The sequence below is a fragment of the Aphelocoma coerulescens genome, chromosome 4 (assembly GCF_041296385.1).
Source record: "Aphelocoma coerulescens isolate FSJ_1873_10779 chromosome 4, UR_Acoe_1.0, whole genome shotgun sequence".
Classification (NCBI taxonomy): Eukaryota; Metazoa; Chordata; class Aves; order Passeriformes; family Corvidae; genus Aphelocoma; species Aphelocoma coerulescens.
This window is the reverse complement of record NC_091017.1, coordinates 31527997-31812250: the sequence shown is the minus strand read 5'-3', so window position 1 is coordinate 31812250 and position 284254 is coordinate 31527997. Positions and strand designations below refer to the sequence as shown.

At 42.2% G+C, this 284254-nt stretch overlaps 12 protein-coding genes across 40 annotated transcripts; 2 read left to right on the top strand and 10 right to left on the bottom strand.

Moving 5' to 3' along the window:
* Positions 1–1611: 1611 nt before the first annotated feature.
* CENPC (centromere protein C) lies at positions 1612–30166 on the bottom strand. Of its 3 annotated transcripts, none has more exons than XM_069013413.1 (19): positions 30035–30166; positions 28677–28723; positions 27442–27503; positions 27017–27114; positions 25886–25976; positions 25572–25782; positions 24496–24699; positions 23943–24322; positions 22470–23310; positions 21891–21929; positions 20589–20662; positions 19468–19536; positions 17617–17721; positions 16702–16800; positions 13879–13977; positions 13444–13598; positions 12915–13005; positions 11425–11494; positions 1612–1850 (listed from the first exon to the last, which is right to left on the bottom strand). In XM_069013413.1, the coding sequence occupies exons 1-19, from the start codon at positions 30047–30049 to the stop codon at positions 1808–1810; spliced, it is 2793 nt and encodes a 930-aa protein (XP_068869514.1). In that variant the 5' UTR covers positions 30050–30166; the 3' UTR covers positions 1612–1807. The 3 variants fall into 3 exon arrangements, with proteins under 3 accessions (XP_068869514.1, XP_068869515.1, XP_068869516.1); XM_069013414.1 differs by having other exon boundaries at positions 27026–27114; XM_069013415.1 differs by lacking the exons at positions 1612–1850; positions 13444–13598.
* A 4190-nt stretch (positions 30167–34356) lies between these two features.
* On the bottom strand, positions 34357–63366 carry UBA6 (ubiquitin like modifier activating enzyme 6). Its single transcript, XM_069013411.1, has 34 exons — positions 63249–63366; positions 62806–62930; positions 60496–60558; positions 59566–59660; positions 58702–58730; positions 57826–57920; positions 57211–57322; positions 56062–56142; positions 55373–55495; positions 53436–53559; positions 52077–52180; positions 51593–51655; positions 51064–51140; positions 50336–50402; positions 49781–49924; positions 49020–49087; positions 48672–48750; positions 48401–48481; positions 47961–48038; positions 46522–46703; positions 46065–46170; positions 45247–45336; positions 45057–45137; positions 44356–44484; positions 43485–43536; positions 43316–43379; positions 42383–42452; positions 41678–41749; positions 40557–40674; positions 39403–39596; positions 38145–38272; positions 37295–37382; positions 36826–36920; positions 34357–34580 (listed from the first exon to the last, which is right to left on the bottom strand). Exons 3-34 carry the CDS (start codon positions 60534–60536, stop codon positions 34445–34447), a joined length of 3066 nt encoding a protein of 1021 aa, XP_068869512.1. The 5' UTR covers positions 60537–60558; positions 62806–62930; positions 63249–63366; the 3' UTR covers positions 34357–34444.
* A 6378-nt stretch (positions 63367–69744) lies between these two features.
* LOC138109007 (transmembrane protease serine 11E-like) lies at positions 69745–110675 on the bottom strand. Its single transcript, XM_069012107.1, has 11 exons — positions 110625–110675; positions 109888–110081; positions 101261–101382; positions 100430–100548; positions 87523–87590; positions 84176–84339; positions 75413–75451; positions 73208–73403; positions 72166–72425; positions 71236–71378; positions 69745–69906 (listed from the first exon to the last, which is right to left on the bottom strand). Exons 2-11 carry the CDS (start codon positions 110049–110051, stop codon positions 69745–69747), a joined length of 1437 nt encoding a protein of 478 aa, XP_068868208.1. The 5' UTR covers positions 110052–110081; positions 110625–110675.
* A 6327-nt stretch (positions 110676–117002) lies between these two features.
* Positions 117003–162457, bottom strand: TMPRSS11E (transmembrane serine protease 11E). Of its 11 annotated transcripts, none has more exons than XR_011150648.1 (12): positions 160174–160262; positions 140514–140644; positions 127872–127995; positions 126502–126617; positions 126011–126078; positions 124340–124503; positions 123340–123378; positions 122070–122250; positions 121583–121848; positions 120553–120695; positions 118870–120099; positions 117003–118775 (listed from the first exon to the last, which is right to left on the bottom strand). XR_011150648.1 is itself a non-coding variant. In XM_069013403.1 (12 exons), exons 4-12 carry the CDS (start codon positions 127981–127983, stop codon positions 119938–119940), a joined length of 1251 nt encoding a protein of 416 aa, XP_068869504.1. In that variant the 5' UTR covers positions 127984–127995; positions 140514–140644; positions 150508–150592; positions 150684–150766; the 3' UTR covers positions 117003–119937. The 11 variants fall into 11 exon arrangements, 10 of the variants coding, with proteins under 10 accessions (XP_068869504.1, XP_068869506.1, XP_068869501.1 ...); XM_069013403.1 differs by lacking the exon at positions 160174–160262 and adding exons at positions 150508–150592; positions 150684–150766 and having other exon boundaries at positions 117003–120099; XM_069013405.1 differs by lacking the exon at positions 160174–160262 and adding an exon at positions 162355–162457 and having other exon boundaries at positions 117003–120099.
* Positions 162458–162624: 167 nt separating this feature from the next.
* YTHDC1 (YTH N6-methyladenosine RNA binding protein C1) lies at positions 162625–183450 on the top strand. Of its 4 annotated transcripts, XM_069013396.1 has the most exons (18): positions 162625–162718; positions 166523–166624; positions 167232–167560; positions 167693–168047; positions 169310–169399; positions 169911–169964; positions 170573–170667; positions 172525–172633; positions 172734–172851; positions 173727–173811; positions 175706–175872; positions 178346–178428; positions 179869–179905; positions 179998–180037; positions 180142–180204; positions 181659–181793; positions 182431–182638; positions 183040–183450. In XM_069013396.1, the coding sequence occupies exons 1-18, from the start codon at positions 162691–162693 to the stop codon at positions 183087–183089; spliced, it is 2148 nt and encodes a 715-aa protein (XP_068869497.1). In that variant the 5' UTR covers positions 162625–162690; the 3' UTR covers positions 183090–183450. The 4 variants fall into 4 exon arrangements, with proteins under 4 accessions (XP_068869497.1, XP_068869499.1, XP_068869498.1 ...); XM_069013398.1 differs by lacking the exon at positions 169911–169964; XM_069013397.1 differs by having other exon boundaries at positions 182431–183450.
* A 1525-nt stretch (positions 183451–184975) lies between these two features.
* On the bottom strand, positions 184976–201992 carry LOC138109648 (UDP-glucuronosyltransferase 2A2-like). Of its 3 annotated transcripts, XM_069013395.1 has the most exons (8): positions 201871–201992; positions 196889–197776; positions 194472–195120; positions 190364–190512; positions 188966–189097; positions 188455–188542; positions 187596–187815; positions 184976–186355 (listed from the first exon to the last, which is right to left on the bottom strand). In XM_069013395.1, the coding sequence occupies exons 2-8, from the start codon at positions 197615–197617 to the stop codon at positions 186079–186081; spliced, it is 2244 nt and encodes a 747-aa protein (XP_068869496.1). In that variant the 5' UTR covers positions 197618–197776; positions 201871–201992; the 3' UTR covers positions 184976–186078. The 3 variants fall into 3 exon arrangements, with proteins under 3 accessions (XP_068869496.1, XP_068869494.1, XP_068869495.1); XM_069013393.1 differs by lacking the exon at positions 194472–195120 and having other exon boundaries at positions 184977–186355; positions 196882–197776; positions 201871–201985; XM_069013394.1 differs by lacking the exons at positions 194472–195120; positions 196889–197776; positions 201871–201992 and adding an exon at positions 191989–192790 and having other exon boundaries at positions 184978–186355.
* Positions 201993–202379: 387 nt separating this feature from the next.
* Positions 202380–204771, bottom strand: LOC138109647 (sulfotransferase 1B1-like). Of its 3 annotated transcripts, none has more exons than XM_069013392.1 (8): positions 204619–204771; positions 203960–204111; positions 203605–203733; positions 203419–203516; positions 203111–203237; positions 202939–203033; positions 202683–202863; positions 202380–202610 (listed from the first exon to the last, which is right to left on the bottom strand). In XM_069013392.1, the coding sequence occupies exons 2-8, from the start codon at positions 204105–204107 to the stop codon at positions 202498–202500; spliced, it is 891 nt and encodes a 296-aa protein (XP_068869493.1). In that variant the 5' UTR covers positions 204108–204111; positions 204619–204771; the 3' UTR covers positions 202380–202497. The 3 variants fall into 3 exon arrangements, with proteins under 3 accessions (XP_068869493.1, XP_068869491.1, XP_068869492.1); XM_069013390.1 differs by having other exon boundaries at positions 203960–204108; positions 204619–204701; XM_069013391.1 differs by lacking the exon at positions 203419–203516 and having other exon boundaries at positions 203597–203733; positions 203960–204108; positions 204619–204701.
* Positions 204772–205130: 359 nt separating this feature from the next.
* On the bottom strand, positions 205131–207939 carry LOC138109646 (sulfotransferase 1B1-like). 6 transcript variants are annotated; one of them, XM_069013389.1, is made up of 9 exons: positions 207822–207939; positions 207448–207527; positions 206598–206746; positions 206287–206415; positions 206095–206192; positions 205862–205988; positions 205690–205784; positions 205434–205614; positions 205131–205361 (listed from the first exon to the last, which is right to left on the bottom strand). In XM_069013389.1, exons 3-9 carry the CDS (start codon positions 206743–206745, stop codon positions 205249–205251), a joined length of 891 nt encoding a protein of 296 aa, XP_068869490.1. In that variant the 5' UTR covers position 206746; positions 207448–207527; positions 207822–207939; the 3' UTR covers positions 205131–205248. The 6 variants fall into 6 exon arrangements, with proteins under 6 accessions (XP_068869490.1, XP_068869488.1, XP_068869484.1 ...); XM_069013387.1 differs by lacking the exon at positions 207448–207527; XM_069013383.1 differs by lacking the exon at positions 207822–207939 and having other exon boundaries at positions 206598–206749; positions 207448–207564.
* A 1051-nt stretch (positions 207940–208990) lies between these two features.
* LOC138109644 (sulfotransferase 1 family member D1-like) lies at positions 208991–211980 on the bottom strand. 2 transcript variants are annotated; one of them, XM_069013380.1, is made up of 7 exons: positions 210427–211980; positions 210227–210352; positions 210025–210122; positions 209801–209927; positions 209609–209700; positions 209347–209527; positions 208991–209224 (listed from the first exon to the last, which is right to left on the bottom strand). In XM_069013380.1, exons 1-7 carry the CDS (start codon positions 210821–210823, stop codon positions 209112–209114), a joined length of 1134 nt encoding a protein of 377 aa, XP_068869481.1. In that variant the 5' UTR covers positions 210824–211980; the 3' UTR covers positions 208991–209111. The 2 variants fall into 2 exon arrangements, with proteins under 2 accessions (XP_068869481.1, XP_068869482.1); XM_069013381.1 differs by lacking the exons at positions 209801–209927; positions 210025–210122.
* A 996-nt stretch (positions 211981–212976) lies between these two features.
* AP5S1 (adaptor related protein complex 5 subunit sigma 1) lies at positions 212977–214630 on the bottom strand. The gene is made up of 2 exons (XM_069013382.1): positions 214000–214630; positions 212977–213543 (listed from the first exon to the last, which is right to left on the bottom strand). Exons 1-2 carry the CDS (start codon positions 214155–214157, stop codon positions 213117–213119), a joined length of 585 nt encoding a protein of 194 aa, XP_068869483.1. The 5' UTR covers positions 214158–214630; the 3' UTR covers positions 212977–213116.
* A 7612-nt stretch (positions 214631–222242) lies between these two features.
* On the top strand, positions 222243–233740 carry SH2D4A (SH2 domain containing 4A). Its single transcript, XM_069013379.1, has 9 exons — positions 222243–224475; positions 225263–225422; positions 225940–226102; positions 228104–228169; positions 228581–228716; positions 229933–230149; positions 230532–230662; positions 231078–231298; positions 232819–233740. The coding sequence occupies exons 1-9, from the start codon at positions 224301–224303 to the stop codon at positions 232909–232911; spliced, it is 1362 nt and encodes a 453-aa protein (XP_068869480.1). The 5' UTR covers positions 222243–224300; the 3' UTR covers positions 232912–233740.
* A 3116-nt stretch (positions 233741–236856) lies between these two features.
* On the bottom strand, positions 236857–280232 carry CSGALNACT1 (chondroitin sulfate N-acetylgalactosaminyltransferase 1). Of its 4 annotated transcripts, XM_069013375.1 has the most exons (10): positions 280119–280232; positions 279573–279634; positions 254607–254863; positions 250955–251876; positions 244522–244738; positions 243235–243336; positions 242251–242429; positions 241811–241905; positions 238688–238769; positions 236857–238325 (listed from the first exon to the last, which is right to left on the bottom strand). In XM_069013375.1, exons 4-10 carry the CDS (start codon positions 251586–251588, stop codon positions 238042–238044), a joined length of 1593 nt encoding a protein of 530 aa, XP_068869476.1. In that variant the 5' UTR covers positions 251589–251876; positions 254607–254863; positions 279573–279634; positions 280119–280232; the 3' UTR covers positions 236857–238041. The 4 variants fall into 4 exon arrangements, with proteins under 4 accessions (XP_068869476.1, XP_068869475.1, XP_068869478.1 ...); XM_069013374.1 differs by lacking the exon at positions 279573–279634; XM_069013377.1 differs by lacking the exon at positions 279573–279634 and having other exon boundaries at positions 251261–251876.
* Between the last annotated feature and the right edge of the window lie 4022 nt (positions 280233–284254).

The following is a 284254-nucleotide window of genomic DNA, read 5'->3' as shown; positions in this document are numbered from 1 at the left end:
GTGAATGGTAAATACTTACTGGAATTGAGACAGGCCTTCAAGGACCATGAGAACTGCAGCTGGAAAGCCCTCCAGCAAGGCTCTTGCTGGTAAAATGCTCATCAGTGCTCCTGGGGCATGGCTGATGGGAATGAATGTTATAAACAGAGCTTCCAGAACCTTCCAGGAGTGGAAAACCTCTTTTGCTCCCTTCTCTGCAATGCTTACACAATACACCATCATTCATAGCATAGCATGCTGCTATTCAAGAGGATTTTTCCTCACCCTTTCACCTTCAAAAATTGTTTTGGTTGCAGAATTATTTTTAATACTCATCCAGACTCCTGAGTTTTAAATGCTGGACAACCCTACAACACTCACCTTATCATAGAAAACAGCGACTTCAGATGAGGCAAAGATACTTTAGAAAAAAAAACCAACTGACCACTACCAAAAAGAAACCCAGCAGCCACCCAGCACTATACATAGGATACTGAGTTCAATTTGGATATTAAATAATTCCTACGGAGACCTACTTTTACTACCCACTGTAAAGATTTTTGAGAAAATGAGCTCATTGCTGTGAAATTAATAATAGATCTATGCAGATTGATATTCCCAGGAGACAAAGGGAAAGGGAAAAACATTAAAAACTGATGCTCCTGGCAAATGAAAAACTAATGGACCGTATTTTCCTTGAAGGGATGGGAGGTGTTTTTATTTTATTTCACTCTGATGACTAGGCAAGATTTATTCTCAGGGAGCACCATATCCAGCTAAATGGAAACACCTTGAAAATTTCATAGAAAATATGGAGGAGAGCATAAGTCATCACATACCAAATATGAAGAGCCCTGAATGATCACATGCTGCAGCAGAATGTAGCTCTGATTATGATTTACTTGAAAACCAAAAGAATTCTGCACCATTCCAGCCAGAAGTTTCTGTATAAGCTTGGCAGGAACACCAGGGATTCAAACTGCAACCAAAGTCACTGTCAGCTAGGAACATTGTTTTTCAAATCTCATCTCCACTGGTATCTGAGGTTCAACAAGGCCAAGAGCTCAGGGAGGGGTGACCTTCTCACTCTCTACAAACACCTGAAAGGAGGCTGTAGCCAGGTGAGGGTTGGTCTCTTCCCCCAAGTAACAGGACAAGAGCAAATGACCTCAAGTTATAGCCGGGGAGGTTTATACTGGCTCTTAGGAAAAGTTTCTTCACTGAAAGGGTGGTCAGGCCCTGGAACAGGCTACCCAGGGAAGTGGTATCACTGTCCTTGGAAGTATTTAAAAGACGTGGCACTTAGGGACATGGCTTAGTGATGGACTTGGCAGGGCTGGGTTAGTGGCTGAACTTGATGGTCTTAAAGGTCTTTTCCAACCTTGATGATTCTATGACTCTATCCTTTGAAAACTATTTACTTTCAAACTCCCTTTGAACATTTCAACAACTCCAAAGTAACAGCAAAACATTTCAGTTTGTGACATCTTTGAAGCCACTCAAGGTAACTCACACAGTTATTCATAAATATTTATTTACAAGTCAAACTCATGCAATTACCTGCATTTTCAAAACCACATGGAATGCTAGGAAACTGATACTAAAATTATGTAAAATCAAAGGAATCAAAACTGATTTCCATTACTTAATATTTATTGATACAAAAGAAAAGATAATTCATAACAAACTATGTATCTACCATTTACACTGAAGAAAGATCTTTAAGATCAATGAAACAACATGCCCCTAAAACTGGGGTGTCAGATGAAAATATTCATCATTCTTTAGAACTCCTCTGCATTTGATGATCTTCAATTTGCAGGTAAAGTTATGGGGAAGAGGCGTCCAACAGCATGTCTCGTGCTTTTGTTCTGAATTATAAAAAAAACCAGAAATTAGTTCAAATTAACACAGTTAAAAATAGGCCTATCAGTGCCATAATATTGGGGAGTTACTAGACAGTAAAGTGGAACAACTGCAGATTGTACTCACAGCAGCAAGTACATCAGAGCATTCACCTACTCCAGTGGCAAATCAATAAAAACATTAGTATCATTTCAATTATGCTCAAAAGAGCACATTAGCCTAATTTAATTTAACTAATAGTGGTCTCTAACAAATGCGTTCATCTGTGCAAAATCTGGAGCTGTCAAAGCCACACCTGGTTGTGGCACTGACACTTGCTCTCCATGTATTTTCTTAAGCTATTTTGAATTTGAAATATATCTTGTGAAGAACCAAGAAGCCTCAGTAGTTAATCTGCATGCAAGTTTCACGTTACTTTTATAAAGATCTTGGGCATATTTTAATTCACTTTAACTCCCGTTTACACAAATGGTTCACAATCTCTGGTCCACAGTCCCAAAGGCCACACAAAGCTGCTGACAGTAGGGAAAACAACCAAAAACTAAAATTCTTGCTGAGAGAATAATATCTGATGCAACTCCCCACATCAAGTGACAGCTGAGCACTGCTACTCCACATGTAGAGTTATATGGGAAAAGCAGACACTTGACAGCCTGGACTGCGCAAGATGCCAAATTTTCAACTGGTTTAAAGCCCATGCACAGAATAAAGACTGCTGTTAAGACTTGCAGGTGAAAATAACAACCCACTATCCAAATACAGTAAAATGTTTTGGGGTGTATGCAGAGAAAATTGTTACCTAATTCCCGCAAACTGCGCAGTGGACTTCTCATCAAACCCAGGTATGTGTCTGCCCTAGAGGGACCTCTCAGAGCTAAGACCAGAAAGAGGAGGTTAAAGCTGACCCTTGTGACTCAACTGAGTGTGCACATTTTGTCCTTTCCTGTGGAGAATGGGATGGCAGCGGCTGTTCACCAGTCGCTGGGGCTCTGGCACACCCCACACTCTGGTGGCAATACTGGTGGCCTGCTGTGTGATAGAAAAGACTGCTCTCAGCTTGAGGGGCACAGAAATAAGGGTCTTCCCAACAAAAGCATGAACTAAACTTATAGAAGAGCAACTTCCATAGCACAGGTTGCAACTTCACAGGATGTCTGAGGTCAGAGGGGACTTCTGGAAGTAATGTGATCCAACATTGCTGCTCAAGCAGGACCACCAACAGCCAGCTGCCCTGGATTTAGATAAGCTCTTTCCCCACATATGAGCTTCTGTTTCCTGATCTCTTCTATACCTCTTGACCCCTCTGCAGCAACCACAGCAACAAGAAGGACGATGCCAAGTGTGTACACCAACACTCTGATGTGCTTTTCAAATACACACTCCTACCCACGGCACTAAGTATGGTAATATGGAGATGATGGGATCTGAACTTTGTGGACAGAACTGTTCCACATGGAAGGGTATCTCAGATGTGCTTGGCCCAGTCTCAGCTCCATCTCCAAGAGAAATGTATGAAGCTGATCCTGAGGGGCCACCCAACCTTTACAGCTCTTTCAGTCTAGACTCCTTAGACACCACAGAAACATTAAAGACCAGGAAGATTACTTTCTCCTGGCGTTTACTAGAAAGTCAAGCAGCAACACAGTGTGAGAGGGCACATGAGAGACCCACATCCACATGGGTAGCAGTGGGCATGTGCTGCCATGCTACACCTCTGTGCCAAAACTAACTGGTGCCAGGCAGCACTCCCACTGGCAAGAGGAACGAAGATGTAAGAGGCAGGTGAATGCCTGGACTAGCCTGCCAATACAAAATCAAGGTATGGCATGGTGCCTAAGTGATGGCAGACGCACGTCAAAATTGTGCCAAGGCAAAGGAAGTCACCAGCAGGCTGAATTAGTGCTCTAAGAGGAGCAAAAAGCACAATGCTACGATGCCCCAGGGTAGGTCTGGCCACAGGGAACAGTGCTAGGATGGATTCTTCCAGCACTGCAGAGCCAGCCTCAACAGATGGATGAGGTTCAAGGGCAACCAAGTGGGCCTGAAGCAGTCTCCGTTCTGCTTCTGCAGCCAGGAAAAATGGCAGATGATGATAATAACAAACGCCTTGCCAGTGACATCCTAAAAAAAACTTCTTGGGATTAAAACTACATAAAAGTCTTTCAAAGAACAGAGGCCAAAGAAAGCTTTGCATCACTTCTCTGAAAGTTAAAATTGGGAGCTTTGCCAGGCCCTGTACAAAACTTGCAGGAGAGGTAGCAAAGGAACCTTCAGGCACAAGAACAACTCTGAAATAATTCAAACACCTGGAACTGAGTTAAAAAATTATTCAATCCTTGCAAGTGGCAAAAAGACAGAAAAGAAACCTTTGGTAAGGAAAATGCATCCAAATAGGGCAGGAAATTAGTTTAGGCAGAAAGACAAAAAATGAAGGAGCAGATTGAAACTTGATGGAGCAGCTGAGCTGAAACAGCAGCAGGTGAATGCCTCATCCTGCAGCCTGTTCCAAGAGAAGGAAGAAAAAAAGAGATAAAATTGCACCTTGGACAGATACTTCAAGAAGACAACTGCCAACTTGCATAGAAGGACACAGTGCATCACAGTGGCAGCAGAATGTTCACATGGAATTTCATGAAGAAAAGGAAATTACTATCAACATTTTTAAAAATAGTTGAGGACACCTCGCCACTGTAATTTTTGAAATAATTCAAGTTCCAGATAAGGAAAAAAAAAAGTGAACACTTATGCAAATTTTTAGCCCATGCTAAATTAAATAAATTAAGAGAGGTTTTGATGATTAGCATCACAGTTCAATGGAAATGGGCAAGGAGGGATGCAGGAAGTCTGGGGCATGCACCTCATCTACAAGCCTCAGCATCTCACCAGAGATTAGCTTTGCTAGCTGAAAAAGTCCTTGAGAAGAAAATTTAAAATATTTTCAGTAAAAACAATACTAGTGTTGTAGGTTCCTCCTGGTTTTTTTTCCACCACAAGTTTGTCATGCAGCATGAGTGCAGGACTGTGGTGGGCTGACCCTGGCTGGATGCCAGGTGCCCACCAAAGCTGTTCTCTCTCTCTCCTCCCTCAGCTGGACAGAGGAGGAAATATAAGGAAGGGCTCCTGGGTTGAGATAAGGACAGGGGGAGATCACTCACCCATTACCGTCACAGGCTGCAGGGGAATCTCCGCTCCAGTGCCTGGAGGACCTCGTCCCTGCTCCTTCTGCACTGGCCTGGGTGTGGGTAGGGCTGTTTCTCTCACATACCCTCGCTCTTCTCTTCTCTTCTCTTCTCTGTCCATAATTACTTCAGCACAGTAACCTTTTTTCCTTCTTAAATGTTACCATTGAAGAGTTACCACCAGCTCTGGTAGGCTCAGCCTTGGCCAGTGGTGGGTTGGCACTGGAGCTGTCTGGCATTGGCTCTGCCAGACACAGGGAAGCTGCTACTGGCTTTCCACAAAAGCCATTCCAGTAACCACCCCCCACAACTATCAAAACCTGGCCACACAAACCCAATACAAGGACATAAGCAACAGAAGCCATTTCATGACAAGGTAATGATTTCTGTGAACTTCAGCGGGGTGAGCAACTGAATGAAGCTATTTTAAATTCTGATAGTTCACTCAGTGTAATTCGTTTGAAAGCTTAAATAGAACGCTAACATGGACTCAGTGTGCCACAAAATGAAGAGGGAAATAAAGCAAACACTTAAGTTAGTTTGTCTTTAAAACACAATGGGGCTTTTTCACTATCTAAAATACTGTTCAAGTCTGGAAGCTTTGTTTTAATTTATAGCTGCAGCAACCTCTCTGCCTTACCTGTGAATTACCTTAAGAGTGCACAGTACAGCTTAGTTGCTCATCAGGCAAATGTCTGCTTCTACTGCTAAGAAAATCAGCCATAATAAAAGGCAGACAGCATGTGCTGGATGCAAAAAGGCCTCTGCAATTATCACTTAATTGTCCTTCATGGGCCAGTACTGGGAGTCTCATACTTTCCCCTTAAGGTTGCTCCCTTCTTCAGCACTTTTCTTAACTGTCTACTTAATTAGTCTTCCTTTCTGAGCTTAATTGTGAATTTGTTTTGATTAATTAGCCTCAGAGCTCACTTGGCACTAACTGAAATACAGGAGAAGTACTCAGTTTCTTCAGTGTATAGGCTACTGCATCCTAGGGGAGCCCCCTCTTTGTCAGCAATAAAATTTCAAGTTCAGATAGTGTTTGAAAAAAAGTTTTTTGTAATTAACTTTCAATTCTTGTAATTACCCCCGCTGTACTACAACATGAAAGTGTTGCTAACATAAAGAAAGGGTAAAATTCATTAAATTCAGGCCTCTTCTTCAGTGGATTATACATCATGCTCATTAGCTGAACCCTGTAGTTTTAGATAAGATGACATAATGCAGTTAAATGCAAGTTATCAGATCACTACTAGAATCCCAAACCACGAGCGCGGGTTACCACCAGAGACAGCTGTGTCCTTGTGGCACCAACACCAGAAAACCTTTCCCATACCAATCTTTTCAAAGTTACTTGGCTTCACTGAACACACTTCGCATAACCTAGACCAGTCAGTCTGCAACACGTTTGAGCACTAATACAGAGCCCTTCATTATGTTTACACCTCTCATATCACTCCCTTCCTCTCGCTCTTTATGGCACATTGACTCCAGAAGACACTCTCACAGCACTACCATGCATCTGCCATCTTGATCAATTCTCATTTCAGATACTGTTACTGAAAACACAGGAAAAGGCAGCTTTAAACACCATCACAGCGAAAAAATTTTATAAGCTAAATGAAATAATGTGTGTTATCAGCTATCATACCCCTTAATAAACTTCCTAAATTTTTGTTAGGAGTACTGGAATTCTTCAGTTTTCAAATTTAAAAGTCCTTACCTACCGGAAAAGATAAGTTAAAAATCTTATTCTAGACATTAATATTTTTTTCTGTGAACACTTTTAGACTTGCATCTCAACTCAACAGTCAGACTGACAAAATAAACACTTGGCTTCTTCCAGGTCCTTGTTTCAATCACTGTTGCTCTTGTGCTCCAAACAGGACTGCAGAAGGAATGCAATGTACCTGTGGTTTTACAACCTTTTGTGTTGCACTTTCACTTGGGCACAGAAGTTTAAATGAAGCAGATCAGAACAGGAGCTTTGTGAGTGGGTTTAAAAACATAGAGCAGCTCTGCAGGCAAACCTTTTAACATATTTGTTTCCTAATAATCTGCAGCCAACTGTTTTGACTGGTGATCAACTATGACTGCATCTTGGAAGTGGACCACAGGAATCACTTTGGTTGTCAAATCCTAACTGAAGCTCATCTATGCAACCCAAAGTTTGCCTTTGAGATCTCTTCTGACTATATCTGTGAACATCTGTGAAGTGACAAGATATTCTGCCAAGGAAATGTACCAGCTTGAAAAAACTAGGATATTCAGTTACAACAGCTGTCAATACCATTAAAGAGGCATGGTTCATGTTCTTCAGTTCGATGTATCACCTGCAATTAATCACCACTTAAAGTAAATCCTGTATTGCAAAAGACATCATGCAGAGTCTATACATCAGTAGAAATCCAAGAAATATTCCTTCATGCTGAAATGCCTTTTCAGCTGTTATGAGGAAATGACTCTTTAGGTTTATTGCATTCCCCAAATGTTAATTTAAAATCATCTGCAGATTACCAATTTAGTTGTGCACTTGAAAAATAGAAGAAGCTGTGTATGTGCCTCAACAGTCTGTTTTATTGGTCCTGTTTATTTTTTCTGTAATTACTCAGCTCACAATCTTCTATTTTATGTTTACAGAGTCGTACAAATATGGATGTGCATACACATCTGACTGTTCTGCAATCATTCTTCTGCTAATTTAAACCGCAAAAAGCTTTGTTAGTAAAACAGGAACAGCTTTCTAACCAAATGAAACTATGAAAAGATAGATTTGCAGAAGAACCTACTAACCAGTAATTTTTTTGAAGGGAGTCAAAGCCTTCAAAACTCTTGACTTTTTACTGTGGCAAGACTTCTCAGTTAAGCCTCTTAAAACAGGCCCCTGGATGTCACCACAGTACCTACTATGGAACACATGAACCTATCAACATGAAGCTGAAATATGTGACTTGGCTTTTGTTTCCAGCTCTCTCAATTACTATAGACAGAAAGCAATTAATTAATACACTGAAACAGGGATATCCACCAGGATATCAGTAGGTATCCTCTAGGAACAGTAAGTATCTCACAGACAACAGAAAGGCCATGTCTCTTTCAAGACAAAGATCCCACACGTCACTCCACAACTGGTAACACTGGTTAACCAACTTCAGCCTGGCTCCGCAAAAACCTGGCTAAACAACAGTAGCCAGAGGAAGTGAGATTACTCAGCAGAGCAGAAAATATGCTGGCAAAAAGAATCACACACATGCAGGAAGAACGTTAACTTCTCACATTCCAGAAAAGGCTTATTTCTTTGCAATATCCTATTTGGCTTGATGTATACAAAAACGTAGGAAGGAGGAGCCAAAACAAGACCAGGCAGAGGTGAAACATCAGCTGCTGCTTCTGACTAACAACTGATTATTGACTGACACACTGCACAACTCAGCAGCCATAGGAGTCCTGGCACTCAGAACATTCTCCTGCACCTCCTCAAACTATATTTAGGCTAATGACACAGCAGCAAATTTCTAACAAGTGCCAAGTTGAAGAAAATAATTTGAAATGCAATCCAGACCAATGGTGAACAACCCAGGTCCTGCTGTGCACTAATGTTTTAAAGAACAATTTTGTGCAAGTGGCTGCAACAAGTACAACATCCATGTAACTGAACGAACTTAGCAACGTTCAGTAGTTACATCCTACTGTGAAGGGCAACTGATTTACATCTCCTTGCAAGAGAATTCAACTAAATTTATCTCCACCTGTAACACACTCTTCTTCTTGACTTTCAAAAACCAGACCCTAATGAGCACAGAGGCCAGCAAAGGACCAACAGCTGTGCTTAAAGCCCCATCTACTGACAAATAATAGAATTGTTGCTAAACCACAGCAATATTCCAGAGAACATCCCTTGGCAAACCTGATATTGCTTCTTAAAAAAAAAGTAAACCACAAACATACTCAGATATAGTCCAGCGACAAAATGTTCTCTGCAAACTACATGGGACATTTCACCTAAGAAACTGACCTGCCAGAAAGCAACAAAACCATCCAGCCTAAAAAGTGATGTACTTTACCAAATCCTCCCTGTTCTCTTGATGCTCCCAGACACAGAATTAGGAAGACACAAACAGCCATGCTGACCTCAAACCTGCACTTGGACATCTGCACTTTCCAGCCTGTGTCAGGAAAAGGTCTGCACACATTACTTCTGCTTAAGAAAGCATCCTGAAGGACTTAGTGCTCTTGACCCAAAAGAAAACCCCTCAAAACTTTGCTGCCAAGTTGCAGTACAGTGCAGTGGGGGAAGACACATCAGTGCCTGGTATGACATGGGTAATGTTATCACTTCTCATCTCAGCCCACCAAAGGAAAACACATCCCTGGCAAGCAGCAGCCTGCTGAGCTCTGCCACAGCATCCACCCACACTTTCCTTTTAGGACGACGTGCTCTGTAGTCCATCCACATAAGTTACCTATGCTAACCCCTTAAGTATCCATCTTTCTGCTACCCAATCTGCAGACAGGTAACACAAATAAGAGTTCACAGGGTATTTTTGTTCAGAACTCCCCAGCCATTAACACAACTGGAAAGTTTTCTTGTTCTGATTTTCAACTGGAACCAATTTGCTGCTGGGATCAGAGACCATCACATCCATGGCCTGACTGCTGGGAGACCTGCTTGGGTTAGAAGCAGTGTCTTTGGTTTAATCCTAGCCCTGTACTCTTTTTCCAAGTGGCAAAATTCCAGATCTCTGTAGGCCTGAGGAGTTGAAAGACTTAAAAACTAAACGTTTTAGTGGGTGGAATCCCCTCAAGCAGTGAGACAGCATGTGTGCCCATCTGGTAGCTGGTATGGCTCCAACACAGGAAGGACATTATTTGAATCTTGCTGACCTTGAAAAGACCAACCCAAGCTCAAAATTTAGAAAAGCTGCCAACATTAAATTTATATTGTAAACTATATGTAACTAATGTAACTAAATGACTTTTTTCTTTTGTAACTCTTAAACTGCTTACAAGAGTTGGAGCTGGAAAAAAAAAAGTCTTTCTGTGTAGTCTGACAGTAGTTTGTTTCAAGCCAGAACTAAATGGCAATAGGCATGTTCCTGTTTCATTTTCTCAGTTATGCATGACTTAGACATGAATGAAAAGACAGCACACAACTTCTACCGCGATTTCCACTGTCAGTCTACATATGCACTAACCATAGGAACTACTGCTTAAGGAGAATGACAGTATTATCTCAAATTCCCCAATCCAAAGGATCTTTCACAGAGGCATGGTAATCTTGGTGTCCAAGCCCTTTCACAGACACAGGAAGTTAGCTGAAAGCCAATTCCTCTTTCCTACTTTAATGTATACTCTAGATTTAGCATACATATCATGGCCAAAACTGCTTACAAGGTTAGTGCTCAATCCTCAAGTCCTTAGAAGTTCACAGTTCCAATTCAATTTTCCTTATCTCCTTCTCTTCGAGGATAGAAATGACCAGAGAGAGAAAGCAGAATACCAGAATAGCTGTAGTTTATCCTTATCTTCAGCCAGAAGAAACCTCGAAGAGCTTGGGAGACAAATGCTATGTATACCATCTGCTGTCTAGACTTGGCTTCTGGAGTATACAGTATAATTACAGCTTTCCCAAAGGTCCTCATTATTATCCAGGAACACAGCAAGCAAATCAAAAGGAGATATTAAAGTAATACATTTGGCAATGACCTATCACTGTTACACAAAATAAAGCTATCAACAATGTTCAGAGCTAATCAAGCCATAGCTTCCACAAAAAAGACACAACTGATAAGCTCCTACTTAAGAGCTCCTATTTTCCTATTCAGATTGGAGGCACTAATCATCCAGCTGCCAGACAAGGAAGGAGTGCCTGTCATTAACATATGTGAAGGCGGCTGGACCCCAGCACAACAGCATTTCAGCAGCCCATCTCCTAGACAACAATTACTGGAATGCAAACAGCAGGTTCATCATTTAAACAGAGATTATTCTGAGCAGGTTGTACCAGGCAGTTGTTAAGACTATGTATCAGATGTTAGCAGAAGATGTCAACGTTTTTTCAAGTGCTGAGCATCTTTAGGGAGATTAAGCATATTGATACAATTTGGAACAACAAATATACCCACACATTTCATACTTATAGCTTTCTGTCACTGGATGGCACTAGAACAATAACTGCTGTGGAGCATGGCCCTTCAGTATGTCATTTCATTTTGACAGCCAGCTACCAACATTCTTCTGGTTTTTGTCTCAACTCTTCTTACGTTAATTTTAGCTGCTCTGTATTAATTTGTAATGTTAGGGTGGGCCGATTCGAACATTTTTGTATGTAAAAAGAACTTCAGAACATATAAAAATTTGACAAGTGTTTAGGCAAACTTCTCTGCAGAAAGTTCTTCACCTGTTTTTGAGTTGTGTGAAGAGAAGAACACTTTCTTCATTCAGAAGATTACGTATGTTGTATCCATTTCCTACAAATAAAAACAGAGTAAGTTTTCCTTAGGAGCCACTAGGACTGAAGTCCTGTCTCGTCTTCAGCCAAGTATATTTTTATTTTATATATTTTAACAGAAGGAATATTAGCTCCTAATCTAGGATGCCACTCTTACAGGCAGGTAGGTCAGTGCATTTCAAAGAGATGACAAAGAATACAGCTAGTGTCATTTACTTCAATCTTTGCTTAGAAGATTTTTACTGAGAAGAATGTAACAGGTTTGAGCTCTCAGCTCTCAAAACCCACAATAAAACTTTAAGGTGACTGAATCTAATTTATTCCTACAGAAACTATCAATAAAAACTGCAATGGAAACTTACCTGCATATCTTCACTTGAGATTTGCACACTAACATGACCACAAAATAGAATTATCTAATAGGCCCTGAGCATCAGGAACGAGCAACCTCCTAACACTCACTACAGCCACACGATGAATTACAGGGATCACCTGCCACAAACACTGCATTGCCCATCCAGACATACTGAGAGCAGCCATCAGGAAGCAGGGAAGAATGAAGTGTAGATCCTTACGGTCATACAAAACTTCCAGCATTCTATATAATCTGCTTTCCCAAAAAGCAAATGACAAAATTGTCTCTACAGACCCACTAAACTTTTAGAACTAAAACAAACACCAAAAAAATGTTTCAAAGCATCAAGCATTAATTGGACAATGATTGTTCACTCAGGACATTGTGCTGAAAAGTCAACGGGAAAAAAAGGGCTAATTTCTCATTTTCTAAGGATAAGCTTCTTCACAAGAAACTGTACAAAAGCTCTCTACAGCTTCATGGACAGCCTGCTTTAACACTACTACAAAATCTCCTGACTAGTGTCTTAACCCACTGATGGACAGCTTCCCATATGGAATTCATGCCACCTTTATATCAGAAGGACAATATCAGGTCTTTAAATTGTCAAAATAACATATGAAGTTATTCAACAAGATATTTTGAACCTTCCATATACAAGCACAAAATATGGTGAACCGATCCAAATGGATTTTCATAATTTTACATAGGAAAAAAGCAGCAAGCATATGGTGACCAAAACAATTATATTAACTACCACTAACATTAAGCTGTGATGTCTCCTCAACATTACAGCTAGTGACAGAACCAGAATACCAAGATAAATTTACTCTTAGAACTTGGTAGTGTCACCAAAACATTGAGGCCAACTCACATAAACAAGCAGTATATGGATCCCTGCATTCAACAACTAGATCATCAACCCATGTCCAGTTGTGTCACATTCCATTCTTCATCACCCTGTACTTTCCCATTCTCTATTCAATCTTCTCTCTTTCAGTCATTCTGTTTGGTTTTGATTCCTAGCATGCTAATTTAGTCTCATGCACCTCCCAAGAAATGGGTTTCAGACCCATGTACTCACCTGCTGGAACATAGAAGCAGTCCCCTGCAGTCAGATAATACGATGTCTTATGTAACGTAACAATAACTTTGCCACGGATAATATGGAAAGCCTTAATGGAAACCAAAGGTTCTAAGGTTAGCAGCACTTCCTTTGCAAACATTTAAGAAAGATATACAAGAAAACACTTGCATACATATAACAAAGATAAAAACCCAAATAAGCTAGCAGAGCTGCAATCCCTTTTTTCCATACTGATGAAAAATAAGATGCTCAACTCAAAGGCAGATGGGGTCCAGTTTTATTTTTTTCCTATTTCTATCTTGCCTTCAAGATCCAGAAAACAGAAGCACATGGACATACAGATTTAATACAAAGCAAGGCAGGGCAATGTGCATGCAAATTACCTCTAGCAAACGATTCATTAATGTTTATTTGTATTGAGGGGAGTCGGGGGGCCCTCTCAACTTCATATGTTACTTCCAACTGCTCCAACAGATCTTCTGTTTACAAAGTCCATTTTATCAAAATTTCAAAAAAGCACACTTACTATAGTATCCATGTGGACAAACTGGTGTCCCTTTTCTTTAAATGGTTTCAGAATCAATCTACCAGTTGCAAAAAGAGATGTATTCAAATTTTTGTATATTTCTACTGCTTCATCTTTGACGTAGTAAGTGTTACTGCTTGCAGTGTTGATACAATCTACAAAAAATGTCCAGGAGATTAACATTAATGCTACCACATAATTTGTCTTGTTACATGCTCAGTGCATATTGTTTCAGTGCAACACCTCCAAAATCTAGACTCAATATCTTAGCTGAAAAATCAGGACATTTTTTGTGTCTTCCTCAGAACTTTCTCCAAAAGAACAATGAATATTTCAAAACCTTACCTTTTTATGCCAAATGTGGCATGAACATTTTGTTTTTCTTATCAGTCTACATGATTCAGGAAGTCCCTTGGCCACATCCCTTCAACTCACCTAGATGTACTTCCTTATTTGTTACTGGGTCCAGTACAATGGTTGGCTTAGACGTATCAGCTAGGGTGTGGTCCAAACTTGCAGGTATCTCTCTTGTATCTGAGGATACAAAGAAACCAAAAAACCAGAAAAGTAATCAGTATGGATTTTAAAAATCATTTAACCACAGCTTTTCCACAATTCTAATGTCACACATTAAGTACTTAAATTTTCTGTAATAAGTGACTAAACAGACTGAATACTCTTCCTTCAAATAAAGAAAATCATCCATAACAATTCTCAATTCTTTGAAAATGTCTTTTTCATTGAAATTATTTCTGTGGGTAAGAGATGAACACTCTCTAAATCCTAAGGAATTTCCTAGGATTTATCCAAGGAAACTATTTATCTTATGGTATTAACAACAGTATTTACTCAAAAGTAAACTCTTGTGTTTTAAGAGAAGTGTTTTGCTAGCAACAGATGCTGAGAGAATATGAAATACATAATGAAGTACGAAGAACAAGTGGTTTTGCTCTTACCCACTGCTGATAGGCATTGGGACACTTAAGAGAGAAAGCATTCAAAAGATAAGCACATGTCCAATTTTCCTTTTCTCAAGAAATAACATTACAGGAAGCTCACTGTAAGTTGTAAATCTGAGAACTATTTCTATAATAAAAAGGATTTTTCCAGAGAAGGCAATATCCTAAGAACTGATGACACCGCTATGCTTTTCAAAAAGAAAAGAGATGCTTTAGAATATTCACAGCAGAATAAATATCCCAAAGCTCTCTTGCAGAATTCTCTTAAGCAGACAATTTTAGCTCTACAGCGCACAGGAAATTTCTTTAAACACAGACAGAAGAAGCATGCTAAAGGCAAGCTATAGGATTTTGTAGGCACACATGGCAACTTAAATACTCTTACAGCAAGACAGTCAGGGGGAGGAAGAAAGTTACAGTGTTTGAACAGCTTTGTTCCAACATAACCATCTGTCCATAAAAAGAAGCAGCAATAGGTGTAACTCTACAGCTATAAAAACAGAATTTTTATTGTATCAATAACATTTAAGAATTTGTGCTAGAAATTTTACTTGGCTGACAGGCCTTATATGCATCACTAAGACTCAAGGATGTGAACAAAAGACTGTCTCCAAGGATGAATGTCTGTCACAGAGGAAATCAATCACCTGTGGAAGATAGTTCAAAGGCAACCAATAGTTCTTGTAAGATACAGTATGAACAGTCACTACCAGCTCAGGTCCTCATAGGCTGCAAATGATTCATATTACAATTTAAACTGTACTTAGATCAAAGATTGACCTAAACCAGGGTCCTGTCTCCCATGAGTGGCCCAAAACAAGTATTCCTTCCATTCCCAAAAATGCTGTAATAACATACTGATTGTTCAATAGAATACTTTTCACCTCTAATCTGGAGCTCAGATTTAGAACTATTTATTTATTTATTTAGAACTTTATTTAGAACTATTTAGAACTATTTATTTAGAACTATTATTTAGAACTATTAACAGTTTTATTTAGAACTTTATTTAGAACTATTATTTAGAACTTTATTTAGAACTTTATTTAGAACTATTAACAGTTAAGTCTCCTGTAAATGTACCTGGTTCTTGCCTTGAAACTACATAAATATTTTTATGCACAATATTCAGGAAGCACACAGTGAGAATGACCACCTTATTTTGCTGAAGAACCCAGCTCTCACTGTCTTCCTTCCACACCTTCTAGTTCTTGTGTTTAAAAAAACAAGCAGAAAACCCCAACAAAATAATTTATCTCTATTTCCCTTCTCCATTTCATGATTCCAGGTGTTTTTAGACCTCTTCCTTAGAGACCTCCATAGTATTCTCTTCAGGGCTGAGGAGTCTTCACTACAGAAGTCCTTCTTTGTTTTTGATGAGCTTTCCCTAAACCTTCTCTAGTCCTACCACTTTATTTTTGAGGTAGAATAAAATTTACATGAAACACATGTAAAATCAGAAATTGGTACCAACAGTGATTGTTTTCTTCCTTATTTCTCTGATGATTATTTCAGCCCTGATTAGTTTAGTGCTAGAACTGTATGGCATTTTCCATGCTTGTTAGCTCTTGTTTTATTAATTCTATAACTTCACAGAGAAATGTTTCAGCTTCAAACAAAAGCCCTAGACAGTCCTCATAAAGAAAGGCTCTTTAGCATTAAAACATCTTCCAGAGAGCACAGCAAAAATAATTTGGCTTTTGGACTTTGACTCTCTTTTCTGAGCACTATTTACATATTTATTATCTACTGGACAGAGAGTCTCTGTTTGTTTAAACATAGATTTATTGCCCACTTTGAACTATTCTAAGCATTGTTCTTAAAGCTCTCCCTTCACCTACCGTGTTGTGGTTTTGTATTTAACCTACAACAGCTTGAAACCCTACTAACACTCTCTGCTGCATTTTTAGATGTGTTACTACAGGTATCAGTAAAATGGCTGCAAGTTTTTATACCTTAACTGTGCACACTAGCATAATGATCTGAACACAAAATAAGTACAGTTTTAGTTTCTTCAGCCTCTGCTTTAAAGGCACAAAAGCACTTTGGGGTATGTCCAGCATTTCTTCCTTTCTTACTCTGAGGAGCGAACAATTTTACAACAAGAATGTACAGCATTGCTATAGATCCAGTAGGAGCAGGTTTTTCCACATCAGATCACATCACGAAATTATGTTATAAAATTATTTTCACCCGGAGAGAGAATTGAGTGTTTATGGGAGGAAAATCTTACAGCAATAGAGCATTTGATTAAAGAGACTTTTTTAAGTATCCAAAGGAAAAAAGTCTGTGTTCATACTTGTTTTATCTCTTTTCTGCTTGGGACGATCCTTCCTTCTTTTACTCTTCCTGGGAGATTGTGTTTCTGGATGCACTAATCCACTAATCACAAGCCCTCCTGAAACAAAAGGAAGTTAAACAAAGTTCACTAACTCATAGCAAGTTTAAAAGAATGCAAACTTGACCAACCAAATAGCATTTCAATTGAGAATACACTTCCTTGGTGCTGAACTTTTCAGATCACTTTAGAACGCCAGAACAAACAAAAAAGCTTTTCAACATTAAGTATCTTGGAGTGCAATACAACTTGAAACATTTTAAAAATAAATTCATCAAATTTCAGTCAAAGAACATTTCAGAAAACCATGACATGCAAGTAATTTTTAAGACAAAATATCACTTTTAGGGACAAAAAGAAATACTATTTTTGAGTGAACCAATTAATTAGGAAAGGACTAAACTAGGCTGAATTGTCAGTAAAAAAAATTCCTGAGAACAAGATTTATTTTCTCACTTAAGGTATTTACTGAGACTAAATAAAATATTATAGTATCAGCTCTGGAAAACAATCTTCACACAAAGAGAAATGCTCCAATGAATGATCCAGTAGATTGTATATTTTTCCAATATCATACACCATCTCTGACATAAAAAACCCACTAGTACAGAGAAAGCATTCTGTTCTTCCCTAAATAATGAAGGCAAGGCAAGGGTCCTTAACATGCTCTGCTGATACTATTTTCAGCTGACACAGGAGTGTCAAAAGAGAAGACGACTACATGGAGAGATGCCTAAATAACTGGAGACCCCAAATAATCTTTTTTTAAAAAAGTTATCCAATAATAAGTGTCTCAAAGCTCTCACAGCACAAGATCAACTCACAGATTTTTCTGCTCTATCAGAAGGAAGCAAATAAGTATTGTGGAACTCATACCTGAGGGCTTCATAGTATAGTTTATGCGCTCGCCTCTCCAGTATTCCAGAGGTCTTAGTCGTATCCTCTTTGTCCGACGAACATTAGGTGTGTTGGTAGGCATTACTAATTTGAAGGATGAAGTCATTCACATCAAGTATGAAAGAAAAATTCAGAGACAGAAAATATTAAGTATCCTTTCCTCTTGTTCTGTACCACAAGAGGGTCAGCACTTCCCAGCTGATATTTTTATCACATTGCTATCATGACAAGAAAATAGGATTCAAGTATTGCCAAATGCCTTCTTTTGCATACATCAGTATTTCGCTCTCCTTTTTCTTAAACAATCATCACCCTGACTGGACATTAGATTTCATTCTATACATCTTTGTGAACCACAGATACACAGACATTAGGAGCTCAAGCTCAAGGACAGCAAACATGCTACAACTGTGAAGACAAAGCTCTAGACAAAGACTAAGAACCCTGCCTGAATCTGGGGGATTTCATTAGCAACCGTGAAAAGGCACTGCCTCGGTTATGGCAAGGGGAGGGTAACAGAGACTGCATAGGCACATCCTTCTCCTCCAGATTCAGAAATTCTGTTTCCAGGGTCCAGAAGGGAAACACTTTTGCAAACAGAAACTCCACGTATTTCCAAGATTTCTCAGATATTTATCTTCAGATGTACTAATCACATCAACTCAACTTTCAAGTTGTGCAAGCTGCCATATATGAACATAGTGAGATATGATATTTCAGTGTTTGTAAGAAAGAGTAAAAGCCCCTTAAGATCTCAGAGAAAATTAATCAAGAATATTTAAATGTTAAGAATGGTAAATAGAAAACAGTTGCTAAAACAGTTTTCAACGTTAAACAACTAAAGTGTTGTGCATAAAAAAATAATGAAGCCAATAAAAAACACCCACAATGTAAAACAGACAAGCATGGGACTACAACTGACTGCATTCCCATTGTTCCACCCTATCCAGACTAAGACCACCACAGAAGGCAGGTTATTTGCACTCTCAGTTTTACTGCGTAAAACCAATTCAAACTCTTACTGTTCTCACTGAACAGTAAGAGTTTGTCTTGACTCAGTTGTTCAGGAATATATTCAGTGCACATAGTTGCATGTGGAGCTGCAGTGCCAGCCAGAGACTGAGCTCTGGGTGGGAACCTCACGCAAGAGGTTGTGAACTGATGCTGACCCTTTGCACAACAAAGGGCACAGGGACTGTGGCCCGGCCAGGTGACCGGACACTCAGAGACACAGCAGGAGCCAAGGACTCAGCTGGAAGAACCAGCAGGACTCAAGACTGTCCAGCACACAGACTGTGAGGGTACAAAAGCCCAGATAGTCCTTTGTTCCAGTTTAAGCTGTTATTCAGTTGCTACACCATAAAATTACTTAAAGGAACCAGAGGTCTGAGACTCTGACATGGGAAATCCAGGGTCAAGCCAGCACGGAAACCTTGTCTGGCTGTGTAGGGAGTCAAGTGGGGCAACTGTCAGGGCACTGGAGCCACCCACTGTAAAGGGGATTCAGTCCCAGTCTCTGGTGGTGGGAGTGTGACTGCCAGAGTGGCTCCTTAAGTTTCCTTAACACTATATCATGAAAAACAGAAGTGTGGCAGATAAAAAGATAATTGTTGAATATGGCAATAAAAAAACACTAGAAGTTTTTAAAAATAACTTTAAAATTAAGAGAAGACCTATACATGAAGAAATAACAAATCCGATCTGTAAGTACTTACGAACAGATGAACCTATTTCTAGGTGTTTGCCTGTCTCCTTCAGCAATGTTTATATCAAGCTGAAAATGCATTTGCATTTACACACTTACATTATGATATTTTAAAATACTCTTACCTATTTTATGCCTTGCTATGTCGTCTGACAACAGATGTCTTAATTTGTAATTCAAGTCTTCAGAATTATCTGAAAACACATTCAAAAACCCCACCACCAAAGGCGTTTATTATTTCTGACTTTTCTTCAATATACCCACCAGAAGCAACCAAAAGTAACACAAACAGAAGTCACAAGGATAGTGCTTCCAGTAACACCTTTTGCTATAAACATATATGAAACCCAGTGTAGATAAACAGTATCTGTAATTAGTTTTTAAACAGAGTAAACTTAAAAATTACTTGAAAATTATACATTCAAGCAAGTACTCCTCAGACCTCTCCCTCTTGATAAAATGAACATTGACAAATTACAAACTATACACTATTCAGATTTATATCACTCAAATCTAACTTTAGAACAAATCTTTTACCAGAACACACACAAAACTAGGTATCTGAAGAAAGCACTGCATGGACTAATAACATTCACATCTGACCCTGAAACACTATGAAGACTTCATATCTCCAGGGCTCATGTTCATTATGGCTACATGTGCAACTTGTGTAGTGAAACTTAAAACTGAAACCAAACAAATAATAACACACACATAAAAACCCCCAAACTCAAAACCAAACCAAACAACTAACAAAAAACCCCTAACACAACAAAACAAAACCAACCAACCAAAAACACCCTGAACAAAATCAACAAACACCACCCCCCCCTTCCCCCCCAAAACCACCAAACCAAAGTATTCTTTGGCAAACAGGCCATGACACCATTAATGCCGTAATTTGGCTCAAGGTTGCTTGAAGTGACTGCATACAGGACCACCATATGGCAACACATCAAACTGGTACAAACTGAGCCTGAAAAATTTTTTCTAAGTATTATGGAAAGAATAACTTTTATCCTAGTAGGCATGATGCCAAACTGTGGAGGGCTGTGCTCTCCCAAAGCTAACACCATGAAGCTAGTACACTGCACCACACACTTGGACAGAAATGTAACCACAGCCAATAAAACCTGCATTTCTCATTCTGGACAAGTTGAACACAACAGAAATTACTGAACTGTCAGTCACAGTTTATAAGAAACCTATACATAAAATGCAAGGAAATACCAAGTTTAAGCATTACCTGAAGATGTATCATCCTGTTCAGGAGACTTACTGCTGGAAGCAAATTTATCACAATCTTCTAGAACAGGCCCACTGCAAAGGAAAAAAAAAAATACGCCTGCTTGAACATGTTAAATGTCAAAGGAACATTACAGCCCTGCCAAGAATAGTGAATTTAAGTTTGTTTCAGATCATGTGGGCTGGGTTTTATTTTTAAACATGTCCATACCAATTAGACACTAAAGCAAATGACTGCTCCTTAGAAATCATAGGTCAAGAAGTTCATTAACTACTCCTCTACTCAGTCATCAGGCAGACAAATTAGTGTCCACACCTCCTCTCTAAACAGGTTTCCTAAACTTCTTTTTTCTCCCTTCCAGAATAGACCTTCTCCTCACCTCTGTAGCATTACCTTACAAACAATTTTCTATATACCATGATTATAGAAGTGCTTTAAAGAGTTGTTTCGCATACTGTAAGGAAAGGACAGTAAAATAGCCTTTAATATGTAGTCTGTAATGAAATCTCCCCAATAAAACGGCAAAAATTTACACATGTAACTCCAACAGAGATTCTGCAGCAATCAACCCACTTGTAACAGGACTTCTCCTACAGCCTTAGCATCAGTACCCTTAACATTCCTTCTTCCCCCATCTGAGGCTGTGCTTCACTGCTTTTACTGTGCCAGTGAAGTTCAGCTGTTATCCACCTCAAGTCCAAAAGATGCATTTCAATTATTTAGATTAGCAAACCTACACTACAAATTTTCCAAGTCAGTCTGCAGTAGGCTGGCTCCCTTAGAATTAAAGACCCCAACATTTTCAGTAGAATGACTGCACAAGAATTTAATAAATTCACAGACTGCCACTCCTGTTTGCTTTGTTATTAAGTTCCCATCCCTTGAAAGGGGAAGATACATGCCTGTGTATGTGCACAAAGAGTTTGGATTGTAGATATAGTTCTATACCCTACTTGACATCAATTTTATTAGTGCAGCTGTCATTAGTTCTAGGAGCATTGGTATTTCTATTCAAAAATTACACGCTCATGTGGAAGCAAGCCTCAAAGGAAAGAAATCCCCAAAGGCAAGAAGCTTATTATGACCCCTTATTCATGACAGGAAGAAAAATTGTATTACTTTATTAAATGTATTAGCACAGTATTTAAAACCCTCAAGCATGAATCACAATTCTGTTCCACTCGGTGCTTCACCAGTAAGGCACAGAACACACCAGCCATACAAGTTGCTCAGTCTCAGGGGGGTCTCAGTGGGGCAGAAGTAGGATTAAATTAACGTTTTTCAGACAACTCAGGAAATTACCTTTCGCAACTCACAACTTTCTCAGCTACAAAGGAATCTCTAGAAAAGAAAAAATTATTCTTATTACATTTGGTGTTAAGTCAACTTAATGAAAGGAACCTGCAGGTCAATAATTTTGCATCCTGAACAAAACTATAAAAAAGGCATTAAAAAATTAAAAAGAAATGCAAAGAACAATGATTATAAATGAGGTTTTAGACCACTTGAACTTAGTGAGATTGACAAAAATAAATACAGCTGAAGAATTAAATGCTGTATTTTGTAAATTTATTTTTCAAAGGGAACAAATTTGACAGGGAAGTTACTCTGTTGGTGGTGGGGTTGTGTTAAACAGGATCTGCTCTGCAAGTCTCCCAAGAACACTTTAGAACAAGCTTCCTCATGTAGGAGGCACTAAACATGGTACCCAGCTTTGAGAAAATAATGTTGTTTTAACTGCTTGGTTTCTCTATAACTATTCAACCAGCCTCAAACTATCATACTTCAACTGGGCCATCTCTGCTTAAAAGGTGACAAGATGAGTTTAATTATCTACCAAGTTACACACCACATTTGTAAGGAATCACACAAAAAGCTTACTGTAGTCCATGTGGCCTGTTACGTTTCCTTTTGTTATTTTTTATTTTCACATCTGATAACTTCTGTTTTTTCCTTGCCATGGCCTGTACAGAAGAGCTGTCAGAATCTGTTTGAGACTCAGTGTCTTCAGGGCTTGAGCAAAGAGCTTTATTGGTTCTGCGTGGAATCTTTTTGGGTATCTTCCCTGAAGACTTGGCAGGCAACTGTTTCTTTTCAGGATTCTTCACGCTGTCCATGGGACGCTGCAGTGCTTTTACAGAAGTTCTGTTATTTGCACCACCAGGTGACTCTGGTGTGTGTAATACATTTCTACGCTTTTCGGACTTAGTCAACTGAATCACGGGAGTCTCTAATTTCTGACGCAAGGGTGTGGTGCATACTTCATTCAATTCTACAGGCTCTCTTTCAAGCTCTTCTTCACCAGGTTCACTGTCAGAACTCTCCTCTCTTTGTAACTGAGGCTTTTTATTACTACTTTTCTGGACAGATTTTTTAAGCTTCTTCCTTGGACTTACTGTCCCTCTCTTAGCTACTTTAACTTTTGGAAGTTTCTGCTTAGCAGTTTGTTTCTCCTTAACTAAATGTTTAGAAGCTTTAGAAGCCAACTGCAGATTCTTGGAAGACTTGAGAGACTTTTTTAGAGACACAGTCTGTTCTTCTTGATGCCCAGATGAGGGCACAGGCAAATCCTCACTTGGCAGCATCCTACACTGTTCTTCATCAGATGGTTTTGTTTCTAATCCAGACCGTGACAACATCAGTTCTTCAGCTTCTGGTTTCCAGGATGTGTTCTTTTCCCGGTTTGGAGAGTCTTGTCTAAGTGCATCCTTTTTAGTCTTTCCTGTCAGTACACAAAACATTTGGACATTAATGCCTTTTCCTATTAAACCTGAAGAGATATGTTGATATCTGAATGCACAAAATAAAGAATCAAAATGGGGAAGGAAAAAAAAAAAGAGGTATCACAAAACCAGTTTTATCACCGATGGCTAAAAGAAGGCTTTCACTAAACTAGTCTACAAAAAACTTTTTGGCATACTTTCAGTATTTCCTAATTAAAAAGAGGAGGCAGAAATGTTACATTCAGTCTGCTTTCCAGTTTTCAGTGTTTCCTGTGACAAAACCCTTCACAAATAATTCCTAAAACTCAATCCCCTTTCTGTTCAAAGCACATAACCTCCTTTCTATGGAGAGAGGAACAAAAGCTTGTGGGTACCTACCTTCTGCAGTTCCTCATAAGAAAAGACAACACTGCTAATTTAATTTTCAATGTCCTAACAGGAAAGGCAAAGGGTGTGGCGAAAAAAGTGAAGACTTTCTGTCTCACCCAAATCTAACTATGCAACTGAAACACCAAAAAGGAATCCATTAATATTTATCGTCTACTTTATTATAATTTCCTTATAAACCACCAGAAAATAATCCAGTAATGTGATCTGGAAGGAAATACTGAAAAGCTGTTAAATAACTTACCCATATGAGTACTCTTACGGCTTTGAGATGTAAGGACATTTTCTTCACTATTAGATATCGGATCTGACTCTGACATTTCTTTGAGGTCAAAAGCTCCAGCATCCAGATGATCCAGTTTCTGTTTAGTAAGTGCTTTCACCTGTACTTTTCTGTTCTTGACTTTCTTATTCTGTGGCTTCTTCTTTTCAGAGGGCTGAGATTTAGAAATGGGAGTTGCGGAGCCATTGTTTTTTGATCTTTTGCTCTTTTGGGGTATTGAAATCCAAGAAGTAGAAAATGCACCACCTGATTCATCAATTAAAAATTCACATTCATCTTCTATTTCTGTATCTTGATGTTTCACAGGATGAGGTGATGGTGGTGATATTGAGGTTGAATATCTAAAGAAAGGATGGAAAAAAATATTCATATCATTCAGGGTTGAGGGGAAACTGACTTTCAGTCTTTCAAATCTAGTGGTGACTCCCAACCTAGACACAGTACAGAACATTCCTTGGAAGAATTATTATAAAGTTCATCCTTCATACTTTCCATATTAAGCCTCAAAACAAACCTCTGTCCAAGCGTTCTTGTTGCTACAGCTGCTAAGACAGCTGAAGAGAAAGACTTCTCTTTCCGGGCAGAAGACGCAGTAACACGTTCTGTTCCTTGCACAAGAGCAACCTGCTCATCTCTCCCAGGCTGAGATCCTTCCAAATTTTCAACTTCTCCACGGCTCTTTGCTGCAGCTGGCGTATTACAGTCATCAAAACGCAATCTATGAATGAAAAGCAGCATTCAAACCTGTTGCTATAAATCCTGAGTGCACAATAAAGTATTGTGAGGATGAACAGATGCTCTTGCTGACAGCATCTCACTTCTTATGAATGAGCTTCCCTTTGGAAACTTGCTGGAACACAGATTAGCAGTAGTACTTTCCAGCATAGTAGCAAGTGTCCACAGGCAACATGGAGTCAGCATGTGACTCTTGATCCAAGTGAAGGCTGCTCAGCAAGACAAATTCCTAATTTTAGGAGAGTGTGCTTCAGAAATCGTGAGGTTTCCTAGACTGTAGGTGCACTGTCTTTCCAATCTCATTCCATCAACGGGAGCCAATGGGATGAGTGTCAGTCCATCATTATGATCTACCCCAGAGATTCAATCCTCTACGAAAGCAGAACTGTGGCCAGGACCACTAGCCAGTATTGCAGTTCAGCTTCAAATCTTCCAACGAGGAGATAATAATCACAACTGAAGCTGATTTACTTTGTAAAAGACATTTGTATATTCAGAGCAAGAGGAACAATGACTGCTCATTCCTGCTTTAACAAATTCTTGTTAACTTTTAAAGTCAACACAGTCGATAGGATTTCATTGAAGAAGTCTAGACTGTCTCAGAAACTGGTATTTTGGTGCACTTTCCTGAAAAAAAGAGTTTAAATCTATTCTGAAAGGCTTCCTTCACTTGGGTACTGCCCCTATCACCAGAATATTAATTAAAAAATGATTCTGCCCTTCCTAAACCCAGATATGGAAACTTTCTAAAAAGCCTGGAATTATTTTTTATGAGTTCATAATCCAAACTTGATTTACCCTGAAGTGAGGGGCACGCATGGAATATGACACCACAGCATGTTCAGCTCTACTTACTTAACTACAGGAGAGCTTTTCACTTCCTCCACAGGAAAAGGTGATCCACGATTATCCTCAGAGTCCAAAAGCCTGGCTGGACTCTGGCACAGTGCTTCAACATCTTTTAACGTGTTATGCTTTTCTCCTTTAGGCACAGGAGACTCTGGTTTTTCAGAAGCAGCTACGTAATTGCGTGTTACAGGCTTCAGGCGTGATTCACATGACTGTCCTGCCATATATATAGAACAGGTTTAATTATTTTACTTGAAACCTTACAAAATACCAAGAAATAGTTATTTTAAAAACCTTAATTCAGCAATAGCGCGACCAACCTCTGCTGCTGACTGGTTTTAGCGGTGAGGCAGGTGAGGGCTCTGCAGACTTAGGGGCTCTTTTCACAGACTTGGCTGACCCTGCCTTGGGCTGTCGTAGTTGGTAATGAATAATAAGACAAAGTAAAATATTTGATAAAGCACTGGTATTTTAACAGGAATAGCCATTTCTACAGAACATGATACAATCTCCTTCCCTTAATTCATCCTCATTCGAATCACAGTTATATTTTAACTAAACACTTCAATTCTCTATTGTGTAAAACTTTCTAAAAGTAACTGCAAATTTCAAGCAACAGGTAAAACAGTGTGTACAGTAAAAATCTATATGCAGCTTTAAATGGACATCCTGCTAATCTCGAGGTAAACTATTTATTATTATCATTAGAATGAATTTAAACAATTTAACTCACCTTTATTAAGACAGGCTGAGGTTTAGCAAGAGATCTGAGATTTGCTTTGAGATTATATTCTAACATCAGACTAAAGTAAACAAACACCATTATAACGTTGCCTGTTCTCAACTCTGCCATTAGTAGAATACCCTACTTAAAAAAAAAGTAAAATCAAAATATCAAAACTAAGTATACAAACTAGATTATTGGCATCATCCTCTCAGGCAGCACACTAGGGCCTTCAAATTGTTTCCACTCTTCAACAAAGTTACAGGTACATGAAGTTATTGTATAGATAACTATTAGGAGTTAAAAAGCTGCTTTTCTACATGAATCACCTATAAATTTTACTGTCCATCTGATAGCTAAGAGCTGTGTCCTTATATCTGGAAAAGTGACCACAACCAAATCCAAAGGAGTCCAAGACAGCCATACCCACCACCAGTAATAAGGCAGTGTGCTTCAGCCTGAGACCATAAGAAATTTAACTATCCTGGACAAAAAGCTGAAGAAGCTTTCATTAGTAAAAACCCAAGAAAAAAAGCTATTAAATAGCTACTTACAGAATATTTACTATTAGAGCATAACTAAGAAAAAAACACATTTTTCAACAACTATTATCTATCATTAAATTATAGCCTATATACTTTTACAAGTGCTCATACAGAACTAAATGCTACAGAACTAAACTTGTACCCACATGAAGCTGAACCCAGTGCTACACTGTCACACTTACATAACTCACCCTTTGGCTCTGCATTGAAGTTCTCTTCTCATTTTTCAAAATAAAAGTTGAGCAATTTGGAGAGTTTATTGTAAGATCACTGCTGCAACCTATGTAGAAAAAAACTGTGAATATGGGAATCTTGGAATTGTCCAGGTTTCATTTATTTTAACAAGTTCTAAGGCTTATTAAGCTCCTTTAAATCCAAACAAGAAAGGAATCAGCTGCTGAGGAAGAGATTACCTTCATAAGACAGCTAAGACACAGTTTTAAGAAACTGGGAAGGGGCTGCTCTTAAAAACCCTGAGAAATACTACTTTTATACATTTTATCCCTATTTTTTATTTCTATCTACTTACCACTTAATATAACATAAGGAAGAAATTACTTTTTTTCTTTTATCAGCAAATTAAGCAAAACACCAAATAAGAGCTTACTTTCAAAACAATCCTGTATGACTCTCAGAACGTTTTGACCCGGCTGTACATCAATCTTATTTCTAGAAAGATGAGGGGAAAAAAAATATTTTTCAATCAAAAATACCAAATGCTCTTATCCCAAATATTAAAGTAACAAAATTTTATTTCTTAATACTTTATGTTATTATTTCCCATAGTTCCAACTTTAATATATTTTAACCTACCATTTCCATGCATAGATATCTGCAAAGAAATTTGTCTAAATAAGAATTCCAGGAAAAAGAGCCTCGCTGCTGCAGATTATAATAAGAATGAAGAATTCTCTCTACATAAAAGCAAACAAGCAACTACTGCAACAGCCCTGAGGTGAACAAGCTTTGGGCTGACTAGAGTCTTACTTGAAATAAATAATGTTTTTATAAATCAGACCTTGAGCTACGTTGCCTGCAGAGTGATCTAGTCGCAGCAGACCTAGAAATGAAATGTGCTGCTGCACCTCTATCCCTCCATACAGGCAGTCACCCTGTAAAACAAGTTATTTCTGTGCTTGTACAAAAGTTTCAGCAGCAAGGATTAGCTTGAGGTATCCAGTCCATAAGCAAGTGAACAGCTCAGCTGGTTAGATTACTATTTCAAACCAGCACAAATGAAAAGGGCAAAAGTGAGTGATTCAGCAGCCAGACAGTACTGATCTAAACCAAAATAACACTAGAAAAGCCATGGAGTATTACTCCCATAATGCTCATTATACACGTTTAAAAACAGCTAATTGTGCAGACTTGGTAAGCTCATGAAACACATGTCCAGGAATGGATTTCAGTAACAAAAACTTCACAGACTTCTGACACGCATGTAAAGAATGTCCCAGCACTGCAACTGCTCAAACTCATCTCTAACATTTACCAGCAAGGTTCAAATATGCTGGAACTCTGTATGGGCCTCATTTCTCTACTCCTTGAAAGGCAACATGTTTGCACAGATTACTGCTTCTGTACTCAGGCAGCCCAGTTAGGGGTACCTCAGGTACAGCTACACCACCATCTGCTGCCTCAGCAAAGGAATACAAAGGAAACCCTTGGAGCTTTGTCACCCCGCAGAGTTTGCTCCTCTTACCCCTAAGAAATACAAGAAATTTGGGAAACATCATATGATCAGTTTAATAAGGTACACCACATGTTTTGATGTTTAGCTCTCAGATAAAAATCAAGGTACATTTTCCAGAGTCTAAGAATAAGTGTTTAAATGCAAGTTACCCTCCTCCATTGCAGAATCTTGCTCTGTAGTCTTTTTTTAAATGATTCTGTGAAGAAATAAGAATCAATTTTTACTAAGCACGATGACACTTGGCAGAAAATCAAGTAAGCAGATCTCGAGGATTCTCGAGACTCCTTAAAGTAGGGGGAAAGTGGGAGTTACTGCAGCATTGTTTTTCTTAGAATGCCACAGTGCCTCTTCATACACTTGAAACCCGAGTATAACCAAAGTCATTCAAATAGCTGACAGGACTCCAGTCATTTACCACAACTAGAGCAGTAATAATTCAAGCAGCGCATTATCAGTGTTGCCTTCTGTGACAACAAATGAAATAAAGCCACTGACCTGGGAACTGGCAACAGTTGTCAAGGATAAAACAGAAAGAAAGGGAAAGAAAAATTCAAAAGCAAAGCAGAGTGCAGTTCTTCACTAAATGTGACAGGAAAAATCTCGAAAAAATGTAAACGTTTAGCTGAAAAACAACTATAACCTCTTCCTGATTCGTGTAAATTTAAAGAGTATATGCAGTGTGGAGATTGTCTAGTCCAACACAAGAGAATTCAGCACGTTTTTCTGAAGTTTGCCATACTAACAGCACTTAGCACTTCTTTGTGATTCCCCTTTGGATATTACTTCTGGTATCAAAATAACCAAACCCCACATGGATTGATTTCACTGCAAATTTTCAACATCGGTTTAAAGTGGCAGAAGGAAATTATAGCTGACAAGGGAAAACAACTGACCAAAAGCCACCACTTCAGAAACTATGCAGAACCACACTCCATCTAGCACTCGAGCTTAAACCCCTTCCCCCTGAAGCAGGGTGCAGCATAATGCACTGGCAAGTGACCTTGCACATTAAAGAAACTAAAAATTCCTGTCACGGACCTAGAAGAGCCTTTAACAGTTCATTTATTATTGTGTTCGTGTCGCGCTAAACATGAAGAATTTTAAAACTTAAGCACGATTCTAACGTGCCTGGACAAGTGTCCTGCTCTTGATGTGCTCACTCGCCCGTGGAAGGCGGCTCTCCAGAGGCAGCCTGAGGGGAACAAGGGCTGGCACAGACACTTGTGCTCTGAGGGGAACGAGGCTCCCGACAGACCAGCCCTCAGAGCACAAGTGTCTGTGCCAGCAGCCGGACCCGGAGCGAGCGCGGAACGCCAATTCGAGCCTTCCTATGCCAGTCCCTCCCCTCAGGAGCGCGCCGAGGGCCGCGCCTCCGCGCTACGGGCGGGCCCGGCCGCTGCCCACAACACGCCAGCCAGCCAGCCAGACACACACGCACACACATACACACACGCAGACAGACAGAGAGACAGAGACACACAGACCGGCCGCTCCCACGCTCTCTCACCAAGCCCTCCGCCATCCCGGAACGGGGCCGGCGCGCGCTCCCCGCGCCACCTTCGAACCTCGCGCGCCTTTCCCGGCGGGCGCGCGCGCACGGCTGGCGGGAGGCAGCGCCCCGGCCACGCCCCCCCGGCCCCGTCCCATTGGTCGGCCGCCGCCGCGCGCCAAGGAGGCAGCTGATTTAGGCGCGCGCGGCCGTTGCGCCTGCGCAGAAGCAGCGGTTGCCTCCGCCTCCCGCCCCTTTCCTGCCCGCCTTTCTCTGAGGGGACGGGTGGGGGACGCTTCCCGTCTTTTTATTTCCCCCGTGGGAAACGCCAGTTCAAATCCTCGCCATTTCTAAACGCTACAAAACATTCATTGTCACCACGGGGCTAGGCAATTTTTTCTTTAGAACTCTACTGAAGAACTCAACAATGAGCAACAAGCAACGGCTTGAGAACGTAAGGCCGCACTACCTTAAAGTGCCGGCAAAACCGTGCCCAAAGAATAGTTTTAAGTGATGCTTTTTATCACACACATGCGACCGGAACACCAGGTCTCGTTATTCCTATTCTTTCTGACCACTAAAGGGACGGTGCTGCTCAGTATGCATCTGGTCAGAGCTGCAGCTTTTCCCCTCAGTATGAAATTGAAACTCATACGCTGCTGGGAGAAGTGGGAACTTAACACTTCTTCCCTCTCACCTGTGCCTTCCAAAGAACACACGTTAGCAACACAGTTCTACTGCTGTTACCAGTCCTGGAACTCATGGCACCTTTAAGCTTGAGCTTCAATCAGTTTCATGCACCATGGATAAGCAACTGCACCAGCTACTTCATCAACCACACACAATATATCTTTACAAAAAATGAGTGCTCAAAAGGTCTCTGGTCAAATTTATCAACCTTTGGACAAAGGCTTAGACTGCCGCATTGTGCTGCACATGCACTTTCTCTAATTGCACGGGAACTGATAAACTGTCAAGTTCAGTTCAGCTTTTGGCTGAAAATCAGTTCATTTCTTAGAACAACTAGCCTACATCTACATTGTTTCAAAGAAGCAAGGAGAACTTAAGAACATGAAGGTCATGAACTTATCTAAAATCTTTACTTGTGTTTGATGACAAGTCTGACAGATGTATAAACCCTCTGCCTAGCTCAAACCCACATTATTTCAGGATTTGAGAAGCCATGAAGAGGTGACAGAGGCCCAGCTGGTGCCAGAGTTGTTCTTCCTACATATCATTATTCTTGAATAGCTTTATCTTTTTAATAAGCAGTCACATATTCCCTGTACACAGGAAAAGGGAAAATAATATGGACATCTACTTTTTACTCGTGGTATAGATAATAAAAGCCTAAACCCATCTGATCCACCAAAGCAGTCCTGTTAACCGTATTGAGACGCTCACACAGAATCCTCATTACTCCTAACATTGAAGAAACATATTACCTAACCAGAAAAAAGTTGAGCTGGCTGCTTAATGCTTTGCATGCACAAACATTCCTGCATCTATTAAGAGCAGTAACAATTCAGGGAAAGCTGGTGTAAATATGAACAAACTCTTCAAGAAAGCATTTGAGTGAGAAGGATCTTCATTACTGATATAAAACTTAACTCTGGCAAATCAACTGCTCTCTCAAAAAATGACATTTTGAGGGAAAGCTATTTGAAGTGCTCTAGTGGAAAGACAGTTCTTCACTCCTGCAGGAAGACAGCATGCTCTAGCTGCTCCACAAGCATAGTGCATCAAACAGTCCTAGACAAATACAAGCTTTCATTGCAATGAATAAAAAAAAGAAAAAGAGAAAAAGCAGTTCTCAGATTCCAGGTAATACTACAATCCTCTAGCTTGGTAGCACTGTTGGTGACAATGTTGGAGATTTGGAAGATCAGCACCCCAAAATTCACTTGCCCAGTTTGACAGAGCCTTTTTAGTGTGATCATGCTGAGCACCTGCAGAGACTTTTGATAAAAAGGAGGAACAGACTGGGAAACAGGCTCTGTCAAACACAAATGCACACTGAATCAGCACACGCCACTGCACAATCTTCAATATAAACACATTCACTCTCCATATCGACAATTCAAAAGGTTTTAAAACACAACAGTTTTAATGAAATACCTAACATGCCAACTTCTTCTACAGAAAGTCCTCTTGAAGTTACTAGTTGTGAGATTTCACCTAGATTAATTTATATCCAAAAAATTTTAAAGGTGTGTTAATAAATATCTAGAGCCATTGTGCATTTTCAGTTTTTCCATAACCAACTTTTTAACTGAGCAGAACCCATCCACAGAGCATCCATCCATCCATCCAACAGACACACACAAGAAGGAGCGGCATAACGATACAGCCATGTCTGTAAATTCAGGCTGTGATCCCTGCCAGTCTCGACCTGGACTTTTTACAAGGCTCTCAAAGGTGCTCATGTTGTCATTAATAAAAGCCATTGCATGAATTACATCTGACAGTGTACTTGAAACCCTGAGGACAGTCATACAGCATTCTAGAATAGTACTTCACTATTTTTAAATGCTGCTTATTTCAAAAGCACAAGGCACGATGTTAACGCCACACTAATGTATCAGAGTATACTTACTCAAAGTTTTGTTTCCCAGCCTTCAAATATGAGAGATGACAGTGTTTTCAACTTGACCTAAACCTTTAAGTAATCCTTAGCACTAATTAGTGATATCAGTTAACAGTTCAGATTCTAATACTGCCACACTGAAATATATTTTAGTTGTTATTTAGAAGTGGAAACTTACTGTCTGCTTATGCCTCCTCTGCACTCTTAACTGTAGCCACCTTTTCTCATGTTTCAAAAAGTTTCTTTAAAAGAAGTTCTTAAAAAAGCAAACTAGGCAGTTTAAAAAGCAGTATCATTAATCTAGAAAATTACAGCAATAAACTAAAGTAACTATAAAACTATATACACCTTCCACAAGACATCCTGCACATAAGACTGAATCCAAAATACTGACATAATTGTATTGATTCCAGCTACTCAGTTCTATACATCTTGGTATACAGGTTCCCAACCTTAATACCTGACTTATTCCTGACTAAAACGGAGAAGGAAAAAAAGAAGTAAAACTCCTGACCAATAGGGTTCATTAAATGTGAAGACATTCCTAAAGCTTAATCAATTATGACTGAGGATAAACAGCTAAGCTGTTAACAGCTTTTGCAACAGCTGCACGACATAATGTACAATAACAATCTCTAAAGCTTAAACATATGAGAAGATTTTTCAGTTTGTAAGTTTTTATTCTAACCTCACATTGCTCTACCATGATGGGGAGAAAAAAACCTACCACCTCAAGTATCCAGTGTTTAAATGATTTAAATGATAGAGTTAAATTATGATGTTTCTGTAACACACCTCTGCCTCACCACAGCAACAAAACTAGTTCATAATGATTTCCAATTAAGCAGAATTTTTACACTTTGATATCCCAGTAACTGACCAATGAAGGTTAAAACCTCACTGTTCAGTAAAGCTCAGACTTGTGCTGAGGACAGGTGTACAGCACAATGATTTGCTATAGGGAAATGATACCAAAAGGAGCAGCTGAGGAAACTGTCTGCTGTGACAAACATCCAGAGGCATTTGTCTTTTCCTCCCTTTAAAATTATCAAGTGCTACAGTGATTTTAATTTGGTGAGGGCAGAAAGGTTCGACCACATTGTCTCTTTGTTGAAGACCAAGTTTTATTGTTGAAAGTGCTAATTCGGCTCTCCGATAGGTTTCCACTTTCCCCATACTGCAGTTATCCACAAAGAACAGTCCCAGTGCAGATAATCAACATTTCCAGCTCTCTGAACTTCAGGGGAGTTTTGACAATTTACACCTCCTCCCTATGTTTCCATGTTGAGACTGACACAAGACAGCTGCGCTGACCACGGCACCACTAAGCAGCCACACAAGAACCAATTCCTCTGCTTTTAAGTGGGAGTTTAAGCCTTCCAGATGGGTTAAATCTCGTGTGTAGATGGCAAGAATGAAATTCTTGTTTGAGAATTAAGTAACATATGAAGTGAATTTGAGATGTTCTTAGAACACCAGGAATATCATAAAATGGTGCTTCTATTTTTTGCACTCTTCCCTAAGCAATGCCTAATTTGCACATAGGGACCCATTCTTAGGTTCACTGTTCTTCTTGCTTTCCTCAATACAAATCTTGTCTTTAAGGTAAGGACTGTACTCGACATTCCATCTCATGGAGTGACCAATCCTTCTTTGAGAAAACAGGTTTGAAGAATACAGGAGCAGAAGAAACAAATCAGTCTTCAGTGCAGAGCCACTGATTTTCACCATTTAATTAAGGCTTCACCAAAAAGAAGTATATAGTACCATCTTTAATAGCTGCATATTAGCACACTCCTTTCAGAACAAATGGTCCATGAGTGACTTTTGTGTCTCTACCATCAATTGTCTTCCTGAACAAAGTAGTATCTCACTGGCGGCCCTGGCAAGTCTTCCTCTCCATCAGTCTCTGGAGCAAATGATACTGTCAAATCCACGTACTTCTTATCAGCTGATGGCTTCACAAGCTTTTGCATCCTATAAAGAAATGAAGAACAGTTTGTAAACATACCAGGCGGATTGGCAGTGGGAATTCGGGGCCAGAAGGAATTTCACTGCCAGCAGTATGTACTGGCCTGGCCTCCTACAGACCAAATCAAAATAGAGAATAAGCCACCTCTAAATTTTGACACAAAAGTTGTTCCTCCACCTGAGCTTCAGCACATCATACTCCATTTTCCTGATAGACACAGCCCATTAGTGAGCTATTACACTGTTCCTCCACAAGTGCTCAGTACAAAAGAGAAGAGCACATGGCCACTTTCAGATGGGATTCCTCACAGAAACAATTTCCCCTCAGCATCCTACTGAGGCACAAGGTAAAGTTAGCTTCTGTGTAGGATTTGGGTCAATTAAGAGGAGTAAGTTTTCTGTCTACCAATAAAAACCAGTTTTAATGCATTAGGAAGAACCATTCCAGTGCAGACACTAGATTGTAAGTTTTGATGGAAAGTAATTCTGTTGGGGTTAAGATGTTAAGTCCTTGAATTTCAAAGGTGAATAGTGATGAGGGGGAAAAGCCAGCCATGATCTGGGACTTCTTTCTTCATGACCACAGTGAGAGTTTAAACTCTGTAAGTATGTCACATGGTAGTGCAACTTTCCCCATTTGCCCTCTGCACTCTCAAAAGCTGCAGCCAGTGCTTGCAAGTTGCACACTGGAATATTGAAGGAGGTCAGCCAACCTGACTTTCATCACATATCTGTGGATGACTCAAAATTATTTTCTTGCTAACCTGGAGCACTAGTTCCTGAGGCCAGCTCAAATTCTAGGAAGCTGGGGGAATAGTGTCACTTCTATTCCTCACAGGCCACCTACAGAAGGATTTCCCCTCTGGATATGCCTTAGTGTGCAGGTCAAAAAGCTGCTTTCCTCAAAGTACTTGCTTCCTTGCAAGAACACAAAGCAGGCTCTTCTCAGCCGAGATACTGAGGTCATATTCATTTCCATGAGGAAGTCCTAAGCTACTATGTCTCTAAAATTTGCTTTTAAGGAGTATGCATTCAGTTAATGCTGCAATTCTGAAATGAATAAGCAGTCTGATAATGCTTGTTATATTACAGCAAGATTTTAAACAACTTGAGAAAAACGCGCAAGCAAGGCCACAGTTTGCTGTGCAAATATCCTATGAAGCTTTTGGGACTGCTTGTAACAGAACCCCAAGCCGCTGTGACTCCATGAAAAGCTGGACTCAAATCTCAGTTAGTAAGAAACGCTGATACTCACAAGAAGGCAGCTTCACACCATAACTTTGACTTCATTACATACCCCCCTCACTCAAAATTATTTATACAGCCGTAAGAGAAAGCATATAAGCAACTTCTTTGGAGACAGGCTGTAAATTCTCATCCTAGTATGCCAGGCACTCTGCAGCTTAGAGGCCCTTCTCTTCCTGGGAGTTTGAAGAGGCTTGCTCATACTACTTTGCCTGATACTACCTACTGGCAGGCCCTCAAAACAGTACTGAGCAGTGCATCAACTTGCTTCAGCAAAGCCTGTGAGCACTGACCAGCACACACTTCAGAGGAGCTGTAAAGAACAGATTTTGAGCTAAAGTAGTTCAACCAACAGGTGTAAAGCAGAACTAAACCTGGGTGAGATCTGGCTGTTATTTTGTAAAGGCCTTCAGTCAAAACCCAATGTCCTGCCTTCACATCCTGCCAAACTGCCAGTGTGCAATACCTCAACTTCCTGTCTGTAAGCAGCATTGCAAAGCCTTTGTGAATATCATCTTTTAAAAGGGCTAAAGTGGTGTGGAATCTTAACCAAGTACTATAACTGAACAGACTTCCAGAAATCTTAAATTGCAAGCAACACATTAACTCCTTCAGAGCTAAGTTGCTATATATCAGCACTAGTTTTAAGCCAGTTTCAAAAGGTTCTAGTAGTCTTGTTCTGCTTGAACCATGGTGCATTCTTTCCCCCCAAAAAATTACTGTCAGACTTCTTTAGCTTTCTCATTCTGGTATTCAACAGTTAAAGCAGCATTTTGCAAGTCTCCTTTTCTCATCACAGAAGTTAATTCACTTTCTCTTTTTCTCTTCTTTTTTTTTTTTTTACAGAAGAAATTATGTGTTTTCTTTCCAAAGTATGAATGACTAGAAACCACTTTGAGAGAAAACTAAAGTAACTGCTGTCAGACACACGTCCTTTTGATACAACCAATGAGCACAATTTATATGTGCACTTACGTCACTAAATCCATTTTCCAGTTATACTTACGTCAACTTTAGTCTTTTAATATGGCCTGGCATCACAGGAACATAGAGCATTTTGACTCCTTGTACAACCATAGTTGGTTCAATTCCATACTTCTCCTGGAATTCACAAATTAAAACTTATTAAAACACCAGAACATCTGCCCAAAGCAGCAGATACTACTGCTGCTAATACTACAGATAATTATTCCGATCCATAGGATCCACACCAGAAAACCTGCTAATGCATGGACACTGACAGAAGTTTTATTAAGATACATTTGAGGCAACTGAATTAACAAAGAATTTGAAAACAGGCTTGGATGCCTTTTACTTAGAGACATTCCCATTGGCATTAGTTATTACTAAATTTATTCTGGTTTGAACAGTAACTTGATGGAAATAAAAAACAAAACAAAACACAATTCAACAACCCAAACCAAGAAACTCCTTTCCTCTTGTCTTGTATTAACCAAGGACAATAGATAACTTACTCTGACAGCATTTATGAAGTCCAACAGAGTAAAATCCTCTTTCCCATAAATTGTCCACCTGTCCCAGATGGTAAATGATATCCCATTTCTGTTTTAAAAAGTGAAAGGTTGTTACTTTAGAATGTGAACTCAGTCATTTCCTTTAAAAGCATATTGAAGAACTGCCATGTCTTCTTAGTGATGTGCTATTTAATCTTGAGCAAAAATCTCTTCCCTCTCTGCTGCCATTTCTCCAGCCCTCTGACCTTGCTAAGCACAAGACACAGTAAGACCTCCAAGTAAACATGGTATCTGACAATGAAGTTACTGAGTTTTCAGACCAACTGAAAAATAGCTCTTGTATTGAACAATTTATGTTTCCTAAGGACAATGCCACACATCTACCTTCTCTAGATTTTTAAAGCCTCACAAGTAATATCTTCCACTGAAAACAAAACTAAGCCTTTAAATACACTGTTTTTTAAATTAGGGACTGATTAATATGGGCTGCATTTTCCAAACAGGAAATTCTTGGGCAATGCATTACAGGACACCCTTGGCAGTATTACAAGGATCACTTACACCTCTAGTAGTACACAGTAAGCGGACAGCAGAGTCTGATAGCAAGCATGAAGCAATTTAACATCTTCCAAGTTTAAACAACAAAAAAATAACCTTGAATATCTAGAATGCTTAACTGGAATATGGCCATGAGCTGTGGTTCTGTCATAGCTCTGCTATGTGAGCACATAAGGTCTTACTCTGGATATCTGGATTTAGTAACTATTCAAGCTTCACACTTGTTGGAATGGCTCAGCAAGTTCTAGGCATCAATTAGTAGGTTTCCACATACTGCCATTGTCCTTCCTACCTGATTTCTGTTCTTCTTACTTCAGCAGTTTCTGTAAAGACCATTATGGGAATGGCTAGGTTCAGGAAACAGTTCTTGTATGCATCAGCTGTGTAGCCACCCACAACTTTGATGAGTTCCAGTGCAACCTGCAGTAAATTAGAATTTACTTATTAGGTTTTGTGTTGTCAACTCTGGTGTAAAGAGGCCATCAACTACAGAGAAAGTTGTTAACAAGATCAGCCTTTATCCAATCAGCAGAGTAAATAACATAGAAATGCAACCCACTATGCCATAGAAATAAATTCTGTTGCTGCCAAGGGAAATACTTATAACATTCAAAACTGTTCTTAATGTGGTACTCTTCCAAAATTGTTTGGTTCATGAAACCTCCACAAAGCATGGGTTCTGTTGAGATGCTTGAATGCGAACTACTACAGAACAGATCCTTTCCACTCTTGGCAGTGGCATTCTGATAGAAGTTAGTGTTAATGGCAGAAAACAAACCAAAATGCTGAATTCCAACCCATCTTTCTGTGCAGCAAATCAAAAATAAAAGCACCAAAGGCTCACCATGTTAAAGAAACTTCCCTTTTTGACCATTCAGGAGCCACTCCAGCAGCCATACTCACACCACCCAAGATTTTCACTGCTGGGACTGAAACCCCTTCACAGTGGGCAGCTTCTCAATGGGTGCCTTGCTACTCATCCCACTCTCACAGCCAGACAAGATTTCCTTGCTGGCTCAACCCTGGGTTTCCCATAGCAGAGCCTCAGACTTCTGGTTTCTTAAGTAATTTTATCATGGTGTAGCAACAGAATCACAGCTCAAGCTGGTGCCTCAGAGAAGGGGCCCTGAACAAAGGACTACCTGGGCTTTTGTACCCTCACAGTCTGTGTGTTCGACAGTCCAGGGTCTTCCAGCTGAGTCCTTGGCTCCTGCTGTGTCTCTGAGTGTCCGGTCACCTGGCCGGGCCACAGTCCCTGTGCCCTTTGTTGTGCAAAGGGTCAGCATCAGTTCACAACCTCTTGCCTGAGGTTCCCACCCAGAGCTCAGTCTCTGGCTGGCACTGCAACTCCACACTGAGCTACCTGCACTACATGTATTCCTCAACCACATCTAGAACCAAGCATGACCTTTTCTATTAGTATATAAGATACAAATCCGTTTCTTTAAATGAGACTCGGTCAGGGTAGCAGTAATCAATACCGAGACAACAGCAGTTTTAGGCAAGAAACAGTAAGAGAAAGAAATATGCATTTTAAAAATCAATCTCACCAGCCCTGATACTGCAGCAGTAGCTGTTGCAATGGCAGGAATAATCTTTCCAGCAATGCGCTTTGTTTTGAACCGATCTGCTGGTTCGATGTTGTACATCTTGGCTCGCAGGTTTGACGCTGCTGTTATGAAATCTATGTGCCCATTACTATCATCATCTTTCTCAAAGGAGATGGGCTTCATTTGCAAGTCAGCTGTTCATTAAAAAAAAAAAAAAAGAGCAAAAATTATTATTAGAAAACTGAAGATGTCCTAAACATAATTTATAGGAACAAATTAAATCTAGAATCTTAACAAATTAAAAATTTTACATCCTGGAGCTTGGTGCCTTACTCGTTTTCCTCTGCTGAAAGCAGAAATGCCCTTTCAATACCACTTGCTAAATAATGAAATAAACATCAACAGAACACTGTAATTTTACTTTCCTTGCACCATCAAGAATAGATTTTGAACATTCCTGTGGATGTTAGACATATATCCCACCTCACTAAAGCTCCATCCTGTGAGAATTCCCTTTTAAAGCTTAGTCTATCCGCAAAAATTTCACTATGGACTCAGTAGCTTTGGAGTCAGAGTTTTGGATTGACACTCCACAGGATGAGTTAGAGATAAGCTAATCTTTCTCCCGGATTCATGGGCTAAAAAAGCTTGCTTGTAGTTGTTGCCCAATGACCTCTTCATGTGGCCAGGCACAAAACCGGAATCCAAGCATCCTCATTTTAACATCTAGAAGATGCTGAGGAAGACTCTTAACAGTCTTCACAATTTAGGATCATTTCAGATTGAGAGCTCCAAGTAGTGACTTTCCACCTTCTCAAACCTGAATCACCTGCAGTCCATCTGGGACCCAGCCAGCACCCTTCCCCTCCTTAAGGGTTCAATTCCCTGCTGCTGCCTGCTCGCTGACATCAGTGTTGTGATTACACGCAAGCGTAACAGAGAGCCCTAAAACTGCCAGGAATCTCAGAAATACAGAAGCACAGGGTAATGTCAAGGAACAGGATAGGTATGTACATGGCACTTGAGAAAGCTTCAGATATCAGCTCTACTTCTTGCAGAATTCCAGAACTGCTTCATCCAAAGATCTGAACGTCATTAATGGCAATGCAAATGCAGGATATTACAAAACTATGAACCTAGTTTGCACTACTCACTTTCCAGAGCTTCATTGGATAGTATAGACTTCTCCAGTTGGAAAATAGCATTTCTTTCATCCTCACTGCTGACTGGAATATGATCTGGTTTTCTTGCAGTTTCATCAGTCTGTACAACCTGCAAATGTGTGCAGTGCTTGAGTAATAAAATATACGAACTTCATACAGCACAAGTGTCAAGTGTACTAAATTTCCTGTCTTCCCTGCAGATTCTCCTCCCCAGTTCAAGAAAGACATGGATTTACTGGATCATGTCCAGCCAAGAGCTTCCAAGAGCATTAAAGGACTGGAGCATCTCTCATACAAGGAGAAGCTGAGAGAGCTGTGATGGTTCAGAGTGGAGGGTCAGTGCAATCTTATCAATGTATAAATATCTGATGGGGGGGGAAGTACAGTGAGCACAGCCAAACTCTTTTCACTGGTGCCCAGTGACAGCGCAAGGGCACAAATTGAAGCACATTAAATTCCCTAAGAAACACAGAAAAATACTCAAACACACAAACAAAACCACCCCAACCAAACTGTGATTCCAAGTCAAAACACCAGTTTGTCTTCCCAGAGCAAGCATTCATGGGACAAGTATTAACACTACGCAAGAAAATATTTAAAAATTAGGAGTATTTCCTAATTTTAAATTATGGAAAATGCTAGCCACTGCACAATAATGCTTAAGTTGTTTTGAAGTTCAAACACTTCAAAAATAAACACAAAAGTAATGACATTTCTTTAATATTAACTACAAAGAAATAAAATTGATGCCAGTCTTGGACTGCTTTAAAGTTGCTTATGAGTAAAATTTTACTACTTTTATTAAAATAGTACAGACTCATGTAAATGTAAAAAAAACCTTGCAGAATTACAATCACATTCATGCATGGAAAACAATGCTAAAACAAGTAATTTGAAAAGGTAACCCTCCAAACCATTTTCCATTTAGCATATAGTAAATAGATACGACAGCTATACCAAGTTAAAACAGTCCTGTATGCCACACTGTTATTTATTAAAAAACACATGTTAATTTGTGTTTATTTCTCATTAGCATTGATACAAGAAGTAGTTGGAGATGTGGGACACTGCTTGTGGAATATTTTTTTCTTTAAATTAAATATCTCACTTACTTTGTTTGAAGGTCTAAACTCTGGTACCTTCACAGATGAAATAATCCCCAAAATAGTTTCCTCTGACAAGTCCTGTTATGGTTTTGAAGAAAAACAATTTAAATTCGCATCAACTCGAAAGGTCCCCCACAAAAAGACTGTAAATCCAATAGTATTTCAAAGAAGACTAGACCCAAAAAAGTCTCACAGATATTCAGTGACGTTTCAGCCAAACATCATTAAAACACCAAGTGACAATTCAGTTACTACAGCAAACCAGAGCAGTGTGAAGTGTCTAGCACTTGAAAACTGAACAGAAGTGCAAACCTGACTTACAGGAAGAAACAAAAAAACAAAGGATAAGCAGCGCAGAGGCTCTAAGCAGTAAAAAATAAAACCCTCATAGCATAGCTAAGACACTCAATTTTTAAAAATGCCTTAGAGATTTTCTTTCAGTTCAGTAGTTATATTCCACAGGAAATAGGTGCATCAAAATAGTAATTCCCAAGGTCAGTGCTTACTGAAAATATCCAATACACTACTCATTTCTTCTCCAGGTTAGGGATTTAAATAAATAAGTGTAAGCAGCTGCTAAACAACCAGTGCAGAAGGATAGATTACTTTAGAATCACTTTAATCAGTTCTTGAAAAGAACTGGCAGCTGGACATCAGGCCAAAACTGAACACCATGTTAAGTGTTGGGAACGCTGTTAGAGCCTGGATTACCTTTTCTGTGAAAGGAACACAGTACACTGTTGCAAAGAGTTTTGCTGCGCTCACAATGAAACTGTAGTGCCTAGAAGAAAACAGAATTATTTTTGGTTGGTTGTTTTTTCTACTTCAGTCGCCCAAAGGTTTGCAATCATGTTCAAGATCTTGAACACATAAACTGAAAAACAGAATTTCCATCCTTCAGTGCACACAGTACAAAATAGATAGTACGTTTTGAGTGACTCAGAAGCTGCCCCCAAAATCAAGCAGATTTTGATGAGTGAAAAGTTATTTAATGAAAACAGTATTTCCTTAACCTTTGCAGTCAAGCAATTACAAACACTCAAATGATATCAACATGATAAAAAGCTTAATCTCAGAATTACTTTGATATTTGCCATGACCTCAGTTTTCACTCAAACTAAAAATGGTGATCCAGTTTCTCAAAGCAATTGTAGATACACAGCAGATAAAAGCTTTTTAATCCATCAACCACATCAATTCTTAAAATTATCTGTAATTCCCAAGCCATCTAGATCAGAACCAAATTGTGATGAACAAGAAAAGGAGTCCCTCCACTAGGTCATTCTAGGTAGTCAACTTAATTTGGCACATCCTGCATTTCACGATGTGGACAATGAGGGCAGGGAGGTATGACAGCAACAATTCAGTAATTCTGTAGCCATGTAAGACATGAAAGGGGTCGTTCTAAGCCATTTCACGTTAGATGTTGTCAGAACAGCACCCTCCAATCCCATGTCAGTGAAAGTTAAATTATCTGCAGTGAAACTATTTGACAGCTCACCAAATCTGCCACAACATCAGACTGTGCACTAACACCTATCGATTCCAGTCCAACTTCCAGGACTATAAAGCCATTGCCTTGCACTTTCTGCTGTCAGTTTTATAGGATGCTATACAATGCATCTGGGGCAGTACCATACTTACAAAGGATCATTAAATTCAAACTTCACTGGGAAAGGAGGCCTCTTTGGTGACTGCCAAAACAAACCTGGAAGGAAGACAGACTTAAGATGAAATCCTAAGGAACCAGGAACAGCAACACATGACATATGCCATGAATTTACAACAGGCATAAAGGGGCATTTGTACTTACTTCCATCTTTTAATCGTGTATCAAGGGGAAATGAATGAAGGAGCTGAAGAGCCTAGAGGAAAAGCCAGAGAGGCTTTAGTACTTTGTCCTGTAGATTGACAGGACTACACTGAATCGAGCTTTCTTAGCTGAAGTAATTTAAAGAGTTAAGAAAATCATGAGACAACTTTGTCAAGATGGACAGCTTAAAGACAAGTGCTACAAGACAGAGTGCTTGCCCATTTCAGTCACAGAACAAAGATGACAATGTCACCTCACCTGTACAAAGCTAAAGCAAGGCATTTAATCCAAGAAGCAAAGCACTCTCCCCCACCTTATTGTCACTTTAGGATTCTTGCATATGTATTCACAACTAGGAATGCAGTATTTTCTCAGTGTGACAACTACCCCCAGGGATTCTGTATGCACAGGTATGTTTATTAGTCCACAACATCCCAATCCCATCTTTCCTACAAAATTACACACATACTTTAGGCAACACTGTGGACCAGACTGTCAGAATGACTGGCTCTTATTTCAGAAAATCTTTGCGAAAATCAGGGTTACATAGGTGAGTTCAGTAATGGAAGTTTAACGTGGGAAACAAAAACCCACTGCTGAATAAAGGACATCTGATAATCCTGCTGCTTTGGAAAACACCAGAAAAATGCCAAGAAAACGGCATGGAGACTACTGAACAGAGTACTAAGAGTAAGTTAATAAACCAGACCTAGAAGTAGAAGGGGATGCAGCATTTTTAAGTTTCAAATATAGTTCGTTATTTTTGAAGAAATGGAAGTGAGTGCAGACTTGGACACCTTGTTATTAGGGCCACCAAGTTTTCTAAAATCCTCATTAGTCTAGTGCCACATCATTTACAGGTCTTACCTACCTTATGGCTAAAATACTTTTCAAATTTTACTCTTGCTAGTTCTACACATTGAGTCCAACTTCGGGGTCTTCTACTCAGAGTTTTAATAACATGAAAACAGCCTTCCAAACTCTCTCCTGATTTTATTCTCTAGATAAAGAAACATGAAAATGTTAAAACAGACAAGATTCCTTCTAATCTAGTCAAACAGTAAATATGTTTTTAGTAATCCATAGGCAAGAGGAAACAGAGGTTCACTTCATGAAGTATTTTCCTTTATGTGGTCCTCTCCACTGGGGTTTTTCTCCCACTTACTTCCACCAGCCCTTTGGACCACAGGCCATTATAGACTCACAAGAAAAGATAGTAAACAATTTCAATCTAATTTATTACATAGTTAAATTCACTTCAAACTCGTCTCACTTTCATTTTTCCCAGCTAGTTACACATCAGTGTGACACACACTAATCACATACCAGCAGTGTCTCAGTCTTTCTGATATTTCTACATCATGTACAGAGCCCATGAGCTGGAGAAGCTTTTCATTATGAGACACACCAGAAATACTGTTCACATGAGGAACTAATGACTTGGCCAAGTAAGTCTTCAGGTTTTCTGAAACAAGTCAGAAACTAACCCAAATCTCACTGGCCTTAAATAGAAACAAAATCCATAAACCAGTAGTTTAAACACTCTATTCTACCCTGGCAACATTCCCTTACCTGCAAAACTTCTTCTGCCGACGGATAGGTTTGCCAGAACTTGTTAAACAATGAAGGCTTGTGAGAAAATGAACTTTCAAACTGTAAAATAAAAAGAACAAATATGGCATTTTGCAAGAAGTATATCAGATCCCCACCTTCCCAAACACACATGGAGTTATGCTGAATGCCAGAAAGGTTAATCCATTACCTTATCTCTGGCCCATTGTATCGTATGCTCAATGGCAGCTGGGAAAGACTTTAAGGTGCAAAAAGGTATTTCTTCCTCCGGTGGATCCCGCTGTAAATAAGGAGGGTTGCATGTGAATGCAGGCTTATCCAGGTTAACTGCTAATAATAGCACCAAGAACTTGTACACTACATAAGTTAAAAACTCTGCTGTTATAAAATACAAAATGACTTTTTATGCTTAGAAATCTGTTTTATGAACACTAACATTTTCACTTCCTCTTTATGAGGAACAGTCTACACTCAACACTGGAAAGCAAAACTGAACTGTGAAACATAAACAACAGATGAAATTGCCAGCCAGCTTTTCCAAGACGTGCAGCTGGCATTCATGTACACTTTCAACATGAAACATGCCCTGTCACTCAAGGCCAGAAAGACTTCCTGATGGATCCTAGCAAGACAATTAGGATGCTCAAAATACTGTCTCCGTGTCCACATGGCACCATTTCATGGTGTTCTCAACCAGTGAATTTCTCCACAAGAACTTAAACAGAGGGATACTGCAGATAGGGTCTATCAGGAATAGAGCCTGAAGGTTCATTTTTCCCCTTTCCCATTCAAACAGAACTGTTATGTATGCCTGCAAAGCACTGCTCAAATTTTATTTCCTGTGAGCTTTTCTTCAGAAACCAAGGAAGTCATTATTTCCTAATGGTACTGTTCTTCAGCAGCTCAAATAGGCCACTTATTTTAGAAAGACACATAAAAATGATCAAAGAATTAGAGGGCATTATGTGATAAGCTACAGAAGGCGAGCGATGGTCTTGAAATACTTACATGACTATTGTAGGACTCTGTCAGATGGGGCACAATAACTTCTGTGTGTCCTTTTGTTCCCATAGTTCCAGAGTCTATAAGAGGACGCAGGTTTGCTACACAACGACTGACATGGAAAGACACAGACTATCAGAATACAGAGCAATCTACATTCTTGCCTTGCAGACATTACTGGAGTGCAACCAGAATTGTCTCTAGGCACTTTCAGAACAGTGGAAAGCTTATACCAAACTCAGGAGAAGAGATTAAATAAGAACTATTCAAGCTAGATCAGGATACCATAAACCTCAGCCTGTGTGAATTAAGAGCATTAGAAATTATTTTTAAATGTAAATATCTCTACTTTTAAATTTAAATATGTATTTTTATGCTTTAATAATTCCACCTTAAGACTGCCAGAGTATTCTCACCCTCATCAGAAGTTAACAGTTCCCCTTGCTTCCCTTCCACCCCCTACCTATCAATGTATCTCCTGGCTTCAACATTGTCCAAAGCAGTCACAATCACATCTTGCTTGGTGTAGAATTCATCGCTGTAAGTGTTCTCAGTGGCTGGACAAACTTTATTAATATCTGAGTCAATCTTTATGTAAGGATTGATGTTCACAGTTGCTTCTGCTGCAGTGTAGCTCTTAGGTTTCTGAAAGCAGAAATACAGACATCAACAATATGCAGATAAAGAATACATTGGACACAGAAACATCGACTTCATTTACTGATCAGACAAAATTCACTGACAGAAACGTTAGTATGCAAAACATACAATAAACAACATTTTTTAATCATATACCTCCCTCACTGAAAATTATTTCATTATCTAGTTTTCTAGTTTTATTTTCAGTTTTATTTAGTGTTTCAAGACCATGCGGTGGAAGTGCTTAAATGGTTTATCAAGCAACTGAAACTGATGCTGTGTGCTGCCTCTCGTAAGAATTTCTTCAAAAGAAGGGAGCAGTTCATGACTGTCTGAGGATAAACCCATTAGCAACTCTGACTGTCTATGCAGCACAGATATCAAGCACCTGTGAATAATCACATTACTGCAAGGTATTCCACACGAAACCAATTTCAGAAGCTAAACTGAAATAGAGTTCTTGACCTACCCAACACTTCCAACCATTCTACAATTCTCTAGGGATCAGCACTCAAGCCTGTGGCTTCTAAAAGCTTGCAGGGTTCACCTTCCATTTACCTATCCATCCAAAATGCAATCTGTTCCCAGATTTGCTACACATAAACAGGAGGCAGAAAATTCAACTGTTGGGTTTTGGGCAGGGGAAACCTTTTTCCACATTGCTGTCAAGATCTAAGCCATCTTTTTTATTTTGTGCTGTGTTTGCAAGTACAGGGATGTTCTCTCTGCTTCTAAGGAATTAACAGCTTCTGTGTCATGCATTTAGTGAATGTACATGTTGGGCTTTTTCAAAACTATTTACCAGCTTAGTGAAAACAATTAAGTCAGAAGACAGCAGCTTTGGTCAAGTGTCATCAGCAGGAGCACTACTGAGCTCTATTTAGAACACTTCTGCCAGCACTGTCCGTTTTTTGTTTTTATATTTTCCCCAAATTTCAATGGCATAGTAGAGCATTTCTGGCATATTAACCCACGGCAGGCTCTTATGCAATACAGTACTCATCCAATTGTCAAATTCAAGAGATTTCATTAGTCAAAAACACCAGTACGAATTAAGATTAAACAAGGCAATTTTACTCAACTGAGTGATAAGTTTGATGCCATTGCAGTTCTAAGCATTGTTTTAAAAACCCCCTAGGTTTCATTACAGCCTTTAAGTCTTTTCTGGACAGAAGTACAGACACACACAAGTTCAGCTCTCTGTAGGGACACAGGACAGCAGAACACAATAGTCCAGAAACTTCACTGAATAAGAAAGCCTACCTGTATGTGATGAGGTCGAAAAAGAAACTGCCTGTTCAGGTTAGATTTCTCTATCAAGTCTGGATCTGTAATTGTAACCTAAGTCAGAAGGGGCAAAAGCAACAGCTGAAGTTACAATTTAAGTGTAACACTGCGCAATGATTTTGATGAAACCTCTATAGACAGTTGTCAAAACAAAAACACTGATATTGGCATCCACTGTGGCCAAAGCTCTGCTTATACTGACTGACTAAATTTTGTTTTAAAATCAAAATACAGCAAGACTGCTACTAGTGTATTCTTCAAACTAAACACACTTCCATACCAAGGCCACTGTACTCTCTGCGCAGAGATCAACCTGAAATATGACTTAAACTCTTAACATTTTTTAGTAGTCTAATTATTTTATTATTCCCTGTCACATTACTTTTATTGAGAAGTGAGGTTAACAGGTGACTTACCAATCCTTTGTCTTGCCCAGTACCAACACCAAGAAGTGCAAAGTTTTTTAGCATTTCACAGCCTATCGCTCCACAGCCAACCTAAAGAACATTACGTTTGCAGAATCAGAAATATAAGCGCAAACCACAAAGACAAGTCCTACTGCAATTTTGGACCATTTATTCTGCAGTGGCACATATCAGAGCTGCCCTCGTGTATTTTGAGGACAGTGGACATTAGCTGTACCAACAAAGCATTTGCAAACACTGTAACAGTGTCAGTCATACTCACCAAGAAAACATTCAAATCATGGAGCTTCTGGCACAGAGTCTCTCCAATACAAGCCCTCAAGGCATCATATCTATCTCCCCTATGTAGGCACAGAAGACAGAAACAGGAGACTTCAAGTTGCCATTTATCACAGTAGTACCATTGATGCCAAACTGCACTTTGACATGAACTAAGAAAGTCAGACAGTCTGTAACTCCTGTTCATCCCATGCTGAAATAAGACACACATTCTTAACCCCAAACCTGTTCCTCCAGCAAACAGCACTGAATTAATTTTAAAAGACATCTGTGCCTGCTTGAGACTCAGATGTGAACAGTAGATAAGCCAGCAGACTGTAGTTATATTTACCGTGGGAGAAATTCCTCAGAGCCCACCTTCTCTAGAGGTGTTACAATGTCTAACACATCTATATATAGCTGTAAAAAAAAAAAAAATGGAAAAAAGAAAAAACCTGTGAAAAACATTCATGTTATTTTAATTTAAATATATTAAATAAATAAATAAATATTTAAATAAATAACAGAGTCTAGAAATTTAGAAGCACTCAGTTTTTACTGTCAGTGGATATACAGCACCTGGTACCCAACAGTTCACAATTTTAGCAGACAGGAAAAAGCACTTGGACACAAAGGGGAAAAAACATTCACTCAAACAGGTGAGCTGCAAGCTTTTGACTTCTGACAGGCATGTTACACCTCCAGAGGTAACCAGAGGTAAGTGAAAATTGTGAAATTTTTTAATCTAACTTTACTCTGACATTCATCCTGGGAGTCTGAAAGCACTGCTCTTAGGTACAGTAGTTTAAGGTGGCATCTGCACTGTATCACACCTTTGCAGCCACACAGTGACAAGCCAATGCTCTCTTTGTTTGCGTGAAAAAACAATGTGCTGTCTGAACCCAAATACAAAAATTTTAACTAAAACTGGCTGTACTTTTATTGTACACATAAAACCAACCACTATTTTTTCTAAATATAGTCTCTAATCTGTTTTTTTTTTTGTTCCATGTTATAGAAGTTGTTCTGTTTACTCTGATCATACAGCATTTACACACAGCTATCCATTCATAAGATGTCAAAATAACCATCCAAAAACCAAGACAGCCTTACCCACTGCTGCAATGGAGAAAATTTTCCTGTTACTGCTTTCAGGACTTCCTGGCTAGCAACACCACCCACTGCTGCAGCCAGAGGAGGCAGAAATCCCTGAGCAGTCCTAGACAGCCATTTCACCACATCTGCATTCACCTGAGGCTGAAAAGTAAGACCCAGTAACAAGTTTATCCCATCAGTGAACAAGTCAATGCTTGACAGTTTCACAGATTATTATTCTTCAGTAAAAGACAGACAAATTATTTCACTCCAACTAGCAAAAAAGTTTTCAGCCAAGACAGATCCACCATATACCCTGTATTTGTTACATGCATTTGTCTAAAAACTGGATTCACACAGCCACAGGATTCAGCCTTCATGTCAGGTCAACACTCAGTTGAACCCATTCTGAAACCCCATTCTGCTTCCTCACATGGCCTTCAGAAAGCCAGCTGATCCATCTAAAGATGGATTCAAAGACCAGAACAAGGACAAGCAACTAAAGCATGACCTTTAGGCAAGTAAATGAGCACATAAAAAAGTGACTCACTGTGACAATAATTCCTTACTCACTTTGTTTTCCAGTGTTTCACTTATAGACACAGCTATTTTCAGCATTTCCTCAGCATCTTGAAGGCATCTAGACACCAGGGTAGAAACAATAATGATGACTTAAACATTCCAGAGTTCTTCTAGAAACACAGTCAATGGAAGAAAAAAGCAATGGATACAGTAGGAAATTTGGAAACTCACATTATCCTTAACAGTGAGCATTCAAGATGTACTTCTAAATTTTAGGGTTAGGTCAAGAACAGGAGTCTCAGTGGAAAAGCCCATGTGCAAGTATAGTCTTAAGAGTTATACTTTTTAAGTAATTTTGTCTCATTTAACTCACACACGCAATTACACATCAAGAACTACAGCTGAATGAAAAACGCTGAAAATTAAAACCAAATAATTCCGATAATTATTTTTTAAATCCATGAACTACAAGATAATTCAGGATCACAGAAACAACTTTTCCATACCAATCCCACACTGTGAAAAAACTAGAACAGAGAATGTCTTCCTCCGTAAGTATTTGCTGTCTACCTGGGCCCAGAAGGTGTCACTGCTATATTAGGAAAGCCTGGTTACACACCCAGACATACACCAGGTAATATTTTACAACTTTCCATTTCTAAGTGGTCTATCAGGTACCAGACAGGGAAGGTACCATGCTGCACAGCCAGCCAGTAACTACAGGAAAAGGAGAGATGTGTCTGATTCAAGGCTTGGCAAACACAAAACTACTGCTTTACCCAATGTTCGGTCCACGACCAAAGTTCTCCTGGAAGTGGTTCAAGGCAAGCATGGCAACGTGGATCTGCAAAGGTGCCTGTTACGACAACAATTGCTGCTGATCAGTTACAAACTAGAGAGAAATGAAGTAAACAAAATCAACTATTTGAACTCTTCTGTTATCTTTTCATTTGTCTCTTAAGTACAATGCTCAAAAAAAGTTTTAAAATAACATTAAAAAGTGAATTTGAAATACCTTATATTAATGTTTTTTAAAAATGCAATGCCCTTTACACACATTCAGCACCCACTTCAGGTAAATCCAACTGAAGAGTCCCCAAAAGACTTTAGTGTTGAAATGGGAAAATGTGGTAATCTTCTTTTAACTGGACATTATAATGTATTGCATTTTGCCAAACATCCATAACAAAGCCCAGCATTAAGGGCAAAGGGTAGAAATTATATAATTCTAAACATAAAGCTACAGATTACAATCCATGTATTTTTAATATTAGAACACTTATGCCCAAATCCCCACGTGCTAATTACCTCAGGCTTGCTAAAATCTGCAACAAGGCATAATGGATTTGTTATCTGCTTCTCCAGCCGTTCCTGGAAAAATAGAATTCATGACAACAACACACTATTTAAGAACACAACAGCCACTACTGCCTGACAAAACAAAATTCTTCCTGTAGAGATTAAGAAACAAATATTTTTTCTGACTAGCACTGCCATTGCTCTCTTCATTATTCATAGCACAATAGATGCTAAAAATAATTATCTACTGCAAGTTCTGTCTGTCAAAACTGGTCAGAGATGTTTCACTTCCTAGTGGCAAGGCTCATCTTTAAACAGGTGTGATTTTTGGGGCTGTCCTGGGCAGAGTCAGGAGCTGGAATCCATGATCCTTGTGGGTCCCTTCCAACACAGTTCACTCTACAATTCTAGGAAACATGTATGTGCTGAACTCTGCTTCCAGTACTCAGACCATTAATGCCTGAGAACCCAGCTCTGTCAAGCACACACTTACAAAGTAACACAGCTTAGGCGTTTTCACTTGCACAGCTATGCCTCCGTGCAAGTAAGGCTCCATCTCTGATGTATCACCAATGCTGAAGGAATAAGGTGACACCACTGAAAAGAGAAGAGAATCAACAGTGAAAGATTAATTCAAAGTGTCACTGGATGCTACAATTCTGTATACAACAAAGTGGGGGTTTGCCAGTACTTTTTGTGCTGCAATTTTGCAGTGGGCAACCTGTTTTGAAAGCATAAGCACAACTGATCCTCCTAACAGGATTAACCCAGAAACTGGCAGAAGGACAAAGTATTAGTTTCACATGATCTGTTATGAAATGAGCTTTTTTAAGTGGCAGCTGATTTAACAAGAATTCTGATGACCACAGCTCTGTAATAAAAATGAAATCATGCTTAATTTTATTTAGACTGTGCACAGCAGTGTCCAGTATTAACTGCTCAGAGTAGGATTTTAGCCCTGTGATGAGAACTACAGGCAATCAAAAAGGACAGCTGGAGCATTTTGTCACATCTTCCCTCTCATACATGGGAAACATCATTCAGGCAAGGCAAAAAGTCACAAAAATTGTTAATTCATGGAAAACTAATATGAAAGCTAAGCCATGAATAAGAGGAAGGAATTGACCACAGCATCAGTTCTAGCAAAATGCAAAGGGACCAGAGGAAACAGATTCAAGCATATGTTTCAAGAGTACTGTTTTTTGTCTCAGACCACAAAATAGAAAACCCAAAATAAAAACAAACAACCACCACCCGCTTGCTCTCTCTTCTGCTTCAAACAGGCATTCAGATCTGGAAACTGTGAAATTCCCCAGCATCCAAAAGGAACCAAGTAGAATGCCTTGAGTCATGCATGAAGCAGAACAAAACAAGGTAGACATAAATCATGAAAATAATTTCAAAAGCATGCTTAGAAACAGAACGTTGTCAATGCATCCCTGTACACTTAAATTGTCACCCAAAAAAGCTACAAGGCAAACAGTGACACACACCAAGTGGCATCCAAAACCGTAACAGAAGCACAGGCATTATGGGACCCTCCAAAAACCAAACCAGTTTCATCAGCAGACGAATGATGGTCAGCTCAGAGGCTGCCAACTAGATTCCACGTGTTGAGCCAATCAATTCCATTGGCTCCTTAAGCAGCAAGAGGAGTTCAGCAAGACTTTACTGAACGGAAATGGCATCAAGACAACACTAGGAAGACCTTTGCACCAAAAAGCAATTTTTTTGTGCATGCTCGCTGCAGGTCTGCATAACCCAGTGCTCCTCTGGCTACAGTAACTAACACTGCACTGGCTAAATCAGGGCAGAAAAGAAGCACCTTGCACATGAGTCAGCAACAGTTTACCTGTTATTTGGTGTGTGGATCCATTCAAGCACGACATTCCATTAACTTCCCGAAAGGTTAAGAACTGTCCTGTTTCAAGTCTGTGTGGATGATTTTCAAGGCAAGTGACAATACCAGGATTTGACTGAAATAAAAAATGGCAGTCAGCAAGGAGGAAAGTATCTTGTGCAAAGGGGTTACATTTTATTGTAGGCACATAGCTTTTTGTCTACTGAAACTGAAGTCTCTAATACTTTTAACATCTCATTTCTGTCACAGCAAGAGTTACCTATAACAACTTTTTCAGTCCTACTATTTTCAATTTAACAGAGTTTCTACAACACAGACTTACTAATTTTCACTGTTTCCAGTTCTCAGTATGTTAGCAAACTGCATTTGTTAGCTCTCAGCAGTCAAATCCATTGTTATGTTCTTAAATAGTAACAGATTCATTTCCTTTTTCCAAACTAAAAATAGTCTCTATGTGCAAAGAAATTTTCAGAGGCATTAAAAAATAAAGTCATGTGAATGGTCCTTATCACTCCATGCTTCCTTTCTGTCTGATATCCTTAAAAATTACATCCAAACTCATTATTGAAAGTTAGGAAGGCCTACAAAGCTGGACATCAGCATACAGGCAAGACACAGCTTCAGCAGGTCACAGACAAGTTTACACTTACAGGAATCTCAGACAACATCTCATCCTATTATGGGATTTGTGCCAACCTGCTATGCACACAGAGACCTCGCTGCAGTCTGAACACAGCTCATCAAGACCTTGTGCTGCACCTCAGACTGTAACACGGTGGGTTTGCAAGCAAGCCTGGCCTATAAAGTCTCCTGCCATCCCTTCCCGAGTCCCCAGTATTAGAAAGATTTCAGTCAAGTAGCATAAAACTTAATTACAGTGGACCACATTCACTGTGACAATGAACAACAGCAAAGGAGTTGATTGGAGAAAATTCTGCTCCGATTTAGGGCCACAGTGCCACCCTGACCCTGTCTACAGGACAAGAACAGCCACTTGATGGCATTGAGTTTTAATTCTCATCAGTTTTACACTTCAGAGTGGAAGTAAGAAACAACTAAACTCAAGTATCAGATTATGAAACACAGGACATATATACAAATATATATTCATTTCTTGACTTGGCAGGTAATCAGCACAAGCCATGAAACCCAGCTATGTATTCCTCATGTAATCAATGAGAACAATCAAGTCATCCATTCCCTTTTAAAGGCACCAAAGAACAGGCTACCCAAATCATCATATCATAAGCTTTAATCCAGACCAAACCCAACTTGCTGTACAACCCCTCCTAGATCAGTTATTATCATATCTAGACTGGAGATAGGACAAAAGACTTGCTGCTGGATAAGTGAGCTTACTGTCTGTACTTCCAGAACTCAAAAAAGGACCTAAAGTAATTTCCCTTTATAAAACAGTAACACAAGATTAAATGGACATCCTAACACTCTGCACTGGAAGTTCTAGCAATATCCTCTTCTCATTGCCTCTGCTTCAGCTGGTTAAAACAAACCTTTAAACCTCTTTTCAAAATAAGCTCTCAATCCCCTTGATGGTTCCAGTAGCCCGCCTCTAAGTGCTGCAGTTTCTCATAAAAAGGTCTCTTGTCATGCCTATTTTTCACACTTCCTTAGAAGACTTACCCTATTCCCACACCAAAGTTATGCCCATTTCTTTCTACATCTCCTCATTTCTTTCTCTCTCCCCCTCCAATTAAAAAAAATCAGTTTTGTGTGTTACATAGTAAGTAACAACCAGGAGGTATCAGTAAAAACAAAGTAACCAAAGTAACTTTGCATCTCCTATAATGCCAATTTTAAATTGCTTAGCAGGCTGCTAAGTGAAGCACTCTGGCACTCTCCTTTTCAAAGAGCCAATAATGAGTCCTTTTAAAAACAGTAAAAGCAACACAATGACTTTTATCCCTTACTTGTGTTATATTTGAAATGAAGATCTCCTTTGGCTCCTCTCCTGTTGTATCCAGCACTTCAAATTCATCACCAAAGTCACAAAACAAACGTGAACATACTCCATACACATCTGCGCTGATGAACTACAAGAGAAAGCAAAAATCATGAGTATCCCTAGAACAGCACAAGCCAAAGGAATAGTGGCTCACACTGGACCTCGCTGAAGGCCAGCAGGTTTAATTCTACAGTGGAAACCTGTCGTGTACTCAGGCTGCTGACTACATAGCACAGCATTGATGAAAGACCTTGAACCTGTATGAGCATTTCTGAGCCCATACACAACACAGGAGTAACAAACAGCACTACACAGTGAAATACTGCCATTTCTACATGTGGTCTCTTACATTCAGCCTCAGCATGTCCTTTGGTCTCAGCACATTCTTTCAGAACCATTTTCAGTTAACAGCGAAAACTCTTCCTTTAACATGATTGTTTTTTAATTAAGGACCAAGCTGTGGTTACCCATGCTGATATCCAGATAATACCACTAGCAACACTGTATTCCCAAAACTCCTGCTACTCCATCAACATGCCATCTGCATAGAATTATATACCTCATAACCAGCTTTCTCAGTTTTTGGAAAGAACACGCTGAAGGTCTGGAATGCTCACTGTACAGATTATGCATGTGTTTCATTTTTTCTATTACCTTAATAGGTGGCTGCTGAGCATGACAGAAGTCATTAATCTTCTTCTGCAGCAACAGACTTACTTCAGTCAGTATGACACACTGTGAACAAGAACAGAAATACTTCTAAAACACTAAAAGCAATCAATATCTTCAGGCTATGGAAGAACTAGTACTAAGAGTAAGTTACTTAGGTGTCCTGACTCCTATCCTCCACACTTAAGAGAAAGCAGTCTTGTGGAAGTTCTCATTAAAGCAGATTGGTTACCACTCCATAGGTTCTGGAAACAAAATGAGTAAGAGCAGGAACAGCAAATTCTCAGTTTTTGGTTGCTTTTTTTTTAACTGTAGCTTTGAAACTCAAAACCAATTAGAATATTTACCAAAACAATTATGGATAATCTCAGCAAAAATGTAGATTTTGAATTTTAGGATTAAAGCTAGCAAACAAACACAAATGACACTCATCAGTGCACACCAAGAAGTCTGCATAGGCTTCCAGTATTTGTGCTCATAAAACTGCAGACACAGAATTTCTGCATGCATTCTTTTGATGTCTAGGATGGTATTGGGTTCCAAGGCACATGCACATCCCAGTCAGCTACACATGGCCTGTTGGAGCTGGGACATTCAGAAACTTGGTGTGCTTGCATGTAAGCCACACAGTAAAGGCTCCCCACTCAGAGTGAGCCATGCACACAGGCAGGAGACAGCTGACTGAACAACTGCAAGTGCCCTCACTCCATCATAGAGGCATTTACATTTCATTACATACATACATGAATGATCTAATTATATAGCCTGAGCTTCTGCTGCCTGGAATACTGCACACTGAATATATGTAGAATATCTGTGCTATGTAGCTGCAAAGAAAGGTCACAGTTTTGCCTTCAAAGAAAAAAATTTGTATAGCAACCCCACTTAGCTATTTATTGCCATAGCAAATTCCATAGTAAGTGTACTAAGAAAGTGGTGGGAACACAAGACCACTGTTTCAGTCTTGAAAAAAACAAGCACAACACTTCATCAGTCCAAATAGAAGACCTACTGTTTTCTTTACTTCACCTAAAAATGTACTTTAAAGTTCTTCATTGTATTTATTTACATGAAAAAATCCAAGCTGTTTGCTCTGAACAAAATACACATACAACTGCTTTAAGAGTGACATACCTGGTAGTGCTTTAGGAAAGACAGATCTGTGGTTTCATCTAGTGGCACAGTTGATGCTGCTACATGGACATATGGATTGAGTTCTGCAATACGATGAAGTGTGGCCTCAGCCCTGAAAGAACAGCAATTTTCAATTTTTTATGTGTCTACAAAATTATATTTTCAATATAGAATTTCATACTACACATGCCCTACAAGAGTCCCTCACAGTGTCTCCTGGCAACAATCACCAACTCATTTATTCACACTTCAATTCCTAGCAGGTCTGAGGAAAACTGCTGTGTCCAGTATAGTACAGGACCCATGGATGGTCTGCTGCCACTGCTGTTGTCCAGTCTTGTACAGGTGGCTGAGAAAGCCCAAGGGAGAAATGCACGCTGGCCCCCACTATTAAATTTGCATTACAAGCAGTGACACTTGTGACTCAGAGCCTCAGTCCCAGTCTAGACTTCCTCTAATATCCACCTGGGCACTGTACTCAAAGTCAGCAACTCCAGACAAAGTGTTTAACAGGTATTTGAGATGTACTGCCAGCTCTTGGACAACAAACTGATATTCTTCATGCTGAGGAAACTGTCAACCTCAGTCCTCGCCCACTCCAAAGACTTCACTAACCTGTTCCTTTGACTGGTAACATCATCTTCATGGATGAAGAAGTTGATCCCCAAATCCCATTTCGTGCAGTGCTTGGTGTCATGAACTGTAAGAGCCTGAGAAAGTTTGTCAAAAAGCATTTGCTGGAAGAAATATACATGGTCACAGCACCCAAAAGCACGGATTAAGCCCCCCACAAAATGTTGGAGGACTAACACTGCAGCAGATTTCGTTGCAGCATATATAAGCTCTTCCAACATCTTCCCCAAGAAAACTCTTACTGTTTGAGGGAGCAAAACACATCTACAGCATGCACTTCATTAAGCATTTTCCTCCCAGTTTGCAGTGATAACAGACAGCATTTAAATATCAAGGATGATTTTTGCCAGACTGTGATACAGGGGCAATTGTGATCTGAAAACTAATGGACTCATTTGATTTTTTTCTTTTGGAAAGAAGAGTTTTAAAAGGCTTCTTGCTAATAAAATTAACCCTGGCAGCACAAAAGCAGTTGTTGGATTAAAACACTCAACCATTCTAACATCTACACAAAAGGATTCTAATGGATGACAAAAAAGGATAAGCTATTTTTAATAGTTTGGTTTTTGAGTTTGGCCCACTCCATTTAGGAGAAGCCCCTTTGTACAAAAGGCTTCAGTATCTAATCAGCAGCTGGCTAAAATATTTTATGAGCTATTTCAGAGTGCAGTGGACATTAATGTGAGATTCTGACTGTACCACTAGAACATCCAGATTTTTGGAAGTTTTCACCTCTAGGTTCTCAAACATTTTGCAACCCTTCTACTGAAAAACAGAGTCAGAAACTTTAGATTAATTAGCTAGTAGTGTTTTCTCATGCTCACCCAAGAATACCCAACAACAGAACTTTTTACATACCTTTACCCCAGCCAGAATGATGTTTTTGGCTGAAAAAACAAAAAGCAAAAACAGAGAGAGGGACTCTTGCAGGTTACTTGCAAATCTGTAACTGGATAGTTAATCAGGTGGACAATAACAGTATTTCATTGTTAAGAACTTCACAGCTTAAGCATTTTTTCTCTTTTACATTTGGCTCAAGCATTCTACAGCACTCCTGAAAGCAAAATAACATAAGCAAGGTTAAAAAGGCTCTCTACATTTGTCATTTGTCAGCTGTTCATCCCACAATTGTGATTACAGAGATGCTAATGACAATAAACTGCAAAACCCCATGACTCTGTTCTGGCATCTGGTGCAGAGAACCACTAGAGCCAACTGAAGGAGTAATACCCCAGGCACAAACCAGCCAAAACAAGTCTTGCTCATAAAGAGTAAGGGGAATTGTTAAGGAGTCTCTTGTATCAGGGCAGTTATGCATTTTCACCAAATAGTTCTGTTCTCCTACACACCCTCCCATTTCCTACATGGGAATAATTTGGACTATAGCTGTTCCTATATTACGTTCATTGATACTGATGCCTAAAGGACTAACTTGGACTACCTACCCTAAACCTTCACCCAGGACACAAGATTTCGGTAAAGTAATCTGGCCCATAGAAGCATATTTTACAGTAAAATTTGAAATGTTTTTCTAGTAAAATGAGAACTTAAGTCCAGGATCTTTTCTGCACCTGCAATGTTAGTCATAAGCATCATGTACACATAAATTCACTCAGGTAGTTTAGACATGCTTATTGTACTTAAATTTAAGGCTTGCAAGTATTCTGGGACGGTACATTTATACACACTTGTGCCTCCTTAAACAAACGTTGCCTAACTTACCAATCTCCACACCAAGGCCACCTATACCACTCAGGAACACGTGGGACTGAGCCATCTTCTGCATTGCTGTGTCTCCAAGAACATACCTCTGGCGACTACAGCAAAGATAAATTCAGATCAAAACAAGATACAAACAAAGTCAAGAGCATATTAAAGCAAGTCAAGAATTCCCAGTCATTAAAAAATTTTTAAAAAGTTCAAATGTTTATCAGTCAAACAAAATTTGCACTCACAATCCATATAGTGAAATGCATTTAGTACAGACCTTGTCAGTGCCAGGTTTTAGAGAAGATAAATAACTTATAATTTTAAATCAGTGCAAAACTTCTTCAGGATGAACCAGTTTTTGCAATTAACTATTGAAGACACAAGCATGCAAAAGAATTTCTTTGTTATCAGAAATCTTCAAACCATAGGGTGACACAGCTTTTGTACTCAGATCCTGAAATATGGAAGAGTCCTAACTTCCAACTGTACAATTAAACTTACACCATTCTGAACACCACCTTTTTCACCAAGGAAAAGAATGACTTCCATAAGGCTACTGCCAAAAAGTAAAGTGACACAACACCAGAAGTATCGCACTGATTTAAAAAGAAGCCTTATTTGTTCCGCATACAAGCATTTTCTAAATTATTTTTTGATATACAAAGAAGCTTTTCATCCCACCACCCTTTTACAGGGATACCTTTAGTCTCAGCAGAGACCCTCTGAACTATTGCCATGCCAAGAAATCTTTTTTTTTTTTTGTGAAATCTACAAAAAACCCTCAAAATCCAACACACTGAAGTCTGGAGGGTAACAGAGCTATTGATGATGACGACCAAGAAGCAAAGCAAAGGCTGAAGGATGAATGAAATTATGACATTACTGCATGTAAACATGTTCCTGGAAAGTCAGGAGCAACTCTTAAAAATCAGACAATCTTACCTATACAAAGCATCATCGATTTCCATAGAGTCTGCTGCCATGATTCAGTGTGATTTGTTTACACTAAAAGGGTTACAAAAATAAATGAGCTGGTTAAGTCAGATGCAATTTCACAGTTGGCACCCCCTCCCCACCCCACTCAGTTCTTCATTAAAGGAACTGAAAAACAAAAAAGTGATGTTACACAGGAACCACTTTGTACATTAAGAAGCCTGTGGAATGCCACAGCACCTGGGTAATGAAAACACATACCAGCCAGAAGACAAGCATCCCCAAATCTTCAATAAATGTTTCCAAAATACAAACAGATGTTTATTTCCCTACTGAGGAAATGCAAGACTTACTTCTTGTATTTACCACAGTTAGATTTACTAAAAGGGCAACTTCATTTTATATTAATAGCTCCAAGCTGATCAACTTGCATCTACCTGATCGTGGGGCTTTTTGAAAAAAGATAGAAGATCCTTGAATGGCTAGAAATAGGCATTTATGCTGCATTATTTTGATGTTAATTGAAAATCCTTAGGAAACAAGTTACTGTTTTAGCTAACTGAAGAAACCAACACCCAAAGATCTGAATTAATGCAACATTTAACTAAGACAAGCAGTTAGACAGCTTGATAGGATTGTAAGAAAAAACATAATTTGTACTATTGAGGCCTTCAGCCCTTAACAAGGATGTTTTTTCATTGTTAAGTTGGTGATAACTAAGCACCAGGATTAGGAACAAGCTGCCCCTGGGCTCTTGTTTCTTACTTATGCACACTGGGAACTGGTGCTTCCTGAACCTGGCAGGTGACTGCCACCCAACACAGGATGACCAAAATAGACCCTGTGTGTACTTTTGTAGTAGTGATAGGAACTGATGTTCTGGGTCACATATCTTATTTCAGCTTTCTACAAACTGCCTTGGAAACTACACATAGCTGACAACCCTCTCTCCTAAGAGATTGAAAAGTAAGGACCCAGACATACTAAGGACTTTTTTATTGGGAGAGCACAGATATATCCTAAAACAGCTTTCAAACCTGCCCAAAGCATAACTCCTATTCACTGTTCAGGTGACTTTGGCAAACATTTTAACATTCCTGAGGGATGGCACATGCAGTCTGTCACAACATGGAGACTGCAACATTCTGACCCATAATTTGTCCTTTTGGTTTTTAGATAGCGCTGAAATAGCACAGCAAGGGACAGAGTTACTACTGGACACAGGCCACAAATCACATCCACAAAGCTCTTCCACAGTGTGGACACTAACTCTGACACTTCAGCTAGCACTCAAGGCAGTCAGCATGGGGCAGCTCCATCAAAGTCTACACACCACCAGCCACTTCAGTGCAGCTCCTGTGCCCCTGACACCACAAGGGCTGAATACAGGCAATGACCATTCTACTAGACCCAGATCTCAAGCCAGAGTGCAACACACCACATCTTACAGTCACAGGCTTCAGTCCCTGCTTAAATAAAGGCCTTCATTTCAACCACTGCCTGAGGCACAAGACTGGAAATCCCCCTCAAAGCAAGCCAGCATCATCTCATTAACAGACCAGAGCTGATCTGCTCCTCCACAGACAGCACTGGCACTCTGGGACTACACAACATAAAAGGATCGTGGTACGAAGATGAGGAAGGTGATCCACCCCTGAATAAAAGTGCTCAGCTTCCACTGCTGGGGCTGCTGACAGCCATCTCAATCTCTATGCCCTCCCAAACAGTCTTTTGTAAACAACTAGGATGTGTAATCAGCTGGCAAGAGAACCTCTGCCACCTGTTTCACACAGACTCATTTGACAGTGGCTCTTCCAATATATTTTTTAATTCCCCCTTTTCCTCCTGCAGTCATAGTTACAGCACCGAGATGCTGCTAGTGCACCCATCAAGTAGAGCAAAATACCTCCTTCCACAAGGAGGATTTAATGACACTATTGTCAAGCAACTGTAGGACAAACTTGGTTAATGTATTCCTGCATCCAAGTTATTTCTCATTTTAGGTCAACCAGTATTGAATCTATTTCAAAGAAATGCATGTAAAAAAGTCATTCTCGCGTTGTGTCCTAGTTCTTACCGTAGGCTCAGCATTTATGCACTTGCCTGTTTCCTTTTAAAAGCCAACACTATCGGTTTTAATGTCAGCCTTGTATTTAACTATTTAAGTAATGTTCTTCATTTTTAAAGCCTCAGCTGCTTGCATGACATAACCCAGGGACAAACCAAGAAGCTTCATGTTACCAAGAAGGGCTAAGATGCTCTGAAGAGCAGCAAAGGCACAGGAGCTGTAGCGGTGTGCTGGTTTCACAGTGTTCTTACCTCCAAGTCAGCGCAGACTGAAGCAGTATTAACTACTCGCTGTTCAGCACGCTGGGATGGCACAGAGGCCTGGACTCATCCCACCGACCCAGGGCTTCCAGCGGCTAATCCCAGTCGATGTTTCCCTGTACAGTCGGTGGAGGGAGAGAGAGAGAGCTCAAACCCAGTTACTGCCCAGCCAGGCTAATGCGAGCCAGGCACCTCAGATCTGCAGCGGGGAACCCCAACAGAGCCCAGGGCTCCCTCGAAACCAGCCCGACCCGGGTCCCAAGCAGAGCCTGGCGGCTGCAGCCCCCACTCCCCGCCGCGGCTCCCGGGGCGCTCCCGCGCCGCTGGGCACCGCCACCCGCCCGGCCGGGCCACCCCGGGCTCGCCGCGCCCCGCCCGCTCCGCGGCCCCGGCCCTTCCGCGGCCCCGGCCCTGCCGCCGCCCGCTCTCCTCACCCCGCGGCGGCCTTAGCGTGGCGATCCAGGCCCGAGCGCGGCCGGCGGGGGAAGAGGCAGGAAGGGGGTGGGAAGCGGCAGCGCCGGTGCCGCGGTGCTTCCCCGCCTGCGCCGACATGAGGGGCCGGGCCGGGGCCCGTGCCGCCCTGGGGAGGCGGGTCCGCCGCGACTCGGCAGCGGAAGGGGCTGCGCTGCCACTGCCCGGCCGGAGCCGCTTGAGCCATTGAAAAACCCCGCCATTTTCTGCCTGAAAAGTAACACACCGTGATGTTAAAAACAATAAAATAAATAAATCCTCCTTAGCTTCAAGCATGACCAGTTTAGACAATGAAGAGCGCTTCCGGGCCCTGCTCCTGCGATACCTGCCTCGGCATCTCGCAGGAGAGCACCAGTAGGATGTCACCTACCACACAAACACACAAAATTTCATTCAAATGGTCTAAGGAGCCAGTTGCGAAATGCTAGAGATTACCCAAGGTCGTAGAGGAGATTTGCCAAAGAGTCGTCAAAACAAAAGTACAGCCCATGCCGGGATGGTATATAGGCTTTATTTTCTCTCCCATTTCCCAAACTCTTGATTAAGATCCCAGCACTGCCCGCCTTCCCATCATCCAGTTTAATCTCCCTTCACGTTGAGCCCTGCCTTTCTTTCTGTTACCCCTGATCATTGAAGTAGGTGAGAGCTTGCTACCATTAGCACATATTGTCTGGAATGGGAGGGATTCAAGCAATGAAAAATGTCCTTGCATACACTGAATACAGAATAGTCACCTTGTATTTTAGAATATTTATAGCTTAAGAAAGAAAAGAACAAACAGACCAACCAACCATCTGCATTCCCGTACACAAAGGGGAAAAAAAAAAAAAAAAAGGCAAAAAGCAAGGTTGTTGTCTATCTTGATTGGGGTTTTGGGCACTTGTAAGGGCAATAAGACCCAAGTTTTGTCTTCTTTGTGAGCATCCAGTGCATTATTTTGGCATTTCTCTCTTTAACAGAGTTCTATCAACCCTCAAGATTTACACCTCAGTCCAACAGTGCACACAACCTTTGTACTTAGTAACAAAGATTAAGGGCAGCTGGACAACATTGTGCTCGTTCAAACTTGGGCTGTGCTTTGGCAGGATGAGGGTGAAGGTTCTTGTCTGCTACACCGCTGTTTTCACACGCAGAAAAATTCGAGATGTGGGCAAATTTCAGAGAACCACTAGAGGCCACTAGAAGTCTGGAATGCCGAACTCAGAGACGGGATAAAGGGAGAAAGCCGTTCGCGATGTCGATTGAAAACCCTTGGCAGTAATGGACTTGGGTACTAAGGCTGGTATTTGCTTTGTAGCTTTTTCACGAAATACATAAGAATCAGAACATAGAAGAATTACTTTAATTATTTCAATACAATAATTTCAAAGAGCAGTGCATGTATCTTAAGGAATGGAATTAACAGGCGTCCCAGTGACAAAGGGTGGGGGGGTAAAATGAAGGAGAGTTTAAAGACAGCAAAAACGTCAGCTTCAGTTTTGTCACTTGCATAATTTTTAGTCTTGTCAGTGATTTTTACCTTTATGTTTGTGGTTTCTTTCCTTAAAAATAAACTTTCTTTCTTTCTTTCTTTCTTTCTTTCTTTCTTTCTTTCTTTCTTTCTTTCTTTCTTTCTTTCTTTCTTTCTTTCTTTCTTTCTTTCTTTCTTTCTTTCTTTCTTTCTTTCTTTCTTTCTTTCTTTCTTTCTTTCTTTCTTTCTTTCTTTCTTTCTTTCTTTCCCTAACCATTCTTATTTTTAAAAGCTTACCCATCAAATGTGTTATGAAAAATAATAATAATTTTAAAAATCTGCTATCTACCATCTTTGTGTCCAGGTCATTACATTTTTCAAGAACCGGACCACTTTGATACAGTCATCTCCCATGAAACAGATTTTGCATAGTCACAGCAAATACTGACAAGCCTTTTGCCTAAGTGGAGAAACAGCAACATCCAGTTAATTCTGGCGTAACCCTTTAACAGTAACCAGGCAAACACTAACCATCAGTGAAACCATGAATATGGGCCTTCTAAGATAAAATGCCACAAATAAATGGACAGCTTCTGTTTACCCCAGAAGCCAAAGAAATGGGTTCCCAAATGCATCAGTTAGTAGGTGTATTCAGGAACTCTCTAGGCTGATGGTACCAAATCAAAACAGATACAGGTTTTCCCCTAACTTTCTAAGACTGCAAAATTTGAAATATCTGGAGTCATTTGACTTTTCTTTTTCCCCATAGCCTTCTTCTTGAAAACTACATATGACATTAAAATCTTAGTATATTTGGATAAATAAATTACTTTTATAGAAAATCCCAGCTCCCTAGTTGCATCATGTTATAGTCAGCTATAGCTTTTGAGGTAGCAAGCAGAGCTGTCAGTTTACAGAGTTGCTGAAACAATGAGTGGGATGAGGCTGTGGCCAGGAGAACATCACCACCTCCAGACTTGAGCCTATTCATGTCCCAGATCTCCATAATTTCACTTTATGTGCACCAATGTAGATTCATTCTCCATCCAGATATTGAATATATCTTTAGAGCCAGTATTTTCATAAGAAGCTGAAGCGGAATAGCTGTAAATCTCCTTTCCTTCTGCTGGGAAAATCCAAGCCACTTGAGTTTTTTTCAGTCTTTTAATTTCCTGGTTTCCAGGTGTGATTTCACATTCTTAATGAGGAATCCAAAGTGGGGATTTGGGGAGGTACATTTGTTTCCCTGATTGGTTTAGTTAGTAGGCAAACCAGCAGACAAAACTCTTGTAGTTTTTTCCCTAAAAAATGCGTTATTTGAAAAAACTAAGGCAAACACAGTTCAGTTTAGCACACAGGCCAGTCTAGAAGTTGCCATAAATCTACATCAGCATCCTTCAGTGGGTTTCCAAACATCCTGCCATAGGCTATGGCTTGCACTCACTCTTGTAGGAGCAAGGTGCTGACTGGCAAGGCTTTGTCTCCTCTTTTTGGCAACCCATGCAGTGTAGGAGTGTTTTGATGGCATATTTAAAAGGACTCCAGCTTCCCAGCTGGCTGGGCCGAAAGATCTTGCCACTTAAAGCTGCTCTAGCAAGTGACACCTTCCTAGAAACCATGTTAATAATGTCGATAAATCCAGATAAACAAAGGCACCAATTACCTAAGCTGATTTCACACTGAGATGTGTTTGACTGCATTTCTAAAAGCAAGAGCCAGCTTTTCCGTGCCCGTGAATCTCCAGCATAGTCTGCAAGTTGCCAGATAAACATTCATTGGGTTAAATAATGACTTTTGGCTCTCAACTCATCTAATTTGTTAACAGGAATAGCAGATACAGAATGGGATTTTCTACAAGCTTTACTTACATAAAGAATCCTGATGACAGATTGGTGTTATTCAACCAGACCTCCTCACATGATTAGGCCTTGTGCAATCAGCCTCTTCTTTCTTTCCTACTTTGGCTCCAAGCTGAAAATTAGCATTGGGCAAGCCCCAGACAACTCAATTTGAATAACCAGAGGTTTGGAATGCATTTTTTGATGCTTTAAATGTACCTAGGGAATCTTGGGAGAATTGGTACCAGCTGCACAGAGCTCCCCGTAGCCCGTTTGCAGGGATGCAACATCAGACACAGGTTTTTTTCCAAGGGCAGAAGCAAGGTGGTGAATTCTTGAATGAAGCTTCAGATCCATTCTCTAATTTGCATAGTACTAGCTTAACTGAAATTCACCTCTGAGTATTTTAGAAAAGCAAATGCCCCACTTTGTCTTCGCTGAAATATCTGTAAAGTTCAAGCACTGTTAATAACAAAACAATTCCTAGGACAGAGAATTGACAGAAAACTATAGTTTTAGAATAGTTTTATATAAAATAAGGAAGATTAGTCTATTTTGTGTCATATTCAAATTTTAGTTTGATTATTATTATGCAAAAAAAAAAGGACAGAAAAGCATCAATTGTTTTTAAATACATTTAATGTTATGCAACATATTGCCTTTATTTTGTTTAAATCCTTGCTAAATCTTAACATCAACAATAATAAAAGGCTTTAAAAAACCTTTTTATTCACACAGTAGTCTCATTGTTTTATTCTAAGGCAGAAAACAAACAGAGTCATCATAAATAAAACACTGACATGGAATATAAGACAAACCCAGGCCAGGCAGTTTGCTAAACAGTTTATGAAAAGTGCATCTGGCTGGCTCAGGACTCCCTGAGTAAGGTAGACATTCTCCCACACACCTCTTGGCTATTTATCCACTCTTGAGAAATCTGAAATAAAGGCTGCCTTTCTCATTTTAAAGGTATTGCATGTACATGTCACTTGCAGTGTGAGGTAGGAACCAGTTTCTAGGGGCTGTATCTGGGCCTGACCTCCTAATTGTTGCCCCTCCATTTGCTATGCAAAAAGAGACTTAAGTGCAAAACAAAGCCTTAGCTGCCTATGAAAGTGAACTACTGTTTCTTTTCACTCATAATACATCAGCTGATTGTAAAGGACACTTCTCATGATTTTCACCTTCAAAGCAGTAAGAGGCACAAATAACTAGACGAAATTTTTTTTTCCTAAAGGATGCCTTTGAAAAAAGGGGACTTGAGCACTAGAAGAAAACAATGTTTTCAGGTTATCTAATTCAAAGCTCCATGAAGTTTCTGTTTTGTAACTGAACCTGGCCTAGAGTAAATTCTTAATTGAAAAACAACAGCAACTCAAAAGTGCATAAATAACAAACTTCATCAATAAATTAAGGAAATGGATTTGCTGCATCTATCTATCCTCCTAACTGTCCCAAGATCCTCTTCTTTTTACAATGACATGGAAAATCAGAATAAAGGTACTACTACTTTGAAACCAAAACTAATATAAAGTCTTCAGGAGATTTCTTTCTGAGATAAGGCAACTTGTCTTTTACCAAAATTCAAAAGACAGAATGACTGGAAGTAGCCCAATAACAAGACAACCCCTCCTACACCACCAAGGCTTAAACACAGGTTTTTCCATTCATATGTAGACTTATAATTCAGGGTGTGGGTTTTCAAGAAGTGCCAAACATCTCATTCCCAGGGATGCTGATTATTGGAGAGCTTGCACAGTAGGAAAGCTGAGGAGAGATCCAGTCCTGAGCAGTGGGGGAGGCAGGATGCTTCAGCAGAATTTTCACCTGTAGTAGGTGTGGCTGTGGGACTTGCAGTTTCATTTATGTCTTGTACAGACTCCTGGGAGTCCTGTATTCAGAGCCTAAGCAGTCCAGTGGCTGTTTGAAGACTACAGGTGACAGTACTGGAGTGACATTTTGAATCCCCATATTGAAGGCCTTGGCTCTAGAGGACCCCCTTCCACCAGCAATCCATGAGAAGTTGTGCACAGAGGTAGGAAAAGTGCTTAATCAATGTGTGAGGATTGCATTTTCTCTGAAGTTCTTTTTGGGACTGTTCTTTAATATAAATTACAGTTCATCCTCATAAGACATATTCATATTCAGGTTCATATTCATTCATGGCAGAGATGAATCCATCAGTGAAGTATCACTAATTGCTTTCTTTGCAGGGAGATGGTTTCTGCTGGCTGGCATGCCCTTGGAAAAGCATGCTGTTTCTTGAACCAAAAGGTAGTTCCCAGTTCATTTGTGGTGAATATTTATTTTTCCTTTAGAACAAATTTAAATGCCATGTTTCTTTCTATGGAGGTTGTTCTTGGGGGCACACTTTTTACAAAAACAGTTTGGGTAGAGCTTGTGTTTCTGCATCTGAAGCATATTGTGTGTTGAACAGAGTAGATCTAGAAGACAACAGGTACAGAGGTAGCAGCCCAATGTTGTGATAAAGCAATTCCACAATAGCAACTTCAAGCAACTTGAACTTCACAGAATCCACAAAAAAAATCCTGTTTAGATGTGCTTTGCAATAAAAACATCAAGTTTTTCTCTTTCCCCTTCCAACCTACTGCAAGCACAGAAATCCTACTTTTCCTTAGCTAGGACCTACCCTCCAACTGATCCACTTTTAGTTACCAAGACCATGGAGCAAGGTGAGCATCCAGGTTCTCAGCTGGCGTCAGTGCAGATGATAGTCTCTAACGAGAATAATCATCAAGGGTCCACTTTGCTAGAAACACAGCTGTGATAGCATTTGGAGGAGGAAGATTCAGCTGCAGACCTTGCCCATGGCTGAAGAAAAATTTCTTTTTTCTTTCCCCTGGAAAATGTTTGCATTTATAAAGCAGGTAAATTGGTAGCTTTTAAAGTAATTTTAATTATGTCAGTTCATAATTTCTGGTAAGGGAGAAAGTTTCACAGCTCAAAGATGAGGCAGACAATTTCATACATTTAGCATGAATTCAGAAGGGTTAGGATCTCTGACAGCAAAGATACTGCTTGCTGTGGGCTAAGGTTGCTTCAACCAAAATTACATAGGAATATATAGACTAAAAAAATAACCTTTCAGAATTACAGACAAATACAAGTTACACATAGTCTATGTAGTTAAATCCATTTTTTCCTTTGGAATTAGATGCCTGTTTTTGTAGTAATCCAGTCACGGAAATAAGTCACTCGTGTGTAAACTCCAGGTTTATTTGGTTTGGCACATTCATCTCCCCAGCTCACTATTCCCACGAGGTACCACATCAGTCTAGAGTCTGGAGTAACCAGTGGTCCCCCGGAGTCCCCCTAGAAAAAGAGGAGGGGGGAAAAATTTAATTGATCAGAAGAGAAAATACAATTCTCTCCATAGACAGACTATAAGAGACTTCCTATAAGAGGAGTAAACAAGCAGTATTTCAAGAGCTGCCATTTGTGCAGAAACCAGGCTGTTTCTGAAACTTGAGTCAGAAGTCTGTGGCATTTTCCTCTTTGCCACGGGACCTCTTGACCTTTGTTTCCTTACTGTTACAGTAAAAAAACCCAACAAAAAGCTTCTCTTCTGTTTTGTGAAGACTGCTTTCCACCTGCCTTGTCTTCTTCCTCGTACAGAGTAGGGAAACACAAGTATAGACAGCAATCTAAGCCAGCAGGAACCTTTTTTTTAACAGGTTTTAATATTAATTGCTATTCTTGAAATAATTAATTTTAGTCACTTGCAACAATAATGTTTCAAAAAGGAGTTTAAAGCTCCTTTTGTTTTGGAGCTTTCATCAAGAACTTGGTCTTCTAGTTAGGTAATATCTCCTTAAGCTATTATCCACTTTCCAAGGCTCAGTACCAGAAACCTTACAGACAGAGAGGCAGTCTTCACACAACAGACTGAATTCCCCAACTTTCACCAAAATTATTTACTGAACTAAACAGCACTGGTACCCTTCTGCTCAGGTCTCTTCAGTGCTGAGCCAGGAACAGAAGAATGAGCTTCCCAGGCTTATTCTTTAGGGAGTTTGTCTTTGGGAAAAAATCTGTAGGACTGGGATTCAGGAAACTGTCAGTATTGAACCAGCACTTTAAGAGTACAATGTTTTAAAATAACATAAATAAAAATTATGTTTTTAAAAGTTATCACTATTGAAATATTTTTCTTTGAACATAAGCATTTCCTTGCAGCATTTGCAAACCTGAAGCATGCAAATTTCCTTTCCATTCTTTTACACCTACCTTCCTTATAGTTATCTTTGTTTCAGAGAGTTTTCCTTTCACTGAGCCAAGTGTGTTACCAAAGATCACAAAGATTGTAACAGGTGCGTTATGATATGATCCAGTCCAGAATTTAAGTTCAGTGAGTGATAGTGTGGTTTTGCTGCTAACTTAACATTCTTAACCTTCTTCCTTCTCACCTCTATAGATGTCTGGTTTAAACTACTTGAGACATCTAATTTTTAGCTCATAACTAGTATAACAGCATTTAGTGCTAAATGATGGATACTGAATGCTATTTCACTGTACAACTTAATTCCTGTTTGAATGGAGCCTATTTAAAGAACTAATACACTTTCCAATTAAGATTTGGTCAACCAGATACTGCAGTAAGTATTAAAATAGTTTTTCTTTCTACTTTTCGTCTACAATTACCTGACAAGCATCTACTCCTCCTTCCAAGTATCCTGCACACAACATCCTGGGTGTTATGTCCCCATCATACACTTCTTCTCTGTTGCAAGTGTCTGAGTCAATAAGTTTCACTGTTGCCTCCTGAAGAGCATTTGGGGCTGGACCTGAGAGACAATACAATTTGGGTATTTATCAACATAATTCCTTAGCAGTAGTTAATATACAGGAAGACTGTTTAATGTCCTCTTACAGAGGACCAGCTTGATTTGGTTTAATGTGGAGGTTTTGCTTGTTGATCTGTCTAGGTCAGGCCCTTAAGGAGAATGTATATAGAATCACAGACTCACTTGGGAACTGTACCATTAAGACTGAAGTGGTGATTGCATGGTACATAGTGCCTTAAGTGTAAATCCATATATTTTATACATGTTCCATATAACACAAATTCCACATTCCATGGAACACAAATTACCTAGCAATTTGGGCAGATGATACAAAATGAAGACATCTTGATTCCATTGGTAAATCCACTCTTAGTGTGGCCTGGTAAGAGCGTGAGCTTGGGTAATTCACATCTTGCTCTGCACATTTACCTGAAAGCTCACAGAGTTTTCTGTAGCTTCTGACTAGTGCTGGGGAAATAGTTTTTTAGGTGCTATACAAACATGTGCATGGCTGGACTACCTGTCTTAAAAATTTACAGTATGGAATGGAAAGGCTGGGAAAACAGAAGGGTCTTCTTCCTTTTTTTCTGCACCAGTGGATTGTAGCTCTGTCTTTATCCACTCTAGTTTTAGAACAAGAAACTGATGCCTACAACAAAACAAACCTATTGCAAACATCAGGCTTGCTGCCGTATAACGTGTGGCTTCAGAAGTGATATCAGTTCAGTAGCAGATCAGAGCCACTGTTTATGGACCATACAGGTCATCTGGCAGACTCAGGACTCACCGTCGTTGGTAAGAGCTCCCCAGCCTGTGATGACAGCGTAAATATTGTAGGGAAAGGTCTGAGACGGCTCAGGCAGACAGACACGGTGTATGCTGCTCGTGAACTCAACTCGGTTGGAGAGCTGCACAAGTGCAATGTCATAGTCATGTTCTGGGTAGAGGTACTTCTCATGAATAATAATTGTCTTGACTGAGCGCTTCAAGCTTGGTGGCTTCAGAAGAGCTCCAAAAGTAGCAGTCCACTTCTGAGGGTGAGTCATGCTGAAAAAGGTACGAGTGCTGTAAGTATTTTGCGGTAAATATATGTTTGGGACTTTAAATTTGCTGAGTGCCTTTACTGTAAAACTTCAAGCCAGCTCCCTACTAGACTGTTGTGGCATCCATCACTTTCATAACAGAACTGTGGGCTGCTGCTAGAAGAGGGCACTCCTGCGTTCCCTCCTCAGCCATGGTCTTGTACTCCTCCCCTGCTCCTTGTCCCTGATCTAACCATTGTGTGGCCACAGGGTGTTGTCAAATCAAAAAGCTCTTCTGCTGTAAACTCTTCGTTTCCCGTACAATTTTTGCACATTGATAATTTGTTCAATCAGCTGGTCCATCTTAAAATGCCTTGCAGATTCACAGTTGCCATGCTTTAAACAAAAAATGCTGTGCGTGAATGGCTGAATAGAGGGGTAGGTGACTGCTGGTAGCAGCCTGCAGTGGCAGCAACCTCATTGTGACACTAAGGCATACATTTAAGAAACATGAAGTGTAACAGGAAACAAATACTCCACCATTTCAGTCACCTTAACTTTTCTGCTCATCTTTGCACAATATGCCAAATAATGATTTTCACTCATAAAATTTCCAGTTCTGCTCCAAAGGGACAGTCTTTAATTTCTCATTGAAACATCCAAGTGATGGGCCTACTTAACCCTGACTTTTCTCCTCCAAAATTGTTTCTCTGGGAAAGAGTCGGGGGTGTGGTGCAAATCTGGAAAACCACACAACTTGATGCACAAGGGGCACATTCTGCTGCAGATTCTAAGATGGGAACTTACTCTCTGAAGCAGTGAGCTGCAGATACCAGCCAGGTGTTGCTGATGAGTGTGGCACCACAGCGATGGATGTTATTGTACTGCAAGCTGGCCTGCCACGGCCAGTCCCCGGTCTCTGCAGAAGACAATCCGCCAACGATTCTCAGTGATGAGGATTTTGCCATTGACTTGACTGATCTATTCTGCCGTAACCCACAGACTGTCAAAAAGGATGAGGAGAGTATTAGGTATTCTTCTGTTTAGTAGCTATTCCTGCAAATGACTGTGGAAAACATAATGTAAGACTACACACCACCTATGTCTTCTACACCTATTGACATCAACAAGAAAACCTACCTTCCACCAGCCCCCCAAATCAGTGTTCCTCCTGCACAACCCATTGTGTTAGAAGCCTGAATGAACAACTGACTGTCATGGGAAGCCATGATGGTCAAACATTCAGGCTTAGCTGTGTGAGCAGTTCAATTCAGGAATCAAATCCTTCACCACACACCCAAGACAATTCCCAAATACAGGGATAGCCAACTTTTATGTCCCAGGTGATTTGTCATTAGGATAAAACATGAAAAAGGCAAAACCTAAGGTGGGAATGATCCAAGCCATGGGGCTTTACATTACATCAGCAAGATCTCACCTGGAGACAGGCAACTGATCACTGCAGTGTGCAAGTGGACCTGGAGAGGCACTTCAAGCAAAGAGCGTCACGCTACTCCAACCAGGGATGACAAAGGCATGCATACCTCCAGCATGGTGTGCATCCATGACACAAAATAAGCATTTTCATCCAAACCCAGAGAGAAATTAAAATATCCATAGTTTCAGCTATTAAACTCAGGATATTCAGGAGCAGCTGAAGCTCCTGCATAGCTTTAGAAACTTCCTCAATGAACAGACCTTCTTCAGCCGTCTTCTCCCATCCAAACAGCATCAAATCCATCCTACCTGGACCAAGACCCACTAGTTTTCATCCAGGTCCCAATTTCAGCTAGACATTAGGAAAGTTGACACACAGGACTATCCCAATTAATTGAAAAAGAGACAGAGATGAGAATTATTTGCATAGTGACCACACAATCCAAACCATTGCTGCCCGGCTCATCTCCCAGACAGTGACCCAGGAAGGGGCCAAAGCAGAACTCAATAATTCATCACTGAGGAGCTGCCAGCCCCAGGGGCCTTGAAATCCTCAGAACTAAAACACTGGAGCTACACAGAGTGTAACCTCATCCCTTTCCTGCTAGGATCTGCACAACGTTATGTTAACAATACTTTATAGTCAAAAGCAGCAGGAATACTACAGCAGATTGAAAGCTGTTCATAAATGTAGAAGAAGAAAGAAAAGTCACACAATATCGAGAAGTTCATGGGCTCAGTGCAGCATCTGCCCTGTTCTGAGATTTAAAACCACAATGAAGGAAATCAGTGAAATCTAAATCTACTTGTCCGAAGGTTTTGTGTGAAAGACAAACTTCAGAATATACCATAGTTCATAAGACTGTCTGAACTTCTTTCCTTCCTGAAAGCTCTTTGTAATCCTCAGTAACTGGTCCTAAAACTGCACAATCCTATCAACCACCTCAGCAGTCAATGTTCAAAGCACAGGAAAAAAACCTCACCATTTCATCAGAGCCCCAGAACACCAGCGCCTAAATCAGACCCAAAAAGTGATGTAATTTAATCTTTCATTGTTTTATAGTTTATTGCCAAGGAACTGATCAAACCTTCTTAGAGTTAAAAGAAACGCAACTTTTTGCAAAGGTAGCAAAGATATCTATCTTTGTAAGCAAAAATAGCTTTTATGACTATTTTATCTCCAAGCAAGCAGACTTCTTTCTCTGAAAACTTAAAAACATCTCTAAAACAAGGTATCTCTATCTAACCCCTACAGCAATGCATTGAGAAGACCAGTCACATTTTCATATATTTCCATGAGGAACAATTTTGTGCTGTTAGCCATTCCAAATTCCAGAACATTTTTATTATAATCACAGGCTGATGTAAGTTCTATACACTTCCTTATGGTACCTCTTTCTTTCCAATGCATGCTAAAGAAAATGACATAGTCCCAAGTTCTGAGAGTACAAGGTCACATTCATTAGACAGAAGGGTGAGAAAAGGCTCTTAAGGGCCAGGAAAAGTGCTCAGAGATTCTTAATGCTAATTTTAAAAAATCAGAGATTTCTGATATTTAAAAAAAGCCTCACTTACTGTCATTGAAGATGGCTTCTGCTCTTTTTGGCTCCACGTCTGAAACAAACAAACAAACAAGCAAACAGTCAGGGTAAACACAGACAAGGTTTCCCATCTGCATGGTCATTCCCCTGACAGCTATTTGAGTCCAGGGCACACAGCGGGCATGGCTGAGGGGGCTGCTAGAGAAACCAGGGGAGCTCAGATACGATCATGTTCATGTGCAGTCAGTGTCTTCTGAGGAGCAGGCACTGCTGGGCCCCGGTGTTTCTGGAAGGTAGTACAGACAAAACAAGTCCTGTATTTCTCAAGATCCACAATTTGCTTGGGGAGAAATTTATATGGTGGAAATTTTGGAGTTCCTCTTTTTTGCAAAAAAAAATTAACAGGCCACATGTTACACCCAAGTGAGGGCCAGACAAGATCTGGCACTCCGTCTGTGCCCTTTTCAAGATCAGAAGGCTCTCACTTCACTGCAGCAATGGAAGCTTACGATAGCAGTGGCTCACTCTCCTTTCTCCTATCTTATTGGTACACTATTAATACTGAAATAGATAGTTAATAGCAATTTATTGCATGGCACAGCAGGTTCTAGCAATACAGTCCCTCCTTTAATGTGCATGTTGTATGTTTACTGACAATATTGTATGCTCATGCTGACAATAACAAGCATTGGCTCAAGGTCTAAATCTATCTCCTTTCTTCCAGAATGCTGTTTTTTACTAGAGCTACCACTGTAGTTTCCAGCATTCAAAACAATTTTAAAAATAATACTAATTAAAAAAAAATCTCAAGTTCAATGCATTTTTTTAATTATATAGTGATTCTATACTAGTGTCAATAACTTCATATTTTGTGCCTGGATAGGCTTTCTCAGCAGATCCCTGTCCTTATTCACTTCCTTCATTTCTCTTTGCTGCCACACAGAATAAAATCCTAGTTTTGTGCCAAACCCACACCACGTCAGGAGGAATCTCTTTTGAATGCAAAGGGCTCTGGCTCACACTCATCACCTGTTGGGTTTGTATCACGTGTGTTTTGCTTGCAGGCTTGACACTCCTTCAGGTATGCAGGGTGAATTGTCTATTTGCAATCCACCAGTACCAGATGTGTGCTCACTCATTTCTTAATGTGACAGTAAGCAGATTATGGTAGAAAAAAGGAAACAAGCAGAACTCCAGCATATGTACAGCTTGCAGGGCATGTTACAGACCAAAGGCAGTGCTAGGGCTGCCATATGTGCATGCAACCACTGCTTTATTTTGTAAGGATGGGAGATGAGTTAAAATTGGGCACTTATATAGCAACACAGTCTTTATTCACTATGAACAGGAACTGTTCTCATATTAAAGATAACTAAGTTTCACTGGTGGGCAGGCAATGACTTGCAAGGTCCTCTTTCAAGTAAAAATGCTCACTTGTACTTTCCGAATTCATATGAGAGAAGGAGGAAAACACTAAAAGTACAGGTACTTCTGCATTTCAGTAACACTAGTTGTATTCTGTGAATTTCTGTGGAAAATATGGTTGGTTGTCTCCAAGACCCCTTACATCACAATGGAGTAATACCAGAGAGCAAAAGCTAGGTCAGCAGAGGGATTCAGTGGTGGTGTAAACATTACTGTCTGCTAAGCTGTACTATGGATTTGGCCACTTCCCCTGTATATTTATATTGGCTTTGAAAAATCTGGCCCTACTTGTTTCTTTCAACTTTGATGAGCATCCAGTGTTTTCCTAGAAATTCATACAGCCTTCAGAAGCAGTTCATAATTTGAGTCACACTAATACTTTGTAGCTGAAACTGGTAAGAAATCAACAAATGTAATTCACAACGAAAGAGGACCTTTTGCCTTTAAGTGCACTATTGATAACAATGTTTTTTAGCTTTTCTCTGGGTGGAGAGACATTTAGCTCATAATTCATAATTATAAAGCCTGCAGCCAATTATTATCACTTACATTATGTTGCAAAGCTCATTGAGAAGACAAAAGGAGCAACCAGCTTGTTCAAGTGCAGTGCCGGAAGCAATTCTATTGGCATGTTCCCTCTGCATCGAGTTTTGCTGTGAGTCACAGGTGTTCTGCAAGGCACTTGTCTGTATCTCTGGTTGCCTTTTTATGAGGCACCTAGAAAAAGTATGAACCTCACATGGGCAAAATTTTACCCATTGCTTCCAGTTGGACCAACTTCTAGGTAGTTGGAAAATCAACCCTTCCACACATACACTGCCAGTCTGTACAGCTTTGAATTTCAGCATAATATATCACTACTGTGCAGCTGCTGTACTCTCCTACCCATCCACTGCTGAAGGAAAAAGGCCAGTGATACCCTGCCAACAAATTCAGTGCTGTATTCACAGGCCCAGATGCAGAGCACATGCATGTGTTTGTGTTTAGAAAACTGAAGTAACTGACCCTATTTTCAGATAAGCTGGGCCCACAGTAGATCCCATCAAAAGCAGGGAGCACTTTGGGTTACGTGATACTGATGAAAGTCAGGTTTCTTACTGGTTTACCTTGTTAGGGGCTCGACTCCATTTGTTACCAGCTTCACATTTTGGCCTGATCAAGAGCACAGATGTTCACATTGTGCCGGCCAATGTGTTGCAAGCCCTGCCTTGAAGCAGTCACTTGTAAGGCACAAGAGACAATTTCTCTGCCCTGCTCATTTACTAGTTGCCCTAGTTGTTTGCACTACCAAGAAAAAGCATCAATTAGTAACAATTAAAGTGTCATATCTTGTCCCAACCACATATGGCTGCAAAAGTAGTTGTGCCACATTTAGGAAAACAGTGTTCAAGCATCTACTGTAAACAAGTTCCACTTGAATCTGCATTGACTACCTGTAAAATGGAGCTTGCTATTCAATTCAAGCTTGCTTAACTTTAATGAGAAAACTAATGTTTAAATTAAAATCACAGCAATCTATTGAAGTGCAGCTTAGGGATTTCATCTCTCAGAAGAGTGCTCTGTTCTCCAACTGGACAAACAGTTTTGTTAATACAGTTATTTTGCCTATTTATTAAACAAAATAACTCTAAAACACACAAGTTCTTAATTTATTATTAATGAGAAAATTGACTTGCATTTACTATGTAAGGTTAATAAATGATCAGTAAATAACTTTTTTACTCCTCAACATACTTGTTTGAGCAAACATGGAAGGAAATGCTCATAGTTAACTGCAGAGTGAATGGGCCATCTTATCTGTGAGGGGTTCAAAAGTTCCTGTGGAAAAATGTGCTCACTTTGCTACATCTCTAAATAATGTCAGCGTCACTGCGTCAGAGGAACCAGTCTTGTGTCCACTGCCTCATTTCATTTTAGCCACAGAGTTCAGTGTTTATGTTAAAAGGAAAAGATCAGTCAGAGCTCTGTGACATAAGTGTATCAGGCATTATACTGACATAGTGCAAGCAAGGCAAGCAAATTAATTATTAGGGGATATTATGCATTTTCAGCATAGAAAGGGCCAGAGATGGCTGCAAAATTAAAGATGATAAATCTGCTTTAAAAATCTGATGCAGCTTTACCTAATTACGTAATTTTTCACAGGTGTTGATTCCTAAAAGAAACTGGATTTTCTTTTTAGGTTTCCACACGTGATTTTCCAGATGTGAAAACATAACTTCTAGTCTCAAAGGCAAACTGTGTGTTTGTTCCATCTTCTACTACATCAAGTTCTCACATCTTGTTTGTCTAAGGTGTTTTTTCACATGGAGAAGGTAAGGTAGAGATTATCTTAAAAGGGGTATGAATGGAGGAAAGGATTGTAAACAAAAATAAGAAAATGTGCTTCAATACTCATAACACATTCTTGGACATCCATTTGAAGCACAGCTTTATGAAATGCACCAGGGAGCAGAGAAAGCATTTTTCCCATTGTCCTTTGCCACATTTTAATAACAACTTTCTTGAAAGGAGAGAGAACTAAAAAATTCTCAGCTATCTCAGAAAGAGGGGCTCACCCAGTGTTATGTAGGGTAACAACAGCGAATGCAGGCAAAAAGAGGAGCACTGGTAAGTTTCAGTAGGTCACCAAACTGGGCAGCTGAGAGGAATGTCACAGAGTGCATCTGTCCTGCAGTGTAGACAGAGGGGGGATAATGCTCTTTAATTACAGTAAAGACCACAAAGGCCTGAAGTACTGGGGGAAATGGGAATGAGAGCAGTGAGCAGCAGATTCAGTCATGTTCCAAAAACTGTACCCAAAAGGAACTGCAAGAATTTCCTGAAAGATGACAAAACATGAGCTTTGGGTTCAGCAGGAAAGGCATGCTTTTGTGTGGTTACACAGTGCATACATCATAAAATGTCTCTCCACTAACCTTCCAATATTCTTTAATCAGTCCCTTGAGAGCCTTGGTGATTAACAACAGTTCATTAATGCTTCAAGGTACTTCTCGTTTTTCTAAGGTACTTTCTTTTTTCCACACTTGAGTCTCTTTAATATTCTCACTGCTCTCTCAACAGGAATTACCTCCCCAGAGTTATGCACCCTTGTGGAAGTAGCAAAACATGGCTTAGATACAGGTGATGCAATTCTCATTCCTTCAACAGAGTAACCTGATAGAGACACGACAACTGCTTTGTGCCTGTAATTGTCCCTGTCACCCAGCTGTTCCCTCCCTGCTGATGTTCACTGCACCTGGCCTCACATCTGTGACTCCCTCCACTGTCCCCCATCAACCACATCTTAATTCTGTCCGTGAGGCAGATAGAGGTCCCTACTTCACAGTGTACTTCCTACTCCATACGGTTGTCCTGCAGCCTGAGGAGGGGTCTGCTATCTACCAGCTGTGTTGCAAGTATCCAAACAGATACAATTTTTAACATTACTTTCCTTGCTGACCTACACTCATGCCCCAGCTACAATTAAGGTCTCACTACAGTAAAGGCAGCCCAAATTGCTCTCAACCTCTTCAAGCAAGGCAAGGGAAAACTAAAATTTGAGTGAGAAAATCAATTAAATTAATGTATCTGGGTCATGAGAAGTGAGGTCAAGATGACTTTCTGCTTAATTCCTTTATCACAAGCATGTCCTTGCAAAATACTCATTTTAAAATACATTTCAGTCCCTCCCATTTCAATCATTCTCTCTAGACTCTTACTCAAATGTATGACCTTGTGCCAAACTAGTCACCTCAAAGTGGAGGAATATCAGATCTCCAGTGTTTCCCAATATACAGATGCGTGTCCAGTTCCACTCCCCCGAGATGCTGTTGTAGCTGATAAAGTGCAAAAATCCAGACTGCTGCATGCATTATTTGACCTGGAACATTCCTCATCAATCCTGTCAGACAGAGTCATCTGCATGACTCCCACAGAAGACTCGTTAAAGAAGTAAAAATCTGTCTGCCAGGTTCTGTGCTTTGTAGTGTTAGGAGCTTTAGCAAGCCCCAGATTCCAGATAAATAGAAACAATAACAGTTGGCTTGTTGATCAAAACCAATTCATAACTCGTTATTCATGGTCAAAACCTTTGGCTGTGCAACAGGTGGGAATTACTTCCTACTCACTTTGAACAGTGCCAGTGATCTTGCAACCAGCTGCTTTCTGACATCAGAAGTACATTCCCAAAAATACATTTTGGGATACTTCCAACCTACCTGACAAAGGGAAATAGTCTGGCAAGCTGCTCTACACTTTGCTTAATAGGGATCCAGACTGTCAGGTGACTTTACTTCTAACCAAGAAACCCTCAGGAAAATAAATCAGCCTTGTAGGAAAACTCTTTGGTGCCAGAACTATACAGAAGGCAAACTGCAACACCTTCTTTCAGTGCCAGTGGAAGAGCAAGTCCTAACATGGGTGTTTCCAAGTCATCTGACACTTTGATATCTCACTTTGATTGTCCTTGCACTGCTCTTCAGGGAAGGTAGGAAGTAGTTTGCTTAATTCCTCACTGAAAAATATTTGGGCTTCTAGTGGGGTTTGTACACAGGTGCAGAGAATTCTATCAGTTCTTATTTTCTATCAAAATCAGAGGGAATATCTGGATATAAACCATCCTTGACCGGGGAACGCTGAAATCTAGCTAAAAAGAAAGCAGGAACTTCAGTAGTAATACATTTGAAGGTACTCTGACAAAAATGTATTTTTGCAGTCCTATGTAAAGAACATCTATACTTTAGTGAGAGACAAACCAGAGGTTATTATGTTGTTTGTCTACAAACCAGACCAATATTATGTTGTTTTCCTTGAAATTTTGCACATTTTTAATATTCTCACATATATATGATCAAGCTTCTCTTTCTTTCTGGAGAAAAAGTTAACTAATTAAATACTGTCACCTTAGACTTTACCCTCTCTTTATTCCCAATCCTCAGGAATGCAGAAACAAAGCAAGTTCTACCCCTGGTCTGGCAGACTCCTTAGTGTTGTAGTGCTGCCCTGAACTGCAGCTGGAGGTCCCAAATGTAGCATCCAGTTTGGAGGAGTTTGCTGGAGCTGATTCTCAAGGCAAATACTTGTGAATGAAGCACAAGTTGAGACATGGTGTTGAACAACAAGGTTATTATTTCGGTGGAGGAAGACTTAAGGAGGTTCCCTTTATCAGACTCCCCCTAGCATATGATATAAATAAGTGCCTGACCTGGATTTGTTCAGCTAGTGAGCTATGCTTAGCTAAACTGAGCTATATTGTGGCCCCTAAATTAGAATCTTTTCATAATGTGATTACAAAGAACAGGTTAATGATTTTTTACAAGCCTTTATGAAAATGTTCTGAGAATGCCTCAGGATAAATAAGGATTCCAGCTGGCAAAAAGGTACAATGAAGCAAGATTTAGAAAGGTGCCTGCAGAGCATGGAAAAAGTCTAGGGCTTCTTAGGTTTCCGTGGTTTAAATACTAACGGTGGACAAGATATTTCAGGAGGGGAGAGAAAAATAGAAAATGCAAAACCTAGGTTCTTCTCTGGACCTCTAGGACCTTCTGAAAACTGTCACTTCTCCCTGGTGTGAGGAATATGACAAGTTTTATAAATTGAGACCAGCATCTTCTCAAAAACACAGGAGTGCTCCATTCTATACTCTTCTCTTGAGTCGACCTGAAATGGCAGCACCATCCAGGAGCTTGCCTAAGCTTCATACCACTGCTGAAATCCTATTAGCAGAGAAAGATAAAATTTTTTTTGGACAACCTTTTATTGTTGTCTCTTGGAAATGCCAAGGAATTGTTTATGTTCCTTTGTGTCGCTCATAGCACTTGCACAATGCTAGTCCTGTAATGAGTAGCTGACCTATGTAGTCAGTGTTTTATGGTTAGGCTGGGAGAGCCAAGAGAAGCAAAACAAAGTTTGTCACACAACTTTGATAAAGTAACATAGATGCCATCTCTTAGTGAGACTATTTAATGAAAACATTGCAATTCACTTATATTAGCCAATTTTTAAATTAGCTATTAGTGCATTACTGTAACGATGCTGGTGCAGTTCAAGGTCAAGTAAAACAGTTTTGAGTCACTTCCCACATTTTCGAGACTGAATAGAAGCAGCTAATCAGATAACTTGATAAGATGACAGTCCTTTTTTAACAATAATTTTTGTAACTCTTTCCAATTTTATCCTTTATGTAAAGCATCAAATTAAACTGAAGATTCAAAATTCGCTAACCCATGACCCAAGTGTCTAAACAAAAACCAAAACTCTTTGAATCTCTCTGATGCCTACACACTATTTTTATCTGGGAGAATTTACACATGCACTTTGTTGAACAGGAACTACTGGCATATAAACAACACTGCAGGGAAATGGTGACTATTTGCCCAGAGGGATGTCACCTATCATCCTGAGCCATTCCAAAGGGGAAGGCTGGTTGGCCTATCAAGAAACAATGGGGGTGTGACAGCTCATATTTGAGTTGCACTGCATTACCACAATGCAAATATGTGCCAAGTTCAAGCACTAAGGGGAGGAACAAGATGTTGCTCCTGCTCATTTCTGAGTGGGAGGAAGTCTGGATCCATCCAGCATGAAATCTGGCCCAGCTTTCTTGTTCTCTAAATACAGCTGTCTAACCTCTGCAGATTTCTGCTGGTTCAAATAGTCTAGTGTGGAATAGCAAGCAGCAAGTACCCACCCTATACTGTACTGTCACCCTTGCACTTAGGAGTAAGCAGTTCCACAAAAACAAATGGAGCAAGTATCTATCCCTGCCTCTCAACCAGCAACTCATTCTTGAAAAGTCTGACACACAGAAAAATTGCTGACTATATGTAACTGAAGCCAAGACAGAGACAAGAGTCTAAGCCTGCACAAAAATTCTGTAGCAGAGCTGAAGTGTAGAAGATAGTGCAGTTAATTTTCATATCCTGCAGATTCAGGTCTGCTTTGCAAAGAAGGGGATAGAATCCCCAGCTGAGAAGTCATGTATATAAGAACATTATCCCTTTCTTTCCCTTTCCTCTGAGGAATTTGCAAGGCTTTTGATCCTCCCACCAAATATATTTTTTTAGGTGTGGTGGTTCTTTCCCCTATTCATCCAAGTATACTTCCTACACTTTCAGGCTCCATGACAGTGACATAAAGTTGGTACTGCAGTTCGGAGGAAGGCTGAGGCTGTAGTGTGAAACCACAAAGCAACTGCTCCCATTTATCCATATTTTAAGTATTTTTTAAAGACTTAGGGGGGTTTGCCACTGATTTTTTTCTAACTTAAGGAGCAGGGAAGACTGTCATTTGGACACAGTAACATCAAAAGCAATCATCAAAAGGGAAAAATCAAGTCCCATCAATCAGAAAATAAAAAGAACTACTTTTAAAAGAAACGTGATATACTTACTTGAGACGGTAGAAGATCTGACATTTATTCGCAGAGGGCCTGTGTATTTTTTCAGGCCCCTCCGTAAGATCTTTCCAACTCTTTCCCGCAATGCTTCTCTAGAATCCGTGGAGGAGAACCAGAATGTGAGCAAAGCCTCTGCCGTCACACCATCAGCATCTGGGCTACAAACCAATGAAAGTCTGGTTACCTTCAGCCCATTTCTGCATTTGTTAGCTTTTATCTTAGCTCCTCTAGCAATGGCAATATAGCATAAAAGATTAGATACATTTTCAAACATTTAGGAGAAGGAATTTCTATAAGAAATCCAAGCAAACGCTGAATGGTCAAATGCATCATAGGCCAGGAGAAAGCATGATGCTTTCTGTGAACAAATGGCCAGACCAATTTTATAATGGAGTGTGAAAAGCAGTCACTGACTACATGCCTGAGACACATGAGAGGAAGGAATGAACTGATTTGATTACAATGAAAAGCTGGATACACAACACTGCAAAAACATGAGGTATCTACACAGACCTTTCCAGGGCCCTGTACATACACAGAATAAAAATTTCCAATCATCATCAAAAAGGTACTTGAGCAAAGGGAAGAAACCACACAACCTAATTCCATCACTGCAGCCTCTTGGAGAGTGTTCCTAATAACCTCATGTTGTGCAACATTAAATGAAACTTGGCAGCATACCCACACTCTATTTATTAAAGTCACAGGGATGGATCACAAAAGGGGCCTTTAACACCTCATTGAAAAGTGCAAGCAGCACACACATTGAGATACGAAATTCACAGTTTTAATGTAAGATCAGAGGAAAGAAAAGGGAGAAAAATCTTGTAACAGGTTGAATTCACCTGGTAGTAGTGTTTCTTTTTCCTTAAAGCATCAGATAGTGCGAGATGGAATGATAGACTACAAACATCAAACTGACTAATCTGGGATAGTAAATCTTGCTCTGTGCTCGCAGATGGCTTATCCCTGGTCATCACAAAGGGAAGGTAAGAGCTTGCACCAGGAACCTTCTCTCTTGTGCCTCCTCCCACCTGAACCAAGAAGCAATGAGACACAAGCCACAACAGATGAAATCACAGTTACTTCATACAGGGGGAGAGCTAAAAGCAGGTTGCTCTGTCTTTAGATAGGAAAGGAAAAGAGAAGATCTTCCAGTTATATCTCACTGTCTTGGAAATTTGTAATTACATACAGGAAAAACAGAAGACAGGCAGCTTATACAGAACTCATGGAATCAGGCTTTAATCTTTGAAAGGAACACGTACCAAATTGAAACAGCCATTCCTGATATCGCCAGTGAAAGGAAATAAAAGGCCATGTGTTTTAAGCACACCAACACATGTGAAGCGGTTTGTAGGTGAGCAGAAAGACACACTCCTTGCCTCAAGGATCTCATAATTCAGACTGAGTAGTCATATGTGAACTTTTCAACAGATTGTTTTTTCCATTTGTGCCAACTTCTGCCTGATTGCCACTTCGTTTATTTTCATATCAGATATTATCTGATCCAACTGTGGGTGTTGCTCTGCATTTCTGAGGTGTTCCCTCACCTCTCCCCCCACTCCTCTTCCTGTGCTATGCCACACTGGAATTACCCTATCAATTCTTGCAAGCACACCACACCTCTCCAAACCCTCAGGTAAGTACTGCCCACCTTGATTTACTTATTATATAGCAGAGATCCAGAGCCAAGGACACCTAGTCAAGATTAGTATTGTCTTTGTCAGTGAGCAGTGGGCATTATTATTAATGCATTGCTTATACTGAGGCAAAAAATATGCACAGTGCTTTCCAAGTAAATTCACAATCATGACCCTGCTCAAAAGAACTTGCAGTCTGAGCCCTTGAAGAGGCATGAAGAGTAGGTATCTGAAAAAGCAAACAAGCTTTGGAGCATACAAATCTTGCATCCAACACAGCAAACATCACAAGTACCTCAGTCTGTCCTTGGGAACAAGAAGTAATGAAAAATACACTTATCCCTACATATTGGCCTCTCAGATCCTTAAATCACTCTGTTTACACTTGCAACACTCTAGTCAGTATCAAAAAATATCCTTAAAGCTACATTCAAATAATGACTTGTGTGTAGCTGGGGATTAAGCTAAGGTAGAGGAAGAGGCAGGATGTCACAAACCATGTAAGAACAAGGAGAAACACATTCACAAGGATTAGATCTTTAGAACTTAGTCTTGCAGCTTTAGTGTATGATTATGAAGACATTCAAGGTTTATTTGCAAAGTGATGGCCACTGTCACTCAGGAGCAAGATCTTAATACTACAATAGACAGTTATATAAAAAGATCATTTTCAGCACTTAACAGTGGTTAAAAAAATCAAATTGAACATTACGTATTATTGGCAGTTGAACAGAGAGTAAAAGAGGAAAAAAGCTCCAGATTTCTCAGTGATAATCCCAACTATGGGTCTGACCCCTTCATCTCAAAAAGCAGGAACAGCAGACCTGAAAGATACATGGAACAGGATAAGAAACAGTTTCTGCAAAGAATGGCTAAGTAGACTGGGATTTCCAGCTGAAAAAAATAAAATAAAATATAAGGGTGGATCTTATTGAATACAAGAGAGAAAAGGGATATGATGGGAGTGTCCAGTATTGCTAATTGCATGGAAAGGAGGGGTAGCGATCAACTTTTCATCACCTCTTCCAGCCCAAGAACTAGGGGTCACTGAATGATCCAAAGAAGGTGGTTCTTCACAAGTATCCACTTCCTAAAGGACTGAGGTGCACGGATTTCAAGAGTCCTGGAGACAGTAGACAAGTCCTTGGGAAATAACGCCACCGAGGGCTGCTAAACAAACCACAACCACTTCAAGAACTCCCAAGTGGTAAGTAGCTGGAGGCAGGGAGCATGCCAAGGAGCAGTTATCATACAGGTCTGTTGGGCTGCTACTGTTCCCTGGGCACCTATTTATGCCCATTCTTAGAGCCACAATGGTAAGTGGCACTTTCTGAGCCAGCACAGCCTGGTTTTACTTGACAAGCCCAGCACAATAGAAATACTAGAAATGACATCTGCATTGCAGTGTAAGAAATAGTTTTGAAAATCCTTTTTGGTTTTAGATACCTTTAGTTATCTCTGCTTTATTAGCTAAAGCTTGCTCAAGATCTGAACACAAACATGTTGGAATTTGGACTGACTGAAGGGTATCTTCTGCATTAAGATCCAAAGGAGAGCAAGGTTCAGAACCAGATTATGTTCAGTTAGGGATTTTGCTGTGGTTTTACACACAATACATTTTACTGAACCAGATCTAGCTGGGCTTAGTGTACATTTAATTTTATCTCAGCTGCGTGCATTTATTATAATCTCACATACCTCACTCTGATTAAGCGTGAACGGATGTATTTTTTCCTTAAAATGGAATTGTAAAATGTCTTGTCGATCTGTTGAAAAAAGAAAAATATAAGATAACAACAAAAAGGAGGGAAGTGGACATATTGGTGGAAGGAGCATTCAGAAAACAGCATTCAGTTACAAACTCACAGCTTACAGAGCCAAGAAAAATAATGCAGCCCAGCCTCTAAATAGCATTTGTCACAGACCTTTTCTAACCATTTCCCATTTGGCCTAGGGCACATCTTAAAAAAGCAAGCTTGTTTTTCTAAATGTCCTATGGCTACATCAGTGTGCCACTGCAGTGCTGTCTTGTCCACTCCCAGGCATAATGAGAAATACATAAACATCCTTGGAACAGACTGCTGCAGTGTTCCAAAGCACAGCTTCCTAACGACTGCCCACAGAATGGATACAGCATGCTGTGCTCTGCAGTGCAGTCTTGTAGGGTTCCTTTCTGACACAGCATTTACCCTTGGTCTTATAGAAATCTGTAGCAAAGACACCAGTAATTTCAAAGCATTATTCAATTTTCATGTTCCCCTATCACCCCTGTGATTTTCCACATGCTTGGACAATCGTCAAGCAGTTCTCATCAGAAATTGGAAATCTAGGACTCCTAAGGAATTGATCTCCAAATAACATCCTTACTGGTTCCTCTTAACCACATCCTGCCAAGATGTCATCTCAAGATTGCATGATTGGCCTGAGACAGCACAGTGTGATATAACATGGCATGAAATTCTGCCAGGAATGGCTCAGGATCACTGAAAGATTGAGAAATAGCAGAGTCACTAGTGAGTTATGTAGCAACTCCTCTTACCAACAAGACACAGTAAATTGAACATATCCTGTAAACATCAAATGCATTACAGGGAAAACTGTGTAGAAATGCTTAGAATTACAACATCATGTAAGCTGTCTTTTTCTGTTTGTTTTTAGCCCTTAAATGCAGTCTGTTTTAGCCAAGTCTCAAGATGTTCTGTCTTCCAAAGGAAAGAAAAAAGTAATGGTTCTCAAACAACTAGTATGTTAAAATTTTTCAGATATGGAAACAAGCACGTAAGCATGAAATCTGGGGGTGATTCCTCCCAAGTAACACAACCACCCCCCCCTCCTTTTTCAGCCTTGGCTGTCCTAAGATGAAGCTTCATGACTTTACACAGGGATATTGAAGCAGAATAATTTCAAGATGAAAACTGCAGGATTTATTATTTTAAGGTGATTTTAAACATACATTAGTAAGGAAAAAAATAAACATTTTTAATGGTCATGCATTGAGCTGATGTTTTACCTTGCTCTTACTGGCAAGTAATCTGCAATTAGTTTGGCATTTGGAACAGACAGAATTCTATGGAAAAAGACATCTCAACTGCAACAAACTACTGTAGACCTGCAGAATACATTTTATCCTCTCATTTTGCAGATTGCCAGCTGCTACCACTGCATTTTATGATGCATCCAGTTAAAAAAAGTTTTATTTCCTATAACTCTGCATCCTGTTCCACCACAACCTCCCCTGGTTATTGGAAGTAGCTGCCCTTAAACAAAAAGGGGTTGGTTTTGCTTTGCCTTTTATTAGTGATAGCATTTGCTATCATTTCTGTCCCAGTCTTAACTGCTTCACCAGTGATTGTGTAAGCAGAAGCATGTGGCTAAGCAGCACTGCCAGCTTTGTGGCATGCAGTGGCATGTGCTATCTTCAGCTGCATTGTCTCTGAGAACTTTTGAGATCTTTGGGACAGGGACTTCTTTGCAGAGTGCTTTGCAATCAAAAGAGAGCCTAGAGCTGGGCTGTGATACACCTCAAGCTGCTGCATTGCTAACAATTAAAGTGAAAGCAGACTGACTTTCAGCTTGGGACTGAAGAGGGAAGGAATTCACAATCCCTTGCAAGAGAGGGTTGCATCCATTTGACATTCCCAACTCCTTTATCTCCTCTGAAAGTTGTGTTTTCAAGATACCTTACTGTCTCAGATGTCAAGTGTTTTTGCTACACTTTCCACGTGCATTTCAGCAGTAGATACAGTGATCCTTACTTCTATCACCTATTCTCTTGTGTATCTTTGTTACAGCCTAAGCAGCCTAAGCCTAACCTAACCACAACGTGTGATTCTGGTTTTCATACTCCCAACATGTTCAGCTTTCTCCTTTTCTCTTCAGCCTGGACCACTTCCAAGATGTTCTATACAGTCTGATCAGGAACACCATGTGCTGCAGCAAAGACTTCCAGTGGTGTCTCACAAAACACAGCTACACACAGTGCTTTTTACAAAAAGAATCTATGGAGACCAAATGCAACTAAACTATCAGTAGCAGACACTGTTTTCAGAACATTCAATCCAGAAGGCATGTTATTTACTTTCAGGGGGAGAACAGGAAGCATATGATTTAAAATTATACCAAATTTGTGTTACTTCCATTCTCTTTCACACTTTCATATCTGAATGAGGAAGTAGACACTTTTTTACTGTCACTAACTTTCCCACCCTTAAGAGTTGCCTTAGCACTACATCACCCACAGACAAAAAATAACTGAAGGGTGGCTTTGTTTTCAGTGAACCTTGCAGGGCCTTTAACACCTTCAAATGTGAGCTAACATTTTTTACTCTTGCAATCTACTGTGTCTTACCATGAAAGAAAGGCTAGACAAACCTCTGCACTGTGGCTCACCGCTCACCTGCTGATGAATTCATTTGGCAAATATGACCTAAATCTCTTCTTTCCTTCAACTATGATTTTGGTAACCTGAACTATTAAGAGTAATCTTTATATTCATACAGAGTTTATATGAGAGGAGAGTACGTAGGAAGATGCCTTCAGATAATAACTCTCAGAGATTAATGTTCCGCCTTATATTTTTACTGTTTGTCTTTTGGTGAAGCCTTTCACACACCAAACAGAAAACATTTCTCTTGAGCCTGCTTATAGCTTTCTTTTCAGCTTGAGTCACAACCCTGGGAGCAAAAGCAACTAGAACTTTGTGACCTGGTCCTGCTTGGGAGAAGCATTTACACTCATTTTCAATGTTTTGCTTTGGTTACAGCCACTCAAAAGTGACACTGTCATGACCAGATCCCTTAAATTTGCCAGCATTTAAGTGCATCTCACTGTTTTTCCTAGCCCTTGTCTAGCAAGAGCTCAACTGTGACAGTTGTTGCTGCAGGCAAGGTCTACGAGCATTCTGAACCAAGTGCCAAGTCCTGCTCCTTTCAAGTGAGAAGCATTTTCCTGACAGCCTTTATTTTAGCATTTTTCCAAACAAGATTTTCTTTAAGCTAATGTTTGCTGGCTAGCTTGGCTTAATGACATCTGGTATTTCCTCAGTTTAATTTCATATTTTCTATACTTTTTACTAAACTTCTGTCCATGCAGAAAAATTTTCTTAGACAAACTGGACTTTGTTCATGAGTGCTGGTCCATCCAATACAGTAACTAATAGTGGCCAGCACAAAAGCTGCAGTAAGAGGGCAAAACTTGTACAAACCCAGACAAAAAGGAAATTCTCCCTTGTTCCTCATAGCCAGAAGTTGTTTCATACTTTGATGAACAAGTCTTCTTTTCCTATTCTGTCTCAACTTCAGATCTCACCATCATACTCTTTTTCTTGTGTCGCACCGTGCCCAACCCTCTAAGGCCCATGAGCACCCTACTGAAATCTTTGTGATTTCAGTCACACAATATGTCCTTCCTCCCTGGGACCCAAAAAACACCCAAGCTCTGGAAATAACTCATGACAGGTATCCCATTGCTCCAGTGTAGTATTGAACTGACGTGAGCTGGGCTTGCCCAGGTGTGTGGCTGTGTCTGGAGGTGACCCAGCAAGGCTGGCTGTGTCAAGCCCTCGCTTTCTCCCACCACATACTACTCTGCCATTGCACACTGGGACACGAGGCTTATCAAAAAGTTATCTTAAATCTAGTTTGACAGAACTCTCCTCTGGAATACTTGCCGAATGCACTGAGTTACTTACGTGGGATGTTCAAAAGCATTCAGTAGGCTTGGGAGCACAAAGCCTCTTGTTGCTCAATAGGATTGATTTTTTGCCTGCTGCCTTCAGTTGTTTAGTCCTTCAACAGCTATCCTCATTCTACATTCTTCCTCTTACATCACTAACTACTTAGGATGTAAAGCCTATTATTAGTGTTTTTTAAAGCTTTTTGACCATAAATATTAACTGTAACATACCACTTGATTCAGTGACTCTTCCCAATTTACAGCTCAGCATACTGAGACCCTCAGAGCTGACCATAATACAAATCCAGTAGCTGCTCCTTTGAGAACCTGACATTTTTACTGCTGGTTTCAACTAAGGTGTTGAGAGAGGACACAAGGAGAAAGACTGACAGAGACAGCAAAAAAAAGAATGTGGCACTGTCCCAAACCAGGATGTGGACATCACACTCTCCTTGGAAACAGACATTCCAATGACTACAACAGCCCTACAGCCACAGTCCTTGCCCAAGGTGAAGAAAATGGACCTGAATGAGAGCAAGTGCAATGGTCCCCATGCCTCCAGCAAACCAGAGGATCAGAAACCTTCCCATCAGAAACCATACACACACGAAGACAGCACATGTCACAGTGGGCAAGAGCTGTGTGATCCCAAACATCTGCAAATGGCATCACAAACTCCTCAGGGGGTTTAAGCTAACAGGGCTGCTAAAGCTGAGGGGTGAGTAAGCACTGCCTGACTGCACTGAAATAAGGAGCTCAGCTGGATGGTTCCCGCAGGCAAGAGCTGCAAAAGAGGAATAATTGTCCTACTACAGTAGTTCCTAAAATGATTGGTCTTTCGGATAAAAGAAATTAAGAGGACTAATACATGGGATAACGTCAGGATTTAAAGTGCCATGCTTACACTTGGTGCAACCAATTTCAAAGGCATGTAATGACATGAGTGTTTCATTATAGTTATGTGTATTAGTGACAGCTGGAATTAAGGTCACCTAAGTATTCCCATTCCTACTCCCTGCTTTCAATTATCCATAATTAGCTTCCTAAAACTTTCACACTGCTATTAAAATTTTGTCTGCTTAGCGGGGGGATTTTCCAACTTTTGGAGAGAAAATAAAGTTTGGCGAGAAGAGCATCTATGCCAACATCCAGAGAAGGGCTTTGCAGCTGGGGTTTCTCTTCTCCCCAAAACAGCACACTTTCCCCAGGAAAATGACTGTGTGCCCTCTGGGTTTTTTTAAACAACACTTGGAGGTAAGGAGCTGAAATACAAGAGCAAATACCTCTTAGGAAAGTAGAAGTTTTATGAAATCTAAGGAAGATCGTTGGTGATGTATTCAGCCTACAAGTGCCCAAATACCACCAACCACACAACTTCAGTACTGAATTTGGATTCTCCCTTTGGACAACACCAGAATCTAAACAGCCACTCTCTTGACCAGCCAGATTTTGATCACCAGTTTGCATCTTGAATCACTTCATTGATATAATTACTTGCAAACAATGCAGTAATTCTGGATTGTGAGTCTATAATTAAGATAAGGTTCTACCCTTAATCACACACACTATCGATAGCTGTGCTTTACTTCATTTTGAATTCCTTTTTCCAGCTCAGATTCACATCCATTCTCCTTGTGCACATTTCAGAGCTTTTCATGATGCACACTGGATCAGAATTAGAGTTATTTTTTTATTGGGGGTGAGGTGTCTTATGATTTTTCTGGATTTGTACACACATATTACAATTTCTGCTTTGATGAACCAAGAAAAAAAATGAAAAAGAAAAATCAACTTTCATGCCTATTACTCGAGAAAATTGTATTGCAGTAGTAAGTCAAAGAATCAAATAAGTTGAAGGATCACTGAATTTACATGGAAAAAAAGTTGGATATTAGACACATTTTTAATAACTAACGATTTCATCCTGAAAATTCATGCAGTTTGGGTAAAGCTCACTGAAAGTCTGAGCTCTTAGAGGAGATGAAAAGCACTAAGCCACAGCTTCGTGTGCTACACTGCAACAACTCACACTAGCATTTAAAAGGGCTTCATATTTTGTTCAATATTTATTTTCCTGTGCTACTGTGACCCATAGAAACAGGAAAAACTGGAAACGAAATTAAAAAGCAAGAAAGCATCCCAGTTCTCCAATCATTGCAGTATATACGTATGCCAGTGGTCTTTTTCTTCTTTTAATTTCAATAGGAACTTCTAAAAACAGCGTCGCAAGTGAGGTGCAGGTGTTTTCTGTGAGTTATTTCCTCTCTGAGTACCACATTTCACCTATCTCTTTAGGGCCACACCTGTATATATACATACTGACAGTCAAGTGTGGTGTCAACCTCTAATTCCAGAGCTAAATAAACAAGTTGCCAGGCTGTCATTTTGGCCACCGATCCATTGCTGTTTCCCTCTTGGCTGAATTACCGTGGAAAATCCTTTCTGCTTTGTTTCTAGCCCCAGCTACCCATAGAGGGCACCCCGATTGTACCACGCTAGTCCAAGGACAATGCTTCCTATTTGTGAGAATCATTCCCTTAAAATTAAGCTTATAAAACAGAAGTTATCAAATGCCCTAAATTTATTTTAGTATTTTTCTTCTTAAAATGTTCCTTAAATAACTTTTTCTACATAGATAAAATATTTTCCCCCATTTTACAATATTGTTTTTCAGAATGAGAAAAAAGGGAGACTATTATTTAAAAAGTCTCTAAAAAGCTAAATTTAAAAAGCTTAATTATTCTGGCTTTTGTACTATAGATGCATTCGCAAATAAAATTGCCTTTAGTGATGAACAAGAACATCTTTCAATAAAAGTTCTGCTCTTTTCACCTCATATTGGTACTATGTAGGTACCTTAGGGAGCACATATAAAGCCTAGGAATGCTTGAGTTTAAATAGACATTTGGGTTTTAGATTTTGAGATCCTTATCTCTAAACAGTAGCAAATCTCTTTTGAAATTTATAAGAGCCAGAACATTCTTACTCAGCTTGGTCTGAGTGCTGAAGGACTCTGAAAAGCCCTTGGAAAGATCTGGGTGCTGCAGATATCATAATTTCTGATTTGGCCCATTTATATTAAATTTTCTTTTGTTTCAGGGGCTAAGAGGGGAAAATAAGTGGGGCTTTTGCACATACAGCAAACGAAGCTACATGATACTTGTAGATACTGGTACTTTTCCATTTGCTGTAAAAATGAGAGTCATGTTAGACTCCCTTGAACTTCAGCATACTCCCTTTTCTTGGGGCATGTTTAGTTATCATCTCTAAAATGATCCTCACAGTCTGGTCTCCCAGAACAAATATTCTTTAGGAGTGTTTCAAAAACCTGCTGCCTTGGGGATCTGCTCCTACTGAATTAACCTCCCAAACCAAGGACCATAAGGCACTGATGGAGCAAGCCACAGGCTTGCTTTATCTAAACACCCACATGGAAGGTGTGACAAACACACCTCATGCAGTTTCACCTGGCTTTGCAGCTATCTGCTCTGAAGGGATTTGTATTTCACCACCCTCTCTCTCCCAAATACACACACACTTCTGCTCCCCAGGAAGACTTGAGTCACGTGTGACCCTAAAAGGCCAAGTGCCATAAAACAGCAGCCTCATCTGCTCACTCATTGGTGTTCTTGGTGTTTTCAGGTAGGCTTCCTTCAGCTCAGCTCAGATGGAAACCCTAATCAGAACTCTGACTGACCCTTTGGCCCTGCAGATGTGACAGTAAACTGTTCACAACTTACAGGATACAAGACACTTTTCAATATTGGGATGATGCAAGCTTATCCCTGGGTATAAAGCAGAGAACCTTTAAGTTACAAGCATCCTGTTGAAGGCTAACACTTCCACCAAACAGGGTTATCGGGTGTTAAAGCTGGGGGTGAGGGAAGGAGGTTGCTTCTCTGGTTCTTCTCCACACCATTCATAGTGAGAGAAGTGTCTTAATAACCTCTAAAGTCATAATTTCCCAAGGGAGAAAACTGCCTCTGATGCCATGAAAATTTTTTGCCTTTTCTTTTATACCCCTGTTATACCTTTTTACAACTTCTGTATTCTTAGTGCTTTTTGCCTACATTCTTGGACTTGTTTGTTCAGCTAGAAGACTGAACATTTTAGAAACTTCATAGCTAGAGATCAGTGTGCCCCAGACCCCAAGGTCCTCTCCAGAACACATTCCGTAAACCAAGATAGAACCATCCAGGGGAAGGCTCCTGGGGAGGGGGGTTCATTCAAGCCTCTCACTGGGGAATTTTTGATAGATATGCTAAGTAGTAAGACCTATAATGTTTTACCAGATCTTCTGGGTGTGATTTGCAGTGTGCATTTCGGTGCATTCGACCTGGACGTGTGCACCTAAGGATCCTTAAAATAAATACCAAGGTAAAATCCCTTTTCCCCTTCTAAGTGTTTGACTCTTGATTTTAAGACCAGGAAAAGGCATCACCTCCTTCCTCACCAGTTCCAGTGCAGGGATTCAGCAGTGAGCCCTTCGACCTACCGAGAACAGGCACCGTTATCAGAACTGTTCTGCAGCGTTTTCCTGTGCAATTTCAAGTGCCTCTGCAATACTCAGTAGAGACATTAAATTAAACTCACACTAATTCAGCTCTATCAAACAGGACAAACTTCAAGAGCTGTATTCATTAAAAACTTTCCCCCAACATCTGTACTTAAAGACATAAAAGATTCTCTTGTCACTTGAAGTCACTGAAGCAAGATACCTCTTTCTAAAAGAGATGTCCTGACACACGATGCTGAGTACTGAGGTGGAAATTACTTGGTAAAATTCCATTAATTCCAGAGAAATATTTGGATAGGCAGCACTTTCCCAGGGGAAGTATCCAGGTATTGTTTTAATATAATCCCCAACCGCTCTGCCCAGATCCAGCAAATTAGTTCTGTGCTGGTTTCAGATGGTGGAAGGACAGGAGATAGACCAGGTGCGTTCTGGATTATGAGACAACAGGGAAATCCATGTCAGTCCATTCCATTGTTCAAGGCACTCCAGGAGGGAAAACAAACCCCTCAACTCTCCCCCAGCCACCTAACCAGCCAAGGAGGGAGCCATGCTACACTCAAGACAGAGGAACATCCATCCACCCAGCTCACAGCCCGGCTTACCAGCACATGGGAGCAGGAATGAGTAGGGAATAACAGACAGGACACAGCCCCAGAAGCTGGGAAGGCTACAGTGTCCAACACAAGGTTCCAGAGACACATGGACTTGGACAGGGAGAAGCAGCCTGACAGCAGAGCTGGGAACAGCTCTGGCCAGAGAAAGAGACAGGAAGATACAAGGTGCCTGAGAAAGGAGAAGGGTTGCATAGGCTCTCCTCGAAGGGGGGAAAGCCCATAACTTCTAGGAGGAAGTATCAGAAGGTTATTGTAGTGGCAAAAAAGAGCCGACAGGTGCATTTACAAACCTCTGGTGGGCAGGGCAAAGGCTGGTGTCTGTTTCTATTGAGCAACCAGCCATGTATTGAAGGAGTCACCTGCTGTGGCTGCTTGATATCCACCTCTCTCACAGCTAGAAACTTGCCAGCCTTCAGCTGAGACAATTTCCACAGAGACTGAGATACTCATTTCAAGCTCTCCTGACTGCATATCCCTTTCCCTTGGGGATGTGTCTTTCTACACAAGACACAACACCCCTCCACCCTTCTTTCTGCACACAGGACAGTTACTGCAGCTGCCCAGAGCAGGCAACTAGGATCATCCCAGTCACCCAGGTCTATCTGATTGTCCCAGCTGCCTCCACTCTTTGGCACGCCAAAGAGGCTGAAGAAGCAAAGCATAGAGCAGGTCCATGGAAATCTCCCACAGGATGCTGTTAGTAAGAGGGTACTTAGGGTCTCCAAGGCATTCTTGGGAAATCCAAAAGAATTAATGCATTTTGTGGGAGAAGAAAAAGAAATCCAAGTCTGGTGCAGGAGTTGGAGAAAAACAGTGGGTAAAAGTTGTGCAGATGAGCCACACAAGAAGTGAACCCACTATAAAATAGAGGCTCCTTGGAGAAGGAGCCATAAGACCGTGACTGTGCCCTTTTTATCCAGTGTAAGAGGGGACAGTCTGGCACAGAGCATTTTAGCTTGGCAAGGGAAGAGGGACTGGTCCAACTAGAAAAACAAGGAGGCTCTGGTGAGCTGGAATCTCTCTTTCCCTAGTGGCATTCAGTCAAGTCTGATTTTTCAAGAGAGCACAAAGGGAACACTCACAGACACTCACAGGAAGCCAGTCAAGGAGCAAAGACCTTTCATCATCTGTTCCTCAGTCCCCCCAGCTCCACCCCAAAAGACATTTTCCAGACTTTCCAGTCAGCCCTGAGATGTTGACTGGTGCACCAGCTTCATCAGCTCTCTGGCATGATCTGGCTGCATTTCCTCCCACCTTCAATGAGATAAGAGTCAGGAATGTTGTTCACACAATGGGTGTTACTTTTCAAATCTGGAAACCAAAGCAAACATCAGGCATTTGTTGCAGGTCCCAAGGAAGTCAAGATATGACTTCCATATGGAAGCAAAAACATTTTTCCTGGTGAAACACCAGCTCTGAAAAGAGCTCCTTTCTGGGTCTTTCTGGAGACAAATGAAGGAGGGCTTCATCAGGAAGGAGTCAGAGAAGGGAACACTTGGCAGGGAGTTGCACTAACTCAGGTAATTTGAATGCTTCTGATTATCAGAGATGATTCACTTCTGTTCACTTTGCACCAAGTGTTGAGAAAGACATTGCATTTATCTGCATTGACTCACTGTTTCACAACCTGAGCTTAAGGTATCGTTACTACTGTGACAATGGGAAGGCTTGGATACCCAAACCCTGACACCAGCCAGGGAAAGACTGCAAAGGGTTTTGGTAAATCCAGACAAATTAGAAAATGTGATAAATAACTCTCTCGTCCTCTATTAGAGAGTTGCTGTGAAGATGCTGAGAATAAAAATGCAGATGTTCTGAGACAGCTGTCTGTCAAGATATCAAGAGGATATGTGTATCTGGAAAGATTGCTTTGATTTTATCACCAGGAGATGAGTTTTGCTGTTATAAAATCAGACTTACAAGGAACACACTGTTTTATGACTGTATGGAGTTGCTTTCAGTAACGTTGCGGACAATTCTCAATCTCATACATCCTTCTTAAATGGAACACCCAGAGCTAAAACCACAAAAAGTCAAACTTATGGCAGGGACCATTTATATAAGCAAAGAATTCATCGAATTTGAGAGAGGAACATAGAATTTAACAGCTGAATTAAGTACAGCTCTTACGAAAAGTTACAGGAATGAAGGAAAGACAACGCCGTTCTGTGTATGTTTGTTATGGTGTTACTTATCAGGTACAATTAACATGCCCTGATATAATGGTTCTCACTGCTCAACCTGCACTGGTATTTACTGTCACTGCTGTCAGAACTGCTCAACACCCAGAGAGGAGATGGGGTTTCTAAAGCGTTGGATTCCATTCAAGCATCTAAATTGATAGCCATGTTCAGAGGAAATCTGACTGCATTGGACACTGTCTGAAAGAACTTCTCAGCTAAAATAAGTGTTACTTTGCCAAAGGAGGCACATGTTTTAAATAAAATGAAGGAGGAATGCAGTGGGAACTGTACTCAGTGAAGTGTTATTCCTCAGACTCCTTCCCAGTCCTTGCCTGCCTTCCCCCTCAGCAATATACAAAGTCATCTTGGTCAGGGAGAACATTCTCTCTCCAAGGTCCTATATAACAAGGTGAAAAGCCTGCAATTATCAGGTAATAGCAGTAAAGTGGTAGCACCTAAGCAAATACAGCTCACGTTAGACTCTATACATACAGATATGCACCAGAAGCACATCCTGGGAAATCTGGTATGGGTCCCAGTAGACAAAGAGGGCAGAAAGAAAACAGACATGTACAGAGAAGAGGACAACTTGACTAAGATCACCGAGGCCCTCAGCAGTGGAGCTGTGAAGAGATGCTAGCACTGCCAAGTCCCTACACAGCACACTACTTCTCCAGAGCAATGTCTAGCACAGCTCACATTTTGTTGTGGACAAGTGACATTGCCCTAAATTAAATGGTAGTGGGGAGCAAAGGATTGTCCTATTAACTGGGTATCTGTGCATGGTTGCCAAACAGGAGGTAAGAGATATGCATCGGATTCTGATGAATGAAACACAAAAAGATACAAGCACAATCACGTGCTTTTTGTTGTATAGAGAGGACTCTGTAATTAGCATCTCTGGGGTAGTGTCTCAAAGAGAAAACAAGAAAGGAAATTGCAATGTGTCTATTTATTTCCATAGCTGCTGTATGACTGAGAGCCACTCAGCAGCCTCTGCTATTTGTAGGAGTGTTTCCCAACAAAACATACCGAAGGCGCAGGAAAAGGGCTTGTGTGTTGTTTTCTCAACACACAGTAACAGCCCAACAGGTAGAGTTCCCCACCCTGTAAAGGAGAGGGTGGAAAAGAATGCTTTCCTTAGAGACAATGGGACATAAATCACAAAGCCAGGCTCAGGGCATGGAAAGAGAACACACACAAACGATGAGATTAGCTCAGCTGGTTAGAGCCTGCTGCTAAAAACACCAAGGTTGTGGGTTCAATTACTATATGGGCATTTCACTTAAGAGCTGGAGTTCATGGTCCTTGTGAGACTCTTTCAGCTGAGAATATTCTGTGATTCTATGATCAGTGATATAGGAGGAAGCTGAGATTATTTTAAATATCTGCTTTACCACTGCAGGGATAGAGAGAAGTGACGGGTTGGAAGATGCCGAGTGGCAAGTGCCTGCTCTGCCAGATATGCTCATGCCTCTCATGCTATCCATTTCCCAGGGCTGCCCACCAGGGGACTGAGGGTACACCAGCCCCTGTGGTCTCCGAGTGTGCTGTTCACATTAATGACTCTTGTATTATCACACAGTCCTTAATGGAAAGGCACAATGGTCCAAACTTACCAGTCTCTCAACCCTCTCGCTCAGGTCTCTAAACCTTCCTGAGGACTGTCTGGAAAATTCAGTATTGTACCGGATGTTGGTGATTTTTACATTGGCACTGTAATAGAACAGCTTCTGATCTGTAAGGGAAAGAAGAGGAACAGGCAATACTCAAAGTACCAAGATGAATGAACTTTAGAGAAACACCTGGCACTGACTGATATCCAGACACCTAGGGAGTGGATGAGCCTTCACCTGTATCCAACCCATTCAAATACCGCTTCCAAAAGCCAGGAGCCCAAGAGCAAGTACTCAATTCAGTTAGGTGACCTAATCCAAGTTTCCCCAGCAGTTACACGGGTGGCCAACCAATAGCACTTGGTGCTCACACAGGATCACAACCCGCAGCTTGCTGCTCAGTTATCTTCCTTCCTGGCCTATCCACTCAACACCAAGCTCTGGCAGGAAGCTGCTAGTGATCAGGGATAGGGAACAGAGAAACACCCCAGACAGACATGCAGAAGGCTCTGTTTGTCACTCATGTAAGGGAGACCAGACACTTGTGTGTCGACTTCATGGCAGAAGTAGATAATGAGAAAAATGTGAAACGAGTGTCAGTAAATGAAAACCAACAGAAACCACAGCCCTAAATCAACCTGCACAGCAGAAAATATTCCTAAGAGGTCTGCAAATATGCTAGTTGAGGAAGGAAAGAGTGTTCTAAAGAAGCCAGTGTTTTTTCCCCAAATAAGCTTTAGACGGACTGGTGAAAACTCCCGGCATCATCTGGCACAACAGGCACAGAGGAAATTCACTAAGCATAGGAATAGTGATACATTATGCAAAACTTACCATATGCCAGAAAATAAACTAGGAGACCAATGGTGATAGCTGCTGCCACTGCTGTTCCAATAACAATTACAGCAATTTTCCAGGGCTCGAGATGTCTTATTTTGATGGCTGATTGATGAATTCTGGGGGAAAATAACAACAAAGGGAGATTAATAGAAGATCCTTTTCTATTTAAGGGCCCCATCTCCCCCCCCCCCAAAAAAAAATTAAGCTAAAGTTTTCTCCCTCAACATTAGTTGATTCTTCCCAGCAATATTAATTGACTTCTCACCCAACACCCTTGAAAATGAAACCATGACTCAAGACTATTTTGAAATAGGTGTTGGATGTGCTAGAAGTCAAGGAACACAGACAGGTTTGAGGGTTTGGGTATTATTAGGGCCAAATTAAATAGGAGTCCCACTAAGATTCTCATGTGACTCCCGACTAGAAATTTTCAAGAATAAAACTTATTTTTCAGCTAGGTGAACTTTCACACAGCAATGTATGAAGCTTTTAATTGGTTAAGCAAATCAGTTATCAGACACACTGGCACCTTTGCTCCCAAAACTGCTTTGTGCAGTAAAATTGGTAAAAAGCACCTCATGCTTTGTATAGTACATATCTATACATGATCCCAGTTGCTCAATCCATTTCAGCCTTCACAACAGAGCTGGACAAAAAAAGAGAAAGAGATTTCAGAAGGCCAGCCAGTGTTTCCTGTTTTACTCAGACTGAATCTAAACACAAATGCAAGCACTGCTTTAAGCAGTATTTGCTGAAGTGATAGAATGACAGGGAAGGGCAAGGACATGTGAGTAGTAAGCCTCACCAGATGCTTCTCTCTGTTGTGCTCTTAATTATGTGGGTACTAATCCAAATTAACTCACGGAAAGCCAATGGACAGTCAGTGTTATAAACAAAAACTGCCTAAAAAAGTTGGTTACAGCAAATTCTGTCTTTGTCTATAAGCTCAAAGACTCCTTAAGAACTTTAAAACCATTTTTCTATTACATTATCAGCCATTATAAAACACAGAACAAGAAGCCACAATTTTTGGTAAAGAGTCCTTTATTCTATTTCAGATACCTCACTCATGCAGACATGCACACCTGCAGGTTAAGGTACACCCTACCCCAGGCAACCAGGCTGCAGGGATCCTCTCCCAAGGGTGTGAGGTGCCTCAGTGAGTTGCCACATACAAAGTACACACAGCTCGCTCCCAGAACACACACCTCATGAGCCAGAAGTTTAAATACATTCAAATAAGTTGAAATACTTGCAAGTGACCCCTGCAGCTGTATGCAGGAAAGGGACAGCAAGCAACTGTGCACAGCTAATAAATACCAAAGCAGATCCTGATATTTCATTCTAATTCCATTGCGATACCTTACAATTACAATCTTATAACTTTGGCTTGGAAAACAACTGACTCAGGCCAAATATATGATATGTGATTGAATGAAAATGGGAGTAATAATTTGTCCCTTGGATCTGTTCTGAGTTGTTCTGCATGTCCTATTTAGTGTTTCCTTCCCTCCTGCTATCCTGTTTAACAGCCATTAACCTCTCATCAAGGTTGTGTCAAAACTCATTTGTGACCCCATAGCAAAAAAAAGAACCACCCCCAAAACCGCAAACAAACAAAAACCCCAACCAACCAACCAACCAACCAACCAGACCCCCAAAAAACAAAGACTGAAATTAAATAGTCCTGTTAACAGTTCAGAGATAAGCACCTCCAAAATTATTTCTGAGACTACTCTATGAAAACTGCCTTAAAACTTTAACTGCACAAATGAAAAATATGCAAGTATAGTCAGGAGTCTACCTCACTAATGAGAATATTTCTAAGCTTTTAGGTGAAATCATAAAGTCAGTGGTGAGTTCAATTTTAATTTTTCGTGTGCATTTGCTGTTTTATGGTTTGTTGGGGGGTTTTTCCCTCACTCCAGGTAGTAGTCTTTTGCATGGCTTACATGCTTTGCAAATGTGTCTACTATATTTGAAATGAGACTGAGTTGCAAGAAAAGCCAACAAAACAAACAAAAAAATGCATATAACTTAAGACAACCTACTCCTGTATTCTTGTGGATACTTTCATTTAAAAAGGAGTTGTCTTGATTAGGCTGCACAGAAGGAAAACACTCGGAAGGTGTTTCAGCTATAATGATCCTGGCATAACCTCAAACCAAAATGCTGGGTTGGAGAAGCCCATTTGAAAGGCTGAATGCCACCTCTGCACCGCAGTAGGTGAGCCTGAAGAAATTACTGCCTATCCTATCAGTGAAACAGCGGTTTCAGTGCAGAAGTAACACGGCTGGGACACAGTTAAATAGAGTACTATCAATGTGAAACATTTTCAGCACTCCCTTGTATATAGCATAATGGTTTTTGTAACTCTTATTCTTTATTTCTTCTACCTCAAGTTCCATGTTATCATTTACAAACAGAAGCCCCAGTCCACAACATTTACTCACATGTGTAATTCTACTCACACACATGACTTTCACTTAACTCATGAAACCTGTTTGAGAACATCATTTCAAAGAGGTGCAGAGGGGTCTCAGCACCAGCTTCTAAACTGAATTTCCTCAAACAAGAAGCTGTTTGACAAATTCATCTTAGAAAGTCACTTAATGGGGGGAGGGGGTGCTGCTTGGGACTTGGATATCTTTTTTCTGGATTTATCTTAGAATTTCCCCCTTCCTTTTATGTAGAAATACAAAACAGCTGTTACATTTTATTCTCCAGTCCTAATTTCTTTTAAAAATGAAAATTGGTTTTAAAAAAAAAAGGCATTTTTGAGCCAAATATCCTTGGTTAGGCTGTAGCATCTGGATAGAGATCTTGAATAGACATGCTGCAGACTAAGAGAATTTAAAATCCAGGTTTTCAAAGATATCTGTGAGACAAACCCCCAAAGATCACTGAACTGATATTTTTTGATTCCCATTAACTTTGAGCTTTATTGCTGCTTTGCTGTACTTTCTAAGGTTCATTCCTCAAAAATTAATTACTTTATCTGATATGTCCCACTGCGTAAACTTGAACAGTACTTACAGGGATTCAGTACACACAAGAGAAATAACTATGGCAGAACTGAAACAACTGAGATCCATGTGATGATCTGTCAGGGCTTGAATACTCTGCAGAGAGCTGATAAAAGTTCAGCGCTGTGAATCTATTTTTCTCAGACCAAGGGTCAAGCACTCTTTGCTAACTCCTTGGGAACTGTCTGCTCAAAGTGAGGGAACAGGGACTGTAGCCTAGAAATGCACACTAAGATTAAAAACACTCCAGCTGGGAAAGTCAGTGAAGTCCTCCAGAGTAGAAGTGGAAATTTTAAGCCTGAACCAAGTACCTGAGGCTGAAAGCTTCCCACTGACCTCAGACAGACCTCTGACAAGGTCCCTTCTGCTTGCAGCTAAAGTGGCCCTTCCCTCTTCCTCAGAAACTCTGCTCTTTCCCAGGACACCATGCCTGTGCAGCAATCTCAAACACACTGCAAACAAGGACTGGATGTCATCTCTTGGCAGAAAACTGCCAAGTCTCAGATTAAGATTTCTCCAATGAGGAAGAGGAGTGAAATACTTGCTGGCAAAGAGAAACAACAAAAATCTGACAGAGAATTGTTTACACTGACATAACAATTTTACTGGTTTGTCCTCTCTTTGTTTCCTAATAATTCCCAACATTGTCTTAGCTTTTTCAACTGACATTCAGCTGACATTTTCCCAGAAATACCCCCTGAGACCTTTCCTGAACAGTGGTACATGATTTGGAGCCCTGCATTCCATACTTGGGTTCCTTCACATCGTACACAAAGAAGCCCTCCAGGAACCTTTTCCTCAACAAGGAGGAATTCAGACCAATGAATACAGAGCCAGAGGGATCCCTCCCATTATGCATTTTAGAAGGCATAAGAAGGACACAGTTAATTGCATCTGACTTTTAGTAACAGAAGAGTATCAGAAGAAAAAATGTTAGTCTCAAAGGAAAATTAAAAATATTGCCTAATATCCTAACCTGGCTTTTTAAGGGTGCTGTTTAATAAACAAATGATAAACATTGCATTAAATAAATCATACACACACTTGCCTCACTGCAGCCTGAAACTGTTAGTTTACAGAAGAAATTAGTGTCTTTTACTTACTGAAATTTAGATTCACTTCTTGCAAAGAAGCAGAATTATAACTGCCCTCTATGAGTCAAACTGTCTGCTTCAGAGAAAAAGCCTCAAAGGTTTTCCTCACCAGGGCTGGAATCACACTTGGACACCTGTGGAACACCTCCATTACCTGCAGTGAGCTTTGTATCAGAGACAGTGTCCAGCTAAGTCTGCAGGCACCAGGAAATAGAGCACAGGCTGTGCTTTGGCACGCACCCACTAACAGTGGCTGCTCAAGAAAGGTGCTAACAAGACAGACTGATAAAAATCCAAAGCCAAAACAGTCACCTAGAGATGATCTCTTGTGGGCCATTAGACGCCCTTTGCTTTTAGTCCTTCCTACAAGAGAGGCATGCTTAGACTGACAAAATTTCTCCCCTGTTTTAGAATACATGTACTACCTCTCTCTTTAAGGTGCTTTGAGAAAAAAAATCTATAAAAATCACTATAGCAATAGTTGTAATATACAAATACAGAAATAGTAGGACAGTGATGTGTTTAAATTTGTTTCCTGAAATACATCTGTTTACTGGTATATGAAAATTATACTTACCATCACTCCCAAGGAGTTCTGCAAGTTTGATGAGACAGACCAGCCCCTTTGCTGGTGTGCAGCTGTGACAGATTATGTTAACTCAGAATCTAACCCAAAGCATTCACCTTCTTCTGTAGTTTAAAAGCTTACATTTCTGGATAATAATACATAATTTCTGTACTTTATACTTTATCTCCTGGTTTCAACTGGGATACAGCTAATTTTCTTCTTAGTAGCTGGTACAGAGATGAGTTTTAGGCTTAGTGTGAGAATAATGTGGACTTTTCAGTTTCCCATGCTCTGGCAGTGAGCAGGTGCAAAAGGAGCTGAGATGGAGCATGGCCAGGACAGCTGACCTGAACTGGCCACGGGGATATTCCATACCACGGAGCATCATGCTCAGTGTATTAATTGGGGGTAAGTTGGCTGGAAGGGGCCATTCCCTGCTGGAGCATGGGCTGGGCATTGGTCAGTGGGCAGTGAGCAATTGTATTGTACATCAATTGTCTTTCTTGGGGTACTTTTTTTTTTCTGCCTATTTATTATTATTTTTATTAATAAGAATAACAATATTTTCAATTATTAAACTGCTCTTATCTCAACCTATTGATTTTTACCTTTTCTTCCCTAAATATCCTCTCCATCCCACTGGGATGGGGGGGTGTTGTGTGTGGGGTGTGAGAGGCTACATTGCACTTAGTTGCTGTTTGAGGCTAAAGCACAATATATAATAAACAGTTACTGGGCTGGGTAGATAAACAGTGAAATGATGTACTCTAGCAATGTATTTTCACTGAATAGAGATGGACAGATTTTTTCATGGGAAAAATGCTGCTGAAATTAGAGAAAGCTCCTTAGACAAGTGGTTCAGCTGATACTGAAACCCCAGGCAATTCTCCAGTGACAGAGAAACTGGATAATTCCCATGTTCAATTCTGTATAAAATCTGTCCCCCTGTTATCACCAAATCTGCCCACAGACCACATGAAGCTTTCAGATTATCTTGTATCCAAAGCATGTCAAATTAGGCCATCCCAAGCTTTGTGTTAGCTTGGCTTTCTTGATAAGGAGGATCTGTATGTAATAAAGCACACAAACATGGAAGGAGTATGTGGTGGAAGGAGAAAATGCCTTGATTTTCAAAGCTTATGCTGACCAAAAATACCCAATCACAAAACTGCACGTGAAAAAAATCAATAGAGTGAAACACTCCTGAAACACCCTCTAAAACGAACAGCAGCAGCCAGAAAAGCTGCTGGGATTACACTGGGGCTTGCTCAGGTGGCAAGATTTTGAGGCTCAGGAGGAGCTCTTGTCTCATTCTTGTTTTCCTGTCTAAAATGGCCAGAAACTGAGTGAATGTGGCAAGGAAACATAAATGGTACCAATTCCATATCAGTCAAATCAGGTGGGGTGTGCACCAGAAGCAGAAGTATTTCACTAGGGCTTCCTACATTCAGTGTCTACTCTGGGGCAAACTGAGCAGAATAGGTTTCTCTTCAGCACCATGCTGGAACCACATCTGCCTCCTGCAATAAGCAAGGTAAACTCCCACTAATGCCAGTGGCACATGAGTGTCCTTGCACCAGGGCTGGTATCTATTTCCTGCTACACCTCAGCAGTCTGTAATTTGCATTCATTCTGCCCACCTACTGCATGACAAATTGGTGCAAGTGGCACTGCATTTCCACCTGCATATTCACTTTTAGACTGCCATATACAACACCAGCTACTCTGTACCTCACCCTGCCAGGGCACAAGATCTTCACAAGGAAGTTGCAGATAGGACACTGCTCCTGCTTCCCAGAGTGCAGGACGCAGCACAACAGTGGGACAAGACCAGCAAGGCTGTCTACTCCACCCAGTTTTCCTTAGCAGGTTGGCTTCCTGAAGGATTTTCCAGAGCACACGTTCCAACTTAGCTTTAAATGTTCTGAAAAGAGGCATCTTGGAATTGGATAAAGCTAGTAGTGAAACTCCACTCTCATAAGGGACTAAGGCAGAGAAGGATGAGCTCAAACAGCAAAGCTTACAGCTCCACACTCAGATCCACATCCCTGCCCAGCAAAGAACTCTGGACATCTAACAGGCTGCACAGGGGATTAGATCGAGACTAGGCATCTCGTCGTGTCTTCCCAAATGTGTAAATATTTAACTATCCAACACAGATTTCTCCCACTGTACTTTAGATTTTATAATAATTTCAACAACCATTTAAACAATTAAATCCTTTCCTAACTAGGAAGCAGCCAAACTGTACTCAGATGCTATTTAACCACCCTCTAGCACACTGTCATTAAAATTATTTACACCACTGTTGATATCACCAAGTCATGGCAAGTAGATTTACATCTAACTAGAAAAAAAAAAGGCTTTTCAATTCTGTTAGGTAGAGAACTCTCACTTAGTTTTTCCCTCTTTATCTAACATGCACGAACTGGTAATCACAGCTGATGGGGATTTCTTCTTTACCTGACAGTTAGAATAGCATACCTTTTAAGTTATGGATATTAAACAGGGCAGAAAATCTTTGGGTATTGAGCAGGGTACCTCTAGGCAGCACAGAACACAAAGATGAACTTCATCTTCTCCTGGCAAAGTCAGGACTCTTGACTAAAATGATATTATTCCCACAAAATGAGAAAAACACTTCAGTGGGCACGAAGAATAAGTTTGTCCATCCAGAAACAACATTTCTATTTCAACATGCCCAGAAATTATTTAAAACCCCAATTTTTAAAAATACTGAGGATGGAAAAAATAAGCAGTATCTTGGAATCATCCACAGCCATTTCCCCAAAGCAACACAGAGACAAGATTAATGTTGTAATCTTTAACAATCACGCACAAAAATTCAGCCATCCAGCCAAATCATTAGGGTGTTAAAAAATAATTCAATTCCTTTTGAATTTTGTTCCTGAGGTCATACTTTTAAGCTTCATCAACTGCTGAGACAACAACAAAAAACAAACTCATGGAAGACTGAGCATCCCCCCTATTGCCACATTAATCCAGAACCCAGTGTGTTAAACAGAAAATTCCAAGAGGTTTCCTGTACATTTGTGACCCAAGCTCTGCTCTGACCCAAGAGATAGCAGTAGAGTGTTGCAGCTGGAAGATTTATTTTTGTAAAAATACTCTGAACTTTCCAGCGTTGTCTTAAATATTGTTATGGTAAAACAAAACTAAGAATATCCAGCATCTCTGACTGCATGAAATACTTTCCAAGGCAAACCATCTACTCATTACTCCCTAGAAATCATAGGTTCTTCCTTAAAATACAGGGGTCAAAACCAGAATGATGAACACCTATAGTGCTCCCCTTAGGTAGTTGTGCTGCCATCACTTAATTAAATCACGAGTTTTTGCAGGATTTGGGGGAAATATTATTGCAGCTACACTGGACTACACCCCATGTTTTCCAAAAGTCATGTTATTAATGCTTGATTTTGGCACAAAACAGCTTATTGGATTCTGCACTGCAATAAAAGCCTGCTGCAGGCAGAATAAGATGATCAGAAGGAAGAAAAGGTAAGTGTCAACATGAGCCATCACATCATCTTTCTAAACAGACAGCAAATCATTGTGCTCCTGGCCGTGCTAGAGAAGGATTTCTCTCTGCATTTCTCACTCCAGCCACGTTACTCTTTTCATCCAGACCACAACCTCCAAAACCTCCCTTTCAGCCTGCAATTTCCTGTTCAGCTTTCCCTCCATTTATTGTCCTTTTTCAGGCTGCACATTTCAGACAGATCCATGATTTACCCCAAGTCTAAAAGGATGAAAGACTTAGACAGAGCATTGAGCACCAAAGGCAAGAGGAAAAATAAATTTCCCTCCTGGATCTATGTCCTTGAAGACCTAAAGCTTTGCCATAGACAGTACCCTTTGCCACCATTACACCTCCAAATTAAACTTGCCAAGTTAAAACATGCCACCTACTTTTGAAGATCCCATGGTAGATCCCGGTAGGCCTGGTAGCCTTTCTGACCACCAACGAAGGCTTGACTAAAGTCTGGACTGCGCAGCGAATGGTGCTGGAAAACGCAGGAGTCGCATTGACTGGTGTGACGGGAAGGGAAAGGTGTTGAATGAAGATCCTTCATTGAGGCACAGCTGGCGCAACACCCAGCACCCTGTGGGTTATTGCAAAACGAGGGAACGAACTTCAGAATAAAAACAAACAGAGGTAAGCATGGAGTTGATAAGGAGACTGTAACCTTCCGATCAGCTCCGCATCAAAGAGCTCCCCAGGCAGAGATGGAGTGAGAAGATAAACCGGCCCAAGCAAGAAGACTTGTTCTTCACTACAGCGAAACAGGAAGTGTGTGAGGTTTCCCTTTTCCAGCACTCCCTTTCTGTCCAGCTTTTATCCCTACAGCAGGCCTTGTACTGAGTGGCTGCACCTTCTACCACACGCTCACTGTAAAACCCACAGCAGAGAGGCACCACACTGTCCACAACGCTACATCACTTGTCTTCTGAGAGAGCCAACACAAAAATAAATATGGACATAAATAGCTTGGTCAGCCAAGCCTAATCTACCTCGGTGCTCACTCATCCACAGCTGTCCTGGACTCCCTTGGCATCAGGGACAAGACAACTATAAGTATCCAGCCTCCTAATTACATGTTAGTCATTTAATGGTTGGCATAACCCCGCCTGTGGAAAATGCTTACTCTGTGAAAAGGGCCACCAATCTCCTTGGAATTCCCTTCTCCCAGCACAAATGTGATTCTTCAGGGCCAGCTGGAAAGGAGGAAAATGGAGATTCACTAGTGAGAAAATCTGCATTTACATCGAAAATTGAAAATCATAAAACGAAAAGTAAAATTACCAGAAAGCAAATCTGTTTTTTGCTCTTTGATGCACTTGTACCAAAAAGCTTGAAGCATTTGGTTTTCCAATGAAGTCTCAAGATTTCAGTAATTTTTATTGGAACATTCACTATCTTCCAGAAACAGCCTCAGCATAAAGGGAGGGGAGGGGAAAAAAAAGACAAGGAAGATTTGAGGAAAATTTTACCTAAACATATCAAGTCCTTTTCCATCTTTCCCCAAAGTTATCCATTCACAGGCATTTCAATGCAATTGTAGGAGCATTTGGGCAGACCATTTTGAGGACAGTGGGAAAAGCTGATCACTGCTGAACAGCATCTGCTGTTTCTCTAACATCGATTTCTTCATTTGCTTTAATCAAATCAATTGGGTTTTTTGGATTCTCCGAGCTCCCTGTAGAAAGGGCATTGTCACAGTTGCCTGCCTTACCTGGGACCTGGGGCTTTACTGACTGAGTACACAGGTACCTGCCAAGTACTAATATCCTCCCTGGGCTGTACCTTCCATTCCCCACCACCCACCCTGTTATTTTCTTTTTCAAAATTAGTAAAACTCAAAAAAGATCGTGCACAAAGGATTCTGTGCTCCACCCAGAAACACACACCCCCCCACAGGAACTCAAGTACTTGATGGAGATTGGTTACAAACCGATTCAATGCAGGAGTCAAGAAAATACCTTTGAATTCCTTGTTCGTTTTTTTTTTTTATTATTTATTTATTTATTTTATTTTTTAAATTTTTTTATCTTCGTTTTTTTGGGGGTTTTGTTGGGTTTGGTTTTTTGGGGGGGTGTTTTTTTGTTTCTTCTTTTTTATGCTGGGAAAAAGTGGCCCTTGAAGTGTTTACTCTATGAGATGCAGAGAATTTTCCCTGATGCATGCAGAATTTCAGTGGCAAACTCTAACCACCTGGATCAGGTAAAAAACATATTACAAGAGAAGTAGGTTTTAGCAAACAGGTATATTTTGAGACATCATTTACCTGAAATCTTGAGCCCTGAAACAAGAATGAAAAACATTTATTAGAATTGCAAAGATTCTCAGGAAGAAGTGCCAGAGAAAAGGGATTGGACACCAGATGAATGAACTTCTGGTTACTTTCAGATCACACTAGGGCAGACTATTCCTATTGTTACTCCAGAATACGAAAAACAAAGATATTCCTAAAAAATTATTTCATTTTCTTACAATCAAGAATATTTTGCAACCTGCCTAATAAAACTTTAAGTAGGTTGCTTTTGTTTGCAAATTAATTAACCATTAAAATGAACTGTACGGCAAAGCAGTGTGAAATAAGGAAATACCCTTGCTTCTTTCAGATGATGAAAATTTAATTTGCACATACCTGTGCCCCAGGAACAATGGTACAGACAGACCAAGAAAAGACAATAATTAACAAATAATTTTCCCCACAATAGATTATCAAGTTGCAAAGTGCTTGGTATTAGGGTGTCATTCAGCAAGCTAGGCAATTAGTAACCTTTTTTGGTTAATACTAGGGAAGCAGTACGGAAACCAGCTATCAAAGCGTGGGGTGGAAATCCAAGAATGTGGGTGCACAGGATTTTGTGAATGAAAGTGTAAAAAGATGTAATGACCATTCTCTCCATTTAACCCTGCAAAGTCAGCCCAGCCGGTCAGACACACTGCTTGCCTAAGAATGGTAATAACAGACTGCCTGGGTTTGTGTTTGCATACTTAACACAGGCTCACGGGCTCTAGAGACAAAGAACACCTTTAGAGAAGACCACTGGCCAGTCCTGCAGCAACATCTTTGGAATTTACAAATAAAAGATGTTTTGCATAGTTGTCTACCAGTTACTCAAGCCAGGCTATGAATTTCAGACTAAAGACAGTGGTCAGTCATTACTTTTAAACTGAGTGTTCCTGTCAGTGATGTTTAACAGCATTGACAGAGGCTCTGTTAAACAGCCTGAACGTTAAACAACCTGAATTAATTAGAGCTGCTATGAGCAGGGTGTTCAACAAGACCTCTGTACATCCCTCCCAATCTAAATTACTCTGTAAATCTGTGAGCATCTGATAAGACCAAACTGGCACACTGCGATGAAATCCTTCCCTTGGACAAGTCCACTCCTTTTTCCATCAGCACACCTGGACAGCTCAGTTGTGGCTTCAGGCCTCCCCCTCCTGAAAAACACAAAAACTTCTTGGATTTGGCCTTCAAAATTCAGCAGAAGCTCTAAATGAGCTGAATTTCATTATACTTTTTAATTTTAGCTGTGGACATGCTACTCAAGTTTACTCTTTTGACCAAAAAGTCACCAGTTTATTATCTCATGCTTTCCTTTGCTACATGAAATGCCGACCATGGCTTTAAATAAGTGATGGAAGTTAATAACTGATAAGTAGAAAAATAAAAGCAGAAAATCCATTAAAAGGATAGAATTATTCTCCAGAGCCAATATGAGGACTGGAAGAGAAGCCAGGGCCTTTCTCTTGAGCCTTGAAAAGTCACTTGGGGCAAGATTTTATTACATGCCCATGCGGCTTTGAGATACTGAACACATGGAGACTCTGGGATGCTACGGCCTCAAGCTCTGAAGTATGCTACATCCTGTCCTGGCTGGTTTCCAAACAGTCCCTCTTTCCAGGGCCTTGTAACAGAAACTGCTACACCCGTCTGAGTTGCAGCCAGGGAGGCCAGCCCAGAATACCAGCAACGCCCTTCGACAACAGAAGTCCCCCAGTGCCAGAGTCATTAGAAATGAATTCATAGCCCGTCGCCCCATTTGAGGCAAAAAGGTGGCACACGTGTGCCTGTCCTCTGCAGCTGCTCAGACAGAGCTGCAGCTTGGGGCAGTGAAACAGGCCAGCCTGCATTTTCTTCTCTCAGGCTAGTAAGCCACTCTCTACATCCAGTGCATGAGTCCTCCTCTCCCTGTTAAGGCACACAGCATCTCCAAAGAGACAGGAGATCTTCACATGACTTAGACTAGGCCTATAAAGAAACAGAGCACTTTAAAATACAAATAAATCTTTTACAGGCACAGCTCCAATTGAACAAAGGAAGAGCAGCATTGTTTCACACATCTGAAGTGCTGGAGGGACTTACTGGGAGCACTTAGATAGAGCTCTGCAGATGGCAGCACATGCAAAAGAAGGCTTTTCCTACATCTCTACATCCCCAGAAAATAGGTAGCTTGGATTTGATCTCATATTATTTGTTAGCACCTAAGTTGCCTGGTGGAAGCAAAACAGAGTCTGAGATGATTTCTCCCACAGCTATTACCTGTTCCAGTTTACTCTGCAGCAGCATGCAAGATCCTACGCGGCATTCTTGTCAGTGGTCACCCGAGTTATCATATACTGCATTCGCCTTCAAGGCTCCATAGACTAAATTAGACATAATGAAAATCATGACCTGCAGCTGGTTTAACTCTGGCTGTATTTTCAGCCACAGTTCAGGAGATTAGTCACTCTGATAGAAACATGCAGAGTACCTAATGAGGGTCCCACTTGGTTGGCTGCCTCCCTGTGAGACCTTCTTTCTAGCTCTCTCTCAGGTAACTTGCTTTCTACTTAGGTGGCACAGAATGGATTGTTTTCCCTTCCATGCCCTGCTGTTTCCATTGATTATTCAAAGGCAACAGTGCCAGGCAAGTTTGGGACAAGAGCGCTGTTACAGCATCTAAGGGTCAGGCGTGAAAATGACCTGGTGTCAGGCTTCTTTAGGCTGGCTACCAGAGCACTCAGCTGTCACAGACACAGCTGAGGGACAGTCAGCTCACCTGAGACTGTGCCCACCCCTTAGCCATGGCCATGTGTCTTTCCCTGAAGCTGCTAAGGCACTTGGAGAGAACAGAATCGCAGAGCAGCTGAGGCAGAAAGGGAACTCTGGAGATGGTCTAGCCCAAAATCTCTGCTCAAAACAAGCACAGCTGGATGAGAGGGCTAAAGATCATGTCCCATTGTGGTTTGAGTATCTCCAGGGATGGAGACTCCATAACTTTTCCTAACAACCTGGTTCAAAGTCCAAGTACTCTCACAGTAAAAAAGTTCTTTCTTACATTTTGAGCATGCTCTAGCATAGGAGACATTCTTTCCTAGCACAGTTCCCCCATCTGGTCTGTCCACTGGGGAAGGAATGTCGCCATCAACAGCCCCCTTTGGTATGCAGGTCATCTGCTGGCCTGGAGAACAGTGCCAGACTGTCTGAGTCACAGCTCCAAAGGCTGCAGGTGATCCACAGAGCCTGGTGAAGGTCAGAGATGTGTGATAATTGCTGTTTGTTTGTACTGATTTGCAAAAAACGATCTGTGGTTAAAACAGGCTCTGGATGGCAGGCTGGTGGCAAGTCCTTCCTCAAGTAAGGGACAGCCCAGTGGCACAACTGGAAGATGGAAAGCACAGCTGCAGAGGGGACAAACATCACATAGGAAGCACAACTCCCATTTACTGCAGGGAGGAAGGAATTCAGTAGCTAATCAAGTGAATCGGAGATATGCTATGTATTTCTCAGACCTATGCAAGCTTAGATAAAAGAAAGAGTTGCATTTTTTGGATGACAACTTCCTTAAAGCTTTTTCTCTTTCTTAATTGAAACAGGTTTTTTTGCACCTGAGAAAAAGCCACAAACAATGAAAGGCAAACAAAACATTCTTCAAAGGAAGTGCAATTTAAGAAAGGGTTCAATTAGAAATAAAACTTTACCCTAAGATAAAGCACATTAAATGCCATTTTCTGTATTTGTTTCTGAAGACTTCTAACCAGATGAGTTTTGAAAAGTTTTCTTTGCAGCAATAATAGATCAGACACCCAGCAGGCTGAAATACTGACAGCGCTGTTTTATAGAAGGATGCTGTTTGGCCACACATACAAAAGACCACAAGAATTATTCTTCTCTTCACTTCTTCACTTCAAACCCTTGGACAGAAACTCCACCCACATAGCCAAATACAACCACACCAGCTGAGCATATCTTTGGATCATGGCATAGTTACCAACGTAACTGAATGCTCATAAATGCTCTAAGTGTTACATACAAAATGCAGCCTCTGTCAGAAACTCAGCACAAAGCTGTTTTCTTAGCCATAAAAAATATTTGATAAAATTATGTCCTTTAGGAAGTGTGTCTCTAACAGTCCCTTTCTTGCACTGGACCCAGTAAAATGTGACAAAAGGGCTACTCTTCTTTCAAACAAATGGCCACCTTCCCATCTATAGCCAACATGGCATGTCCTCTAATACTGCAATAAAGCTGTTGCACTCCTTTTTATCCTCTTAAATAACCTCAAACTCCAAGTTCATCCTGCTGGCTGTGAGGTATTATAGACCAGGATCAATTAACTCCAGCATGTAGTGCCCTTCCAGCCCAGCTCAGAATACTGTACAATTTGTACCAAGTTTCCCATTATGACAGGAAAGGGACAAGAAGAAATCTGATCAGTGTCTTCGATCTACAAGAATCATCAGGAACTGTCAAAATGGGAGACCAAGCATGCCAATGCAAACCTCCCTATCCTTATCCTATCAAGTTCTCAAAATTACTGCTGCTCTGCTATCTTGTTTGCAAGAAGGCTGACAAGCTCAGAAAACTGACCCATGATGCCAAAAGTACCTAACCATATGCCTTTCTAGTCTACTCTTCCACAGGACAAAGTTCTGGCTTTGTTGCTGCAGATAAGCAGACAAAACCTGCTCAGCCCTTGCTCTCACAGCCATAGCCTACTGTATTTCACATACTTAGAGGGGAGAGAAGGATGCCAAGCTTGCCCATGGGAGAAGCCTGAAACTCACCCAGTGCTGCAGATGCTTATGCTTAAAGCCGAGCAGCTGCAGCCTCCCCAGATTTTGCAAGCAAACTGTGTTGCATCTCTGCATCTTCAAGGCAGCAGGAACACAGTGCCTTGTCCTCCAGCTCGTCTCTACTGAGTTGAAGCAGAGCACCACCAGCTGCCAAGAGCTTAAGGCTCTTGTACAATACAATTCACCCTCTAGTGGATGACACAGGACCTGTTTACTTGCACATAAATTTGGATAACTGCTGGTCAGGTGGGTAAATTCTATCCTAGTCTGGATGACATTTTGCTCATCTAGCAGTTTCTAACAATCAAAAAAGCCAGATGATTAAGCCTACATAAAAGCCAGCACGTAAATCCATGGTATAGGATCAGGGTAACGTTCTAAAACAGAGGACTCTCCAACTTACAGTTGCTTACTCTGATGCAGGAAATTAGTAAGTACATGAAACAGAAGGTAAATTTAACAGATTTTATTAAATTTACATATAAATTACATTCCTGTGTGTCATGCATGATTGTATCATTAGATACATCCCATTCTGCTTTGAGTGAAGACAAGGATGAGATCAGTGTAATTTTGCCACAAGTAAGGGATTCAGGCCCATCACATCCAAGCATACCAATACTCCCTTGGATGAAGTCTGTTCTTTCAAATGCCCTTGATAGTCACCATTTGTACTGCTTTGCATCACCAAGAGGCCTCAGAGCATGTAAACTACATTGCTTCCAGAAGAAACTGGAACAGAAATTTCCAGATGCTATAAGGAGAAACTCTACAAAGAAGTCTAAAATAAAGGCTTCCAAAACATACACCATGTAGATGTCAGGTTCTCTTCATCCCACTCCTCCTGGCTGCACTGTGCTGGCACTCAGCAATAAGGTAGATCAGGTACTGTATCTCTACAAGTAGATCCTCAGAACTGGCAATTCCTTAAGCAAATGACAAGTTGAATTTTTCAGCTTTGTGTGTGCCACTTTGGAGAATGAGATTTACTCCAACCCTTGATACAGAGCTAAATGCTTACAGCTTTCTGATATAGTACCATATAGAAGCACAACTGGAAAGTTCAGAGATTCAAAATAAATTTTTTGGACATCTATTTATCTGTTTTGGGGAATCGGTGATAAAGTTGGTATTTGCAACCCTAAAAATGTGAACTGTGCAAGTTACAATGAAATCCAGTGGATAGGGAAACCATTATGCCCTTTGAAAACCCAAGCCTAAAGTGCTTTGAGAACTGAAAATCCATCGTATTTTATAATGATATTTATGAAGAAAAGTATAAAATTATATTCACCATCCTGGTAAGACACTTGCTACAACCAAGAAAAAAATTTCATACATATTTGTCATATATCAGTTTTAAGCTTCCTCTAACAACCAACATACACCAAAGACATTTTCAGCTAAAGAGGCTGAAATGAAATTTGTTAGGCTCAGACCCATGGAACCAGTCTGACAGTGTTTATTCCCTATGTAGAAATTAAACCACCAAGTTTGTTTCTGAAGCTCACAACATTCCACAAGAAAAGTTCCTGGAGGAAAAAAAAAAATTAAGTGCCAGGTGTACACAAGTATAGAATACATAACTGCAGACCTTCTCTGGGCTTCCAACTATTCCAGTACCTCCAGTGAGGCTCTAGAAAAGCATGGTTCTCTGTACTGACAAACAGATCACAGGACATGTAATCAAAACACTTCTGTTACCACTGCTCTGGAGGGATCGCTGCTCTGTTTGGCAGCACTGGCAGCGAGCTGCACAGTCCAGAGGGGATCCCTGAACTGTCATTGACTTCGCCAGCTGACTGGTGCTCAGTTTGAACAACACTCTGATCCTAAGACTGATCACTAAGGGCCCGTTTCCCCCAGCCCTTCTAACTGAGAGCATGCTGAAAGCCTGCTGTTTGCCTTTTCTAGCCTGGCATAAGATTCTTGCTTGCTTGCCATGCTGGACCAGCTCCGAGTCGTGGCAGTGTGGAGTGTGGCCAGTATTTCCTCTGCTGAGTTCTTCCTCTTCTGAGCACGGAGGGAGAAGAGAGCAGTTGAGTGGCTCATTATCCAGCAATTAAGTCCACAGCACTTGCTGTTGTCAGGATCAGGATCCACGTGAAGTGTTGGAGAGCTTGCAGACACACCAAGGAGAGCATCCTCACCAAGAGTAGGCGTGTTCTTCTGCTGGGTTGTAGAAAGCATTGGATATCTACCTGGCTGACAGAAACATGGGCTCCTGAAAACATGAAGTCAGAGAGAATATGAGGTTTGTGTGGTTGAGATCAAATGATTAAGCTACAGTCTGGCAATGCAACACAGGCAATTCTTACTTTCTGTGAGGAGAGAGAGATCTTTACATAAGATTTCTGGGTCTGTCAGAAGTTCTGCCCTGCTCTGAAGGAGAGGGGAATTTCCACTGTAATGCAAAAACTTTTTTTTTTTAATAGGATACAGCTAAAGATGCACATATAAAATTATAAAGACTTGAGAACAGCATTCACAAGAATAAGACGTTTGAGAAGTTTTTTTTGACGATGGTCATACTAAGATTGTTACAATCATCCATCCTGCACAAAAGGCAAAGGACTTTTATTCAGAAAAATACACTCTGGAAAGATAAAAATGGAAATTAATTCAGCCAAATAGTGTGCTATGACAACAGACTGGTATAAACATAAAGTGGTTTTTGGTCTTAAGTCCAGCAATCACTCCCATGGCAAATGCTGTGGTAGAGGCTGTTTATATGAAGCGATGAGCGGGCATACTTTCACTTGTTCAAAGGTGGATGCAAGCTGGTGTTTTCCATTAATTTCTTTTCCAGGCAAGGAAAAATTCTTTATTCACTTAAGTAACAGTCTGATGTGATATTAGGAACCAGAACTTCTCTAAGCCATCTTCCATTCTTCATTATAGTACACCCCCTGGAAAGATGCAGGAGAAAGCTCAAGAATTCAGAAGTACAGCAGCCTTGCTGGATTGTAGCTTGTCAATAGAAAGGGCCTTGTGAGCACACAGCAAATGGATGGGCCAGGTTTCAGTTATAGCTTGTCTTGGATGCTGGTAGATGATTGTTTGGGCTCAAACACTTTGTTTGGGTATAAAAGCTGGGACCAAGACATGTGGCCACGGAGAAAAAAAGGGCCAATATATTGCATATAGACAAAGGCAGTTGTCTCTCTCACAGACTACTTCCTGAACAAACAACTGTCACATGGATCAAGTCCGTTCCTGTCTGGCTGTAGGCCAAAGCAGTTTCAAATCCTAGACTGCTCCAAGCTTACAGGTACTTTATACATGACCACAAGCTAAGCCAGCAGCTGCTTAGAGGGTGACCACAGAGCAGGATGTGTCAGAGGAACAGCTGTACACAGCCCACAAAACTTAACCAGCTCCAGGTTTCAGATGCCCGTTTTGGAGTGGATCCAGTTTCGATAGTAAGTAACTCGTGTGTACACTCCTGGTTTATTTTGCTTGCCACATTCATCTCCCCAGCTCACTATTCCCACAAGATACCAGATTCCTCTGGAATTCGCATGCACCAGTGGCCCACCAGAGTCACCCTAAGGAGAAAAATAGCAACAGACAAAAAAAGTAAACAGTGTTCGCCTCACTAATGAACTCAAATTCTCAAATTCTTCTGTTCAACTGGCAGGTATTTTTCTCTAGACATCAGCTATAATTCATATAATTCTCTAGACTTGGCTATAATTATAATGTAATAAGTTTCACACAGTTTACTGACAAGACAGAAACTCACAGCCTATGTCTAATTCAGTCTCTGCCAGTCCACACCCTCACATCTGCATTCTCTCACTTGTGCATTGTATATAAACCTCATGCAAACTGAAGTGCAGACTTCAGCCCATGAGCCATGAAGGTCTTCATTTGTATCTATCAAGATACTGAAACTCATAAACTTAAGATTGCCCAAAGTACATTTTATTTCTAGAAAGCATCACCTTCCCCCCCCCACCACCTATTTCCTTTTTACTACTGCCTATATAGAGACTTACCTGGCAAGCATCCACCTGCCCCTCCAAGTATCCAGCACACAACATTCCAGGTGTTATTGCTCCACCATACACTTGACTCCAATTACAAACCTCAGTACTTATAATTCTCACTTCTGCTTGTCGAAGCTGATTAACGCTATAGCCTAGAAAGAGAAGTGGCATTAGAATTTGCAGACAGCATAGGCTACATAAAAAATTCAAAGATTAGGAGTAGCAAAATTTTCCTGCTGCTTTTCTGCCATCACAGGCAGTTAAGGGAGCTACCCAGACAATATCTCAGGAATAAGAAAGTTCCCCCACCACCAAAGTCCTTCACTTATTCCCAAATATAGTTCCTATCTATCTTTCATCATCACCAGATGCTCTTTGGCATAATGGACAAATGGATTTTTGTACATATTTCAGTGTTGAATTCAACTGTAGGGTACATGGTATGTCCTTCCTATCATTGAAAAGACCCATTTGGTTAACTGCAGCATAGCTCTGGACAATCGCTACACATCCCAGGGGTCTCCCATGGAAAATAACCTATACAGTTCAGTGGCTCTCTGAACAGATAAATCTACAAGCATATTTATAGTCCCATCATCTCTAACCTCAATGACATGGACTAATTTGAAAGAAGCTCACTCAAATCACTGGACAAGGCCCGGTTTATGACCAAAGAGAGAAGAACTGATGAAAATTGTCATGGTGCATCTATGAAAAATCTGAATAGCAAAAGAACTCATGTCAGAGCTAAACCCAGAGGGACTGGAGAACAGAATGTATTCAACTAGCACTGTGTGTGCAGCAACTAAGAAAAGCTGCTCTTAAAAATTCTGTAAGACTAACCTTCCCCCCATTTCCAATCCACTGGCCGAGCCAGAAAAAAAACCAGCAAACTAAGTCTAAAGGTATCTCATTAGAACACGCACCTATTAAACACCAAGTGTAAGGAATTTAAAATAAAATAAAAAAAAACATAAAACTAACATCAGTCATCCCAGGAACATGTGTGACAGGGCACATGGAGGCAAGAGACACCCACCATCATTCTCCAAAGCTCCCCAGCCAGTGACAAAACAGGAAGTGTTGTCTGGGAAAATGTGAGATGCTTCAGGAAGGCAGACACTGTGCACGTCACTTGTGAACTCAATAGCAGAGGCAAGTTCCACAACAGCCACATCATGTTCATGATCAAGGAGGAAGTCACTGTATCCTTCATGAACAATAATTCTCCGGACAAATTTTTTCTGTTTTGGAGGTCTCAGCAGAATTCCAAAGCTGGCAGTCCACCTCCGAGGATCTCTTACTCTGTAAGGTACTTGAGGTTATGCCAGAGCCACACAAAACAAGATCCTTAAGGGAGCTTAGCTCTCTCTTTAAGCATCAAAAAGCAATGTGACCAGGTTTGCCAAAGGGAAAGAGTCAAACTTGATTATCTTTCAGCAGATACAGATATTAGAGGGTCACAAAAGGTCAGAGCACCCAAGAGTCCTAAGGCCTGTAGGATCAGAGAGGTGCTGATGACTTACCCTCTAAAGCAGTGGGCTGCAGTCACCAGCCAGGTGTTACTGATGATTGATGCACCACAGCGGTGGCTCCCATCGAGCTGAATACTCGCCTGCCATGGCCATTCTCCCTCCCGTGCACTCTGCCCACCAGTTATTCTCTCCACTCCTGTGAAGGAGAATGCCTGTCTTCGTATTCCACAGCCTGTCAAAGAGAAGACAGCTCGGCTTTAGCTGATTGAAGGCCTTCATGGCTTCAGGCAGAGGCGTAACAGGGCAGGAGTCTCTGCCAAGAGACAGCCCTCACCTAAAGCAAGGAAACCAAGTGCCATGGTCATAAGTGTCTCAGGATAGATGCAGGGTAAACAAAGAAGTTTGGTTGAAGACTCAGTACTTTTTCATTAAGCCAGCTTTTAGACACACAAGCCCATATGAACTCCCATGGGACCTGAAGGCTGTGTATCTGAGACACTGAAAAAAAGGGATTTCATCAGGTCGCCTCCAGATTAGTCTTGGAAGCAGCAACAAAAATATAGTATCCTCTTCCCAACAATTTACTTATAGCCACTGTGCCAACAATCAGGTATTACCCAGCTGAAAAAAGTTAGATTCAAACCAGTTAATTCTCAGAGGCCATTTGAAGATGGAAAGCTAACATGCAAAGTCTTCAAGACTGTGCAGGGGACTGATGGAGTGCCCTGTGAGGGTACTTATACTGTCTCCCGGTTGCTAGAGGAGCTTTAAGACATCAAGGGGGAGCACAACAGGAGAAGGAATGAGAATCTGCCACTCTCCAGGGCTGTGCCACTGCCTTACTCTCAGTGTGGACAGCTCTTCTCCCTCTCCCACCCTCTGGCCTTTCCTTAAAGTTTAGCTCAAATCTAACAGACATCTATTGCCAAATCTTTATTCAGGGAGGAGGGGGAAGGAAGGAAAGTTTTTTGAAGGATTCCAGCAAGAATCATGGCCCACAGCAAAACCACAGTCCTTCTGCAAATTTGCTAACAACAGCTCACTACATGTCCCTATTTCGAACAACCAACATTAAAGCAAGTGCTTCCCACCACCAAGCCAGAATTCTGACACCAAGCTTGATTCTACAAATGTATAGAGCCAGTAAGACTGCAAGGAAATGAGCTGAAGTCTTCCCTGGCTCATGCACTGTCTACTGCTCTAGTATCTACAAAAAAAAAATTCTATTTCCAACTTGTATCACAAAAGTATAAGGATTTTGTAACCATAGAACCCCTAGCACCATGTCTCTGGACATTTATAGTAAAGCATTTGTACTTACAGTTGTTTAAAAGGTTGTCTCCCTTTTCCTTGTTCAACTCTGAAATGAAAAGCAAAGACCACAGTAAGTATATCTCATACACTCCATGATCTAGCCCAGACTCTTGCCCTATACCCAGGAAAACACAAATTAAATGGCTTGCATTGCTGTCTGGAGTGACATTACAAGAAGTAATTTGCTCTGTTGGAGAAGTTTGGTTCCTCACTGAAAGTAAGGCCACAGGATGCACCTTTCTTGCCTTAGCGCTAACAAAAGCAGCAGATGACTGCAAGTGAGTCCAAGTTACATCTACATGTACAACGTTCACAGCCACCAGCAAATGCCTACAGGCCTTTGTTCAGGTTTAGTATGGTGAGGTGGTCAAAAGTGTCTTCACAAATCCTCAGTGCTGGGATTGACTGAAGGTAAACTGCAACATTTCTAATTTCTTTCCTACAAAAACCCCTCTGTCAGAGTCTGATGGCAATCCATGACAGATTCATGGAAGAGGATTACTGCCCAGGGATCCTCAGCATCTTGATATGGACACTTGCTACAGCAATCTGTCAAATAATCAAAGGAAATGGCAGAGGGTAAAGAAGGGAACCACCTCAGCCTTCCATTTTTTAATAGCTTGAGGACTCTGCATTTCAGTGCCTGGTGTTCTTGTTCAATTTACTGTGTGTCTTAAAGCAGTTTGTGAACCCATGGTCACAAAGTTGGGCCTTTTTTGTTGAATTGAGGGGGACTATCTCATTCAACACAACTAGGTCACACAGGGAAAGCCTATGATGCACAGAGAAGAGCTCACACTCACAAATCAGTACCAATATGTTTTAGTTCTTTCCATGCTCCGTCTTTCAACTTCCCAGGCTGTCAGCCTAACAGACGATTTTGAGAAGGTAAAAAAGGAAAACAAGAATAGCCCATATTTGCATACTAAGGTGAAATTCATTACATTAAGAACAGCAAAGTGTGAGGAACAAATTCCAAGCTGAAAACACAAACCTAAGGCACTTGCCTGTGAGTCTAACAGTAGACTGGTCAACATTCAGGTATGTCGAGGTTGCTTTCAGTCTTCTGAGTAACACACGGTTGACGTGACCCCAGGTCGTTGCTTCACTGTCAGCAGAGGGAAATTTAAATACCAGAACAACAGATGCAAGCACTCCACCAGGATCTGGGCTACAAACCAACAAAAACAAATGGTGTCGTTCTCTTCGCCCACTAATGCTCCTGGTTCTGCTTTGCACTGCCTGCTTTCTTTATAAGAGAACAGGTCTGGTCTGCACAGATGTCTAGAACAAATAGCATGGCTGTGCTCTAGTAAAGGAAGATGATGACATGTCAGCAGGCAGCAAAAGCTTCTTGCTATGACAGTGATCAGAGGGAATTTTCTGGGAACTGTTATAAGCAGTAGAGCTGAGAAGCAAAGAAGGGATCACTCTCTTTTTGCCTCCACAGAGGTCCTTAGTAGGACACAAATGTCAGTGGGAACAATACAGCAAACTAAAACCCTTCAACAGATATCCAACAGGCCATTCCTAACAGCCATTCAAAAGATCCAGTTACAAAAGAAGTTAAAAAGGTCTTTTGGCATTTCTCTCCATTTAAGTCACTTGTCCATTTCTTGGCCAGTTAGATCCATCATATTTAGATACAACATTCTCAATAGCTTGAGGTCACTTACTGACACCATAAAATATTGGGCTCAATATTTTAAACTAATAGTCTAAAAAAAAACCAACTGAAGCTTTGAGGGAAAGAGAGCAGCTAAGATGTTCCAGTGCCTAGTTGTACAAAGTATTTGTAGTGAAAACAAGTTTGGAAGAGATCAACCTAAAGGTGTAAAGAAGTCACTTGGACTCTAGCTCCCAAGCTCTGCAATTTTTCTTGATGTACACTGTGGAAGGCTTATGGAAGAAAGCAGCATCAGAAAATGATGTAGAAGCACATTACTCATTCCATCTAGAGACAAGTAAAGGCAAAAAATCCCAGAAGTGTTGTGACGGACATTCGTGGGAAGTCTGGCAATTTTTGCTATCTAGGGAAAAATATTCCACAGCAGAACTGAGCCTTATAGAAGTACAACTCCAAAATAAAGTAACATGAAGGAGAGGGAAGCAATTGTTCTTACCACTGAGAGTGATACATAACTACTGCAGAGGAAAGATTTTCATCTCTCACATAGAACCCTCTACTATATCCATGTCTTTGTTCCCTCCTCTATATCTATGTATCTCACAGTGGAATAATTTATTCCTTCAGACCTTTTCACAGAGGGAGGAGAATGGTCATCTCCTACTGTACATCATGCAGAGGGGTAAGCACCAGCTTGAGCTTCCACAGGAAGAAATAAGTGTGAAAAAGATCTTATTCTGCATCTCTCAAGCTGTTAGCTAGCAGTGAAGATGAGGATCACCCAATAATCCAGTTACTGTTACACAAACAACTGGTGTACAGGTAATCAATCTGCAGAAGTATAAGGCCAAACTTCTCTTTCTTGTTGACCTCTGAAGGTAAGTGAGCCCTCAGTTGTGAGCACTGGAGGACAGTAACAACCAGACAAGGCTTAGTCACCCTGCTGGTGTAACCCAAGCATAAGCAGCCAGGAACGCTCCATATGGCCAACAGGTAGGAAGAAAAGGTATTTATCACATCCCTGCTTATTCCCAGCCTTCACATTACTTACCTTAGATTGACCACATGGGACCTGATGTATCTTTTACTCAGAAAGGACCCCTTGAATATTTCAGATATCTGTTAAAAGAAAAGAGTGTGTTAAAATGCACCTGAAATAAGCACATGCTTTCACAATATAACAGTCTCACGAGCCTCTGAAAAACACAAGAAAATGCCTTCAGATCTCCACCTCTACACCAAAGCTACCACTAAATTTCTATCAGAGGATGCAGATTCAACATAAACAGCTGAATTGACTGACTTCACTGTCCATTCTGCTCTGTTGTTGCCAGTTCCACCACAAGGTGTCTGGAACAGACAGCACCTGTGCTTACCATCTGCTTGTGCACACTCGGCTATGCATCTTTGACCCACAAGAGCAAGGTGTGAAAGGTAAGGCCAGCCATGTAGGAATGAGGCACAATCACCTCTATTTCCAACCACACAATTGCAGAACTGTTCACCACAGGTCCAGTGTAAACAGAGAAACTTTTAGTTTACCATGGTTTCAATATCTTCGCTTAGGTTCCTGAACTCCTCTGTAGTTTGCCTTTCGTACTGAGGACTGTAGTCGACATTGGTGATTAAGAAAGATGCATTGTAATATCTGTCTTGATCTAGAGACAAGATAAAAAAGGAAAGGTAGCTCATCATCTTTAGAACCATTCAAATATGCATGGTATCTCACAGAACACGGCACAAGCAAGGGTCCCAGGCTTTGGCAGCAATCCTGTCAGCTGTGAAATTACAGCTTTAGCAGCACTTTGGGAAAAGGGGGTTCCAGACCATCCTGTTGCTTCATGGACCCTCTAGGGGCTCATTTCTTCTTTGAGGACCATCCCAAGGAGCTCTAAATTACACCCACTACAACATTTCCCTGGGGTCCCTCTTCTTGTTGGCCTGAGGAGAGCACAGCACAAAACAAATGAGCCCACCGTATGTCCCTTCTGACTCAGATGCATTGACTCCTCCCTAGCTGCACGTTAGCACGTCCCTGCCTCTCTGAGAGGCACATGGGGCAGAATTGTTTGCATCCATTCAGCAGTCAGGTTAACTTTAAGATCTGGTTCTTGAGTGAATGGCAGAGAGGGGCCCTGTAACACAGAGCTGGCAAAAAGCAAAGCTGAGCTGTAGCTCTGCCACTGCTCCTTCTGGTGTCCTAATGCAAGCCACAGCTTCATCGACTTTTGGCAGGCTGAGATGGCAACATGATTAATTCCATTCCAGCAGGAAAGCATTTAAAAAAACTCACACTGGTACCTCAGAGACTGGGAATGGAATGACTCAACTTCATTCATGAGGCAAGTGACTGGGAATGGAATTAATTGTCTTCAAGTCACAAGCCATTATGGTTGGACTTGGTGACCTTAAAGATCTTTTCCAACTTTAAGGATTCTGTGATCTGCTACTGAAACTGGGCCCTTGGCAAGCAGAACTGAGTCCTCGGCTGTGAAAAACCTAAACCTCTGCCCTCTCTCTTTCTGGAATAGTCTCAGCTAGAGGGGTCAGGCTGAGTTTCTGTAAAAACACCACTCAAGGCTAAACTTACAACGCATAGCCTGAATAGTAGATACACCTCTGGCTTATACAGAAGACTGCTATCCTTTGGTCAGCCATGGATACCAGTGGAGACACCAGGGCAAAAAACAAAAAGAGGGTTAAAACTGAAATCCCTGCTTCAAGTAAAGCACATTTCAAGTATTCTTATGGACTCAGATCAATCTATATCTCAAATAGCATTTAGGAAGTTCTTATGTGAGTTCTATTCCAGGGGCAAATTGCATGCCTAAGTCACCAGGCAAGACCAAAGTAGCAAGAGAAACACAACAGATTCCTGAAGGCTTGTGACAACAAAATAGTGGGGCACTTACCGTGGCACAAAAGAAATGTAATCAAGCCAATGATGAGGGCTAAGCCTACTATCACCGACACAACAATGACAGCGATCTTCCATGGCTCCATACGCCTTATTGCTCTGTCCATCTGGATCACTGCCTGTATTGAAAAAACAAAATGGAGAAATTCAACTCTAGTACAAAGACAGTAGTACATCCTGAGTGTAATCATATCTGGCACAGCTTAGCTCAGCTGAAAAATGAGGTAGGTTGGGAAGGACCTCTGGACTCTGAGGGTTTGACTGTTTAAACTGGGCCCTGCTAAAGCAGGTTGCTCCAGGTCTTGTCCAGTCAAATTTTTAGTACCTCCAAGGAGAAAGATAATGCAGTCTCTCAAGATCTGTGGTCCAATCACTGTCCATTCACATGGCAAAAGCTTTTCCTTTGTATTTAGTCAGATTTTCCTGTGTTCTAACTTGTCTCTGTTGCTTCACATACATCCTGAGAAAAAGTTGTGTAGGTATTGCTAGTAGAGACAATTTAACTTCCAGAAATATTACACAGATTTCAGGTGCAACCGACTGCCCACACAAGCACTTAAACTGAATATAAATGTAATAATTCATGACTGATGAAATAACCTCTGCTCCTAGGATACTCTAGGCAACCAGAGATGCCACATAATACACAGCTTTGATTATTTTTAGTTGGTATGAGTAGTAACACTTATTGAGTCCCTGCAGGGTCTGGGGCTTATTGCTCCAAAGCCACGCATACATTGAAAGAGACCACATCCTGTCTCCTGCCAGACAATTTATAGAGAAAGAGGTACTTGTGTGTAAACATGACATGGCAACAAGATTCAGACTTAGTAACTCTCTGAAAGCCAAGAGCAGACCTGTAAAATGGTTGAGAACTTGACTCACACATGGACAAAGGCCCAGAAGACTTTTTCCTCCACTTATGTCCTCCAGTGCAGCATTAAGTGACAGAACACTAGGAAAACTGCATTTTTGCGCATGCCCTTGGTAGCTTTATTGTAGGATGATGCAAAACCTTAAGAACAATTATTAAAGATCCCCAGTAAATCCACAACACACTGTGTGGCAATTGTCATGCCACATACTGAGTCTCCACAACATGGTCTGCATTAGTACAGGGTATCAGTAAAACACCTGAGATAATCTCTCAGATATCTTGGAGTGACAAATGGCAGCAGCCAGCCCTGGGGAGGAGCACTGGCTGGCTATTCACCATGCTGCTTTACATTCACTGCTGTGAACCAGACATACTAAACGCTGTTTTCCCCTTTTCAGGCCTATGGCACAGCCATTTCAGAGCAACATCTGAGAAGATGGAGGCAGGAAGAGAGAAAAAGTCTTGGCAGTTTTTCTGACTACAAGGTGGAGAACAAGAAATCACAGTGAAAGTAGAGCAGGTTACCAGCAGAGGCTCCATCTCAGGAAATGAGCTGGGTGGGCAGATGAGCAGTGAAGGTGAGGGTCTTGTGCACAAATCCAAGACAGCAAAAGACAGTGAAGTCTTGGGAGACTTCCCAAGAGTGGGAAGAGGGGGATGGTGTTATACCCTCTGCTCTGATGGGAAGAAAACCAAGTAAAGCCACAAGCAAGAAATGGCAAGCAAAACAAACAGGAAAAAACCCCACAGATCAGCACTTCCACAACAGAGGAAGGACCTGACAGGTCTGCAGATGGCAAGGGTGTATTCAGCAAGTGACATGGAAGTTGGAACAGCTTAATCTCCTCATATAAAAGCTTGGTTTTGGTTAGTGAGAATGCTATTAGGCATCTCAGTCCATTACTTAAGAAGGGAAGCTGGCAAATTTTTTACCCATTCAAACAGGTGGCATACCTGAAAGAAAAAGTTAAAACAGAGGAGCTTCTGACAGACAGCATCACAACTGCAAGTAGTCACAAGCAGCAGTTTAGTGTTACCAAAATACACAGGAGAGGTGACCAGGATCAAGTCTTCTGCTTCAGAGTCACATGCTGTGGAGAAACCAAATACTTCTCCTTCTGTTGTTCCTACTTTACTGGGGCAAAGTTCTGCTCTGGCAATGAACAGCCCAAGTTTCCCCCCACTAGACTGGCTCCATTTCCTGATGTTGAGGCTGTAGGGCAGTTGATAGGAGTCTGAAAACCCAGGCTAGCCAAGATTACTTTCTTTGCAAACTTCAAGTTGCAATAAACGCATAAATAACACCCACTGGAACTCAACTGACTCCACTGAGGCCTTGACTTCTCACCATCTTCACTGGACCTTCACTGGATACCTATCCATCAGCTCTGAGGGTGTAACAGAAAAAGAGATTCTGATAAAAACCTAAAACCAGTGGAACTGTTCTGCCTCAGTTTCCTCAATATGCTGCAGCCTTCCATGGAACACTCCCATACCCATCTCACAGCCTTTCCCAGTCCCAGGGAATTACAGCATACCTCATGGGCAGTCAATTATTACCCTTGAGGGCAAGCCTCTTGGCTAATCAGAACAGCCCACTATTGGCAACATGCCTCTGCCCCTCCTTAGCTAGCCACATCTCATGCTTGAAAAAGGCAGCTTTTGCATCTCACTTTGCTCTCCTCACTGGAGAGCTTTTGCTTCCAGCCTGAGCCCCTCCTGTCCATCTCAATCAGACTGGTTCCCTGTCCTGCAGCTGAACCCACTCCAGTGGGCTTCTACCTGAATGGTGATTGGAGCACCATGCTCTGGACACAGAGAACACACAGCACAGCCCTGGCAGCATATGGCTCACTCTGCAGATATTGAGGCAACTTTACTCTTGGATCATAACTGCTGCATTTTGTGAACTGTATCCAGACAGATTTCCTCAAGACATGGCCTTATGCCAAAGCTACAAAAGCTTAAGATTAAAAAAACTGAGCATCTCCTTGCCTGTGAGACTCATGGTCTCAGAGACAGCACTATCCTTCCAACCATCTGTCTCTATTTCCTTTTTGTGCAAATACCAACTACAGCAACAAACACTGGCAGCACAGACCCCCTTCTCCTCCAATGTTCCAGAATTGCTCATTCTCCACAGGTCACACAGACTTGCAAAGGGAAACAGAAACCTTATGAAGTGTTGTAGTGCTGAGGGAAATGGAAACATAGGAGATGAAGAATAAAAGCCTACACCACTTCTGATACTGATTTCACTTAAAACTTTTTTAAGAAAAAGTTTAAAGCATTCATATCATAGAATCATCGAATGGTTTGGGCTGGAATGGACTCTTAAAAATCATCTAGTTCCAACCCCCCCTGCAACAGGCAGGGACACCTTGCACTAGATGAGGTTGCTCAAAGTCCCACCCAGTTTGGCCATGAACACTTCCAGCTAGAGATCTGGCATCCACAACTTTTCTGGGCAACCTGTTCAAGTGCCTCACCACCATCATAGTGAAGAACTTCTTCCTAGTATCTCCTCAGGAGCCTCCTCTTCTCCAGGCTGAACAGCCACAATTCTCTCAGTCTGTCTTCACAGGAGAGCTGTTCCAGCCCTCTGACTATCCTCATGACTCTTCTCTGGCCTTTCTCCAAAAGGTCTGTGTCCTTATGTTGGGCTTATCCAGAGCTGGATGAGTACTTCAGTACCCTGCAAGAGCAGAGTAGAATCACCTCCCTCAAACCACTGGCCACATTTCTTTTCATGCAACCCAGGTCACGGTTGGCTTTCTGGGCTGTGAGTACACATTGCTGGGTCATATTGAGCTTCTCATCCACCAATACCCTCGAGATGTCAACCAACATCCACATACAGGTAATTAAATCGTATATAGGATATACAGATTAAAACCAAAACAGTTTCCTCCCTTTAGCAGGATGTTTTTTACTTCCATCTTGCTAAGTAATAGAATAGGAAATAAAAAAATCTTTTACAGTGGAAGCACCAAGACTCATCAACTCCCACAATGTACAGTTACCAGTATCCTTCAGCTGTAATGTCTGTGTGCAGAACCCAGCTCAGCAGCCCCCAGGTTTTTGGTTTTTTTTTTCTATTTTATCTCACAACTAGGTATGCCTAGCTTCGCTGAGACAGAGGCGAGGATGGTTAGTGAAAGACAGTTCTTGTTCAGGTTACATCCACTCAATGCATTCATTATGCATACACATTACACCTCCAACAAGCTCTTCCCTTCCCTAGCCTTTTTGCTATCTTGCCACGGAGGGCAGGACTGTCGTGCTCTACCAGAATAACCACCTGACAGGGATTCCTGAGCTTGGGACATCCAGCTCCATAGTTATATAGTTTACTGGCAGGTGGATCCCCCTGTTTAGGAATTAGACATGGTCTTCTCTGCACTCTAGTAACCAAGCAAATTCTGCTCCACCCAGCAACACTCACTGGCCAGAGGAACACTGATCCTCTGCAGTGCTAATGAAAGCCTTCAACCATGGATGCATCCTTTCTTTCTTTTTGTGGCAAAGAGACACTGTTTAATAGACAGGTATTCTCCTCAGAAGATCCCCAATACCACAGGTGTCTGTGTGATGCCTTCTAGAGTCTGGTGTTTTGTATAGCCTCACATTTGTTTCCTTATATCACAGGCTTTGACATTTTTTACTGCCCAAACTCCAGTAAGCTGCAAATTAACCCTTAGTGGGGCCAACGGGAGAATTCAGGTAACACCAACACATTCACCCTCTAGCATGAATGAGATAACTCACATTCTGCAGGAACAAACCTTAACAAGAGATCAGCAGCCAGGCTCCACTGGGAGACCTCGAAGGCCAAGTCCTCTCTGCTCTGAAAACCACCTCCTCACGGTCTATATCTGGCAGCCTTCAGTTTGCGGTGAATTAGTGAGAAGTTTCAAACCTAAGATCCTTTAGTTCAGTACAGACCTGCTTATCTTGGCAATATTATCAGTGAACATTAAACCTCCTCCAGCAATCCGTGTTCTCATTTAAAACATGCGTCATTCCCAAGGGGCCCAAGGTAATCCATGAAGACAGCAGCCTCTCTCCAGTTCATATCACAGCTAATTTGGATCAGGAAGAGCAAACTCTCAAATCTCCTAGTTTACACCCCTTGGCTCTGAGACAAAGACTGTGATCACTAAAAAGCTATTCTGTACTGAAAAAAAAAAAAAAAAAAAGCCAAATTAATGATTTTGAAAACAGCTATGTTTTCACAGAATTAAGTATTTAAAATACACTAAAGTTGTGTTTAAAGATATATTAAATTGAACCTCAGTACACTATACTTTAATAAGTGAAACATGGCAAAAAATAAAGCTACATTGTTATTGGCACATTATTAAGAAGAGTTCTACTGAAATGTTACAGAGCTAAGATTGTCTGGTCTTCCTTGTGAAACCAACGACAAAGCACATAGGATTTCAGGTTGGACTTCTGATCAGCCCCAAATGAATTCTTTACCTTTGAATTTGGAACATTTACCCAAAAGCAAAAGACAAGCACAATACACAGGTGCCAAGCTGGTTTTCCTCTCTCATCCTGTACCAAACTCCCTAAAAGGTTACTGTATTCATTCACAATGCAAGTGATGCAAGTTCAGCTCCCACCTCTGCCTGACAGGATTTGATTCACTACATTGAGATAATCCATCTCTTCTGGTTGAGTTACTGTATGTTATCAGAAGCCTCAGCAAGAGCAATACCAGCAAACTGATCAGAAAGCATCTGTTCAGACAAGAAAAGAAAGTGTAACTTTATCACAAGGCCCTAGTCACTGAGCTGCTGGATAAACAGGGAACAGCTACCCTGTTCTGTTTTACATATCGGTGCTTGATATTTTTTGGCTTCTTAAGCTAAGCCCTCATAGCACCCCAAATGAGATTTGCTTTTAGATTAATCTAAGCCGTGTTTTTTGGCACCAGCTCTTTACTGAAAGTGTTTTGCCACACTCCACATAGAAGAAAACGTGCAACCTCTTCTATGTGATCTGCTGCTGTCTTCCTATAATGCATTTATTATTACATTTTTTATTTTTATACCCCTGCTAACTGATCATCCAGTATTCTCAGAAGATCCAGTGTCAGAGTTTGGGTGACACATCTGCTGAGGAGGGTCTCTCCATATTTACAGCCATGACCAGTTTTCCCAGTTGATGGATTCAGGCACATGCCTACAATCACTCTTCCTAGAAATAGGACCTTCCACAAGACAACTGAACAGACCAATCTGCTGGCCTGGTGAGCGTGACTTAAAAATCCAGACTAGGTCCCTGAAGCTATCTACCTTGGCAAGGTGTTGGGAATGGTAGCGACTGAGATACATCTGACTTAGTCCAGGAACACTGTAGAAAAAGCACAGAGCCACAATGCAAGACATGCTAATTTCACTCCCACCTTTACCACAAACAACCAGCCCAACCTAGCATTCTCCTGTGCCCTTGTAGCACAGTCAGGACACACATTTCTAAAAGAATGGGACAACAACCTCAACTACTTTGAGAACTGAAGAAGCTAGTGCCTGCCTAAGTACTGCCAGACCCTTGTTTGGATGAGGTCAGTTACCTACCAGCCTCAATTACTCAATGTTTGATATTTCCTAAAGTATTCTGATACAATGAAAGACTTCCAAACACTGAAGGGATCTGCTGAGGGAAACCAAGTGTGCGTTCTTCTATGCGTCATACTGAATCAGCTTGATCTCCCCACACCCTTGAACATCCCACAAAAACAGTAGGTGCTGCATGCCACCCCTCTACAGTCAGATAAAGTATCAGCAATGTATTTGCCACTTACTAATTGAGCTCCTCCCCTTAACCATCCAATTTTACCAAGGTCTTGCTGTTTCCCCAGAGCACGCTTCAGTTGGGTAAAGACAACAGCTCCAAATACAGCTCTTGTCATTTACTTCAAGATCCGAGGGCAGCATTGAGTCTGGGATGTCTTAACTTAGAGCTTCCCAGCAACTGTATCTGTGATGCCAAAATGCTGCTCACACAGGCTTCCCTGATTATCCAATCACCTCTGCAATCAGCACAAAAGGTTTGCTGTTCCCTACTCTCTCATCCATTTTGCACATAACTGTTTGGAAGTTGTGACCTCTTTAATCGTTGGGATAGAGGTAGCCTCCTGTACCACTACAACAGTCTGTGGGATGCCACTGTAATGCCAAGGACTGAGATATCCTTGATCACTAAAATGTCTTTCTACGGTTGGCTGCCACAGCCAACATCTTGAGAAAGACTCTCATGTTCTGAAACAAGCTTTAGCAGAAGTAGGAGGACTACTCACTCCATAAGGACTTACAATCTGCATGAACACTGAGAGACCATCTCAGTGTAAAGAAAATAGTAAGTATGTGGGCACTGATTGCAATCAGTTTAGGATAAATTTCTGTAACTTTTACATCGTCATTACCTCTCAGATTTCCCCTTCCAGCTGTGTTGGTCATAGACAAGTGTCTTGTTCTGTTAGTTTGGCAGTCACAGATTTTAACAGTACATCTCCGCTTTCCAGCCTTCAAAAATAGCTCTGCCTGCCTCCCTTAGTCCTTCAACTTTTTGAAATCTACTCCAAAAGCAAGACACCACACAGCAGTTACAGTCTCTGTGGGTTTTCAGTTTGGTTTTCATTCCAACGCAGGGCGGGCGAAATTGTCAGGTGCCAGATTTGGTGTGTTTCCAAGCTGATTCTGCACAGATTAACACTTCACTGGCTGCATACAAAGTTCATGAAAATAAACAAAAGCACAAGAAGCTACTTTTACCAACTGTACTCCAGTCATCCTCTAGTTCAGCAGTTGTGCCTGCAACACATTCTAACCATGCTAGGACAAACGGTAGGTCAGTGTCTGGGCAGAGTGAGATGACTCTCACCTGCTCTCCACATAGGTCAACCTTGATTTGCCATACTGTGCTGTAGATGAGCTGGAAAATTCTCAGAAAATAAATGCATTTTGGGTGAGGAGAAAGGCTGAAATATCAGAAGGAGTACTGATGCATGAAAGGCAAGCAAATCAGAAGCAAGCTCAGAACCAGTGCCATTCTCCCACGCCCTCAGTCAAAACTCAAACTGCCCAATAAATCTACACATGGTGTATCCATGCTGCCCAAAATACCAAGGAACGAGCCAGAAGCTGGTGGCACTCACCTCTGGGTACCACCGAGAGGTCAGCAAGAAGACCTTTCTCTGGGAGATGCACCGTTCTGAACACCACAACGCACTGTGCAGCATCTCAGCATAGACTTGAGGCTTTATCTCCCGAATTAAGAAAGGAAGGAGTCATAGGCAAGTCAGAACAAACAAGTCCAGCAAGTCTCAGTGACAGAGGCTTACCTAGTAGCATGATTCCTCCCCTAAAACAATAACAAAACACTTCTTTCATCACACCTTTCATCCAGGAATCCCAAAGTCTTTTCAGAGCATTAGTTACACCCTGCAACACCCCAAATCAGAAGAGCCATGAAAATTTTGCAAGGACGCAGAGCTTATTTCCTTCTTTGGTATAATTAAGACTAAATCAGAAATTGTGGGAAGGACCAATGCAAAAAGTTTTCATGTTCAAGAGACAATGTTTGGTCCTAGGCCAGGTATGGAGTTGACAAACTGATCTATAATCAATGGTATGTGCCTCCTAACTCCCTTGAAGTTCCTTGAAATTGGTCATTTGGCCAGACAAGAACTTGCCCTCATAACAACAGCTAAATGCAACTTTTCCATTCTTCTTTAACTCCTTAGACAATAATTTTAATTGTGTCACCTAGCTACACACACACTTCTGTCCTGGAAAAATTCTTCTATGTCATAAACATTTGTGATATAAATATTTTCAGGTTGTCTAAATAAGAAGTTGTGCTAGTGACAGCAAGTTAGCTGGCAGTCAATCAGCACAAGCACAGACTCTAACCTAATGTAACATTTCTCAACCTTCAATTTTAAGTTTTCTCAGTATCACTAAACTTACTAGAAGATGTATGTGACCACATAGCCTGACATACAGATTTGTTTAAGAAAGACAATTAAGAAGACAGACCTCCCAACAAGATACATGAGTGACACATATTTTCTTCGCTTTGCTGCAATAAACTTTCTAACCTCTAGGGACTCTTTTCCTCCACCTGAATGACCTCTGTTTGACTCCTCTCCAGCTCAGGGATCACCAGCTTAGTAACACGCTGATGCAAATACACCTTGCGCGGCTGGAGCACTTCCTTCCACCTTACATCAAGTCCATAGCCAAGGAACAAGAAGACTGCCTTTTGGAGAATGCCAGCTTCTTTTGAATGAAGCATAAGCTCAATATAAGCCTCAGCTTCTCGTAATTTGGATTCAGTCAATGTCTCAGCATAATTTATTACAAAACATGATGAATACAGTTGTTAATGACACATTTAATGTAATTGCTTCTCAATTCTTTAACTGGAAGCTGCATTGCCACCCCATATAGGAACACCTGAGTCAGTCCAGATGTGTAAAAGAAATGCAGTCAGAAGCCTAGCTAGAGGGTGACAATTTCCAGGGTAAAGTATCAAGTGTCACATGATTACCTGACCTGTGTGTAGGTGATGCAAAGACATTCATTCCAGGCACCCCATGTTCCTCAGATATAGAGCTCTGCCTTGTGACTTGATTTTGCCATAGGTGGAAGAATGTACAACACAGAGCCCTCATGGCAATTCCTTCATAGTATCACCTGCAGGCAAAAAACCTATTGCTGCTTAAAGAAAGAGGTTAAACTAAGGATGATTTTTCAGGGCATGGAAAAGCTCCTCCAGCCTAATTTCATGGCAGGAAGGTACTAAACTGATAAAGAGTGTAATAATCCTGTAATGGTCCCCTCCCTGCACAAAGTCTCTGAGTTTCTTATTTTACTGGCAATACCTCCCTGAAGCAGAAAGCCCATATAGGAAAGAGGGACAGGCAATAGCCACAAGTGCTTCCATTGCCAGGTAGCAAACAGGTTCGGCTCCTGATTCCAGAGACAGTCTTCTTACGTGCCCTTTGGTGCTACACCACAAAACTTAAAAAAAAGCCTGGAAGAGTTGGAAAAAACTGGGAAGGAGGCAGGGGCTGTAGCCCATCTGGATACCTCATAAAAGAAAGAAGAAAGATTCTGGAGGTTGAATATAAAATGCCAAAGATCAAGACCACCCTCCCCCCAGAATCCAGCTGGTGAGGAAGCAAAATCTCAATGAATGGCTAAAGCAATGAAGTAAGGAAGTGAGGCTCAGGTTCATCAGGGACTGGGGAGCTTCTAGAGTGGATTAAGCCCAGCAAAGGATGACCAAATTTCTACCTAAAGTGAGAGGGAAACAGGATCTGCACTCCACATCAGGAAGACTATACAGAAGCTTCAAACTGACAAGTAGGAGAAAGCAGACTAACGCACACAGGAAACAATACGTCCTGTTCTGAATCCTATGATCGACACTGCGGCTTCGAGTAAACAATGTGACAGAAGTTACATAAAAGTAACATAGTAAACAAAAAAAAAGGTTTTAGAAGTCTGATATGAACAGGATACAGTGACAGAAAGCCAAAACAATGGTTTCCATGTTCCACAGAATTCTCCAAGATGTTGATGGCAGACCCAGAGTGCTTACCCTAAAAGAGGACTTGGACACTGCATGTATAAAGGAAACATGGTGGCAGGAAGGCAATGGAATGTGGAAATCCCAGGAACTATCATTCCAATTATTTTAATTACTCTGAAGTAAAATATGGAACCTTTTACATTGATCACACAGGTAATACTGGATTTCTGTATGCTCTTAATAACTGTTTCAGGAGCAGGCAGCTAGGAAATCCACAAAATTGGAAACAACTCTTGATTCAGTCCTGACAATATAAACAATTGGTTTATCATCTTTCTGTCTTAATATATCAGCATCAGATTCAGCATTTCTACAGACACCCAAAAACAGGTCAACTACTGACATGCTGAATTTCAATAATATAAAATTATAAAAACACACTAAAAGAGAAACCTTAAAGTACATGTTTTCTGGAGACACAGAGACTATTTCAAGACATCATGTTAGTCTCAGAGCAAAGGCATCCTGCCTGGCAAAGGAAAAAAAAAAGCCGTGAGGAAGACCAAAGCTAAACATAATGGTATCTACAAACAGCAAATGCATTTGGAAAAAGTAAATAAAATAAATAAATGATAATGCTTCTTCTGAAGCCAGCTCACTATCTCACAGGAATCTCTGCTATATTCATAAATGGTCTAGAAAAAAGAAATACTGACATGACAATCATACAATAACTGTCTAGGTATCACAGTACAGAGAAAAACTACAGCATGTTGCAGAAACATAATAGGAGATACTATGTAATAAAACAACAGATGAACTTTGGAATTAAAAAGTATAAAGTAACACATATTAAAAAACCTCTAGTCCTGACCCTACCCCCTAGGTGTCAGGAGTTGAGTTACTATTCCTTTCAGAAATAAGACTGAGACAGAGCCTCCTATGAAAATATCAACTTAGAAGCGGTCAAAAAACCACAAAAGGAATGATGGAAACTACTTGTAAAGAGAACAGAAAAGCAAAAGGAAAAAATTTACATCCCAATATTAATCCACGTTATGCCTGCATCCTGAATATTGCATTAAATTCTGGTCCATTTGCCCATCTCAAAGCTTATACAGAGGCACAGTCAAAGGTCCTGAAAGAAGCAGTACAGCTGATCAAAGGAACAAAGCAGCTTCTATGTATGGGATGCTCAAATAGACAGGATTGTGCAACCTCACAAAGGTATAGAGAAAGGGATGGTGGTCTAGAGAGTATCATGTGGAGTAGTGAAAATGAACAGGAAACCACTGTTCACTGTTTCTCCTCATACAATAACTGGGGGACTTCAAACAAGAGTGGCCGATTTAAAATAAGCACAAGAAAATACTGACATAATAAAGAGGTCAGGTACTCTTTCCTGCAAGGTAGGTAAAACGTCAAATATTTTGCACATTCAAATGGAACAATCAGTTTTATGGAAGAAAATGCCACATAGAACTCTTAAACATGATGATTCAGCTTTGTGATCCAAGAATTTCCTGACTCAAATCACTGGAAGTTTAAAAAACACTCTCAGGAAGGACCATAATCTCACTGCTGTATCTCATATTCTCTAGGTGTCCTCCACTGATTACTCCACAAGGATCTAGTCATTTAGCTGCCAGGCATTCCTTCATAACAACAACAAAGTACTATTAATCCTTTGATAAAACAACTGAAAGCTTGGAATAGATGTTTTCCCCACCTGTGTCCTGAGCAAAATGTGGTCTGACCTGCCTACCTTGACCAGCAGCCACAGGAAGGACATATTGGTGTCTTTTCTCTTAGACAGCTGAGGAACCATGGCACACTTCTCAGAATAGTTCACTTGGAAGGGTCCTACAAGGATGATTTAGTCTGACAGCCAAGAAGCTATAGGCACTATGTTCTCAGCACTTGATAATGCATTAGGCTCGTGCTCTGGAGCAAGAGGCATTCCTGGCTACAGATTGCCCTCTCTGTATGGTCTGCACCTGAGGACACATCAGACTCCAGAAAGGGGCTGTGGCCCCCCAGTTAGCTGGATAGAGTTTCTGATCTGAGAGAGCTTAAAGCAAAGCACCTAATGTCTTGCACATAACCAAAATTTGCCACTCTTTTTTGAAATTAATTTCAGACATACCCTGTCATTTTCTTAGATCCTTCCAAAGTTTGGCAGGTGAGGTATGGCATACAACAGGCACTTACCTGAAGTCAAGGCAGAAAGTTACTTTTTCTTTCACATGGGGACACTGAGATGACATCAATGCATCAGTGATTGATGAGCCAAGCATGTTTTTCATCTTTTCTCCTCCAAAGCTGTCCAGTTACCAAGACACCTGCCAAGGAAATAAAAACCCCTTTATTCATAACAGTTCTAAATTAACATTAGAATAGAAAACTCCTGAAAGAATATTTGCACTTGCAGAGGCTCCTGCCTGACAAATTCATTTTCCTTCAAGAAAAAGTCAACACAATCACAGCTCTTCAGGCACACACACTGACCACACCTTTGCAGCCACAAGTTTATGGGAGTTCAGTCCTCATCACAGGACACTGCAACTGTGTCACAGTTGTAATCTACAGCCACGTTTGGGAAAGAAAGAAAGGCTACCTATGGGATGAGAAAATTGTAATGGAAAAGGTAAGACCAGTATAATTATTGTCACAAAAAAGTTTGCAACACAAGTCTCTTGTTACCCATTACAAATTCAAGTCCAAAGTCCATAGCTTATGCTTTTCCTCGTGGTTGCACACAAGTATCTTAGTTGCACAGTAGCATATTAGCAATATTTAAATATTAAGCAAAAATATATTTTAAAACAGTTATTTTAAAGTATCCAGGAAAGGCATACTCAAACTTCTGTATGAGGAAAGAAGAAGCGTATACACTCTACATACTTTACAACTTGGCTTGTCCCTTAGTTTGAGAGTACTTTCACAAAAGGGAATATCCTTTATCAGGCCCACACAAACAATAACTACTAAACCTTTCCATTCTCATTTTATTGAGGGAATATCTTTCATTATGAAACTTCAGGAAACGAGAAGTTTTCAATACATAAGGACCTTCACCCACATTTTGTTTTTTCACTTGGTCACACTACTGTAGCTGAGACTGTCATCAAGTCATGACTGATTGATTACCACGGCCAGAGGACTTGTTGCTAAGTTTATGTTATTAATAGTCTGTTTAATTCAAGTCAAAATACGCTTGGAACTTGAAGTCTTCAATCCAACTTGGGAATCTGCTCCAGCCTGAATCTTGGTCTACCTGGTATGTCCAAACCAGATCATCTTGCTGATGTCAAGTCCCTCTGAACACAAGAATCTAAGTATCCCTCAGGCAGGAACTGAAGCTGGAAGAAATGTAACACAAAGCTAGACTTAAAAAAAAAAATTAGTGATGTCTGAGCAGGAACACTCAATGGTAGCAAGGCATATATGTCACTTAACCCTGGCTCGGTTGTTACAGAGAAAGAAGGAAATCCATGAAGGGGTAGACGTGACTGATTCCCAGAGCAGGTTCATACCTTTATCTTAAGCCCCAAAATTTCCTACATGGCTTGCGCAGAGCTTGGAGTTTCCCCACAAAGACCTCACCATCCTGTCTCATCCACAAATGCTCTGATACATTAAGTGTCACCTTTAGTGTCACCTAAATAATTCCACATCCTGTGACTTCATTCTCATTCCTTGCATAAAGGATACAGTAAGCAAGGCATAAGCAAACAAACCTAAGTGCTGTTTCAGCCTTTGAAAAGGCATTTGGTAACTTCCTCGTTTTAGAACACTGCTTTGACTTGTCCCTAACAAAACACTAACAGGGTAGGTTGCTTTGCTAGAAACTGTATCAGCACAAGCTACAGAATAGCCAGGATTCTGCTCAGCAGCAACCAGTCCAAACAGCTTGTGTACAAGCTGGATATTACTTACAGCAGAGCTTATAGCACAGCCAAACTTAAATCTTCAGCTGTCCTTTTTTATTGCTGTATGAGCTTAATTGAACTCATATGTACTGCAAGCAGATGGAGAGAGATCCAAAGCCAGTGGATACAGAAGTAATTTCTTATATCTGTGAACCTTTTTTTTCCATTTAGTTTTTCTTCCTTTGTGCCCTTAAGAGCAAACCGTATAGTTTCACCTAAGGCTCTGAGTCAAGCGGCATTTAATCAGTCTCTCACTTAGGATAATCCTAAAAACCTCTCCTCCTTATTAAATTACTGTGTAGAAATTTTTTCTGTTTGGAGCCTCCTGCTGCCTTGTCAATCTCTTCCCTAATTGAGAAACGTACATTATCCAGAACTGCCCTGACTTGCAGAATGCTGAAGAATTGTCTTAAACACTAATCCATTAACAAAATCCTGTTCTACTAATGTGTCACAAGAATTGCTTCAGCACCCCTTGTGACTCCTCCCCATCATGTTTGCCAGGACAGCTCTCATTTTCTTCCGTAAATGCTGTTGAGACATGGACATGCCCACAGTCCATACCATCACCATAGTATTTAACCTCTCCTTGGGCAGTCCTTGAAACACTGAGAAGCAAGAACAATCACCTGCTGCTGCAATGAATTGCCTTGGTGCAAGAATAGAAACTGGTAGGATGGTGCAGGTCTACGGATTACTCAAATCATCTTCAGTAGGTTACCCAGTACTGAGCTGTGGTAATACCCACTAGCTGAAGATTTCTTCCCAGTATTTCAGGGAGGACTATTCACGTACAGGCAGTAACACATGCTTGGAGGCTAAGCTGCAAGTCCTGTTAAAGGCAAAGTAAAAAAGGGGAGAAGAACAGAGAAATTAAGCAAAAGTATCTCTCTTTAGAATTTGTTTTTGGATTTACATACATCTCTAGGGGATGAAAGATGACTCCAAAGAGCAAAGCAATTTGGTATTTGTGTGTTCTGTTTAACATAATTGTTTTACAAAGCTAGTATTAAGAAGAAGAGATATTTAATTACCTTATTACTATTGTGAAGGATGAAATTAACAACCTGTCCATCAGAGGACAAAAATATTTCCAGGTTGTCATTAGTCTACATGAAGAAGGAGACTCAAGGAAATGGAAGTGGATATGATCTTGAGAACAGCTCTAGTTTTTAAATCAGGAAAGGGAAAGTATTAGTGAGATTCTCATAAGTAAGATGAGAATCAAAAATACTGGAAATTAAACCTTGAAGCACTTGCCTATGTAGGCTGAGGCTAATTACAAGGAACTAAACTCAGCTAAACAGAGGTGAAAAAATTCAGAAATTTATGTTATTGGCATGCGTCCAGAAAGGAGCAAGGAAAATTAAAGGGTATAGCAACAAATAAAGAAATACCAGTGTTAGAACTCCTGGACAGCAAAAAGGAACAGCTCTTCAGTACTAGCCCAGTGGACCCTGCAGTCTCATGGACTCGGAAACCTTCCTACCACACTGAAGTCACACTACAGAGATACCAGACTCAGGGAATATGGAGCAAAGACAGCATGCAGGTAGCCACCAACACATGAGGGACAGAACCCATGACCCATTGCATTTCATTGCTCCAGTCCATGTTGTGCAGAGATGCACTAGACCATCCCCAGCAAGAACAGTGCTGCCCTGGCTGTATACAACTGCCTGTGCCTCCAGCTCCCGTACTCAGAGAGGGTTTATTCTGGCAGACTGACCCAAATTCCCTCCCGCTCTCAAAGTGTCCCAGCAGCAAAGACTAGCAGCAATCACAGATTACTTCTCTAGGAAGCCTGGAGCTTCATCACCTGCAACAAACAAAGGTGCAGACCATGCTTTGAGTACCCTGTAAGACTCAGTACCAAAGTGAGTGCACACAGTGGTGGGAGACAATCTTTCTACAACCAGCAACCTTCCACTGCAAACACCAAGAGTCTTTGCTTCAAGATTTTTACTAGCTGGAACACTGCATTATTAAGGATTACTTTTTTTCCCATTCTTTTATATATAAGAGGACGGCCTCCACCCTGGTGGCAGTAGTGCACATATTTACACTAAAGCAGGAGACATGCATCTGGAATGCTTAGCTGTAACAGGGCTGCAATAAAAACACAGCAACACCTTTGTGCTGAGCACGTCATGATCTCACATGTGATCTCCCTCCAGCCAGGCAGGGTTCTCAGGATGTTTTACCCTTCCTGCCTGCTGAAACTGGGTGGGCCAGGCCCTGGTTTGGGTTGCAAAAAAAAGAGAATGCTGGTGCAGGGAGCTGGGCTCACAAAGCATTTGGTTGGGGACATGTAATCAAACAGTGCTGATGACAGCTGTGTTTCTCAGGCTGTGTCTGCATACTACAAATAGACTGTACCTCTCTTACTTAGGGAGAAATGAGGCTCTCGGACTTAAGTGGAAGAAGCCTCCATCTCACCCTATCATCTCTGCTATGCAGACTCTGCCAGGCAGCATCTGTTCAGGGAGCCAGGCCAGCATGCTCCAGCACACAGCAACTACAAGAGGAGAAGTTTGGGCAGTGATAAGCCAGCTCCTATTCTGTTCCTGTAGAGGGACAAGTCAGCAAGATGTAGGAGAGCATCTCACTCCTGAATGGTAGCTCATTCTTAAGCAGTCAGTGCTGTCTTGACTATTCCTTTTTTCCCCACATTCTCAGACTTGAGTGAAGGAAGCAGAGGAAAAGAACCATTTGGAAGGGAACAGAAATGGATACATGATATTTAAAGAAAACTGACTGCATGGTTTCCAATCATGTAAACTTTCTCCACACAGCTGATAGCTTGAAACCACAAGGCAGGAAGAAACCGCTCCATATATGAGCTGTCTTAGCTCATCCAGCAGTTTTCATTGCTAAGCCACAGAGAGAAGTGGTCTGAACTTTGCCAGACTATGGTGCTGCTCAAGTGAGGAAAACGTGCACAAAGGGTGACTTTTCACCCTTCATCTATTCACTGCCTCCCTAGAAGGGTGGCTTCCCTGTAGGATGGCACACAGAGCAAGGCAATTTCGCTGCAAGGTGAGCTCAAGCCAGCACATGGCCTCCCAATCAGCTGATCAATAGCAACATCTGTGAAGTCCTCTCAGTTTTTACACTTTTTTACAAACATAAAGGATTTTTATGTTTTTACAAACATAAAGGATTTCTCAGGGCCAGTGTATAATATTCATTAAAAATTGGTCTTGCGCCCAATGCTAGAAAAAATGCTTTGTATGAACAAGTGTTGCAAGACACAGTTCTAGCCAAGGGCTTTCATGACTGTGACTTAGTTGCTAATATTAGCTAAGCTGCTAATAAATAACAGGAAATCTTTTTCCTTCCACACTGTAAAGACAGCCAATATTGTTACAACTTGAAGCCACGCAAATGCTCTCTGTTCTTGATCCAAAGCTCATTCAACACAGCTGTTAGAACTAGCAGAATGCAAAAGTATAGAAGTCTGCACAATTTTTAATTTGGGAAGGCAGTGATACTTGCTCACACTGACATAGTCCACAAAACAAATGCTTTGCAATGATGGTGACTCCACAAGAGCTTGGCAGTAGACTTTGCACAGACTAGTGCTCACCCACTGTAAACAGTATTTTAGTTCAAATACTCCAGAAATTCCCCACGCCAAACCCTTGTAAAGTACTTGGCAGCCCTAAATCTTATGCTGGAGATTATGAGCATGTATTCAAGATATTCAGCCATCCATGACATTCCCACGAGTCAGCAAAACCTGGGCTGTCAAGAAAGAAAAGACTTCAAAAGACAATTACAACTTTTCAAAGTTGTTATCCTTTACAAAGGTATCTTTAACTGAAGTTGCTTCTGCCACCAGCAAGACCAGAATGAGTGCTAATACATTTGAAAAGGAGAACAAATTTCCAACATCTCCAGTTGCAGGGGGAGGGAGAAGCTGTGCTTCAAACACTGACACACTTGTGGGCAAAACTACTAGTAGCTGACATTTACAAGCATCAGCTCCCCATCCCCTTAGCCTAGCAGTCAGGTGTTGGTGGACTAGCTCTTCTGCCTCTTTCTTCAAGACCAAGGGAGCCAACAGCAGGCAGCTCCGTGCCTCTGCTGACGTCACTATCAGACACAAGCTCCAAGTGCTGCCCAGGAAAGGTGAGGGTCTGACCAAGCCCTGTGTGCCAGACCCAGGAGGACATTTCATATATCCCAAGGTGTCTCAGATAGTGTTAGAAGCCAATATGATGACAACTGACTCAAACCCTAGGGGACACTGCTCTTACCACCGTTCTTTCCAGTGCCAGAAATCTCCATTACACTGGCAGTATAACACACTTCAAATATTCTCCCTGCAAGTTCAGCACTGATGGATGAAAGTTAATTCTCAGATATGACCAGGTCAGAAAGTGCTGTTTATAGCTTAAATAATCCAGGATTCTCACATAGAGAATGTCTTCTGGGAGACACTGCTAAAGTCATTCAGACTTAATTTTGCACCAAAAGCAAAAGCTTGTACCTGGTAGGCAACTAAGTAGACATTTCTAATTATCCAAACAAACAGCTCCAAGGATTTTTGAAGGAAACAGCAAGTTCTACATCTTTGAGAGTCCTATGTTTGAATACACAAGCTTGTGTCTTCACATATTTAACCCACTATGCTGGCAGTTAGGATCACAAGGCACAAGTTTTGTGAGGTGGTCCTGCAAGGAGCTGAGGCTGAGGAAAGATGCCTGCTATCAGCCAAGTCACCACACATTAACTAGTGACCAATTACCTGCTGAACTGTATTCACTAGTCAGCTGCCAACTGCAGGGTGACCTGAACTTACTTCCCTCTGATTTATAACAACATGTTAAGTTAATATAATGTTGCTTTGTGCTGTGATGGGATAGAAACCACCATGCAGTCAACATGACTCAGCTGAGCTGCACCAAGTTGAACAAAAGCATTCCAAAGGTCATCCCTTTTTCTGGCGTCCCTAACCATCCTTCCTGTAACACTGGGGTGCGGCACCTTCACCGCATTGTAGTTAACTATTATCTCCTTTCCCTATCCCAACAGAAAATAAATCAGAAAAGAATATCAGAAGAGAACATAAGAAACCTGTTAACCATGAATTCTTTTTTCCTCTCTGCCTCCCCTTCACGTCAGGTATCATTGTGGTCATCCTCACAAATAGCCCCAGGACTAGTTTACTTAATTTGTATGTAACCTCTCCTAACTGATGTTAGAAAGAGGTGGAGCTGCTGCTGCAACAGCAAGAAGCAGTCTGTCACTAGCCACAAGATGCAAGATAAAAACCTAACAAGCAAAATTCTCCCACACACTCTACTAAGGCCAGACAAAAATCTAAATATAATCAGTTTGAAGAAATCTTAGCTCGTGTTATTCTACTCCAAGTGTAATGTTTGCCAATAACATGGAAAACTTAATTGTGTGAGGAGTGAAGACTCATTTGTATCACTTAAGATACTAGGTCTTCATTAGACATTCCTAACTGTTAAGTAAAGCAGCCTGCTGTGTTCTAACCATTATTCATGACAGGAATAGCATATGCTGCACTGCTTTGTATTTCAGATGAAGGTCTCCATCTTTCTGTCTTGAAAATGAGTCTTCCTTGACCTTCCCCTCACCCCCACTTCTGGTGACAACTGCACTACTTTCCTCTTTAGACTGCAGGTTTTAAAATGACAGCTTGATTGTGAGCTACATTCCGTTGCACTTCTGGGATGGAGAGGACTAGCTGCTACTGCCTGAACAAACATCTAAGGCAGAGGTTAAGAAAAAGTCTGTTGAAAGTGAAATGGTATATCAAAATATGAAAGATGCTTCACTAGGACCTAGATTCTGACCACCTAAAACTTTAACCAAGTCCTATATGGAAAGGAAAACCAGAATCAGTTTGCTGCTTGCAATGGCATGTTACTAAGGCATGATATATATCTTATCTATACATATTTAATTTAAAAGGGTGGTTATTTCTCTTCAGTTCTTCATTCTCTTTCAAGAAAGAGAAGCCAAACAATGAAAATCCACCATGAACAAGTAGCCACTTGGCTCCAGCTGGGAAAACACCAGTGCTTATTGTTAGATCATTTAGCCACAACAGTTGAATTGGTCTCTGACTGGAAGTGGCTCTGGCTGCCAGTCTCTTCCCAGGACTCTTGTGTGCTAATATTGAACACCTGGAACAGGGAGATGATCTGTCTGGAGTGTAGAGTTTTATACTGCAAACAGCTAGGCAGTTCATATTTAGATACATCTTATCAACAAACTAAGGCTTTTAAAGCCATTGGTTTTTATACACATCTACTTAGTGCTCCACTAATGTGCCCCAGTATCACTGTCCACATATCACTGCCATACTGAGTTTAGCTAGTCAGACTTCTTCCAGAATGCAGTTCATCCAATTTAATGCTACCTGCAGGATGTCTGCCACACATCCGGTCCTCCAAGTGACAGCAGCGTTGGCGTGTTGGACCTATTCTTAGGGACTCCCATCAGGTCGTGACAACTAAATGGATTAATCACCTATAAGAAATATGAAGGCTGTTTCAGGTCACCATACTGGAAGCCTGGACCAAGTTTATTCTCTTGTGACAAAAAGGCTTTAGAAACAAGGGGAAAAAAGAGACAACACAGAGAAGAGGAAGGGAGTCTATTAACATGCCCTTCAAAAAGCTGGTGGTATCTCCAAAGGCAGATGGCAAAATAGCAAATTCTGGTTCATAAAATGCCAACATAACAAAGGATCAAGGAAAGATTCAATGAACGGTTTGGTCAAAACAAACTGGTTGATAAATCCTCTTTCAGCATGTTAGGTAGAAAATCCTTAGGATCGACAGACTATTGGACTGTTAAAGGAGTACTGACAGAAGATGCATTCAAAACAAAAAGTTAAGGAAATTCTTCACACCAGCCTGAGGAGGTTTGTACTCTGGAGTCTTTCTTTAGAAGTCATTTATCTTCTGTGTTCAGCAGAACAGAATTTGATTTTATTCATACTTCTATTACCATTTGCTAAGGTCAGGTAACATTCAACTCAACATTCAAAAATAACTCCTACAGAGTGGAGCAGGAAGAAGGGGAGAACAGAAGCTTCCCATCCTGAAGACTCAAACCTGTGACAGCAGTTACAACATTAAAACTTGAGCTGGTTCTCAAGATGCTACTTCCCCACTCATAAGATAGCTGGCAAATCAAACAGATCATCAGCACACAACAATAAACACAAGAGCAGAAGTTGGACAGGCAACACAATTTGTGTCATGTTCTCAGCTAAGCATTAAGAGGGAGTGAGATGACAAACCCAAGGCCTGAAAAGCTCAGAAGTTTGCCTAGCAAGGTGGGAAGCAACCAAACATGCCTCCAAAGCAGCAGGGGATCATGGAGTAGGGTAGTTTTAATCACTGTATTTTCTGATATCTCTGCAATATTTTTAAGCACCTATAGCCAGAACAAGCCTCAGCCTTTCTCAAACAAAAAAAGGAAGCACCTCTCTCTAATTTTCACTCCTTAAGACAGCATGACACACAGCCAGAGATATCACACTAGAGAGGAGACATGACTTAACCACCTGCAGAACCAGGTTGAAGTTCCAGCACTTGTAAAATTATCAAACAATGCAAATGCTACAGGCGTTCAGTGAAATTAAAAGCAATGAATTTACAGTGAGTTTTCACACATTATCCAATTACTACCTTGCTGCAAGATATGAATGTGACAAACAGCTGTGTAATATTTATGAAAAGTATAAAGCAGTTGACTATCCAGCTTTAAATAACAGGGCAGTTCTGGGCTGACATCACTGTTACTTGTAACTGGAAGGAATTTATCTCCAGCTGTGGCAACACTGTAGAAGACCTTACTTAGCACATATCACACCAATCAGCAAATGGGTCATAAAAACAAGGATCTCCCAAGGACATAACCTTCTGCACAACTGACAATGGCCACTAAGACATAAGCTACTGCATTAATTAAACCAGTATCACTGTGAGGTACAGCAGTTCTGGTCCTACCCAACTTGCACTTAGATGACTACGCTACAAAGCTGTGGAGCAAAAGAGAAAACATGCAATAAGCACATCCTTACAGTATCTCCCCCAGCAGATGACCTGATCATCAGATTATATCCACCTCTACTATTTCCATTTTTCTTTTGAACTACAAGTGAAGTGGCAGATCTGATTTTGGATCTGTATCAGAGTGGTATCAGACCCAGAAAAAAATACCACAGCCTGGTTTCTTATGGGGAAAAAAGTCTTCTGCCATCACATTTCCTCTGTACTTACCCTCAATAGTTCAATGCCACCATATGAAAGGGAGATGATATTTACTCCTGTACTGATGCAAAGCTGGTGTTCGAACTCAGGACTCCTAGGCACAAGGGAACACTTAGGGGTGAGGTGATCAATGACACAGCCAACAACACTGACCAAAAGCCAGTCAGACAAAGATCTGTACAAACCCAACTTTCTTGGCCTCACTGCAACAGGAGGTATCTTGAGAAAGCAGCAAAAATGCTGACTTTGACTCTGTGAGCAGTGCTGGTGATCCAAACAGGCAGCCAGTAGGAGCTAGGACAGGCATGGAGGTATTGCATAATGGCTAAAGCCTTTCAACCTAGAAAACAGCAAAAAGCCCTAGACTGTTAATCTGCTAATACTGCCTAGTTTCTTACTCGGAAGAAAGGCATGTCCTACTCTCCCATGCAATAGCAGATGGGAAAGCCATCACAAGGCACTGTTCCCTGCCAGCAGGTACTCAAGAAGGCAGTGCCTGCGCAGCCCAGGCCAGCTGGGGCTGCCAAGCAGCCTGCCTGCACACAGCCATCTGTAGTAGCTCTCACCTGCTAAGTTGACCTCTCTAGCTGCATCTGTCAAGATATCTCTGGAGTGGCAAGCTCTGCAGAAATTTAAAAGACTTTTCAACTTAAAAAGAGAAATTTTACTAGAAACTAAAATTAATGTTTTAAGCAGGAAAAGCAAAGTGCCTAAGCAAAATTTTAAAAAAATCCAAAACACATATAGGCAAGTCTCTCCTAAGAGACTTGTCCTCTTTGGCAGGTTTGATTCTGGTCACTCTGATGGGTTTCTGGATTGCAGCAAACACTATACAATCCCTTCCACAAGGAAGTTGCTCTTTCTATCACAAGAGGCATGGTCACCTGCTCCCCAACTCTATAGCATCCCCTCAACAGGTGCAGGCTCTCAGGGCTCTGGCATCCCTTTTGCCACTTACCAATCAAGCAGAGATTACATCCTAGGCATTAGGTTTCATGACCTTGTAGTGTTCCCGTCTTTCTTTCGAGAAAGCCAGACTTCATATTGTTTGGATTGCCTTGACACTGCCCATATTTCCATACACAATCTAACTTCATCCATTTAAGAGTTTTTAATTGACTGACCAAATTAAACCACCCAGATGTGATGTGATCTGCTTTGTAACACAAGAACAGAAACCTGTGCTTTTCACTAACAATCCCATAAGCACTGTAAGGTGGCTGTGCCACAAAATAGGGCCCACACACTTTCTCACAGAAAAAGGGCAGCTAAGAACTAAAGGGTCCACAAAATCTATGAATGTCTTTTCTGAAGAGGGACAGCTGTCATACAGCCTTCCAAGATCAGGAGACAACAATGATAAGGAACCAAATCTGAAGGTTCCTGGCTTCCTCAGTGTCACAGCCACCTTGTCAGACTTAAGACTAGAAGATAGTTACTGAAGGTGAACAAAATATCCTGTGGCCACATCTCAAAATTACAGGCATGACAAGGAGAATAAATGGAATTGCTTAATTTGAAGTAGTCAGAAACTGATTTTTTAAAAATTATTTTACCCTATGGAACAGCCTGAAAAAGAAGTCAATTTAAGTTTGGGGGGTTTTTTTTAAATATAGAAGCCTTAAAACTGAAGTAATCTAGCATTGTCAGAATGACCTCGAAGGGAAAAAAATCCCCAAACCACCAAAGATTTTTGGTCCCAAAGCAAAGTAATTTTTTTGCTGCTCTTTGGATTGTCAAGTTCTTATCTAATATGTCCACATTTGAAGCAACTATAATACCCAAGGAAGCCATAATTAAGATAATTAACCTATCATACACACGTAATTATGGTTTCTACTTCAATACTTGGAAGAATTACTAACATGTTGCTACATGATGCAAATTTTAAAAGAACTTCTGAGCAGCAGTTAGTAGGTTATAAAATAAAACAGGAGGCAATTAAACTATTCAACTCATTGCAGAGACTACTACCACAGGAGAGTATACTTTGTCTGGTTGGGATGAATTCTCATCACAGCAGCCCATATGGTACTGTGTTTTGGATTTGTGACCAAAATAGTATTGATAACACACCAATATTTCAGCTATTGCTGAACAGTGCTTGCACAGCAACAGGACCTTCTCTGTTTTCCACTCTACTTTTCTACTCCCTGCCAGCAAGTAAGCTAAAAGGTAAGCAGAAGATTGTGAGGGATCACTGCCAGGACAGCTGAGCCAAATTGATTAAAGGGATATTCCTCATCACATAACATCATACTTGGCAAAAAACCCTGGGGGTCATATTTTCCAAAGTAATTGTTGCTTAGAGACTGGCTGGGCATCCCACTGCTCGTGGAAGGGAGCGAGTTACTGACTTTGTGTCACTTCATGTCCACACACACACTGTCCTTCATTTAAACTGTCTTCAGCTTGACCCAAGAGTCTTCATCTTGACCCAAGAGTATTTCTTGCTTTTGCTCTTCTGATTCTCTCCCTCATCTTGCTGGATGGGCCTGAGCCATCAGCTAGTTATTAATTGCTAGCCAGGGTCAGCTCCTTTCAGAATCACAAAAGACACAGTTACTCCTTACAGACCAAGGAATGAGGAGTCATGCAGGTCAGATTAAAGAGAATTTAGACAACTTAGGGTTCTGGAAAAAAAAAACTACAGGTGAATTGAAAATTTATTGTAATAGCTGGAGATTTCAGGAGCAGAAAACAAACAAAAAAAACAAGTAGGTTTTTCAATACATCAGATGCCAGCTGGTTAAACGGGTTCTAAACTACCAGGACAAAGATAAGGCAGACAAAATCAGCGCAGTGACACTACATATTTCTGCATCTGCTTTCACTTTAGGAGATGTGGAACAGAAAATCCTCAGGCTTGTGTTAACTCTTTTCAGAAAAATGCAACATACTTCTGGGGGCAAAAAAAAAGATACAAAAGTCAAAGTACAACCCCCCACAAATAGGATCAAAATGACTAAATCCTACGTCAGAAACAAGCATAGTGAGCCAACGGTGCTGACAAACTCAAAACCACCCTGCAGATTAAATTAGACCCATGTATTATGACTCATCTGAATAATTGCCGAGCAAGCTGTGTCTGAAAAAAACATCTCAGCATGGAAGAATTTCTACACCTGGGTCAGAGAAGGTGAGCTGTACTCAGTTGCCTTGCTTTGCAGCAGAACTTGTTGGTGCCTTGCAGAGAAAGCCAGGTGGCAGAGGAGGAGCAGAAAGGAGACAGAACAAATGACAGTTCAGAGTACAGCTGTGAGGAGCTGGAGAGGCAGATTAGTCCAATAACAACAGATAGAGAACCAAGGTTGAGAAGAAAAGGATAAACCACATTCCATATGTATCAACACAGAGCTGTATGGAGACGTTTGGTGAGTAGATGCTCCCAGAAAACATCCAAAAGGTCAAGTTAAGTTCGTAAGCTTTTCTGGACTGAACAACCATTGCCGTCATCTCAAATCTATTGCATTTCATTACCTGCTCCCACAATAACTCCTCTCTGAGGCGAACCTGTGAAGGCACAGGAGTTGCCTGAGGCCCCTCCTGCTACCTCTGGCACATGTGCTGTCTCCCTGACAATCACCATGTTTCATCAAGACTTATCAAGCCCCACAGGAAGCCTTGCCATGCAATTGGCACCTCAGCTTCCAGCAACAAGACTCAGTTATTAAGAGTTAGCTCACATACATTATCCAACCAAAGCATTGTACCACAAACACACATTGTATGAGGAGAGGGGTCATCCACATTGTCTCCTACTTTTAAATGGTGGGGGGGTTCTTGGGGGAAGGTGTGGGAGGCATATGAATAACTGGAGGAGACTTAAAGGCTCCAGATGCGCAGAAGCCCCTTAGGACATAATTTAAAATTTTGGAGGAACGTATGTACTGAGAACTGCCATCTCAGATAAGAAGCATTTCTTGAATCCAATTCATGGACAATTTCCTGAGAAATGTGTACAATTCTTTGAGCTTCAACTTTTTCGGTGCTATACTGAAACCTACTATATGATACCAAGGCTTCAAACACATGCAATCTTGTCAATACTGATTCTGATCACTGATTCAGAGTCTAATAATTTCCTTCCAAAATTTCACCTCTTACCACTTGTCTACTGCAGACAAAATATTTCCTGGTAACTTACTTTCCTTTCTTTAACATTTATGGTGAGGCAAAGCACTGAAGTATGAATCCTACTTCTAAAACTCAAAGGCGATAGAATACCCACTCTTATGGTATCTGAGCTCTTAATAATTGTCCAACCTGTTCTTCTAAGCTTCAGTTGCAGATACTCTAAAGCTTCTGTAAATAAAAAAACAGTCAATAGCACTTAAACTTCAGCTGATCATCTGTGAGTTGGAAGAGGAATCAGAAGATCCAGCAATATCCTTTGAACCCTAGCTTCTATTACACCTCTCCTCTTTATCTATGAAATCATATAGTTTTGCTATCTGACTCACTATTCTAAGCATCCAGTGAGGGTAACACAGATAACCATTTGATAAACAATCAAACTCACATGGAAAAAAATCCGAAACTTAAGATAATTGAAACAGGACACAGAATGAGCAAGTCTAAACTCCAATCATATGAAGCGTGAGTATCCCAGCAGCCCCAAAAGCATTGTGGTTTAAAAATAGGGTGTGATACCAGATAACAGCAGTGATTCATCTGGAAGACAATGAGAGTACAAAAGCAAGAGACAAGCCAAAACCTGCACTGTAATGACAACACATAGTCACAGCCTTAACATCTCCTTTGGTGCTTGACTGAGAGGTTAAGAACAGGGCAACCTGTTTCATGAGTACAAATAATAAAAAAACTATAGCCATCACAGAAGCAAAAGCCATCACAAACACAAATGGCTATTACCAGCTTATCTCCTGACAGTGATGCACACTGCAGCCATCTGCAATCAAACACAGTAAAACCACTTTGCAAAGCAGCACGGCTTTTGCAATTTGAACCAAGACATTTAGTCACAACCAAGAGTCTGACCATGAAGGTTGCAGAGGCAAGAGGGAACAATATTGGGAGCAAATGAATTTCCTGCCACAGTAAGATGTGTAAAATATATGTCTCGACCATCCACATGCTTATATATGCAGAATGAGACAGTAACTCCTTATGCAATTGCTAATGTCTATTTACATACTGTCCTTCTTTTTTAATGAACAAACATAACATTTGGTCCCATTCATGTAGTTTCATGGTTTTAGGGTCAAGAGATGGATACATAACCTCTACCCGAAACCAGATATATGTACCAAACAAGCATTTCTACAATTATGAGATGGATTGCCTTTTTTCTCTTAGCTGCTTCCTGCCCTTCAATTCCCCTTTGATATTGCTTCTAATAGTCTAAATCTCTGAGCAACTGCTACTCTGAACCTGATTTCTCAAAGACAGACCATTAATGCAGGAAGTGTCTCCTGACAAACTCAACTGGCTCTGACATTTTAAGAAATGGAGGAAGGTCTGGGGAGCAGAGTAGGCAAAGAGGCTACTGCCCCTATTGAGAACAACATTTATGGTCACATCTTCTTAGACACCAGAAACTCTGCTAAAGACATACAGATAACTGAGTTTTAATTTGCTTAGGATTCCCGAAGAACTACTTATTAACAGAAAACCCCCTACAAACTCACCAAATACAAGTTTCCTTCTTTCTCTAAAGATGACTTCCCAGAAACATTATCCCAACGATTACATTCAGTCTTTAATCAGACCTTCAACCCTGAACAGCTACCTCTGCAGACAGAAACACAGCAGAAGATGTTCAGAACTGTCAGCACACTGAAGCCTCACTGTGCTTGCCTCCGACAGTGAAAGCTGGAAAAGGTGACCTTTACAGTCTGGTACCTAAACAGCACACAGTACTGCCTCTCTTCAATTCTTTCTTAAATGTCTGTACTATCAAAAAGTAAAACCCTTTCTTCCTCAGGACAGAATGGAGAAAAATACACTGGCACAAGACAGGGAAACCTGATATGTGTTCTCTCCATGATGTTATTGAAAGCTATCTGTCCGTTGTGTATAGCTTTAAACTGTGCTGCTGCCCTTGGGTGTGATTACTCTGTGCAGAGCCCTGGACACTATTTTTGTTACCAAAAAAATTCCTTGGTTTGCATCAAGGTGCTATTCATCTATTTCAGGAGAACTTAAGGTAGGGCTATCTAGCTAATGATAGGGTCCACTATAGTACCACGTAGACACCTAGTCTTGTCAAGCTTGTTCTTTAAATCCCTGTCTAATTTGGCTAGACAGTTTGTACCACATAGTAATTGTTCATACACTTCCAGTGAGGTGATAGCTAAGAAGAGAGCTGTACTTTCAGCAACTATAAATCACAGCAGAGGGGAGTGAGTAGAGATTACCAAATACACACCCCACCCCTTCAGTGCAGCAGAGCATGTAAGATGAGCTCCAAGTACAGAGCTCACTGCCAGTAAAGAGTAACTGCAAGAGGATTCAGTAAGGACCATAAGGACATGTTTAACTTCTGGTGTCTGGTTAGGATCTTGTGGTCAGGCGGCTCTCATAGTTCTGTAAAGGCCCAGCTGAACTCAGCAAATGCAAATGTCAAAAACAGACCTGAGAAACACATCTCAGGGATGACCTTAATTGCAACCTTGCAGCCTCTTGTTTCCCAGGGAAACAGACACCACACAAGGAGCAAAAATTTACCACTTGAAATATCACCTGAACAAATCCTGCCACCTCCCCACAAGGTCTAGCTATGCCAAGCAGCACTTTCATTACAGTGATCTCAAGGGATCCTGCATTTCCTTTCCTCCAGCTGTTACCACTGTAGATCCCTTTCCTGCAGCAAAGAAAATAGTTCATCTTGATCTGGAATCAAAATGTGCACCAAACACAAGATGCTGCCACCTCCTGATTCAGTAGGGGACTGACCTAGAAAACCCACAAAGCTGAACAGGGCTGCAGCTGGACTGAGCACATCTAAACACTACTCATGGCTGCTAAAAGGGGACAGTTGTTTTTTCTCTGTGTTCATCCTGCCACTTGAAAAGCTATTTCAACTCGTGGTCTGGAAAGTCATCCATGAAAGAAAAATGAGACTTTTATTTCAGATAAGCAATTTAAATCAGGCCAGTGATGACTACAAGAATCGGGAGCAGCACAACTGAAAGCAAGGGACAGGCGAGATAGAAGAGAAGGTCACCATATCCTGCAGCAGAAACACAGACCACTTCAGCTGTATCATTTAACCTTACTTAAGGGGATTTGAAAAGGCAAGGGACAGAGAAATAATCTGGTCTCTAAAGAAGGAGTGCTCAAAGAAGGGAAAATTGCAGAGATAATAATGAAATGCAGATTCTTCAGGTCTCTCCACAAAACCAAAATCAATGGGACCATTCAACAAACTCAGTTTTGTCCAAACTTGCTTGTCACTGAAGTGACTATTCAACTTTTCAGAGTCAGTCTGTCTCCCAACATGCACTTCCAAAAGCATTTCTCAGGTTTTGTTTATCTATTTATAAAAATCTCACCCTCCTTGAAACCCAATGAAAACAAACAGATATTGCCCTTAACACTATCAGCATAAGAATCACCTCATCTAAGGGGAGAGGGGGAGAAGAAAGAAGCCTGAGGGGAAAAAAACAGGTAGCAAACACAAACAGGAAAAATGATAGGAAAAGCAGCCAAATCCATATCTTGTGGGAGACAGGGAAAAATCTTGTTGGCTTCCAAGAACTTAAGTTTCCCTTTCCCCCTCCCCCCTCCAACTTACTAACTTACTAAATAAAAATAATTTTTTGAGTAATCCTTATTGGGAGTTTCCTGTTTACACAGCAGTTACTCCGTGATCCAGTAAACTCCCTGGCCTGAAGTACGTGACCTTGACACACACTCAGTCCAGAATACAGCAGTTACCTTGTAAACAGGAAGCTGCCAGTGCACCAAGGCACAGGAACAAGAAGCACACAGAAGTTATACTTCTGCACCAGCACCTCCTGCAGCTTACTTCAAGTGCAAATCAGGAATTAAATCAAATAATACATCATGAATACCTATGCCAACAAGCATTTGCCAGAACTCTCTGAAGCTTTCTTGAAAAATCACAACATTTCTTGAAATTGTAAACATCTTCCATGAGCTGACATAGCCAAAAGACTTTCAGACATAGGAGGGTGGCTTTTGAAAGGCTTTTAGGCATACGTGAATTAGAGCAAAGCAGAGGAAGTTTTTATTATAACCTGCAACTTACTGTTTTGGGGTTGTAGGTAGATGACAAGCATTAGTGCTCATATATTCTGGAAGGTATCAGGCTTTATGGGAATCACACACATGGTAATACAAGGCAAATGTATGGGTGTATCAGTAGAGACTTAAATACCAGGCTGCAGCTACATGGATGGCTCCCTGCTAACCTGCATCACAAAAGTCTGCCTTTTGATAAGAGCAGAAGCAGTAACAAGTCTTATCCTCTGATCTGGAACACAAATTCCAAAGCAGTGGACTTTGCATTTTAATCTTAGACAACTAATCTACTTTACAAAAGTGATAGTCCCACTTCACCTTGTTTCTCCACAGTTCCAAGTTACACAGAATGCAACAGGCCTACAAAAAAACAGTTTCCAAAAATACATCTCAAACAATCAGCAGCCATTCCCACTCAGCCCCCTGATAGACAGCAGAAGGCCTGGACATAAGAGCAAGCCCAAATTTGTCTCTTATGTGGAACACATATTCTCAGTCACCCTAGGAATTTCTCAGTAGTGGCCCATCCTAGTAGACAGTCTTCAGAGAATGTCCATTAGCAGTTACTTGCACAAAAAAGGACAAATGGGCTAATATTAAGATGTTATAAAGACTATTTCAAAGGGAAAACTTCCAAGCAGCTGTAGTGATCTGGCTTTGAAAGGCATTAAGCAGACACCAAGGGAATTCTACATCATGCCTTTAAAACAGGTTTGGGCAAAGCAATTAGCTGTCCCTTTGAATAACTGTATCTACCAAATCTCTGACACAGCAAGATCTAAAAGGGAGCTCACTACCAAGTTTAGCACTATTTTCCCCCCTCCCTTCCACAGCAATTTGCTATATTGTAATCTACGCAGGAAGCCACAGCTACAAGCTGCTTGCTGCACTAAGGAGTCCCTCTTACCCTATAATTCTTGAACAATAGCCCATCAATAACAAAACATATGAATGGTTAAGGGACCTCTGGAGATGGTTTAGTCTATATGGAGCCATTACACCCTTGAAAAAACCATCAGTAGCTATGTTCACTTGCAGATACCCACCACCAACATACTACAGTAAAGGTGCTGGACTCATGCTACCAATATTTGAACTTTGTCCCATGTGAAAGGCATGAAACCCACCAAAAGGCCCATGATGGGCTTTAAAGTACAGTGCTATCCAAAGCTGTCTCGGTGCACCTGCAGATTCAAACGGAAGTACAAAAACTGACTCGAGCAGCAGCTCCACAGAAGTGCCCTTCCATTTAACTCGTGCTAACGGCACCATCTAGTGCATCACATGCAAACAGACCTTCTTTCCAAAGGTAACAGGCAGTAAAGTTGATACCACACAGTAATTTCTAGTAAAATCAGAAAACGCAGGTAGTGCTTGTAAGTAACACACGCTAAAAAAACTTGTGAGCATACCAGTCACTGAAAGGTCGCTCCACAAGCAGCTTACCCAAGTGATGATCGAGGTGATCAGAACACACACAAGAATTGCTTCAGTCTTTGGCGACAGAATCAAGAAGTTAACTGCCAGCAAAACTACTGCTGTCAAGTCCTGCCTATTTGACAAAGTAACACACCAGAAAACAAATAAATGGGATAATTGTTTAATGAGTTTCAGGTTGTAGCAGTACAGTAGTAAGCACCTTTTATCAAATCAAGAAGCCAATACAAAGCTGAAGAATATGTACCTTTATTTCATTCTGTAAAACTTCACAATCACCTCACAATTTTCACCTCATCACATAACTCCTTCTTTCATCATCTCTCTCTGCAGAAATACTTCAGTTCTTCAGGGCATGCTTTCATCCTCTGCTCAGACTTTGCTTGCACAGCTTTGAAGTGAGATAGACAACACCAAGCAGTGCTACAGAGTGCCTTTTGCACTCCAGCCCCCATCACTGGAAAGGAAAAGTGCTTCCTTAAGCTAGCCAACAGCTGCTATGCTGACCGGGCATTTTTACCAACCTGTCCACTCTGGGAGCACAGGCAAACACACTGAATATCAGGAGTGAAGATTCCTGGAACTGGATTGTTTTGGAGGGGGAATTCAAGGCATTTAGTTCACTGGCTGCACCTATCAGGCTACTCTAGCGAATACCTGCAGCCTTAAAGCAAAAATTATCCCATGGTCTACAGCATTACTCATCTCACTATGCCTCTACTCCAGTTAAAGAAAAAAAGAAGGAGAAAAAAAATAAAGCAGATAGAGCATTTGTAACAGTAGCATGTCAGCTAATAGGATATAAACATATAAACCACCGTAGTGGACAAAGCAAGCTCTTACTTTGTAATTGCAAATTGCACACAGCCCTAATCATAGATTCATGGAATCATTAAGGCTGGAAAAGACCTCCAAGATCATTGAGTCCAACCTTTGACCAATTACCACCATGTCAACTACACTGTAGCAGTAAGTGCCATGTCCAGTCATTTTTTGAATGCCTCCAGGGGTGGTGACTGTACCACCTCCCTGGGCAGCTCATTCCAATGCTTAACTAACCTTCCCGTGAAAATATCCAACCTGAACCTTCCCTGGCACAGTGTGAGGCCATTTCCTCTCATCCTGCTGCTACTTGCCTGGGAGAAGGGCCCAATCTGCACCGCACAATAACTTTCTTTCACGTAGTTGTAGAAAACAACAAGTTCTCCCCTGAGCCTCCTGTTCTTGTGGGTGACCCAAGGGTTGCCAGTTTCTCCAGAAGAATGCTGTGAGACACAGCATCAAAGGCTTTACTAAGTCCATACAGACACATCCACAGCCTTTCCCTCATCCAGTGGGCAGGCCACCTGGTTATAAAAGGACATCAGATTAGTCAAGAAGGACCTGCCTTTCCTAAACCCATGCTGTGGCCTGATCCCCTGGTTGTCCTGTACATACTGGTAACGTACCAAATGCAACTTAGTGCCCAAGCTTCATCATAAGCTGCCTGAAAGGGCAACTAAGATGAGGTGGTAAAGTTTCCACCTACATTATGGTAGAAAAGGGTGATACTCTAAACCAAAATTTATTTTAAAAATTATTTGGATGGATAAAGCACACTTGTTTCATATTTCATAGAATCACAGAATGGTTTGGGCTGGAAGTGACTTTAAAGGTCATCCAGTTCCAATCCTGCTGCCATGGGCAGGAACACCTTCCACTAGACCAGGTTGCTCAGGACTCCATCGAACCTGCCCTTGAACACTTCCAGGGATGGGGTACACGTAGCTTCTCTGGGCAGCCTGTGCCACTGCCTCACCACCCTCACCGTAAAAAATGTCTTCCTCATATATCATCTAAACCTATTCTCTTTCATTTTGAAGCCATTCCCCCTTGTCCTAGCTCTTCATGTCCTAGTAAGAAGTCTCTCACCATCTTGCTTCTTGGACTCCCTCCAAGTACTGAAGACCACAATTAGGTCACCCCAAAATCTTCTCTAGGCTGAACAATCCCAACTCTTTCAGCCTTCCCTCACAGGAGAGGTGATCCAGCCCCCTCATCAGCTTGGTGACCCTCCTCTTTCTCCTGGCCTGATTGCCAGGAGAAAGAAAAAAATAATGAGAAGGGAAAAAAAGGTAAAAGACAAGAGAAAACCAGGCAACAGCAATGCCCAACACCAGGGGTTAACTAAGCACTGTTACTTTGTCCCACCCAAGACTCTCAGAGAGGGCTCCAACATCACACGCAGCTGTCACAATAGCACGGGGACGCCGAGAAATGCGATCTTCCCGCACTTCCGAGCGGGCAGAAACCTTCTCCTCTCCCTACACCTCTTTTCCCATCCAGCGAAACACAGCTCGGGGCCCTGCCAGGCACGAACATGGCGGCTGCGCCCTCAGCGCTCCGCGTGGCGCATGCGCCGCCCCCGCCCGCCCGCGGCGCGCTCTGACGCGGGGAGCGTAAACAAAGCGGCGCCCTGTGGGAAGAGGGAAGCGCTACGTGCAGGAAGAGGGAGCCTCCATCTTAGGCGCTCGTCGCGGCGGCGGGATGGCGACGGATAGCCGGGAGGAGAAGGGTACGTGGGGGTAGGGGGGGGGCAGGCGTTAGGCTCCGGGGAAGGGGGAAGGCTCGGGCGGGGATTGGGCCCCAGCCCGAGCCTTCCCCTCTCCCCGGGGCCACTGTGGAAGCTGGTGCTGGGCCTTCATCCCGGGGGACGGACGTCTCCTCCAGGAGAGCGGAGGGGCGGCGGGGTCAGGAGTGACTCTTCGAGGATGATATTTTTGCGGAAGCCCTCCCTGTGTTTTTCTGGGGAGCTGGAGGTAATAGGGCCTCTCATACTGTGGTGTTCCGGCGGCAGCGGGCTCGGGGCAAGGTGACTCGAGCAGCGGGAAGAGGGAGAAGTTCGTGGGCCGTAAGTTTTACATTATCGACAGCGAGTTACTGCTGCTTGTCTTTTCGCAGAAAGTATTTGCTATTTTTATTGCGGCTTTTTATTTCTGCTTGCATCACTAGGCCGTTTTGGTTTGGGGTTTTTTTGCGGGATTTTCTGTGGAGCGATGTAGTTACTTTAGTAAGCAGAAACTGGTGTTGGAATCTTATTTTGGCGGTCGTTGCTCGGCTTTTTGCAGTCAGCTGTGGTTTCTTGGCACTGTGGATAAATAAATTTGAGTAAGAGAAATTGCACGTTTTCAGAGTCATTACTCTGGAATAATAGTCTGGGATAATTAGTCTCGAATAGTAGAATCACAGCTCCTAAAACTGACTGCCGCTATACACGGAAGCCGAAACGATCCGCATATGATTTGTGAGATTATATCAATCAATCAATCCTCACGAAATAGCCTCTTTAAGAAGCAAAACCAAAGTTAGGTGGAGCAGATTGCCGTTTGGTGGCTGGTGCAGAGAGTTGTAGAGTTATAAAAAGGGTAAAGTATCACTGGGATATTGTGGCTTAGTTTAGTTCATTTGAATTTCTGTGGAGAATATGCTTCGTGTAAAGCTTTTTGCAGGATATGTGTCCACAAAATGACTTTGTCAGAGTGGTAAGAGTTTGCTGTCTAATTATTGTTGTGGAACTATATGACATGGAAAATTCCTAGTAGGTTTTGTTAGAACTGATAAATAAAATTATTGGGGTGCTTGATCCTTAATGGTATTATTGTAAGACTGGTGGATTAGGATATGATCAGGTTGTGTGGAAACAGATCTGATCTGCCACTGTGGCTGAGCAGTGAATTTGAAATGTTTGCTGTTGCCACCTATAAATTTCTATTCATATAATTATTTATCTAGTTGGGCTTGAATTTTTTTTTGTTAGTGTTTTTTAATCACTGCCAATTGTCAGGTTATATTTTTACTTTAATTTGCTTTAAATTATTTCTCCTGTGGAAGGGGGGGGGTTATTTTGACTGAATAGCAGGTGTAGATGCACGTTTGTTTGCAGCTGAACTGGAAGGCTTCCATTGGAAGATAAATGCTATTTTACCACTTTAAAAAGCAGAAATAAGGCTTGCAGACCTGTTTAGTTTGAAATCACAGGGTCTTATTTCTTTTGTGTACCAAATCAGATTTTTGCTTGGACCCTTCCAATAGATCTAACGCTCCTGGCCAGCAGAGGAAATGGCCTCCCAGGCTACCTTCCTGCTGTTTTGGGTGAGTTAAATTTGTTCGTGGAAGGATCCTACAAAAGACAAGTGGCAGGAGAACCCAGTGGGGTGTATCTGTCACGGAAAGAACTCATTTGGTCCCTCCCTCTTCAGTGGTGATGGACTATAAAATACCTGTCCTCTGCCATTTTTCTGTTTCTGCTTTTTTTGCTTTTCCTGATACTTCTCTGAGATAATTTAGCTCTTCAGGTTGAACACTGACAGTAGCAGTTCAGTGAGAGGAATCGTCTTGTGCAATCAGTCGAGCAGTGTACCCAATGCAAGTGAGAGACAGGAAGCAGGCTGCTGAATAAATCTGGAAATGTGTTTCTAAACAAGTCAGGTAGATGTGCCTATAGAAGGGGATGGGGGAATTCATCCTGCTCCTGTCTCTTGCACCCTTGTTTAAGGTTCCAGCTGCAAATGAGGTCCATCTAACCTGGAAGGGATTTAGGAGAGAGTATGTGTCAGACTTGCATTTCCTGTTAAATTTTCCTTTTCATTTATTTCCAAATTAGCTGATACAGGAGTCTTTTAGCACCTTTGAATGCTACTGCAGTAGGTAGGCTAAATGTAGTTTACTCTAGTATGCTGTGTCTCACCAAGAGGGAAACAAATCTAAGTTTCAATATGTGTGATTTGAGATGGATGACATGTTCAATTTCCTAATCTCGGTACACCTCTTTTTTGTTAGTGTCCAGTAAAAAAATCTTGTGCTCTGGACTTGCCAAGCTTCCTGCGGGCAACCAGAATGCAAGCCAGGAAAATGCATCTCATGTTTGGCAGTTGCACAGCCATGACTCTGACTCTCATATATTTATCAGACCCAGCAAGAATATTTGCTGTGGATGTATAGGTGTCTGCAAACATAAAGGGCTATTCCCAAGAGAATTATGATGCAAGTTCGTGTTGCATTTAAATGCCTGCTAACTGTAAACTGCCAGGGAACGGTTTGATCCATTTCTCTCTGCACCATTTACTCTGCATTAGGCACACCAACTGAGAAGTCCAGGGATCACTTCTGCGTTCCCCTACCACCAAAGATGTGGAGAAGTGCCAGCAGGAAAGTTAGGGCATATGCTGACTTCAGATTTGGTAGTATATAGTAGAGAGACAGTTACAATACTAATTGGGGGTGTTTTTTTATAATGTGGATTATGTTTGGGGTTTTTTTTAACATCAAACTGTAAAACTTCTTTTGTGGCTCAGCTCAAGATTTTGAGATAGATGAGCTGCCAAACTCAAGAGAACTTAATTTGCTGCATTACCCCAGTTTCATGCAGTACAAGAGTCCTTACCTGCATCTGCTATGGATATTGTCAACCAGCTGAATCCTTGGAGTTTGCTCTGCTTTCTTTTTCCTGAGCACAGAAAATACAATCAATCACTAAATGGAAAGAACTAATAATTTTGGAGAAGAAACAGGAGATTCCAAAATCAATACCTTTTTTATTTTTCCTTTTGCATGCTTAGTTCACTATTACTTTTTAAAGTGCTTGGAATATAGATCTGCTACTTTAAAGCTGGTGAATCCTTCTTCTACTAGAATCACCGTATATCCCTATTGGTTTTAAGCAAAGTGAAACAGCCAAAAACAGTGACAGATTTTAAAAGTTTTGTGACCAAGTGTGATCATTGACTGCTTCTGGCATGAATTTTCTTTAACACTTGCCCTTTTGATCAAGTTGTGGGGTTTTTTTTCAGAGCAGCTCAGAGTTAATTAGGCAGCAAATAAGTACTGCTTTCCTCATTGTGTTTTTTCTATTTGTAAGTGAACCACAAAACCCACCCTTCTAACACAGCAATAACAAAAATAGTGGAAGAGAGGTAATTCAACATGCAAGTTTCAGAATTTTGCAGGGATACGGATCCTTCCTCTTTACTAATGGGACTCAGACTATCTCCTGTCACCCTTTTTCTAGAATTTTATACAAGCTTTTATGTTCAGCTTTCATTTGTAGGTCAGCTTTCCTGCAAAGCTTGTGTGACATGAGGAGCCAACTTGGACCTTGTTTAGAGGTCTAAATGCATCTTGTGACGTATTTTAATTCTTTTATTTGCTCTGCTTGATCCTTCCAACTGAAAGTGTAGAAATAAATCAAGAAGACGTCAATTTTTGCTTTGTTGCAGATCTGTAGCCCTAAAGGAAATGTTTGGGTTTGTAAATACTTGTTCTGTCATTTACATATCCAGACTTCTTATGGTTGGTTTTGACTTCTTTTGTGTATTTTCAGATGGTGAACTGAATGTTCTGGATGACATTTTGACTGATGCTCCTGACCAGGATGATGAGTTGTATAACCCTGACAGTGAGCAAGACAAAAGTGAGAAAAAGGGTATGTGACTTTGGTAGTGGATGTCCTCCAGGAACATAAATGGTAAAAAATGTCTGTATTATTACAGTTAAAGTCTTTGAAGTAGTGGGTTTTATAACTTGATTCAAAGAGTGAATGAGTTCCAAAAGTCTTTATTTCATGGATATATGCTTTTTCACCTGACCTTCCAACCAAACAGTCGAGTCTGTTTCCTTTTGTCTCAAGAGCAGTTGCTGAGTCTGGCTTGTTCTGAATTCCTTTAATGTTAGAAAATGACTGTCCTTTTTGGCTCAATGAAGTGAGATGGAAGTGGAGCAAAGGGATTGCAAAGTCTGGTTCCAGCTCAGTTGTTGATTTGGCTTTAGGCCAATTCCATAAGCATTTAATTTAGCGTTTCCATGTATAAAATCTAAGAAGCATGTACCTTTTTTGAAGTAAAGTACGTGTTTTAGAACATGAGCCGTTCCTAAGAAGCAGTTTTGAGTGTTACTGCAAAGCCTACAACTGGACGATGCTCCCTATGACTGCAACAGGGTAATTACCTAAAATAGAGAAAGTAGGAGCCTCTGTACAGTTCTTGTTTTGATACTGGAAATAACACTGAACTTGATATTTCTTTCTATTTAAGGATCAAAAAGAAAAACTGACAGGATGGAAAATGCTGAAAGCAAGAGGCAAAAACCTTCTGTGCATTCCTCAAGGCAGATGATGCCAAAGCCTCCCAGTTCATCAGTTAGCAATAACAAGAGAATAGTGAGTACAAAAGGAAAGCCCGTGTCAGAATACAAGACTGAGGAGTATCAGAGATCTGACAGAAACAAGCGCCCAGATGGCGATCGGAAGATGCGAATGTCAAGCAGTTCCAGGGAACCTTATAAAGGACAACCAGAAAAATCTTGCATGAGGAAGAGGGATATTGACAGAAGGGCAAAGTCTTCTACACCGGATGGTTCAGAGGTATTAAGTATTCTTGCTGCCTTATAAATAAAGAAATTTTATGAGACTTTTGTAAGGCACATTCTCTTAGGACTGTGTGTGCACCCTGACAATGTTATATGACTGCTGATTCACTTTTTCTTTAAACATCAGAGAATCAGGCATGATGTGGATAGAAGACCAAGCAGATCTAGCCATTCTTCTAAAGAAGAGGTGAACTCTGAGGAATATTGTTCAGATCACGAGACTGGCAGTAGTGGTTCCTCTGAACAAGGCAACACAGAGAATGAGGAGGAAGGAATGGAAGAAGAGGAAGATGATGAAGGGGAGGAGGATGAAGAGGTGGAAGAAGATGGGGAGGAAGATGAAGAAGAATATGAACAGGATGAGAGGGATCAGAAGGAAGGAAATGACTATGACACACGGAGTGAAGCCAGCGACTCTGATTCTGAATCCGCCTCTTTCACAGATGGGTCAGTCAGATCTGGGTCTGGTTCAGATGCATCAGGTAGGCAACATCTTGCATGCTACTCTGAAATACCTTGCCACCAAAAGTTCGGCTACTTTTAAAAATAACCACTTCCTGACCATGTCAAAAGTAAGCTGTGGTAGCACAAGTCAGGAAGATGTTAATTATGAAATACCATAGGCAAGGAAAAAATGTACTGGAAAGTGGTAAAACAAAATTGTGAATATCCAGATTACTGTGTTGAGGATTCATAGTGTTCTTGACTGCTTTGGCCTTGCTGTTCAATGCTTTGAAACACTAAATTAGTATTTTCTTGGATATCTAGTGGCTTAGTTTTCCACACAATTCATTTTAATTTGGTGTTGAGCTGTTTGGTATCCCTCTAGATAAGTGACCAGGCAGACTAGTGTAGTAAAAGCACCGCATTCCTGGGGAAGGATAATTGAATCTTAAATAGTGGCTGTGTTCAGCATAGGAAATCTAAACTTAAGTTGAAATTATTAGATGTTATGGCAAATATAGAATGAAATAAATGTTTTAAGCAGAAACTAGAAACAATTGCTTTGTAGTTGTATATTATAAGTAGTCCTAACTTACTGATGTGAAGTGCTAATGACGTAAATACTTTTGGGTTTGGCTGTTCGTTGTTTGTTTTTTCTAGGAAAGCAGCTTGCAATCCTGTTAAGATTCCTATTGTGTATCTTCCTTGTCTGAAGTCTCCATAGGTGGTCATCCTGCTTAACATGCAGCCTTTTTTAGCTCAGCTCTGCTGTTTGGAGTTAGAGACAGCAAGGTGTAACCTAAAGACAAGTTGAAGCTGTCATAACTGTTCTAAAAAGCTTTGTGGTATAACATAACACTTTCTTAAGAGTGGAAATAATTGCCTGTGTGGCACAGTGTTTTGTTTTCCTGTCTCTTACCATTTTTTTGAGCTCCGAGCAAATGAGCTCATATCACTATCGCAACACAGTTTGTGCTCGATGTTGCACATTTGGGTGAAGGCTGGAAAGAAGCGCTAACCCACCCTTACTAAAAATACAATAATAATAAATTCTGTCTCTAAACATTGCACAGATGTACTGGATTTGTCCCATTCATCATCCTTTTGTGAATGAAAAGCTTGAGTAACTAGCATTTGCTTCTTTTGTGCATGATAGTTTTGTGGCAACAACCACAATTTTAACATGCAAGCCAAATGGTAACTTCACTTTTACTGATGGTGTTTTCCTGTCTTGTTACTTTTTAATCTCAACTTTTCCTGTGTTTAAAATATGGCTTTTATTTTTTATTGTTTCTTTTAGATGAGAAAAAGAAGGAGAGGAAGAGAGCTAGAGGTATCTCTCCAATTGTTTTTGACAGAAGTGGAAGTTCTGCATCAGAATCATATGCAGGTATTCTTCCCTTTCATTGCTTGTCGTTGTGACTTGCATCAAATCCTAATGTGTAATCTAAAATAAATGTAACTGGCTGTAGAGATTTATGGGGTATGTAGCTTTGTATAATTTGATATTGACTTCTGGCATGTTGTGTGTGGATACCTTTGGGGGGAAGTAGGCTTTCTTGTTACTTTAATGCTATTCTGTTGCTTAAGTGGAATTTTCACTTTTTTTTTTTTTTTTTTTAACTTGGAAGATGATGATTCAGTGACTAGTTTTCTGAGTAGGAAATTGTTCAAATACCATTTTAAAAAAAACAAACCCAAATCAAACAACCCAAAAGCAAAACCAAAAAAAACCAAAACAAAACACTCGTGCACATTGAATAGTATTTTTTTGTGTGTGTGGGTGCGCGCCAGAAAGCATAATTTGTCATGAATGAAAATTGTATGTGACAAGGCTGTAGAAATTGTATATTATCTCTATTAAGGCTCAATCTGAACAAATGTACTTTGGCTAAACACAGGTTCAGAAAAGAAGCATGAGAAATTATCATCTTCCGTTCGTGCTGTCCAAAAAGGTATCATTTAAATTTGAATTTTTAATGCATGCCCCATAGCAAGCCATTGTCTTTGTTGATTAAATTACCTGTAAGTAGTGATGTTCTGATATAAATCAGTTTGAGCACGTCATTGTTCTGAGCATGGTAATTAAATCTTGAGCTACTTTTGCATGTGTTGAGAGCAATACGCAAAAAGTTCAGTCACTTTGCTCTTTGCAGAAGCAGCTGATTTAAAAAGGAAGTGCTTAAAACTGCAAAGAGGAACAGCGTTCACCATTCTCTATTGAACAACTTGTGCTTGTTACAAGTGTTACCCATCATTTATGCAAAGATTCTTAAGCAAGGAAATAAGTCCTACATATCGGAACATCACTGAATCATGCTGATTTTATTTTACTTTTTTCTTTACCTGGATATCTAAATTTTAGTTTTGGTTTGGTTTCCCCTGGCATTTTGCGCTCTGCAGCTTTGTCTTCAAGTTGGGTGGTTGACTGTGATAATACATAGACAGCGACTGGGTGGGATACTGTGTATTTTGAAGGCAGCAAACAACTATCTATACTCAAAGCAACATGTTTGATAAGTATTTACAGTTTGGCTTATTTGATACTTTGTTTTCTTTTCAGACCAAACAAGTAAACTTAAATACATTCTCCAAGATGCACGATTCTTTCTCATCAAGAGTAATAACCATGAAAATGTATCGCTTGCTAAGGCAAAGGTATGTTCAATTTTCTTCCAACTGGTCGCTTTGCCTGTTTTCAAACATACCCATCTTAGTTTGGAAAAGTGTGCAGTTGGAGGCGCTCTTTTCTTTATAATTTGGATCTCGGTAGATGCAGCAACAAAAGCTACGGTGCCTTGGTACTTCGGCTTCCACTAGAAAAGTTCCTAGACCATCAGTCATCTGTCTTGGCAAGAATAGCGTTAAAAGGGGCCTTAGGGTCTGTTAGATAACATCCCAAGCCAACCTCCAACAGGAATGCTGGGGTGGTATTTTCTCCCCTCCATCAGCACCTCTGTTCATGCTGCTGTATTCTGAGAAGGTTCAGAAGGTTGCTTGCCTTTCTTCTAATGCTATACAAGTAATTTTTGTCAGGTGATTCAAATCAGGATCTGAAGCCTTACTGTGGAAATGTATGCCTGGCAGTGCTGATGTGAGTGAGTTCTTTGGGAGGGATTCCAGAGCACTGGACTTCACCTGCTAAGGAATTGCACTAGGTGTCCATTGCACCACTCTGGTGGTTTTGTATTGGCATGTGTTCTTTGGAACAGGTTATAGAGAAAATATTTGATTTGCTGTTACACAATATACACAGAGTAGGTGATTCTATTAATGAAGATTTTCTAAATTAGGATGGAAATAGCACGATTAAACAAATCTCAAAGTCCTGGGTATGTTTGGTTTGCACCCTTCCTTCAAGCTTTGGGTCTGATCTGTGCAGTGAACACCATTCTGACTGGTGTTTGCTTTAGCTCTGTAAAGGAGTATATCCTTTTTTGTGCCTCATCCATGTATAGAGCTACAGTAGTACCCTTGTTCCTGAAGTTCTTGGAGTGGATGCATAGTCTTTCAGTGTAGGGGTATCAGTGCTTTGGCATTGGACTTCCATGAAACTCGCTTTTGTGGTGCCAGTGTGGTAGGTTGTTCCGGTTCACAGCAGGGCTTTACAAGCAGCCAAAAGCCATGTAATCTGACTGAAAGCTAGCAAAAACCCCAAATAGTTCTCTGGTGACTATAATGAATTACCAAAATCAGACAAACACTGATCTGAGTTCAGAGTAGGGTATGAATACGTACCTTCACTAGATAAATGTGAGGGAAGGAACGTTGTCTTTGGTAGACTGTAGATCCTATTCTGAGGCTGAAGCTTGTTTGCCCAGAAGATGGACCAAGGAATAATTCAATAAACTGTTACTCTATAGCTCAGCTCAGTTGGTACCCTAAAACAGATTGGGTTTTATTGTGCGTGGCTACATAATGGCTGGTGAAAGGGAAAAGGTCCTACTTAGTAGGTGGAGATGTGAAAGGCTGAACAAAGTGGTTCAAGTTGTCTTGCCAATTTAAAGTGTTAGTCTGGTGTCTTTCATGTTGCTGGCATTTCACTGAAAGAATTTTAAAGTCTGCAAACTATCCTCAACAAATCTGCAATACTGTACTGAAGTCTACCTGCCCACCTTTCAGTATATATTCTGTTGTTTTTTCTTAATTTCTGTGTTTTATACAATAGATGAATTCCCAAAGTCACTTGAAACATGCATGAAAACTTTCACCCTTACTATTTAAGGTATCTGTCCATCATTACAATTACAATGGAAGTCTTATAGTTGGTGTAAATGCATCTTCAGTGTTCAAAAAAAGATTGAAAAACCAGTGTTTTAAGAGTTTTAGCACAAGGTAGGCTAAAATATTTCTTAAAGGAAATTAATTTAGCAATATATTTTTCTTTCCATTACCTTCTATTCCAGTACACTATTTTGGTCTTGTTTTCCTCATCTACATTATATATTTGTTAGCTAAATCATTTGAGATGAACTCTTACATTTTGGTGATGGGGTGGGTGTTTTTCTGTTTTAGGGAGTATGGTCAACGCTTCCAGTGAATGAAAAGAAGCTTAATGCTGCATTTAGATCAGCAAGGAGTGTTATTTTGATATTTTCTGTAAGAGAGAGTGGCAAATTCCAAGGTAAGGGAAAATGAGCTGTTATCAAGGTAAGTGAAAGTGAGTTTTATGTGCAATAGCTTTTCTGTTGTATCTTTGTTACAATTCATACAAAATCCTTTAGGGTTTGCAAGATTGTCTTCAGAGTCCCATCACGGAGGATCACCTATACACTGGGTGCTGCCTGCAGGAATGAATGCAAAAATGTTGGGAGGTGTCTTTAAAATTGACTGGATTTGCAGGTAAATAATTGTGCATTTATGTTGCTGTTAGTAACAAGGCATTATAATGTTATTTCTGCATGTTACTCAAGTGCTGACAGCATCCTTCTGAAACTTGATGCAGCCAGAGATCTATCCTCACTGCTCACTTGAATAGACAGCTGTGGATGAAAAACCAAAAAAAAAAAAAAAAATCATGTGAGGACAAATCTCTCAATCTGACTGAACAAAGAAAATACTACCATTCTAAACCAACATATGAAATAGGGCAAGTATTGTAGAACATACTGGTTGTGAGCAGTATGTTCATTGATTTCACTGAGTATGTTCTTAGAGAAAAGATTTTAAATCTCTATTAAAGAAAAAAGTTACAGCAGTCCTGTGAAACACATTGCATGGTTGTGCGAGTACTTTGGACTGCCAGAAAGACTAAACACAGGAAAAGCAAGACTGAATTAGAGAAAAATCTGTATTGGAAAGGTCCTCTTGAAGCTACTGACTCCCACCTCCAGCGCAAAGCATTTCTAGCTTTGCAGGTAGGTCAGTGCTCAGAGATTTATTTCAGTAGGTGCCAAGAGCTACCATATCATGTAGAGACTGTGCTTGTTTATTATCCCACCATCTAAATACAATGATCAATCTCAATACTACACAAAGACAAAAAATTTTCTTTAATAGGAGAGCCTGTCATAGTACAGACTATATTAGTTAATACTGGAATAAGTCAAAGTGAAATCTTCAGTTACCAATATGTAGAACATAAGAATATGTTCAGAGACCTAACAGTACAAAGAATAACAGGATTATTTTATATGTAATCTCCTGCTGTATGTGTTTTTAATTCTTAATAAAAAAACTGGAGGCAAAACTATAAATGGTGCCACTTGTATATTTAGGCGGGAATTGCCATTCACAAAGTCTGCTCACCTGACCAATCCTTGGAATGAACATAAGCCAGTGAAGATTGGACGCGATGGACAGGTTTGTTAATTCTTACTTTTTTTTCTTTAACTGACATCCTCTGGTGCTTGCTTCCAGCTTTGGATGTGCAGGAGATTTGGAATGTTTTTAGATCAGTTACTTGCAGTAGAGTGTTGTGGAAAAGGCACTCTGCTTCTTTCTAATGCTGTTGTGGAAGAAGGAAAAATACAGTGCCAATTCTGTTGTCATCTTTTTGATAAACAGTGTTTGCTTCAGAACTATGTGATATTTTGAATTTGAAATGTAATGTGCCTTGCTTTGTGTGGTGTGCAAACCATATAGCATCAGCTTTTAAGAAAAAGTTCTGGTGTTTCCAGTTGTGCTCTGCATTGCTTTTTTTTTTTTTTTATAAATATATATATACTGTTTGCTTAAGGCATAGTCTCCCACTATAGAATATATGCTAAGCAAATTTTAAGTGGGGCTGGCTCTTTGTCTTGTCAGACATACCAGAGTGCTGCAGGTATGTTGCTGCTGTCATCAAGTGTGTAAGCCATGGGTAAAATAATGGGTTCTGCTTTCTTAAGACAAGGGAGTTGTATAATCTCCATACTGTATGGAAAATGTCAACTCTGTGCTGCATTGTTTTGCCCACAGATATCTTTGCTTTGTTGTGTAGCAGGAGAAGAACAATAGTCTTGGTCTTGTTTTTAGTTTAGTGTGAATTTTAAAAAAAAAAAAAAAAGGATTTTAATTAACTTAGCTTCTATTAAATGGTCAAGGAAATATTTTTTTTTTGGATGTTTTTTTCCACAGTAGAGTTGCTATCTGGACATGGGTTTCAGCTTTTTTCATTAAACTACTGTACTGTTATGTTCTGGACAAGCATTGTCTGATGCTTGCTCTCCCTGCTTCTCAACTCTGGTTATTTCCTGAAGTGGCTGTCATTTATCCACGTATATTTGCACAACTCTGGATGGATTTCTCTTCTGAGGATGTGTACACTGAAATTCTGCCTTTACGACATCATTTGGGAAGGTGTTCTGCAGGCCTGCAGTCACCAGGTTGAAGAAGCACTTTTTGGGATTGTTTTGCTCCTGGCTTCTGCTAGATTCATTTGATGGCCCGAGTTCTTGTACTGGAAGAGGGAGTCAGCAAGTTTCTCTCTGTGCCTTTCTCCTCTAGACAACTTGCGGTGTCCGACGCTCCCACTATCTCCATCTTGTTCCCCATATCCCACATATTTCTCTTTTAATCTAGGCTGGAGAGACCCAACCTACTCGGTCACTGCACGTAGGAATTGTTGCACTTAGTCAGTTATCCTTGATGCCCTGCTTTGAAGCTTTTTCCTTTCTACTGTCCCCTTATTTTTTGAGATGCAGGGGCACAACTGCACCCAGTATTTAAGGTGTGGGTGGAACATGAACTTCCAGTGTGATATAATGACTTTCTTATTCCATGTTCCTTTCCTAAGAATCCTGAACACACAAACTGCTTATTTTGACTACGGTCAGACATTGAGTTGGTATTTTCATGGACCTGTCTAGCATACAATGAAGAACTCATACTGATTGGTAGTAGTCAGCTCTGTCAGGCCATGGCAAGCTGGGATGGATTTTTTTTTTCCTACGAATGTCACTTTTCTTTCTGTAATAGGTGATCATTTTCTTTGTGATGAAAAACAGTCCTCTGATTTTATAGCAAAACAGTGATGTGGCCTGTATGTCTCATGGGAAGATATGGTTACCCAGAGTGTTGGACTGTTTTATGAAAATTCTAAGTAGTGCCTAAAGAGTGAAAGGTAATGTAAGTGAATTTTGCTGTCTGTAGTGATACTGACATCTCTTCAAAGTGTCCTTTTTTTTTTTTCCTTAAATGTATGTTGTCAGTGTATTTGGGGAGAGTTTCGTTTCTTCAGTTTATAAACCACTACTGAACTTCTAACTAATTCTAGGAAATTGAGCCGGAATGTGGAACCCAACTTTGTCTTCTCTTCCCTCCTGATGAAAGTATTGACTTGTATCAAGTCATTCATAAAATGAGGCACAAGAGAAGAATGCACTCACAACCCCGATCAAGAGGACGCCCATCCCGTCGAGACCCCGTTCGGGACGTGGGAAGGTTAGAAACGTTCTTTGGACTGATAATAGGCACATGTGTCAGAATAACGTGATGGAGGAATGTGATTCGTCAAAGCTTTCCCTGCGATAAAGAAGAGAGAAAATCCTCAAATCAAGCTGCATGGACAAGTTTGTGGCTTCATTGAGGATTTCACATGGTTCCCCGGTCTGTCATTTTTCAAGAGGAAAATGGGGATCTTTGCTTTTGCAGAAAAAAGCTCTTAAAGTTCTGTCTCTAGTTTAGACTAGATCATTTATTGAGCTAATGCAACGTGTAATGCTAGCTGTAGGTAAGCTTGGCTTGATTTTGAGCAGGCTAGATGGAGAGGAGGAAATATTTATATGCCAAAAATGTGTTAATATCTTGTAAAAGCCTTTTCTTTCAGGTGTGTCTCTGGATAAGCCTTATCAAATATGGGACTTTTATAAGGATCACTTAGAATTTTGCAGAAGATGCCGCCTCATTTTGAGGATAAAATATTTAAGTTATTTTGATATTCAAGAGGAGCATTATTGGGACTGTTTCAAATTGTGTCACCGTGATGTGTTAACCCCATTGCCAAATATTCTCTAACATGTAACCACTGAATTCACACATCTTGCTGAGCTTCTGAAAACAGTAGGTTCTTTCCAAAAGGGATCAAGTGGCCCTTGGAGACCCGGCAACAAACCAAAAAGAATGGCTGTTGCTGTGTCTGTATATACAACCTTTCCAGATGCTGGCAGTACCTGTGGACTTAAAGTATTTTTAGAGGATCGACATGGTTATTGATCACTGCTATATGAACTTAACATCATTTTCCAGAAAAAAAGGGGGTATAACTTGTTACAGAATTGGAGAAGTCTTTGCAAAGAACTGATATTAGCCCTTCTGCCAAACACCTTTTCCCCGTGGTAGCCACTTTGCATACAGACTGATGTATGGTTTGGGCTGAAACCTTTGGTTAAGTTTCCTTTTTGTGGAAACGTCCTGTGGTAGGTACAGAGCCCCAACAAGAGTCCCCATTTCCTTGAGCTTAAAAAAAAAAAGGACACTGTAACGAGTAGGTAGGAGGAAACCTGGCAGCGCCCCCCTATTTTTGGCTTTAAAGGACTGAACACCAAGATGGCTTTTGGAGTTAAGCTAAGAGGTTTCCAGTGCAATAAAGTATATACAAGTGAAGGTTTTGCAATGGACTGCAAACTATACATATAACACCACCACACCTTCTCAAGCCTGCCAGGGCCTCCATTTATGTATGTGGCTTACAGCTTAAAGTCAGTAGTTGGACTACTATATGAACTGTTTCTATCATATTTTATACCGGTCGTAAATGCACTCTCAAAACTACAAGAAAGCGGTATGTTTATTCTTTACACCAGCTTTTATTTTCTTTGATCTGAATTTGCTGTAGATGCAACTGCTTTGGTTTTTGGGCTTTTTGCTCATACTAAAGAATCTGCTTCCATTTTAAAAAGCTTAGTAATGGGGTATGGTGGGCTTTAAAGACTGAAGTTGGGGAAGTGGGGGGGGAGAAGTCACTATTTATAAAACTAAAAGCTGTATAAGCTTGTTATTTAGCCAGCAAGTTGCACAGTAATTAAGCAATTTAAGAAAGTGTTAATGTCTTGTCATAAGGAATTATGCTGTTGGGGAGGGGGGCGGGAAGGGAATGGTTTTGTAGCTGCTTTGTGTTTAGAAACACTGTTACTTTAGCATTGGAGTTTCCCAGTAATGGTTATGTACGTTGGAGCAAAATAAGCAGCCAGTTGTCAGCTCTTTATTGAGCATAACAGCAACTGGAATGTTACTTCATAAGGAAGAGCAGAGTTCTTAACATCTCTTCTGTCAAAGAGCTGTTCTTATAGAAGAGAGCCCTAATTATTTTAATTATTAGGAAGCTTGAGCGTTATTACATTATAAAGCACACCAATGCATTGCTAGTAAATTGCTTAGAACAGAAATTATTAGAAATAGTATCATTGGCCTACCCAGTTAGGAAAGTCACAGTGAAAGTTGCAATTTCACAAAGCATGCAGAGTTTTATTTATAAATGTTATAGAAGTAGCTCTTTTATAGAATTCTCTACCCCATAGCTATCAAATGAGCCACCCTCTGCAATGTTCTGTGAATTTTTTTGTTGTCCAATAGGTTGTTTCAAAATGTAATGTGGAAAGCGTAATGTTAATGCCTAAGTTTGAGTTTGGTTTAGACAAATTTGTTCCCTTTTATTTGGTATGAAGGTACAGTTGGGTAGAGTTCCTTCCTTAACTACCAAAACTCCTGTAGACAGAAAATAACAGTAGAGTGTGTGTAATTGAGCTATTTCTGATTCTTTCAGTTCAGATTTAAAGCTATAGAATATTTTGAAGTAAATAGAATTGAGAATGATTACACTGATATCCTGGGCAGCTCAGACTATTCCTGTGAGGTATTCTGCTGTGACGAATGCTCCAAGCAACCTTGTTTAATCTTTGATATCTAATTTGTGTAGGCGTCGACCAGAAGATTATGATATTCATAACAGCAGAAAGAAACCAAGGATTGACTATCCCCCTGAGTTTCACCAAAGACCAGGTTAATATCTTACTATGAAGATTTGTGTGCACCAATTCACAAGTGTTTTCTCTTTTAGCATATCCTCATTAATTCAAAAGTAAAATATTGCTATAACTGGGATATAAAAATGTGACTTGTTCCAAGTGTTGCCTGCTGCTTTAACCCACCTCTCACAGCAGTCAGTGACGCTGTTTCACTGGTTTGAGAGAGAGCTGAGTTTAACCTAGGCTGAGCCTTTTCTAAGAGCCTTGAATTGTGTACAATTGCTGTGAATGATCCTCTCGAGTGCTATGTTATGTGGGTGCAAGAATAGATCTGGCCTACTTGCCAAGATGCTAATCATCAAATGAAAATGTTTGAGAAATTTCCACTTGGGAAAGTCAGCTGAGACTGCCTGACTAGCAGCCTCTGTGTGGAGATGATGGTAGATGTTCAGTTATGTTTTCAGAGAGAATTTTTTTTACAAGCTTTACATGAGTAAGGGAGGGTGATGTTGCACTGCATTTTACAAGAGGATCTAAAGATGAGTTTGAGAAGGGAAATTTGTTCTCCAGAAATGTTTGCAAAGGTAGTGCAGCAACAGCACTGGTCGTAGTGCAGCTATTTTTTTCTTTTCAGAAAGCAGCTATTAAGAAATTGTCACTTTTAGTCTACCAAATTGTGCTTCGCTTCTATTAGAAAAGCGCATTCTGCTATTTAAGTGGTAGATTTCTAAATCTGTTAAGAACGTGCCTTCATCTGTCCAGCTTGTCTGCAAAGCCTGCATTCTTTCATGCAAAAAGTGTTGTTGCTGCTCTCCATCTTTCTAAGGCCATTGTTTAAAAAACAGAACAAGATTTTTTAGAAATACTGAAGCTCGGAAGCATTATTTTAGCGCAAGCATGCCTGGTGTTTTGCACCATTTTACTGATCTCTTTAAAGTTTACTTCTTGGGATTTACTGAAGCTGTGAGAATTCTTTTCCCTGTGGGGCTTTCCCAGATACTTTTTAGTTTGTGTTCAATTTCCTCTTAGCATTGTATCCAAAACATATTATCAATCAGCTTTAAGAGTTGCCCAGATGAACACATTCTACTGAATACACAGTTAGGAAGTAGTAATAGCCACATGCTAACTGCCCAGAGACAGTCTTCTTCAACTTCATGTGCATTCCTAATTCATTTGACTGAATTTCAAGTCTTTATTTGCACAGTTTGCCTCTTGCTTATTTGTTGGTACTGTGTACAAATTCATATGGGTTTATCTATGTCACTTTTTTGTTACTACATTATACTACTTGTTTTCATTGTCTATAAGAAGCTGTAAGCTTTCAAGAGTTATTTTAAAAGTGAGGGTAATGGCAAGTAGACATAATTTTGTAGCTGGCACAAAATGAAAGGACACTTTCTATTGAATATAATTTTTAAGATTGTTTACTTGAGATGGTAAATTGAATTAATACTGCTTGATGTTCGAACAGGGTATATAAAGGATCCCAGATATCCCGAAGTAGACAGGTAAGGTGTGTTCATGTTACTCATTTTATGCCCTGGTAACTTGTCTGCATGGATAAGTTGGATTTAGTTCTACAAATTTTTATTCCCAACAGACGATTTTCAGGAGTTCGACGAGATGTATTTTTAAATGGGGTAAGTTGTTGCATGCAGATTTTTGAGGAACCTTTTATATTCAGCTTTCTGCACTTCCAAAGAACACTCAACACAAGTTTTAATATTACTGTCTTTCATTTTAGTCCTACAATGATTACGTGAGGGAATTCCACAACATGGGACCACCACCACCATGGCAAGGAATGGTTTGTGTCTTGTTGAATTCAATTTTTCTCCTTAGAATACAGCTTCTTTTTGTTTCCCTCTAAAGGAGCCTGGCATATTCAGTGTGCACTCAACTCTTCGCTTTTCCTAAAATGTATCTTCGCTGTAGCAGTGTAAAAAATTTTAGGGGAAAAATATTGATAGCAACTATTTTGAAATTTACTCTCAGTAGTAATCTGGCATTCTTAGTAAGCTCTGAGGAAACAGCAGAATCTTCCTTTAGCATAGACAGGAGGGTGTGATCACATTCTATATTCTGCTAAATATTCATAGTAATTGGCTCTTGAACAGCAAATGCATCAAACAGGTGGACTTGTTGAAGAGGCTCATGGAATGGGCTGCCAGGCTCTGGCATTGTGCAGTGGCTTGCTTTTGGCTGTGGCAATGAAGCATGCAGGAAAGTAGCAAAATGTGCCGCACAACCTAATTAAAATAAGTCTCCCTGTGTTACAGCCTCTACTGAGATGCACTTTTTTTTCCCAGTAAGATGAGCAGATACATAAGTGTATGTATCTACAGCTATGTAGATAGTTCACTTGTATAAGTTGTGGTTTTGCCTTCATGTCTGGAGAAGCAGTCATAGTAAGGTTATTTTGGTTATATTTAGTAATAACTGTAATGAGTCTTTTGGCTCTTGTTTGTACTGGCAATGAGCAAAAAGCAATGCCAAATGTAGAGATGCTCCTATAGCCTGTCATTTTTCTCAGCTGAAACACAACTCCTTACAACTGAAGGAGGTGAACTAGGTTTTCAGATGGGGAGGAAAACTTTTCAAACACAATTAAGCCTCCAGAAACTCCTTTTTTTTTCTTTTCTCTCCCCTCTTTTACATGCTGTTGAAGTAGTTGTCCTAAAATCCAGCATTTCCACTTACTTTCTTTGTGACAAAAATGCAAGCAAAGATGCTTTGGTAATATGGCAAAGGAAGACCTTGCTGATTGAAGAAATGGAAGAAATCACCCAAAATATGTCCTGTTTAAAAAAAAACAAAAACAAAAAACCTGCTAGCATTTTGTCAAATAATTTGTCTTGCAAAGTCAGGTTTTTAATTTAAAATAGAAATATATTCATAAGGAACGAGTATGAGTCATTTCTGTAAGAGCTCAATGGTTTGGGCAGAATTCACATTCTATATGCAAAGGTTTAAAAAACCTAAAAACAAAAGAGCCGCATTTGAGTAGCAGAAGTTTTATGTACAATGTCATGTTGAGGCAGATACGGAAGGAAGGAAGGTTGGGCTTTGGGGACGGTGTTGACCAAACTTCTCTAAGCAATAGTAGAGAGGTAGTAAAGCATGCCAGCCTAATGGAAAGTAGTCTGCTGTTCAGTTAGGAGGCTGTGATCAGATACATTTAGGTGCTGTGTTTGCCATCTGAATGTTGCACTCCTTGCGTGCATTCCTTTGCTTCAACAAACTTCTGTAACTTTCTTGTAGCCACCGTATCCAGGTATGGAGCAACCACCACACCACCCTTACTATCAGCACCACGCACCTCCACCTCAAGCTCACCCTCCATACTCAGGACATCATCCAGTACCACATGAAGCGAGATACAGAGACAAACGAGTAGTAAGTGTCCACACAGACAAAGCGGATGCAAGTCTGCAGGCCAGAGTAGAAATCTGGGGTCCAGGGGTAGCCGAACCTGAGCTTTGTTGGCTACGATAAACAGCGTGTTTATGACCTGCATTAGAGTTCCTTGGAAAGATCAGTTGTTTAGATTGACTAGACACTTCCAGCAAATTTGAAAAGGCTTTTTCTCCCTGGTGAGGTAGAAGTGAAAAATTCTCAGAGTCTTAAACTGAGGTGTATGCTTAAATCAGCTTCCACCCTGTCCACCTCTGAACATTTTCATGCTGAAGCCCAGTTTGAATAAGGACATGCCTGTAACCTTGCTTGTCCTCGTGGACAACAAGTAACTTAATCATCAGAATTTTGTATTTTAAAACTTCTTACAGGCACATCAGAAAACGGGACAGATTATTAATTTCTGTTAGCTGGCTTGGAAGGCTCCTTAGCTTTCAAGTCTCTTGCTGGTATCTGGCGTTTGAATGCCAGATTCTGCACATGGATGCTGGACACTTGTTTGGTTGAGTTTGTCTTTTTTTAAATACTGGGCTTTCTGAAGAGTTACAGCCAGCCCTGTAGATAAGGGAGGAAGCTCTAATCTGGGAAAGAAAATAGCAGAGCTGTCCTTTCATCACAGCACGACTATGACATGAGAGTAGACGACTTCCTTCGCCGCACACAAGCCGTTGTCAGCGGTCGGAGAAGCCGGCCCCGGGAGAGGGACCGAGAGCGGGAGCGTGACCGGCCTCGAGATAATCGGAGAGACAGAGAACGTGACAGAGGCCGTGACCGGGAAAGGGAGAGAGAGAGGATTTGTGACCGGGACAGAGACAGAGGTGAAAGAGGTAGATACCGAAGATAATCTATCTGGAACCAGTGCTCACTTGAAACAAAAAAAAGCTTGTATTTTTTTGTGTGTTTACAAGTAGTACATTTTATTTTCAGCTGTCTACTTAAAGTTCGTTGTGTAGAAGGATTTATAATGACCCTCTCTATTCCAAGCATGCAGTGAACTATGAACTGGAAAAACTCAAATAGGCCAAAAATAAAATACACAAAGCTGACACTCAACTTCATGTTTCTATTGGAACAGAGTTGGAAGCAGCTAAGAATGTAGATATTGATTAATTCTCAATAAGTGTTCATCTACTTAGTGACTTCATTCTAGGTCTTTGAATACTGATGGATAACTGCCTTTTTTTTTTTTTTTTTTTTTTTTTTTTGCTTTGATGTTTTCTTCCTGTAGTTTCATATGGTTCGATGGGAGAATGCTGCTATCAAGTATGCAAATATTGAAGTATGATTTCTTTTTTTTTTTTTTTGACTGTATGGCAGTGTTGTAGCAGCCTTTTTTTTCCCCCCTCTCTTCCCCATTTTTTAACCTTATCTGTGAAGTCAAGTGGGTTTTTTTCAGTCTTCAGTAAGGAAAGCAATATTAAGAAGACACTATTGATAATTTTTAGCCTTTTTTTAAAAATCTTCCCGTGTTCAGTAACATTTTGGTCAATTCTCTTGTCTAGTCTCTTTCCAAAATGTACACATTGCTTGGAATGTTCACAACCTGCGTGCGTGGAACCTGAAAATATTGCTGTATTCTACATTGCTACCATTTTTTTTTTTTATAAAAATAAATTGGTAACTATTGAAATGTTTAAAACTCCATGTCGGGTTTTGGTTTTCTAAGCTTGCCAGCTTCGATAGATTCTGTCAGTTCTAGGAAAAGATCTATGTTCAGAAATAGTTCAAATGTTCTTGTGCTAAGTGAAATTGATCTGAAGCCTGAATTTAGGAAAAGGACTGCTGATATAAAAGGTAATTGCATTTCTGTTTCCATAGTGAAGTAGTCAATAACTCCTCCAGCTCATCAGAGTTATTAAGGCCCTACATGTTCAACTTAACCATATAATCTTTAAGCTGTTGAGAGGCTGTTCTCAGCCACAACATACTTGTCTCAGGAATGTGTTAGTCCTGCAAGATCAGACTCTCCACGTCTTCTTTGTAGTGATCACTTAAATAGGAAATATTTTAACCTAAATGCCAAAGGTAAAACTGGGGGGGGGGGGGGGAGAGTAAAACTTGTGGTGGAAGTTCTTCAGTTTATCCACGAATTTCCAACTTTCCAAAACTCGTAAGAGTAGCACTGCCATGGACTTACTCATAAACTTCCTTCAGTGTCTTCTCATGTAACAAATCCAGACTGTAGTATGTGCATTAAGCACCTCCAGCTCCACCCTGCTGGGTGCTGCAGCTACTTTTATAAAAGGCAGTATAGGACTGGCCATGGTGTGGCAGTTGTGGAAATGTGGGGTTTTGATCTGGCCATAGTTTGTGCTCTGTTTATTTTAGCCTACAATCGCAGTAAACATCTACATGTGTTCAAAAACTTAGACCTCCAGTGTGCAAGTATGTTTGGATTCTTTAAGCAGTACAACAGGCTGAATATGTTTGGGTTCCTCAACACAGTTTATTGTGCACAGAGAGGTATTGCCTGCTAGCTGTAGGATTAGATCAGTCTGTCAGATTTAGAGTACATTCTGTGTCCAGTTGGAGAAATGCATCATAGACCATCCCTCATACTTTGGTATCTTTCTCTGCATTATATACAGACTCTAAAATGAAGAGGGAGCGTTGGTTTTGGGGGTTTTTTGGTTTGTTTTTTTTTTTTTGCTTTTTAAATTCAGTACTAGATAAGCCAAATTTCTCTGAGCAGGTTACAGAAACAAAGCACCTCCTTACAGGGACTGTGCAGCACTTTGTCCGACTTTTCCCAGCTATCATGTTTCCAGTGTCCTTTGTTAGCCCTGTCTGACCAGTGCCTGTGCAGCGTGCTGGGAGGCTTGCTGGCCTTCTGCCATCCAAACTGGTATGTCAGCAACTGGGTTACAGGGGCTCTTAGTGATCAAGTTTGGTGCAGCTGTGTCTAGGGACCCACCCAGATCTCTGAACAGAGCAACCCCTTTCTGATCTGGGGCCTTAGTGTCATGCAGTTCCTCTTTCTATTCACTTTCTATTCACTGTGCATATTCCTGGTTATGGTCCCATCATGACAACAGGAACAATATACCAGAAATTGCCATGAGATGCAGTAGTCTTCTTGTAACCCCTCTTCAGTTTGGAAACCGTTCAACTGAGCTTTTGTACATGATGTACTATGAAGAGGTTTAAGCAGACATTGAAACATGATAATGCTAATAAAAAAAGTTGATGTGGCATAAGGAATTTTATTATGTAAACAAATAATCATGTTCTGTTTGAAAACAGAGTATTTAAAAATATCAGTTAAAATTTGAGCAGGTTCTGTCTTGAGTAAGCTGGCACAGCAGTGAAATAACCTTACCTAGAAAAGGGGGCCTGGACTAGCAGCATTTTACAGGCATCTTTAACACCTGAAGAAGTACTACATTTACTGCCATTCTTACCTGACCCAAGTGCAGCACTATTTTCTCCAACTTTTCAAGCAAAGCAAGTGGCTGTTGCACTGTTCCCACATAGAATGTTACTTCTTTGCAAGTTCCCTCTAGAGGTTTTCCTGCATTTATCAGTTAGCATGGCTCAGAGGCGTTTGGGGGTTAGAATGGGCAAGTTCCTGACAGAGGTGGTTTTCACACCCCTGCAGTGTTGCAGTTAGAAGGATGGCCCATGCAGCAGGAATTCCAGAGTGAATGGAAAAGATAAATGGTTCCCAGAAAAGTAATTTTTTTATGGTCTTAGGATTCTAGTCTGCCCTCAGTCCCCAAGTAGTCAGTGCCTTTGCCACTTGCAGCTTGTGGTTTTCATGATCATGGCCCTTCAGACGGGTGCTTTTTAGGAGCCCATGGTCTCGGCTTCACTGTCCAGTCTGGAGAGAGCTATTCACACAGGAGAGGAAGCATTTTGGTTGTGAATCAGTGATCAAGCCTGTGTGACACTAGAGGAGAGGACAGAGTTAAGGATAAGGAGCCTAGCTCCAGACCCATAGTACCACACAGGGCAAGGCTGAATTTATGAAATATACCAAAATATTTGAGATATTTGAAAACTTAGAGCAGTGATTACCATGGCAGGGACCATGTGTGATCAGCTAAAATGGTCCCAAGGGATAAAGCAACTCTAACTCAATTTTATTTAGACCAGAAGGAATTTACTGGCTAAGCAAGCAGCTCTGCCCCACAACAGCTTTGTTGTGGTGCATTCATGCTATGCCCAGCTTAAAGCATATCCTAATAAATTTGTTCACCAGAGAATGTGCATAAATGCATTGCTGAGTTAGCCAAGGAGAAGAAAACTGCTGATGGGAACAAGATGTCTATTCTTTCTTCCTCTTTGCAATCCTGCCACATCTTCTACAGCAACACAGGCAGCACTTGAAAAGAATGAAGACAACAATGGCCGTACAGGTGAACAAGAATGCCAGAACATCCAGGGAGTGGTACTGGTACCAGGTGAGATGGTGAGCAGCTGGTCTCAAGTGCTTTGCTCCTTTGTGACGCATGACAAACTCAATCCAGAAGACAGCTCTGTCCAGAGGCTTAACGGGCTGATCATGCTGTATCTTGGATAACTTTAGAGCATTTTCCTTATAGCTGGGGAGAAAAAAGAAGAAACCAAAGAGATTTCTCACTTATTCCTGAAACAAACCATTCAGCACCTGGCAGTCCTCTTGGAGGTAGACAGCCTTGCTTTTACTTTCATCAGTCTTATTTAAATATATTTGAAACTGGTCCAATTTATTCCTGTATGCATAAAATTAGGTTAAGAATAGTCGTAGAGAAAGCCAGTATTTTCCAAAGAAAAGTTATTCAACAATTTTGCAGATACTTCTTTAAAAAAAGGCAACGTGGAAACCTGTGCAGCATTTTCTGTTCCAATATAATAGTGTGCTGATTTGGGCTAGGATAGAGTTAACTTTCTTCGTTAGTAGCTGGTAGTAGCTATGTTTTGGATCTGTGCTGGAACCAGTGTTGAGACAATAGGGATGTTTCTCTTACTGCTGAGCTTATACCAAGGCAAGGCCTTTCTGGCTATCACACCACCCCACCAGCAAGGAGGCTGAGGGTGCACAAGGAGTTGGGATGGGACACAGCAAGGAAAGCTGATCCCAGCTGACACAAGGAGATCCCAGACCATATGGGGTCATGCTCAGTAGTAAAACTAAGGAGAAGGCTGGGGAGGCCACATGTACCAGCTGCCATCCAAGGTTGTTATAGATCACCTTCACCATGGCTGACTCCCTCAGATACTAGGTACCTCCACGAGTACTGGTCCATTTGTCTCAGGAATTTATAAGTTCTTACTTGAAAGTCCTTCACACTTAACAGGAGTTGCTGCCAAAGACTGAGGACTTCTGCATTTTTTTCCAATCCCTTTTTCAGTGGCCTTATTCTTAGCAAGGAATCCCAGCCAGGCTTCCTTATCCTATAAGTCCTGACTGATAGGTATGGTAACCTAAGGATATTGCTAAGTCAGGGTAGGAGAAAGAACTGTTTTGACTACAGGCAGAGAAGACCTAATAAAACTAGAATTGTCATTCAGAGCCCCCAGAGGATTTACATTAGCAGAGAACTGTCTCAAATGCTCCTCTGAGCTTTCCAAAAACTGTTTTTCTCAAAGCAGTCATAAAAATGTAGTATAAGGAAAATCAAATTACTGATCTCTCCTTTTTGAGAAATGCTGATTCTCAGAAATGAAAGATAGTTTTCATCTGAAACCCAAACTTCAGCTACTCTGCATTTTCCACTCCCAGAAGAGCCCGCAGAATTTCTCATATCAGCAGCCCAGGATTTTAATAACCTCAGCCTACTGTAAGGCAAGAACAAAACTCACGTGGAATTGTGAATGACTGTGTTCAGTGCATCAACCAGGTCCTGCGTCTTCATTGTGTTGAAATCCACCTGAACTGCAGCCCCTTTTGCTAGCATGTGAGCAATGTTGTCGTGCTGGTCAGCAAACATGGGAATCCCAACCATTGGGATCCCGTGATAGATGGCTTCATAGATCCCATTAGTCCCACCATGTGTGATAAAGGCCTTTGTCAAGGGATGTCCTGGAACAGGGAAGGAGAGGTGCTTGTTACAGCAGCTCTGGCAGACTGCATTCACTGGGATGTGAGCACTGCATAGAGAGGCCAGTGCACTGCTAGAGAAGGGAACAGCCCTAACCTCTGGATCAGCAGCAGGCCTTGCATGCTTAGCTTTCACACAGTCATACTTATTTTAACACATGTGAATCAGCAGGTCCCTCCAGACTACCCCAGATTTACTTCAGCCCTTCTGCACTTGTGCAGTGCTAGTTTTCACATGGTACCAGGTTCAGAACACCCCACTGCTTCATCCTTGCTTAGGTCAAGCATTTTGAAGAATGAGCCCTGGAGATGAACTGCAGAGGCCGAATCCAGCTCCAGAGTACATCTCTACTCTTTACAGTGTACATCCTCTATTTTACCTCTTTACTCCTGCCTGCAGGTGCTTTCGAGCCCTTCCAGACAGCTGCCACCAAGCTCTGTAAGTCAGAGCCTTTTAGGAAGCTAAGGCTCCCAAGAGCAAAGCTCTGCAGCTTAAGCTGTGAAAGGAAGTTACCCACAAGTGTTACATGGTTCTGTTGCCTGAATTAACCATTCTAGTGGAAAAACAAAGGAAACAGTTTTTCCAAGGGTGCAATCCATCCTAAATAGAATCAGTCTCACCAAGCAGATCATTTTGTGGTATCCAGTCATAAATCCTGGTGTTGGAGCCCAGAGTTTCTGGCTTTTTCCCTTTGTACCGCCAGAGGACCTTGAACAAAGGAAGAATAAGATAAACATGGTGCATGTGATGTGCCTTTCTGTATTATTATGTGTAATTTAGGGCTTTATCTCAAACCCACATACCTTTTCCCAGTAATTCAAATAGCTTTGGCTCCAGTTGAGCTCTTTGATTGGTTATTAGGTGCTAATTATTAAAAAGGTATGGAGTGATTTTTGTATTTTGGCCTGTAGACACACCTCCATGTGATTCGGTTCAGAGGAGGTGAAACACCAGAACTCCCCATGAAGTAACTCAGCAGTCTGTCCTGAGAGAGAGCCCAGCTTCCTGGCTGTATCACATCCAGCAGGGATGCAGGTGAAGAACAGGCCACTCCAAACATAAAAGGCTCACTGAGAGCAATGGGAGTGAAAAAAACAAGGCAACTTGTTTTAGGCTTGAAAAGAAATTCACCTTTTGTGGAAGCTGGCTGAGGGCTTTGGCAATCACATTACTTTTTTCATCACTTAGGTTGTAGACCATCGACCCAAGAGTAAATACGATGACACCATGTTCGCCTGAGCTCTGAACAAATTCTTCTATTTCCTAGCAGAGGCAGAAAACATACCAGGGGTAATTACACAATGCAGATCACACAGATTTCTGTGAATAGAGAGCATAACCTTTTCAACTTATTAAGGAAATGGTGGTTTGAGCACCTCCTGACAGAAGGGCATGACAAAGACAGACTTGGCCCTGTGGAAAACAGTCAATTTCTCCCTAAGGAGGAGCAGGACAAGTTGAGACAGGTGACAGATGCTTTGTCTTCTTGAAAGCAAGTTTCATGATACATTTCAAGCAGCAGGAATGAATCCTGGCACTATCAGGAGCAGGCCATACATACCCTGTGATACCCTCCATAGGATGGTCATGATTCTGGATTTTCCTGGAACAAGTACTTTGCATTTCATAGCTCTGCTGAAAACTGAGAGGGTGTTTCAGCATCCTGATGACACATTCACCGAGTTGGTACTGTCACTTTGTTAGTCAGACAGTTCTCATTTCTTACAACACACCACATTACTCAAAAGATTTTCTACAAATTAGAGCAATAGGTTTTCCGGTTCCTTTTATTAGTGTTACGTGAACTGGAGCAGTAACAAAAGAGAGCAGTAACATTCTGCAAAAGAGAATGGTTATCCATTTTCCCCAAGCTCAACCCCTGCTACAGGGGAGTGGGAAGAGAGTTGGAAGGTTTATTTTAGGAGACAATTTGCACTGAAGATAGCCTATATCTTCCAAGGCTACTACAGGAATGATAATCTACACCAGAGCTTGTCATGTTATCATCTTCAGTATTTGGGAGTTTCAAATTCCACCTGAATACTGCGATTCACAGCAGAGTATAGGCTGGAGATGCTCAGTGTTTTACTCCCTTTAAGGTGCCTTAAACTAAGGTACAATAGAAAAAGTGTTTATCACTCATCTATTTCTGCAAGTTTTGACCCATTTTACCTGAAGAATTTGTCTTGCCACCATGCCTTTGGGCATCAGGTATTTCAATGTTATCGTGGGCTGCCAAGTCTGTACCTTGGAATTAAATCTTACACTTAAGTGCCCTGAGGTAGCACCTATCTTTCCTAAAACAGACACTGTATTACCCCATGCTGACATCAGCTATCCTCTTTTAAGACGGCAGGCTGCAAACTCAGCCCTCAGTTTGCACAGGATGCTAAATAGTTCCGTGCTCCCCAGCAGCACCAGAGCATCTTCTCACAAATGAGCTTTCTCAGGACATTGTTTGCATGGTTGATCAGGGAAAGAAATAGTCTTTGTAACAAACTGGCCAATGGCAGAACAAAGCTGGGGTACCTTTGGTAATGGTTTTGCAGGCTGGCAATGAAGTCCTCCCACAAACTCAAAGTTGGGCAGGAAAGGGCGTGGAAATTCAAAATCCCAGTATGTTCTGATTAACCATATCTCTGCTTTCCCCATCGTCTCACACAGGGTTGTGGGCCTTCCTGTGGACAAGGTGCAAGAGGTTTACAACATGCATGGGAGTGACCTTGTTTTCTCTAGATTGTGAAACAGGAGCCTTACCTTTGTCTTTTGGCACTCCCAATCAGTGTAGTTTATCAAACCATGCATGAAATGAAAACATCCACAAATCCGGACCTATTCCTTGCCCTGCCCCATGTTCAGCTTTAGCAAGTGCCCATGAGCAAGGTAATACAATCTTTAAAAGGATTTTGAACCTTCAGAATTGCTTTAGAGCACTACAAGCAAGAAGCATTTAATGTCTAATGTAGAAGTGCAATTCTTGTAGTGCTGAAAGACTTCATTACCTGTGCTTGTAATAAAAACACACTTTGGGGAAGAGAACAATCACACAGAATTTAGTTCCAAATAAAAAATAAATGAATCACAAAGTGATGATCACCTGTCAGGGAGAAGGAGAGTTTAAACAAAGTTCTGTAGCATTTTTCAAATGGTGACTCATTTAGCGGCTGCTCTGACAACAATAAAAGACAGGTACATACATCTCTAGTTTCCTTGAAGACTGGGTCAGCTGCTTCTGACACGTACTGGGAAAAATTGGCCAACTCCATAGAAACTTTTAATGTCATTTTATACAAAATCCAATGTTTCTAGAAATCCATCTGGAAAAAAATCTAATAGTAATCTGATGTTTTTATAGCTTCCCATTTGGAAAAATATGTATTCTTAGGTAAATGTTGCAAGTTGTCTTTGCAGTATTTTCTCCACAAAGTGAAACTGGGGAGTAAAAGGGTTAGAAGTATTGACAAATTCCAGCCTAATGCAAGCAGGAATCAAGCTAAATAAGCAGCATGATAATGATCTGTAGGGCATCATATACTACTTGGTAAGTATAATAATCTACACCAGTAATTTTTTCTTTAAATTAAAGAGCAATGAGTCAGTTACAAGGTTGCTGATAGGAAAATTAAGTCTGCATTACAAGTAGAGTGATATAAAGGTGTAATTAAGTCTTTATGTGGTATTAAAAAAATCAACCCAGGGAAGAAGTACAGACACGTTCTTTGCAAATGCAGGGAGAGACTGGACAACAACAGAAGAGATGCCCTTGTGTTTGCTGTTCACTCATTATCTGCCTAAACTTAGATACCCTGGACAAAATTCAAAGTCCATTGAACTAAAAGGTCTCTTTAATAGACTTTGAGTCATGCCTGAGTTGTACTATGTTGGAACAAAATTTTCAGGTATGTTGTAGTTTAAGGAGACTATTTCAAACTCTGAATGGTGGATGAAAGGGAAAGGTGACACCCACCATTCATTGTTTGAGAATCTGAACTCACACTCCACATCCTGCATTATGCACAGTTGCAAGATACTTCAGGATTGCTACCTCTGCTGGCCTTTGAGAAAGAGTATTTTGAGACAACAGCATTGAGGTTCCAGAGCATTCAAAAGGCACAACCTATGCAAGAAAAGAAACCACTCAACAGCTGCCTTACCTAAGACATTACTGTAGTACCCATCCCATTCATCTCGCCAAAACTTCAAGAAAAATAAATCCGTGCAAAAGTAAAAGAGGAAGTTCCGTAGTCTTTCCATAAAGGACATCTGATGTGTCAGCCCCATTGTGCTAGCGGGCACATAGGAAGGTGGGGATGGGAGCCCACCACACAGCCGCTCTACCACATTGCCATCAGAGAAGCGGAAGCTGTAGACAAAAGGGATCTCTAGGATTTCTGCTACCAGCTCCCCGCCTACAGACAGGGGGTCAGCGATCAGGACATCAAACTTGGCCTGCTGCAGCTTTGCTATCAGGCGAGAGTTCCTCACCAGCGTGTCACAGGTCTGCTTTGACATATTGGTAAAGACCTCCAGTTGCTCTTTAATCGACCACATGATCTCCCAGGGGAAGAGATTAGAGGCTTCATTCATCCAGAAATTGAGGAAGTCCTCCATGGAGGCATCCAGGGTCTCCTGGCTAAAGGGGACTTGCAGGACTTCAAAAGTGAAAGGGGAGGAGGTGTCGTGGTAGTTGATGAGCAGATTGCTTGAGGGCACCAGCACGGTCACTTCGTGGCCCCGGAGAACGAGCTCTTGCAGAAGCACTTTCACATTGATCCAGTGACTGGCATCGGTGGGCCAGACCACCACCCTCCCACAAAAACCAGTGCTGCAGCAGCATGCATAGGCCCAGAGTAGCCAGGGGAACTTTAGCCCCAACATCTCAGCGTTCCACGTACAACTCTGGTCTGACCGAACTGGAAGCAATTCACTGCTTCACTGTGCAAACACTGTAGAGCCAACCAATTAAAAGTGGCATCTGTTTGGTGATTAGACTGGTAAACGTGACAAGATTGGTAAATGTGGCAAGAGGGAATGTTGTAACACAAAACAGCACTCATGGGAGGACTGGGGAAGCAGCAAATCCCATTCTGGAGTGTCCTGCAGAGCCACAGCTTATCTCAAAATTACAGCAGCTCCTATCTGCTCACCACAAAGTGCATTTTGCAGCATGTGAAGACCAGAAGCCTTTCCCCTGTGCTGTGGTTTAATCTTGATAGGCAGCTAGGCACCACAGAGCCTCTAAATCTCCCACGGTAGGAGGAGAAAAGGAAGGGCAAAAGTTAGAAAACTCATGGATTGAGACTGAGACAATTTAAGGAAACAAAAAAGGAAAGAAAAAAAAGAGCAAGAAAAGCAAATTATGCAAAAAGAACAGATGCTTACCACCAGCCAACCAATGCCCAGTGAGCCCCTGAGAAACAGCATCCCTGACAAACTTCACCCCCATATCTTTTATTTTGTTGAGCACAAAATCATCGTGGGCTAGGGTATCCCTTGGGTGAACTGGGGTCAGCTGTCCAAGCTGTATCCCCTCCCAACTTCTTGTGCATCCCCCACCCCCTCACTGGTGGGGTGGGGTGAGAGGCAGAAAAGGCCTTGACACTGTAAGCACTGCTCAGCAGTAATTAAAACATCCCTGTGTTATCAACACTGTTTTCAGCACAAATCCATCATGCAGCCCAAGCAAGCTAACAAAACAGATACTGCACATGGAGCCTTAAATGCTAAACCCCACAGTTCACAATGAAAAAAGACACCACAAGATCCAAATAGCTCTGAGGCTTACATAGCAGACACCAAACCATGCTTCAGCCAGCACAAGATTTTCTAGTCTCTGTCATCATAACATCATAAGCAACACAAACACAGCTAGATACACTAAGGGTAGGATACCTTAACAACTTAGCTCTCTCAGCAGAATTACACCTTACTAGTGAAATATAAATAAAAACACTTTAAAGTCTCATATTGAAATACCCATTTTATCTCCCTAGCAGCAATGCATATATGTTTGGCCTGTTTCCTTTCAAGCATTACTATAATTGCCTAGAGCAAAAATGGGAAAATAGTTATACAACTATTATTTTTAAAAAATTTAAAACCACTTACAAATAAATACAACCATCATCTAATAGGTTTTAGACACTTTCAGAAAAAACAACCATGTCTCTGCAGAGGGCCTTTTATCACTGGGAATTGGGGCTCCTCTGATCCTCCCTGACTTTTAAAGGTCCAGAGGAGGATATTAATCTCTCATTTTGAGACAAGGTAGGAAGCAAGAAGTATGCTAGGGGAGACAAAGTGCTAGTATTTGGTGGGTATATAATATTTTACTGTTCTTAGTGTTTGTCATGCTTCATCTATGAATATGACTAATGAGCTCTGTTTCAAGTGCTTTAGCACTGTTTTACAAATCCTGGAAGTACCTGTACAGACTTAGCTCTACCAGTGTAGCAGATCAGGATTAACAGGCAATGTTTGTACTTGCTTAGATTGTTTGACATGATGCAGGAATTTTGAAGGAAGGAGAGTGAATTTGGCGCTATCTTGCTCCTGATTTGTGCTTTAATCTCTCACGTCTGGGTATTTACTCTTGTGTGTACAGCAGATGTAATTTCTGGAAAGAGATCAGCCTTACCTAAAACTTCACTGTAGTATTGATCCCAGCTTCCCCAGATAATGTAATGAAATATAAAATCCTGCAGAGCATAGCTGAGAAGGTTTTTTAGTCTTTCCCAGAAGGTCATCCTATCTGTCAGGCTGGTTAGGGTGGTTGGTACATAGGAAGGAGGTGCTGGGAGTGTTCCACAGAGCCGTTCCACTGTGTTGCCCATGGAGAACCGGAAGGTATAGACAAAGGGGATACCCAGCTTCTCAGCAACCAGCTCCCCACTGGGTGACAGTGGGTCTGCCAAAAGGACATCGAAGGCGGATGCCCTCAGTCTTTCCATCAGGGCCTCATTCTTCACAACTCCATCACAAATTATTTTGGTTATGTTCTTCATCTGGTATATCTTTTGAACCATCTTGTAAGCACCTTTCCAGACAGGTAGTTCTCTCTCCTCATAAAAAAAAAAATATAACATTTCATCCATGAAGTCAGTCATCTCCTTCTTGGTGATCGGCACCTCAATCACCTCAAACTGGAAGGGTGAGGGCTGTGTGGGATTGAGGATGAGGAAGCATGAAGGCAGCAGCACGGTCACCTCGTGGCCCCGGACCACAAGCTCCTGTAGTATGTGCTCCATGTTCAGCCAGTGGCTGTTGTCAGCCGGCCAGACCAGCACCTTCCCCCCGGACCCCCAGCCCAACAGGGCCAGCAGCCACAGCGCTGCCACCTCCTTCCCTGCCATAGCCTGCCCCGTGCGGCAACGCCCGCGGCCTCCCTTCAGCGGAAGCAGTGAGGCTCCCGAAGTGGGCTGAGCCTGCGTGACTCTGCCTTGATCCCGAGGGTAGGGAGCCAAACGCAGGCGGCGTGAAACCGTCTACTGCATGATAGCATATTTCATATCATGTTTTCCTAGGGGACAAAAAAGGTGACTGGCACCAGCTAGCACCCTCTGACGGTAAACAGCTTCCTGAAGCTGGAAAATGTGATTCCTCCGGAGCAGCAGGGAGAGCCGCCAGCCCTGGGAGGCCAGTCCAGTGAGGATTGTACCCTGTTGGTAATCCCTGCCTGTCTAACTACAGTCTCTGTGTTACTTGTTTGGTAGGAGAGCTGGCTTTTTATTCTTCTGGCTCTTTGAAACACAGCTGGGTAGCCAGCAAAGATGTTCACTGACTGTGTGGGCACCCTTTTGCTTTTATAGAGCCACTGAGTATCCCTTTAGAACACATGTAAAGTGATGATCCGGGGCTGCAGCCAAAGAGTTGCATCTCGAAGTGGATGAAACTACACAGCAAAAGACTGCAGTATCAGAGTAAGACTGTCCTCATGTGAACTTGTCTCTTCCAGAGCCTGCACAGTGGGAGATCAGGAGGGGATAGTGAAGGCTTCCTGCCTGCCACTAAGTGCCAATTATGCACTATAAATTGAACCAGAAAATCCATTAAACAATTTTATTTATATGGTCTCTCCTGATGTGCCATTAGGAAATAGTGTAAGTTCTCTTTTCTGTGCTAAAAATCATTATTACAGGATTTCTGCCCAGTGCTGTTACACAATGATTTCCTAATGTTGTTGTCCAAGGCTTTTGGCATGGTTTCCATGCTGCCTAGAGCATCCTTTCTGGGACAAAAATGCAGGTGATGGAAACAGCTGGACTGTGAGAAGATACCAAGCTGAGATACCTCATCTACTGTACACATGTCACCAGCTTGGTGTACTTGTGGAGTCTTGCAGCATGCAGGTATTTGCAGGCAATTGAACCCTGAGAGATTTGCAAAAGGTCTTTTTGAAGAGCTGTGTGAGGGTAGTAGAAATGACGTGATTAATAATGAACATATTTTTCTGCATAATCACTCAAAAGAATCACACAGAAGAAAAGCCTGCAGGGAAGGACTTGTTGTTTTCACTGTTTGCTTGTGGGTGGGAGGGTATGTTCTAAATAAAACTTGTTTTGTGCAGAGAGAATTGGTTTTATATGACCAGTGACATAAGTGAAGTCTCTATTATAAAGCCACAGTGCACTTAAGTATTGCTACTGAGGGTGGCAAGACTGGCTTGTAATTCACCAGCTCTCCCCTCCTTGTTATGGTCCTTTGGATGAGGGAAATGTCTCTGTTCTTAGCTGCTTTCTGTGCAAGCAGTCACCCTTGCTGAGTGCCCTGTATGGTGTGGAAGTCGTATGAAACGCCACACTAAAATTAATTATAACAAAAGTCAAATCCATCAATTGGGATGACCCTGATCCTCTCTCAGTGCAATGGCATAGAAGCAGAGCACCCTGAGTGATGGTGGCTCATGCCTTTTTAGGGACATAATGACAAACACAATGACAAACCTCTTGCTGACCTCTCCCTTGACTTTGCGACCCTGGTGCGTTCCTAGCTCTGCAGGTCATAAGGATGGACCTGTATAACAAGAAGTGACATATCAGAAGACTTACCTAAGACCTTGCTGTAGTAGATATCCCACTGTCCCCAGAAGCTGTGGAAAGTGAAGTCTTGCACATAGTAAGACAGAAAGTTTTTTACTCTCTCCCCAAAGGACATGCAGTCAGTGAGCTCAGACAGAGCTGCAGGTGTGTAGGATGGTGGCGTTGGGATCTTGCCACAGTGCCTTTCCAGACTAAAGGCTGGGGAGAAACGTAGTGAGTAGACAAAGGGAATGCCCAGCTTGAGAGCCACAAGTTCCCCACAGAGGGTCGCCGGGTCTGACAGTAGCAGGTCAAAGCCAGACCCCTGCAGACGAGCCAGCAGCTCTTGGTTGGTCAGCACTGCATCACACATGACCTTGTTCATCTCCTGCCAGCCTACGAAGAGTCTTGCCAGCTCCTTGTAAAACTGCCAGAAGGTCAAGGTGGTTGGCCTGTTGTTGACCCATAGATTCACTATTCCATTAATCAGGCTCTCAGGGACATCTTTCTCAAAGGGCACATTATAGATCTCAAACTTCTTCATGGCGTTAGGCTTGGGTTGAATGAAGAGGGAAGCGTTGGATGTCAGGATGGTAAAGCTGTGCCCACGGCGGATGAGCTCCTGTATAATTACATTCATGTTCAGCCAGTGGCTGCCTTCTGTTGGCCAAACCAGTATCTTCCCACAGAAGACAGGCCCTAGAAGAGCAACCTGAAAAAGGAGCAGCTGGAGGTATTTCTTTGAGCCAGTTGTTTTCGTGGCCATGGCAGAGTCAAGGGTTAGATAGTCTGGGAATTTTCCCTTCCAGTTGGGAGTGCTGCACCTTTGTGTTGTGTTTGATGGCTCTTTACCAGTGCTCTTAGCAGAAGTGAGAGTTTGCTGTTGCACAGGTAGTGCCTTTATAACCCGTGTTTGGTCTGAGCTCTGAAAAGAAGAAAAAAAGTTTGGTGAGTCACTTTTCCCTTTCTGCCTTCTACCCTGTTGGTCTCCCCATGAGGGAGCTCCTTTCCTTTGCTAGGAGGATGACAGAAAACCTCACTGCTGTCAAAGGAGCCAGTCCCCTGTGACTAAAATCCCTTGCATTTTTGCCATGAACTAGTGATGCCAGAAGCAGGCCAAGGAATGAGAGGCCACAGGGCTGGCTTGGAAGTGGCATCTTTTTTCAGAGTGAGATGCTAAAAGTGCTGGTATTTTCTGTGCTGAGAGAAGTCAAACCCTTTGGTTGATAATAATGCAAATAATAACATGCAATTTGTTCTCATAGGTGACTGGTAGCTTGCAACTGCTCCCAGACAACTTTTAACACAGGGAGTCCATTGCTACTGCCTGTGGCACATCACCACCAACCTAGTCATGTTGTGGGCTCAGTTTGGGTGTGTAAACATGGGCGGGGGCCTCTTCTGGGCCCTAACGGTGCTAAAGAGCAAAACCTACATCTTCTGGGATGGCTCTCACTTGGAAAGTTGTCCCTTGAATATAAACACCATGCCTGGAAGCAGCTCTTTAACCACCTGCAGCCAAAATGACAACTAAAATCCACGCATATAATGATACACTCGATCCAACACAATATGGGAACAAATGGCATGCAGCAAAAAACTCTTACCTAGCAGAGTCTTCCAAGGTACATAAACATCGTGCTCTGAGTTGCAAGGTGCAATTTGCTGCACCAGTTTGCTGCTTTTTCTTGCTGCTCCGCTCCTCTGTGCCTGGGCTGCTCCAGCGGGATTGGTTATCAGGCAGAAGGAGCTTAAATAAGTTACCCTCTGAACTGGACTTTTCAAAAGGAGGAAGTAATAAAATATGGGATGATGGCAACAAGGCATGTATTCTGTGTTTATTCACTGCTTTGTTAGGCTCTGGGAATTTAATAGTTGAGATGGTCTTTCCCTTGCCAGGATATATTATAATGTTACTACAGAGCTAGGTTCTCAGGAGGACTTTGCATCCTAGAGATAAGAAATACGGTGTCTGACTGCTAAAAAGACTTTTTTACTCCCTTTAGGGTCCCAACTAGCAAAAAAATTTATTTTTTAGGTAGTAGATTTGTTTATAAGCTGTCAACAGGAACAGAGTGAATCTTGTGGCTTGTTTGCAGAGGTTTTCAAAAGTTGTTGCTGTCTATGTGAGTTTCCAAAAGTTGGTATGTTACCTGTGTTGGCTCTGTGGCCCTTGATTCTGGAGATCTAGACAATTGTTTAATAACCTGAAAATATAGGAATCTAAAGGTGCATCTCAATGATTTTTAAGTATTGTCCATAATATTCTACAGGGCTTTTTCTAAATCCTCAGAATCCAGGACTATTATGCCAGCATGTTTCAACAGTAATTTGGCCTTATGGCCAGACCTTAGTATCCAGAGTGAGGTTTTTTTTTCAGGCCAATTTAGCTTATTTTGTAAAGTCCCATACGAAATTTAAAGTTTTTCCAGCAACTACTGAAAGGCCATGTTGATGTGGGCTAGAGCAGATCATAGAATCATAGAATATCCTGAGTTGGAAGGGACCCACAAGGATCATTGAAGTCCAACTATTGGCCCTGCACAGGACAGCCCCAAGGATCACACCATGTGCCTGAGAGCTTCTTGAACTCTGTCAGGCTTGGTGCTGTGACCACTTCCCTGGATAAAAACTTAGATGGGAATTTGGTTTTTGTTTCCAACCCCTTAGTATTGAATTCCTCCATAGCAAATGAGAGCTATTGCCAGGGTAACCAAAGAGTTAAATTTGTCTTGTTTCCATGGCCAGCTCTAAAGATGGTACTCAGATCACTCAGATCAGAGAAGACAAGCATTTTGAGAGGATTAAAAGACAAAATCCAGCAAATGAGAGAGAAGTGGGGCAGAAGAAAGTTGATGGTGTTAAGTGCCTGTATTTCACACATCTAACATTACTAATAGAAGTGCTGCCGACAGTGATGCAACCTCCAGACTTGTTAAAAAACAACAGGGTTCCCAAGGCTAAGGCCCTCATTCAAAAGTTAGGCAAGGCAAACTAATGTTTTCCACACACGGGTCTCTTCACCATTGTGCTGGCTGGCTGGGAGTTGTGGTGTGCATGGAACTTTGATTTCTAGGAAACCTTGATGCCAGCCAGCACCTCAAAACTTGGGGCCAGGGTGGAAAAGGGAAGCTTTTGCCCTGAAGGAGCACCAAATGACTCTGTGCTTTTCCCTTTCACTTAATGCAGTGAAGCAGCTTCTGGTCTGAAAGCAGACTTCAAAGTCTTGACTATCTTTTTTTTTTTTTTTGGGGGGGGGGGGGTTGGAGTGGGAAGTGGGAAGGGGAAGGGAGGTTACTATATTGGGAAAATGTCAAAGTTGGCTCATCCCTGAGTACGCGCGGAAGTGACAGGATTGAGCAATTCTGCAAAGTCACATGTGCATGTGCTCAGTAAAAGGCTTGTAATCCCCAGGGTACAGGGAAACTCCAGCAAAAGTTAGTGAGATGAAATAGCCTCACCACGGCCATCTTTCTTGAATAAATTGTGTCTTTATACCTCTGCACTGTTACTGCAGGATGAAAACACCAGGGGCTAGGTTTACAGCATTGCGCTTGGATTTTTTGGTTCAGTTTAAGATTTTATCAACTCTCTTCACTGCTGCTGAAATGCTGCAGGGGCACCTTGGCATGTAAACAACAGACACCCGGGTGGCTGGCACTGGAGCCATTTCCACTCCGTAAAGCCAAAACAATAAAGAAAATAAAGAAGGTTCAGGCCAAGCTTGGTGTCCCTGCTAGGAATCTGCATTGTTGGTGGAGAGTAGGTGCTGCACCCTGTCCTTGTCAGCTCTACAGTTGATGACTTTTTCTGGTTTTAAAAATTAAGAACCAGACACAGTTAAGGGAAAAAGGGTTTTTACCTCGGTATTTAATAAGGATTCTTATGGTGCACTACTTCTCCAAGGTGGAATGTGCCGAAATGCACACACACGACAGATCGCGTATCCCATTTTGTAGACCTTGTAAATTAGCATATCTAACAAAGATTTCTCAATGAGAGGTTTAAATGAATAGCGTGATATTCCCCCATTTCAAGGAATTCCTTCCTGGATGGGCTTAATTTTAGTTTATAGGATGTGTTTTTGAGAGGACCTTGGTTTCTCAGGATAGCGTAGGGCTTTCCAACCTCCAACTGCAAGGGCTCTAGGATGAATACTAGGATTATGCTAAATTATTGGACTTAAGGAATTATATGTATGCATGCTAAGAACACTGAGGATACATAAAATTATATAAAAGGTATGTAAAAGAAAAGGCAAAAAATCATCATGGCATTACAGTGAGGAGCAGCAGCAGACTTGCCCAAGCTCCCTGCAGATGTGACACACTCCTGTCTTGCCAGCATCTGTCCAACCTCCCAGGGAAAGCTGTGTGCTATGGTGATGGACAAATCTCCAAATCCTAAGGGTATAGACATGATGGGACTCATCTACTGGCTCACCAGCCCAGAAAGGAGGAGTTGCTCTCTCCATTCCACCTTTTCATTCATGTTTGCTGTTCATGCTCCCAAGGCAAGCCTTTCCCTGTGACTTTCCCAGTAAGCCTGCCAATGATTTGTATTAGTGTGAGAGTTTGCTGCTGGGGCAGGAAGTAGATGGGCAAAGACCTGGCAAGCTACCATGGCCAGGGCAGCCTGGTCACGTGGCACCATGGCTGCCTGGGAGCAGCAGTGATAGCACCAGAGCACAGACCAGGGGTCACCACAACCATCGCTCCACCCATTGCTGAGGACAGGGGTCACAACTGTGGGGACAGGAGCACAACCAGAGCCCTGGCAAGGGTAGAGGTGTCCACAGTGTGCCAGCATGACCCAGAACAAGCACCTCTCCCCTTGCCTCAGCACCCTAGGGAAGCAGGGAACTGGGCCAGACCTCAGGTCAGAGGAAGGATTAGAGGTGCTGACTGCACCCAAACCCAAAGTACCCCAAACCCACCACCCTAGACCCCACAGCACGCAGCTCTGTGCAGCTGAGCATAGGCAGAACACCCACAGTGCATCCCAGGACACCCATCTCACCTAAGACCTGCTGCTCTGTGCTGGGCGAGTGACGCCGGGATGGTGACACCAGGAGGGGGACACCGAAACGGTGACAATGGGAGGGTGACGGAAGCAGTTTTTATGGGCAGAGGCAGGGTGCCGAGGGCAGTAATGTTTGCCAGCCCAGCAGTTGGCGGGAGGGAGGAGCGAGTGCAGGGAGAAACTGGCAGCCACTGACCTGCAGGCAGGGCCACAGTGGGCGTCTCCAGCCCCACCAGTCCTGCTCTCCCCCACATGTCCCAGGCTGCATCCCGCTGCGTGAGGATGGCGAGGACACCTCTCACTGCCCACACCCACCCAACACCTCCCCCACATGCAGTTTTGCAAAAACCCTCTGTGATCCCATGAGCTGCTGCTGGCAATTCTCCCACCAGAGTGGCTGAGGGGTGACACCTGCTTGTCCCCAACCCAGGAAGAGGACAGCAGCCCCAGGGGGACAGGTGCATTGGGATCAGCACAGGCTCAGGGCAGTGAGCACCCACAGCAGGGTTAGGGAGCACATTTTATTTCTCTCCAGCAGTCCCAGAGGACAGGAAGGAGCCTCTGGCACGGCAGCAGTGCCATCACAGCACAGGGAGGATTTGGGGGGCATCCGGCGGTGTCTCCTCAGATCTGAGTGCGGAAGCACAGGTCGCTGCCTGACATCTTCTGCGCATAGTCCTGGTCAAAGCGCTCGTTCTGGGCCACGGTGAAGTGGTTCTTCCAGTCTCCCGTGGTGCCTGTGGCCGGGCGAGACGGGCTCAGCAGGGGCCGGGGGGACAGCGCGCCAGAGGCCCCCCGGAGCCGCTCACCTTTGCGCATGAAGGGGGACACGCTGTGGTCCATGAGGTCGGAGGGCACCTTGCTGTAGTTGGTGGCAGGGTTGTCCCGCATGGCCTCGAAGGACGTGTGACGGGTGATGGTGTCCAGCGCCGCTTCCGGCAGCTCCCGCCCCAGGAACTGGGCCACCTTGGCAATCTCCCGGCGGAGGTCCTGTGGGACACAGGCCAACGCTCACCCCTCCCGCCACCCCCAGACCCCACACCACCATCCACCCTGCCCCGTCACCTCCTTCAAGTCCTCGTAGAAGAGGTAGAGAATGGGGTGATCCCTCCTGCGTTCCCAGTAGCCCTTGACGTGGTTGTACCAGGAACCATATGCCACTGCATGGGGAGAGCAGCCAGTGGGTGGCAGTCCCCTGCAGGGTCCCCTGCATGCACCCAGGAGTGCCCTGTCCCACCTCTGCCGGCCATGAACTCCTCCAGGTACTGGGCCCATGTGCCGGGGTGCGGCTCCAACTTGTTCATCAAATCAAAGTGGTAGTAAGAGACAGCCACGTCCTTGGCGTTGCGCGCCACATAGATCATCTGCAGATGAGCCATGGAGGTATGAGGGGCAACCCCAGGACCCCCAGGATAGGGAGGATGCTCCAGCTCCTAGAACTCCCATGACCACTTAGGATGCTGGAGGAAGCAGTGGTGATTCCTGTCTCAGGGAAACAGGGGAGTTGCAATACCCCTCAGGGAAGGGACCAGGGTTCGGGGTTACCTTGCAGCGGTTTCCCCAGAAGGATTTAGGTAGGATATGTGCTGGCAGGTGAGACTTCACCACACGGGGTGAGGGCATCGTGGCCAGCAGGTCCGTTCCTGGGGGATCCCAAAGCACTTCCTCAGTGGGCCCTTGGCAAAGACCCTTGGGACTCAGCCTCTGTGGGGTGCCCCCTCACCTCACTACCTGCTGCCATCTTCCCAGGGGCGGAGAACTCCAGCATGGGCACTCTCATGCTGATAACGTCCCGCTTGCACTTCTCAGGATCTCCATCTTGCAGGATCATGTCCACAATCTCACTGACCCAGGTGGTGCCTGGGGAAAGAACTCATCAAGGAGAGCAGCCAGGGCAGCATCGCATGTCTCAGCACTGGCAATCCCTCAGACCTCGACCGGATGCCATGGGGGAAAAGGGAAATCCCACAAAACTCTGTCCTGACAGCCCCTAAATGTGCTGCATGCCCCCAGGCAATGGGTTTCAGCTGGACAACACACTTGCCCACCCAGTACCAGCACATCTTGTTGCCTTGGGGATGCTCACCAGATTTGGGGAAGGTGACCACCACGATGTCCTCGGGGCGGCTCTGGAAGGTATCGACCCGTTCCCAGTTGTGGGTGAAGGCATTGACCATGGGGATGCCATGCACTGTGAGCCAAGGCTGACGCAGATGGGGGTCTGGATCAGCCATCCTGCTGGGGACAAGGACACGTGGCAGGGCTGGCTGATGAGGGGAGGCCCTTCCCAGTCTCCCAGGGCAGCCACCAGCCAGGGCAGCCCGGTCACCTGGCACCCTGCCTGCTCGGGGAGCGGCAGTGATAGCACCAGAGCACAGACCAGAGGTCACCATGGCCACTGCTGCACCCACTGCTGGGGACACAGGTCCCAGTGGTGGGGACAGGAGCACAACCAGAGCCCTGGCAAGGGTAGGGGTGTCCACAGTGTGCCAGCATCACGCATACATAGAGGACTGGAATATGCTAGACTAGCACTTCTCCCCTTGCCTCAGCACCCCAGGGGAGCAGGGAACTGAGCGCCTGGGGTTTTGCAGCAGACCCAAGGTCAGGGGAAGGATTAGGGGTGCTGACTGCACCCAAACCCAAAGTACCCCAAACCCACCACCCTAGACCCCACAGCACGCAGCTCTGTGGAGCTGAGCATAGGCAGAACACCCACAGCGTACCACAGGACACCCGTCTCACCTAAGACCTGCTGCTCTGTGCTGGGCGAGTGACGCCGGGATGGTGACACCAGGAGGACAGCAGAGGACAGGGAGACTCGGAGCCTTGCAGCGGTTATACAGGAAGGAGAAGGAAACAGGCAGGGTGCCGAGGGCAGTAATGTTTGCCAGCTCAGCAGCTGGGAGGGAGGAGCGAGTGCAGGGAGAAACTGGCAGCCACTGACCTGCAGGCAGGGCCACAGTGGGCGTCTCCAGCCCCACCAGTCCTGCTCTCCCCCACATGTCCCAGGCTGCATCCCGCTGCGTGAGGATGGCGAGGACACCTCTCACTGCCCACACCCACCCAACACCTCCCCTACATGCAGTTTTGCAAAAACCCTCTGTGATCCCATGAGCTGCTGCTGGCAATTCTCCCACCAGAGTGGCTGAGGGGTGACACCTGCTTGTCCCCAACCCAGGAAGAGGACAGCAGCCCCAGGGGGACAGGTGCATTGGGATCAGCACAGGCTCAGGGCAGTGAGCACCCACAGCAGGGTTAGGGAGCACATTTTATTTCTCTCCAGCAGTCCCAGAGGACAGGAAGGAGCCTCTGGCACGGCAGCAGTGCCATCACAGCACAGGGAGGATTTGGGGGGTGTCCGGCGGTGTCTCCTCAGATCTGAGTGCGGAAGCACAGGTCGCTGCCTGACATCTTCTGCGCATAGTCCTGGTCAAAGCGCTCGTTCTGGGCCACGGTGAAGTGGTTCTTCCAGTCTCCCGTGGTGCCTGTGGCCGGGCGAGACGGGCTCAGCAGGGGCCGGGGGGACAGCGCGCCAGAGGCCCCCCGAAGCCGCTCACCTTTGCGCATGAAGGGGGACACGCTGTGGTCCATGAGGTCGGAGGGCACCTTGCTGTAGTTGGTGGCAGGGTTGTCCCGCATGGCCTCGAAGGACGTGTGTCGGGTGATGGTGTCCAGCGCCGCCTCCGGCAGCTCCCGCCCCAGGAACTGGGCCACCTTGGCAATCTCCCGGCGGAGGTCCTGTGGGACACAGGCCAACGCTCACCCCTCCCGCCACCCCCAGACCCCGCACCACCATCCACCCTGCCCCGTCACCTCCTTCAAGTCCTCGTAGAAGAGGTAGAGAATGGGGTGATCCCTCCTGCGTTCCCAGTAGCCCTTGACGTGGTTGTACCAGGAACCATATGCCACTGCATGGGGAGAGCAGCCAGTGGGTGGCAGTCCCCTGCAGGGTCCCCTGCATGCACCCAGGAGTGCCCTGTCCCACCTCTGCCGGCCATGAACTCCTCCAGGTACTGGGCCCATGTGCCGGGGTGTGGGTGGAACTTGTTCATCAAATCAAAGTGGTAGTAGGAGACAGCCACGTCCTTGGCGTTGCGCGCCACATAGATCATCTGCAGAAAGCTTATTGGCATGTGGGGACTTGCCAGGTCCCAACAGGGCAGGCAGCCACCTTATGTCTGCTGGATTCCTCCAAGTGTTTTCACTCCAGCCTGTTACCTTGCAGCGGTTTTCCCAGAAAGATTTGGGCAAGATGTGAGCTGGGATGTGGGTCTTGATGATGCGAGGGGATGGCATGGACTCCAGCTGCTCTGTGCCTGTAAGGATTTCCCTCAGGAGTGATCCCACTGTAGTGCCCTCCCATACAAAACCAAACCTGTCCCCATCCACCACCCTCTGCCACCCCACTACCTGCTGGCATCTTCCCAGGGGCAGCAAACTCCATCATGGGCACCCGGTTCACAATGTCATCCTGCTTGCATTTTTCCGGGTCACCGCCTTTCAGGACCATGTCCACGATCTCGCTGACCCAGGTGGTGCCTGGCAGGGAGATATCGGGTGTCCAGCTGATGCCATTCCCACTGGAGCCCCATGTCAGGCACCAGACGGTCACCATCTACCAGTGTTGCCTTTTAGCATGTCCCCGGTCCCAGCCCAGGCATATGAAGTTTGCTACCTCTCTTCCTGAGCCTAGTCCCTCTCTGGTGCCTGGGGATGCTCACCAGACTTGGGGAAGGTGACCACCACGATGTCCTCAGGGCGGGTCTGGAAGGTGTCAATCCGCTCCCAGTTGAGGGCGAAGGCAGTGACCATGGGGATGCCATGCACGGTGCGCCAGGGCTGCCGCAGGTAGGTGTCCGTATCAGCCATCCTGCTAGGAACAGGGACATGTGGCAGGGCTGGCTGGCAGTGAGGAGCATCACGGGGCCACGTCCTTCCCTGGGGGCCCCAAAATACATGCTGAACCCAGCCATCCTAGCCATAGGAAGGAAACCATGCCCTGCTTGCTGGCACCATGGGAGATGGCACCTGTCTTCTCTGGGGATCATGGGGCCCAGGTGGTGGTGCAGGGAGCGTGGAGGGGCATGGTCAGCTCTGGGGGGCTCAGGTCAGAGAGGCAGTGGGCAGCTGCCCATACCAAGCTGGCAGTACTGTTCCTGGGCGTAAAAGCTCTTCGGCCATTCCTGGCTGGAGTTTTAGGCTGCTTTCTCTTAGCTTTTTGCTCCCCATCTCTCCGTTGTACGGCAGCCCGAGGAAGTCTTGCTTTCAGGGGGCTTGAGTGAGAGTTTGGCAGAGACATGAACAGGGAGTAGGACTCACGAGACTCTCTCTCCAAGAAACCTTTCCACCCACCGGCTAGGATGGAAACGCTGGACATGCCAGCTGCAAAACCACCATGCTATGATTTTTGGAGAGAGGCTTGGTGTCTCGCTCCATCTCCCGGCGGCTTTTGGGGACACGGAATCCCTGTACCCCTCACCTCCCCCCGCCCCCCCCCCGGCAGGCCCTCCGCTTATGAGGCCGGGGCACCCCGAAACGACCGTGGCCAAAGCCCCTCCCCCCGTTACTTGCCTCTTTTCCGGGTGCTCTGGGAGGGAGGAGGCAAAGCTTCGCCCGCCGCTTACGGGGCGGGATTTGTTAATTGCCTTCCCCTGCGTGGAAGACGGAGGCATAGGGGGGCGGGGGACACCGCTGGGACAGGAGCCTGGAGCGACCTGGTCCCGGTGCCGCGGTGGGAGGAGTGCAGGGAACGGGTGAGCAGGGATGGGGACGGTCCCCAGATGCCTGTGATGAGCTGTCCGTGCTCAGCACCCGCCGGGACGCACACGGGTAGCGGGAGCGGAAACCACAGCTTCCCCCTCCACCCGCAGAGGTAAACACTGGGAGGAAATCCCAACCCACATCCCGGGGGATTGAACATAACCCTGGTCTGATCCAAGCGTCACCTGCGTGGATGTCCCCAGCTTCTCACACCAATGTGAGGCTTGCGAGCGGGGTGTGGGGTTCAGGCTTTGGTGGCACCCCTACTCCACTCAAACATGGGTCCAAAGTTTGCAAGGTTGCAAAGCACAAGTGCTTCTGGGAGAGGCGTTTAAAGGTGCCGCTGGTGGTGAAATGCTCCTCGTTCCCAGCTGCTTCCCACAGGAGATTCCGAGCCGGGAGGGAGTGGTAAGGGCAGGAGACATGGCAGCTGGGCAGGGCCAGCAGCTCAGCTGTTGGCAGCCTTGAGAGAAACATCCCTGATTTGGCCCCAGGGCCAAGTTCTCAGTGAGATGGGACATGCCATAGCAGGTGTTCAGGTGTTTTGCTGTCCATATGCCAGCAAAATTGGTTGTGTGTGCAAACAGGGCAGGCAAAGCCAGGAGCTGGGGAAGCACATCTTCCAGTGGAAGACATCTCCAGTGGCATTTAAATAAATGTGTGGAAAGGATTTATTCCTGTGCAACAGGTCCCCTCATAGCACTGCTGCTCTTTAGCTGTCGGATCTGAGTTGCATCTCTTTGGGGATAGAACAACCCCACGAGGCTGTCTTGCCAAAAAAGCTGCGATCTTGGAAACTTGAGAACCGGCCAGAAATGGGGCAAAATGGGGAACTTGGGGCTCCAAGACATACCCTTGTGCCTAGTGGGACAGGGGCTGGTTTGCTCCAGCCATCCCAGAGCAAGGGCACGGTGCAGCCAGGTTGGAGGCTGCAGGGTGTGCTCCCTATCCAGCAAGGACAGTGATGTTGCTGAACCTGGCCATATGCCAGCAGGGAGCTGCCTCCCTTCACCTTTGTTCCACAGACCATGGGCTGCCAAGCTCCGGCTGGACCAAGGAGAGCCTCACCACCGCCCGCTCTGTCAAGAAACTTGCCACAAGCCAGAAGCATGAAAGCTCCTGTGCACACAAGGGCTGTGGCTGAATTCACTGGTGCAGCCCAAGCTGACGGGGCCAGTGGTGGTTCTTGGGAGGGTGCCCACTCCTGGTGATACCTGAACATCACCTGCTAAAAATCCACTGTGTTCCCACCCTCTGTCCTGATGACCATGAAGGTGTTCCCAGACACTGCCTAGAATTCAGACGGTTCAGCCCCGCCCCCCCCTTCACTTTCCTTGCAGGCAATAGCTCAACCTCCATTTATCACAATTTATTGCACAGGGAAAAGTGAATTAGTGCAAGAATCTCCATCTGGATCCACCCTCCGCACTGGGCGAGCAAGAAGCACAGTCCTCCTGGGAAGCAATATGAGCCCCTCACACCTCCATCAGGAAGTGGAGGTCAGAGCCTGCCATATGCTCCTGGTAGTGCTGGTTGAAGCGCTCGTTCTGGGCCACAGTGAAGTGGTTCTTCCAGTCTCCAGAGATCCCTGGGGGTGAGAAAATAAGTGGGGTAAATCCTCACACGTGAAATATTTTCAGCCACAGATGGGGGCTAAAATACAATCCAGGGACATCCGTCCCAAATCCTCCACCACCGGCCAAACCCCACCTTTTCGGAGGAATGGGGAGACACTGTGATCCATTACAGTGGGGAGCATGGTTTCATAGTTGGCAGCAGGGTTCTTCTTCATCTCCTGGAAGGAGGTGTGGTGCAGGATCCTCTCCACTGTTCCCTCCGCCAGCTCCTTGCCCAGGAATTGCAAGATTTTCTGCACCTCCCGTCGTGGATCCTGCAGGGTGGTTGACATGAGGAGGCTGCCAAAAAAGCTGGGGGGGCAACCAGGGTTCCTTCCCCTCCATCCCACTCTCACCTTCTTCATGTCCTCATAGAAGAGGTAGAGCATCTTCTCCTGCTTCTTCTCCCACCATCCGCGCACGTGGTCGTACCAGGACCCGTAGGCCACTGTGGGATATGGTCAAGGGATTAACGGAAAACTGGGGTAGCGGGGGGATGTCCTTCCCACCAGCATTTCAGGGTGGGCATCCTGTGGCTCAGCCCCAACCTTTGCCAGCCATGAAGTTCTCCAAGAACTCAGCCTTTGTGCCAGGGTCAGGGTGTATCTTGGCCATGTGGTGGAAGTAGTAGTAGGAGATGACAACATCCTTGGGGTTGCGGGCCATGTAGATAATCTGGAGAGAGCCAAGGATGTGTTTGGGAGGTACAGAGTGATGCCTCCTCCCCACCAACCCAGATGGGGAGAGAAACAGGGGGCACCTGCCATGTTACCTTGCAGTCCTTCTCCCAGAAGGAGGTCGGGAGGAGCTGAACTGGGAGATGGGTCTTTACTAGCCGTGGGGATGGGGTATTCTCCAGCTGCTCAACACCTGTGGCACAGGGGACTTAAAGGTGTGAGCCCCAGCACTCTCACCCCCACCCTGGCTCTGTTTCCTTTCCACCCAAGCCAGGCAGCTGGGCTGGGGAAGCTCACCACTCGGCCCTTTGGAGACCTTCATTTCCAGGAAGGGCACGCGGTTGTAGATGGCATCCCGTCGGCACTTCTCCACATCACCATCGTGGTAGATCATGTCCATGATCTCGCTCAGCCATGTTGTGCCTGCAGCACAGGGACAGCGTTGCAAAGGGTGGTGTCACCCCATCCCCCCTGCACCCTTCCCCAGGACCACTCACCCGATTTGGGGTAGGTGGAGATGAGCAGGTCGTCTGGATGGGCTTGGAAAGTCTTCACCTGTGGCCAGCCCTCAATGAAGCTCTTGAAGAGGGGGATGCCATGGAGGCTTCCCAGCTCCTGCCTGATTGCATCTTTCTGCTCCATGGTTAACAGTGGGTGCACACAGAACTGGCTGTCTTCCCTGCTGGCAGCCTCCACAACCTCGGGACTGGCAGGCTCCTGTGCCAAGACTGTGCCTGGGGCAGTACTGGATCCTGTAGCAGGACTGTGCCCAGGGCAGTGCCCCATCAGGCGAAGTCCAGCCCAGATCACATGTGGCAGAGGTACTGCCAGTGCCACAGGGGCATGCCCTGATCCCTGGCAGGATGCCACCCTGATAACGTGGATGCTGGCCATGCACTAAGCCCAAGCCATGACGGGTCAGGAATGGAGCCCAGCATCATCTCTCCTCCCACCTGTCTGCACTTCTCCCCCAGCTACAGCCCCTTTAATGAGTGCCACGGGGTTGTGGAGCTGCAGGGACAGCTCAGCCACGCAGGCCCATCGCTGGTGCAGCTGTACCTCTCAGGATTCTGTGTGCTCTGGTGCCCAGGAGCCCCGGCACCTCCACCATCCTGCCGTGCCCAGGCTGTAATGGTTAACGAGAGCTGGCGTGGCTACGGAGCACAGAGGATGTGAAGGAGGTTCAAAGTGCCAGCAGCTGAGGCCTGGGACGGTTTTGGAGTGGGCTCTGCCTCTCTCCCCCCACTGCTCCATGAGCACTGTGTTGCCCTGCAGTGTCCCTGCTTGTTGTGGCTGGGGACCAGACTGCCTGGGACCTGGTTGAGGGTGCTGCAAGCAGGGTGTGCCTCCCTCCTGCCTTCCTGGGTGCTCCTTTGATGCCTCTTTTAGGAATGGGCTGAATAAGCTGATCTTCTCCATCCTGGATGATGTGATCCAGCAGGTTGTGCAATACAGGAACTCACCATGATGGAGCAGGTGCTGCTCTTGCTCCAGGAGGAGATCAAGGAGAAGCAGAAGCCAAGTGGTGCCTGGCCCAGGCCAGGTCAGTGGGGTCTCTGGGAAAGGAGGCACCAGTGCAGGATTTAGCATCTGGACCATTTGCAGAAATACAATCTCACAACTCTTTTTGTATCCAATGAGGGAGTTGGAAGACAGTAAATGGGTCTGTTATCCTGACAAAAAATTACATGTAACATTTGCATTTTCATCTGATGATGAGGAAATAACATTATGATCCCTAATTGAAACACAGATGATGGTCAAGGTCAGCAAACTTCTACTAAAAAGGTACCATATATGGTGACTGAGAGATCAAAACTCCAGGAAGTCTAGCAGACTTACACGGGATGGAAACATACAGGGTGATCCCCACAAGAGAGAATCAGGGAAAAGATGATTCTTTATTCCTTAAACTCCCCCTGTATCTACTACACCTCAGAGTAGAGAGAAAATCCCACCACAAAAAACTACACCAATTCTGATTTGCAAGGGAATTCTGGCCATAAACCAGGTGATATTAAAATCCAGCAACTGGAATCCTATGAGTGCATACACAATAATGGCCCATACATTCGGATTCGAGTTGATTCTCATCAAAAATTAATTGCTAACACCATTGAAACACTCCAAGACAATGTCTCTTTGCCTCTTGGTTGTATTCAAGCCCAGCTGTGGGTGCAGTATATGACAGCTGCTATCACACGGGAAGGTGAAGACGGTACCTTGCCTGCTGAGATTCAGTGCTCCCTATGGGATGCCACACTGGGCTCCATCACCCCCACACCTCCAGCACAGTGAGCTGCCCCATCACAGCCAGAGACCCATCGTGGCTGAAGCCCAGTGCCCAGCACCCCTTCTCAGGTGCTCCAGCTTTACTGGTGCACTTACAAGGGGAAGCACTTGGGGGTCTGGCCCTGTGACTGCCCCTCTCCAGGGCCTGGCAGTGCCCGGCCTGTTCCTGGCACACTGGTGGGAGAGCCATGCACACCAGGTCCTGGCTCCCTGGATTTCCCAGCACCCACAAACTGCTAGAGTAGGGCCCTGCTCCCCACTGCACCCTGCAGAGCTCGGTAGGCGGGTGCCAGCTCCTGCCACCTCCCAGGGCGTCACATGGGTCCCCTGGCCCCAAGCAGCACCATCTGGGGACAACCACCCTGGTGTGCCAGGCACACGGCTACATCCTGCCCTGCTGCCTGTTTATTTAATCCCCCACACAGACACCCTGATGCCCTGGGGCCAGATGCACACCCCGTGTCCCATGGCAAGATCCCATCCCATCCCAGAGCCATGTCTCCCCTGCCGGAGGCCCTCTGCCTGCTCCATAGTGCCCAACTGGGGTAACCACAATCCGGGGTCCCTCTTTTAGCGTCCATTCACAGCCACATGGAGCCTCCGCTCACTGTCACGTGCGTGCAGAGTGGTGTGGAACGCGGTGCAGGAAAACAGCACAGGAACATGCAACTGTCCCAGCTCCAGATGGATTTATGGGGATAGCTATTAGCTCTCCCATGACAGTGTCAGTGTATAAATGGATTAAAACCCTGCTCTTAGCTGGCTCATTGCTCTTTATTCCAGAACTACTTTTCTCATCCATCCCACTGGGGCTTGGTGACCATCTCAGATCCCTCCCTTGTCTCTCATCCCCAAAACATATCTGGGGATGTTGGGTGGGAATGTCATCTGTAGCTCAGCGGGATGCTTTGATGCCCAGCTCCCGGTCCATTGCCTGGAGGAAACGTTCGTTGAGAAAAAGCATCTGCCCATGGGGCAGGAGACGATCCAGGAGGCCATCAGCAGCATCAGGACGGAGCAGGACGTCAGCGCCGGGGCCGAGGAGGCGCAGGGAGAAGAGCAGGCGGGGAGCCAGGCGCCGCAGGGTGATCTCAGCCAATGATAGATTCTCTTGGGGTTCACAAACCAAGGCAAAGGCGAGGGCCAGCACTGATAACCAGACTACTGTCACCCGCTCAGGGAACGGGTCTCCAGGGGGCATCTGGAAAAGACCCCCTGGAGCATCCTGGAGTGACACTGGCTCATCAGGTAGCTGGGGGAGCTGTGGGGAGGATGGATGCCCCAAGGATGACTGAAGCAGTTGGCACTGCGAGGCCACTTGCCTGGAAGAGAAAAGAGGGACCCTCATGTAAAGGACCCCCGCCTCATACAGGGACAGAGTGACCCCTCTGTTGGGGGAACAGGGTCCCGGAAGTCCTGCCGCGTCCAGCATCCCCAGCAAGGGTGGATCTCATGGATGGGGGGCATGGTCCTGTGGCTCTCGCTGAGCCCTGTCCCCCGAAAAGGGGGCTGCCACAGTTCTGAGGGCCCCACCGAGCCCAGGCTCCCCTCAGGAATAGAAGGTGTCCCAGCCCTGGGGGTCCAGCAAAGCCCAGGAGCCCTCCCATCAAAAAAAGGGTGTATCACGGCTGTGGGGATCCCAAGGACAGGGATGCGGTGTCACAAATCCAGTGGGTTCAGGAGATGGAAGGCACCAGAAGGTTCAGGAGATGGGAGGCTCCCACCAAGCCCAGCATCCGCAGGAAGGGGATTCCCGCAGAGGGCGATTTCCCGGGTACCTGGCCACGACGAGCAGCTGCTCCTTGCGGCGAAGGCGCTGCCGGGGACCCCCGAGGGCGGTTTCCGGGGGGGTCCCGAAGGTGCGCGCGTACAGCACGCGGCAGGGGCCATGGCCGGCGGGCCCGCCCGGCGCCAGCAGCACGAACGCCCGGACCATGGCCCCGGCCCCGGCCCCGGCCCCGGCCCCGGCCCCGGCACGCCGGAAGCGGCGGCGCTGGCTCGGAAGGAGCGGCCTTCGGTGGGCGGTGGGAGGGGCGTGGGCGCCCGAGCGTGCAGACGGCGGGTCACGATTGGCCAAGACGAGGGGACAGCGAGAGCTGATTGTCGGGGAAAGGCCGGTGGGGGGGGAAAGGCCGCGGGGGCTCGGCCAAGACGAAGGCGCTGTCCCGCCTGAACGACCCCTGGCGATCGCTCGGCAGCCGTCCCTGCTCCGTGTTCCCCTCCCCGGGGTACTTCCGTGGGTGCGGCCACGCTGCCCCGGGAGCGGAGCAGAGCTCTGAGCCCCCACCGTGCTGTCGCCTGGGGTCCAGGTCAGCCCCTGCTCCCGCGGGGCCTCGCTGCCGCCACCCCCCGCGCAGGGACAGCTCTCACTGGGCCAGTGCTTGTCCGCGCCACAGCCGCCCTGCCCCTGAGTGAGCTCTCAGCCCCCCAGGGAAGCTCCCATCGCCCCAACCCTCGGCCCTGCCAACCGCTGCCCCCACACCCTCCGCAGCCGCCGTTGCCTTGTGGTGCATTTACAGGTCAGGAGCCGGGACGGCTCCCTCTCCCGACGGAGCTAACGGAGTGTGTAAAATACACTTCCCATCCTCCGCAGCTCACGGTGCCCAACCCCTAGCTCCTAGTCTAGGCCAATCGTGACCCGCCGTCCGCACGTTCGGCCCCCCCCCTCCCACCGCCCACCGAGGGCCGCTTCTTCCCAGCCAGCGCCCGGAGCCCCTCCTGTCCCCCAACGTAAACCACAGCTGGCTTAGAGCAGGACAAACTACTTTAAATAAGACGGAAGGGGACCTTTGATGTGGCCAATCTGGTACTTGTACACTGGGAATGCAGCACGGGGTCTGTGGCTCAAAGTGGAAGCACAGCACAGTTTTGGGATCTTAATGCAGGGGGGAGTGTGTGTCCTGGGCATGCGGTGGACACGGCTGGGAGAGGACATGGGGGTAAATGTGGCTTGAGGTGGCTCAGGGGGACATGGCCGGGGCCAGCATGAAAAGGTGTATTTCTTGTGTGGGGCATATTGAGGAGTGTGTGGCTGGCACAGGGGACATGGAGGGGCCCATGGCCAGAGGGAGCATGGAGAGGGACATGGCTGGGTGGAGACATGAGATTTTTCCATAAGAGCTTTTCAGCCATAGAAAATATTGTCGCGGCCCTCGCCGGGTCACCCCCCGTCCGTTTCTCGCGCTTCACGTGTCGGAGGAAAATAACTTTTCAGGGATGGGACTGTGCAACTACACGAATTTATTGTTTAAAATAACAAACGCATCAGTCGAGGCGTGAGCTTTTACAACACCTCCGAGTAATGGCGACTAGTCACAAGATTTAGGGTTACATCGTAATTTATAACTTCCTAATCCAATAGATACTTAAAACGACACTTTGTTTTAGATTAATGACCTATCACCTGTGGCACTTCTCACTGCAATGCAGCTTATGTTTTGACCAATAACTTCTCATGTCACGTACACACAGATGTCTCTCTTATACCATCTAAATTCTTAACTTAAACTATATAAAATCACACTATTATATTTTAAAACCCTTCACCAAAACACCCAGTGTACAATTTTACTTATAATGATAGGAACACAAGTTTGTAATCCTTTTGCTTAAAGTCCACAAATCTTTGTCAATTAAGCCAGACCTAGTCTCTTCCAAGGTTGTAAATCAAAGCCTCCTTTAATTGCAGGAGTTTCTACTCCTCTGTCTCCCACAAAATATGTTTTCTGCCTCAAGTGGTTTCAATGATAAAGCTGGTTTTTGACAAATTCTTTATAGCTGTGGCTGGTTATTCATGGGTTGAAGGTCAGGGTGTGAGGGTCTTTCTGCCGTGTTCAGGGCATGTATCCCAGCTATGGTGTCCATATTCAAACTACAGTGTCCATATTCCAGCTAGGGTGTCCATCCCAGGCATGGTGTCTGAAAGGAATAAAATGAATGTCTTTACAAACAGACCATGTGAATCTATTTGTAGATAGGGCTAGGAACTTAAAGATAGGGAAGTAACAGAATAAACTATTAGTTCTAGAAAATGTCAACACGGACTGTTGCTCTGCCAAGGCTGCGTTAAATTCCTGAACCTAGAGAAAAAGAACAAAGACATAATAGAATTATGAATAGCTTTATTTTTTTCATTCTTTTCTATAACAAAAGGGGTGTGCATATTAGAGGGGGACATAGAGTAGACGATTCGGGAAGTCTGTACCTTCCAAGTACCTCAGCCAATGGGGAAAAGGAAGAAGGTGATGCAGCCAGGAACTTAAAATAAAAAGGGGGTTCATCCCCCAACAATCTGAGAGATCCGATGGGAAATGCCCATGGCCTCTTCCTTTATTTGAATAAAGTTATAGGACTCCTCTGTCTACTTTTTGGACATAAACCTCTGACATCGTGGATTAATTTTCCTAACAGTGTCCCTTCAGAAGTTGTCCCTCTGGTGCTGTCCCCAAGGAGGGGATAGCCAGCCTTAGCCTCATGCAACCTTGCTGCTCATAGTCCAGAGCTGCACCTCGAGCTGATTTCCAGACCTGAGAGCTGCAGTGCCCTGCCACGTTGTGTTCCACTGTAGGACCCTCTTGGGATGCTCCCCCCTGCACCTTCCCAGAGCTGAGACTCCTGTTTGCTCGAGGTCCTCCTTTCTGGCGGCTGCCAGGGTGTCCCCCTGCCTTCCCCATGGCTTATAGCTGCCCTTGACCTGGCTGTGTCCTGCCTTGAGCCTCTGCCTTGTTCAGGGACACCGTTGCTGCCGTCTCAGCACCTACGCACACACCCCCACACACCTTCATTGCATGCAGCCCCTCCCTTACCATGCTCCAGGGGTCCCTCATTGCTCACAGGCTTCCTCAGCCTTGTCCGGCACCCCGTACACCACCGCTCAGAGCCTCCCAGCACCCCATTGCTCAGAGCCGTCCCTTCCTCAGGACCCTCACGCTCCCGCTCAGGTCACTGGCAGGAGACAGCCAGGAGGAGCCTTATTATCAGCTGGGGCCTGGGCCAGGGCGGTGGCGGGAGGGCGATGGCCGCGGGCCGGGGGTCCCGGTGCCGCTCCGGGGCTGCGGTGCCGCGCCGCGTCCGCCAGGCGGCGCCCTGTGCGGGGCAGGTGCGCGGCGGTGCCGCCGCTCCTCACAGGCCCCGCCACGGCCGCCAGGGGGCGCCGCCGCCCGGGGCCGCGGGAGCCTGAGGGGGCCTTCCCGGGGGTCCCGTCCCGGGGGTCCCGTCCCGGGGCAGCAGCTGCAGGTCATCCCCCCGGTGACCCTTCCTGCCACCGGGCCTCACCCGGTTTCTTCTCCCCAGCTCTTTTCCAGAGCCACTGCCGGCAGGACGAGCTCTTCGGCCCCGCGCTAGGTCTGCTGTAACCCGGGAGAATAGCTCGAACCGGCCACGCCCGGAGCCACTCATGCCCGAGCGACCCGCGCCAGGTGTGGATCCCCTAGGAAGACGCCGGCATGCCCGCACCGAGGGCGATGCTGCTGCTGCCTGCCCTCAGCACGGTCCTGCCAGCACCCACCCGCCTCAGTCCGCCCAGAGATGCTGCGGGGAGTTAGCGGCTCCAGTTCCTTTGTGACTCCAGTTTGTTTGCGTCTCCTCCTCGGGAAAGGCTCCTGCCTAGTTTCTGCTCCACCTCATTTGCAGCTTCAGGTGCTTTGTTTCTGTCCCCAGTTTGTCTCAGATTCAGCTCATAGATGGGTCCAGTTTGTTCTGGCCTCCAGCATCTTTTAGACTCCAATTTGGTTTCACCTTCCCCAGCTTCATTTCAGCTCCAATTTATTTGCAGCTCCAGTTTGTTTCTATGTTTGGTTTGTCTGCTCATTTCTGCTCTGGCTGATTACATCTTGTGCCTGTTCAAATGATCCTGGCTTTTGACAGGGACACAAACCAATCACTATCATAACTTAAATATGAACGAACATAATTGTATGTTGTCTAAAGATGAACTAAGCTTCTTGGAGTAATGCAAGTGGACCCTCAGCCTCCAGTAGGATTCCCCACAGGTGCCTCCATACTGGTGCTCACTGTCAGGAAAATCCACAAACGCCAGAGGTTTATGTCCAGAGAGGAGACAGAGGAGTCCTGCAACTTTATTCGAATGAAGGAAGAAAGTCCACTGGGGCACACGCCCACAGGGTTTCCCCTCTTGAGGTTTCAGAGGGCGCAGCCTCCTTTTATCCCAAACTCCCGGCCACACGTTGCCCTCTTCCTTCCCCCATTGGCTGAGGTACCAGGAAGGTACAGCCTTCCCAAACTGCCTCCCACATATCCCCCCTTGAACCTACTATTTTACCCCAAAGTTCAGAAACTCGGGCTTATGCAGACCCCCTTGTCTGTTTCAGGAGCCAAACTGTCTGGGCTCTGCAACAAACCTGGTGCCCAAAGTTAGTGGAGATACGAAGACCCATTTCAAAGATGTTAACACCCATACCTTCACCCATCAAACTGTTTGTAAAGACATGAGCTTTCCTCTCACCACCTTGATGGATAACGGGAGTGAAGTTTCAAACAACGTAAAGAACAAAGTGTTTAAGCAATGGAAGCAATAACCACAGGAATGGGGAAGACAGAAAATTGATGGCCTAAGTTCTTGAAGGGGGGAAAACAAAGAAAGATAACACCCTTCTTATCCAGGATGTGTAATGATGAACTAAAAAAATCCCCAGTTTTGACAGGTTCTGTGGTGAGAACTTGCCCTAGTGATGAACTTTTGCTCCTTATAATAGTAAAAACCAGACCCCAGCTCAGGCACTCCCGCCTACAAAAAGGGCACCACTCACCAAGCATGCGCTATGATTTCTTGGGACACAATGGCTTTAATTTGAAGTAAAGAAAGGAAGAGCCAGTAACAACTTAAGCCAAGTAGTGACTTAAGTAAGACTTAATAGTCCAAGACTGTAACTCTGTAAGTAGGCCTGCTTTTTTGCACCTCAGGGTGCTGGCTCTGGGGTTTACCTCCCAGCACCTCTTTCTGCACAGAACTGTAAATCAAATGATGTGTCATGGTTAGAAAAATCCTCATTTTTACAGTGACTGAATTTGGTTGAGTATCTGATTCTGTGTGTTAACCTATAGAAGCTCTCACCCTTTAACCACACTGTTAATCCCCTCAGTACTTTTGATATAGGAAGATGATCCAATAAGTGTTTGCACATTGTTCTAGTAGGGAAGATACATTTTCCCTGAAAGCAGAGTCCGGTGGCCTCAGACTGTGTTCAGTGGCTGCTGCTGTATCAAATTATCTTCCTTTCTTGCCATTGCCATCCATTCATACCTGCTATAAGATAACTGCTGCCCCCTCCAGCAATATCAGGGACCTATAGGGAAAGTCAGTTCAGATACAGATAATTTCAAGGTAGTTTATGTTGTGGTGACTTCATTGGTTTTGTTCTTTCAAGCATTAGATGCCAGCCTTATGCAGAATCCAATCCTTAAAGGGGCTACAAGACAGCTGAAGAGAGGCTTTGGACAAGGGCATGGAGTGATAGGGCAAGGGGGAATGGCTTCAAACTGACAGAATGCAGGTATAGATTATGCATCAGGAAGAAATTCTTGCCTGTGAAGGTATTGAGGCACTGGAACATCCCTGGAAGTGTTCAAGACCAAGCTGGGTGGTGCTTTGAGCACCCTGGTTTAGTGGCCCTGTCCGTGGCAGAGGGGCTGGAACTAGATATCTTTGAGGTGCCTTCCAACCCAAGCCATTCTATGATTCTAAGATACAAGGTCTGGTTCTGTCTTCTGGGAGCTATGCTTGTGCAGTTGTGTTTTCCTTCTGTTATACCCAAACTAGAAGTTTTCCTTCCGTCTGAAATAAAAAAGCCCAGTAGGCTGAAGCAAAATTAAACAAAGGAATGAATCACTACTCTATTTAGAACAGGATGAGGATTAAAAAAAGCCCCAAACAAACAAGAATAAAACAAACAAATGAACAGCCAAACCCCAAAGAACAGAAGGATATTTTGGTACTAGCCTTGCCGGTGCAGCTGCTAACATAAATGTTTTCTGACACAAGTGCATGTTATGGACCAATGTGTAACAGTTAACCCATGAAGGCCTGTGTACTCAGAGCAAGGCTGGGGAGGCGATTACTTTTGGCTGCACTGATTTCAGGTGGGTTTTGCAATTCTGCTTTGCTTCACTTATGAAAAAAATCAGAAATGCCTTCATAAAATCTGGCAGAGAGCTGATGGCATTCGAGTGGCTGGAACTGCAGAAATCCAGAAAAACCTGAGCTTCCTAGTGCTGCTGGGCTTAGTTTGGCAAGTGAGAGGAAATTCAGTTGCATTGTCACAGCCCAGCCTCTTGATCAGGGAAAAGAATTCCCAGTGGTGTCTCTGAAGCCACTTCTTACAAATAATCAGCTCCAAGGACAAGCTCTTGACTCAAAATAATACAGTTCCACCATTTACTGAACGATGTGGTCTTATCTGCCTTTTATGGGGAAAACTACTTTATGACAATAGAAATCCTCTTAGGTCATCGGCCAGTACTCTGAAGCAGCCTTTCTCATGTTCTCTTTTCTCCTCACCTATGGGTTTCTTGGCTTATTTTTAGTTTACAGTTACTGTCACATTTACAGTGGAGATGTGTGCAGCAGGTTGAACAAGCTGCCTCCCTGAAAATGAGCACAAGGCCCACTGTTTAACTTGTCCACTGTTTCATTTTACACCCTCCTGTTTGATTTCTTGGTGAAAAACGTTATCTATGATTTTCTGTGTCTGTCTATTGTTTTCTTGGAGAAACTTTCCCTCCACTGGCAGCACTGATGGTGAGGACCAGGACTAGTATGTCCAGGTGGGAGTGTCTTGGCAGCCTGCCATGTCCAAAGTGTCACTGCACACGTGAGCAGGAACTCGTGCCAGTTCTTCTCAAAGCTATGGCACTTTCATGTGTATTCATTGGATTGTTTTCCCTGTTAATGGTAGATGATTTACAGGAACACAGAGAAGAGGCTGCTCTCCAGTAGGAGATTTAAATGCTGTGTGACCTTGCATTTTGAAGGATCATTTAGCTTTTGAATTTTGTTTACCCTAATTGCTTTCAGGTTCACTATCTGACACATCAATGCCAGAGCCCCAAAGACCTGGTCTGGCTTCCCACCTCCCTCCACTTAGTTTTTGCTATTTTTGGCTACTTCCATCTCTATTCCTCCACAAAACCAGCTCCCACCTACCACTCCCATGAAAAAAAAATGCAAATAGAAAGTTTAACAGGACCTCTACCAGAGTTTTCCTTCAAATTACCTGCTTGGAGGTCCCTCTGCCATTACTGCAGTCTTTGGCTTCACTAAGTTTGAGCTGTAAATATACTACTTACAGCAGGAGCAGCATCTGCAAAACCACTTCCAGCCAGGTGTCAGTAACATGGCTTTGATTCAAACTTTGGGAACAGTATATGACTGATTACAAGGATATCCAGCTCCTAGATCTTGAATGAAGTGACTGCTAAAACAGAAATATTGCAAACCTCTTGAGATGCTTATGTCATTTCCCAGTGTTAAAATAGCTGGTGCTTTAAAGGGTACCTTTGGGATAGAGCATTATAAATGTCCTCTTACAACCAATGTTACAAGGAGATCCAACTCTGCAAAACTGCATCAGTACTGTGAAACTTGTTTGCTGAGCACCCTTCAATCTTGCCAACACACTGCATCCCCAGGCATGGAGAGAGGGACCAGTTTGCCACCACGGCATATGGCAGAGCACATGATGTCCTCCTAAGTAAATGCCATAGCAAGGCCATTCCCACTCCTGAGAAGACAGAGCAGCATGGACATGCTGCTGCATGCATTCTGCTGATGGGTTCTCATGTGTCATGTCCCAAGAAGCTCTTCCCTCTCTATAGCTGCCATCTCCATGGCTAAAGGGCAGCTCAAGACCCTTTGGCTGCTGAGCTGAAGAAACTCTGCCATCAGGGGGGTACTCAAAAAGCATTGCCCAAGTCAGAGCACCTCCCCAAAAAACTTTTTTTTAAATCAAGAAAGTAGTTTGTTTAAACAAAATCCATACAGATTTAGAATAGCAGCTTCATGTTTCCTTCTAGAATGAAGTTAACATTTTTAATAGGGAAAGTATTAAGTAATCAGACAAACAACATAAAAATGAGAAGGCTTAACACCATCTCCTGATCACTGCACCCTCTCCAGGACTTTTGCTCCTGCTCCTGGCCTCTGCTGCAGACAATGCATTTCTGGGACCATGATCTGCTCTGTTGTTGCCTTGGGGTCCTTGAGGAGCAACTTGTCTCCCTGCCTACAGCTCCTCCCCCTGCTCCAAGCTCCTTTCAAGCTCTCCCTGCTGAAAGTACATCGGGACTTCACTGCAGTGGGGCTCCAGCCAGCTCTGTCTCTGGCAATTTTAAGGTAAGCCATAATCAGAAGCAGGGGGATGCTTGAGACAGACTGCTTGCTCCCAGCACAGGTGCAAGACAGAGGAAGGTGGACCAACGCAGCAGATACTGTTCTGACAGTCTGACTTTATGAAGGCTGCTATTGTGCTGTCCCATTTCATCTAAATAATTGTGTGCTCTGTGTGTGTGCTCCTTGGAAAGCTTCAGTATTGCACTTGCTGGCTACTCTACTACCTCCTTCTTTGTTATTTTATTTGTCAGAAGCCAAGCAGTCATACTGTGAAGCTGAAGGTGCTCCCAGCCCCAGCACTTTTTTTCCAGTGTTTGGAAGTTCCTAGAAGTCCAGTCCCTCTCCTGTAAGATGGCTAATTGACTTGACCCCGTCAACTTGATTTAATATATAGTCCCACTTCATGCTGGCACAGGCCCTTCTGCCATGTCTTTGCCCTTTATACTTCCACATTACTGCCTCAATAACCCTCTGCCTCCCACTTACTATGCTATGTTCTACCATGCTTGTTCCGTAGACTCCCAGGATTTGGGCAGAAGGACATGAACAATCCCATTGCTTTAATTTTCCTTGTAGTCTGATGGCAGTATTTCCCAAGAGTTTGTCCAGAAAGTCCCTACCACCTCTGGCCAGTCAGCCACCCTTCTCTGGTGTTGCACTTAATACATGGCTGTCAGCCTCCCCGTGTCACCAAAAGCACTGCCAACTAATTTCCTGATCTCCATGAGTTTATCCAGATAAGATAAGGAAAATAGTTGGTTTCAAGGTCTTTAGTCCACATTTCTACTTTCTTATTTACCACCTTCCCAAGTGACAGGAGAGCTTCCAATTTTTCAGTGAAATCCCTGTTGTAAATGTAAATCCATGAGCACAAAGCAAGGCTGTGTGGGTGTTAGTACCTCGCCAGCGTGAACTGGACCCAAGCCAGTATCCTGGGCAGGAACAGGGGTGCCCCTTCTCCCCATCAGCTTCATCCTGTCAGACAGGGATGTCCCATGCCAGGCTCACCATGTGGGCAGGGTGCATCAGCAAGATGTGTCAGAGCAGGACCTGTCTCAGACACTGACTATCCAAATTGCTTTTCTTCAAACCAGCTGCACTCCTTGTGCTCCCTTGACTTGCTGGGAGGCTGACTTTGATGGACAGGAGCTCCCCAAAATTCCCACTCCCACCTCAAAAGCAGAGTCGAAAGTCCCCCTATCTTTCTTCGGTAAAATGAGGCAGTCCGGGCTTTTGATCATCAAAGTTTTCCTGTTTGGAAGGAGGAGGAGCCATCTAGTCATGGGTTCATTGATTCCCTGCCCAGCAGGAATGTTTGCTTGGGCACAGCCAAGCCGCACCTCTGATGACTAACAGGCAGTGCTCTCTCTCTTTGATATACTATCAGCTGGGTTTAGCAGAGTATCAACACAACCTCCCCACTCCAGGCCTCGCCCCTTCTGGCCAGCTCTCCCTGCAGAGCGGGCAGGGGCTGCATGAGAGCTGAGCTCACCTCTTATTCCAAGGAATCTTAACAGCAGGTTTTAAGCTACTTACTTACTTTTTTTGGTCTGTGCAGGAAGTCTGAGCTAAAAAAAAAAAAAAAGAGAAAGAGACAGAAGTATAATTGCTCTGGCACGCCTGCATTCCTACTTCAGTCTCAGACGGGCGGGCACTCTTTCTTGTCGGAGCCAGAAAGAGGATCTGATCCCTGAAGATCATTGCCACGAACGTAAGTAAGTGAAACCTGCAGCCATGCTGAAACAGATACTATCAGACATGTACATCGATCCGGAGCTACTGGCAGAACTCAGCGAGGAGCAGAAGCAGATCCTCTTCTTCAAGATGAGGCAGGAACAGATCAGACGGTGGGAGGAAAGAGAAGCTGCTGCAGAAAAGATTTCAGCGAAGAAGCCACTGGTAAGAAAAGGTAAGTCTCTGCCTCCTGGCTGCTTCACCTTCTGGCACGTAAATGGCTTAGTCAACGGCTTCCTAGAAATAGGAAGTAATGTATCCTTAGAGCAATTTCTTCTCCAAGGGACATGACATAGGCTTATTTCCAAAACATAACTAAATCCACCTGCAATGGGGTAGTTTGGCCAGGCACACAATGGTTTTTACTCCCTGGCCCAGACATTCTGTCCTTGACCAAATTGCTCAACTCCCCTTGCTGGGAAGACAGGGTTTATTTGCCCCCAGGAGATGCATCTCATTAAGTTTCCCACTAAATGGTGCCTCTGAATCTGTCTTTAACATAACCATGGATTTGAATATCTGTCCTGAGGCACAAGATCTGATAGGGAGTTCCCACTGAGACTTTAGACCTGAAGTTCCCTTGCCAGGATTACACAGCATGCCAGCTGCTAGGAAGATAGCACTCTTCTCCCAGGTCTCCCCCACGTGCACTATTTGCAGGTAGCTCACCCTCATATAGTTTGGGGAGGACAGTGGTCAGGAATTAAAGCAAGAAAAGAAACAGTGGTGAGTCTTCTCCTTTGCTCCCAGACTCAGAAATGCCTCCTTCACTGACCTGGCTCAAGTAGTATGAAAAAACTGGGAAGCGTGGGCTGCATCCCAGTTGAGCTTTCCTCATGTACAGTTGCTTTTGGGGGGGCTGTGTCATGAACAGCAGTTGGTAGGGCACAGCAGGTGCAACACAGGCCCTGCAAAGAGCTACCCAGTAAACAGCATTTGCCAAAGAGCTCCTTCTTTTCCAGCCAACAGGAAGTCAGTGACATGGAAACTCGGTGCCGACAATGATGTGTGGGTCTGGGTGATGGGCGAGCATCCTTCAGATAAATCCTATGAAGCCATCTGTGAAGAGATCCAGGCACAAAGAGCAAAGCGCTTAGTGAGAGAGAAAGGCCAGGAGGGCAGGTAAGCACCCTTCAGCTGAAGGACTCACTGGGCAGATATGGAGGAGAAGGCTTTTCTAGGGACACACAAGCTGGAGTCTTCTCTGTAGGGGCTGTGGTTACCACTGTCACACTGGCCTTGCTGGCAAAAGGCAGAGGCAAAGGCTGGAGAGGACACACAATGCAGGCAGAGACCAGCTGCAGCCTGAGACTTGCCCTGGCTCACTGAGGCTCCCATGACATGGCTCCTGCGTGGGACCGTCTGCAGACCACAGGAAATGATGATGCTGTTACTGCAGCAGGTGATGGGCTTGGATCGGGCTGATTCACCAGCAGGTGCCCAGCTACAGCCGGACAACAGTTATTCACCACAAGTCATTAATTTAATTACTCACCTGCCTGATCTGGAGATATAACTGCCTATGCACATGTGGCTTCATTGCAGCTCTGCTCTGCTCTGCTCACGTGCAGCCTCCTCACAAGATGCTCAGACAGCAGAAAGTGACTCGCTCCTAAGTCCTCTCTCTCTTGCATTTCAGAGAGACTGACTCTTCTGCAACATGGTCTCTACACCCACAACCAGGACTTCTGGCTGAGACAGATCTTCATGGGAATAAAAAAAACACTGCGGAGAAAAAGGAGGAACATGGGAGAAAAATAACTGATATTGATACAACAGGAAAAAGTCAGGAACTCACAAAGGTAGTTTTCCATTTTCCCGTAACTATAAGAAACATGCATTTTTGAGGTCTAGGAAGTGCAGCAAATCCTGGCTGCTGCAAATACAAATCTGAAGGGAAAAAGCTGTCTATCTGCTAAGGCTTTTCTTCTATAGTCAGAGAAGAAGCCATATTATTACATCCTTGAGACTCGGGAGGTCCATGTGCTATTCTCAGCTGGGATAGATCTGCTCTGTGCCAATGGATAAATTACTCTGAATTCCTTTGCTTCCATTCTCTGTGGGTAAAACAAGGGGTGAAGTACTTTCCCTTCTGCGCTGTGGCTGGTTTGGATGGCTATTGGGGCAAGACCAGGGAGGCTATCCCAGGATCTGTACATGCAAGGCCACAGCCCTCAGACAAATAATTTACTTTTATAAAAGACCAAATGAAGATCATTTTACTGGCATCATCTAATATGCATATTTTAGGTGGTTCTTGGGTTTTTTTGTCTTCTAAAACAGAAAACAGCTTATGATCTTGACAGCACGGGACAACTCCAAATGCAGTAATACAATGTCTGCTTTCCTGTGGTGTTTCATTACAGAAGTATTTTTTCCCAGCAATAAATACATTTGGGCTTTTTAACTGGCTACAAAAAGCCATTTGCAGAGAAAGGAAAAAAAGAAGAGTTAAATTAACTACCCATGCAACCATAGTTGAACAGAAGGAACAGAACACCCTGCCAATTTAATGGGAGAAGTCCAATCTCATTCAGCAGTTTTCATTCAGCCTTGAATGAACTTGTATGAGAGTATATTCTTTTATCGTACAGCCACTCCGTACTTCGGTATAAAAAGTAGGTTGGGTTTTGGCAAAATGCTCTCCTGCTGCTAATAGTGAAGGGAATTTAGAGTGACTGTCTCCTTTATCAAAAGCCTCTGAGTCACATGAGTTTTTTCTCTGTACTGTTTGCTGAAGTTGAGCAACTATGTGGGAGATTGTTTTTCAAAGGAACTTATTAGTCAAAGCTGACAAAAAAACCCAAAACAAAACAAAAAACCAAACAAGCCACCACCAAAAATCTAACCCCCTTTCAAAGTCTTACACATGAAAATAGATGGGAGTTGTATATTTTCCTTTCTTTTCTGTCATTATATTATTAGTAAATTTTCCCAGATTTCTGGGGCTTTTGCTATTAGAAGGAGGGCTCCAGACTGAAGTCTCCTGTTGTGTTTTCTAGGCTTGGAGAGGGGCTTGTTCCCACCTCCTGCCTGAAAGTTTTCTCTGAGTTTTCTCTGAGATCTAGTTCTCATTTAACCTGAGAGATCCAGGTATCGTGCTGCAGGGAATAGGGCTGATCTAAGAAAAAAATCCTGCTTCATACACATTTGAAGTTCCTAGTTTCCTGCTGAGGAGAGGGAAATTGTAAAGCCATGTTCATATTAAATATTAGCCAAGTAGGTGATGGAGCTAAAAGGAAGTGTGTCCTTGGTAAGCAGACTAGTACAGTTAACTCGTCTGTGGGAGGCAATTGGGGTCTGCTGAGGAGGTGGGTGGGTGTTTACTCAAAGCCAAACCTAACAGTTCATCTGCCAAGGCAGCTCTCAGCTAGGGACTGCTGGCAGGGCAGCTGGGCTGGTTTGCAGGGGAGAGAGAACACGAAATATCCAGCCAGTTGGGTCAGTTTGTCAAGTAGGAGTTTGCAGCAACACAGCTACAGCTGCAAACGTGCACAGGCAGGTTCTGCAAGGGATTGCTTTAAAGGAAGGAAAGAAAGGGACTGCTCCCTAGGAGCACTTGTGAGCATTGCTTAGCAAATCTATGCATGCTTTTTGCAATCCTGACACCCCTGAGTTCTCCTCCTGAGGTATTTTTGGCCTAATATGATGGGAAAATCCCCCCAATGTTTGTCCGAACAGGCTGGCAAAATTTGTTAACAAATGTCACATGACTGCTTTTGCATTAAACACCTATTGCACCAAAAAAAGAGCAATTGTCCTAATGTCATATTTATTTCTTACCACTCTTTTGCTCTGCTCAGAGGGGAACCAGAAATGTTCACCAGATGCTGGCAGATTGCCATGTGAGGAAGCATAACTTCCAACAGGTAAGTGGCAACCTATCATGTTCCTGACACATTGAGTGGGGTCAAGGCTTTATCCTAGAGTCCCAGTCAGCTTCAGAGCCTCACGTGAGCCAAGAATGTTCTCACCTTTTGGACCAGTTTTATCCAGTATTGCCATGCTCCTCATGTATGGTGTGATGATTTGGAGATGATACAAAGCAGGCCAGGCTGGCAGATTGGGGAGTAGCACAGGGAGATACTCCTGATGATTTTTGGTGGACTGTTTTCCCTTCCTGCCTCAGTTGTCACCTGCAGTAAAGACGGAGGGTCTGTATGTTGTTGAAATTGGAGGGATTCACTGTAAAGAATGGAGTTCCCAGAATTTCAAGGCTAGCTAAAAAGCAGGGCTAAAACTTGCCTGTGAAACAGCTGAATGTACTGTTTCTTTCATAGATGAAGGAAGCACAGAGGAGAAATTCAGAAGAGATCACAGCCCCCCAGGAGCCAATACCACAGAGCCACTGCAGCACAGAGAGCCAGAGAACACTGCAGAAATCGGATGAGAATGAGCCTGAATGGCAGGAATTCCGTAAGACCTTAAAATGACCTTTTCCTATAAGGTTTGAGAAATCCTAGAGCTCTGTGGGGTCATCTCAACGCTTCTCCTGCCATACTAGAACTAAATAATAGGTCAGAGAGTGGAGAGTACTGCCAAGAAATACAGCACTGTATTACCAGAAATGTTTCTGAGTCCATGCAGCACCGAGACTAGAGCTGGGCAGGGGAATGGAAAACTTTTCCAACTGATACTATGTTAAAACAAGCAACAAATAGGAACCACATGAGTATAGCCAGTACAATTAATTTTAAACTAGAGGCTGGCCTTTTGTAGGACTTTGCAGTAACCATTGCTGTCAAGGACAAGGATAATGGGTAACAGGGACTAATCAAAAAGGGCTTCCCTGTCATTCAAGCATGGTCCCACCTAAGTAAAGCCCTGCTGCACTGTCTCATGTAATGAATCCCAATGATAGAAAGGAAAATGGCAAACAGTATGAGAATTGCAGTAGCATCCATCGGTGCTGCCAAATGCTTCCTGAAGGAGAACCTGATGCACTTTTTTTCCCAGTTCCTTCCCTGCTGCTCAGTAGATGGCAATGGTGTACCACCAGTTGCTTCCACTTCAGTCTAGGGGTTTTATTTTTCTGACCAATAAAAAAAATGCTGACTGGAGAGCTGGTTATTCCTGCAGATTCCAGGGTGAGATGGACCTAGACAATTAAGGCAGTTTTATAGGAAAAAAACCCAAACAAAACCACAGTCAAGTTCTCCACTTCCCATAAGAGTTTCAGCAAGACTCCTTCCCACCCTCCAAAATGGATTAGCACTTTCAAATCCTTCAAATGATTGATTTGGGGTCATTTCAACAGCCTTAACTCCATAAGCCCTGCCTCCCCCACCAGCTTACATGAAAGGCACTACAGAAATCCATGTCTGAACCAGGAGTCAGCGTCTGAAACAAAACCAGTAGGTCTCTAAGTACAAAGGGACCTGGTACCAAGAAAAAACACACAGATTTTTAATCTTGTCTGAGAAAAAAACCTGGTTTTTAATCTCTTAAAGGAATTAAAACTATGCTACTTAACACGTGGGAGACACATGGCAAATGGCCTCACAACTGAGTGAATTTTTCAGCTTGTGAAATGGGTTATTCTTCCATTTCATCAAGCATGAAGATGGACAAAAAGTAGCAAGCTTTAAACTTGCTGCTTCTTCGCTCCTGTAGGACTCCTTTTTATTTCCAGTGCGGAAATCCAAGGCAGCAGATGAGAAGAGACGCTCCCTTGCACAGCAAGCCAGAGATGACTACAGGAGGCTTTCACTGCAGGGCATCCACAGAGGGAAGCGGACAGATATTTCCAAGGGTGCCACAGCAGGAGACAGGCGACCACTTCAATATCCACCTCTGCCCCCCAAGCCTAAACTTCCACCTCCTGCAATGGCAAATGGGAGAGCAATTAGGTAAGGAAGCCCCTGTGCACTGTGGAAAGGAGAAGGGATGAAATTCTTTTGCTCTAGCATGGGATGGCTGAGAAGGGAATGGTTAGCTCTCCCCCTTGTGTGGAAGAAACACCCAGCAGGGAAAAATACAGGTTATATTCTAGCCTAGGGTGTGATGAGGCTTTCAGGTGTTCATTCCTGGAGGTTTAGTTAGTAGTGTGTCCAAAGCCTGGAGCACATAGAGCCCCTATGATGCCAGATGTCCACTGAAAACCATATTCCACACAGCTGAACTGCCTGTTTAGGACTGCTCTTAAAATCTTAAGCAAAACGTAAGTCCTGCACAGGGACTCAAAACCTGTTGTTTGAACCTGATACACAAACCAGAGGTCTTTTCTAACAGGAAAGAGGGAGTCCAGAGGACAATCTCCAATTCTACCGAAGAAAGCATCATCAAGTGGTTCAAAGAGGAGCAATTCCCTCTCCGAGCTGGCTATCTGAAAACCACAGACACAATAGCACCTTGGTTCCACGGTGAGTCCTGGGCATTTCCACTGCAACCCAACTGTTTAATAAGCTTAGAGTTTTTTCTGCTAACATGGCCGCTAACACAGGCTGGGCTTGGGAGTAAAGCTCCTATACTGGAATCAACATACAACAACTGCAATACCATTCTCTCTCTAACACAGCAACAGTCCTTTCGAGCCTCCATGTTTGTCATTCATTGTTGGCCAACTGTGGAACAGTTAATAACAAGCAGTTGGCATGTGGCCATGGCCTATTACTAGCAATGACAGCACTCTTTTTCCTGGGCTACTAGGCAAGAAAACAGTGAAAGGGATGGAAGTGCCACAGACTGGTTTTAGAGCAGATTTCTTGTGAGAACTGTTCTGCCCAGTCCTGCACAAATGCTTTTCTCCCTTCAGTTTTCTGTTTTGGTTTTTAACAGGTATCCTGACATCTAAGAAAGCGGAAGAGCTTCTGAATAAAACAGTACCAGGGAGTTTTCTGATCCGGGTCAGTGAGAAAATCAAAGGCTACGTGCTCTCCTATCGGTCTGTGGAAGGATGTAAACATTTCCTCATTGATGCCTCCAGTGATTCCTACAGCTTCCTTGGAGTGGACCAGCTGCAACATTCAACACTGGCTGACCTTGTAGACTACCACAAGGTGAACATCTAGTAATGCATTCTTTAACCGTTTAATTGCCTCAGGGCACTTCAAAATAAGAAAGAATCGATTCAGTTGTTTTGAAGTAGGTAACTAGACCCGTTTGAACTGCTGCTGGGTATCTTGTGTGCTGCTCCAGAAGGGTATGTCAGCCTGACTGGTATAGCCTAAACGACCTAATACATCTCAGACATCTTAGATTTGACTCACTTATGCTCAAGCTCACAGAACACCTTGCACACAGGGCCCAAGTTACTTACAAGCTACTTAGAAATGTTGATGAGACGTGACAGCATACTCATGCAAACTCCTTTATTTTGTATTCTTTCCATGGTTAAGGGGCACTGGCAAGTTGGGTGAACACAAAATCCTGCTTACATCCAGCGTCAGCATGAAAGAAAGCAAGGTATCTTTATAATCTTAAAGCAGGCAAGGGGTGGCACTGAGCAAAGGTAAAAAATAGAAGGGAAGGAGCAAGGTTGGCAGGCTCTTTCAACAGTAACAGTGGTGTTTACCAGCACTGACTGCAGTTACATGGGCTTCAAGGAGAGCCAGATGGATTGTTCATTCATATACTGTAAGATCTGCCCAGGGACAGGACAATAATTTTTCTCATAGGTTCATTTAAAATCCCTGTTTCTTTTAAATAAGTGCCTGGCTTAATACAGACATGGCTAAACAAAACTGGACATGAGAACAATAGCTATGCTCATTTGCTCTACAGAACTCTACCTGGGCTGACTGAACTTGCTTCTTGCATGATTTTCACAGTTCAGGCTGAAAGTATTAAAAGCAGGAGTTATACAGCTATTTGTACCAGAGCTGGAGGATTTAAAGCTTGGCTCTGCATGGCTACATCAAAGATACAGCCATGCCCACAGTCTGCAAAGAATCCTGCAGACCCCCTCCACTACAGCATGTGTGGGCAGCTGAACCCACTCTGCCAAAGTGCCCCACTGGGTTCTGCTTATCATCCACTAGGTGACCATGAAAGAAGGCAAGTCCCCACCACGCATCTGTTGCTAGGATGGAGAACAAGATTGGAAGCAGAGACTGTACTATCAGGGAATTCCCTGGTTAGAACAGGACGTGCCTGAGCAGAGGGTGTGTGCTGTCTCCAGAATCCACCCTTGTCCTTCCCACAAACACAGCCAGAAGCACAGTCCACAATCCCTGGTCCTGCTTTACCTGCATGCTGCACAGTCCTGGCTCCAGCACTTTCTGGGCAGGGCACCACTCCATGTCAGAGAAGCTGTAGTTCCCTCAGGGATGAGCACAGCTCTTTCCTAGAACTGCCGGACCTGTGTCACTGAGTTATGGCACCGAGCACAGATGTGTTATATAGAGGGCAGCCATTTGGGCCCTTCCCCGAGTTCTCCAGGGAACTAAGCTGTTCACACACAGTGGTGTGAACACATCCACACCATAACAGAGGCAGGGAGACTGCTGTCCACCTTGTGAGGTTGTTACAGGCAGGGTCTGTTTGAAAGGTGCTGTTTGATCATATCTTATATCAACAGGATGAACCCATCACTTCCTTGGGGAAGGAGCTGTTGCTTTACCCATGTGGCCAAGAGGACCAAGAGCCAGATTACATCTCTCTCTTTGTGTGAACCTCCCCATCTCGCTGGGCAGCCCCAGGCTTGTATTCACAAAGAACTTGGAACCGAACTTGGAACCAGAGCTCCTGATACTTACCTGAAACCATAAGTGCCTCTATTTTATATCCTTCACAACAAACCAGTAGGAAGTAATGTTGTGAGCTACAGGATGCATCAGCCCAGCAAGCTGCAAAGCACCTGGATACATCCCTCAAGATGAAGTGAATGAGTTGACGAAGTAATCAGTTGAACAGGGAGATACTGCCACGGATTTTCAGTGGGTTTTTGTAGGTTTCTTTGGGGACTTCTGTATTCAAGCTGCCTCTTGTTCTTGAATGCAAGGTTGTGTACCATCTGGGAAATAGATTAGTACCTACAGTTGAATGAGATTATACCTTCCTGAAGGCACAAAATAACTTGGGGAGGTGAATCGATCTTGATATGTAATTAGCATAATGTGAAGCTTAATTCTATAAAATGCTGTGTCCTTGGAATGAAGGATGTTCAAGCCTTCAAATATCCAAGCAAACCTTGAGTACCTTTCAGTGAAAGGTGCTCTCTGTGGCAAGAGATTTCCATGAAGAGTGCATTTTTTAAACTTCTCTAGCCTCTGAATATAGATCCTCCCTCTTTTAACCTGTATTAACTCCCACACAGGTCTTTCTGTGTTTAGAGAGATTATCCTTTTGAAAACGAAAGGAGAAGGGACAGAAGCATTTGTCTGAATGACTACCACATGTACAGAGCCTAAAAATGTAAGAAGGAACACCTATATCAGTATTAATACAGTTTACAGAAGAGTTTTTGCCAGTAAAGAATGCTATTTTCCAAAATAGAGGTATTTATTGCAAGTTGTGTCCCAGTTACTGAGATGCATCTGGTGTAAACTTCATCATAGATCTTGCTTTTTCAACATGATCTCTCTTCCTATCTGTTACAATGCTCTTTAAATGGGAGAGGTTGGCCAGAATGACATAAAAAATTAGTCCTCATCCAGGCTCCCTTATGTTGTTGCACATGACAAACTCTGCAGCTGAGGGTTGTGGTGTGAATCTGCAAACATTTTTTAGAGGCACAATCCTCAAATAGTGAACAAGAGTCAATCTTGTTTCAGTTCTTTACTTGTTTTTACCTGTTCCCTTTTTTTCTGTTAGATCAGGGTTACTCTGTTTAACTTGAAGAAGCAGTCAAAACTTTCAGTCTTACATTAATCTGGGTTTTGCAGAGTAGAGATTTAAAGAAATTGTGATCATCTGGTTTTAAAATTTTCAACTATGCTGACAGGTGGTTTCCGTTCCAGTAAAGAGGGGATAATGGCACTCCACTTACAGCAGGTGTCACTTGCTAGAAATAAAGCTTTAATGTAAACTGAGATTCTGAAAGTAACAACACTCTGCTACTGCAAATGACTTAATGAGATTCTTGAGTAATATATCACATGTATCAATGAGATAATTTCAATATAATCTGCATCAATCATGAGAAAGGGTGTTAGATTATTTGTAGCAGGGGAAACATCCCTGCTTCACTCTTTATGAACTGTTTCTTTTAAAAATATGGTCAAAATGAAAAGTCCTTCAGAAAAGCATCTGTTTTCATGTGAAGAATGTGCCATAGCTGATATCCTTCTGAAGACAAATTGTGAAGTGTTTTGCAGACCTACGGGCTGGTAAAGACAGAGGAAAAAGTATCCTCTAAAAAGGCATTTTGAGAGGCAGGATGTTAACTTGCAAAATAAGATGCAGTCTGATCTGGCGTGGACATAGCAGGACATAAACAATTTTAGCTCTAAGATCTTTAGTAAAACTCCTCAGGGTTTGACTTGCTGACAAGTGGACCAGTGGATTCACTGCCTTTATATTAAACTACTTATTTGCAATTATTGTCTCAGTACAGCCCAGGGAAAACCACTATCCATGTTCACATCTATCCCACATGTTTGAGTCCTGCCTCAGTTTTTCAAAGACCCACTTTTCTGCTGTGAGGCAAGAAATATGAAGTTATGTACCTACACATTTAGATTACCGCACTGGCTGCAAAGGCAACTACCTTGCTAGAACAGATGCCCTCAAGATGGCTCTTCTATTGCTCCAAAATGCCGTTACCCTGAAAGTCTGTGGAGCAAGGATGTCTTGCAGCGGTTGAGAATCAAGGGTGATGACATGTCTTTGGGAGTTTCTCTGTAGAATCTTTCCTGCTTCACATGCAAGGATTACAAGAGTAATCAATTTGAAAATTGCTTGCTGGAGAGATCATGAATCCTGGAGGAACATGGCAATTTGTTTTGCTCGATGCCTTTAGCCAGAGCATGCTGCAGTCATCAAAAAGTAAAGCCAAGGAGTCCCTGGATGGCCTCCCCACCTGCACAGGGTCATCTCTAGTTCCTCCTCGACCAAGATCCAATCAGTTGTCATTCTGAGAAAGATCACAGGCTGGTTTGGGGACAAGGAAGGTAGAGACCTTCATAACAAAATCTATTGTTCTGTTGGCTGCTCTCTTTAGATTTCATCTTTTTCTAACTGGGCTGAAAGACCTGTTAGAACTCCACTTGGCTTACAGAAACATAAATAACAGCAGCTTCCCTTTCTCATGCTGTTCTTCACCTCTTCTGTCAGTACAGTCCCCACCTCTAAGAGAGCCCTGCCAAATCTCTGCTGTGATTAGATTGCCCTGCACATCACCGATGTGGCCAATGACTATGGGTTGGATGACTCCGTCACTGATACCACCTCAGCTCTTGCCAAACTGGCTTTTGCAGTCAAGGAACGGAAACTGCATAGACATTATTATTCCTGGCAAGAAGAACAGCATCTCTGTGGAAAAGGACATACACAAAAATCACAAAGGTGTTATTTAAAAACATAAGTTGTGAAACTCTGACAGGATCTGGATGACGTGCTTGTAGAGTGATGAAGTGTTGAATTTACAATTGCCCAGTGCTTAGAACTGGAGACTAACAGAGGTATGAAGGGACCTCTGGAGATCATCTGGTCTAGTCCTGTTCTACAAGTGCAGCTCAGGGAAGACTGAATAAAACCATCATGGAAATAGTTAAGGTGAGGATTGAGGTAGGCAATGATTACGAAACTTTCATAGTATACGACACCCAGTTTCAAATTCATGTTTAAGTGCGACTGTAGGAACAACTTTTGCCTTGGAGCAGCTGAGTTACCAAACTTTCATATGCACTCAACAAGCCATACCTGTCTCCTCCTATTGCGTAATATTTGTAAAGTTACTTCATCAATACAAAGCCCTTTATAAATAATTTATTATGTGTTCTGGGAACAAAAAAGTTCTTTGGAGGACCTACTTGAGTGATTGCTGAAGTTTCTATGGTAAGTGATGTATTTTGGGGTTGAGGTTTTAAAGTATACAAAGTTTCTATTCTTTTTGTACTTTTGCAATGTTTTGGATGCTTGGTGCTTTGCAAGGCAAGTGCAATGCAGATCCTCTGCACCAACAAAAGACAAATACATATGAATGTGTCCAAGGAAAAGGTACTTACAGCAGCATGGTCTCTGTCTGCAGATCCTGCATGGAGTGCTTTCAAAAGAGGTTCATAGCGCTCTTCCTACTGCACAGCAGCACAACAAAGAGTTCAGTGCTACCTTTCATTGTTCAGTGCTGCCTTTCTTCCCCCAGCTTTTACAAGCCGAAAACCAAACTAGAATCTGGTTCAGACTGCCTCGAATTAATCTGAATCTATAAAACTAAGAGACTGCTCCAAGCAACGGCATTTAGGTAAGCAAATGGGATTTCCAAGCCCATGCAGTTTTTGTTGGCTAGTATATATTAAAATGATAAATAGCAGTCAGCATTAAAAGAAAATTCTTTATAAGAGCAGTAACTCAGACTTTCAACAGTTTTAGGCAATTGCAAAAAAACCTATTAAGAATATGACTAATTTTTACAATTAGTACCTATAATTATCATAAGAGAATTTACAGGGTCCAGTAATCCATCACAAAAATTTATTTTGTTAATTACAAAAAGCTTTCTATACCCTGGCCAAGGCTCTGTATTTGGTTTAGAAGGAATACTTTGGTATGAAGTCAGAAAATGTTCATCACTGTTGGTATCTGGCATTCAGACTTTAAAGCCTCCTGCTAAATCAGTACTGCAAATTGATATGTATTTTCTTTTCTTCAGCATGATAAAGCTTCTGCCTTCCAGTGTCCGGGTTGTATAGAAAAATCACGTATCTGAACCCAGTTCCCATCCATAGGATCACAGATCTGCAGAGCATTTTCTAACCATTGGAAGGCTGTACTATTTCCTAGTAAGGCTAGAAGTAGAAAACCTGAAGTATGGCAAAAGAACTCCCAAGCCAAACAAATTTCATTTAAAAATAAATCTTGAGATACATACAGCATTCTAAAGCAGAAATACACCATCTGATTTACATGATACAGATGTGGCTTATTGCTTTTTGTTCACCGTCCACAGAGGAGAACAAACAGTATCCTCCAGCATTTTTCAACCATCACATTTGACCAGTAAGATTTTCTCTTTCTGAAGTTTAGAAAGCATTTTCTGAGATACCTCTTTCTCTGGATGAACTGGGAATGCTGTGTTATTGCACTGCTGCTGTTTCCCCATCCCAGCCCCTTAAAGGAAAAGTATTTTGGGTCACTCCAGCTTTACCATCGTTAACAATCAGATGTCCTTCTCAGAGCAGGAGTCTGTACTTATTCAAAACCAGCCCTTTTTAAATACGTCAAGTTAGATGTAGAAAATAACTCCTAATTATTGGCCCACCGAAAGATCAATCCTTTAAATAACTGTACACATCTTACAAACATTTCAAAGGAAAAGCACATCCATTTGTTAGTGTGAATACCACACTGGCCACATAATACCACATAATGTTCATTGTCTCTGTGACATGACCTTGAATCTCATCAAGTGTTCGTGTCTTACCCAGAAGCAAGTGCTGAACAGTCAGGATAATGGAATACTTAAAAGTCCCATTAGAATAAAAACAAAAGTAGGGAGGACAAACACTTTCCCTCTTCTATTGCTGCCATTCTGCTGGAATCTCCATCCTCTTTCAGTCTCATTCCAAATTTTCTGGTTAAAAACTCTTTTCCAAAACACCCTACAGTCCAATTCAGAGGCTTTTTACCTCCCTTTCTGGATTCATGTCTTCTTACTGCTCAATTTCTGTCTATGCAGGTGTGTTTCAATCTCTTGCTTGAAAATAAGCATCCCAAGCTGGCCATGAGAAGCCTCATTCATGGCCTTGGACTGCATGCACATTTTGTACTGCTCTGGAGTCAGCTCGTCCAGACACTGCTTTTCATGCCACAGATGGAAGAGACCCCTGACAGGCGTTCGGATCACCATGAGGTTGCTGTGAAGGTACTTGCGGTACAGATGCACATCTTCACCACCCCAGCCTTTAATGTCCAGGTCAAAGCCACCTGACACAAACAAAATTCGAAATAAAACTAGAAATATATATTAGCAAACTAGATGCTATTAATTGCACTGCAGCTGTTTTCTGGCTCCAGTCAGCTCTTTAAAACACACATGCCTTCTGTGAACATCAAACTGCCCATCTTAAAATCTTTCACTACCAAACAAAAGTTGTATATTTGTAATTTTGTTTGTAAGCAGTACTTAGATTCTGGTAACCTCTATGGCATCTAGGAAGAGCCTGAACATCTAACCACAGCACTGTGCAAATTAGTGACATAAACATATTAGCAAAGGAAAGGGAGGCTGATCATAATTGTCTATGTTTTAGCAAAAAGGCAGGTGTATTGGAGTGTATTTTTCTTACCTATGTTGATAAAATCAGATCTGTACTGGCAAGTCATCCCAAAACCAAAGTCTCTCCAAAATCCAGTTTCTTTTTTAATAATCTGCATGGAGGGAAAGGAATGTTTACATGGAAGCAGAAATGCTTTCAGAATGAGCATTCTGATCTGAATGTGGTCAGAAAGAGGAGCAACTGCCCTTTTATTCTTCCCCATGTGAATTCATGGCCGGTCCTGAACCCGTTTTTGTAGATACATTGCATACATCTTTCCCCCCTCCCCCTGCAAACAGCTGTGTTCTTAGCTATCATAGAAAAGCCCCTGATCCAGAACAATCAGGTTTTGCTCCACTCCTGCTGTTGTAGACCAAGTAGAACAATATCACACCTCTGGAGTTTGCTTCTTTGCAGGCAAAGCATCCTCCAAAATTGTTCGTTTCTGTGGAATTCAAACCCGATGTAAGAAACATATTGGTAAACCAGGGAAGCCAGACTCTGCTGTCAGAGCAGATGGTGGAATCTGCATTGTGGACCACAAGAGCTCTGGAAGGTTCTAATCTGATCACACAACCAACAGCTTTTGATTACGTTAATTTTGAGTAACAAGAATAATTTTCCATTACAGAACTGCTACATCCAGCTAAAATTGAACTCCAGATATGTGAGGTGATAGATATATGTCCCATAAAAGCCTTTGTAAAAATGAATGCTCTGCCTTCCTGAGACAGACAATGAAAACATTATGTATTACAAGTAGAAAATCAAAGCACTGAGAAACCATGGCTATAATTTTGAAAAGCAGATATCCAAGTACAGATCTATAAGGTCATAATGCATATGAGTGACCTAACCCAACCCGGTGAGACATCCAAGAGCTTCAAGAGGCTGGGACAGGCATTTAAATCCTCTGAGCAAGTCAGCAGTACTTCACACTCCTGAATGCCTGGTTAGAAACCTATCCCTTAGCAGCTGCTTTGGAAAATCTTGACTTCCCTTGTGACAGAATTTCAGAAGATGAGGAAAGAGAATTTCCATTTCTGGATTTACAAATCCCAGTATTTCCTTTATGAAGAAATGCTCTTCTGAAATTGTCTCTCCTGATTTCTTGCTCATGCCTCCCCTTTTTGTTCATAACTCTTGTCTCTTCAAATGTTTTTTATTTTACTGCTCACATTGTTATAGATGTCATTTTCTCATTTCTCCTTTCCTTGAAAAATCCAAGTCACTGCAGAAGCCAATTAAAAGGGAACAAGATTGTATCTGTCAGGTCTGCACTGTAACAAGAAGTCTCCATCATGATGCCCTTTTACAGCAAGCTACTCGTGTATTAGCATTATTATTTTCCATTAGTGCAAGTGGCTGCTGCACAAATCAAATTCTATCAAAGATTTCTGAAGCCTTCTTTTTTCCTCCTCAGCAGCCCAAGTTCCAGGACAGAGAGCTAACACTGTCTTGTTTTATTGGCAGAGATCTGGCCTTATGCCTGGCAACTAATGTGGGCTAAAAATATAAAAATATACATAAAAATGTGATTGGCTGTACTTCTTTAAATCAAGAAGCTTTTCTGACATAAGCATCACATTTTGTGATTCAAATATTAGCTATAAATACTTTCACAATCCTGACAATGTACTTTGTGGAATTTATGCTAGCTTGAGAGCTAAACTCTATTTCATTCCCTAAGCACAATGCCTACAACCTTGAGGATCCCTGACAGGCTCTGAGCAGAGAGAGAAAAGCCTATGTGAATCCCATGGTATGATCAGAACAAGTTTGTTCTGAGAAAAAAACAGTAGAAGGGATTTTCCAGACTCTTCAGTAAAAGGCTTTCTGGCTATGTCTCATAACAGAGAGCAGGAGACAAAAAAATACTTCAGAATATTTTGGATGGACTTTTCAAACTCTCATTCTTCATTTTTATAGAGGAACTGTACAAGGTGGGGGTAGTGATGATAGAAGACTGGACTCAGACCCCAAGGGATCTTTTTCAGCGGTGACTGTCCCTGGGCTCAGACCACCCCTAATTCCTACCTACCCAGAACAATAATAGAAGATGGAAGGCTCTGGGGACAGTGTCCAGCCTGGGACAGGATGAGCCCTAGTAAGTGCAGTGCCTGGCAGTAAAAGAGGCAGATGTGGCAGGTTAGGACCTGGCCCAGAGGAACTGAATGAAGCTGCATAGCTTCGTTTAGCTTTACGTTTCAATTTGAAAATTCAGCCACTTAGCAGCACTAGTGGGCAGAGGACTGTGACCCACTGACTCTGGAGAGAAGCAAGACTCCCTTCTGTCAGGCCTTTAAGTTCAACAACAGTGCAACACCAGAGCACAAGGGAATGGAGAACAGTGTTTGTAGCAGTACCAAGCAATGGCTCAGTCACTAACATTCATGTGAATCTCTCGTCTGTGTGCTCTTTCTTCCTCACAACAGCTCCCTCCTCATCAAGGAAACTCATACATGTCTTAATCATATGCCTTATGGCAATGTTGTTAAAAATAATGCTTTGTTTTCACACCAAAAATAAGCAGGTGAGATGGAAATCAATGCAGTTGTGCTGTGTTGTATCAGTGCCAGATTGAAGTGACAGCTCCAAGCATGTGATTTGACTCTGAGACACTTCAGAAACACAATGTCTGCTCACAGGCAGTTTAATCATGAGCTGTGGGATGGGAAAGGCCACTGTAAGGTGTTCAAGTAAGTGGTGGAATAACTGTGATGGCCCCTGGCATTCTTTTTTCACGGACTGATCTGAGGACAGGTCTGCTTTTTCTAAATGTCAGTTTTTCAAATGGAAATAGTATTCAGTGCAAGGAAGAAATCAGAGCATGTCAAGGACTGTCACTCCAAGATAGCACACCATGGAGGAATTGTTCACTAGCTAGGAAATTCCTTCTAGCAGAGAAGCCAACATGTTTTAAATTTTTAGTTTCCATGTAAAAACTTCAAAAAGGTTTAAAATAAATGGCACCAAGACACTTCCCAGTGAAACATACCTGCAGAACTCACAGTAAGGTGAGTGTTGTAGTTAATTTTGTCTGTGTGGTGGTCACTGTGCACAAGGAATAGGGAAATGCTATCCAAGAGCACAAGTACCTTTAAAAAATGCTTTGTTAAATAAAAACAGGCATTCAGAGAAGCATGTACTTACCAGCTGCTGTTCTAAAGACGGGATGGAATCATGGTCACCATAAATTATACTGGGATTATACTGGCTGAAGAGAACAGGATAAAATACCTTCTTCCCTGGAAATGACAATGGGTTACTTTCTTTATTGTATAAAACACACTTGGTCTCTTACAAGATGCAATCCAGGCTTGAGCAAATCCAGACAAAGTCACACAAATTTTGCATTGAGCCTATGTTCTTTCCACAAGAATGTTAATGCAAGGATATAATTAATAAAAAGATCCTGTTCCAGAAAGCATAGGTGCTGAAGGCAAGAGATTATATCACAGTGGGAGCAGGAACTGTTACAACTGATTTGCAGTAGCTCCATTACCAATTCAAAGGCAAGCATACTGTCGTGAGGGATTTTACATAACAGGTAGAACCCGCTGAAAGATAATGTACTTCATGAGAAGCAGTACCTGGCTGTGTGTTCAATCTACAGGAGTTCAAGAATTCGGCTGTGAAGTATATGTCCACATCGCAAAAAAAGAGAACAACATTGTTTCCTTTCCAAAATCGAGCACCAACATCTAATCCTTTGCCCCTGGAAAATTCTTCATTCAGCTGGATGAAGGTAAAGTTCTTGAAGTTGGCTGACCTAGAAGGAAAATATTCAGCAACTTCCTCTGTCCAGCTCTTAATATAAATCAGGGGTGAGAACCCCATATGAAAGAATTAACCTAGAAATCTGTAATATCACAGTTCTGAGAGGAGCTGGAGGGAAGAGATGTCCTGTTTGACTCTTAAAGAGATTTCCACTATGTCTATCTATGTTCAGAGCTTGACCTGAGTACTCACACATTACCATTCCTGTCACAGACTTTCTTTGGGCAGGTCTCACAAAAATCCCAACAAGGCTTAGATTAACAAAAGTATCTTCAGTATGCAATTTCAATTACCTGTGGTCACATTACTGTATCTATACAAGGAGAAGACACGGAGAAGACAAGCAAAAGGCTGCAGTGCCACATGATCTCGACAAACACAGCTATATAATCAAACTCAACAGAACTGGCTAAAAGTATTTGTGCTCTACTGAAATAGTCTCCACCTGCCTTTGGAAGTCAGCCTTCAGTCCTAACAGCTAAAGCCACTTTCAAAGAACTAAAGAGTTACCACGGGGGGGGGGGGGGCGGGGGGGGGGAAGGAAAAAAGGAAAAAAGCAGTTGCACTGAGGTAAATTTAGTTAAAATCTGCTCTGCAGTTCAAAAAACAAAGGTCACAAAACCACAGATATGGGACTCTATGGGTAACACCATTTTTAGTTGATACAAAAAGAGAGCTATTTTCTGCAATGCACTTTGGAACCTTCTGGCACACCTATGAGTTTTGAGCTACCAAGTCTCCACTTCACATAGGATCACTGTGTATGAACAGCACATACCAGATGTTCAGTTACTTACTTAGAGGTATTTTCAAGTATCGATTTGACTTCATTCATTTGTTCCTTTCCAAAGTAAACTACAGTGAGGTGAATTCTCCCGTCCTGCTGAATGCCCACTTCCCTGGAGAACAGAGATAGATTTGTGACTTGTCCCAGAAGTTAGCTTCCTTCAATAGCCTACAGCAGCTGGGGAAGGCAGAGGAGGGTGAACCTCAGAGGCATTCCTGGGGACATGATTTACTGACAGACATCCTTGTCCTGACAAAGCAGCTCACTGTCTCTCTTAGAAGGGACAGAAGTCTATCTTTCAGGCAGATTAGGTACAAGCTCTCTAAACAGCATTTCTTATATTAATAGGACACTCTTAAAAGAGGCCATCCTGCCCCAGGAAGAATGATCAGGCAGGCAATAACTTCAGCACTTAGGAGAATATGAGAAGAGGGATTTTTATAATACCCTACCTCATAATCTTGAGGTTTTGTAACAGATATTCCACAGTTCAGATCTTTGGCATTTACTAAAACCTAAGTATCAACCAAAAATCAAACACGTAGCCCAAGGGTAAGACCAATTTGAACAAACGCTAGAACCATGCCTCACTTGCACGAAGTTTAGTCAGTAAGAGTTCATCTATAATCAGCAGAGAGATCAGCATGACCAGAGGGCGATTTCTCCCAGTCTAAAACAAGATAATCAGAATACTAATCAGAAGACTAATTTAGACAAGGAGCCTATTTTTAGATGGCTGTAATTAGACAAAACAGATCCCCTTGTTAGAGTCAGTATCTGTTGATAACACGGTCTTTTCTGGGCAGCTATTTAAAGTTACATCTCAATTAATTTCTCCCTCTGAACATCATCTCTGTGCTGAAAAATAAAAGTTTAAGAATAACTATGCTGAAAGTTCAAATACATTTCCTTCTTGCCTTTTGTTGCGTTAATACTTTATCTAATGGAGCCTGGCAAAGTATCTGGGAGCACTGATTCCCCTTTTCCTCAGAAATGCTCCTTTGCAACCACTGCATGAAATTCTCACATTGCCACAACTTGTATGTGCCAAACAAACAGATTGAGACTCTTAAGTCAGGTACATACAAATCAGAAACCCTGATGACTGCAATATAATTGCCTTTACTGCTAATGCATTAAGCAACCAAATGCCTTTCAGTGTGTAATCTCAAAAATCACTTAGTGGCACAACGAACCATTAGGTAAAAGTAGCAGTGAGTGAGGTCTTAATAACTCCTAAAAGTGCATCTTACTTTCCAAGTAAGAAAAAGTAAAGGCAGCATTGAAGGAAACCCACCTGAAATTCTGCATGAATTGCCGAAATTTGCTGGCTCTCTTGGCCAACGGCACAATGACATTAATAAGTGTGTCAGCCATATTGACATTTTCATTTTTCACTTTCATAACAGGACCAAATGGCCGGAATAAAACAATCTTCTTGAACTGATGTTTTGCATCTCCTTTGAAAGTCAGCTCATACAATGTGCCTTTATTTTTTTCTGTGCGGTAGATCCCTGCATGCAAACAAAATGAAGAGATTTTTGGATTAAAGATGGGCTCCTGGGGGAAAAAAAGGATAAAGTCTTCATGTGCTACACCTAAACTGAAAATGCAGCAATGAGGCAATGAGATATTTACTTTTAAACCAATACACAGTCCACCATCGTTTGGAGGAGGCCATCACTCTGGCAGGGACACAGCCCTGGATTACAGGAGCTGTTTGGTATTCTTGCAGGCACATTCCAAGGCTTGGCTGAGTTACAAACCCCTGAAGGTTACCAACTGCACACACTCAGTATAACCCAGCAGACATACTGTCCTTATTTTTCAGACAGCTCCAATTGCACACTGCAGACAAGCATGGTAATGGGACGCAGAAGGACTGCAAAGGCAGTCTGCCTCTCTGCAACAGGAGGGATTAGGCCATCTCCCAGAAAAGCAATTTCCTGATGAGCACTAGGAGGTTCTCTGGAAAGTCCCCTAATAAAACTATGCAACCAGGCCCCAGAAGCCATCGACTTCACCCACTGCCAGTCAGGACAAAACTCTCCTGTTACTCAACTCTCAAGAGACTGCTATTTCTCTTTGTGAATGCCCACTCCTGGTCAAGTAAGGGTCTGCAAGGATGACACTACAGGTTGTCAGAGGCTAGACCAGGATACTTAATTCATACAAGCATGTATTTATTTCCTATATGGAAGGAACTTTTAACATACTTGATGGGTGAAATTGGTCTGGTTCATGCTGAGGGCCAGCATGAACTATAAAAGCCTTGATAGTGCCCCACGGAAATACTATAATATCTTAAATCAAGTTTGCAAAAAGGCTGTAGATTTTACCCACTCTAAATGATACTTCAGTTCCTACAGTGTATACTGAAATAAAGCTTTTTCACTGGCAGATCCATTAGATTTAAGAAAGAAAAATTAATGCTAATTCTAAGTACTCATTAAGCCACAGAAAACATCTTAACAACTTAATCAGTACAAGAGTATAATTGCAATGCCTTCCATCTCTTGCAGAAGTTAAAGAGACAAGCACAAATGTCTGGAAAAAAACTCCTCCTCTTGACTTGTTTTTCTTTTCTCTTTTCTTTTCTTTTTTTTTTTTTTCTTCCATCTGGCTAGGAAGCATATCTTCTTCTGGTTATGAAAAACAAGACCAAAATAAGGCTTCTTTTTTTTTTAAAAAAATCTTGGTTGTTCCCTGATGTGTAACATTGCTGGGCATCTGACCCATAGACTGTCAGCTCTCTATTTCTCATGAAGGTCTGGGTCAAAGTTTGCTTCAAAGAGCAAAGTGACATAATCTCTCCATCTTGTATTGCAGTTTTTACATTGGTATAATCAAAAGACTAATGAGGTGTGATTTTATCTGGATCGAGTTCTGTGGACTGTCTTATCTTCACTATCATTCTCTACGTGTTTTATTCTTAATGAACGCTTCAGTTGGTTAATAATATATGCAGATTTACTGAGCTGTTACTCATTTCTTGTTTTATTTTTAATATAAGCTGATTCAACAAATGCTCCAATCCTTCTTCTAGCATAGCAAATGAATCTAGGGAGATAGCAGCTCAATCATTCTTTTAGTGCTAATCTTTCAAAGTTGTGCCTTTGACTCCTCCTAGCTTTTTTCACAGAGTCTGCCCAAGCTGCAGACCATGAACTACATCTGTTACTGAACTGGAGATCATCTGAATAGTGACCTAATACTCCCTTGGTTTCATCTTCCTGGTGGCCAGAGAATACAAATCTGGGGCTTTGAATTCTGCTCACCCATTTATTCTTACAGAAAGCCTGCTAATGATCCAAGTGCATTGTTGGGTGCACTCATTTGCTCAGGCAGTTTTTGAACACAGGTTTTACCAAGGAAGTTTGTGTTTGAAAGGTTAAGGCAACCTTTTGACATTCAGCTAAACAAAACTCTAAATTAAATCTGATCTGCATTTTCTTTAGAGAGAAATTGATAGGACTGTTTCACATGTTTGACATAGTGTACTGTCATTTTTCATAATAACAAAGATCTAAATTAAATTAACAAATTTAATAGTATCTACCACACAACATCTCAGTCTTTGCTTTTACATTCTCTTCTACCTACCCCAGCCAAGAAACAATGACCCCACAAATACTACTTCCCTGGAGAGATGTACTACACAATAAAGGAAACCTTGCCAAATAAGAAGTACCTTAAAAGAAGAATGCAAGTTGTGACCTGACTGGGGTCCCTCCTAGGGCTATATACACAGAGGCTGCTTCTGAGTCTGTAGTTTTATTCTTGTTCAGTACTGCTACTATGTCTGAAAACAAGTAGCTTAGGTGAAGGCAAGGTTTCCTTGTGCAACATGGTAATCCAAGAATTCATAATCCTAGCGTTTTATACTGAAGAGAACTGTATGCAACTTTAATGCCTCTAATTAAATATGGCTATTCTTCATGCATATTTAAACTATTTGTTTTCCATTTTTAAACATCTTCTTTCCTTTTTTAAGTATCTTCTTTTTAGAAGCAGAGAACAAAGTGACTTGCCCAAGGGCAGACAGTGAGCCTTGGAAATGAGTCTGAATGTCCTGAGTCACTCTGGCGACTCACCCAGCAGAACATCCTGCCTTTTACAAATTTTTTCCATTTCCAAAGGCTCTACTTTATTTGTGCCACCAGGACTTTCTACGTGATTCAGGAAGATGTGTCAAACAGCCTCAATTCCAAGATAAAACTATGAGTAGTCTCAAAAGAGTAAACAAAAAAACCTTTTCCATAAAAGATTGCTCCTGAAATGAAAGCCTTGGAAAGGCTAGAGATTCAATATAGATAAAAGAAGGTTAATTGATCATCTATTGCTTCCGTTACAGCAGATATAGTTCAGAATATGCACCATTCCTTTCAGAGGCAGGGAGAAAAGTCAAAGCCTTTGGAAACTCAATGTAAAAAAGTAAACAGGAGCTCTGTGTCAGCAGACAGAATGGCCCTAAAATAAAGGTAAAGAACAAGTGAGAAGCAAAAATGGTATGGGCTCAAGAATTGAGTAAAGAGCAGTAAGTCTCCAGTCTTCAGAGCAGCAATTCCCAGGACTCTCCACGGAGATGGAAAATACCTGATGTCTATTCAGCAGGGCAGGCAAACAAATGTCACCTATATGGATCGACATAAAATGTGTAACTAGCAAACAGCCATGCATTCTTAACAAAATGCTGTTGAGTGGATGACAATTTTAGCCTCAGTTCCACAGACTACAGGCTTCAAGTCTTCCACTGTCACTAGAAACACTCCCTGGACTCATGCTCATTAGTTCCCTTCTGTTAGATGATGTAGGAGCCACTATGAGGATTTATCAGGATTCACTGTCCCCATTTTAACTCAGTATTACAATGGTCTTCCCACTTATCATGCAGTAAAATACAGCATCTTATCCTTTGATGAAAAGCATCGTTCCTCTTTCCCAATAAGCTTCCACAGCAAAACTCCATCAGATAGCCCACCACCAGTAGCTTCCCATTTGAGAATGCAAAGCTCCTCCTTTTTCATTTGCCTCTGAGACCTTGATTAAAATTCCAGTCACTAGACAGCCACATACTTCAAGTAGGAAAACTTATGATCCAACATATTTGAAAGTGTTATGGCAGGGCATTTTTTAAGCAATCCAGGGGTTTTCTGGAACTGTTCATATTAGGAAAGGATATGTCCAGGCAGTGATTCCATTCACTTATGGAACACACTACTCAGGCTTGTCAGAGTCTCCAAATTATTATCTCTATCTCTGAGAAAATGAATGACTCCCAGATCTATTTGGCTGCTATTTACGTAAATTAAGGACCAGACCTGTTATCCTGCTTTCTGAGCAACTGGCTTTCTACTGGAAACAGAGCAGTCCTTTGCCTGCTTATAATACACAGAAATTCCTGATTTTTTTCTATGCTGTTTCTTACTGACTCCCCTTGGCAGAAAGCTAGTGAACTTGTTACGTAAGTGGGAGGAGTAAGGGGGAGAGGGGAGCATTACAGCAGCTGAACAGCCCAAGTGCCTCTCTCAAGAGAGAAGCTAAGCAGAGCAGCAGCCAGATGGATACATCTCGAGCTCCAGGGAGAAGGTGTGGCTCTCTTGGTTTTGATTAAAGGCGGGGGGGGGGGGGGGGTGGAAATGGAAAGTTCCACTACGTGTCAGCTATTACTCTGGAAGGAGAACTGAGAATCCTATCCACATTTCATGTAACAGCAAATCTGCTGAGAAGGAGCTTAACTCAGATGTAGGGTACTAGGGTCATAGTCTAATTCCCACGCACAACTTCTTCTGTCTAGAAACTGCAGAGATGCAACACTAATTTCAAGATATCCCAGCCACGGAAACAAAATATTTCTCCTTAAATGCAAGAAGTGTTTAAAGAAACATTTTCCCTCTGCGAAGACAAGAATAAATGCACAAAATCAAAAAAAGGAAGAGAAACAGACCCCAACTGAGTTTATTGCCACACACCATCACCCTGCCTATTGGCGTATGCTAGCAGTGAACTAGTACTGAAAAAGTGATAGCAGGTGCCAGATGTGATCCACAAGAAAAGAAAAATCCACACAGGAGGTCAAAGAAAACAAGATTATTGTGCGCAACTGTATGTTCTAGCAAGGCTCAGGATCAGCAACACACTTGAGTAAAGCTGGTGTCAAAGGCACTGCTGAATAGAGGAAAAACAAGGACACAAATCCCACATATTGACAGCAGCAGCTCAGACTTTAAATCCTGTCTCTGACCCTGATTACCTGATTTTCATTTCAGCACATCTCTCCATCTGATCAACCTTAAGATGAGGGTGGTAGCCTCACATTTAGCATAAGAGAGGCACACAGTTTTTGTGTGCTGTTATTGCTAAAGCAGCTGGAAAACACTTAGAGGGTTAAGTGGTATTACTTTCAGTGCAGATCTGGGCCACGTCTCCCAGAAATCTCCAGCTGCCCATGGCAGTTCTAGAAAATGAAAACAGCTGGCTTTGTGGCTGGGTAAATGCACTCATGGTTGCTGTGTTGCTGATACTAAGTTGCCAGAAGCTGACATAGAATCCAGCTTATTACTAACTTGTTGTGTAGGCAGTGGCACCTGCAGAGCACTGTTTCCAAAAGAAGTTCAGAGTCCAAACTATACTTGAAATGCAGAACTTGGAACAGAAAACTCAGTTCTCCCTACACATACGGGTTACACAGAGCAATGGATTTGTTCTTTCACTGACAGTCTTTGCCATTCTTGGGAGAATGAAAGATGGGGAAAAAGAGAATGACAAGAAGTGACAGAAGCCTCCAAAGGAATTTGGCAGGAAAATTTTCTGTGAAGTCTCTTTGTTTCTAGCCCCAATACATGGATCCCTGAATTTGCAAACAAATCAGTCTGTGCTGATGAATGAGAATGAGAATTTGTTTCCTTGCACCTACAGAAGCAAGGACCTGCCCCACAGGGGTAGGACACAAGGAAGATTTCTTGAGCTCAGACTGAGCTGCACACAGGGCTCCAGTTTCTTGACTCCAAGTCACATGAAGGGCGTCCTCCCTCTGGAGTATTTCACCATGGTATGCGAAAGCCAGCAAGACCATTATAATGTGCATGAAGAACCTGCACAGAACCTGCACTAGTGTGCATCTCTTCCCAACACCCTTCTGCACTTGTTCCCCAAGCACAGCACTGGTATCCAGTCAAAAACCCTTGATTGTGCATAAAGGCAGGCTCACAGCTTAATGGATATTAAGTAAAGTGTGGCAGGGAAAATCTCCTAAATCCTCACCCTCTCGCATGGAAGAGCTGGTGCCAAACAGTCATACATGCTTGTTCAGCACCTATAATAACCTGTGGAAACATACTTTGAAAAGATAAACTGAACAGCAAACAGGAAGGAGGAGAATGGCAGCATGGATTTGAACTGCAATGTTAACACTGGAAATAGATCTGGGATTGCAGCCTGGTCAGTCACTCCTTGCTTAGTCAGTTCTGAGGCAAGCGCATGACTAGAGCTGTGAGCGCACATTGGTGCCACTACAGGAGACTGGCAGGCTTTGTTTTCACTAAGTCCTGTTCCCCAGGAAAACTGCCATTTTGCAATTGTGCCCAAGACAGCATCGCTAGGTCACAGCACTAACACCATCCCAGACATCTGTGCTCTGACACAGCTCCCATTTCCCTCAGCAACTCATTCACACCAGAACTCCGTCCCAGCACCGTGTGGACCTTCTAGCCTGCTCTCTGCATACGAACCTTCAACGAAGTCGGAGGCTGTGTATACATGGGGTTTTGCTTTACTGACCCCATCTGGCTTGTTCAAGCTCCCGACTGCTAACTCGATCACCTCTATCAACTCATCTCGTTTGTCCTTCCTTACAGGTTTCTCCTCTGGGTGCCGTGTCAGCCCTGTCTCCAGCTGGTACACCTTCTGGAGGGTGAAGCTCTCAAAGGGCACTGCCGCGTACTCTGTGGACAGCTTAACACCGCTGTGCACCTCTGCTTTGTCTACTTGGGAACGGAGGAAAGCCAACAGGTTGGCCTGGGACTTCTCTGGCTTACTGTGGTCAAGCTGAATGTCCAAGGAGTCTGAGTACTGGTTCTGCATGTTCTTAAGCTGCTCGGTCCTGCCCTGGAGCTCAGCCTTCAACTGGGCAATTTGTTTCTTCAAGCTGATGATGTAATTGCGGTGTTGCTCTTCTCGCTCTTGCAGAATGGCTTCATATCCCTCCTTCGCAGTCGGACTGTGCACCCTGGGCAAGGCAAGCTGCTGGTTGTCACCCTTGGGTGTGCAAGCCAACATATAAATAATAGACACTGAGCAACAGGCCACCACCAGCAGGCCTACAAGTCGGGGAAGAAATAGAATAAATCCTCGTCTAAGCATCATATTTCAAAAAGCAGAGTCTAACCTCACACATGCAACAGTTCTTATATCCATGCAGTGCCACAGAGGCCTCTGGTCTTGGAGTACTCTTACACAGATGCATGTATGTGCAGGAACTGGTTTGTCAGCTCTCTTGAAATGTGTGCTCTGCCTCTATATGGAGCTCTCTCTGGTGTGCACCCAGCAGGACCAAAAGACAAGCTGTGAAGCAGACAGGACACCTCCTGATTCTCATGGCAACACCTATGTTGCTGCAATGCGATCAGATGGTGGCTGATGGAGCCTGAGGACCTGAAAGATAAATGACAAAGACAGCCAAGTTAGAATTTGGTCATCCAGTTCAGACCATTTAGAGTGTTCTAAGAATTTACCTTGTTTCTTAGCTGCTCTAGCAGATCTCAGAGCTGTGAAGTGCTTGGGCTAAGACCCAAAAGATGCCAAGATCCTTATGCAGAAAATCCGGTATGCATCCATTTAATTGTTAATAACATGACTTGGCCCATTGCCAATGAAAAACTAGTCCAGACCTCAAAGACTGCCACACTTCAGAATTACTGTCTAGTGGTCAAATGCTAAGGTGCTCAGTTCATCCAAGCAGTGATGGGCTGTCTTGGTTTGAAAGACAGGTGTCTGCTAAGGAAGGCAGAAGCCTCCCTTGGAATGGCAGATGCAACCCCCTTCCGAGTTATTATAATTTTGAAATCAAGGGGCTTTTAGGCAAAGATGTGGGAAATAGGAATAACAGTTCTTTACTATTATATATCTATATGTGTATAACAAGTCAAACAAACACCAACAACTCTGGCAGTAACAGCAAACAATCCCAAACCCAGTCCCGGCCTTCTCGGCTGTCGGGCCCTTTCCCCTCGGGTGCAGTTCCGCTCGCAGCCGGCAGGGATCGCTGGCGGCTCCCGGTGAGCAGGGCAGGTGCGATGGTTCCCCCGCGGCTGCAGGGGGCGCTCCGGAGCGAGCTCGGGGAGCACGCGGCAATGGGGCCCTGGGATCCCGGGGAAAGATGGAACAAAGGCTTCACAAACCGCTGGGCAGCCGATCCTGGTGTCCCAGCAGGACCCTCGGGAGCAGCAAACTGGAACAGCAGGGATGAGCAAAAAATGCCAGGTGGCAGACGAGATGTATCGAACTCCAGAGCTGTAGCGGAACCCCCGGACGTCTGGGCAGGCAGGGGGTGCGGAGCTGCAGTTGTAGCGAAGGCTCAGAGCAGTGGCAAAGGAACGGCGGGGGCAGGGCAGCCGCGGCCCGGCTCCCAGCAGGGCAGGGAAAGGCGGGCTCAGGATCCCAGCGTTTTCCCCTGAGGCACCCGAGCAGATGTTGAAAAAGAAGTCCCTCTTTTAGTGAGGTAGGGTGTTAAACAGGGTCCCAGTGCAACGGCCGTTCCAGCGAGCAAGCTCCACTCACGGTAGAAGGAAGGCAGTGGAAGACAGAACCCCGCCGTGGTGATGAATTCTCCCCACAGTAGAAGGTGAGAGCACAACAGTCGTAGGGGCTCCACCCAACCCCTTTTCCCCAGTCCAAATCTCGCGGCATCTCTGCCCTACACGAGAAAACCCCATGTAAAAGAGAGTAGCCAGCTGGACCCCTCCCCCGAGCTGTGACCACCAGGTCTTTTCCCTGTTGTAAGTATCCAGTCATTATTGTTTCCTAGCAACACATATGGGGAAAAATTCCTTAAGAGAAAAAAAAAAAAAGGAGAACTCCTAAAATCCCAACATGGGCCTTCAAGAGTTCTCAAATCTTGGAGTGCTCACTCAAGTTTTGAAAGGACGGCACTCAATCCCACAGCTACCACATATATCTTAGTTTCCAGGCATGTTTTTCCAAAACACCAGGTGATGAATATGGTCCATTTGAATATAAGAAGCCTGACCTGGAGCAAAAATTTGATAACCAGAAAACTAAAAACTGTTATCAAGGCCAGTTACTGCAACTATCATTGTTTGACATATCCTACCAGATGCTCCCATGAAAACCAAATAACCAGGAAGAGGACATTTTTTAGGAACACTCAGACCAATTTTACTCAAAATCAGCAGCAGCTTTGTTGCAATTTTGAAGGCTGTCATCACTGCACAGTATTTTAACATCTCAAGACCCTCTTCTGTTTCTCATAACATTATGAAAAGCTGTGCAAAAATGTAAAGTACTACTGTGCTTTCCAGTCTGCCTAGGACTGTAGACCATAGAGAAGGTGGAACTGGGAACATTATAATTTTTAATAAAACTTCTTCCAGTATATATAGAAGAGCAAAAAAAAAAAAAAATTAGATGATTGAAATTGAATATTGATCTAGCTATAAGCTACATTAAAACAATTGTGCTGAGAACATTACCAGAGGGATTTTCAAAATCCCTTGGATTTGGCCCAAACCCATGCTGGTGCAAGGAACTTCATCATTTACTCAGCTGACTGTACACTTAGGGCAAGGCTGAGTAACATCCTAGATTACACATTGTTAGACACAAACACAATCAAATTAGTCCCTTGATTCTCTTCCCTTGGATGCATACATGACATTATGACACTCTTGACAGAGAGAGTCACAGTCCTTTTAGGCATACATCCTTGCTGTCACATCCTTAAGTAAAAACAGTTGAACTAAGAATAAAACTTTCAGAGTTATTTTCAGTTATTTCTAGTCTTGAGTCAAAGTCTTATGTAGGACCTTTTATAAGCTGCTCTGTGGCTTTCCACCCTCTGTCTTGATTGACTATTACTCCATATGCAGCAGTTATGCAGAGATATTTCTGATGTTTGGACTGTTATTATTATTTTATCAGTTTGCAGAGCTTCTGGGAAAAAACCCTACTCTGAGCAGGAATTGAGGGGGCTAGAATGAGTCATAAAAATAGTACTGTATTTTTTTCAAAGTAATGCTAAATTACTTTTATAGCATTTATAGGATTCTCCAGAAAATGTCAGCATTTTTGAAGGAAGAATTGCTGATTTTCAAGAAAATATTTAAGCAGCATGAGAAAAGGACAGGATGAAGTTGGTGCTCTTACCTTTTTGATGTGATCTTCTCTTTGGAACATCTTGGTCTGCTACAGCTTCTGCTAAGCTTGCCAAAATCATCGCCTGTTTATCTCCCTTCTTATGCCCTTTCCAGAAAATGCGTGTACTATGAAAAGCGCTGTCAACCTCAGAACACCTCTTCATTGCTTTCACATTTGTCAGCTGCCTACATCTTCAGTCTGTCTCTCGTGTGGTGAAAGGCTGTAGTGGAGACGCTTCCTATGGATGCACCAAAAAAGTTGGCCTCCTGCAATGTAAAGGAGCTTGTCAAAGCAGGGAAAATTAATCTGGGCATTTCTAACTGTACAACAGATCTGGCTAGAAGACTGCAAGAAGGTAGTGTGCAGGGAGACAGGGTCAGGAAGTGGTGAGATGTAGTACATAAAACACTGCTGTGCTTGTATGCTTCCCTTCACACAATTAGTCCATTGACTGAATTGGCAGAAGCTGAACATCAGTGAAAGGATTAGTTGTGCTAACATGGTATAAACTGAAATTACATCTCAATGGCTTAGATAAACACACAGTTTCATTTCTATAAGCAGCAACAGATTTGAGTTTTGGGCAAAGAGCTCTTCAAATGTTGACCTTAGAAAATGTGTCTATATAGATAGCTATCTTCACTAAAACATAGTATGTCTATCTTCAGGGTACTATTTCTTTTCTATATAGTTTTATGGTTTGAAATCTCCACCATCAAAGATGCATCTTTATAAAGACTTCAGGACAGTAAATTAACAGTGCTACTTTGTCTTTTGAGACAGCATTTTCATAGTAAGGAATTGAGACCATGGGGACTTTAACCTTCTTCAGAGGGATTTTACCATCATGACTGGAGGCATCCTGACAAGAAGCTTTCATTGCTCGCCCTCTGGATCTGTCATATTAAATTGTACTGGTAGCTTCAGTGGCATTGCCTTAGAGTGACTGACATTTAAATATACAGCTGTTACTGTACTACTATCTCATGGGCATGCTTGTGAAAGCAGTCCCAATTCAGGTCAGTGCCAAAAAAAGCAGATTACTTTAAATCAACACCAAAGGTGGTCACAGCTGAGGCATCTCAGCTGCACAGACAAGTACCAGAAAGCCAGGGATGGTAACTCCTCCTAACAACCATTCTGTTGATTTCACCAGATCAACACGGTTTCACACCGAGATGAAGAGAAGACAAACTGAAGTGTCAGTTTTTTTTCCAGGAACTGACAAAAACGCCTCTGTATTTCACAGCAGTCAGCTGCATCGAGTAGTATTAGTCTCTTTGCAAAGCGAAGCTGTAACAAATATGCAGTGATTAGTCTGGTGGCTGAGGAAAAGGACATTAATTCTAAAAAAAGCCTTCATTTGTGAAAACATCTTCAACCTCAGCTCAACCTGTTAGCCTAGCCAGAGGTCAGCCCAGCTCACAGAGGTGCTTTTCACTTGCTTTCAAGGAGCCTGGGCCCAAAAAATGAACTAAACACAGAAACAGATTCTGTCATCACTCTAAGCACTCTGTAAACATTTCTTCACAGTGGAGGGTGCTGCACCCAATCACAGGGAGTGGCAAAAACCAGAAAGTTGGTTGGTTTGAAATGGTCAGATGGTATGCACCCATCACTGTTTCTCACCAACATATGAATTTTTATTGGACTGTAGAGATACAGGAAATTCATCTCTGCACAGAAATTGCAATGTATTCCAAGTCTGAAATTTTGTCTCTCAAAAACCACACTGAGAATTTGTGCAGGAGAAAAGGACTCAAACCAAAGTATCTCTGGATATATATCTCCCCTCTGAGCTCCCCAATTTCTGCACTCCTCATGGTGAGGACAGAAACAAATAGCAAAAGCACAGTGATATTTGCAGAGGCAGTGATTTCTCAGCACATGTGGCATGAGCAATGCCAAATAATTCCATGTTTTTAAGTACTTTCTGCCACAGCTTGTTATTGTAGGTGTAATTCAGACTGGCAACTCCCATTTTAGCTCACAAAACTTTGAAATTCCTTTTCTTTTCTTTTTTTTTTCTCCTCAATAGAGGCAGTAAGTGGCAGAAGCTGCAATTAGGTTTTGCGTAGGTGTTTGGAACATCTTCATTGAATAGCAGCACATGTCACAGTGAGATTTCACTAGAATCATATTAATCTCTGAAATGAGCTGTGGGGAGGAGGAAACAGATGTTTCACCCAGACTTTAAGTGCCTTACAAAAATAGACAAAGACATTCTGCAGCCACTTGTAATTTGCCTTGAACTTCTTAATTACAAGGACTGTGCACAGCACTGCAGACATATTAGTCTGCTTTAAATGTTAGGAACACGACTTTTCCCCCCTTAGCTTCTCAACAAAAATCCAAGACACTCAGCAGAATAGGATATCACAGGGATTAAAATTTAGTCTCACACAACAATTTATGCACTTTATGCAAAAATTAATTCTATTTCTCCTTATGGCCAGATCATGATTTCTCAACTACTTCTCAGCCCAGTTCATCTGCCTAGGGCTGAATTAAACAAAAGGCTGAATAAAGAAAAAACATCTCTGATAAACTGACTGGGTGTACCTTCTTAACCTTCATGTATTGTCCCCTGTTAAAAATTCCACTACTCCCTCTTGGGTTGACACTCACACATCCCAAACAAACAACTCAAAGTCCTAACATCTGGTTTCTAATCTTCAATCCAAAGAAAGGATTAGTAAGAAATAGTATCCCAAATGAAAATGTTAAATGCTAATACTTGAAGACAGTAGACAACTTACTGTAAAACTCTTCATTTCCTAATCTTTGATTCCAGAGTAATCTTCAACAGAAAATCTTACTTACACTATGTTCTCTCGGAAAGTCTAAATATTTAACCCTGTCCACAGAAAGACAGTTAGACTGTTCCTCTTTGTAAATAACATTTACAGTCTGATCATCTTGCAAATAGGTTACAGCTGTTAGAAGCTGACTTCAAAACAAGAAACCCTCAAAACTTTAACAGTCCTGGAAATACTGTACTTTCCTCTTGTAAGGGAACTGAGAAGTAGCTGCTTCATTCAAGAAGCAGTTTACATTCAAGGTACTGCTATAGACTTGTCACTCTAAAAGCTACAAAACCAATGCAGAAGTCCTAACTTTTGCCTTTGTTAATATCTGGACCCCATTTCTGCTAATTTAATTTGGCTCCTCTTATCAAGGTAAAGCAGTAACTTTATCTGCCATGCCACTTCAGCTGAGTTCTGAGGTCAATGTGTTCTTGTGTTAGACCATCCACTTACATGTGGCCTCAGTGCTCATGAAGGCAACTTTCCCAAAGACAGTCCAGAACAGAAATCAAGATTACTCTGAAAGCCTTCTGCTGTCATATGCAGTAAATATGCCAGAGTTGTTTCAACTTTTACAGTAGCCATTATTACTATTACAGTAGACAGCCAGTAATAATTATTTCTTCTACAGTATCATTATTTCTGTTTTAAATAAAGCACTCAAAGGGAGTATTGAGGTGTCTCTGTCCTCCCAGTGCATACTCATTCTGTGTATGGGCTTATCAACATGTATACACATACAAGAGTGGAAGTGCCATTGCTTTCCTTTCTCCACTGTTAATCAAACTAGTTTTAAAGTTTAAAAACCACAGAGGTTAAACAGTAATTAAGTTCTAACTACATCTGAAAAGAATCAGTGTAACAGCTAAAATTATCTCCACACACCAATAACATCATTTTTTCTGATAAAAACCCCATTACTTCAAGTTACTGCAACAACACTCCTAAAACTGCTTTCTCTGCCCTGGAACAATGTTATCTGTGTAAGACTTGGCAGTTTTCTGCAGATAAATAACCAGCCATTGCAGAGGTCTGTAGTAGGAATGCTGGTTTTTGTATGAGACACACAGATTTCCACGTAACAACCAAAATATACCACCCTTCTCTGCTAAACACACTGATCTATAGGTGTGTAACCCACACATCCTCAGTACAGTTATTAGCTGGGGGTTCTATACGGCACTTCCAAAAGCCTTCACAGGACTTCCCTGTGAGTTTCCACCACTCTGTCTCTCCTCCAGTAAGGACATGACAGATCCATGCCTTGTCAGGCTCCAAAGAGAAAATGCAGAGAAGAGATGACAAACATGCAGTGCTGCTGCAGAGATGCTGTGACTCACAAAGACCCATCTCCATGTTACTGCAAGAAAGAAACGACAAGGCTTTTCTCTAAAGGTCCATTTCTCATGGCCTGGAGTTTCAGGAATTCAGTTGCTCCAAAAATATTTTGAACTTTGCTAAAATGGAGATAAAAAATATGCATTTGAGTTGAGCTGGAATTCAGTCTGGTCTTTTAAGAGAAAATTAGCAAACCATCATAGTTTCCAGAACTAAAAATTAATGGTAGGGCTGGACAGCTGAGATGTCCAACTTAGCTGGAAGACCAGCATCTTCTGAACATAACCGTCACTTTAATTTCAATTAGGTGAGTACCATCTCAGTTTTGTAGATATATAAAAGAGGAGCATTTTTCTCTAACCACATGATGCTGCAAGAGCCCTATACAACATTTAATACAGCAGCATGCTGGACACCGTTTCTTTTTGCAGGAAATTAGCTAACAAAACAAGGACAAGCTACAGCCAGGGAAAAGCAGAATGATACTACTCTAATTTACTTCATTTTAAGATCTAATTCAACAATTTCTCTGCTTGTAGAGAGCTTCCAGAAAGACTAACTCAGCTTTAACATAACACCAATCTATACCAGCTCCTGAAATACCTCAGAATCAGCGTAATAAGAGGGATAAAACACAAAATCCTTTTGTGTTTCCTGACTAAAATAAATAATGGGATAAATTTTGCTTATCCATTACCCTGGACCTGGGAAAAATGCTGTTATTTCACTTTGAAATGTTTACACATGCACCCTCAGTGGTTTACACAAGCAAAAGAAAACTGACTGCCACCATAGGAATGAACAGTCATTCCTTTTAAGAACAAAGATGACCGCAGCTTTATGAAAGAAACTCAAGTAGCAGCAGCAAGGCCTGCAAAATTGAAGGGATCTGCACCTATGTGGGGATGCTCTGTGAATGCTTGTTGGTTTAGACCCATCTCTTCATGCCTGTTACTTAAAACTTTTTCTTGTACAAAGTAAACACTAATGTCACTTTATGCCAGGAGCCCCGAGGATTCTGCCAGATGTCCGTCCCACAGTACCACAGCCAGACTTTCAGTGAAATCTGAAGCCCAGTGTATGCACACCAGTGATGTAGGTCATGAAACATGGAAGGTTAAGCACCTATCTAATTAAGCAAGAGAGTAAATTATCCACTGATAAAAATGCACAAACACAGATGACTAAGTTGTGTTCAGAAACAGGAAAGCCTAGCTAGGCTGAGCTGCAGGTGGAAAGTAGTTTGTGTGTCTTCCAGTATTTAACTAGGACTTCTTTAGTCGTGGCTTAAAACCTCTCATGTTTAGCTACCAGTCCAGCCCTTCAGATACAAGTGCACAGTGCAATGAAAGCCCCCTCTTTTGAGAAAAGCTGTGAGGTGATATAGTACAGTAACAGTGACTGAAGGTATCTATCCTATCAAAGTCCCTGTAAAGTAGCAATAGAGTTTTAAGATGTTTGAACAATCCAGCCTGACCTGGAGATTATGTCTTCCTCTCCTTGCCAGAAATCCCTGGTACAGCTAGAATGCTCTGTACCAAACTAGATGTGGACTTGAACTTCATTAACTCCTGTAGAGTTGGAAGTGGAAGAGGTTTCCTCCTTCCTGAGTCCAGCATGTGGGAACTGAGAAGAGACATCTTGCTCCCACAAGTCTAATGTTATATACTTAAAATAATGCAGAGCCCTAGATTTTGATCTCCTTGTACTTGAAATGAAATTTTCTGGGTAGTGTGGCATCAATACAGGGCTTCAAAGAAAATAATTAAGAGCAAAGGGGACAACAGAAAAAAAACATTTTGGTAGTCAAGGTGTTAAGAATTAGGTAGGTTATCTAGGCTGAGCAAGAATTAGCAGGATAGGGACTAATTTTGCTGACCAAGGTTACTTTTCATCTGTGGTTTACAATACAGAAGAAAATCAAGTTTCAGACTACAAACTCATAATTAGGAAGCCAGAAAACAACTGCAGCCTGGTTCAGTATTAAGACAAGCTACCCAAGCTCTGCATAGAACACCAATACATGCAGCATTAACAGCTCTCGTAGCTCACATACCAGCCACCAAGCTCCACTGATCTGCATTTCTCTGTCAGTCTGGTCTGTACTGATCGACAGGAAGAGGCCACGCCCCTGATTCAGCCCCCATTTCCTTCCTCCTCCAGGTTAGTGCTTACTCGGAAACAACATGCCACAAGGTCTCATTTAGTTTATCACCACTGTTTTGATACGTGATTTTGGTCAAAGACCCAGCATTTCCTTGATATACCAGGAAACAATCTCTTAGCAATTGTTTGAAAAGCCCAAGCTCTTTCAGTTGTTTCAGTAAAACAGTTTTTCTGTTTCTAGAAAAAGTTTCCAAATATATTTTTCAATTTTTTATTTGGGCCTCACATAATACTTGAATCTCACTGACTTCACCTTCATCATTAAACTAGCCAATTCTTTACTCTGGGAACTTGAAAAGATAAATCACAGCAGAGTCTCCGCAGAAAAGGTTTAGGCAGAGATGAAAAGAAAGGAAGACTTTTTATATTTAATATTATACGGTCTTCTATCCACTTGACCATGAAATTCTTCTTACAAAAAGGAATGAAAAAAAACCCCAAACCTGAGGACAGCCAAGAATTAAAGAACTATCTTGCAAAACACGCCTATCTACAAACTTTCATTCAGGTCAATTGATTTCAACAGAATGAAGATTTTTATCTTTTTATGATATTTTTATCACTGATATAGATTTATTTTTAAATAAAATATTTCAATAGGCTGAGAATGCCTACTTCATTTTAACTTAACAAATCACAGTGCTTCAAATTTCCACTTCCTGTCAGGTTTTGTATCTTTGAAGGTGTCAGAATGCACACAGGTTCATAGAAAACTGCTTTTGGTTAAATGGCTATAAGAAAAAAATAGTCTTTTAATTTTATGAAAAATGGCATCACATTTCTATATCCTTTAGTTAAGTAAACCAAGCCACATTTTCAAGTGTTGAGACATCTGCTCACAGTTACTTTGGTTAAGTTTACATCTCTGATCCTCAAATCATATTGAAAATTGAATATCTTTCAATTTCTTTATAAGATACCTCAATTCAAACAAGCAGTCTGATATTCTATTTTACAGCTCTCCAATATACCAAATTACAGCCATAAACAAAATTTCTCATTGGTCCTTAAGAAATTTCAGTTCCCTCATCGACTCTATTGGTATCTGGGATTAAAAGTGCAGTTTATGAAGGAGATTTTAATTGCAGTTATTGCCTATTGTCAATAGCTCTTAAAACCCAGTCATTCAGCTAGAAACACGTTAAATGTTAACAGTTCACACAAGAGGCATCCTGGTTCTCTAACACTGAGCAGATTGTTGACGTAAGTAAAGCCCATTTCCCTTACCAGCCAAAGCTGTCTTTTTTTCTCCCTTTTGTTAAACAGGAGAAGTTCACCCTGCAGTCAGGTCAGCATTTCCTGAAAAGTTCCAAAGAGCCTATCCCTTGAAAGAACTTCAGGCTTCAATCAGAAGCAAAAACATTTCATGTGAAGTTATGAAATAATGCACACAATATGGTCTTACGCTAACATTTTTCCTCATTGTACCACAAAAGTATCTGACTTGGTTTGATGTAACTTTGTATCAAAGTTGATGCAAACACAATTTTTTTTTTTGTAAGGATAGTTAATTTTTTTTTTTTTTAAGAAAACAGTTTTCTGCTTATCCTTGTTCCTTAGGTGCAACGTTTTTCAGAAAAGAGGAATAGGGAAAAAAAGTGTAATCTCTTAGCCTACCAGAATACTTGAAGAAAAGAAATTTCCTTATAAGATAAAGCTTCATGCTACTGCATCTTTGTTTCTCTCCACATGGAAACCTGTCTGCAAATGACAGCATTATTTTTATTTTAACAAAGATTGGCTAGGATGTGTGCTGCCACAGCTGTGTAAGCTAATGAAACAAAAAGAATAAATTGCTGCTGTGCCTTTACAGTTTTCTCCCTTTCCCTCCTTTTAACACAGTTTTCTGTAGAATATTAAAATCATACCATTTTCAGCAACAACTTATGGCAGCTTAACTCAGTTTAACTCCTTACATCTCCACTACTTTCTTTCCTTGTGTTGTTCTATTATCATGGAACAAGGGTTCAACAAGGGCTACTAGAAACAGCAGTGAAATATATCACTACAAATATTAGTTGCTAAAAGAAAAATCGTTCTCCTATGGATCCTTTTCCTAAGTGCGGTCAAACTAACAGTCAGAGTTTTCCAGGACTGGCATCTTAAGGTCAAATGTCAAGAGAATTTAACAGTCTTTTGTCTAAAAGAGGAAGGAAAGTAACTGTTGATGGAACATGGGAGTTGGAAAACAGCAGCCGAAAGTTCCTCCAGGAAAGAATGAGCTATGAGCAAAATGGTGTCAGCATGTGAATGTGGACCATGTGATAAAAAGCGAATCATACCTGGTTTAAACAAAACTCACATAGAGAGAGAATTTTTAAATACTAGGTTAGTGCATGCACAGAGGATTTTGGTGATTTAATTCTCTCCTCTGGCATGTACCCTTGACAACAATCTTGGACTGACTTTGCATTGAAAGCATGACAAAAACTCAGTGAAACTGGAGAAGCTGAGAGAAATCCCTATGTTCTTAAAGGAAAATATAGATAAGAAAAGCTACCTGATAGAGCAGATGACATCAGCCATCTATGTAATGATTTACGTTGAATCTCTTAGAGGATACCAAATGCTTTGGAAGGTGAAAAAAGGTCTTGTATAGCAGAGAAACATTTTTAGTGTTTGTGATTTTGATGATCAGTCAATTCTCTAAGCATAAGTTTGTATTTTGTAGCAGACATGCAAAAGAAACAATTCTCCTATTTGGGAAATGTTACTTTTCTTCATTACTCCTTTGGATTTTTACTATGATTTTGGCTTCCATTGCTTCAAAATTGGTCTTTTTCCATCTCCTTGTTAGAGAAGCCATACGCTACTACATGCTTAGGTACTGCTTTTAGCTACTTCTGAAAGAGGGAAACCATTTCCAGTAGCTACTCTTCCTGATTAGTACTTCACCAGATTCTATTAAGTTGCAGTCAAAAAAGACAAAGAAAAGTGTATTATATATAAATTACTGGAAAGTACAAAGAACATTATTATCTTATAAACAATCATAAGCAGAACTCTCCCTTATTTACTGTAAGAGACATGCATGCTGAGAGATCTTTGCACATTACCTAAGGTCAGGCTCCTGCACTTACCTACTGAATTATCTGCTGGACTCCATCTACTCACATTCCTGCTGGGAGCCCAGGGAATTTACCTGGCTGACTTAACCACCTAGTCTGTCAGTTGCCTATGGGTGGCTGGGGCAGTTGCTCCCCCAGACCACCTGGTCCATGTGTTTATTTCTGAAGAGCCATCATCACACAATACTAACTAAATTATTATGCATAATTACAGTGTGTTCATTACTGCAGAAAATCCCAACTCAACTGAGGTAACATGCCAGGGAGTGGGAACCCTCCTGATAGCTTTTACACACTGATTTGCCCCCTGTAAGACTAATACAGTGTCCTACTGTTTATTAATTTTATTTCTAACTTCAATCACTTTTACAGAATTACAAAATGGCAGGCAACCTGTACAGAGCAATAGTTCAGTGTATCTCCAGCAAGTCCAACATACCCAAGATGCACTCAGCACAAAAGGGAAAGAATATAACGAAAATCAAATGTTCTCGGCCTCCCCTTTGGTTTTATACACCTACTTCTGCTTCATTTCAGATATTCTATCTCGAAATATACAGTTGACTCGAAATATAAAAAGATGCAAGAACCAGGCACCAGTCTGAGTTAACAAGCTGCTTGCCAGCTGAGGAGTCATGCACACATCCATTATTACAAGTTTAAAAATAGCAATCCTTTGAGAAGCTCTTAGAACATCAAAATGTGGCATGTCGATATAAAAGTAATCTGTGGATAAAAGAAAAAAGATGGCAAGAATCTATTTCAAACAGATGGTTAAAGAAATAAAGCGATTTAATCCCAACTTCTAGAGGCATGTATTGCCATCATTATCAGTGATGTTAGAGCCAACTGCTCTACGTGGGGTCTTGCTGCATTCCCTTCAGAATGTCCAGGCTCCCAGGCAATGAGGTCAGCTCCATATGAAAGTTACAGTTTCCTAGCACTCCTTGAACACTCTTTATGTGTTTTTTTCTACCCATTTTCTATCTCCCCACAGCAAACCTTTCCAGAACAATTGTGTTCCTTGCTGTTCAACACTTTGCACAGTGGAAGTCAGGTTCAGTTGGGCCCCCAGTGAATCTGTTGTGACAGCAAGGCATCAAATACCATATAGTGGCCCATAGCTTCGTCTTTCTCCCTAACAGCTGTGCAGGCCACTTCAGAGGCCCTGGCAGAACCAGCTTCACTGGTCTACTGAAATGACACATTAGTGCTGGCAATCAGCCCAAAAACTTTAAATATGGTACAAACTATGACTCCAGCCCAGAGAAAAAAGGTTAAGAAAATGGCAAATACCGTGAAATTAGAACTCTGTAATCTCATTCAGCCTTTAAAATCAGGAGCCTAAAACTAAATACTGTGCACACATTGCAGCTACACAGTGAGGTTCCTCATTTGTTGGCAGATCTGGAATTTCACATGAGTCTGTCACACAGGAGCAGCTAGGAGGAATTTGAGGAGCAAATGTGCGGCAAATACCTTGGTTGTGATCTCACAGCATCATTTTGCATTTCCTTCTTTTAAGAAAGGCACACTCTCAGGATGACTATTTTGATGTGTGCACCATTTTCTGGGTGGAGGCTCTTCTCGACTTCTGGAGGAGATGCCCTGTGAAATTCACTCCCTCCAATCACATGCTCCTTTATGTGCAGAAAACTGCAGTTTAAGGAGTACAGCTACACACAAACCCCCCAGGCTGCAGTTATAGGATGAGCCTGCTATATCCACTAGCACAGGCAGAAAAGGATTCCCAGCCTGAAGAGAGACAAGAGGAGCAGCTGAGAAGTGGCTTCCTCAGATGCTGAACTGCACATGGAAGTCCCTCTAGATGTGAGTCCCTGGTGTCCAGCCAAAGGGGGCAAAAGTAAAGACAACTAGCTGTAATGGGTTGGAAGACTTTCTTTTAGGCAGCCTCCTTTTCCAGAGTAGTTCAATCTCAGAGTCTTTCTCTGAGTACACACTGCACTAGAGGCTCATGCAATAGAGCACTTGTTAGCAGCACATTTTATGGTCTGCAAAGAAATAAAGTTCAACTGCTCATGCTCCAAAGCACTGGCAAAACACAGCCATCCCTCAGCTCAAATACACACTTTGGCACAACACTGCAAAATGCAGCCTATACTCAGTAGACAGGTCAGTTCTCAGGCTTGATCCACTTCAGTCTGCAAAGCTGACCCTAAAAAATCACAAAATGATGATAAAACGCTTCCACCACACCTGCAGAAGACAGCCTAGTTGTACAGTTTAAATACTTTGTACACCAAAAGTGCATGATTTTGAAGACCCCAGCATGCCCATTTCTTGGTGTAATAAACACCTGATCAATCTCAGCTGGAAACACTGCATCCATCCCTGGGAACACCGAGAAGGCTTTCTAAAGAACACACTGCTTTTTTCACCAGGGTAGCAATGAGGTATCTAGATGAGATTTCTCATGCAACTAAAACAGTGCACAGTCAGACTACTTGAAACAAAGGGCTTGCTAAAAGGAGATGGTTCACTGTGAAAGTAGAGCTCAACTTTGTGTTTCGTTAGAGAGATATGGAAACATGTAACCAAAAAAAAAAAAAAGTAATCTCACAAAAAGGATATTACTGAGATGGTCACTGAAATTGTTTTCCTTTGAAAAAAGGAAAGTTCCACAAGGAGTTAAGATAACAATGACATGATACTAGAAGAGGAATATTTGTAATGTGTAGTACTAATTCTATTGTAACTGAAAATCATCAAGGCACACTTACCTGTGCTGTAGACAAAATACTCTGTATTCAAAGAAACATAACATCAGGAACACTGACACTACAGTTCATTAATACTTGTCAGATAACATGAGGAAGTCACACAGTTGACTGCAGTAACTACTGAGAAATCAAATGAGAAAGAATTTACAAATTGTAATTTCCTAGTAAAAACAAGTCAGCTGTAGTGGTGGAAAGCAAACCTTTTCACATATCTGATTTTATGCCCCCTTGGTAGATTTCAAAGGTGCAGAAACAACATGAAAATTATTTTTAGAGCCTTATAGCTGGATACATTTAGTAGCCTTTTGCTACTTTCCCCCCTATAAGTGGGCATGTTCTCAATAACTTTTCTCTTTTATTCTGGAATGCCATCATGATTGGGAATCAGGACACTTTGTGTTTGCCTTATTTCCCAAATTACTTGGAAGAAAAAAAATGCAAAGACTATCTATGCATCACCTAAATGGAAAAACAAAATTTTTACCAATGTTATAATGATTTATTGTGGAAGTTTTGGTTTCATTTAAAGAAAAACAAAAGGATGTTCTTTTCAAGGCATAAAACAGTATTGTCAATCAGTACTGATTCTTTGTAAAGCATTTTGTCCATCCAAAACATCAGTACAGTAGTAGTAACTGCTATTAATGAGCATTGCAAGTAGACCATCTGACCAGAGCCATTACTTAGACTGGTCCATGCCCTGATTTCACTGAAAATTACAATAATAATTTTTTTAGTCCTTAGTTCATCTATTCAATATCAAAATGTCAAATCCCTCTGATTAGCTCAGCACATACACTGTACTTGAACATCTGAAAGGAGCTTCAGAGGTGCTTTGCACCCTCATCTCATGTGCACAGGGTCACTAAAGAACAGAAACACAAACTTTAAAATTCATTACCCAGTCTATGCCATTTAAGCTCAGCAATCAACTTACAAACTTTGTGTATGCAAGACAGGAGATCACTTGCCAAGATGACATTTATACTCAAAGTAAACAAGCAGCACAGTCTAGATTTCCTAATGCATCAAGCTGCTTGCAGGCTCTGATTGCTGATGCTTAATGTCAGACCACATGCATGCAAAGAAGCCATTCAGTTGTGAAAACAAAAACCATGGTGCTTAAACCTGAAACCTTCATCCTAGGAATCAGAAAGGACTGGGTTAAATTGTAGATTGTGCTGTCCTCAAGCATTCCTCCAGTGTCCTCCATCAGCATTGATAATCCCTTGTCAGAGCACAGGACCCACTTTCCTTTGCTAAATGATGGAAAAGCATGTTTGGAAGAAAGAAGTGAGGAGTAAATAAATGAAGACAAAAGATGAGGGCATTTGTGGAAGCACTTAGAATCACTATGTTGCTAAAATAACCTTGTAATGTAAGGAAATTGGCTGTGAGTAGATTTTCAGATACAAAGAGCCACAAAACCTCAACATGGTTTGAAGCAGTTTTGCTGAAGGGAAGCAGCTGTAGTAGCTGGCTTGGATTCTGAAGTGTGTTTGGGATAAAAAAACCCAACAAAACAGCAAAACTCCCCACACATTAAAGACATACATATCTGCAGAGAACATCAGGAGAGCCTAAGAGAGCTCAACAGGGCCTGGATGAGAACCACACCTCTTCTCCAGAAGGAGTGATGAGTGCAGCGGGAGTCTTACTCAATTTACTCTCTTATTTTCCCTGCGCAGCCTCTACCAGCAAGGGACTTGCAACTTTTGCTCTTCCCAAAGGTAGGCTAGGTTAGAAAGCTCTTAACACTCCTCTTTCTACCAAGTATATTTATCTGAGCAAGTCCCAATGGGCCTGAATCCAGCTACAACAAACTTTCTGGGCACTTCTGACTGTTACGAAATGTAGCGACTCAGCCAAACTACATCAAAAAGAGAACATATTTTATTTTTTTACTGGAACTTAATACACCAGGGCAGGGAAAAAAAAAAAAAACCAGTGTCAGAAAAGACACATCCCCACATATCTTTATCTTAGAAAGCTTAGTCCTTCTCTCTGACCGTAGGCAGGTATTGCTATCTGGCTTTCTGCCTTCTCATACACTACTGACTGTCTGCCTCCCTCCCAAGGCCCATAGCTCTGCATTTCATATGCCCTAAATCACCTGTCCTGTGACGCAGTTGAATCAAAGGTATCAGCATTTCCCCTCTTATGTTCCCATTGCCATGGTGAGCAGCAACAGAGCCTGAAAATATGAGGTCAAAACACAGCTTAGATATCTCCCACAAGCCATATGGAAGAATCATTTTCTGAGGAAATTTCTGGCATAAATTTGCACTTGCTCTCTGACCAAAAGCACACCTCAGCTCAGCACTCTGGACTCCTAACTGAGCTCCTGGGACAGAAAACCATAAACATCCCTAAAAAGCTTGAACTCAGATTCCTCTCCAGGAACTGAAGAGGAACTTCCCAGTTCCTTATAGGTTGCCAGTGTTACCTGCTTGATGTCTGTCAGCCTCACTGTGTTTCCTTCCACCACATGGAAGTTCAAGTCCCTGGCACATACCTGCACTGCTTTGCCAAGTACCCCAACATCACTTCATAGAAATTGATTATTATTTTCCATCTTTCAGAAGCCTTCCAGCCTCTCCTTGCAGAAATTACAGTGGTAATGTATGACAATATATGTTGCATCTGGGTATAATATTTGTGAAGACAAACCAGACCTCTTTCCCAGTTACTATTCCACTGAAAATCAAATGTCAGTCTGCATGTCTTGGATTACTCAGAGATAATGCAGTTAGCATCACAATACAGTTATGTAAACCGTATCAAACTAATCAAAAATCAAGACAGAGGAAAAAATTGGAGAAGTCAAATGAACCCTGGAAAGAGACATGAAGTACAGGCTGCCAGGACTGCACGTGCTGAAATTCCTGAGGAAAGATGAAAATTATTGTGGTAAGTACATCACAATTTAGGCCAGCCTAAGAGGGAGGCTGTCTGCTTGGCGAAAACCTGGACCAAAGCAGATATTCAGCATAAGAGACTGTGTTCTGGAGACAGGTATGAAGACACAAAGTATGAAGCAAAAAAAGGCAGAAACACAGTAACGACATACACTCACTGTCTTGTCTCAGCAGGAGTCAAAATTCAATTACTGGGACCTACCACATTTCAGTATAAATAGACATTTTGGGGCATTAAATAGGATTAGTGAATAGATGAGAACACCAAAGTGCAGTATTGACAATAGTGTCAATATATCACAGTGGCGATACTGCAGCCCAGTTTGGTATCCTAGGCTTGATGAATTATACACGGGGCAACACAGAAGCTTTTCATTTATGTGTTGCCTCCTGTACCACCTCAGCCTCCTCTGGATTAATTTTAAAACAGTTATTTTGGGAACTTGTGAAAACAAAGGCAGCTCCATGTCAATTTTAGCTTGGGAGACTGGCAAAAATCCCATTATAGCTGGAGCTTATGTGGAATCAAATGCAGACTTGGGCCTTAATTTTGACATAGGTATCACAACACAGAGACAGCAGCTGTTTTTTGCACTGTGAATTGCAACAAACCTTCTCTACTGGTAAGTTTTCATCTTATAGCTGCTTTCTGACCTGAAAAACAACAATGCAATTTAGAAATTCTTCTCCTCTACCTTGAAACAATCTTGAGGAATGCAAGTGAATGCTTCATTGTAATCTGGATCACCAGCAAGATGAAATACGATTAAAAAATATATATATCCAAATTAAGAAAAAGATGCAACATCCAAGGAAAACAAATAAAGATTTAGCCAGAAAATAGGCATAGCTGAATGGAAAATGCCCTATGCAATGCAAAAAGTTCCAGTAAAGGTTTGTGAATAGTTATGCCTGCTTTTCCCACTTCACACCAAAAACACACTTCAATGCTTTGTTGTTTCAGTCCTAAGAGATCTGAAGTGTTTGCCTTGAAGCTACTACTGACCATACACATCAGTTTGATGAGAAAGACCAAAAGTTTGGTAGGAAGTGTGTACTGTAAGCTGAGGAGCAACAGCTCAGAAGCTGTGTCATTCAGCTGGCAAAAGTACACTACAGACTTCACATAGGGAAATAAGTCCTCTCTTGAAAAAGGTAATGGAAGTAAAAACGAAAGGACACTGTAAGGAAGAGCAAAAGCTCTCTCGGTGCATTGAGATGACCATCATGCAGCATATCAGAACCTTTCCAAAACACTACTGCACTTTCTAGGTCACCAGGTGTAGGTTACAATATCTTTCCAAAGGCAAAAGAGTCTGGAAACTGGTCTGGAAGATAGTCCTGATCAATTCCTAGATGATAAATATATATGTCATTGTTACAGGGCTGAACAGCAGCATATGTAAGCCAAGTCTCCTTCCTGAAGGTAAGATGATCCCGTGTGAGTAATTTCCTTGTCTTCTTCTTGGTATTTCCAGCTGTAGCAAAGACAATAATGATGATGCTCACTCTATTATGCATTTAGATAAGATGATGAAAATAAACAGAAGTGGATATGTACTTAGGATGAAATTACTTGCTGTGGCTTCTCTTCACTATCATGCAAACTCAGTCAAGGAAGCTTAACAAGATACTGAACTTAAATGCATCTGGAACTGGACAATCCAGATTCAGCCCTAGCAGTGTAAGAGTTAGTATCATTATTAATATGCTGAATACCATTTCTCCAAAAATCTCAATGTGAAATATCAGAATCCTCTAGAAGGTGGGGGTTTTCCCCTCTCCATGGGTATGTTATCATAGATATTAATTGGAAAAAGTCTATTTACTTCAAATAGGAGGGGGAAATGTACCAGACTGGAGATGCCCATGGCAGTTGCAGTGAGGAAACAATAAACTAAAGAAGTCTAGACCAATATGAAAGCTTTTAACATGCCATTGTAAAGGTTCAAGTATCAGTTAGACAGACTTCTTTAAGAGTCAGATGATTTTATCACCAATCACCTTAATGATGGTGCATACTCAGCCAAGAGGAACTGTGGACAGAATTTGACTCTAATTTTTTGAACTCATAGACTTTTTTTTTAATTTCTATTTTTTAGAAAGTTAATATAAAAGTGAAAACACAACTAAACACAACTAAAAGAAGCAGCAGAAAAGTCTTGCTGAGCAATCATATAATCATAGAATACCACGGAAGGGGACCTCAGGACAGTTTTGCTGTGGCACTCCCAAGGTGATGCTCACCTTACCTGTGCCATTCTACCAGCATGAAATCACGCCCACAAGCTTGTAATCCAGCCCAGAGACTCCAAAGAGAAAGGTAGTTGTCACCTCTACCTGTTGTTCGTCTAAATAATAGTCCTCAGCAGCAAGAAATTGGCACACCACAGCTATTTATGACACCACTCTGTGATCTGCCTCACCCACACCTTCTCTCTTCCCTTGGTAACTCTGGAAAAGAGCTTATCCTTCCCTTGGATTCCCTTTGATAGCAAGGGATATCCATTTAGCTCTTCCCAGTGGAAGGAAATTCTCACGGATCTAAGGTACCTTTGACAGCCAAGGCTTACCTAGTCTCTCTGGTTATCTGAGCACATCAATCAGCCCAGATGAAGTTTATAACAGATGCAAGGACTCCCTGATGGCTTTTCTCTCACAGCCAAATCTCTCCTTTGCTGTTTTATGAAAGTTGAAATATTTATGTGGGAATGTACCAATATCAAACTTCCATTTAAGATTCTTTAACTCTAGGATGGAACTTCAGAGGGAAACTAAAGAAATACACTTAATCTGCTCTGTGAGTACCAGCACTTCTGTAAAACAAACACAGCAGCGATGAAGGATCTCACAGGACCCAACATCTTTGAAACTCAATCTCACACAGCATAAATACAGTCCCCTGATACATCCATCCTCTTTTCTACCTCCTCTAACTGACTACATTTGAATCATGCATATTAGAAAAAACATCAGGACGGTACCGTTAGCTGCACTACAAGTCGCAGAAGCACAAATGGCATGGAACGTCTAAGCCTTTTAATAATGATCCTGTTCTCCGCTGCAGATCACCTGGCACGCAGAGCTCAGCTCTCTGAAAAAATAATGCAGTCACTCCCTGATTAAATTACTCCTGGAGTGGAAAAGACATTGAGCAGCCTGCCTGTTTCGATTGGCTGTGTAGTGACTGAGCTCCATGAATATGGAAATAATTGGAAATCCTAGACCAATATAGAGCAGGACAAAGAATATGTGACCCACATAAAGGGCATGCTGGAGTTGCATGAAAGTGAAATTATAGTGTAATGTTCAATAAGTGAAAAATTCTTTATATCAGTGACAGAGGTTAGAAAACAAATAAAGATTACTTCAGTAAAATGCCAGCAGGTTCCTGTGGGGTATATCCAGCCCCCGCCCTGGAGAGATGTCTGCTGAGATAAGGAGAGTGCTTAACCTCCCAGCAGAACTCCACTGGAAAGGGAGCCACTTTCAGTTACAGCGAGAAGAAGACAGACCCAGAATCCTCTGGGAGACCCTGTGCAGATCCTTTGTAACCCATTGGCCCTTACCCTTGGATACCCACTCCCTGTATCCCTATAAAGCTAGCCCCCTGCCCCGGCAAGGGCAGAGAGATGCCTGTCCCTGGCCTCCCCTTCGCCGGAGCGCGGACTAATAAGGCTACCTCGTGCGGAACAGCCACATGGGCCTCTCGTCTCTCTCCCTGGTCTGTCTTGGAGGCTGCCCTGCAGAGCTGAGCTGAAATCATGAACTGACAATCACTAAAGAGCTGAGAGCCTTGGCACGGGCCCTCCAGCCAGCAGCTGAGGGAAGACACCCGGCCCTGGGAAGATGGTCTCTCTCGGGACCATCTCTCTGGACCGGTCACAGCTTCCTCGGTCAGAGATACTGACCCCACAATAGCTGCCGTAGGTTCCAACAGAGTTGCAAAGCCTTTTCAAATGCATTTTACAGGCTCCTTTCTCCTAGGAAAGAGGTAAAACTGAGATTTTATTTTAAATCCTAATTCATAGCTCTAATCTACACCTTTGTGTCTCTTTTGCTCTTGATGTTTAATAGGTTAACAAGATTACTAAGTAGTTGCCAGACAAGTTTTTTGATTTGGGCTCTGAAGCTTGGACCTTAGTAGTAGTTAATAGCCCAAAAGATTCTAATCAGAGTATAAGAAATGGACAAGTACCCTAGAAAAACCAAAAAGCTTTACCACCAAATGAGCCTGTTTTCACCAACTCAAGCAAAGAACTGCAAAGAAGGTAAGAAAATTATGGCCCTGAACTTACGGGAAAAATTCTGTCACATACATCTGTAAAATCTCTAAAAAAAGCTTACATTTTCCTTGGACATGGCTCACTTGACCACCTGTGCTAACCAGGAAGAACCACCACTGCAGTGTAAGAGGCGCTTTGGTGAAATTGAAGTGATCTGCTTCCCACATACTTCCTGCAGCTGGAGTACAGGGCACTTCCAGGTGTCCCACATAGCTCTGTCTCTCCTGCCACTCCCTGGAATTGCTGGCAAACAAGGTATGTTACAGCAAATTTCTTCAGCTTCTTTTACCTGGCTGTAATAGCAAAAGGCAGATCCAATAGCAAGGGAGAAAAATGAAGTTCAAGTCACACTGGACAAATGCAAAGATCCATGCACGCAGAATTCTAAACTCTTTTTGTCCCCATCTGAAAACTACGGCTCCTAATTCATGACAATACTTTTAAGAGGTTCTCAGATGTGCTCTCAAAACAGTTTTGCATGTACCTTACGTTTGCAAAGATCTAGTTTCTTAGTGTAGTTAGTGCCTAAGGATTTTAGAGTGAAGCTTTATTTTCCTTTCTCTAATGCTAAGAAATTTTCCTTTCATTCCTTTAACATTACGTAAGTGCTTTTCATTTCCCGAACAATTTTCAGAGAAAGCCGGTATATTTTTGGAATAGCTTATTAATTCATAGATTTATATACATGGTTTAGTTAAGCATGAGAAAACTCCACCACTGACTTTTATCTCATGGAATCACCTTACACTATCCCACAAATTGAAAAGTCAGTGACATGTTTTCTATCCCTGTGGATCAAACAAATCTCCATTATCAGTTTCTAAGCTAATAACCACTACTTTCACAGTAAGCTCATTAATCTAAAATATTTCTGTTCAAATTTGCTAGGATTACAGGTAACATTATGATGTGTTATATATTCCCCTCAGATAATTTTTTTACTTAATAGCAGTCTAATGAGAAAAAAATAGTGCAGGTAACCATGATTCACAATACACACCACTGTATATTTTGCTAAAACTTTTTACAAGTTTTCCCAAAGTTTATTTAAAATCTCTTCCCTGAAATCAAGAGGCTCCAACTTCTTGCAAATAAAATAATACAAAATTTCCTGTACAAAGGGTGTTTCAAACCTATTACCTCTATTTTCAAACTATTATAACTGAAAAGGAATGCTTTTCTAAAATACTGGCTCCATATTAAAAGTACACATGGGAAAGACTATTTGATATAAAGCTCCTTTCAAAATCAAAACAACTCAGTTTCCCTCTGTGAAGAAAGTCAATGCCTATGTGGTCATTCTAAATGTTAATGAAAATATCAGTCGTAGGATAGATGAATGCAAAGAACCCAAATATAGACATACTGTGGTCTGGGCAAGCGGAAGTCTAACTGTTCTATCAGGGGTTGGGTGACAGGCTACAAAAGTTAAAAAATAAAAATTAACACAATGCACCCTTCAAAACTGGAAGCCGCTTGGTTCACTGAGTGATTATCACTGATCCCTGGTGCATGTAGCTCTGTCTAAGTCTGTTATAATCATGGCCAGCACTTTCATAACTATCTTCTATGAAATCAGTTCCTAGGGGAAAATGCTAAAAAACCCCTCAAAATTATACAAGGACTAAAATTCCACTTGTAAGACTAAAATGTTCTGCCTTGTAAGCCCTCCCAGATGTAGTTGAAGTACCATCTTGGTAGCAGAAATGGCAGCACATGTGACATAGCATCTCCTTACATTTCACCATTCACATCCCACCAAGAGATGTGTGAGTGCAACACAAATCAGTGACCGCCGGTACTGGTCTGAGTAACATGAAACTCTGAAGCTGTCTGCCTTAGTGCATGTGCTTGGGAGGCCTTTGGATATTCAATTACTCCTGTGGTTTGAACATTTTGGCCCATAATTCTTTATTAATCCAACTTTCAAAAGAAACGGTCACTTAGTAAACCTGGTGGAGTTACAGATGGCTCAACTGGTTTGAAAACTGATTCTAATTTCTAAATATGGCTATACAATAAAATATAACCTAGTCGGCAAAACTCTGAGCTTAAATGCAGGACATTTAAGTCCAGCTTCTGGTCCTGCCACTGGCCCACTGGCAAGATTTCATGTGAGTCTTTTTACCATACACAAATAGTAAGAACAGTAAGAGAATTGCCTCAAAATCTGAGCAACATTATAAGCAGATGATTAATAGATATATTGGGCTGCAGACTTTTGGCTTTGAAAATCTTGATAGAGTTTCTTATCCTGGAAAGGAAGAGGGGATTATTCAATTTAAGAACTGTCAACTATTTATAGCCTCAGCTACAAAAAACCAATTCTTTTAAGAAATAGCAAGCCAGAAACCTCTTGCTGCCGCAACCATCTCCAGTAGAAACAATTCCCAGGGGTATCTGAACACTGTTCCAAGGTTGCTGGAGTGCATATTGTTCCATGTCCTCTTGCCAGTAAATTGCCAAACAACTGTCAGAAACACAATGGAGAGGAAAAAGGGAAAAAAAGTTCTGAAGATTTAACTTCAGTAGAGTTTCTATCACTGTTCTGTTACTCTAGGAGGATGATGCCTATTTCCAAGTGACTGAGTTACGTTTCTCTGTTATCGAGGCAATGCAAGCTGATCTTGTGGAAGGTGTCCCTGCCTGTGGCAGGGGGGTTGGAACTAGATGATCTTTAAACAGTGTTCAATGCTAATGTACTCTTAAGAACATTCCCATTGGCTTTAATGGTGCTTGGCGTGGAACAGAGTTAGCACAGTACAGTTTAGCCTAAAACACATAAACCTGTTGATGATGAACCTGAAAACAGAATCCAGAGCTGTAACTACTCTAAAACTGAGGAGCTATCTTTGTGCCTTAAAAAAAAAAAAAAAAAAAAAAAAAGTCTTGTCACCTGCTTCAGTGGGCTCATCCTTAAACAGTAACACACAGCTCTCTTCTATCTTCTGACAATCAACTTTCTGCCTCCGTGTCAGAAGAAAGCCAGAGAGAGCACTGCACAACATTGAATATGTTAATTTACTCTTTGGTAGAGAATACAGCTCACCATGAAGACATTTTTTCTGAAAACTAAGTCCCAAAGGGAGGTGAAGACATTTACTCCTGTTTTGACTAACCAGTCAAGTATAAGAAGGTAACACATACACTAATAAGGATATCTGTCAGTCTCTAACAAGGAAATCATTAAGAACAATAATGACATCTTATCTGAATAGACACAAATGAAATCATTTGGGAATGAAAGATTAACACTGCACTGTCTGAAAACTTTTGTAGTGCAACTGAGTAAAAAATTATTTTCTCCAAGAATCAGAAAATGACCTGAGGTATGCTGGTGTGGCCAAAGACATGGTGTGACAGAGCTTTCTCTCACCAGAGGGTAACTAACTGATGGAGGCTTGTGAGCAGGCTTTTTCCAGTACATGTGACCTGAAAGGTAAGCTACATGCAAACAAGAAAATTTTGTCAGAAGAGGATCAAGTCAGTAGGACAGGGTAAAAGAAAATAGAAGCTAGGTATAAATAGATTCAGCATTTTTGCCATATGTTTTTTGTCTGTATCTTGCATAAGTGTTTCTAAGTGCATTGCTGATTTTAACTATTACAAACAAAAGCTCATAGTGCATTTCCTCTTAACCTGTCTTGACTTGTGCATGGTTTAGACTAACTAGCCTTTCCTTGTGAAGGCCACAGCAAGACACAGACCAGGTCACAAGGGTAATAAAACAAGCACCCAGTTAACCAGGTAACAGGAACCCAGTTCAGGGCATGCAAGGAGAAATATAGCAAGCCATGATCTCTGCTACATTGACTAGGTAGAAAGCTGACACCACAAACACCAGGAAAAACAAACACCTTCCAATAACTGTTGGGAAGCGAGAAGGATGGAATCCAGTAAGATATTGCATCAACTCCAAGGATCCCAAAGAACACACCAAGGCACCAACATCACTTATCCTCCTTCCCCACTCATGTTTTCTGGCAAAGTGATGTCCATAGACATGTCATCACATCATGGTGGGATTCTGGTAAGATTGTCTTTGAAAAGCAGTACTACCTCACAAAGGCTACCTCAGAGATCAGAAGGGAAGGAGTGCAGCCCAATACTCTCTACTAGTGATGGTGGATCAGAGATCATATCTAATTTTTTCAGAAAAAGGTTCAGAAAATACATTCTATAAAGACTGCATTAGTTTACTATACTGCTTACTTTTAAGATTTTTACGCAACATTCAACTTGAGAAAACTTTAACAATAGGGAATAAGGGAGGATTTTTTTGACAGTAGAAAACAGGTTACAAACATAAAGTGTGTATTTGCACTGTGACAGGATACAGATTTATAACTCCAAAAAATAAATGACAGAAAATAATATTTGGTGTAATGTTGATTAAAGAAATTTAAGCCTCAATGGGTTTTAAAACAGCTTTGAATTAATTTATTCATTTGAGTATTGTATATTTATAGTAGTAAATATTTTTGTTCTATAAAATTAAAAATCATTTACTGTAACTTTGTAACTCTACCCTCCATCATTCCCTACCCCATTCCAAGTGAAAAACCTCTCGACAAACTGTTAAAGGACACTTCTCCTGAATGGAGCTAACACTAGGTGGAATTCAAACAGTAAACAGCTTCAGAGATGTGAGGAGCCAAACAAGATAGATTTAAAACATTTTGCTAAATCAAAAATGTTTCTGGACCTGCAGTACAGCATGTTTGCCTTAAAACATGCAGACTCCCCTTGTAAGAGATGCCCCAAATATTCAGATGCATTGCTTTAAATAATGAGAGAATTATGGAAAGCATGTGCAAAAATATTAAATTATAAAAACTGTAGCCTTGATACAGAAAAGGGTAAAATAAAAATTAACCTCCCTTGAATGGAAAGCTCTTAAATTGCTTCAAAAGAAATATGAACAAGAAGTAGTATTTTCTAATTCCCCGTGCACTAATCCTAACTCACCAGCAGTGGTTTCCCACACAAATACATTTTCAATGCAGTTGTATTGGGCAATGTTGCAGTGACACCTTTCAGCTATTCTGAAGCTCATAAATAATGATTCCACCTTTTAAAGCTATATACTTCCTGTAAGAGGCAACATTAAGTAGACAAGGAAGTAAACAGCTTGATATGAATAAGTATTTGTCTATTTTATTTGAACTGCTGTTAAAAAAAAGAATACATGAAAAATACATTGTATATGTTTGAAAACAATTCTACTCAAGTTAAATATTACCATAAAAGTCATCCTCTTACAAGGAAAATGATTCACAGTGGAAACAATTTGAAACTCAGTTTTACAAGTTTGCATAAGAATTGCCCACCCAGGGCAAGAAATCCGCTCACTCCCACACAATGTGATAAGCATAGAGGAGAAAACCAAAGCAATTACAAAAATGGTCTTTCATTGATCTAGAGTACACAAGCTAATAGGAACATGCAGATATGTAGTAGATATTGTTGAAATAAAACCACAGGATTTTAAGTGTCACAAAGACAAGGAACAGCTTTGTGAAAGGTATAAACACATTTTATCAATAAGAAAAACAAATAGCAACAGGATAATCTTAGTAACTATAAAGAAAATAAATACTGCATCTACTTTATATTCTAATTTCTGAGGTAAGGATAAAAAATTGCCTTACCTCAAATACAGCTTGAAGAGAGACATTAACAATATGCCTACATGCTTTCCCTTGATAGCAATCTAAGAAGAAATACAAAATAGCAAATAACTATCTTCCCTGCAGAGAGCATGTGCCCAGGAATAACATGCTTCCCAGAAAAGTGTGCAGAAAAGATGCAAAAAAGAAATTAAAAATTAAAACTCAAAAAGACAATCCTTGCAAAACAAAAAGACAAGAACTTTATATTTGAAATTCACAGTGTGGTTTATTGCATTTTAAGGGAGGAGAGACATTCAGGAATTAGATAATATAGACTTAACTGTGATATCACCTCAATTCTCTCTAAAATATTAATGCAGTACATTTGTCTACAAAAGGAAGATTGTGAATTCATCCACACAGAACTCAGACACTGAAGACCTAAAAAGATTCCTATTCCAGTAGTAGGCACACATGGGCTCACACGATACAACCTTATAAACTTGCTTTTTCCTCCCAAACTACAGTGCTTGCTAAAGCGACACTCAAATGTTAAATGCTTTGGTCAAGAGTTCAGTCACTGACCTGCAATGAAAGCCTTATGTTCAGCTCCAACATTTTCTAACAGCAAACAAGAAAAAAAACCAGTTTCACGGAATGAACTGTTAAAAAAGAAAATCCTCACATAAGCTTTCCCCGAGGGGGAAGAAATATCCACAAGCTTTAAATTGGCCAGGCGGATTTAAGAGGAAGCAAAAAAAAAAAAAAGTCAGCTCTTTCTGTTGCGTCAAAGAGCCCACTGTGCAATAGGAACAGTGAACAGAGTTGTTAAACTGGCAAGCTTTTGCTGAAGACAGCTTTTCAATATGCTCTCAGCATCGTCTCCCAGGGTTGGCTGGAGACAGTCCCACTCCTCTTATATGGGCTCTGCTCCTTCAAGAGGCAATCGCTCTTAAGGACAGTTTCTATAAACATGCTGTTCTCCTGGCTTGGCTGCACATGATGAGGGCAATTGCACATATATACATACCTGCATTCAGGGAGCAGACCTGCACGCACTTGGGGAAAATGCAGGCACACTCAAACTAGCCGTCATTACTTCAGCTTAAGAGCAGGATGCTATTGATGACTGACTGCTTGCTAAAACTCCCTTCCCCACTTAGACCATTCAGTGTGCTGTTGGAAAGCAACCCTGAAAGGCACAGTACTTAGAGAGGAAACCTCTAATGCAATTCCATTGGGATGTTGTAGCCCCAGCAGTGCTCTCTGATTAAAGGAAATCAGTAGTCACACGCTGTTGCCTAGCTTTGTACAGAGAGCTCGGAGAGCCACCAGAGACTGCAGCTACATGGGATGAGTGAAGTGTCCCTCCTGAGAATGACGGCTCCATCACTGAAGACGTCTTTAGAGGCTGAACCAGTGTACATACAGTGAATGGAGTAAGGACACCGAGCAATCTGGTTAAACATTAGTAAAGCCACATTCATCACCACATACAGGAAACTGCCACACAGATCTCTGCAGGTGAGGACACCGCCCTGCATCCCTTTTACAAGCCATGGAGACCTAAGCAAAGGCATTCAGAGCACAGTTCAACCTACTCCAACCTGCATCTGGTCTGCTGAACTGCCTTCTGGGCTTCACTGCCTACAAAGGGAACCCACGATGGCTTTCCCAAAAAGAGGTTGCAGACAGCAACATTTTTAGAGATGAGTGCCTCTCCAAATGACAAGGCGATGAATGCCTGCAACATGTGCACAGAAAGAACTTGCAACGAAGAACGGCATTGGTAAGAGACAGGAATAGAAAAGGGAAAATACTAACTGTGGAAAGCACTTTTCAACGTGACTGCAGAATTAAAAGCGGGGACAAACATATGCAGCTGGTTAATTTAGAATTTCTCTTCTATTTATACATCTTTCAGAGTTGCCACAGGGACATTATCAGCCTGAATATGTGGGAAGGCAGCAGAAGGAAAGGAAGTATATGCAGGAGTTAAATTCTCTCTATTTGTGTTCTGTCTCTACTTAGTGAACTTCTATATGGAAAATTACTTCTTTAACAGCTTCTCTTGAAATTCTTCCAGGTCAAAATGAATTTCTCTCCTAAAAAGTGTTTCCATAAATGACAGACTGAGTTTCTGCAAAAAGTACCTTCAACTTAGAAGTGAAATACAGCATTTTCTAAGCTTTTAACCCTGTAAATTTAGTGCAAGGTCCTACTTGTGCACCAAGCAGTGTGTTGCTTTATTGTGCTCTCACAACACCAGACAGCTCACTGTGTCCAAAGCCCCAGCTGCAGTGTCACTGGAGTCATATGGGCGTAGCTTTGGCCATATGAGAGTAGAGTGATTAATAATTCTGTCTGTGCTGTGTGGAAGATAATTACAATCTGGTTCAGTTTCCCAGATCTAAAAGCTTGGCAGGTATTTTAACACATATAATAATAATAATAATAATAATAATAATAATAATAATAATAGTAATAATACCTGCTCATAAGATTACCTAAATGTTTCCCCCTATAAATCCAGACTCCCCACCACTCATCACTGTCAAACTGCAGGCTGAAGGAAACTGGTAATATTTGCTCTTTTCCTGAAATGGATTTTTTGTTTATCTTAGTATCATAAAACTACATTTATTTGCATGTTGAGCAGGTGGCTGGACCAGATGATGTCCAGATGTCCCTTTCAACCTAAACTATTTTGATTCTGTGAAAATTAGGTCAATTATTAAAAGTTGCCTTAGGCTATTACAGAAATTAAGTGGACTGTGGCCAACTCCAGTGTTTTGAAGCCATAATTTGGATTCAACTGTCAAGACTAAAGACAGTTTCAGAGTCAAAGATCTCCATCCATTCTGTCATTCTGGGAGAAGCTACCAGATCTGCTGAAACATAAACCATAAGCATTTGTACTGATATTACCACCTAGGAGGTCATCAACAGATATCACTTTATGGAGAGGGCTATACTGGTTCCCACACGTCCCTTGCTGTTTCACTCTTGCATTCCCAATCTCCTTTTGTTTTTCCCTTCTTATCTATCACTCAGTCATCCAATCTCAATTCAGTATCTTTCAGCTGCAAGGGACAAAGAATACACTGAGAATTCTCATGACTGAAAACCCAGACAATTCATCTCAGCTGCAGAAATTCCTCCACACAAAGCAAAGGACACAGAATTGACAAAAAAAAAATCTACAAAATAACAAAGCCTTTTGCATGATCCCTAGTTTTTGTGTAGACTCCACTACACTGCTAGTTCAACACAGACTGTCTTCTCCAAGGCCTCACTCAGAAGATATTAAGAAGGTTTTCAAGTCTTTTCAGTATTATACAAAGCTTTAGCTTCCTTGTTACCCATGCCAGACATCGACTCCTGCTCCCCAGGCCTAAGAAATGGCTATCAATTTAAGCCCACACCATTTAGCACAGAAGTTATCCCAACCTTTGCACCTCCACATCATAGACCACTTTATCCAGCACTAAAACCTGACCTATGTGCCCCTAGGGCTTGTTGTTAATACACCACTCCTGTGTAAACGACAACCACCTATGGCACCGAGCCAGGAAAGCCAACACAGAACGGATGCTATCTGCTAGGATTATACTGATCCAGAAATGTAGAAGGTGAAGAATGATATTCAAAGCCCTTTGCTGCTGCCAAGTGCTAACTTAATGCCTTCCAAGCACTCTCTTGGCTCATGGAGCCTTGCTTTTGTGGCGCAGAAGGAATCTGAAGCACTATCACCAAGGTCTACAATATGGCCTTTGCACACGTCATGTATCTGTCCTCGTGCTGCATCAGCTACACTGCCTGAATCCATGGCAAGCATTATCTCTGTTACTCACAGGCCTTCCTCAAGAAATGGGATGATCTTCCCAAGGAAAAATCATCCTTCACAAGGTGGGATGACTCAACTGGCCTTTAGTTAATGCTGCCTCTTTCCTGCTATAGAATGTTACAAAGCCTCTTCCTGAAAAACAAGGCTCATGTAGGCATTTCAGCAGAGTCCTGTATTCCTGCAGGAAGGAGGCTGTGTGCACTTCCAATTGTCTAGCTAAAACACTGAGATTCAGCATGTCCTGCACTGTGGAAATCAAAACAGAACAATCTGGGCAAGAACTCAGGAATGCCACTCCAAGTGGAGAGGAAGCTTCAGACCCTGACAGGCATAGCCCAACCCCACCACCACCTACATGCTTGGCTCCTGGAATGGGAGATGAGCATGCAGTGCCATTGGGACACCAGTAGTCCACATTTAGTACAGCAATGGCTCTAAAGAGTCAGCCTGTAGTTTTTGTTCCAAGCACCTTCAAATACTAGTCCTATGTCACCTGTTGCAGACACAGTGCCCATATTCTGAAGAACCACAATACTCCTCTTCCTCCCATCTAAAAATGAAACATTGGTGGTGTTTCCTGCTTGCTCAGTGGAATCATTTGCCCCAATCCCCTGCAAGTCTGATCCTGCTGCCTGTCTTGTATCTATGAGAGGATCACAAAGCAAACAGTTTTACTTCCTAAGTCCAGGGGTTGGGCAGCCTTAATATGTCCTTTCTTAGGTCTAAATTCTTCCAAGCCTCAACTACCTTTGTCTATGTCTCCTTCAGACTTCTTCTCTTCTGTCAAGTTACGGTGTTTGTATCATGCAAAACTGGACTCTCAACTCCTCCTTGCCTGGAAGGGCTGAGTGGACTGGCAAACACATGAAGCACT

What these genes read in the sequence shown, in the direction of transcription:
- CENPC (XM_069013413.1), bottom strand. An exon ending in AAAACCAGTCAGCAGCAGAG is followed by an intron (nt 25,783 to 25,885) that starts GTTGGTCGCGCT and finishes TATATATGGCAG; the next exon opens with GACAGTCATGTGAATCACGC. An exon ending in AAAAGCTCTCCTGTAGTTAA is followed by an intron (nt 24,700 to 25,571) that starts GTAAGTAGAGCT and finishes TTTCATTCATAG; the next exon opens with ATTGCGTTTTGATGACTGTA.
- UBA6 (XM_069013411.1), bottom strand. Translation starts at nt 60,536, where the DNA reads ATGGCAGCAGACTCTATGGAAATCGATGATGCTTTGTATAG. An exon ending in GTTACCAGTCAAAGGAACAG is followed by an intron (nt 57,323 to 57,825) that starts GTTAGTGAAGTC and finishes CTGTTCTTTCAG; the next exon opens with GGCTGAGGCCACACTTCATC. An exon ending in GGTCGTGGACCGAACATTGG is followed by an intron (nt 50,403 to 51,063) that starts GTAAAGCAGTAG and finishes CCTGGTGTCTAG; the next exon opens with ATGCCTTCAAGATGCTGAGG.
- LOC138109007 (XM_069012107.1), bottom strand. Translation starts at nt 110,051, where the DNA reads ATGAAGGATCTTCATTCAACACCTTTCCCTTCCCGTCACACCAGTCAA. An exon ending in CTACCATGGGATCTTCAAAA is followed by an intron (nt 101,383 to 109,887) that starts GTAGGTGGCATG and finishes ATTTTCCCCCAG; the next exon opens with AATTCATCAATCAGCCATCA. An exon ending in GAGGAGTAGATGCTTGTCAG is followed by an intron (nt 69,907 to 71,235) that starts GTAATTGTAGAC and finishes CTCTTTTTCTAG; the next exon opens with GGGGACTCCGGGGGACCACT.
- TMPRSS11E (XM_069013405.1), bottom strand. Translation starts at nt 127,983, where the DNA reads ATGGACAGAGCAATAAGGCGTATGGAGCCATGGAAGATCGCTGTCATT. An exon ending in TACATTTCTTTTGTGCCACG is followed by an intron (nt 126,618 to 127,871) that starts GTAAGTGCCCCA and finishes TCTTGTCTCTAG; the next exon opens with ATCAAGACAGATATTACAAT. An exon ending in AGACAACCTTTTAAACAACT is followed by an intron (nt 122,251 to 123,339) that starts GTAAGTACAAAT and finishes TCTCTTTGACAG; the next exon opens with GCTGTGGAATACGAAGACAG.
- YTHDC1 (XM_069013396.1), top strand. Translation starts at nt 162,691, where the DNA reads ATGGCGACGGATAGCCGGGAGGAGAAGG. An exon ending in CTACACCGGATGGTTCAGAG is followed by an intron (nt 167,561 to 167,692) that starts GTATTAAGTATT and finishes TTTAAACATCAG; the next exon opens with AGAATCAGGCATGATGTGGA. An exon ending in CGTTCGTGCTGTCCAAAAAG is followed by an intron (nt 169,965 to 170,572) that starts GTATCATTTAAA and finishes TTTTCTTTTCAG; the next exon opens with ACCAAACAAGTAAACTTAAA.
- LOC138109648 (XM_069013395.1), bottom strand. Translation starts at nt 197,617, where the DNA reads ATGGCCACGAAAACAACTGGCTCAAAGAAATACCTCCAGCTGCTCCTT. An exon ending in TCAGCCAGCTTCCACAAAAG is followed by an intron (nt 188,543 to 188,965) that starts GTGAATTTCTTT and finishes CCTTTGTTCAAG; the next exon opens with GTCCTCTGGCGGTACAAAGG. An exon ending in ACCACAAAATGATCTGCTTG is followed by an intron (nt 187,816 to 188,454) that starts GTGAGACTGATT and finishes TCCCTGTTCCAG; the next exon opens with GACATCCCTTGACAAAGGCC.
- LOC138109647 (XM_069013392.1), bottom strand. Translation starts at nt 204,107, where the DNA reads ATGGCTGATCCAGACCCCCATCTGCGTCAGCCTTGGCTCACAGTGCAT. An exon ending in GGTCACCTTCCCCAAATCTG is followed by an intron (nt 203,734 to 203,959) that starts GTGAGCATCCCC and finishes TTCTTTCCCCAG; the next exon opens with GCACCACCTGGGTCAGTGAG. An exon ending in CCCTGGGAAGATGGCAGCAG is followed by an intron (nt 203,517 to 203,604) that starts GTAGTGAGGTGA and finishes GGGATCCCCCAG; the next exon opens with GAACGGACCTGCTGGCCACG.
- LOC138109646 (XM_069013383.1), bottom strand. Translation starts at nt 207,548, where the DNA reads ATGCCTCCGTCTTCCACGCAGGGGAAGGCAATTAACAAATCCCGCCCC. An exon ending in TCTGGGAAAACCGCTGCAAG is followed by an intron (nt 205,989 to 206,094) that starts GTAACAGGCTGG and finishes AGCTTTCTGCAG; the next exon opens with ATGATCTATGTGGCGCGCAA. An exon ending in GGAGTTCATGGCCGGCAGAG is followed by an intron (nt 205,785 to 205,861) that starts GTGGGACAGGGC and finishes CTCCCCATGCAG; the next exon opens with TGGCATATGGTTCCTGGTAC.
- LOC138109644 (XM_069013380.1), bottom strand. Translation starts at nt 210,823, where the DNA reads ATGGCCAGCATCCACGTTATCAGGGTGGCATCCTGCCAGGGATCAGGG. An exon ending in CTCCACCTACCCCAAATCGG is followed by an intron (nt 210,353 to 210,426) that starts GTGAGTGGTCCT and finishes CCTGTGCTGCAG; the next exon opens with GCACAACATGGCTGAGCGAG. An exon ending in GAACTTCATGGCTGGCAAAG is followed by an intron (nt 209,701 to 209,800) that starts GTTGGGGCTGAG and finishes CATATCCCACAG; the next exon opens with TGGCCTACGGGTCCTGGTAC.
- AP5S1 (XM_069013382.1), bottom strand. Translation starts at nt 214,157, where the DNA reads ATGGTCCGGGCGTTCGTGCTGCTGGCGCCGGGCGGGCCCGCCGGCCAT. An exon ending in CAGCTGCTCGTCGTGGCCAG is followed by an intron (nt 213,544 to 213,999) that starts GTACCCGGGAAA and finishes TTTCTCTTCCAG; the next exon opens with GCAAGTGGCCTCGCAGTGCC.
- SH2D4A (XM_069013379.1), top strand. Translation starts at nt 224,301, where the DNA reads ATGCTGAAACAGATACTATCAGACATGTACATCGATCCGGAGCTACTG. An exon ending in GAGAAAGGCCAGGAGGGCAG is followed by an intron (nt 225,423 to 225,939) that starts GTAAGCACCCTT and finishes CTTGCATTTCAG; the next exon opens with AGAGACTGACTCTTCTGCAA. An exon ending in AATAGCACCTTGGTTCCACG is followed by an intron (nt 230,663 to 231,077) that starts GTGAGTCCTGGG and finishes GGTTTTTAACAG; the next exon opens with GTATCCTGACATCTAAGAAA.
- CSGALNACT1 (XM_069013375.1), bottom strand. Translation starts at nt 251,588, where the DNA reads ATGATGCTTAGACGAGGATTTATTCTATTTCTTCCCCGACTTGTAGGC. An exon ending in AGCCTCCGACTTCGTTGAAG is followed by an intron (nt 244,739 to 250,954) that starts GTTCGTATGCAG and finishes GTTTGCATGCAG; the next exon opens with GGATCTACCGCACAGAAAAA. An exon ending in ATCTGATTTTATCAACATAG is followed by an intron (nt 238,326 to 238,687) that starts GTAAGAAAAATA and finishes TGTTTGTGTCAG; the next exon opens with GTGGCTTTGACCTGGACATT.